Source organism: Panthera onca, chromosome C1 (genome assembly GCF_046562875.1).
Source record: "Panthera onca isolate mPanOnc1 chromosome C1, mPanOnc1 haplotype 2, whole genome shotgun sequence".
Lineage (NCBI taxonomy): Eukaryota > Metazoa > Chordata > Mammalia > Carnivora > Felidae > Panthera > Panthera onca.
This window is the reverse complement of record NC_138346.1, coordinates 51,900,604-52,182,111: the sequence shown is the minus strand read 5'-3', so window position 1 is coordinate 52,182,111 and position 281,508 is coordinate 51,900,604. Positions and strand designations below refer to the sequence as shown.

Sequence of the window (281,508 nt, the reverse complement as noted above, 5' to 3'; positions counted from 1 at the left end):
GAAATTAATCTTAAAATAGGAAGAAAATGTCTATCAATACATTGATCACATAATAGGACAGTGTTAAAACTGGGAAGTGCAATAATGACATCCTCTTGTGTACTGCATAAAAATGTTTAATACCAAGTGGCACTGATTATTCAACATCAATAGATGTACCTCTTGAAAAGCTTTTATGATTCAAAATGTCAGGGACCTTTAAAAACAATATTTTAGGGCAGGACTGAAAAGAAAAAAAAAAGAACTGATCTAAACTTTCATGAATTCATGAAACAGACCAAATAAAGTTTATTCTGTTATATAATCTTGCTTCAGTCAATTGTTAATGAAGAATAGATGAGCTATTTTTACCTGTTGCTCAGAAACACCAAAGAATTGAGCCACTGAAAAGAAAACAAGCTATCTACAAGGTTTTACCATGGAGAGGGTAAATTTAGCAGTATGTGGCAAAAAGAAATGGTGATCTGAGGACAGTGAAATGGATGATAAAATGACAAGTCTTCAACATGCACAAAATCAGAAAGTATGTAAACTTACCAAGATTTTGTAAATAATCTGCAAGGCAAAGTTCCAGTGGTATAAACACCTGCTTCTCTCTCTGGTGTGTACTTGAGAAAATAAGGGAAATAAAAATAGCAGATTGTTACGCTATATTAATGCTTACTTATGAGGACAATGAACTAGTATAATAATCCCTCAATTTTTGCTAATGTGGAAAAACCCTAAGAATAATAGGTTCAAGTTATAGACTACATAAATGAATTTTATCACTTTAAAATATACACAACTAGAAATACTGTAATGATTAATAATGACTCAAATATATACATAAAAAAAACAATCTTAAATCAGACTAACCACCTTTCCTCATAGTTCATTTGTATGGTTTGTAAATAATACTTTGAAAATTTTCAAAGAACTCATTTGTTGAGTAATATTTTCCTTTCGTCCTCTTTTACCTTAGTGTAAATTATTCCACTAAGTATCCCTGGAAATGTTAGTAGCTGTACTGAGTGAGCCCAAAATATTTCATGTTGAAATGAATTTTAGAAATACTGGGTTAAACAAAGTTAAACAGGTTTTTTTTTTTTCCTTAATAAGCCTTGAGAACTTACTTCTCAAGTCTCTTACATTCATTGTGACTGGGTTGGGTGGGAGAGGTGAGAATATAATATACAGTGTTTTCTAAACTTATTTCATACAGAATTCTGTTCTCCATGCACTCCTTTGAATATATATAATGCTGCTTTGTTTATTTAACCTGCAGTTCTACTTAGCTTACACCTCCCAACTTCCTTTTGTCTTAATAAGGGGTGAAAATTTGGTAAACTGCAATGCTACCACTTTCTGATCAGAGTCTGTATCAAGATTTTGAGGCATAAAATAAAATTTTGATTACATAAATATTCTTGAACAAACAATAACTAGAACAACATGCTTTAACTTACTCAATAGTAAATCTTAGTAATTTTGAGGCATGTGTTAAGGTCTGGAAGAGTAAAAAATAACTAAAGTAATTAAACTGAGCATGATGTTTCATTTCTAGAGATAAGCTTTTCCATTTAAAAGTGTCTAACCAGAATAGGTTTTCTGTCCTAGCCTGAATTTATGCGATTTTTAAAATTCATCTGCATACACATGAGGACAGATGTCACTTAACGGTATAAGAATAATCCTTCTATTATAACATTGATTTTTGCCTCTGCAATATAACAATCCCAGCAGCTATCCTGAGCGCCTACTTCCATGTGATTCCATGTGATGCTCACATCAGTTTGGGAAGGCAGTTATCATGATTGCTATTTCACAGATGAGGAATGTGATGGCCAAAGATATTATCTGTTTTGCCTTAGGCCATAAAACTAGAAAGATAAAGAAACAGATTTCAAACTTCAGTCTGACACTCAAGACCCTACTGTTTCCACTACAACTTGCTGGATGGAATTATCCACATCTAACTTAAATTTGTTTATTTCTCTACCTTGCAAGTATCAGTGAATCAGACATGACTCCTTATGGAGAGGTTCTGTAATGGGGATATGCAGTTGGTCAACAATATAGTACTTGTTGGGAAAAAAATCCTTGAAGAATCAAATAGATTCTCCTCGTGTGTAACATGGCATTCCTCACTGAATAAAGGAAACACCTTGGGCATTTTTTAATATCTCAAAGTTGAGAATACAATTAAAACCCTTCACAGTTCAAAACCGCTTGCTGTTTCAAGGATTTCCTTCCCTACTACTTCTGTACCCTCAACATATTACATTAAAAATGATCATGTAGAAGAAAACATACAATTGCGCTATTAGATTTTAAGCAATTTCTGTATTCTATTCCAATGCTACCTGCTGGCATTTCCCCCTCCTTTCTTTATAGCTTGATTCTGGTGGTTGGCTTTTATTTTTATGTTTTTAAATGTTTATATATTTGAGGGGCAGAGAGAGAGAGAGAGAGAGACAGAAACAGAGAGACAGAGACAGAGAGAGAATCCCAATGTGGGGCTCGGCTCCCGGAACTCATCAACTGCGAGATGACCGGAGTCAAAATCAAGAGACCGAAACTTAACCGACTGAGCCACCCAGGTGCCCCTGGTTTTTAAATATAAAATATACTTCACTATTGCCTTTCTCAAAAGTTCTTTGTTGTTTAAAAGTATTAAACAACAAAACTGAATAAAAAATAGGCCTTAGAGAAACAATGTAAAGCAAATACTTTATCCATTTGTCTGTCCATGGTGAAGAACATAAAGAACAGAAAAATTTACCTCAAGAAAAGTCATCCGTCCTCTGTACTAAAAGTGTAAGGGGTACAAGAGGAATACAGAATGTTCTTTAATCTCTCACGGTTTACACTCCAATGTGGCTGGGAAGTCAAACATACCCTCAAAGGCCAGTCATATTATTTACTGCACAATTCAGTCTTAAAATAAGTGATCCAGACATTCAGTTGTGAATCAGGGCATCATGGGAGAGATGTGACCAGAAGTGGTGGAAAGATACGGTTGAAGAAAAGTTCTGGCTCAGGTGGATCTTGAAGTTCATAAAGGTATTGGAGAGAAAAGAACAGGAGTAAATCGAGAGGCAAGGACATAGAGTCAGCAAACAGCATGTGGAGATAATGGAGTTGAAGCTGGCAGCCCCAGATGAGTAGGGTGGGGTCTGTTAGGGCCCTGCATGGAACTGTAAAGACAGTATATTTTGTTCTGTGTGGCTTTTGACCACCCCTTTCAGTGTCTCTTCTCCAGCTACTTCCCTCTCGCTCTCTTGCTTACCTTTCCTACAGGCAGCTAGGCCCTAGCCTATTCTGAAGGGCCATTAAACTGTTAGCTGAATTTTGCTACAGGACTCTTGAAGGCTGAAAAGTCTTTAAGATTCAAGGAAAGAATAACAATGAAATTTCAAGCCGATGAGATTCTAGTATCACTGTTCTAGCTCCCCTTGTATTTTCACAGTACCTCTACCTAGACCCAGAATATAATGGTGGTTCTGGAAAGTTAGTCTGGGTTTTGGATAGGATTTTGTAGGTATTGATAAACCATCAGAAGTTTGTGTGTGATTTCAACAGGATTTTATAGTCTTTATGCTAATGAGATTTTAAAAGGGGGAGAATGCCCAAATGCATTTTTAAAATAGTTCTGAATCTTGACATCAACCTCTATCTTTTCATCTCTCCACGTCCAACGTCAATGTGGAATCTCCAGATTAAACATTCTTTCTCAATTCGTTTTCATACATAACCACGATAAATAACTTTCTTAAGGCAGGAAAGTAGCACTTCACGAAGTTTGGTCTTTTCCAGGTTTGACATTTTGACAAATACCAATTAGGAGGCTCTTTTCTTTCATCTTCATCCTCAATTCCTTGGACTTCGCCAACAATAGTAACTCGGCGAGCCCAACCAGACATTTGTTTTGACGCGGTGAAGATGGGCAGTTGGCCTTTCCACATTTTTGCTGTGAGAGAAGTTGACAGGAAACAAAGATTGCTACCAAACAAACAAGCAAACAAATCTCGCCCACTCCGCGGGCCACCTCAGGGGAACCCAACGCCCTAGTCCGCGCCGCCGCCCCGCGCTCCGCCCCGCGCGCCCCCGGCCGGAAGGGGGCGTGGGACGCCGCCGAGGGAGGGGCGCGCAGACACGCCGCGGCCGGCCGGGCCTCCGGCGCGTCGGGCGGAGGCGGGAGGCGGAGGGCGGGAGGCGGAGGGCGGAGGACGGGAGGCGGGGAGCGGGGCCAGGGGGCCGGCCGGCGCTCGTTCTCTGCCGCGCTCGCTCGGGCCACTAGCGCTCCCGCGCCGCGCCGGGCCGGCTTCATGTGAAGCGCCGGCCCTCTGCCCCCTCCCTCCCCTTCCTTCCCTCCCTCCCTCCCCTCCTCCTCCTCCTCCTCCTCCTCCTCCTCCTCCTCCTCCTCCTCCTCCTTCTTCTCCTTCTTCTCCTCCTTCTCCTCCTCCGCCCCCTCCCGCGCCCGCTGCCGCTTCCCGGGGGCCCCCCCAGCCCGGCTGGGCGCTGACAGCAGGGGCGGGGGTCCCGCCGCCACCGTGTCTCAAGCAGGCTCCGACTAGGGCAGCGGAGCTCCCGGTGCGGCCATGGACCGGCCCCTGGTGGCGTCGGCGGAGGCGGAGGAGGAACTGGAGTGGCAAGTGGCGAGTCGCAGGAGGAAGGCCTGGGCCAAGTGCCGCGGCTCCTGGCAGGCGTCGGAAACGGAGGACCTGTCCACAGAAGCGACGACGCAGGACGAGGACGAGGACGACGAGGAGGACCTCCCGGGCGCGAAGCTGCCGGCGGCCCCGGGGAGAGGTCTGTGCGCCCGGCCGTGCCGCGGCGGGCGGGGGACTCGGGGAAGTGCAGGCTGGCGGGCGGGGGAAAGTCTCGTGCGCTCTGGGCAACTGCTCTAAGTTCTGGCAGATCCTGCGGGCAGGCCGGGGGAGAGGGGACACTTGGGACCTTTAAATGCGCGCCCTTGACAAGGCGTCTCCAGAGTCAGCATAGACACCCCGGTGCCATCTCGTTTTCCTTTAGATGGACACTGGGACGTGTTGCTTAGGCTACATGTTACCCCCAGTAGATTTTCCTACATGGGAGCGTCCAGGTTGACCCCGACGTCGGAGTCCCCCAGGGGTCGGTAACCACGCTGTCCCCTCACTCTGCCCCGCAGGAAACGTGCCCAACGAGAAGATCGCGATATGGCTCAAGGACTGCCGGTGAGTCCTCGCTTTCGCCTCTCGCGTCCCAGAGGGAGATCCGCGGAGATGGCCCTCCCGAGTGGAGCAGAGTCACCCGGGCCGCAGTCCCTGTGGGTCCCATGGCGGTGTGAGCTATAAACCGGAAAGTGAGCCGGCGGATAGCTTCCTCCTTTGAAAGATTAGAAATGGAAGTACTGTGACCGCTGATTATTTGGTGACCGTGTTGACTTTACAGTTGTTAGGACTTCAGCCCCCCTTGCGTGATGTTAGCATCGGAGAGCAGAGACCTAAAACGAATAATCATGCCATGCCTCGTTATATGCTTGCCTTGTTTTCATTCGAAAGGATTTTCACATTTCACACGGTATTTTACTTTGCTTTTGTTTTGACATCTGTATATCTGGCATGAAATGATTTCCCTTTCAAATGTGTTTTAGATGAATTTAATTTACTTAACAACTTAATTTACTTAACTTTTATTTCTGTGCCTTAATTCTATTTGGATAGCTATAAAACCAGCTAACTTGTTTTCTTGTAGTTTACTCCTTGGGCACGCATTTGTCAGACGGCACTGGAATGCACTGAAGGGACATAGAGAGCTTTGAAGGCATTCAAACAGCATAAATCTGTTTAATTGCATACTTGGGCAACTGGTACCAATCGGGTTGATAAAGTACAAGGGGGGATAGATAATTTTGCAAGTAAATTTTACTACAGTAAAAAAGCTTGTTATCTATTTTAATTTTTTTCTATTTATTTTCTACTTGTAGAATATCATATGAAGAATGTTGCTTTTTAACTTTGGTTAAGTTGTTTGCTTCTGCACATATTTCTGCCATCTCATTTTGGGCTTTTCTTAATCTTTTGTTCAAGTATACCAGAGGTAGGGAAGTGTTTTGGGGGGGGAAGGAGAAGTGATTTTCATATATGCCAGTTTATTTTTCTTCCCTAAGCACAGATAAAATATTGGCCACTACTCTGTTGATATCCTGTTTTAATGAATTACCTGGATTTTTGAGTAATGGTGAATAAATACTCTTATTTAGGAGGATCATTGACTCTTTGAGATACGGTGAAATATATGGTCTGTCTTTCTAAAGATACACCGAAAAAGGAAAAAAGAAAGTTTAATGGCAAGTGAAAAATCACATTATTTTATGATGTATAGGAATTAAGATTATATAAAAGATCACATCAAGTAGACAGTAAATAAGTAAGTTTATCTTGTAAGGTAAATGCGGTAGGCAAATGTTACTCATCAGACATACCATCTCCGAAAATTTCAAGTTTTGTTGCTGGTCTTATGTAGGCAGATTCTTTGGTCTGCTGCTCCTTCCCTTTTAGGTTTCCTGCATAGGTTTCCTTCTTGTTCCCTACAGTTGCATCTATTCTGTACAAAAGGGACATTCATTTGTACCTGGGAAAGCTGGAACAAATAGTCTTGTAATGCTAGCTGTATTATTGCAGATTTGACTGCTAGGACATATGCAACTCTAGGGTTTTTTTCTCTAACAGGTTTTTCAAAGTTGGGCATTTATCTACTTTGTATACAGTATTTACAAATGATCTAAAGCTAGCTTTTTCCCCTGGATACATTCTTATTTATTTATTTATTTTTGTATTGCTGTCCATATTCTGAATAAAGATTCCATTTGTTGTTCCTTAAAGGATGTAGGGGTCTTTGATAATCTTTTTTTTTTTTTTGCTAAGTGGAAATAATTGCTTGGATTAACATCTAAGAAAGGATAGTTTTTGAACGAATTTAGAAGAAAGCAGTTATAAGAGTGAGAGACTTGTTTCTGAAGGAGAATGGCAGTTACAGTCTCTTTATTTGCCATTTTCTGTTAGTGCATAGACCAGCAGAGACATCTGCAGGAGTAATAGTGTTTTATCCTAAGAAAGTAGCCATCAAGAAAGAAGGACTTTATAGAGGCATAAATTCAAGTTTCATTAAAATATATGTAAAAACTTGGCTCAGTTTTTTATTGTTTTCATGGTAGTTGTGATTCGTTAACATTTCAAAAGCACTAATTTTCGAAGAACTACCATTGCCTGTGTATTTGCTTGCAGAAAGTTTTAACATTAAATTGCCATTTCAATAATCAATTTTTTTAGACTGATATTTTTATGATTGATTCCATGACTGATGTGAATTTGTAAGAGATATAAATTGTTACTGATGAAAGGTTTATATCAAAACAGAACGTTCAAAATAAAACATTTCTTAATATAATTCAGTTTTTAGACAGAAGCGAAAAACATTTTCACATTGAAAAAAGATTTCTAAGTTATCTGCATTTGAACGGGAAGAATGTGTAGGAATTTTAGCAATGGCTGGTTCTTAAGGTTGATTCTCAAGCCAGCTTTTTAGTTTACAGAGTTGAATGAAGATATATGTATTTTACAGTTTCAAAGCAGAAAAAAATAATCTCAAGTTTCTCCGTTAGACCAAAAAAGATAGTAGTTGGGGTTAAGGGAGGCACTAATTGATGCTCTAAAATGCTGGTGATAGATTTAACAGATGAGGTTTAAAAAACTGTTGAACCTTACTTCTCACTAGACCCTGACTTTTACATTTTATTTAGATAAAGATTTGTTTTCTTTTAATTCTGTTTCCTGTTTCTAGGGAAGGGATTGAGGGGAGCAGACATTTTTTTAATGCATGTTGACATTCTCTTTTTCTGTTTTTGTAAAGAAAATGCTAATTCATATCATTTGTAATTATAATTCTTGTTCTTAATTGCTGGCAGATCAGATGTGTGATTAAATCATTCCTGGTGAACTGACTTGAGGATAGGTATTTGCTTAGTTAGGAGGATATTACTTATGTAATACTCTTGCATTCCTTTTGTGTTTGGGGAGGAGAGTTAAATGTGATTAGAAGCTTGCTGGCTATGACCTTTTAAGTGTAAAGTTGTGCAGTGACAACTCTCCAGACAGCTTTTCAAGACTGAGGTTTATATGTTTATGTGGTTTCAGTACCCCTTTGGGAGCCTCACTGGATGAGCAAAGCAGTAATACACTCAAGGGTAAGAGAAAGTTGCCTTTCTAAATCTGTTCTTTATGTGAAGGTCCTACTTTATTTCACTGCTTTGAGTGAAAGTATACATATGTAAATTATAAAAGTGATGTTCATTTTATAAGCTATACCATTCTGAGAGAAAAGCCAAAAGAAAGAAACCTTGTCATGAACCGTAAAACAGTGAATAGTTTAAGAAAATCACTAAACCTTTACACAGTGTGAAACTCATATTTTTATTATCCAGTTAGATATTATGAAAACTAATTAAATACAGAAATAGAATATGTAAACTTAAGGAAAATATTGAGTGAACTGGGTCAGCTTTAGTACAGCATTTCTTTGCTTACATTACATTAACCGAAATTGCCACACCTGAAATTTTACCACCTGTGTGAGACACAGTTCTAAAGTTCAAAGTACAACAAGAATGTACAGGTAGTGGCAAGGCATATAAAAAAAAAAAAAAAAAAAAAAAAAAAACACTTATAGTATTAGAAAAATCTAGCTTGAGCTTCTGACTATTAAGGGAGGTAAAAGGAGTGATTGCTCCGGGATCTGATTTTCCTTGAAACTCTTGGATACGATGTTAGCTAAATGAGTATCTTCAAAGACATAGTGAGTATAGAATAACTTCTATCAGGGCTTATAACAATTTTACCTTGATGCAGATCATGGTTTCTTTGCGATAAAGTAAAGCTTATACTTGCTTTTTGAAATTATATAATCAGAATAATGTATGAGTATATTCAGGTTTGAAATACCTTATTGTAGCTTACATTTTGTTTGGTCAATTTTAGCTAAAACTACGATTTTATATGTGAGTCCAAAAGAACAGAACACTAGAATGCATCTTACGTTTCTTTCAGGTGTGCTTGTGAGAAATGGAGGCAGTTTTGAAGATGATTTGTCATTGGGAGCTGAAGGTAAGTTTTTTTGGAAGAACTGCATTTTCATACAGGTTTAAAATGAAAAAAAAAAAAAAAAAAGGTTGAGTGCTTTCAGGTTTACAGTCCTCAGCCAAAGTTAAAGGTCTTGAAAATGGCTGAGACACATTTTACAGAACCTTTGACATGTTAATAATCTAGTCAGAGCTTGTAGGATACCTGTAGGAATGGCTCTAAAAATCGTTGTGGAATGTCCTTGTCTTCCTTGGACTTAATTGCTTAAAGGAACTGTTTGGGGGCAAACAATGGTCATAGAACTGAGGGAAGAATTGTCCCGCAGAAGGAAGGAAACTTAAATATTTATACATGAGAAGACTAAATTGAAGCTTATTTTTAGTGTGAGGTAGCCTTATGTCAGACTTACAGCTGTGGCTTGTCTATCTCCTTGCATTCAAGTGTCTCCCATCTTCCCCCCCCCCCCCCCTTACTCTCTTTCCAGATTGTTAGAACACTGAAGAACAAAAACAAAATTAGAGTTATTAGAATTTAATTAGAAAACATTATGCTGATGTCTATTCCAGACTGCATTAACATTTTAAAAGCGTGTCGTACCATGTTTAAATTTTCACAGATTGTATCATCTTTTCCAGTGGATTTATAGTGAAATTTTCCACAATGTAGAATTAAACATTTTTATTATTTTACAGGTATTTGAAGATTATTGGTAGTTGTACAGCTGGGTTATTAATGTGTACTTTTTTATCAAAAAGAAATTAAGGATTTTATTAAATCTTTTTAGATTATAAGTTGATGAATAGTGAATTTATCCACTGAATGTAATAACCTTGATCTTTTGCTATTTTAAATCAATCTGTATGTATATTACTTCTAACATTTAAGACTCTAGAATATGTGAATATGTTAGTTTTTATTATTGAAGTTAATGTGCTTTCAAGGAATAAACTCTGTAAAGAGCTTAGACTTACTGCTTCCTAATTAGTACAGTTGAGCATGTTGCCAACCCCTTACTGAAAATGCATTTCAATGTTACAGTAAATAGCAATTTTGATATCTGCCTTAATTTCACAATATGGAATTTTTTTAAGACTTTTTTTTTTTTTAAAGCAGGTTTAGGTTTACAGAAAAATTTAGAGGAAGGTATAGAGATTATCCCTGTACTTCCTGCCTCCATATATGCATAGCCCTCCCAATAATCAACGCCCCCTACCAGAGTGGTACTTTTGTTACAACTGATGAACCCATAGTGAGGCATCATAATTACCCAAAGTTCACAGTTTACATTAGGTTTCACTCTTGCATGTGTACATTCTGTAGGTTTGGACAAATGTATGATACCATGTATCTATCATTATCATATCATAAATGTATTTTCACTGCCCTAAAAACTGCCTCCGTCTGCTTGTTCATCCATATTGAATGATTTTTCTGGAAACCAGAACCTAAAAGGAAGTTTCAGAGAAGAATGGAACTATTATGTTGTTTTACTGAAAATTATTTCAAGATTATTTACATTCATTCAGTAAATATTTATTGAATATTACGTGTTAGGCATCTTTCTGAGTGGATGTACAAACAAACTAACAAATTGCCATGACTTTGTAAATCAGAAGTGAGAAAAAATCTGGTGTGCTGAAATAGATATGTTTATAATTATTTTCCTTCTTTATATTTGCCTATAAAAGTTCAGTGCAGTAAATTTAACTGACTCTACACTTAACAATACTTACCTGTTTAAGACTTGTAAATCTAGGATAAAGTTTAAAAACAATTTTTTAAAGAAAATTTACTTTGAAACGAGTAGAAATTTTCAAAATACGTGCATGAAAAATTGGTTGTAACTGGGATGAATTTTCAGTCTTTGAAAAAGCACCTTAGAAACTTATATATACTGTTGCCACACTTAAATAATGTTAAGTCATGTTTTTGCTCTTGAAAGGTCTTTAGTAATAGCTTTTAAATTTAATAATTAGAAACACATTTACTACAGATGCTGTATATCTTCTTACCATTTATTTTTAATTGTTAAACATAGAAATTTAATTGGTTATCTGTATAGCTTTTATTTTAAACATTCAATGAAGGAAGTAGTTAATTTTACATTGCTAACAAACAAAAACACCATCTAGAAGCTACTGATTCTCTTCATATCGATCTGTATATTACTTTTAATGATCTAGATTTAATGAACCAAGACATGAGTTTGGGATATTAGGCATTTAGCTGTAATATTTGACTAATATGCTTTCTTGATGATTATATCACAGTAGTTACTGTCCTACTAACAATTATGCTCTGCATTTATTCTTTATACATGTAGCCAACCACCTCCATGAAACGGATACTCAAATTGAAAACTGGTAGGTAGCTGTGGTGTTTATTCTCTTCCTTTTCAAAAATGAAGAGCATTTTGAAAATAAGGTCTCATATAGTCTAATTTTGTTTATAGCAATAATATCTTGGCCAAAGAGAGAAGACTGCAGTTTCATCAGAAAGGGAGAAGTATGAATTCCACTGGATCTGGGAAAAGTAGTGGCACAGTCTCAAGGTGACTTATTCTGAAATTATACTACAGTTACATTGTGTTATAGGCAATCTACTCTTTACTGTTTTTTCAGTCTTGGATTTGGCTTGATAGTATGAAATCAAAAGAATACAAAATGTTTCATTCATTGCTTTTTTCTTTTTTTTAAATTAAGATTAAATAAAAAGCAACAGATGTGTTTATAACGCTGCTGGAATTCTTGTTATAATGAGTATTTTGAGCCCTATCAACAACTTGAAATCGGAACTCCATAGTGGAATAACTTCTTCCAGAATTCTCCCATTTTGGGGGAGGGCGTGGTCTTAAATTATTCTTCATAACAATCAGAATAAACCTTTCTAATTTAAAGCTTGATATTTAAGCATAGATGTATCTTCAACATATTAAATCAAAGATCTTCAAAATATATATTGAAATAGGCAAGTACATGTGTCCATGGAACCAGTTTAAGTTGTTACCCAATTTATTGTATTGGAACCTGAGCATTTTCTGTGAAACAAATTGAAATTTTCTTCTGTTCAAGCTTCATCTCTAACATTCCTGTTTTCCTCAGTGAGTCTCAGAAGGTGGATTATCACTAGTATGAGGAAGAAGAGATAAGAAATGTTTAATTCCCAATCGAATGAGAACAAGATTTTCCTTTGAGTAACCCATTCTCTCCATACCTTACTCCTCCTACTTCCTGAGTGAAAGTGGTTAGAGAAAATTTGAAAGTAAGCTCCTCCCTCACTTTTCTGAGTTCAGCTTGTTACCTGTGTTGCATCTTCAGTGACAGCCAAAGAGAGCAGAAAAGCTCGAGTTCTGCAGGATGTCCTGTGCTACCAACTTCCCAGTATATTTTCCCTTTCCATCTTTTCCTTCATCTGTTTATTCCTTATTCTCCCTCACCTGTTCTCTAATTGTTTTAGCTGCTTTGCTAGGACTCTCTTAAAATGACAAAAAATATAAGGTGAGGAATCATTTAGGGAGTCTTATTGAGTGTCTTCTTGGGGATTAGCTCTTTTTTCCAATAGTAACAGTTTGAAAGAATGGACTCTTTTTAAGAGTAATATATCACATTTAGTACACAATGTATGAAGAAATAAATAATAATGGTGTAAAGAGCAGAAGCTCTTTTTTATAATGTGATGTGGACTATAAACTTATTTTATATCTTGATGTTTCTTTTTTTCTCTTGTAGTGTTTCAGAATTGTTGGAACTTTATGAAGAAGATCCTGAAGAAATTCTTTATAATCTTGGATTTGGACGAGATGAACCAGATATTGCTTCCAAAATCCCCTCCAGATTTTTTAATTCATCATCATTTGCCAGAGGGATAGATATTAAAGTATTTTTGAGTGCTCAAATGCAACGGATGGAAGTAGAAAATCCAAATTACGCTTTAACAAGTAAGGTTTTTAAATATTAGCATCCACAGTGAAATGGTCTTATTTTTTTAAAACCTTGCTAAGTTTTAGGAATAGCACTGGGAACTTAATTATTGAGGTTAACACAATAGCTGTTTTACTAAAAGTTAACTTTTCCCTCTCTTCATTCTTGACTTACTTGTTACCATAACTGACGTATGAAACCTTGTACTTTTCTTAAACTTCCCTCCAGATTGCTGATGTTCAAAAAGGAAAGAAATAGGGCAGAGGCTTGTTACTGTTAACTGAAGTCAGTCAATTTTAGGCATTTTCTATAAATCTAAAATAGCATAGCTAACTTGATAATTTTTATTTATATTATATCTTTGCTTATTTTTCTCTGTTGAACAGAAGTTCCAAAATAGGGATCCTCAGATGGTCCTTGGAACAGCTTTAAGAGATCTGTAAATCCAATCCTACCATCCTCCCTCCATAGGAAAACATTTGGAAGAGTCTTAATTAAGTCAGACATAAAAATAGAATCAAGCTATGGAACAATAGCTGTTCTTTTCTCTTCAGTATTGTCACACTTTGTGATTTTTTTGGTTTTAAATCATAAAAGATAAATTTTTAAATTCTTAAAACATAACTTCTGCTGTTGAGAGTGAAAAATCTTCCCTTTCCCTGGTAAAAGTAGAGAAACTTTAAGTGTTGGATAAGGAAAGAAGTTTTGGTTTTATAATCTTTGTGATTTAAGTTCGATTTTTGGCACACTAAAAAGTAGTAATAGTTTAATATATGTATACATATATAAACATATATAAAATCAACATCCTTTTCTTTTTGTAGGCCGTTTTCGTCAAATCGAAGTGCTTACTACTGTGGCCAATGCATTTTCTTCTTTATATTCCCAAGTCTCTGGGACTCCCCTGCAGAGAATTGGAAGTATGTCCTCAGTGACTTCTAACAAGGAGACAGACTCACCTCCACCTTTAACCCGAAGTAACACTGCAAATCGTTTAATGAAAACACTATCAAAACTAAATTTATGTGTTGATAAAACAGAGAAAGGAGAAAGTAGTAGTCCTTCCCCAGCAACTGATAAAGGAAAGATTCCGAATGTTTCGGTGATGGAAGAAAGTGGCAATAAAAATGATCAAAAATGTCAAAAACTTGTAAAAAAGAAAGACTCATCTTCTATGTTGGCTACAGTTAAAGAAGAAGTATCAGGTAGTTCAGCAACTGTTATGGAGAATTCTGACATTGATAGACTTTCTGATGTAGCAAATAGCAATTTTAACCAAAAAACTGAAAGTGAACAAAATGGAGAAACCCAAAGCCATGAGAATAAACTGGGTGAGGAGTCTGGTATTCTAGAATCTGACTTAGCTAATGATTTCAGCATGTCCAGCCACAGTGAGCTGGAAAATGGCAGTGAGCTGAAGGGTGTCCATGTGTCCACACCTGAAAAAGAGCCATGTGCACCACTGACGATACCATCCATAAGAAATATAATGGCACAGCAGAAGGACTCCTTTGAAATGGAAGAGGTAGGTAAAATATTACTGAGACCTGTTTCAAATAATGAATTAGGGAAGAAAATACAAAACATGTCTATAAGATGAGTGGTGGCTAATAGATTTATACTAGAAAAAAAATCATTCTGATTTTGAGTTTTCAAATTTTGGTTCTGTGCTTCGCAAACTAAGAATTGGTCACAGGACCGTCCATTGCCGGGGTAATGAGACAGTTACTTCATCAGCTCCTCTGCATCCTCTGTCATTTACTGCTGATACTTGAACTTTTATCCCCTTTCTCTCTCAGTTTAAGATTTTGATGCCTTGAGAAAACCCTTGAGAATATATTTAAATTACAATCAGTGTTGCATAATAGTTAAAAACATAGGCTCTGAAAGCAAAGAGGAGTTTGAGTTCTTTTTTTGCTGCTAAATTGCTATGTATCTTTGGGCAAACTTTTCGCAAAGTATCTTAGTGGAAAGGATAAGTGAAGTGTGAATAAGGCTTCGAGAAGGATAGATTTTTATAGTGGGATTGGAAAGAACCTGAAGATATTATGCATCTGAAGGGAAGGATAGGAACCTCAAGGAATAAGGTTTGAAACACCAGGTCAGGGAACATGATTTCTGCAAGCCTAGAAGACCAATGTTTGCTTACTTTTCATTTCTACCTGGAGGTATTACTATATTTACAAAAGTTTCAAATTGGCAAATTAAAGAGATTCATTTTGATGAGGTCAACTAAAACACCTTTTGAATGGCCAAAGCTAATGCTTATGCGTTGGTACTGTATGACCTGAGACAGGAAACTGAAGTTTATCAAGCACCTACCTTGTGGCAGGCACTGTACTAGGCCCTTCAGGTACTTTTCTTTTTAAGTCTATGAGGCAGGCAGTGCTGGTCTTGTTTTACACATTAGAAAACTGACATCTGTGTACTGCTGAAGAGCTGTGGCCATGAGTTTTATAATGTACAGTTTTCTTTTTAAAATTTATTACAGAATGGTGTTAGTAATATAGTAGCAACTGAGTAATTTTAGAATCACATGCCATTATTTTAGGGAGTTGGCAAATGGGATAATTGACTTTGCCCATAAGTGTCCTGTTAGGTGAATATGTATCTCTCACATTAATGAATATCAGGCATTTATCACACAATTTTGATTGCTGATAATAGCTATTTACCTTGTGGTCTTTGAATGTATCTTTTGTTACTTTAATTGTAGCTAAAAAGTGAAATGAAAAGGGAGAGAAGTAGCCCTTTGAAATAGTCTACATTATTTGTAGTTATTTGTAGGCTTCTTTTTCCCTTGTTTCTTTTTTTTTTTTTTTTATGTTTTTATTTTATTTTTGAGAGATAGAGTGCTTGTGGGGGAGGGGCAGAGAGAGAGGGAGACACAGAATCTGAAGCAGGCTCCAGGCTCTGAGCTGTCAGTACAGAGCCTGATGCAGGGCTTGAACCCATGAACCATGAGATCATGACCTGAGCCGAAGTTGGACGCTCAACTGACTGAACCACCCAGACGCCCCTTCCCTTGTTTCTTTATATTTTTTTATATTTTTCCTGTTTAATCCCTAATACATTTCTCATTATAATGAGTTCATAAGTTGAGTACTTGCTAAATTAAAACCTCTTTGTTCTATTTCACTATTATCAAATAGTTTGTTTTGGTCTGAACTTGTCCTACCACTAATAAAGTGTAACTTCCTGCCATCCATTGGGGCCCCTCTTCTATGACAGATATGAGAGTCAGTTTCCTGGTGTTAATTTAACAGCAGAATATGAAAATTTAAACAAAATATGTTAGATACTTGCAAATCTGATGTTGGCAGCTCAGATGAGAAGTCACTCTTATGTGTTACTTTCTAATTTCTAGAGTTCCTGAATTTTAAACTATGTATTTTTTTTAATTGTTGGTACCCTACACAGAAGGTCTTTAAAAAACATAAAGTGCTAGATAGATATGCTTTGGTGGCAAGTTTTCATTTAATGATTTTACAGGATTTTTTTTTCTTTGCTCCCTCTGCTGGCAAAAGCAATTAATGAAGAAAGTAATGTCACAAGGAAGTGAACTTTAAAAAAAAATTTTTTTTTTTAAGTTTATTTATTTTTGGGAGAGAGAGTGAGCAGGGGAGGGTCAGAGAGAGAGGGAGAGAGAGAATCTCAAGCAGGCTCCACACTGTCAGCATAGAGCCCGATGTGGGCTTGAAATCACACAAACCAGGAGATCATGACCTGAGCCGAAACCAAGAGTCAAATGCTTAACTGACTCAGCCACCCAGGCGCCCCTGACTTTTTTTTTTGTTTTCAGTACACAATTCCAGGCATTGGTGGTTGAAGAATAATAGAAGATTTTTGTTTTCAAAAAAAGGATATATGGATATAGTCAACCATAGCTGCATTGTATATATGGAGAATTTTAAGGGTAATGAATCCTTGTTCTTCAGGTATATTTAAAACATGGATAAAAACCTCCTGGAACTGTGTTTTTATCCCTTTGGGAACTTTAAAGAGAGTTGTAGAACAATGGATAAAGAAAGGAAATAATGTGTTTCTTTAATTTCCTCTTCTCCCAAGTGTGACTTGAATTATACTGACAAATGAAGAGAACAATCTTACCGAAGCAAACTTTTAGATCCCATTCAAAGTAGATTGTTGCTGTTTTTCTTTTAGACTCCTTTCCCTTGAGGTTTAATTCCTGTTGGGAACTTTCTTCCTGTAAAAACAGCAAATAAATGTAAGTTAGAGGACACTCCCTTTCTGTCAGTAAACCAGTTCTCAAAGAGATTAACTGAATGCCAGCTGCTTTGGGTAGCTGGGTGGAGGAGAAAATGTTGCGCTCTGTGCGTGAAGCTGCCTACTCCTGAGGCTAAGGTAAGATCTGACAGCCACCAGAAGTGAAGAGAGGAAATATTTAAATGTAAACGGAGTTAAGTAGATGACAAGACTGACTCAGGCCTTGGAGCGTGAGAGTGACTATTTCTCATGTTAAGAAAAAAAATAATAAAAGGCCGGAGACTACTTTCAATTAAAAGTCAGTTTGCCTTATGAGAAAATGTTTTTGTAGACTACCAGATGTTTTGTAGACTATTTAAAGTATTCTAGTGTGTCTAAAAGTTGTAAAACTATATTCTTGAGTTTTCAGATTTTTAATGACTTCCCTAAATAATACTTGGGTTCTCAAAATGGTTTATTTTTAATAAATACATCATGGTAACTGTCTAGAGTCGTAGACTTATGGATGAATGATTCATAGTTAAACCAAAAGGATCCTACTCAGTAAGCAAGCGTTCATCTTTTATGTCAAGGAAAACTTTCTCACACTTAAATGTTAGAGGAAGGAGAACTTTTAGCTGTGTATTTTTGTAAATGGGTTGTTCTGTGTCTTCTCACTCAACAAATGAATTTACATTCAAATAGAGGGATTACTGGAAGTATATATAATTTTTTAAGCTACTGAAGTTTGGTAGTGTCTCTGCACTGATTGTTGAGTTAAGTACTACGTCTCTTTGTTTTTAGTTGTTAGGTTTCAGGATTTTCTCCCGTTTTATTTATTGGCCTGAGTTAAAATAATCCGAAATCCATCAGATACTTGATCGATAGTTAAATTGTTCTTTTGGCCTTTCAAATTTGACTGTGTTTTGAAGACAAGCATTGTGTTTGCAATAGAATATGAACTCTCCCGCATGATACATGGACCAGTGTCTGTTACTTTGAAGCCCAATTAACCACTAAATTTTATTTGACATTTATCTAAAAGACTTATGGTAACTTTTTAAAGAAGTATTTATGTGACAGTAAAAAGTAAACCTTGCAAGTAAAACCTGAAAGTTTGTTTCACGTAAAAATTTGCAACAAATATAGAATAATAAACTAGCACAGAAAGAGATCTTTGTATTCATTCTCCAGTTTTCTCCTTTTACAGATGAGGAAGCATTTTTCCTCCTCTAACATTGGATATTACTTGATAGCAGGGATTCTTCCTCATCATTCTGAGGGATGTAATGTTCCCGTCTATGTCAGTGCCTTACTTTGGGGAGGGCTGAGGGTGTGTCAATGTAAGGAATCCCTGAGTCATATCAGAGAGAGATCTGTTGTAAATTGTTACCACTTTACTCTTTCAAGATATTTGATTATCCCAAGGACCTGTGAAGTAGGAGTTTTAGTCTTTATTTTTCAGTTTTGAAAACTGACATAATTGTCACAGATAATTCTGATAACTATCTGAAGCCATTTAGCCACTATGCGACATGAATAAGACTTGAATTTGGGTCTTTGTACACACATGCCACTTTAGACTACACCGTACCACTTGGTAAAGGTCAGACTGGCTGATAAAGTGTCAGACATTGGACAAGAACTCAAGTCCTCTGGTGCTCAGCCTCATACTACTACTTCAGGAAAATAATTCTTTCATTTAAATTTTTTGACATGTCATTAAAAATTAGATTTATAATTTCTAAAGCTCCAGTTTTGAGTTCTTATTTTTTTTTTAAACTGCTATAAATGTCTCCTTAAACCTTAGAGGAAGGGTTATTTGAGTTAGAACGTTCCATATATTGCTGCTCTGTAGAAGACAGTACAGTAGTGTTGTGTTGTGCCCAGAAGATGTATATTAGTCAGAATAAATGTCACAGATGTTAAAACAACAACAATAACAACAACAACAACACACACACACACACAGAAAACAACAACCACAAAAAAATCCAAAGCAGGTGCCTGCCATGGTAGCAGGACATTGATTCAGAAGGATACAGTTTTAATGGTGCCTGGGTGGCTCATTTGGTTAAGTGGCTGATTGTTGATTTTGGCTCAGATCATGATTGTGGGTTCATACCCTCCATTGGGGTCAGCACTGCCCTCGTGAAGCCTACTTGGGATTCTCTCTCTCTCTCCCTCTCTTCCTCTGCCCCTTCTCCACTTATGTGTGCATGTTGCTCTCTTCTCTCTCTCTCAGAAAGTTTTAATAAAACATTTATTAAAACTATATCTTTTTAAAAGTTTATTTATCTTGAGAGAACACACACAACACATAGTCCGACGGGGCTCAATCCCACAAACCGTGAGATGATGATCTGAGCCGAAATCAGGAGTCATGCTCCGGCACCTGGGTGGCTCAGGTGGTTAAGCCTCCGACTTCAGCTCGGGTCATTATCTTGTGGTTCGTGAGTTCAAGCCTTACGTCAGGCTCTGGGCTGACAGCTCAGAGCCTGGAACCTGCTTCAGATTCTGTCTCTCCCTGTCTCTCTGTCCCTTCCCCACTCTCAGTCTGTCTGTCTCTCTCAAAAATAAATAAACATTTGGGGCACCTGGGTGGCTCAGTCGGTTAAGTGTTTGACTTCGGCTCAGGTCATGCATGGTCTCGTGGTTCATGAGTTTGAGCCCCACGTCGGTCTCTGTGCTGACAGCTCAGAGCCTGGAGCCTGTTTCGGATTCTGTGTCTCCCTGTCTCTCTGCCCCTCCCCGGCTCATACTCTGTCTCTCGTGTCACAAATAAATAGACATTTTTAAAAAATTTTTTAAAATAAACATTAAAAGAAAAAATTTTTTAAAGAGTCATATGTTCAACTGACCGAGCCACCCAGGCGCCCTTTCAATACAGTTTTAAACCTCAAAACATTTGAGACCAAGCGATTTTATCATTTTGGCATGGGGGTTTTGGGGTAATTTTTATTATGGAAAATTTCAACTTACCTAGAGATTAGAAACATTGTGTAGTGAATACCCATTTTCCATTACCCAATTCAGTTATCGATATTCAGCTATAGTTAATTGAATAAAAGGCAATCTGTAACGAATGACCAGAACTCCACTGAGGATCTGAAACCGTTGAGTATCCTGCCACATAAATAGATCCGAGTTTTGTTTGCTTCATAATTTTCTGTGCTGTACTCCATGTCAGATTTGACTACTTTCCTTTGCACAGCTGTGACCAGTACTAACACATGCTAAGCTATGAAATGTAACTTGCCCCTAGCATGTCTTCTTCTGTCTTCAACAAGCGATTGATGATTTTTTGTTAAGTGGTAAGAAGAATCCTCACTTTAGTAGTTTTATTAGTAAAAAATGACCCTCAGTTCTTTTTAAAGGGTCCTTTTCTTTGAATTAATTAATGGAGTTTGTAGTTTTTGTACTTTAAAATTTTTACTTTGTTTTGGCATTGAGTAGCATCTTAAAAGATTATTGAAGATACATATTCATTAAAGACATGTTTTGTGACTAATTTTATAAATCTAAGGTTGTGACTAATTTTATAAATCTAAGGAATGCACTATGTGATAATTCTACATTTTAAAAGGGGAGAGTAGAATTTGGTATATCACAATGCCGTGCCTTAACTGAGAATCCTAGAATAAAATCAAAGAGGAATTTGGATTTCTGTTATACTTCTTTGGTCTGTTTGATATTTCCTTTAACAGAAAACTCTTTCAAGTAGGGTAGGCCTGAATAGAGACTAATAATAGAGCTTTTGTTGAATTTAAAAAGAAAATGCATTTTGTCTCCTTGCACACAAAACAATGGTTTTCCTGTTGAACTTATGTCTGCTGCTTTGAAGAATATATACATAGTTTCTGAGTAATAACAAAGAGGTTAGAAACTATTTTATATAATAATTTATAGGTGGTGGTTTAAATGACCAGTGTGTTTTATTTCTCAAAAGATTCATGAACTTTGGGTTCATGGAACTGTGTAGAACAAAAATATCACAAATCAGAGCAGTTTTTAAATTGGGTAATATCTTTAGCCTTTGAGCATTTTTTCCCCATGTTTGTCATTCCGCTCTCATTCCTATGGAATATTTCTTATTCTTGAAGGGGTTCATACATCAAAACTACCAGCATTCTACCTAAAACCTGTTTGCTAATTGCTTTCTTATTTATTCAAGGTTGAAAACCTTGTTTGGCTAGTTTGTCTACTAGGATGTGATTTATTATTTCAAGTACTAATCATTGCAAAGTAGTGTTAGAAATTAGTGTCTCACCCTCCCCAGATGTTTATTTTTAATATAGAGTTAGTTTTATTAGAATAGAGTATTTGCAGGGGCACCTGGGTGGCTCATTTGTTTAAGTGTCTGACATTAGCTCAGGTCATGATCCCATGGGTTCCTGGGTTCGAGTCCCATGTCAGGCTCTGTGCTGACAGCTCAGAGCCTAGAGCCTGCTTCAGATTCTGTCTTCCTCTCTCTGCCCCTTTCTCGCTCACATTCTCTCTCAAAAATAAATAAACATTAAAACATTTTTTTATAAAATAGGGTATTTGCAGAATGGGATAGATGTGGTGAATAAGGAGTCTGAAAATTCCTAAATTATGTATTTGTACAGGTGGGGGGGAGATAGCATAAAAAGAAAACTTTTTTGGTTTATATCTTCTCTGAATATAGTTTTCAGGGAGGATTTATGGAAGATCTTTCAACAGTTTAGTTCTGTAATGAAACATTTTTTTTTTTTTTTTGGAACTCCTAGTTTATATCTTAGAAGACCATTTATGTTAGGACAAAGCAGTTGTATACAAGAGTGGTTTTTCATAACTCAGAATTTGGGGGATCTTACAAACTTTTCTAATGGGAGCATAATATGCATTTTTTTAAAGATACAAGACTTGTAGTTGCCTCAGCTGTATGTCAGTCATGGTCTGCTGCAAAGTTATTGGCATTTCTCCCAGGATTGGCCTTACACTTTGAAGTTTAACATTTACAGAAAAACTTTTTCTTAGGGGTCAGTTTTTTATTTAATAGCAAATTTTTTAAATGAAGTAGTTTACACATGTAGTCATTTTTCATTGCTAGCTACAGACATTCAGTCCTATTGTTAACTGGAAAATAGACTGTAAAATTGAGATGTCAGACACTCTCACAATTTTGAGATAAGATGTTTTGCCTTTTTTAAATACAAAGTTTTGATACCCTTTTAGTTGTGTTGATTTGTTTAATAAGTAATTATCAAGAGGTATTATTCTTCATCATAGATTTTTCAAGCTGTAACTACTTAAAACTGTTTTTAGGTTCAGAGTACTGAGGGAGAAGCTCCTCACGTTCCAGCCGCTTACCAGCTAGGTCTCACCAAGTCAAAAAGAGGTAAGTTGACTAATGTCCACTAGTTCCCAAGCACATTACCAAAGTGTGTCATTCATTGGTTTGGAAAAGGGGTTTACCTATCAGTATTTGAGTACCTGTTAGTGGAAAAGAAGGTTATGATGCTTAACCTTAAGCATCCAGGTATGGGTGCTTCATTATACTTTGGTTATAGAATTTTTTGTATCTTCTTGAAGACTTTTGTGCCCATAAAATAATTTTTGTTTGCTTATCCTGAAATGCAGTTCTGTGCACTCTAATTGTTCTTCAGCTCTGCCTAAGGGCTAGATGGGAAGTGATAGAGCAACAGATTCAGGCCTGCTTTTAACGTGGTTATGATTGAAATATACACTTGTATTATCCACCTCTGCCTTTCATTATTTAAACATGGCTCCACGATTTAAACATGGCTACTAAACATGCATATGCCTCTGGCAAAAAAATACCCATCTCTCAGTAGTGGTTAAAGCTAGTTAAGTTCAGTTTAAACTATGGATCAAAGGTGAGTGTCTGCAGATACCATTCTTCTCTTGAATTATTAATTATTGACCAAAAAGCCTTTGAATTCATTTCTTTCACTTTTAATTTGCAACAAGAAAAACTTGCCTGATGTTTAAAATCACAAAGCTTTTGAGATTTAGAGAAAAGGAGAGAGGAAGGAAAGAAGTTAAAGTGGCCACTGAAGGTGGCTGTTTATTTTTAAAGCTTTACACATGCTGAACCACCCTGTTTTGTTTTGTTTTTTTTTTAAACAAAGGATCATATGTATGTTCCTGGAATAGGAAATTGCATGTTTGTTCTCTTCTGATCTCTGAAATGACTTCATAAGAGAGAATTTGCATATAATTTTTCTTTTATTGCATCGTGGTACTAAGTGCTCCTGTCTCACTAGGTCACTACAGTTCTGGTTGGACACAAAATGAGCTTTCCTGTTCTTTGTCCCCTTTTTAAGTCCATAAATATATGTATGTGTTTCTGAGCTGTAAGGCAGGCTTCACAGCCATCAAGAATTTTTTCCTTTGGATAGGTTGACAAGGGGTACATTAGAAAAAGCAGTTTGTCTTGTGTCAAAAAAGGGATTAAAAACTGTAGAAGTACTTCAAGATCTTTCAAGAGCAAGCTCCTTGTGGTAGAAAAAAACAGAATGTGGTTTGTATCCACATCTGAGTTTCTTCCTCTTACCAATAAGAGGTCTCTTATTTCTGGTGGCATATGTAAAAGTGTTAACATTTTTATGAATCACATTTTTATAAATTAACAGTAAAATTGTTTCGTGTGTACATGAGAGGGAGAGGGAATAATATAGCGTTTTCATCATTTTTAAGCATAGCTTCTATCAAGTTTTGATAGTGTGATATGGAAGTATCTTTAATTATCATTACAGAATTAGAATCACTGGTAAAATACTCATTTCACAAGTTTAGTACATATAGTGCACTATACATATATGCACTATAGTGCATGTAGTACATGTATATAAAAAAAAAAATACTTGCACCTTAATGATAGGGCTTTTGAAGTTAGAGTGATCTTAATTCTCCTATCCAGTCCTGGGATTTAAGTCTAGAGAAGTTTAGTGACTCAACTCTTGTCACAACTAACATTCACTAAGCTATGTTGAGAGCTTATTCCTTATTATAGAAGAGGTACAAATTTTCTTTAGTCCTGCAGAGTGTACAGGTGTTCTGTTCTATTTCTTTATGATATTGGACAAACACAAATTCTAGGTTTTGTTTTGTTCTCACTTTAATGTTTTGCTCTAACATCCTCGTTTTTAATTAGAAATAGTGTTAAATCTCTTCAGTTAGGACAGATGTCTGATTGTTTTTAATTCCACATTTTTCTGTGGAGAACGGTGTTTTTTGTGAAATACCTGCCTAAAGAACATAGGTTATGATTTACAGTTTACAGAATAGTTTCGCCTACACCCTACTTAGTTCCTGAAGTAGCCCTGTGAGATAGAAGGATTATTCTGTTTTGTGAAGGAGAGAAGTCACTGCTTATTATGATAAGTAGGAACTTGAACCCAGGCCTCCTTGTTCTTTCCACAGCCCAACTCCTGCTGTGAAGGCTGAGTAGGCTATAATCTGACCTAGTCTATGTGAACTCAAGGCTAACAACCACAGAGGTGAACTCAGCATAGACTGTATTCCGCAGCAGATAAAACTGACCTGAGCGGAGCTAATCACTGGCTTCCCTGGGCTCCAGCCGCTGCCCTTTGCCCAACATGATAGGCAGTTTCACTTCTAAATCCTTTAAGGGACTGTTTAATTTTATTGTTGCTTTAAAAAGAAAGTTATCGTTAGAGTGGGAGAGAGCCAAAGCATAAGAGACTCTTAAAAACTGAGAACAAACTGAGGGTTGATGGGGGGTGGGAGAGAGGGGAGGGTAGGTGATGAGCATTGAAGAGGGATCTTTTGGGATGAGCACTGGGTGTTGTATGGAAACCAATTTGACAATAAATTTCATATATTAAAAAATAATAAATTAAATAAATACATAGATAAAAAACATGAGAAAAAAATAAAAAGAAAGTTATCATTGTTTCATTCAGTATACATTTATTTATTGTTTAATTGTTTTAGGTACTGGGATACAAAATAGAATAAATGAGGTTTCTGTCTTCAGAAGACTCATAGTCTAAAAAAAGACATGCAAACACATAATTATGGTGATAACTACTGTGACGTTAAGATGTTAATCATTCTCTCAGTTGATATAATGCATAATTAGTACCTATGGTAACAGCTCATTCCAGTTCAGTTTCACAATTGTTCCAGTTTACCTAGGCCTATCAAAGGTATGGATCAATTTTTTATATGTCATTATACAATTTTGTTCACTTCAAAGCAATATTACAGAATTTTTCTAAATTATGATGAGAAAAAATTACGCCATTCTGTGATACTCTTAGATTAAACCTGAAGCTACAAGTGGGATATTTTTCAAAGTGAGGCAAAGTTTAATTGATTTTGGATTTTATTAAAACATATTATCAGGTTTTTGGTAAAACACACTTTGTTTAGCTTGATGCTTTTATTTTTTAATGCTTGCTTATTTATTTATTAATTTATTTATTTATTTTGAGAGAGAGAAAGAGAGAGAGAGAGAGAGCATGCATGCATACTGAAAAAGGGCAGAGAGAGGGAGAGAGAGAATCCTAAGTAGGCTCCAAGCTATCAGTAGAGCCCAACATGGGGCTCAGTCCCACAAACCATGCGATCATGACCTGAGACAAAATCAAAAGTTGGACACTTAACCAACTGTGCCACCCAGGTGCCCCTAGCTTGATGCTTTTGAAGTTCTGCAGAACTTGACCTTGTCATGAAGCTTCTCCCTTAGTAAATGTTATAGATAAAAAGTTTCTCCCAAACTTGCAGTGTGGATGGCCATGTGATCTGCTGTGCTTAGGTGGCCTTTTTATTTTAAAAAGTGTTTTCAGGTTATACTAACCAGGAATTAGAGTTTTTAGGCCAAAAAGCAAACAGGGTTTCTTTAAGATTAACAACATTATGTATCAGTTGAACCTATTTGAGTTTCATGCAATTGTTATGAAATCATTGTTTCATGACTTACAAATGTTTGCATCATTTGAAACATCAGAAACATTTAAGTACTCTTGCCTGCAAATTATTTAATTTATTGGCACCTTAAGTATATTCTTATTTTGTTATTAGGAAGATAATAGAACTTTTTTGCACACTACATTTAAACTTCTAATTTCACCTGCTGAATATCTACATATTTACATAAAGGAAGTGGCTTCCTTTGGGATTCCTGTTTTTATCAGTGTGGTTCTTGTTTTCAGCCAGTTGTCCTCCAAGGATAGGAAACTAATTGGTTATACCAAAATATATTAAAACCGGAACTTAATTAGCAACTGAACACAGAATTTCTGATAGATGTGATTCAGTTTTTGGTTGAATTCAAGCTGCCTTCTGTGCTTTGAAGCCACATTTTGCATAAGTGATGCATATTTTTCTAAGAAGGAATCAATACGTATCAGACATGTATCAGGAATTAGATATCTGTAAGACCTTCTTTCCAGTGAAGTCCTATTTAGCAGTTCTGCCCTAACTGCATGTCTTTTGATAGATCATTTGTTACGTACTGCAAGTCAACACTCTGACAGCAGTGGCTTTGCTGAAGATTCGACAGACTGCCTCTCCCTCAGTCATCTTCAGGTAAAAATTTCTATTGTAGTAGGCACTCTGATCAACTTCTTCCTATTTAGGTGATTTTTCACTACCTATATATTTCAAGACTGAATCTGTATAATCTTTATTTTTCAAATGACAGTAAGAATAAAACTCCAGGACGTAAGTGTTATCTAAGCATTTGATTACAGGTTTTAGTTTTCACTAATTCTGCATCTCTTTCTGACTAAGCACTGACACATTTTTTAAAATGTTTATTTATTTACTTAGAGTCTATGATGCAAGCAGGGGAGGGGCGGAGAAAGAGGGAGCGAGAGAGAATCCCAAGCATGTTCTGTGCTGTCAGCATGGAACCTGATGCGGGCTTAGTCTCACGAACTGTGAGATCATGACCTGAATCAAAATCAAGAGTCAGACACTCCACCACCTGAGCCACCCAGATGCCCCCTCTCTGACTGAACATTTAAAAACAAAGAGAGTTCCTCCTTCTTTATTTTTTGACTTTCAGGAAATAGAGGTTATTTTGATCATTATTCTGTCTGATACTTTTCTTCTATTTTCCCACTATTGCTTCAGTTTGTTTGTTTATTTAATAGCTAACGTTGTGTTACATAGCTTTCTGGATATTCTATGACTTTAATGGTGGAGTGTGTTAGATAACCCAGGTAACAGGCACATCTTTATCCTTAAGGAGTTTATACTCTGTGTGTGTAACATATGGAGCCCTTGTATGCGAAGGTACAGAAGCATTTTGAAATTGTCTAAAATATCTAGGAGCAAACTTTAAAGAAAATTGGAGGTAAGAGAAAAAGAGAACCCACAAGAGCCTCCAGGAACATAGTACCTGAGGGGCACACAGACGAGAAGTGTTTAAGGAGACTCAGAAAGAATAATCCAGTGGGCAGAACAACTGGGAGTTGGAGGAGAGCGTTTTTAAAAGGAAATCTGTGGACGTGAGCATAGAAAGATAAGAATTCAGCTTTCTGGTGAGTGGTTGAGTGAGTGGTTTTGAGGTAAGAAATGAGGCAGAAGCATGAGGGCAGAGTAAAGTGATAAGGAAAAGAAGGTACGGATGTTGACTGTTTTTTTCAAATAAGGGTGATAGGTCTTTGTGTCTTTTTCAAAGGGGGATGACTCAGGAAAGTTGTTTGGCTAAGGGAAGGAGCTCTAAGAAGACAGATGCAGAAAAATCTGGGATAAAATTGCGCAGAAATACCACAGTTCTGGAGAGGATGTGATCAGACGTATAGACTGGAGGATTTGCTTTGAAAAAAAGCAAATTTCCTTTCAGAACGGAGAGGAAGGAATGGCAGGGAGAGGTAGGGGAACATTTGTAGGTGTTGGGGAAGAAAGTTAAGAAATTTCGGTCCATCTTCTCAGTAACTCAGTGTCATGTGTTGGAAGAAAAAGAAATGGGTGCTGAAAAGGGGACCTGAGGTAAATAGTAAAGGTCTGGAATAAGCTTTGTGGGAAAGTGAAGGAGCTGCTGACTAGGGGCAGTAAAACACAGTTTTGAGCAGCACCAGGGCCGTCACCAAGGTGGGAGACCCTGGAAGTATAGAAACGGCATACCAGTTTGGCATTTTGTTAGTGATCCCTCTTATCCAAATTCTCCATTTTTCCACCCATTTCCTTTCACAGGTTCATGAGTCCTTGCAGGCTATGGGGAGTAGTGCCGACAGTTGTGACAGTGAGACAACAGTCACCTCATTTGGTGAAGACCTTGTCACACCAACAGCACAAGACCAGCCTTATTTTCATGAGTCAGAGGAGGAGTCTCTGATCCCTCTTCAGAAGGGAAGAGAGAAGGCAGCAACAATTGCTGATAGAAGGTCAGATAGCCAGAATTTCCCCCAGTGCGAGACTGTTGAGCCTGCAGGGAACACAGAGTCCCCCTGTGGGGGAGGGGACCACATCACTGCAATTACTGAAGTGAAAGAGGATTTGTCTCCAGCACAGCCAGTGGATCTGCTGGGGGAAGCAAGTGCCGAAAGTGATGTGGATAAAAGCAGTGAATGTGAATTTGCCCAGTATACCACACACCATATTCTCAAATCACTGGCTTCCATTGAAGCTAGATGCAGTGAGAAGAGCTCGGAAAATACAACTGGGCCTCCCTCTTCTGTGGACAGAGTTAATACCGCTTTGCAAAGAGCTCAAATGAAGGTTTGCAGTCTGTCTAATCAGAGAGTAGGGCGTAGCTTGATAAAATCGAAAGATCTGTTAAAACAAAGGTACTTGTTTGCAAAAGCTGGCTATCCTCTAAGAAGGTCTCAGTCTTTACCAACAACCTTATTGAGCCCGGTAAGAGTCGTATCCTCTGTCAATGTTCGGTTGTCCCCAGGAAAAGAGACCAGATGCAGTCCACCGTCCTTCACTTACAAGTACACACCTGAAGAGGAACAGAAATTAGAAAAAGAGGTGATTGAGCACGATGGTCAGTCTTTAGTTAAATCCACTATTTTCATCTCTCCATCATCTGTGAAGAAAGAAGAAGCCTCTCAGAGCGAGGTGAACCGGTTGGAGGAATGCCATCATCGAAGGACTCCTTCCTGTTCGCTCTATGCTCCGGCACCAGTATCTCAGTCCACCTGTTCTCTTCACTCTGCCCACTCGGAGTGGCAGGAGAGGCCCCTGTGTGAGCACATGAGAACTCTGAGCACTCACAGTGTTCCCAACATATCAGGCGCCACCTGTAGTGCCTTCACTACCCCTTTCGGGTGTCCTAACTCGCATCGACATGCTGCCTACCCTTACCGAGCGTGCTCTGTGAACCCCCCTTCCGCCATTGAAATGCAGTTGCGAAGAGTATTGCATGATATTAGAAACTCACTGCAGAATCTTTCACAGGTATGAGGGGGAAAAATGGTTTTTTTTCTTTTACTGATCTGAGCACCTTTTAATTCACTAAGAAGCAAAGTCCCATCAGGCATGAACCACCTCAGCCTCATTTTCTTACATGCCTAAACTTCTCTGAACCTGCCCTCCTCCTGTACTCTTCCCTCCTATCTTAAGGGAAAAGCTATAATTAATCCTGAACAAGGTTAATTTCTCTGCTCATAATCTCCCTCTCTTCTGGAGAAGAGATTTTGCTCATTAGGTAACCTCCCTTCTTTAGCCTATCCTCCATTGTCTTTTTTTTTAAGTCAGGTTGTACCTATTACTAAAAAATCTTCCCTCTCAAATGCTGCCTCCCTTTCTCTGCCGTTTGATCGTGTTTACTGCCTCTTTCCTTTCTAAGCTTTCCTTCCCTCGACCTCTGTGTCGCCGTGTGTTCCCCTGGCTCTGCTCATAGCTGTCTAAGCTTCCCCCTTCATCTACTGACTCCTGATGCTGGTCTCCTGGCACAGAATTAGTCTGCTTCCACTGGGTTCAAAGACTGGAACTGCCCCAGAAAAGAAAAAAAATCAGGTAAAGTGTGAATTTGAATAAAAATAGTCTGTCTTGTCACTTTTAAAATTACTGCGCTCAGATATGTTGGTGGGCTGCAAAAAATTTTCCAAAAAAGCTTTGAAAACAAATTGTCTTTAGGTTTGCCTTTCTAAATCTGTCTCCACACTACTTGTGTTTAGATAGTTTGAGGAAATAAAGAAAATGACAGTGTAATGTCCTGATCACAGAGTTCAGCTAGGAGTCCGGAGGTTTACAGTGTATATAATAGATCTCTTACGATGACATCATAGGAAGGATGCCACTAAGAAAGGCAAAATCAAATTTGCAACTTATTAAGTGGCAAAGTATACTTTCTTTTAAATACAGATTTTATCCTCATGAGGATGGTCACCTAATGATTTTCTCCCGGTCTGACCAGAATGTGGGTATTTTTTCTTCCTCCTTATAAAAATCTGTGAGTGAGATACCTAACTCTCCAGCTGTAATTACGTGAAACACAGGGTTTCCAGGGCTCAACCCACCTACGCTTTGATGGTGCACCTTTCTAGACCAGCTGCTCTACATGTGGTCTGCTCCTCTTGGGTGTCCCATCAGTAACTCAGCTAAATAATCTTCTCACCACCTCCCACCCCCCAGTAGACAGATGCTCTTCATGACTTGTCTCTGACTATCTGTCCAGTCTCGTTCTTCATGCGTGTGCTCCAGCTGTGTTGGACTGCGTGCAGTTCTTTAAATAGGTGTGCATTCCTGTGTCTGTCTTTACAAATGCCACTGTTTTTTGTTTGTTTGTTTGTTTGTTTGTTTTAACCTGGAGTCCCTTGCCCTTGCCTTTCTCTGCCTGATCAAGGCCTGTTTCCTGTTAAGGCTCAGCTCAGGTGTCATCAGTGCCAGGATCATTCACCTAATCTAGATTTTTGTTTGTTCCCATCACTGCACTCCCCTCCTCCACCCCAACATTGTAAGTTTTTTCCCACTTCCCTTTTTTTTTTCCCTTGCACTGTGAAAACATTTGAAGGCTGGGAATGCCTTTTGTGCTTTCTTTTGTCTTTTTTCTTCACTGTCTAAAATAATGACACACAGTAGATGCTCAAATGTCTGTGAGCAGTATGATGACTGCCTGCTACTCTGGCCAGCCAACTCAGTAATTTCCTATAATCCGAATCTGCTATTGCTTCTACATTTTTGAGTTTTGTTTGTTTTCTTCTTTCTCAAGGCAAGAGGGAAGTCCCGTAAGATGTAGATTTGAAATATACCTGTTTCTTTGCCTCTTCTTTGTTCCATATAGACAGACTTCTACCTGACACAGATAGGAGTAATATAGGTAGCATTGGGGACTGAGGTATTTGGTTCCTCCTTACAATATGAAGTGGGGTTTTGGTTTTTTGTTGTTGTTGCTGTTGTCTCCAAGAGAACTATATATAGACCCCCAATTGCACCTTTTTAACACCTTAGATAATTTGGAGGTAAGCACTTTAACACTGATTTGTAATCAGACTCTTACTTTTTTGAAGTACCCTGTGACGAGAGGACCCGATCTTGCTGCTGCTCCATATAGTACTCAGAAATCATCTGTTCTACCTCTGTATGAAGTAAGTGCTTATTTAGATTTTTGTGTTACAGAGTTTTTTGTCTGATTTAGAAGTATAACTTTGTCGTATTGTATTCTAGAATACTTTTCAGGAGCTCCAGGTAATGAGGCGGAGCCTGAATTTATTTAGGACGCAAATGATGGATTTAGAGTTGGCAATGCTACGTCAGCAAACCATGGTTTATCATCATATGACCGAGGAGGAAAGGTAAAAAGTTCATTTTGTCTTAATGTAACTCAAAATACTTTTAATTCTGAAAAAGCATCATCAGCCTTTTTTTTTTAAGCTGGATTTTATGCCTACTGCTGTGTACCGTTTATTTTGTGAACCCCTGTGAGTGAAATTAGGCAGAGTGTCTTACTAATGAAACCGCTTTCCATGTATTGAGGAAGACGGTGGTTGTAATCTTTGTTCACTGTTTGGGAGAGAGGGTAGAGGAAGAAAGACCATTTGTCCTCCTGGTCCCACCTGTGGCAGTCACTGTTGTGCTAATTTTCAGAACTTGCAATCTCAGTACCTTCTAGCAGTTTGTGAGAGAGTTGTGAACGTGAATCTCCAAACTGCTCTTTTCAACCTTGTGCCTATCATTGTACCGACAGGTATGAAGTTGATCAGCTTCAGAGTCTGAGGAATTCAGTCCGAATGGAGCTTCAGGACCTGGAGCTGCAGTTGGAGGAGCGCCTGCTGGGCCTGGAGGAGCAGTTCCGCGCTGTGCGCATGCCCTCTCCCTTCCGCGCCTCAGCCCTTGCGGTAGGTGCCGTGGGGGTTGCCAGCGGATTTCACTTAGGACTTACCACGGGCCGCACAGTTTAGGGCAAATGTCTTAATGTGAAACCACTTATTTTAATGGCAGTGAGGCAAACGGAATGTTTAAGGATCCTTTCCCACAAATCAGTTGAATGTACAAGTTGTGATTCTTCTCTTAAGTATTTAGTGTATTTAGAAATATATTGAAAATTGTTAATCATATTTTCTTAATAATAATAAGGAGCAATACAAAATTTTTTAGTTTTAGAAGAAAAATGATAGTGGATTAACACATGACTAATATAGATTTTAATCACTGCATGTAACTAACTGCCAAGAACATAAACATATATTTCACTCAGCTTTTTTTGCCTTTGAGTAAATAACTATTCCCTATAAATTTTTCCTTTATTTTGGATTTTTTTCCCGTCTTTATGGTTTTTACAGAATCAAATGAGATCTTTTTAAAGGCAAAAAACATGTATACAGCCAAGAAAATAAAACACTCTTTATTTTGTATCACTGTTCAAATTTCTAATGTTTCTTTCCATGAAATTTAAACTTCAGCATTGGATTATTTTTGCTATGACCTTTGCAGTCATAAAATGCATTGTTTTGAAATGTTGAAATTGTGAGCTTTTCTCTTTGTTATTTGAACAACACAGTTGTTTTTGTTAACAGTGAATGATTCTGTACATACATATACATATGCACACATATGGAGTAGAATAAGAATGTGTGTGTATTACATGTGTATATGTAGAATAAGAGTAGCATAGAATAAGAGTATTATTTATCATTGATGAATATCTTTTTCCATAAAATGTTTCAATCCATTATTCTGAGAAATGTGTGTTGGTGACAGTGGAGAACCAGAACATCTTTTATGCACTTAGTCATAATAACACATTTTATAGGGTGCCATGTTGAGAGTGACCTTTGCAACATAAAGGAATGTTTCAGGGTAATAATTAGCCAATTCATTTTATTATGGAACACTTGCAATTTGAAAAAACAATTTATTCATACACACACACACATATATATATATATATATTGTTCTTATTTTTCCAGGGAATGTGTGGCAGTAGAAGCGCTGATAACTTGTCATGCCCTTCTCCATTGAATGTAATGGAACCAGTAAGCCTCTCTCCTTTCAAATCACTGCGGAAGGGAATGATAAAACATTTCATAAACACACAGTTTTCCTAGTGTATATGAAATGTTTTTTGTTTTTACATACAGAAATAGGTATTATCTAAATTTATTGGAAGGGAGTTTGGCACTTGTGAAAGTCTATTGCCATATTAGGCCACTAGTAGAAAGCTAGTTAATTGCAATAGTGATTTATTTTTATGGTGTAAAGGAAGTAATGCAGTATAAAAAGTGTTTATGCTGCAGGGGAAATATGCTTTCACAGTCTGATTACGGGTCCTTTAGGTAGTTGGATCTGTAAGATGACTACTTTGTGAACAAAAGTCTGATTTTTATTATATTTAAAAAATTTGTTTAACGTTTATTCATTTTTGAGAGAGACAGACAGAGAGACACAGAGCGTGAGCAGGGGAGGGTCAGAGAGAGAGGGAGACACAGAATCCGAAGCAGGCTCCAGTCTCTGAACTGTCAGGACAAAGCTCGATGCAGGGCTCGAACTCACAGACCATGAGATCACAACCTTAGCCAAAGTCAGACGCTTAACCAAGTGAGCTGCTCAGGAGCCCCAAATTTTTATTATCTTTTAAAGAAATTGGTTAATTTGAGGGCAGAAGCATTATGAGTAGCTATTTTGTTTTTCTTTACTATTCCTTAACAAGTAATTTGGATACCATGTGGTAACAAGTAAAATTTCATCCACCTGTATAGTCCAGTTACATACTTCATGGTTTTATCTCACCATAAATTTATATTTTCCTATATTGTTGCAAATGCAACTGATTAGTTCCTAAATGATTGAATTAGAATCATGTCTTTACAAGCTAAGTGATTTCTGGCAGTCATCACAGTTAGAATTTTAATCTTCTTTTAACTACCAGTCTTAATTTCAAGAGAGAAGAATTGCAATTTTTCTGATTTCCAGGTCACTGAACTGATGCGGGAACAGTCCTATCTGAAGTCTGAATTAGGCATGGGACTTGGAGAAATGGCATTTGAAATTCCTCCTGGAGAAAGCTCAGAATCCGTTTTCTCCCAAGCAACATCAGAGTCTTCTTCTGTATGTTCTGGTCCCTCTCATGCTAATAGAAGAACTGGAGTACCTTGTAGTGACTCAGTGGGCAAACCCAAGACCCATCTGGTACCAAGCAAGAAGGTATTCCGAGCGTCAGTGGCCCTGACGCCCACTGCTCCTTCTAGAATGGGCTCTGTGCAGACACCTCCAGATGTGGAAAGTTCTGAGGAAGTTGGTGCAGCTGAAGAAGTGTCAGAGGCTGTAGGACCTAAATCTGTAGTGGAAGAAGGGAATGGAAAAATCCCATTAATGCCAGCTACTGAGGAAATGCATAAAAATGTGGAGCAAGATGAGTTGCAGCAAGTCATACGAGAGGTGAGTAAAATCTATGCCTAATTTATCTGGAGATATGAGTTGGATAATAATGTTACTTGAACATTATAAGATACTGCTTTGATTCACTGTATTCAGTAATTTTCTGAGCTTTTAAATGAACTTTCCCATTGATCTAGCTCGTGTCTATTAAGATAGGGTTTTAATGGCATTTCTACAAATTTTATACTCCAGTGTGAAATAATTGCAATTTTCTATATTCACTCTGATGAAGAAAGTGTTTGTAGGATTCAAAATATTTAAACATGTGACAAAATTCTTAGACCTCTTATTTCTACATTTGTAAAATAGGGACTATGATTTAGATCTCTTCCAGGATTGAAAATCATCACTGGGTAATGCCAATTGACATGAGAAAATAGTGTTGTGATTTGTATAAAGAATTTGATTTGGCTTAGTGGGTGGAGATATGTGGAAGATACATGAGTTGTTCAAAGATAGAAATACAAAAGGAAAAGGTTTATCCTGGGTGATAGTGTGTAAACCTGAAGCATTTAACCATAGTTCTAGGTTACTACAAGAACTGTAAAAAGTTAGGAAGATTAGTAGTCAGAGGTCAAAAGTTAATTGAGAAGATTAGTAAAATAGCTGTTTCAGGCACTGGGAACTGGCAGTTAGGAGTAATATATATATCTTTTTTTTTTTTTTAACGTTTATTTATTTTTGAGACAGAGAGAGACAGAGCATGAACGGGGGAGGGGCAGAGAGAGAGGGAGACACAGAATGGGAAGCAGGCTCCAGGCTCTGAGCCATCAGCCCAGAGCCTGACGCGGGGCTCGAACTCACAGACCGCGAGATCGTGACCTGAGCTGAAGTTGGACACTTAAGCGACTGAGCCACCCAGGCGCCCCTATATCATTTAAAATATGAGACTACAGATCAAAAGTTTTGATGGTTTTATTTTTTTTCCTTTCCTTCCCACATTACACTGTGCTTGGGAACAAAATGCAGTAGCATGCACAGGATAAAAATAACACATGTTGAATATATTTTTTTTTACCATTGATATATTAAAAACATGATCAGAAAGGATCTTTCCATTAGTTAAAAGGGGGAGATAGCCTATACATTTAAAAAAATCATTTTATAAGAGTCTTAATGAGTATATGCTCTGTAAGGGATTTCATATAAGATATGAAATTCTTGGGGCACCTGGGTAGCTCAGTCAGTTGAGCATCTGATTCTTGATTTTGACTTGGCTCGTGATCCTGGGGTCAATGAATCAAGCCCTGTTTCAGGCTCTGTGCTGAGTGTGGAGTCTGCTTGAGATACTCTCTCTCTGTCCCTCTGTTCCGCTCCTGTGCTCTCGTCCTCTCACTCACTCTTTCAAATAAATGAATGAATGATGTGAAATTCTTAAGCTTAAAGACTAGTAGGAAGACAAACAAGACTAACTCAGGAAACAATCCAAAAATTACACAGAAAAACATGTAGTATAATGTATTTAAGAACTAAGAATTTAGAAATGGAAAAGGTCAAAATGGGCCAGAGAAATTAGGGTCAGTGGCTACTTGTTTTTAATTTGCATATTTACAATAAATTCAGCAATATGAGCCTAATGTATTTTTGGAATTAATTCGTGAGTAAGAAAGAACAAATTTCTAGTGGTTATAGGTCAAGAATGGTGGCAGCAGACCAGACTCTTCCCTCAAATGGGCCATTGATCCTCTGGGTCCAGAGATTAGTTCATGTGTATTGGGTGCCATCATTCATAGCTGCATAATAGTAGCTTGAGAAGTATGTTAAAAATAAATACAGTCTTTTTTGCTATGATATGATATATATATATATATACACACACACACACATACATACATACATACATACATACATACATACATACATATATGTTCCTAAAAATTGTTGGGCTGTGCACATTGGTGCAGTAAAAAACCACAGAGCTTATTTGGAAAATAGAAGCATAACTAAAACTTTGTACGTGACATATTTTAAAAAAGATAGAAATCTAGCAAAAATAGCACAATAGTATACATGTGAAATGGTTAATAAATATTTAAGTACTACAATAAATATGGTACTTGACCTTGAAAAATACCTGAAATTTGCTTGTAGAACTGGGGTTTGGAAGGATTGCAGCTTGTGAGGTATTGCAAAGTAGCAGAGGAGAGTAAGATGAAATCCAACGGAAAGTTTTAATAGCAGATGTGGGTAGGTGTGGCTCCTAACACAGTGACCTGAGATAGCTCGTAGATGTTTCTATGTGTGCACTTTGTGTGTTCTGTTCCTGTGTTCAGCTGAGTGCAGTTCTCTGCATTCGTCCCGTGTTTCTTATGGATGAAACTACATATAAGCAGACATGAAATTTATATTATACTCAACTTTCCTAATATTTCAATAACTCATGTTGAGACAAATTTACATTTTAAAAATATGCATTCTAGCAGAAGAGACTACATGTTTGTAATTTCTTTTCATGACATGAATTATCAACTTCAAGTTTAAAAGGTCCTAGGGGTGCCTGGGTGGCTTAATCAGTTGTGTCTGACTCTTGATCTCAGCTCAGGTCTTGATCTCAGGGTTGTGAGTTCAAGACCCGCACTGGGGTCTGTGCTGGGCATGAGGCCTACTTAAAAACAAAACAAAACAAACAAACAAAAGCATATAAAAGGTTGTAATTCTTGATATTGATTTGTTCTGTAAACGTAATTCTTATAAGTTCATTGTATGTACCTGGTGAACATTTAGCAAGCTCTGTACATCCACCTTGCTCATTAGGTGCAAATGATTATAATCCATTCTTATTTATATGTTTAATATCAAAGATCAATTGTCGAGTAAAATTAAGTAATTATTTTTCTCCACACTATATTAATTAACTGAGGAAGTAAGTTTTAAGGTACTTTTTCTTTCTCTAGAAATGTGGTATTTTTGTTCCTTTTAGCTTGCTTTAGCTAATAGGTTTTCCTTGAAAACTCAACTTAATATTGTTCATTTGGCATAAATATTCCCTTAATGCACACTTGAGTCCTCATTTTTAAAGTTGTTTGTTAACAGGTGACCTGATATGTGCTGTGAGTAATTTCCTAGGAGTAAGGTATTCCTAGACCAGAACATTGATTCTTTGGCTGATACAACACAGCATGTAGAAAAGATGGTTGTTTCTTGGTCCTACAGTAGTACTTAATCATTTATAAGAACTTCCCATAAAATAAGAACGATCTTTTGATTTTGAAGACATTTAAATTGGCATGCAAGGCAAATGTTTGAGGAATTTTTCAGAATTTGTTACTATTCAAAATTTGGCAGAGTCTGTAGGACGTTGGCCTTAACATTTATCCTTTTGCTATTTACAAATAAGGATTTATCAAGCAAACTATATAGATCAAACACGGTGTTAAGAGGAACATTGATGTACTTAAGAAAATAAGCTGTTTTGAAGCGCTTTAAAAACATATGTTATTAAATAAGTTAATCCAATCCCATTTATAATTTTAAAAAAGTAATTTGCGTTGATATGATCTTAACTCAGTTACAGTGGTGTTCTGTTCAACTTTATTTACAAAATATGTAAAATTCAGATTAGTCCTGGTTCTATTCATTTCAAATCCATAATCTTTTTGCCTAAATACACATGGTACTGAATTCCAGTTTTTGTCAGAGCTATCATATCAGCCACGAAGAAAATTAAATTAGACTCTGCTTTTCCAGTAAATTCTGTGCCCCTGACATCATTAACAAAGCCGCTCTTCAGGACAGCAAGATTTGAGCTTGTGTTGAACAGTTTTGCAGGTGAGGATTAGGCATGTTTGGGAGACACTTAACAGGGAAGTTTTCTTCCTGCACTCATGGGTGCATGAAAACAATGATGTCTGTCAGGCTTTTATTTGCATCATTTCACCATCTGTGATGTTTTTAAAAAGTGTGCTTTCATTATAATGTATTAATACAGCAGAATTCTTTTGAAAGAGAATTCTGAAAGTCCTTTCAGACAAATATTTAATATTCTCATTCAGTAACAAAGCTTTTGTCAGGTTAAAGGTAACCCATTTTTCACAGATTGTATATGTTTTTGGAGGGAAAACTACACTCTCTTAGAATTTGCCCAGGTGGTCTGTGATGTATGTAATCAGTGGCCTGATACTTAAAAAAAATAAAAAGATTACTTAATAGAATAAATGAGCATGTCCCATAGAAGCAGATCAACAGAAGTTAAATATCAAAGAATAAACATAGATTGCTTTTCTCTTTAGAGAGTTCTTTTTGAATGAAGTTCCTAGGTTTGGTTCATGCCTATATGTTTCTTACAGTCTATCTAACACACTTGAAATGTGTATTTTGGTAAATACATAGCTTGTCTGTATTCTTAGTGTAACTTCTTGTAGTGATCACGTGGTCTGATGGCTGCCCCAAAGTAGTCACTTAGTAGATGCCTGTTGAGTAGATGTAGTTAGTACCCCACACTTCAGACTGGCATTCATTCTGCTTATATTGCCAGTGAGCATTCTTTTCTTAATCTCACTCACATCTGTCCTCCCCCTGTGCCACTTCTTCTGGAAATTGTGCTCCTAAAGGCAATTTTCCCATCCCAGTGGAGTTTTCTTACTCCTAATCCGTAGGATGCGAGACTTTGGAGCTAATTTATTTGTCCATATGCTTCTTCCTTCAGCATATTATTAAGTGCATTTTGTTGTTTTCGGTGCTGGTTTCTCTCTAATCCTTTGTTTTTCTACTTTCTGTTCCCTTTAGTGTCAGATGTTTCTCTCTCTCTCTCTGTCTCTCTCTCGCCTCTGCTCTCTCACTTCTCTCTCTCTCTCTCTCTCTCTCTCTCTCCCCCTCTCCCTCTCTCTCTCTCATTGGTGCTTTCATTTATGGAGCACTTACTTTATTCTGGGATACATTAGTGAGACCCAGTTCTCTCCCTGAATTACAACACTCATAGCACAGACACTCCCCATTTGGCCTCACCCTTCCTGTTCCAGTCTCCTTCTCCCTGGTAGGAACCATCTGTTAGCTGCACTCCTTTCTTGCTCCCCTCTCATCCAAGCTGCTCTTGCTACAGTTCTCTGTCCTATCATCTGAGATTGCCCTTACTTTTCATGGCCTAGTATTTTAAAGTCTGTTATTCTCTAAACGCTTTTTATTTTTTCCTCTTAATATTTTATGAAACAATATCTATTTTGTGCCCATTCAGATTATAACACACTTTTGTTATGCTTTATTCTAGTAATGTCCGCACTGGACATTACTCAAAAAATGTTGGCACACATTTTGGTTTGAAAAGAATACTTTTTGGCTTTTGTCTTGGGTTTTTTTTGGATGATAAAGAACAATGGGGGCATCTGGGTGGCTCAGTTGGTTGAGTGTCCGACCCTTGATTTTTGCTCAGATCATGATCAGGTTCATGAGATTGAGCCCTGCATCGGGCGACATGCTGAACATGGAGCCTGTTTAAGATTGTCTGTCCTCTCTCTGCCCCTCTCCCCTGCTCATGCTCTCACTCGCTCTCTCAAAAAAACAAAACAAAACAAAAACAAAACAAGGAAAGTTAATAAAATTACCATATTGTATGGAATAACAGGACTGGGAAGACTGTGCTACTTATTGTCTTTTGTAAATACACATTTGCAGAGGTTCTGATTCAACACATTGTGTTTGTGCATATAGTACATTGCAGCAAAGAGATTCTGGTTTTCATAATATTTGTATCCAACACGTACTCATTTAAAAATAAATCTCAAGTACTGTGAAAGTCAGAAACTTTCATGATGTTTTAAAGTTTAAAAATATTGGTAGGAGGTAAAAGAATCTTGTATTTATTTAAATATATTCCAATACAGATGGTTGGTAACTAAGGAGCATTTTTTTTATGAATACTTCTGTATAAGTCTATGTATTATGTACCAGTTTTGCATGATAGATTAATACAGAACCATTCTTGGAAAGACTTCAATTGAGATGTGTTCAGGATGTACTTAGGAACATTTTAGGAAATAGATCAGGCTGACAGGAAACCGTGGATATGTAGAATTTTTAAAAGCTGGTTTGAAAGTGTCTCAAGTTCTAATTTGGGAACACATTATCAGTTTATTTCAGGAAATCCACATTTAAAGCCTTCACAAAGAGCTATTTGGAGGTGATGCTGTATCATTAGAAAGAAAATGGCATGGATAGGCATGTGTAGTGTTTGAGCATCTGGACAAGAAAATCTTGATGGAATTATCATTGTCCCTAGGTCTATGTGCCTTTTCCAACAATAAAATAAGATTTAATATCCTTATCTGAAACAAAGTTTTTAGACAGGTGACAAAACTTACCATACAAGTAAAGAAAACTTTATTTCTTTAAAAAAAAATTTTTTTTAATGTTTATTTTTGAGAGAGACAGAGACAGAATGCGAGTGGGTTAGGGGCAGAGAGAGAGGAAGACACAGAATCTGAAGCAGGCTCCAGGCTCTGAGCTGTCAGCACAGAGCCTGATGCAGGGCTCGAACCCACAAGCTGCAAGACCATGACCTGAGCTGAAGTCGGATGCTCAACCGACTGAGCCACCCAGGCGCCCCAAGAAAACTTTTATTTCTTTAGTTTATGGTTGTTTAGAGGATGTTTTTCATGTTTTAAAATAAATTGTACTAAATTTTCATTTTTTCTTTCCACTTCAGATGTGGATGTTAGATCCTAATATTTAACTTCTTTAGATACTTTGCCTTCAGTTGGTATAAACAGGCAATATACCTGTATATTATTTTGCCACTAATGAATTTTCTTAACAATGAGAACATTTGAGTATACTGTTGATTACCATACAAAAATAGACATTAATAAAAAACATAAAAGTGAATCTAACGTTTAAACGGTTCTTGTGGGTTACTTTGTGTCATGAAGCAAATGAAGTTTTTTAATCTATGGAGTAACACTTTTAATGTTTTTAACTTAAGAATTGTGATGTTTCATAGTGGAGTTATCTGAGTTATGCTAGACTGCACAGTGACCTCACAGTCTGACCTGGGCTTGAGGAGAGATGGACATGATTCCTCACTATCTCTGTATTTCCTGAGGGTTTCACATGAAGGCTATAGTTTTCTCTGTGGCTTAGCTGGCTGTATGAATTAAGTGCTGTTTATGATTTTCTGAAAACAAAAAAAGTAGATTATGGTCATATTGTTGAGTTCTCATTTTTCTCTTTTTCTATTCTAGATTAAAGAGTCCATTGTTGGGGAAATCAGACGGGAAATTGTAAGTGGACTTTTGGCAGCAGTGTCTTCAAGTAAAGCATCTAATTCTAAGCAAGATAGTCATTAAATGGAATTTATAGGTAACATTTTCTGAAATTTTTTGCTTAGCCAATTATAAATTATTACTTATTTTTAATGCTTTGTTTTCTTAGTACCCAGGACTGTTTCTGTGGCTAAATTTTAACTTTTAATGTATATAATATGGTATCCTACAGTGTGAAAAACTACAACCCCTTGCACTGGAAATGCAAGCGAGTGAAATCTGATAATAATAACTTCTAGGGGATTATTAATAGTGTGTTATCTTACTGAAACTTCATTATAGTACTTAAATTAGTACTGGAATTGAGGAAATCAGAACTTTCAGGGGCTCCTGGGTGGCTCAGTCAGTTAAGTGTCTGACTTCAGCTCAGGTTGTAATCTCCCGGTTCGTAAGTTCAGGCCCCGCATCAGGCTGTGTGCTGACAGCTCAGAGCCAGGAGCCTGCTTCCAATTCTGTGTCTCCCTCTATCTCTGCCCCTCCCCAGCTTGCATTCTGTCCCTTGCTCTCAAAAATGAATAAACATTAAAAAAATTTTTTGAAAAAAAAATCAGAACTTTCAAACCTGGGTATTATTTTGATAGCATTGATTATAATGCTATTTCAGTGTACAGTTTATGGACCAGCATTTTGAGAATTAATCACAAATTCTTAGTATCATTCTTAATTTTTTTGTCTAAAAGTGTGTGTGTATGTGTGTATACTGTTTATATACATATACTGTATATAGAACATTCTCATCCTGTTTTTGAAGAACTTTTTAATAACGATACTTGAAACATGATTAACGTTCACTTCTCTTTCTTTTGCAAGGTTGGCATGGATCGTGCTAGCTGTGTGATGTTGGAGTGATCAGTGACTGACACTGGTGGAGGTGTTACTTGTGCTTCAGAAGATACTTGCTGCTGAGCTGGGCTACTGTATACAGTGTATAGTGTTTATTTCTTCTATGCATATCTTTTTTAAAAACGTACATAGAAACTTAGGCACTTTGCTGACTTTATTTCTTTTCTAAACTACCAAAATTATAGCCATTTGGAAAGCCTAATATTTATTTGTATGTCACTATTTTCCAGTTGATTACCTATGTAGAATTAATTTTAAAACTTGAAAACTTCCAGATTTAACCAACTTATAAATGACCTATTTCTTCAGACTAGCTTCTTAAAACACTGACCTCTATGAGGTATTTACTGTGCAATAACTGATTCATTTTTTGAGAGCTTGAAGCAACCAATGATTTTCCCTCCACTGCTGTTAATTAGTGTCACTTCCAAGAAGAAAAAACTGTTCTGTTGTAAAAATTGCTCTTAATTCTTGAGGAGGTTACTAATAGCAGTAGGATAGAATTGTATGAGGTTACCTACAACTACTTAATGTTCTTACACTGTAAGCCTTGTTACTTTACCAAGACAAATGTAATTTTATTATAGCTTATGTACTATTTTTCTTTTGGAAACATGCCTTATGTTAAACACTATACTTTTTGCATTGTCCAGACTTCCTATAAGGAGATGTTTCTTCTTCTGTCCTTTAGACTAATTAAGTAGAGTATTGCCAAAATAATGGAGCCTTTGACTTGAATGGATAGAAATGAATAAGCTGGTTTTGTTTTGTTTTTTTCAAAATGAAAGTAATTTAGATTTGTTCTCCTCAAAATAGATGGTTTTAATTCAGTTTTAACCAGTGAGAACTATTTGTTTTTAGGGACAAAAAAAGGAAAGTGGTTTCCTGGTTGGTTTTGTATGTATTAAATAAATGTGTAAAGTAACAACGAAATTTATTGGAATTATTCCTTTAGCATTTATAATTTTCAATTCTTATTCTATTTCTTTGTGTGAAATTTTAATCAAAAGTGGTTGAGATGTTAACAATATTCTTTGAAAGAATATCTAGAAGGTTTATAAATGTTTGAATTATCACACAAAGGCTGATTTCTAAAAATAAAACAATAAAGTATTTATTTTGCCTAATGTCTTTTAATAGTTTCTTTTCTTTTAGTATAATTTGAAGAATTTGGATTAGATTTGATGAGTAACAAATAAGGTCCAAAAGAACTGGAGCATATAGGTAATAGGTTGATGTTCTCATTTCCTAAAGAGGCTTCTATGAAGCTTTGAAAAATACAGCTAAGACTAGACCACCCTGGAGAAAGAGCTTGTACTGATGCCTCTTGGTCTCATCTAGTGTTGTGGTCCTAATGATTACCATCTGAGGCCAAATAAAACTTTCCTTAAAAATTACTGTTAAACTCCAAAGAATAGACATTAGAGTATTATTTTGTTCTTTGGTCAAATTAATTCAATTTAGTTGATTTTGATAATGATACATATAAACCACACACCCCATATTGATAGTAATACAGGCATAAATGCTTTTAACTATTCAGCTTTGTAGCCATTTACAGTTCCTCTCTGACAATACAAGATACCCAGAATCTGATAAAATTAGAGCTATAACAGTTGCAGTAATAGACTGAGCCAATGGGCGAATCATTTTATATAGCATATAAATGAAATAAAATAAACTTCACTGTTAGAGTTTCATCTTTCTTCTCTCCATTTTAAAACTTTGTGTTTAAAAGCCACCAGGCTAGCTGCTGCTATGTAGAAATGAATGAGAGAGGGTCTACAAACTATATGGAAGAACAGGGCATCTTTTTTATATAGGTAAGTTTACAAGTACCAAATGAAAAATATGAAGAATCATGAAAGGAATTTGACAGAGTGTAGCCTGGGAGGTCCAAGAAGTCTTTACCGAGAAGATAATGGTTTGTGTAAAGTCTTCTAAAAAAAATTTTTTTTTTTTAATCTTTATTTTTGAGAGAGAGAGAGAGAGAGAGGGACAGATTGTGAGCAGGGGAGGAACAGAGAGAGGGAGATATAGAATCTGAAGCAGGCTCCAGCCTCTGAGCTGTCAGCACAGAGCCCAATGTGGGGTTTGAATTCATGAACCGTGAGATCATGACCTGAGCCGAAGTTGGATGCTCAACCGACTGAGTCACCCAGGTGCCCCTGGTTTGTGTAAAGTCTTAAGAATGGGAGGTGGAAAGGAAGGGGTTAAAATAATCAGTATTAGTAAAGGTTATTCAGAATGTATAAACTGAGTTTGAATTACTCTGTGCACGATGAAGAAATGTTTTTAAGAATCCAAGTTGTCTATAGCTTTCACATACTTTGTTAAAAACCTGAACAAAGAAAGCATAGACGAAAAAGAATCTTGAAAATGGTGATTTGGAAGTTGGGACTCACCGTGAATGTATATCATTCCATGGACAAAATTGGGCAGCTTCTCAGACTTGAAGGACATATTGTTCCTCTAAGAACATTCAGTTGAATTTCAGTAACCTGTAAAATATGCATTACATCAGCTAAGACTATTTGCTCAGCTGGCCATCTTCAACTTAAAAAAAAACAACTACATATTTTCAGAGCAGTTTTAGGTTTACAACACACTTCAACTTATTTAGAGGACAGTGAAAATGTAGTAAAGTGCATGTAAAATAATGTAAAGAAAAAGTACGTTTGAGGGATTCCTGAAGAGGTGATCCTCACCTGTCCAGATGGGTGTGTGGTGCTCGTGGAAGAATAGTACAAATAATACAAAATACAAAAATAATAAAAAACCAATGCATGGGTTCTTTTTTCTTCTGGAAAAGAACTGGTAGCTTCTAGGTAGTGAGAAGAGGAAACATTCTATCTTCTAATTAAAGCTGAGGATCTAAGTTATAGTAAGTTATGTATGACTGGTTTTCAGAATCTTTTATATTAGCACTTTAGCTGCATTCTAAATGTAGAAAGTTAGGATGTTATATCTCATTAACAGCTCCTCTCCTATATGGTTTTTTATTACCGTTTATTACTGTTAAATTGAGCTCTTTACCTCATTCATTTTATTCTCATTTTCACCACTGATGCTCTTTTACACGTTGAATAAATAATAGCTTGCATACAGAATGTCAGTGTGCTCAGCAATACATTAGAAGTGTACTCAAACATTCGTACCAAACAGTGTCCTATCCTCACAAGGGTCTTTTTAGATTCCCCAAAGGAGACTAAATCTTGTGAACAATGATTAACTAGCTTACTTGCTCACTGTGTTCACTCAAAAGTTTGCTGGATAGCCACCCTTTACAAGGCTCTGAGCTTATGAAGATGGATCTGTAAGGAATAAGATCACATTCCAGGGACAGGCAATAGAGTACATTGTTCAGACCTTTGAAGAAATTGATACTTTTAGGAATTAGATTGTCTCTTTTTTGTCCATTTTTTAAAAATCTAATGAGTTCTTTGGATAAAAAATATATTAAATACATTGTAGGTAATGCAAGTTGTAATGATATGAAAGCTAATACATTTTTAACTTTTAAAAAATTTTTTAATGTTTATTCTTTTTTTAAAATTTGTCTTGCCTTTAATCTTACAACAATTGTTTAAAGTTTTTAGTTAGCAGTTTGTATCTGTATTTCTAGAGAGTTGATTTCTGCTTTTTTTAAAAAAAATATGAAATTTGTCGTCAAATTGGTTTCCATACAACACCCAGTGCTCATCCCAACAGGTGCCCTCCCCAATGCTCATCACCCACTTTCCCCTCCCTCCCACCGCCCATCAACCCTCAGTTTATTCTCAGTTTCCAAGAGTCTCCTATGGTTTGGCTCCCTCCCTCTCTTTTTTTTTCCTTCCCCTCCCCCATGTTCTTCTGTTAAGTTTCTCAGGATCCACATAAGAGTGAAAATATATGGCATCTGTCTTTCTCTGTATGACTTATTTCACTTAGCATAACACTCTCAAGTTCCATCCATGTTGCTACAAAAAGCCATATTTCATTCTTTCTCATTGCCAAGTAGTATTCCATTGTGTATATAAACCACAATTTCTTTATCCATTCGTCAGTTGATGGACATTTAGGCTCTTTCCATAACTTGACTATTGTTGAAAGTGCTGCTATAAACATTGGGGTACAAGTTCCCCTATGCATCAGCACCCCTGTATCCCTTGGGTAAATTCCTAGCAGTGCTATTGCTGGGTCATAGGGTAGATCTATTTTTAATTTTTTGAAGAACCTCCACAGTATTTTCCAGAGTGGCTGCACCAGTTTGCATTCCCACCAACAGTGCAAGAGGGTTCCCGTTTCTCCACATCCTCTCCAGCATCTATAGTCTCCTGATTTGTTCATTTTAGCCACTCTGACTGGCGTGAGGTGGTATCTCAGTGTGGTTTTGATTTGTATTTCCCTGATGAGGAGTGACGTTGAGCATCTTTTCATGTGTCTGTTGGCCTTCTGGATGTCTTCTTAAGTGTCTATTCATGTTTTCTGCCCACTTCTTCACTGGATTATTTGTTTTTCGGGTATGGAGTTTGGTGAGTTCTTTATAGTATAATTTTGGATACTAACGCTTTGTCTGATAATGTTTGTTTATTCTTGACACACAGAGAGAGTGTGCGAGCAGGGGAGGGTCAGAGAGGGAGACACAGAATCCGAAGCAGGCTCCAGACTCCAAGCTGTCAGCACAGAGCCCAATGTGGGGCTCGAACTCACTAACTGAGATCATGACCTGAGCCGAATGAAGTTGAATGCTTGCCCGACTGAGCCACCCAGGAGCCCCTGAAAGCTAATACCTTTTGAAAAGTAGACTTCAGAATGATTTAGAAGTGGGACTGAGAAAAGAATGTTGCTTTATTTTAGAAATAAAAATATTTGAAGTAGTGATAAAATATTTTACTTTTTTAATGTTTATTTTTGAGAGAGAGAGAGAGAGTGCAGGGGAGGGGTAGAAAGAGAGGGAGACAAGAGAATCAGAAGCAGGTTCCAGGCTCTGAGCTGTCAGCACAGAGCCCAACGTGGAGCTTGAACTTGGGAACAGTGAGATCGTGACCTGAGCTAAAGTGGGATGCTTAACCGACTGAGCCACCCAGGTGCCCCGAGTAGTGATAAAATATTCTAAGGAAAACTGATTTATCCGTATGCTAAGGAGAAAATAATTAAAGGAAACTTGAGAAGTTACTTTAAATATACTGCTTACATGAGGACCATACAACTATAGAGAAAGCATGCACTTGTAAATATTTGTATGTTCTTGTGGTTTTAGAAAACCTACATTCTGTTGTTTTGATGCCCATATTGATTTAGATTTACAAAAATGTCCTTCGAATCAACCTTGATGTCATACATTTTTTATGAAATCAACAAAAATACTATCGAATGACGAGTGCATTTAATTTGGACACTCAAACGGTATATATAACATCAACAAGAAAGAATGTTTTAAAGCAGAGATTAATGTTTTATGCTAAGTTATTTTCTGTTCTTAATTCTAATGTGCATAAATCTTACAGTTTTCCTAAGAAAGCAATTTGCCATTGTAACACACTTTATAAAGTAAACCTCTTTATAATTTTCTTAGATTCCTTAGTGTTAAATGTTGTATCTTTAGCCTTATAAAATACAGGAAGTGTAAATGCTATTTTTTTGTTCACAAATGCACATATTGATAAAAACACCTATTTATTTACTCCAGTGTAATTAAGCTTAAAGCTAGTCATAAGGAGTGCTTTTGTTAAATAAAAGTGGTTAAACATTGTATTTCTAAAAGTGTTTTCTCAGAAAACAAGGTACCTGATTATTAGAAAGGGTAATAAAATGTTTTAGGCAAGAGAGCTAGAATATATGAGATGCAAGAACATCACTGACTTGATGTACACATTTCCAGTAGTTAAGGCTCAAGCTGCCTTCAAATTTCTGCTACATAGAACTGGGAAGGTGATAACAGTGCCTCTTTTATAGAATTGTTAGATGAATGTAAATGCACTTAGTACCATGCGTGGCACAGCTCAGTAAGGTTTGTGGTGATGGTGGTCATGACGGGTAGAAATAGTGTGTTAGGTATATGAAGTTTGACAAATTGGAAGAGAGAACATGAATTTATAGATCCAGGTCTGAATTTTTCATCTTCATCATGTTCTTTCAAGCAACAGGACCAGAGACTGGCAAAAGACCCCTGATTCTCCTACTATATGAAAGGTGAACACTATTGTATTCAAAACACAATACAAAAGACATTTAGTTCTTTGGAACAAAAATTTTTGCTCATGGAATACCACTTAGAGCAAACCTTAAAATTCACAGAAGTCAAATCACCTCAGATTGTGTAGACATGAAGGTTCTGTTTAAATAGGTGTGGGTCCTATTTTGGGGATCCAATTTTTTGTGTTTCTAGAAGCTTCCAGGTGAGATTGATCCTGCAAGGCTATGAATTGTACTTTTAGTAGCAAGGATTTAGATCAGTGGACTTTATTACCTATGTATGCTAGATGCTTTGAAGGGAGAAATTGGTTAAGCAGGAAAAGGACTTTATATCTCCAAGGAGATGTCACCTAAGAGGCTCCCTTCAGGAAACTTTTCATCACAGCCCCAAATTCAAAATTGAGAACAAAGGTAAGCACAGCACATAAGGAGGAAGCTATGAGGGGAAGTACCTAAGGCCTCATGGAAATGTACAGTCGTCAAGACAGGCCTGTTGGCAACAACAGCAGCCTAAGTGCTATCGTGCTGTTAATGATAACAGGTAATAAGTCTTTATACCATGTTGATTGGAAATTAAGAAAATGCAGACAGTCTGAATGTTTTGAGAGTCAACCACTCAAGAACCAGGATGAGATCTAAAAAGGAATGAACTAGCTTTGGAGATGCTGCAGAAAGAGGAGATCATCTCTAGAGTGTGGAATTTGTTCCAGTCATTGGTGCTTGAAGAAGGTTACCACTCCTTTTGGGAAGGGATTAGTGAATAAAAACAATTACACCTGTGTCAAACACACTGGAATATGTTATTCATGTTTTTGATTAATTGTTTAGTAAATTCATCCTCAGGTGATTCATGGTTTTGTTTGGCACATCGCAAGTAATTCCTTTTATTATTTCTCCAGTCCCGAGGTAAAAATCCCTAAAGGCACTGCAAAACAATTACTATATTATAGTATAGTATAGTATAGTATAGTATAGTATATTTATTATATATTATGTAAGCCTCCTCAGTCTATGAGGACACGTGGAATTGTATTAACGATGATAGACTTTTTTTTTTTTTTTTTAATCTTTTTCCATCCCCTCCTCAGGACTGCTGAAGGATATCCTCTTCCGGGAAGAGTGTTTACTTGTATCTCATTCATTTATACTGGAAAGTGCTCAAGAACTATTCATATAGTGATCTCCTCTTCTCTTTATCGGGGGCGATAGTGCTCCGCTGCTCTTCTCCTGGGGTCCCCAACCGGCCAAAGTCCTGATGCTCCCGCGCCCTAGCAAGTGGAGAACTTCTCTTGCTGTCTCACTGTTCACTCCGCTGGCGGCAAAGCAGCACTGCTGATCACCCAGCCTTCTACGTGAATCCCCTGCAAGTGTGTCTTTGATCACTTATGCTTTCACGACCATCTCCAAGGGGCTTGGCCGTGGGTGAAAAGCACTTAAAACAGACACGTTGCCGTCCTTCCCATCCCCTGTTCTCCTCCGGTGCCAGCAAGCCCCCTTGCTGTCTTCCAAAACACCAAATTGACCTGGCTAAATATTGAGCGTGAACACACATTAGTGTGCATAGGCACAGACTAGTTCTTTTTTACTCCTGGAAACAGACAAGCATTTAATGACAGATGCTGAACATTCCTATTTTTATCATATTTTAATTTTGAAATTTCACCACAAATTCGTTGAACACACATTGAGTGAATAACTGTCGAGTACAAGGCGCTAATGACAAAGTTGGTTTTTATATGGCCTTAATTTACCGTTTGCTAATTTGCTAATTTTACTAGCATTTGAATCAAGTTTCTCAAGATTCACAAAGGAGAATTTTTACTTTCGTACAATTTTTAATTGTTCTTGTTATCTTTCAAGTGCTATAGAAGAAGCCAAAAGTAGAGCATAAATAATATCACGGATCAGTCAGGTGTAATCCTAATCAATTTTTTAGAATAGATATTAATTTCCTAGAAAAGTATTTACTTGGTCCATTCTACCTGTGATGCCCATAATGGGAAAGGGAAATGAATGAAACAGCTCATCACTTGTGAAATGTTCTACTTTTTTAGACTCTAGATACACATTTGACAGAAATTATTTGTAGAAAGGCACAACAGCGAAGGAAACTTCATCCATTATGTGAGTTATAGAACACACTTGTAATTATCACTCATGATTTTGGGGACAGTTTCCTAAAATAGGTTTAACCTCCCAAAGCTTTTGGATTTGGATTTGCCCCTCGATAAATGATCTTTTATTATTTTCTAAATTAATGCATTTGTTTAGAAATCCATGTAACAGAATGCCTGGTTTCATAAAAACCAACCCAGAACTCAATAAGGAACATCAGCAAAACTGATAATAGTCCATTTACACTATCTTTTGGTTTATGAATTAGCTGAATTATAGCAAATCTGGCAACAAAGCAAATTTCTTTATAATCTCCAATTAATAACAAAAAAATGGGAAGAGGAAGAGACAGTTGGGGGAATCAGTAATAGCCTGAATTTAAGCCATTTGGTGAGGAAATACTTCTATGATGGAAAAAATCTTAACCACAGGTACCTATTCAGCAATTATACAGATTTCTTTTACACTATGTTCTCAATTTCAGTATTTCCTTTCTGCTTTTATCTTCTTTTTTCACTTCTTTCTCTTCAAGACTTAGAAATTATTTCCTTACAGAGGGATTTTTTTTAATGTGTTTATTTTTGAGGAGAGAGAGTGAGTGAGTGATGGAGGGGTAGAGAGAGGGAGACAGAGGATCTGACACCAGAGAGCCCAATATAGGAATGGAACTCAGGAACCCCAAGTCAAATGCTCAACCAACTAAACCACCCAGGTGCCCCTTTACTGAGGAATTTCTTGCACTCCACGTTTCTGCTCTGAGAATATTGTTTTATTCTTCAAATCTGTGCATTACAGTATCTGATAGAACTGGATTAAATATCACATTTTGCCAACAAATATCCCTTTCAATATCATTCTAGTCTGAACACTAAATTTGACACTTCAGGTTTTATAAAACAAGTTAGGTTTTTATGTGATCTGGGCTGCATGTTTGAGTCTGTACTGCGTTTGCTAAAAATCAAAGACATTTATGTTTATTTTCAAGAAAATATTGCTAGAAATATACATAACTGAAGGGAGTAGAAGAACATAAGTAAGCATTAAGATGTCCCAGTATAGAGGCAGACAGGCCTCAGTTCCAGGCTTAGCTCTGCCACTTTCTTACTCATTTTAGCCTCACTCTCCTGAAAATAACATCAGCACTTACCTCTTTGGTTTATGAGGGGAGATTAACAAGGCCTAATAACATAAGGATACTTAGCATACTGCCTAGCATATGGTAAGAGCTCAATAAGTATTAGCTATTAGCAAGAGGTAGTAATGATAGAGAAGAGAAAGCACAAACATAGCAGACTATTAAAATATCAGGATATACTGTATTGATTATCTGAATCAACTGAATGAAAATACAGCTGAAGTTATTCCATCTTTATGCTAAACCATTAACTATCAAAATCGTGTGATTTGTCCTGCCTAAGTTTTATTTAATTCAGGAAAAGCTCAATGTTAGATACATTTGTCAGAAGCTTATCTGTTCTGTTATTTTTTTGAAGTTTATTTATTTTGAAAGAGAGAGAGAAGGAGAGGTGGGGGGGGGGGCGCGTGGTGGGGAGGGGGGGGGGAAGCAGGGGAGAGGCAGAGAGAAAGAGAGAGAGAGACTATCCCAAGCAGGCTCTGAGCGGTCAGCGAGGAACCAGATTCAGAGATCTGTGATTTAACAAACTGCGAGATCATGACCTGAGCTAAAAAGAAAAGTTGAACGCTTAACTCACTGAGCCACCCAGGTGCCCCTCTCTTCTCTGTTATTTTTAATACACTTAGCTGGCATCACAATAAATGACCACTTAGAATAATTGTCAATGATGAGATACTTTACCCTGTTTCGTTTATTTAAAGGATTTAGGGCTTCAGAAAATTAGAATCCTTAGTTTTAGCTATTTGTAGACCTTTGTTGTTTTTTATATAAATGCCCTTGGTAACAACATTCTCTTAGCATAATTCTCCTGTTTCTTTTCCATCTCCCATTTTTAAAAAAGAATCAATGAACAACTGAGTTGAGCTTTTAAAAACCATCTAAGCATAAAAATTCTCAGCTGGACAAGAGCATTGCAGAATGTGTAGTGGGTGAGTTTGTATGTATGTGTACTTATGCACATAAGCATGGCATGTTGTTTTATTCAGTTTTATAATTGTGTATGTGGAGAAATGTTCTTTTGAAATATATAGAAAACGCAACTTTTTAAAATCTTCTGAACTGGCAGAGTATGGGTTTTAAAAAGTTGAGAAAAACTAGCAAATTAAGCCAATTTAGTATCAATTTAGAAATATTACAAATAAGATGTACTATAATACACAGAGCACATTATAATTTACTTTCGAAAGGTTCTACTATTTGCAATATTATAATTCTAGCTGGTTTGTAATAGCTAAGATATTTTCAAGTTAATATAATTCTGAAGGACACACAATTTAAGGTTGAATCAATATTCAACTCGTAGAAACTACAAATTTTGACACTCTTTAAAGTCACTACAATGGAACAGTCGGCATCTTCTATCTAGAGGGAAGAATTTACAGCTCTGGGTCACAAGGACTGCTAAGGGAGTAATAATTACTTAACCATGACTTGTATATCTTAGAGACTGAAAATCAGGAAGTGTGGACATCAGTATTTCATGACCTTGATATCTCATTACGAGCAAGAAAAAGAAGAGGCACTTTTGAGAAGTTATGGCTACTGTCAACTTCCTGGTTTCTTCTTTAAACAAGGAACATTTAGAGATCTCCAAAATATTCTGGTATAATACTAGAAAAACATGCCGTATGCAGCAGGTGTTTCTTCCCAGCCCACCTATATTTATGCTTGTTGGTATGAAATATCATCATTTCTCAAAGATGATGGGAATTCTAATGAACAATAATGCTGATCTACAAAAATAACTATGAAAAGAACTTCACAATATTTATTACAAGTCTCCGGTTATATAGTTATTAAGATATATATATTTGGCTGCTGCTTGGGAAGAAATGTATAAACGTTTTATATAGTTGAGCTCACATTTATAGATTCTAAGTACATAAAAATACATTTATAGATTGTGCCATGTCATTTCTTTCCCTTCTAGAAAAAATTTTATGTAGAGGCACCTGAGTGACCCAGTCTATTGAGCATCCGACTTCGGTTCAGGTCATGATCTCTGGTTCATGAGTTTGAGCCCCTCGTCGGGCTCTGTGCCAACAGCTCAGAGCCTGGAGCCTGCTTCGGATTCTGTCTTCCTTTCTCTCTGCCCCTCCCCCCGCTTGCTCTCTCTCAAAAAAAAACATTAAAAAAATAAAAAATAAATATTATATGCAAATATCATATCATTTGAAGCACGAACCATCTCAGATTACCTTTCATGTTTTTCCCTTTTTGAAACAACTAAGTAAAAGTCCCACCAACTTCCAGTTCCACTTACCAAATACTAATTGTCTTTCTTTGTCAGGTACCTTATTTCTTCACAAGTCCTGAGTGTCTAACTCCTTCATATCTGATCATCTCCACTCCTAATACCTTAATTCAGGCCCTCTTGCTTCTTGCCTTAGTGCACTATTTGCCAACTAGGCCTTTCTGCCTACAGTAGTTCACCCGCGGTCCATATTCCTCCATACTATGAGAGTGAGTGAGCTAAATGTAAATATGCTCTCATCCTTAACCCCTATTGCTCAAAGCCATCCAATGATGTCCCAGTCTTTTTGAGTTAAAGTCCAAATGCACCCCTTTTTGCATCTCCAAGCCTGTATCTGGAAAGCCTGATATAGGCAGCTGTGCCTTGGCCATACTCAACTATGCTGCTCCGTCCTTCCCTGTATTTGCATGTTCTGTTCTTTCTGCTTGGAAATCCTTTCCCTCTTCTCCAATGTAACCCATTGTAAGCATTTCTTCCTCCGAGAAACCCACTGTGGTCTACAAAGTGGACATCACTTCTTTGTCTATGCCTCCACTCTACGAAGTACATACCTTTATGTTTTAGTGTGTGTGTGTGTGTGTGTTGGATGTGCGTGTGTGTGTGTCTTTGTATCAGGTTTATTAAAATATAATTCACATACACTACATTTCACCCATTTCATGTGTAAATTCCATGGTTTTTAATATATTCACAAAGTCGTGCAACAATCATCGCAGTTAATTTTAGAACATTTTATTACCCCAGAATACCCAGTATACATTAGCAGTCACTCCTCATTCTTTCTCAACCCACCTCCATCCTAGGGAAGTGAAATTTACTTTCTGTCTCTATAGATTTGCTTATTCTAGACATCTCATATAAATGGAATAATATGTAACCTTATGTGACTGGCTTCTTTCATTTAACAATATTTTCAAAGTTCACCCATGTCACAGCATGTATCAGCACTTCACATTTTATTGGTAATGATATTCCACTGTACGAATATACCACATTTTGTTTATTCATTCATCATTTGATGGACATTGGGTTGTTTTCACTTTTTTGTCTATTATGAACAATGTTGCTAAGTACTTTCATGTGCAAGCTTTTTTTTAGAATTTTTTTTTTTTTTTTTTTTTTTTTTTAGAGAGAGCTGGAGAGAGGGGCAGAGGGAGAGGGGGAGAGAGAAAGAGAGAGAGAGAATCTTAAATTTATTTTTAATGTTTATTTTTGACAGAGAGAGACAGAGCATGAGCAGGGGAGGGGCAGAGGGAGAGGGAGACACAGAATCCGAAGCAGGCCCTGGCTCTGAGCTGTCAGCACAGAGCCTGACGTGGGGCTCGATCTCACGAACCTCAAGATCATGACCTGAGCTGAAGTCAGATGCTTAACAGACTGAGCCACCCAGGCGCCCCAAGAGACAGAGAATCTTAAGCAAGCTCCATGCTCAGCAGGGAGCAAGATGCAGGGCTCCATCCCATGACCCTGGGATCATGACCCGAACTGAAATCAAGAGTCAGCACTCAACTGACTGAGCCACCCAGGTGCCCCTCATGTGCAAGTTTTTGTATGGACATATATTTTTACTTATCTAGGGTAGAAGTGGATTTTCTGGGGCATATGGAAAACTGTATGTTTAACTTTTTGAGGAACTGCCATGCTGTTTTCCAAAGTAGCTGGCTAAACATAGTTACCAAAGATTAAATACGGTTACTATATGAGCCATTTTACATCCTTACTAGCACTGTAAGAGAGACCAATTTCTCCACATTCTCCATAAATCTTTTATTATATTATTGTTGTTGTTATTATTATTATTATTCTAACATCCTAATGGATGGGTGATAGTATCTCATTGTGGTTTTGATGGGCACTTTTCTGAATGATACTGAGCATCTTTTCATGTGTTTATTTACCATTTGTAGATCTTCTTTGAAGAAATGTCTATTCATATCCTTTGGCCATTTTGAAAATTGTGTCATTTGTCTTTCTATTATTGAGTTGTAAGAGTTCTTCATATATTCTAGGTGAGTCCTGTATCAGATGTATGATTTATATTTGATTTGCAAAATTTTCCCTCTATTCTGTGTCCTGTCTTTCCACTTTCTTGATGATGTCCTTGAAGCACAGTTTTTAATTTGAATAAAATCATTGCCTAACCAAGATCATGAAGATTTACTGTTATGTTGTCTTTCAAGAGTTTTATACTTTAAGCCCTTGCATTTAGATCTTTATGGATTTTGAGTTTTAATTTTTATATGCATGAGGTAGAGATCCAACTTCATTAATTTTCATGGAGATATAGTACATACCTTTAATGTTTTTTTCATTTATTTTACTACTGTGTAATTAACTGTATAGTGTATGTCTTTCAAACTACAGTAAGACTGGAACATGCCTTATTTACCTTAGTATACCTAGAATGGTGCTTGGCATGTAGTAGATGTTCAATAAATACTTGTTAAATGGAAGTTAACTGGATGGAAAACTTGACCATTTTTTCATTATTACCATAAAACAGTAAGTTATTTTGACTGAAATATGCAAAATTATTTGATTTTTAGGATAATTATATTTTACAAGGATATGTCTATTTTAGAAGGACACAAAAAGATCCCCAAGCTGGTTTATATCTATAATCCATCTCAACAGATATTGTTCACTTTCAGGGGAACAAAAGCTATATTATAAAATGTTTAATTCTTCTCCATAATTCTGGCATCAGTGACAGGACTGATAAGATTCTTTTATTTTTTAATTTATATGTTAACATACCTCCCCCACCAATATTAATTTCCTTATGCAATCAGTTTTTACTTGATGTAGATTATATTTTCTAAAGATGGGTTCAACAATATCATCCTGTCCCACATAGTCTTCTAAACCTTTGCCACTTCCCCATCAAGAGCTGGAGTTTATATCACTTTCCTTTGTAAGTGGCTGAAATTTTAAGACTGCTTTGAACAATGGACTATAATAAAAGTGAAGATCTATGATTTTCAAGGTTAGAACATTAAAAAAAATGCCATGCATTGACATTTGGTTCCCTCAGGGTGCTTGATCTGTAAACCCAACCACCATGCTGTAAGAAAGGCCAACATATCTAGGAAGAAGGGGCCTATGTGAAGAGCAGAAGCTTTGGTCTCTGGCCTTGGATGAATGCCTACCCAACAGACAGCACCAAATTGCCAACCATGAGAATGAGTTTCCTTGAAATAGATTCTCCAGTTGTCAGTCATGCCACCCCAGATATTGCCATATAGAGCTGAGAAAAACTGTCCTTGCTAAGCCTTTTCAATTTGTACATCGATGAACAAAATAAACAATAGATGTTGCTTCAAGCCACTAACTTTTATGCTTCAATATGTAACTGCTACTAATTTTGGAGCCTAGAAATGGGATGCTGCCATAATAGAAACCTAAAATGTAGCACTGGCTTTGGAATTGTACTGTGGGAAGAAGTTGAAATGGTGTTGAGGAGGCTGTTGGTGAAACCCAAAGTGTCTCAAGTAGATTGTTAGTGGAAGCCTAAAAGGCCTAAAAGACTGTCAGAAAAACCTTAAAGGAAACAGAGGAAAATGTTGGAAGCTGAAGGAAGGGGAACTCTTGTTAAGTGATCACAGAGAGTTTGCCAACATAGTCATTTGTGATAATGTGACAAAGAGAAAATGTACCTTTAATAAACTCAAAGATCTAGCTAAGGAGATTTCCAGACAGAATATTCAAAATGTCACCTCATTTTTTTTTCTTATTGCCTACAATAAAATGTGAGGAGAGATGAGCTGAAGAATAAACTATTAAACATAAAAGAGCTAGAACTTACGGGGTTTGAAATAAAATTGTTTTTTATACGCAGATTCTCTAAAAACAGTAACTTAAGAAAATGACTTCTGGAAAAGATCAAACCCAGTTATAAGTCTGTAAGATCTTTGTTAGTATCTCAAAAGGATTTAGGACAGTTACTCATAGAACATTTCAAACAGAGGAAAGGTCCTTTAAGGATCTTAATGCCTGCTTGTCCACATCATTTCAGCTAAGTAATAGTGCTTCTAAGATTTCCTTTATTTTTTAATTTATATTTTAGTTAGTTAACATACAGTACAGTATTGGTTTCGGGAGTAGAATCCCATGATTCATCATTTACATACAACACCAAGTGCTCATCACAAGTGCCTTCCTCAGTACCCACCACCCATCTCGCCCATCACCCACCTACCTGCCTCCATTGATCCTCTGTTTGTTCTCTTTCATTATGAGACTCTTGTGGTTTGTTTCCTTCTCTTCTCTTTCCCCTCCACTTTCCCATATGTTCATCTGTTTTGTTTCTTAAATTCCACATCTGAGTGAAATCATACAGTATTTGTCTTTCTCTATTTGACTTTTTTTACTTAGCATAATGCATTCTAGCTCCATCCACATCATTGCAAATGGCAAGATTTCATTCTTCTTGATGGCTGAGTAACATTCCATTGTACATATACATATATACCACTTCTTTATCCACTCATCAGGCAAAGGACATTTGAACTCTCTCCATAGTTTGGCTGTGGTTGATAATGCTGGTATAAACATTGGGGTACATGTACCCCATCAAATTTGTATTTTTGTACCCATTGGGTAAAAATATGCAACTGCTGGATTCTTTAGGAACCTCTTTACTATTCTCCAGAGTAGCTGCACCAGTCTGCATTCCCACCAGCAGCGCAAGAGTTTCCCCTTTCTCTGCATCCTCAAGATCCATTGTTTCTTGTGTTGTTAATTTTAGCCATTCTGACAGGTGTGAGGTGATATCTCATCGTGGTTTTTATTTGTAGTTCCCTAATGATGAGTGATGTTGAACATCTTTTCATGTGTCTGTTAGCTCTCTGAATGTCTTCTTTGGAAAATTGTCTACTCATTCCTTCTGCCCATTTCTTCACTGGACTATTTGTTTTTTGGGTGTGGAGTTTGATAAGTTTTTTTTTTTTTATATATATATAGATTTTGGATACTAACCCTATCATATTTATCAGATGTGTCATTTCCAAATATCTCCCATTCTGTAGGCTGCCTTTTAGTTTTGTTGACTGTTTCTTTCGCTGGGCAGAAGCTTTTTACCTTGATGAAGTCCCAATAGTTCATATTTGCTTGTTTCCCTGGCTTTGGTGATGTGTCTAGTAAGACATTGCTCTGGCCAAGGTCAAAGAGGTTGCTGCCTGTGTTCTCCTGTAGGATTTTGATGCTTTCCTATCTCACATTTAGGTCTTTTATCTATATTGAATTTATTTTTGTGTATGGTGTAAGAAAGTGGTCCAGTTTAATTCTTCTGCATGTCACAGTCCAGTTTTCCCATCACCATTTATTGAAGAGATTTTTTTTTCCATTGGATATTCTTTCCTGCTTTGTTGAAGATTAGTTGGCCATATACTTGTGGGTACGTTTCTGGGTTTTCTATTCTGTTCCATTGATCTATGTGTCTGTTTTTGTGCCAGTGCCATACTGTCTTGATGACTACCGTTTTGTAATATTGCTTAAAATCCAGAATCGTGATGCCTCCAGTTTTGTTTTTATTTTTCAGGATTTCTTTGGCTATTTGGGAACTGTTGTGGTTCCATACAAATTTTAGGATTGTTTGTTCTAACTCTGTGAAGTATGCTGGTGGTATTTTGATAGGGATTGTATTAAATGCGTGGATTGTTTTAGGTAGTATAGACATTTTAACAGTTATTTGTTCTTACAATCTGTGAGCAAGAAATGTTTTTTCCATTTCTTTGTGCCCTCTTCAGTTAGCTTTGTAAGTCTTTTATAGTCTTCAGAGTGCAGATCTTTTACCTTATTAGTTAGGTTTATTCCTAGGTATCTTGTTTTTGGAACAATTGTAAATGGGATTGATTCCTTGATTTCTTTGCTGCTTCGCTGTTGGTATATAGAAATGCAACAGATTTCTGCACATGGATTTTATATCCTGTGACTATGCTGAATTCATGTATTAGTTGTATTTTTTGGACTCCATCCAATTTTTTGATGGAGTCTTTTGGGTTTTCTACATAGAGTCATCTGCAAATACTGAAAGTTTTACTTCTTCCTTGCCGATTTATATGCCCTTTATTTCTTTTTGTTGTCTCATTGCTAAGGTTAAGACTTCCAGTCCTATGTCAAATAGTAATGATGAGAGTGGCCATCGTTGTCTTGTTTCTAACTATAAGGGAAAGGCTCTCAGTTTTTCCCCATTGGGGATGGTATTAGCTGTGGGGATTTCATATATGACCTTTATGATGTTGAGGTGTTTTCCATCTGTCCCTAACTGTCAAGGGTTTTTATCAAGAATAGATGTTGTGTTTTGTCAGCTGTTTTTTTTTGCATCAATTGACAGGATCATATGCTTCTTATCCTTTCTTTTATTAATGTGGTGTATCACACTGATTGATTTGTGACTATAGAACCAGCCATGCAGCCCAGAAATAAATCCCACTTGATCATGGTGACTAATTCTTTTAATGTACTGTAGAATTCAGTTTGCTAGCATCTTCTTGGGAATTTTTGCATCCAATTTCATCAGGAATATTGGCCTATAATTCTTTTTTAGTGGAGTCTTTGGTTTTGGAATCAAGGTAATGCTGGCTTCAAGCATGAGTTTGAAAGCTTTCCTCCTATTTCTATCTTTTGGGAACAGTTTGAGAAGAATAGGTAGTAACTCTTCTTTAAATGTCTGATAGAATTCCCCTGGGAAGCCATCAGGTCCAGGACTCTTGTTTTTGGGGGGAGATTTTTGATTACTGACTCAATTTCTTTGTTGGTTATGGGTCTCCTCAAATTTTCTATTTTTTCCTGTTTCAGCTTTGGTAGTTTGTGAGTTTCTAGGAGTTTGTCCATTTCTTCCAGGTTGTCCAATTTGTCACCATATAATTTTTCACAGTATTGTCTTATAATTTGTATTTTAGTGATGTTGGTTGTGATAACTCCTCTTTCATTTGTGATTTTATCTATTCGGGTCCTTTATCTTTTCTTTTTGATAAATCTAGCTAGGGGGTAATCAATTTTGTTTATTCTTTCAAAAATCGGTTCTTGGTTTTATTGATCTGTTCTACTGTTTTTGGTTTGTATGTTTATTCTATATTGTTTATTCCTGCTCTAATTTTTATTATTTCTCTTTTTTCTGCTGGCTTTAGGCTTTATTTGCTGCTCCTTTAAATATAAGGTTAAGTTGTGTATTTGGGACCTTTCTTGCTTCTTGAGATAGGCTTGAACTGCAATATAATTTCCTCTTAGGACTGCCTTTGCTGCATCCCAAATGGTTTGGACTATCATGTTTTCATTTCCATTTGCCTCCATGTATTTCTTATTTCTTCTTTAATTTCCTGGTTAACATTTTTTAGTAAGATGTTCTTTAAATTATTTTTCATTTTTTTTTTTACTGTTTATTTTTGAGGGAGAGAGAGAGACAGAGCACAAGGGGGAAGGGGCAGAGAGAGAGGGAGGCACAGAACCTGAAGCAGGCTCCAGGCTCTGAACTGTCAGCACACAGCCCGATATGTCGCTTGAAGTCATGAACTGCGAGATCATGACCTGAGCTGAAGTCGGACGCTCAACCAACTGAGCCACCCAGGTGCCCCTAGAAGGATATTCTCCATGTATTTGAGGGCTTTCCAAATTTTTTCTTGTGGTTGACTTCAAGTTTCATTGCATTGTGATCTGAAAATATGGATGGTGTGATCTTGGTCTTTTTGTACTTGTTGAAGGGTTGATTTGTGATCTAGTATGTGATATATTCTGGAGAATGTTCATGTACACTTGAGATGAATGTGTATTCTGCTTTAGGATGATAAATTCTGAATATGTCTGTTAAGTCCCTCAGTCTAGTGTGTTGATTTCCTTGTTGATTTTCTGCTTAGATGATCTGTCCATTACTGCAAGTGGGGTGTTGAAAGTCTCCTACTATTACTGTATTATTATCAATGAGTTATGTTTGTTATTAATTGATTTATATATTTGGGTTTCTCCACGTTGGGGGCATAAATATTTAGAATTGTTACATCTTCTCGATGGATAGATCCCTTAATTATGATATAATGCCCTTCTTCATCTCTTGTTACAGTCTGTTTTAAAATTTAGTTTGTCAGATATAAAATGGCTACTCTGGTGTTTTTCTTTTTTTTTCTTTTGATGTCCATTAGCATGATAGATGTCTCCATCCTCTCAATTACAATCAGCAGGTCTTTAGGTCTAATGTGTGTCTCATGTAGGCAGCATATAGATGGATCTTTCTTTTTTATCCATTCTGATACCATACATATTTTGATTGGAGCATTCAGTCCATTAACATTCAAGGTGACTATTGAAAGATATGAATTTAGTGCCATTATGTTACCTGTAGAGTTGGCGTTTCTGGTGATATTTTCTCATCCTTTCTAGTCTTTAATGCTTTGTGGGGTTTTATTTGGGGGGGGGGGCTTTCTGTCTCCACCCAAAGAGCCCCCAGAGCAGGGCTGATTTAATGATCACAAAGTCCTTTAGTTTTTGTCTGGGAAACTCTTTATCTCTCCTATTCTGAATGACAGCCTTGCTTGATAAAGGATTCTTGGCTGCATATTTTTCCTATTCAGTACATTGAATATTTCCTGCCACTCCCTTCTGGCTTTCCAAGTTTCAGTGGATAGGTCTGATGATAATCTTATGTGTCTACCCTTGTAGGCTAAGGATCTTTTGTCCATGGCTGCTTTCAGAATTCTCTATCTTTGTGTTTTGTAAATTTCACTATGATATGTTGTGGTGTTGACCTGTTTTGTTGATTTTGGGAAGAATTCTCTGTGCCTGTTGGACTTGTTTCTGTTGTGCCTTCTTGTTTCTTCTTGTGTCTGTTTCCTTACCCAGATTAGGGAAGTTCTCAGCTATAATTTGTTCAAGTAAACTTTCTACCCTTTTTCCTGCTTTTCTTCTTCTGAGACTCCTATGATACAGATATTGTTTCACTCGATGGAATCATTGAGTTCCCCAAGTCTCCCTTTGTGATCTAACAGTTTTTTTTCCTTCTTTTCAGCTTCATTATTTTCCATTATTTTATCTTCTGTATCATCTATTCTCTCCTTCACTTCTTCAGTCTTCACTGTAACTTAGTTATGTTGATTTTGCATCTCAGTTATAGCATTTTTTTTTTTTTTATTTTAAGCTGACTAGTTTTTAGGGATTTGATTTCTGTAGCCAAGTTTTCTCTGGTGTTGTCTATGCTTTTTTCAAGCCCAGCTAGTAGTCTTATGACTGTTGCTCTAAATTCTTATTCAGATATATTGCTTATATCTGTTTTGAGCAAGTTCCGAGCTATGATTTCTTCTTGACCTTTCTTTTGGGGAGAATTCTTCCATCTTGTCATTTTGGCTAAGTTCTGTCTTTTGCATGTTTTGAAAGCTTATTATGTTTCCTGCACCTGAGAGTAATGCTACATTAAAAAGAGGTCATATACTGTTCAGGGTCTGGCACTTCAGGAAGTATTTCTGGTGTATGCAGTGTGCCCTCTGCTCTTGGATTTGGGCTGTGCTTTACCGCTGCTCAGTCCTCTACAGAGCTCCTCCTTGCTTGCAGTGGGGAGTTTCTGGAACTTTAACTGGGTGTGCTTTGAAATGTTTGTTAAAATAAGCCTGGGGGAAAAAAAAGGAAAAAAAAAAGCCTCATCTCCCTCAAAATTAAAAAAGAGAGAGAAAGAAAAGGCAAAGAAATGAAAAAACAAACAAACAGACTGTCAAAAAACTATAAGCCTGATTCCAAAGAAAAAGACTTGGTGGGAGGGAGAAGAAGCAGCCTGATTCCAAAAAACAAAAAAAAAAAAAAAAAAAAAAAAAAAAGGGAGGAAGAAAATGAATAAAACAAACAAGAAACTATGACCATGATTCCAAATGAAAGAAGAAGAAGAAAAGGTAAGCCTGGTCCTATTTCTACCAGGACTGCAGATGCTGCTTTGAAGCATTTGAATTTCAGTGCACTTGGAGCATGGGGGTCTTCTGGAGGAGAGATCTGCTGCTTTGGCTGAGAGTCATTCTTGTCCCAGTAAATAAGCAGTTGCCAGCCACAGAGAAGCAGGGTTTGGTGTAAGCAAAGGGTTTGGTGTAAGAGTTTGGTGTGAGGTTTGGTGTAAACAGGTCCCACCTCCACTGGGGGCTGTTGTGTTGCTCTCTGAAGTCCCAACATGTTGGTGTTGGGGGGGAAATGGTGCCACCCCACTCTCTTTTCCCTAGACAGGGGATCTCACACACACCACACTGTTCAGGAAACCCTCACAGAATAGCAAGAGCAGTCAGCTGGCCCTGTATGACAGCTCTACTGCATTTATTTATTTATTTATTTATTTATTCATTTCCTTTGGTGAACAGCTGGCATTTAAAACTCGAAATCTTAAAGGACCCGGCACAGCGCAGACCCACCTCCTCTTTTAGAGTAGAGCCTCTCCACGTTGTGTCTGACGTCTTTTGTCCCAGAAAAAATAGTCCCACACCTGCATGGTTCATGGAATCTATGGTGTAGCACCGCTAAAAGCAGTAACAAGGTTATATGCCCTCTGTGTGTGCCTCTGCCCCCTTCCTACCCCCCTACCTACGAAAGGCCTTTTGCTAGAGCCTACAGGGTCCTTTGTCCTTGGAGAGGCAATATACCCTCTTCCAAATGTGCTCCAGGAAGGGAAATGTTCTCTGCTATTGTGACTCAGGAGATCCCTAAGCCACACTTGCACTCAGAGGCCAGTGCCCTCCTCCCCAGGAACACTCCCACAGCTCTACTCTGGAGAAAGTCATGCACTTCCAAAACCTCAAAATTTGACCTACATGTGCTCTTTGCAAAAAACCTGTGACATTTAGTACCTCTCTCTCCCCAGTGCATGGTCCTGAGAGGGTTTCCTCTTGTGCAAACCCAACACTGCACTCTCTCAACCTCTCTTTTCTCTCCCTTTTGTCTCTCCACGGACAAGTTTCCCTCCCCTCTGAGGCACCACTATTTTCCTCTTCCCCAATTCACATCCATGCACCTTGCATCAGCCATGCTGTCTCCCTCCAACCATGGAGATCCTTCTCCCAGTGTCCTTTTCCCAGTGTTCCAAGTGATCTTACCTCAATATAGCTGTGTATGAGGGACAAGTAGAGCCTAGGGTCCCCCTACTTCTCTGCCATCCTAACTCCTAGGGCTTCTAAGATTCTTCAGGGTGTTCTTCCACAACGGTCTCAAAAGAAACCTAACTATGATGTGCTGTTTTTGTCAAAGGTCAAGGCAAGGTTGTGTCTTTTGTTTACCAAAGTACTCTTGCTGATCATGGAGATGGTATTTGTCTTACTAAATTTTATGTAATAGAGATTTTTTAGAAATACCTTTAGCCATAAATCCGAGCACAAGAAGATTGCATAGTTAACAGGCTCTATTAGAAGCAGTTCATGGATAATGTGAGATAAAGCAGGAAGCAAGCAAGTATCATATCAACTGTGGTCAGTAGAAATAGTCAATATTGCCAGAATCCTATTCAAATACTGGGAAAAGATTATTCCATGTGTTTCCTTTTATTCACTTCAACTATGTTAGTTTAAGAAGGTGAATTCAAGTTTAAATATATCTGAAATACTTCCCTTTGCATTTGGCATTTTGGCACTGGAAACCAGTGTCACAGCAGGTACATATTTGGAATTGTCTCAGACCCTCTGTGAAGTATGTTCTTCCCTGTGCAGCATGCATTTGCAATGTCAACAGTAGCTAAGTACCAGTTGAGCTACATTCCTTGTAAAGCAATCTAATTATGGCAAACTTGAAGACCTGAGCCCTGGTGATAATTTCCAGAATGAAGTGTTCACAAGATGAAATGGAAAAGCATCAGCAGGTCATCCTTTTCTCTGTCATCCTTGTTTATGAAAGCCTAAAAATGTGAATGAGTTTCCATTGTTTGTTTCCCAAGCTTCACAGAGACACCATGATCTACTGTTTGAACAACTAGTTACTTTTTCTGGATTCAAAGTCACTTACTTACAAAGAAACAAACCTAATTTGATCCAATGATTAATTCAAGACTTAATGTTGAGTAATGGTGGAACCTCACTTTTTAGTTGCATTTGATTACTTCAGTTTTGTACAGTTTAACAGAGTCATTATGTGTCAGATCTTTATTCCTGATTTACTTTGACGGGATAATATTTTCATATTACTTTATGTTTATTTCCTTAGTATTTTTCTCACTCCAATTAGAAGACAGCAGCCAAGACTTATAATCGCTTGCTCCGGGGTTGTGATTTAGGGGCTGATTCTCTAACACTAGAGGAGAGCCTGCTGTCCTGGATTCTGCACTCAAGAGGATTCCACTCTGGCTTTCATCTTTTGACTGTTTTGAAGAAAACCCACTAATACCACAAAACAGCAACCACAACCCTTCCAAGACAGGGTCTCTGGAGAAGTGGGAATGGTGTAGGCTGAATATTCTCAGATCAGATACATCCACTGCTCAACTCTTATGACTTATGTAGAACACAGGCTTTCAGAGAAGGACTTCTTTAGAAAGAAGCCCAAACATCCTTTTAAGATTATTCTCAGAAACTTTGTGAACTGCAAAGTTCTTACAGAAGTAAATAATCTAATAGAACTTTCTACCTCTAGGTAAGAAGAAAGTTAGGAACTCCAGACAAAGGATAATGTCCAAACCAATTTGAGGTGGGGGGGAGGGCGGTGGTTCTTAAATTTGTAATTTTCCCATGTTTTAGTTGTTTTTTATATCATCTGTTTTCCTAAAATGAACACCAGGGACACATATGAATTGAAAATTATCTGTGTACTTGTTCTGGGAATCAGCTAGTGAGATTGTGCCCAGTGTGGAGATATTCTTGGGAGATAAATCTAAGGGACAATGTGGAAAATAGAAATTGAAAATAGAAATTCCCAAATGAGTTTTTAATTCATTTATTGTGAATTAAATGTGCAGAACTGCAGATTTTTCTTCTCTAAAATGGAGCTTGCTCATCATCTCTGCATTTGATACTCATCAAAATCTAATTTTCAAAAAAATAAAAAATATGGCTCTTCTATAAATATAAAACTAACAACCGTCAAAGTTGATTTAGTTCATTACTGAGGGAACCAGAGGGATAATAAAGCTAATTGAAAAATGTACTGGACAGGCAGAAATACTGTAATTGAAAAAAAAAAGGAAAAAGAATATAGAATAAGATTGTTAAACTGAATTCAAAAAATTGTGTTTTAATTTTTTCTACTATATAGAAACCATTCACATACCTATAGGACAAATTCATTTGCAATGCTAGTAAGGAAAAATTATTTGAATGCTATCAGTTTTTTCTAAGTTAACATTTACTTTTTTTACAGTTGTAATTTACCCTAATTAATGGAAATTGTACGTCAAAACAAAACTATATACCCTTAAAGAATCAATCTTTTTCCTCTTCCCCCTTTGGAATTTTTCTTTTTACTACGCTGATGCAATTAATTATATTTTCTCTCAAAATGAGAAATGCAGAGATTTTTTTTTCCTAAGTTGTGATTCTAATAAGGGAATGAAATTATGACACAAATACGTTGGCATTTACTTTATGCAAATTAAAAACCACTATCAATGTTACTTTTTTTAATTTTGAAAATGTGTTCAAAATAGCTAATGAAATTAAATGGTTATGAGTCTAAATACAAAATTCATGAAAAATTATAAATCATAAATTTGAAAATAAACGCAAAAGCATAAAGTCAATGATATTGTAATAGCGTTGGTGAAAGATGGTAGATACACTTGTGGTGCACACAGAAAAGTATAAACTTGTGGATCACTAAGCTGCATACCTGAAAATAATGTGGCACTGTATGTCAACTATACTCCAATTATAAATAAATAAATAAATAAATAATAAATAAATGTTTTAAAATAAAGCTCAATGCATAAAAATATAAATGTCAAAAATTTTGTCACTCTACTATAAATTAATAGATAAAGATGGAAGAAAAATTAAAATATTAAATCAAAGGTTCATAAAATTCTGAGAGTTTAATTAATCATAAGAAACAATATTATTCAATTTTTAATTACAATTAAAGGAAAAAAGTGCCCTTGTATACTGGTATAGTTAAATGACAAGGTTGTTTCTGTGTAAATTGTTGCAGATATTGAAAATGTCTTTTTTGACTTTTATTTAAGGTAATATGAAGTAACTTCAATGAGCATTGTGGTGCTCTAAGAGGATGCTTTCTAAATGAGGGCACCGTTGTTTAATGCAAAATTTCAAAGGTGTATAGTGATTCTCTGGTAATATCTCAACATATAAATGATACCAATTCTATTCCTTACTCCTCAACACTGGCTGCTTTTAAGATTTTCCCTCAATACTAGTTTTTAGCAATTTGATTATGATTTGCCTTGGTGTGGTTTGAGTTTCTTGGATGAGATTCTTGGATATGTGGGTTTATATTTTCATCAAATGTGGGAATTTCTTAGTCATTTAATTTTTTTTTTTTCTGTTCTCCTACCCTTCCTTTCCTTCTGGGACTGCAACTACATGTATGTTAAACTTTTGATATTGTTTCTCAGGTCACTGAGGTTCTTCCTGTTCTCCCCACCACCACCACCACCACCCCCCAGGCATCCCTCTATGCTTCATTTTGTGTATTTCAATTTCTATGTCTTCAAATTCATGATTTTTTTCTATATTATCTAATCTGCCATTAATATAATTCAATGAAACTTTTAATTGGCAAAATCATATTTTCATCTCTAGAGGTTCCATTTGGTTCTTTTTATAGCTTCCATTTATAGCTCTCCTCATTGTGTTTATGTTTTTCTTTGAATCTTTAAACATATTTATAATAACTGTTTTTAAAGTTCTTGTCTTCTGGGGAGCCTGGGTGGCTCAGTTGGTTAAGCATCCGACTCTTGGTTTCAGCTCAGGTCATGATCTCAAGTACATGAATTTGAGCCCTGTGTTGGGTTCTGTACTGACAGTGCAGAGCCTGCTTGGGATTCTGTCTCCCTCTCTCTCTCTACCCCTTGCCTGCACTCTGACTCTTGATTTAGGCTCAGGTCATGATCTCACACTTCACAAATGGGAGCCCTGTGTTGGGCTCTGCGCTGACAGTGCATAGCCTGCTTGGGATTCTCTCTCTGTCTCTCTCTCTCTTTCTTTCTCCCTTGTTCTCACACACACACTCTCTCAAAATAAATAAACTTAAAAAAAAATGTTTGCCTTTCAGTTTTTCATACAGGTCGACAGTAGCCTTTAAATCCACTGCTATCCCTGAATCTTCTGGTTTCTCTAATGAAATGCCATGTGTATTCAGACTGATGTGAATTCCAATGATTCCCAGGTTTACATAAGTTCTGAGGATAATTTAATTTACACTTCCTAGTAACTATCTTCTCCCAGCAGTTGTTTTTTGTCTGGCCATGTTGAATTTCACCTTACACTCCAAAGACCTCTATGCAGATTTCTAGAGCTCATTCTTTTCATAGCTCCCTCTTCTCTGGTAAGCCTCCCTGCAAATTCTAGCTGCCTCAGATTCCCTCATCTTTAAGCTCTGTCTTCTCAACTGATTGTGACTGCCAGCATCTGCTTGTGTTTATCCTCCCTGGACGACAGTCCAGAAATTGCTAAAGCAATCATAGGGTTCATCTTGGTTAGTTCTCTTCTTTCAGAAAGCACAGTTATTCAATGTATAAAAACGCTTGTTTCATCCATTTTGTTCAGTTTTCTATTGTTTGTAGTAGGATGGTAAGTTCTGTGCACAGTTGTGCTTTGGTACAGGATACATTAATTTAAAAAAATTTCAGAAGAACGACACTATGCCAACAAAAATAAGTGTTTCCTTACATAAATACACCATGGTATATTGGAATAGTAGAATGCCAACAAATGGTAGCAGCCACTGTGTATGAACGAAATAGACCACCTTCCATTGTTGACTAGAGCCTATTTCAGCTTTGTTAGTGTTTCAGATCTGGTGAGATTGTCCACGATTCCCATTCAATGCCTGGTTTAGGGGACTCCTTACAGTCTTCTGCTAAGGGTTGCAGCAACTCCAACTTGAGAATGTGGAAATTTCTGCGGATGGAAGGGATGGTGCTGCACGCAGGGTGCTATCATAGGTCTTCTCAGTCTAAATATTCCTGATTGCTTTCTAATTTATGGCACCCATGCCAGTTTGGCATGGAAAATTCTTTGAGGCTGCCTCTATTAGAATTCCAGGCCCTAATCAAATGCAAGTTCCTTTTGCCCATAGAACTGAGCTATTTGAGAGTTTTCTGCCTTATTCGTTGTCTAATCCACTCTCCTCTTCACTTGGGGAAGAGGCAGGGCAAGGGGCTCTCTAGAAGCTCATCTATGACTCACTTACTTGCTTTACTCACCCTGAAGATCCTTTCCACATGCTCTGGACTGAATTGTGCCCCCCACCCCCGAATTCATATATCAAAGCCCTAACCCCCAGACTGGCTGCATTTAGAGTAAGGAAGTAATTAAGGTTGAAGGAGGCCATAAGAATAAAGCCTTCATCCAACAGGATTAATGTCTTTATAAGAGGAGACACCCACATGCTTGATCTCTTTGCCAGTGAGGGCACAGAGAGAAGGTGACAATTTACAAGCTAGGAGGAGGAGCCTCACCAGGAACTCAATAGGCTGGCACCTTGTTTTGGACTTAGCACCCTCAGAACTGTGAGAAACAAATTTTTATTGTTTAGCCTCCCAGTCTGTGATATTTTGTTACAGCAGCCCAAGCAGTCTAAGGTATCACACCTAATGGAGGTTTTGTTATTTTTTTGTTTCCTTTCTTTGGGCTAGAAAATTGCCTTCCTGACACCTCCTATATTTTTTTCATATTTAAAGGTTTTCAGATAAAAACACTTTTCTCAGTCTTCCAGAAATTTTTTCCTAACATTTAAAGGAAAAATTATGGAGTTAAAAACAAGCAAGAAATCCACATTAAAACAAAAACAAATACAAAAACTTTCTCTATCTCAATCTCTTGCTTGCCTCTTGAAATTGAAGACCAAATTCAAGACTGTCCTTACTGAATATGATTTTGGGAACCTAATTCTGAAAGCCAAAAGCCAAACTCTGATTACCAACTCTTTTTCCTTTTCAATCATAACAACCTTAATCCTCTCAAAGGTAATGAACAGCCCTAGTTGAATGAGGATAAGATTACACAGTAAAAACAACAACAAATACAAGGAAGTGCCAAAAAGAAAAGCATAGTAATGTAATTCAAAATATTACTTCATTGCACAAATGTAATACAGATTTCCTACCCAGGCATAAGAAATAATTGAGAAGAGGGTCGCCTGGGTGGCTCAGATGGTTAAGTATCTGACCCCTCATTTCAGTTCAGTCATGATCTCAAGGTCATGAGAACCAGCTCTGGGGCATGGAGTTTGCTTAAGATTCCCTCTCTCCCACTCTGCTGCTCTCTCTTTGAAAGAGAGAGAGAGAGAGAGAGAGAGAGAGAGAGAGAGAAGAACTAAGTAACAACAATGTTAAAAAAAAAAAAAGCAGCACTCTTTTCTAAGCTACTTTTCTTACCTGTCTCTATCCCTTGGTATTGCTAGAACTCCTATGATAAAGTTCTCTTCTCTGGCAGGGTTTTCTGGTATAGAGTTCTTATGGGTAGTACCTGCATGGCCCCCACATGGTCTCAGGATTGCCGCCTGTCTGACATTATCTACATCTTACCTTGGAGTATGATACAGGGTTTGCTGAGGTCTCCGTGTCTCCTCTTTGTCCTGAGTTCAGGTGAGCAAGGGCTCCTTTAGATGAGCTTACTAATGGTGATAGAAAGTGTACTCCCCTTAGCAATATTATTATTGTATGTAATTTCTATGTAGAAAATAAACACTTTCTATTTTTCAGGTCCTATTTGTATTACCAGATGTGACATTTTTCTTGATATCCTCTTTAATTTCTTCAGAGAATTAGATTTAGAACAATAACCTTCATTGGCAGAGTTAGAGGACAACCCATATGGGATCCCTTAAGGTCACCTGGAAATACCATCTTTTACTACAAAATCAGCCAGTTTCCTATGATTCAATTCAAGCATCTTCCTATTCCTTTCCCTGAGTTTTGTGCATATCTGCTATATTCACTAAGAGGTTTTAAGATTGCTTTTATCCTCAGTTTGGAGGGATTTAAATCTTGGATTCTTTTTTTTCTAGAGTCCTTTTATAATATCCCCTTAGGGAATATCAGAATTGCTTGCAAATAGGGGCACCTCTGTGGCAGCTGGGTTGGTTAAGTGTCTGACTCTTGATTTTGGCTTGGGTCATGATCTCACCGTTCATGAAATCAAGCCACATGTCGGGCTCTGCTGACAGCACAGAGCCTGCTTGGGATGTTCTCTCTCCCTCTCTCTGCTCTTTCTCTCTCTCTCAAAATAAATAAATAAATAAACATTAAAAAAAAAAAAAAGGAATTGTTTGCAAATATACTTACTGACAGTTTGTCCTGACATGTTAGGATTTTGGGTGAACATACAAATTAGATCTTTCTGGAATCTGATCCAAGTTGATCAAAATGATAGGATTTTTGGCTCATATAAATGGAATTTGACATATAAGTTGGCTTTAGGGTTGGTTTGTCAGCTGCTCAATCATGTCTTCAAGGTTCAGTTTCTTTTTATCTCCCCTCTCTGTCTCATGCAGGTTCAGCTTCTTCTTAAGCCTGGTTCTACTTCATGGTCACAAGATGGTTGTGTTAACATCCTTGGGGAATGTGTTTCTCTAGGCACATCTATGGAGATAGAAGGGATCGTTTCCAAGAGTGTTCTTCTCAGGAGGGGGAGGACCTGTCCTTTGATTTGGTCAGCCTGAGATGAGTCATTCTGGAACAAATACTGTGACCAGGAGAGGGACTCTTGTGTTCATTAGTTTAAGCTTCAGTCACTCTTCCCACTGCTACTGTGAGATACCCAGTGGAGGTGAAGATATCAGAATGAATATTTCATTCGTGACTAAGGAAAAGGAAGAGTAATGTTGGGAAGCTAACCACAATGCCCAGCATATCTATTTCCTCAGAAGAGAATAAATGTCTTGAAAGGGGAGAAAAACACGCTAAATATTCACTTATGCTAGGCCTCATGCCAGGTAATACATGTATTTCTAACACTGTTGGGGAGTGTCTACCCAGCCTATTACCTCCTTTCTTTGCGAATTTCCCTGCCTTCAGGGAGATTCTGATAACCCACCCATTGAACAAAGATGACTGGATCAGGGACAGACACCTGGTCCAGACTAGGCCAATTATCTTTCCTCTCTAGAAATTTTGAAGTGGGATTCAAACTAGTTAGTCTCTCTGCTGGTCTGTGGGAGCACACATAAAACATTGGAAGCTGTGGGGTAGCTGTTTTTTATATGTGCACAGAGAAACAAAGACAGTTTAGAGAGATTCTGAGCAGGGAGAAGCAGAGTTAAGGTTTGACACTAGAGAAAAGCTTCCTTGGTTCTTGATGACCTTCACATGCATGGTCCAGTTACTACTTAAGCCTACTATTCATGTAACACGTTGTTAAAATGGAACCCAAAGAACAATGTAGTAGATTCCAAAGAATACTTCTCTCCCCCCACCTAATGCCCTGGATACTAAAGTGAAGCGCTGGACCACCCGTGCATAATGTACTGAGGGATAACGAGATGCTCCTGCCACCTTGATCATACACTGCAGCTCATAAGACAGAAAAAAGCTGATTAGACAGATGTCCTTGTGTGAACTTGGTGTGATATTCTCTGCTCCCTCCTCATGAGAATAGGATGCTTTCCTTTCACAACTAGTCGATGAGTGAAAACTCTGAGGCGATTTTAGTTTCTGTGTCCTCAAGATTGAGGGAGACAGACAATGCTGTTTGACTTAAGTCTGAAAAGTCTAAAGTCAAGAAGTGTATAGCAAATCCACTGGGGTAGTATGCACTTCTACTCAAATTGGCTTGTGAGCACAAAATGAGACACTTTCCAAAAGTGAGCTGGCCCGGGTCATCTTAACAGAGAATCTCTTCTGAGAGGACTCCTCAGTGGGTTACGATACATAAAGAAATGGTGAGTTGCTGAATGCTCAGAGCAGAGCTACCCAGAGGAGGGCATGCCATGGGCAAAGGAATTTGGTGATCTTGAGTGAGAATCTCCAAAGAACAAAAATGTCCATCAGAGGAAAAGTCAGCAATGCTTCTACAGTCCTGAGGGCACTGAGGTCAGACTGCAGTACACCAGGCATGGAACCCGGTCCCTTTCCTCTAGTCCCTCTCTCCCTAGGTTGACTTTGGAGAGACCAAAACTGTGGCTTGCACAGTGAGAAAGCAGCAGAGGAAGAACTGCTTAAGCAGCCAACCATACCCACCACCTCAACTTGCTCTGAGGAATGAGGAAAGCTTGGCACTGAATAAGAGTTTATAGATATTTTCATTCTTTATTGAACTGGATGCCAGTTTTGTAATAATTAGACTAGACTGGAACTTTCAATACCAAAACATTATCTAAGAGTGAGTATAAAAACTATGGACAGACATACTAAAGTTTTATTTTTAACAGTGAGAAATAATATTTATTTTCTTTTTACATTTTATTACTGACTGAGGTGTCATATAATCATTTTAATGATGCTGCCAGGTGAGTATTATTATGTCAGTAAGAATTCTTTTCTCCACTCTGTAATTGGGGAGCCCATGAAAGGGGAGCGACTCATGAAATGGACTTTAAAAGATGTTCACTTTTTTAGTAAGTGGAAATGAGAGAAAGGGAGTTCTGAGAGAGGAAGAAATGGAGAAGCAGAGGCTGGTGAGGGTGTAGCAGTCTAGAAGGTCTGGAAGGGCTGAGGATAAGTAAGTCTGAAAACATTTTAGAGTAATGTGGCAGATCTTTAACATCACTTTTTGTCTTGTCCCTCCTCTACAACTGCCTCTTTCTCATTCTCTGACAAAAAATGAAGGTATTCTTCCCATTTGATCATGTGAGAATGTCCAATTTGGAAAGTAGGGATTATATGCTAGAATCTCACAAGGTACAGGGGAAAACTGCAAGAGATTCTGAGATAGGTAGATCTGTTTTGAATACAGTACTATTGCAAGAACGTAGTATTTCTGAAACTCAATTTCCTTGTCTGTAGAGCTGGGAAATTTCTATAGGTCTACTGTCAGGGATACATAACATGAGAATGAGGCAGATCCATAAAATAATTGTGTGACCTTCAGTAAGTCACAAATGCTTAGGTCTAGGTCTCTTGATGTGCCCATTGTGTTGTCAGTGACACTTCATGTCAATGTCTGAAGCACAGTTGAGATGGCTTTTTTTTTTTCAGTATCGTTTTCTTATAAATGCCCAATAAATGTCAAGCCTGACTTTTTGTGTACAAAATCAAACCATTTGTTTTAGTTACATAAGAAAGGTCCTTTTGGTGAGGGTAAGAAGGACATTTAAACTGAAAGTTATGTATAATTGGGCCTGAAAACTTTTAATGGCTCTACTTAAAATGAATAGAAAGGTACTTAGGGAAGGTAGCAGTTGTAGGCTTTCTTTTCTTAGGAAATCAATACTCATAAAACTCAAGGTTGGAGTTGAGAATTAAAAACCACAGTGAGTTTATTTTAAAACATGTAGTCTGTCATCTTTATTTTCCCTTTGGATAACATAGTGTTTATACCCTGAGGTCTATTTATGTTGCTGCAAATCTTTCACTGACTTTGAAGTGAACTTTAAGTGGTGCTACAATCAGAACCTTAGGGCTTAGAAATCATGAAGTCCAACCCCCTCATTTAAAAAAGGGTAAACTGAGGCCAGAGAGGAAAGTGAAAGTGCCTAACATCTCCTCCATTTCCTCCGAGTTGTGATGAGGAACCTCCTGTTGTTCTGAACCTCCAGGCCCAAATCCGATAGGCGAGAAGTCCTTTTCCTTTTCATTTTCTACCATGGGGCTTGATCTTCCACTCAACCTGCATGGTGCCTGGCACTTAGCAGGTACTCTTTCTATAGTTCTTATTTGAAAAAAGGACTGTATTTCACTCTGAACAGAGTATTCTGTCCTCACCAGAGCCTAATTAGAAACTCTCTGCCATTCTTGGTGTGGCTTAGGAGAATCACCGATCATGGTTAAAGAAAACAAATCCTTGGTGCTCTTCTCCCAAATACATGCTTCGCAGACTTGCCTGTGTGAGAAACTGTTCCGTGGCCAATCCATGCCTGCAGTTTATGCATCCCACTCTTGTGACTGCTCACCTGCAGTTTCCTTTAAAACCATTTCCTAGGGGCTCTGTTAAGCGTCTGACTTCAGCTCAGGTCACGATCTTGCCATGGGTTCAAGCCCTGTCTCTGTGCTGGCAGCTCAGAACCTAGAGCCTGCTTCGGATTCTGTATCTCCATTTCTCTCTGCCCCTCCCCCACTTGTGCTCTGTCCCTGTCTCTTGCAAAAATAAATAAACATTTAAAAAAATATTAAAACCACCATTTCCTGTGTCCAGGGCATCTTACTGCATCCAGCACCTCTCATCCAACTAGCAAGCACACAGATGTGCTATCAAAGCTCGTTTTTGGGTCAGAGGACTACCTAGTTCTTTGGGGTGTCCCTTCAGGGTCCCTGGGAACGAACTGCATTTATGCTTATATTTTAAATCTGGCTGAACCAAACAAACGTCTAGTATTTACAAAAACATGTTTAGTTCTTTTTGTGTGATTCAGATACAAATAGAGACTGATTTTATTTGTATAGGTATAAAGGTCATGTGGGTTGGAGAATGAGTCATAGACAATGCAAAAGTAAAACGAGCAAAGCAAACCAACTTAGAAGGTTTATAATTTTGGAGGTTTTCGTCTGAAGAGGAGATAGCTGAACCTCACACCGCAATGGCTATTACATACTGGGTAGGAGAGACCAGCTGTTCCCCTCTCTCCTAGGGAGAGCACAGCAGTAATTAAGTTTAAAGGGCAGCAGTAGGCATTTTTATTGCAACCAGGTAACTTTCTAGAATTCCTACAATGAGAGAATGAGAACTCCGTGGAGTCTCTTTCACCTATTCTCAAATTCCTCCAACACCAGCTCTGCTGTTCACTCCACCTGGTTCACAGATGATGTAGAGCCTTGGGTCCCAAATGGAACCCATGTGTCCAGTAGTCACTCACAAGGAACTGTCAGGAGACCTGCGGAAGTTTAAATTGTCAGGGACGAGCATAGCACCATCTGTTGGGACATCACACCAACTACTATTATTACAGTGTTCCAACATAACTACTTAGTAAATAAAACTGTTAGGTATTTCTTTTTTTTCTTTCTTTCTTTTTTTTAATTCCAGTATACTGAACACAGTTCACATTTATTTCAGGTGTACAATATAGCGATTCAACAATTCTCTACATTACTCAGTGCTTGTCAAGAGCACTCATCCCTTGATTTGCCTCCCCTATCAGTTTGTTCTCTATGGTTAAGAGTCTGTTTTTTGGTTTATCTCTTTATTGTTTCCTTTGTTCATTTGTTTTGTTTCTTAAATTCCACATATGAATGGAATAATATGGTATCTATCTTTCTCTGACTTATTTTGCTTAGTATTACACTCTCTAGTTCCATCCACATTGTTACAAATGGCAAAATCTTTCTTTTTAATGGCTCAATAATATTCCGCTGTGTGTGTGTGTGTATATATATATATATACACACACACACACACACACACACATCACATCTTCTTTATCCATTCATCTATTGATGGACACTTAGGATGCTTCCATAACTTGGCTAAAAACATGTTTCAATAAACACAGGGGTACATATATCCTTTTGAATTAGTGTTTTCATATTCTTTGGGTAAATACCCAGTAGTGCAATTACTGGAACATATGATATTTATATTTTTAATTTTTTTGAGGACCCTCCATACCATTTTTCACAGTGGCTATACCAGTTTGTATTCCCACCAACAGAACCCAGGGGTTCCTTTTTCTCCACATCCTTGCCACCACTTGTTGCTTCTTGTGTTTTTGAGTCTAGTCATTCTGACAGGTGTGAGGTGATATCTCACTGTGGTTCTGATTTGTTTTCCTGGTAATGAGTGATGTTGAGTATCTTTCACGTGTCTGTTTGCCATCTGTATGTCTTCTTTGGAGAAATGTCTGTTCATGTCTTTTGCACACTTAACTGGATTATTTGTTTTTGACATTGTGTCAGTTTCTTTTGGTGTTGAGTGGTATACTATTAGGTATTTCTTTTGCCCTAGATACTAGATACTAGATGCTAGATGCTATTTATCTATGTATATGGATACATAGAGAAGTTTTTTTCTAGAGATGTCTCCTTAAAAATTACTTCAAAAAGGTTAAAGACATAGCTTTCACGTTACAGAATGTGGAAGCTGTGGAGTTCTCGAATCCTAATAGAGACCATGATGGAGGGAGGTGTTGATATGGAATCAATCTCATTCTAGGTGACCTTTGTCAACTTTACAAGCTCTTTGATGACTTATTATCCATTTATAAAACAAAGAAAATAATGCAGATGTTGTTGAGGTTTTGTGTTTATAAAATATTCTAAGATGCTCAGATGAAAGGTGTGACTCACAGGAAATGCCAAAAAGAAACCGTCCCACAGATTCACAGCTGATCCCTTTCAGTGTGATGGAAACTTGATATTTAAAAACCTCCTTGATAAGAATGCTGTTCTCATCAGCTGTGCCTCTTCTCTGAAATTTGTTCCATTTTTCTCTCTCCTTTTCCATACCTTCAAATTGGTTGACATTTATAACTGCAAGGGAGTCATTGAGCAATTACTTAAGGGAGCCCTGCACAAATATAGTTTCTTTTCCACCAGGTAAAGGTCATGTGTGTATGTTTGGATGTATTTATCCTTTCCTTTTCAGTATTTGTCCATCAAGGAAACAGATGTTAGAAAAATATCTGATTGTTTAATCTCACCACTACCAACAGTTCTATTTTGGTCTGCAACACTCCTTTATTTTAGAATGTTTCCTAGGCAGTATATGGTAATTGAAAGAGATCAAAGTGAATCTACTTAATTTGCACAAGCCTTTCTAATAATATATTTTCATAAAACATGCCTGTGATCAGGTGACATTCATCAAATAAGCCATTATTTGAGGGAACTTTGATTTGGAGAAAGGATCTTCTATGATATCTTTTTCATAAACAACACTTTTCATGATGAAGGAAATAAATCGATCCTCAATCATTTTAGGATACAGAGAGAAACACTACTGAATTGCTGGTGTGCTTCAGTCTAGCCTTTTTTCTAGGCACATATTTATGTTATACACATTTTTTTTTTTGTTTTATTCACCTCATTGTGTGTCAGTTTCTTTTGTTAATGTTTATTACCATTTACTCCAATTAAGGCAATCATGCAATATTTAACACCTTTATTTTTTTGCACAAGCTATTTAAAAAGGTCAATCGAAGATTATTTTGGATACAAGTAAGTTGAAATTGAGAGATATAGATTTAAAATATATTATTTTAAAGACTCCTGTCTGAAATGTTACATAACTTAATGTTTATTGACTCACTCTGTAATTAATTCTAAAGCTCACACCACCAGCTGTTCACATTGCTAAAACTTAAAATGGATTTTGGGCAAAAAATATTTGATCAGCTGTTTTAATTGGAATAAGTAGTACTGACGTACTTTCCCACTGGATAACTGTACTAACTCTTACTAAGCAAGCTCCTGAAATCTCACTCAATTCATGAAGTCATCTGGGTTTCCTGTGGGACAGGTAGTAATTTACCCATTCTCAACCACTGAAAAATATTATAGTATAATATATAGTATATTATGACTTATTAAATCATAAAATGCATTCATTACATTGGTTATACATAGAATTAACAAACATTACTTAGTTCAGGACTAGTCCTACGTAAAAATCACAAATGAGGTTGGATCATCTTCTGCTCAAAACTATTTCCGTTTTGGGTCTTCTTTCTTCCCTTTCTGCAGCCAAGTGATCAAAATCTGACACTGATGCTTATAGCCTGAGGAATGTGTCTCTCCTACCCTACTCAACTCACCTTTCCAGGCAAGGCCTGTGCTTCAGACCTTTCCTGAACATCATTCCTTGCCCCCATCATCACAGCCTTTGGTGGGTCTCCTGGTGGCTGAGGGACTTGTCAGATGACTGCGTTGCTAATCATACTGCATTTTGCTAAATTGCAAATCATTGACAGATGTTTCATAAATCATGCCTCCCAGATTGTGTTCCCATTCAGTTAATGGAAACCTTTCAAGACCTTGATCCCTAAAAGGAACTGTTTGGGGTATAAACTCTAGGCAATAAGAAAATTGTGGTAAGTATTTGGAAGGGTAGCAGGAGAAAGAAATCTACATCCATATGATACTGGATTTCCAATATGACCATTGGGGGGTCTGATTCTCATTAGGTCTGATTCTCAAAGGAAGACTTTGACATGAGGATTTGTGAGCAAGAGATTTGTTAAGGCGGTACTTCCAGGAAAATCCAGTAGAGGCATACAGGAAGCCCAACAACGAAGGGAAAGAAGTTAAGCAAGAGAGCAGTTTTAGGTCAAGCTTCAGCCTGATCTTACAGGGAGCTATGCAGAGGACATTACATTTCAGAGCTTATCTTGTCTTGAGGAAAAGGAGCTGGGCTTTCACTCTTCCTCATCGGTCAGTCACTGGATGTAGGCTGCCCTTTGAGAGACACAAGTTCCCTGGCACCTCCAGCTCTATGCAGGTTTGGCCAAAGGGTAGTCTTCTGAAGATTACAGCTGTGTGCTGTCAAAAGTGCAACATATAGAAGCTGAGGGACTCATAAGGAAGCACAAGACTTATGAGGAGATCTAAAAGGATATGGGTGGAGCACCTTCCATATCTGCTATAGCGCAGTGGGTGAGCAATGCCTATGCAGCCATACCTTGGGCAGTGGAGCCTTCTTCCCAGGGGTAATTGCAACTCCAGATCAGGATATGGAGTAATACAAGCACCCCAGAAGTCTTCCTGGTACTGCCTCGCAATCAATAGACCCTTTGAAAAGGTAACCAGTTCTCTGATTATAGTTTTGCTTGCATGTTTTTTTTACCCTTTTATAAATGAATCTTACAGCATATACTCTACTGTGCCTGGCTTTTTTATTCAACTTATTGTGAAATTCATCCATGTTGTAGCATCTAGTGGTAGTTCATTCTTTTTCATTGCTTTGGAGTATTCCATTATATGGCTGTCTCACAATTCATTTTACTGTTGCTGGGCATTTAGTTTGTTTCCATGTCACATACCCTGTATGTGATACATACTCCTAGAAGATAGAGAATAAACTAACAATATGACAAAAGGAAATCACAGCAGCCAATGTGAACTTCTCTAGCAGTTTGTCAGCCCCCAGCGTAGAACTTAAAGTATCCCTAGAGATAAGCTAGAGTAGTTTGCCAACATCCTCGGAAAGACTTTGGTGAGGCCCAGTGGACCGAACTGACATGGCAAAGACCCTCAGGTGTAACCATTACACCCAGCTATACAGACTCCCTAGAAGAGGTTGCGGACTAGCAGCGGCTCAAAGACTGGAGGACCACCCATGCTGTACTTGTGGAGATACTGTTCCAGCTGGACTGCCAGAGGCTTTGTCAGCCCAGAAGGCAGCCTGACTACAATTCTGGCCAATGTTTGTCACAGGACCACACGTGTGCCTCGCTCCTGGCATTTGATGCCTCCTTGCCAGATTCTCTTCCAAGTGGTTCATTAATTCCCTCTTCTACCTTTCTTGTGTAACTAACTTGTGTGATAAAGTTGTACAATACACAGCGTGATTCATGAATTTAATATTTGTGCTGCATGGTTTTTTGAAACATGTCTCAATCTCATGATTCATACCTGGCCTTGTGTTTGCCCTGCTTCATTCCAATTTGGGGCTATTATAAGTGATGCTGATATAAATTTCTTGGGAGTGTATTTTGAAGCCCAGATGTGTGCGTTTCTGGGAGGTCTGTGGGTAAGTACCTGAGAGTAGAGTTGCCTGCGTGGACTGTGCATTTATTAAGCCTTGGTAGATACTGCCATTGTGCCCTTTCAATTCTCATTAGCACCGCATAAGAATTTCAGTTGCTCTGTATTCTCAGCCCCACTTAGTGGTCCTGGTCTGTAGCTTCTAACCATTCTGGGTGTGTAGATTGTTTTTTAAACTGGGGTTAAATTGAAAACTCACAGTTAAAAATTTTGTAGAAACTTTTGAAGATAGCAACCTCATTTTGATAAATGCTGATATTGGTGAGTAATTTGTCTTCTCACAAATAAAATTGCGGGTGCTAAATATTTCTTCATTCAACTGATAATTTTTTAAAGTTTTTAAGTCATTTAGGTGTGAATCAACAAGATCTCTCTTATATTGTTCATTGTAGAAATCAAGGGTTTTATCTGTTTGAATTTGGTCTGTGTAGAGCAAAGTTTAATGCTATCAACTAAGAAAATTTATCAGAAATATTTCATGTTGACTAGCTTTCACCCTAAAACTTTCTAGCTCCAATTTAAGACTATAGCATCCTGGCAGAAATATGTGGAAATGTTTTGATATCTGTATGAATCAGAAACAAGTCATTTAGCCTCAAATAGGAAAAAAAACAAAATTAAACACACTTTCAATGAAGATGCATAAGACTATTAAAAAAAAAAGCTGTGATTTGCTATAGACTGAAACTTGACAGTTAGGCAGGAGAGAAATGTCTATTTGACCATGGACTAGAACTTGAAAAGGTTTACAGGAGTATGCCTGTTCTCAAATATCAATGTCACTGTATATCATTATACTAGCATTTCAGGACTTCTGCATTAATTATGTTTTTAATTTAGATAATCATGCTATAGAATCATGTGTCATTGAAGGAGGCTCCAATGATGTGTGTGTGTGTGTGTGTGTGTGTGTGTCTTTGATGGCAAATTTGTTCAACCACATTTTTATATGTTGATCTTTCTCCTTACAGCTGAAAAAGTCTTGGGGGCACCTGGGTGGCACAGTCGGTTAGGCTTCCGGCTTCGGCTCAGGTCATGACCTCACAGTTCGTGAGTTTGATCCCCACATCGGGCTCTGTGCTGACAGCTCAGAGTCTGGAGCCTGCTTCAGGTTCTGTGTCTTCCTCTCTCTTGCTCCTCCCCCATTCACGCTGTCTCTCTCTCTCAAAAATAAACATTAAAAAAAATTTAACAACTGAAAAAGTCTTGAAAAATTTAAAAATTAATTAAATGCTTTTAATTAAATGCTTTTAATTAAATGCTGCCTCAAAAAACTGTATATAACTCTATAAAGCATCTGCCCTCAGCCCTTACTAGTTAACACTTTCCTTATCAGTTAATGCCTTATCAGAAATTTGTAGAATTAGCCACAAAGTAAATCACTGGGAAATCGTGCCTGAAAGAGGGAAAATCAAGAATAGTAGTGGAGAAGTGTCTGAGGGAAAAGAGAACGGCTCACACATCACAGAAAAGAGTAGGTTCTCCCATTTTACTGAAGTCTGGTCCTACTCATTTTAGGATGAGTGCAAATCATATGGTTTCTATGTGGAGGGTTTTGGGAGAAGATCAGTGGTCTGATAAACTCTATTGAGTTTTAATATCTAATTCATACAATCACACAGTGATTTAAACAGGAAAAGAATATAGGTGTCTTGTAGCTATGTTCTCTTTCCCAAATGGGAGAATTGGGGCTCAGAAAAGGGTTACAAACAACCTGAATGAGGGGCACCTGGCTGGCTCAGTCAGTGGAGCATGCGACCCTTAATCACAGGGTTGTGAGTTCGAGCTCATGTTGGGTGTAGAGATTACTTAAAAAAATAATAATAAGGGACACTTGGGTGGCTCAATTGGTTAAGCATCAAACTTTGGCTCAGGTCATGATCTCGTGGTTCATGGGTTCGAGCCCCACATTGGGCTCTGTGCTGACAGCTCAGAGCCCGGAGCCTGCTTTGGATTCTCTCTCGGTCTCTCTCTGTCTCTCTCTGTCTCTCTCTCTCTCTCTCTCAAAAATAAATAAAAATTAAAAAAATAAAATACATAAAATAAAAACTTAAAAAAAGAAGAAAAAAAAAGAACAACCTAAATCCCACATAAAAAGTTTCCCATTATTCTAGAGTTTTATTTTCTCCATATACACCCCTCTCCCTCCCATCCTTCTCACCAGTTTCTATTGTTTTCCATTAACAGAAAAATAAGAATTCTCTCTTCCATGAGGCCTCATGTTTTTCTATTTCTGTGCTCTGTTCATGCAGTCTCTCCACTTACAGATTACCACTACGATTACCATGCTGTCATCCAGGAGTGATTTTCCAGCAAATGAGACTTATGTGAGCAGAGAACAATTACTCTAGTGTACAATGCAATACATTCATGAAAGTTATGAATGAAAACAGGCTCTAGCTACTGTTTTGTACCTATAGGAATTGCAGAGATTCTACTGAAATACATAGACATTATAGAAAATGTTTCACTAGATAATAAATCCATAACACAGCCTAAATAAAAAAAGATAAACTCAGCAGACCAGAAATTTTGAGGAATTTTTTGATGGTAAGGAACAGATAAATAGTATCATCTAGCTGGAGAAAGCAGAAAAGATAAAAAAATATAAAGGCTATAACTGGAGATGGCTCTACATTATTTAAGCATTTCCTAAAGAAAACTAGGAGAAATGTGCTCAGACTGAACAAATCAGAGAGGGAGGGGCCCCTGTGGACAGTTAGGGCAATTAATTAAAGACTTATTTGAATAGCTTGGGCCAGCCGGCTGCCCCCCCCCCCCCCAACCCCCCAAAGCGGATGGCAATAGTAGTGTTTGCCTTGGGATAAATCCTAGAGGACTGTTTCATATACACAGTGAGTTACTTCCTTAGGAGAGAGTCCCTTGTATGAAGGTTGGGGCTGGAGATGAAGGAAAGCAGAGTCTGAGCTAACCTGGAACTTCTGAATCCACAGCAAAGATGGAAGGAAGGAGAACCACTTATTCTCTTTGTCCACAGGAACAAATTGGGAATGGGATAATCTGAAATGCGAGTTCTGACACAGGATACCCCCAGATAAAGTGTAACAACCAGCAGGGCCGAGAAGCCCTCAGACCCTAAATAAAAGTTATTTGCACATTTTCCCAGTGTGACCCCCCCTTCCAAACATCCAAAGCAGTCATCTACATTCAGAATTTAATGGCACCTACTGCAAAAGCGGTTCTCCTTTGATCTGATAAAATACATTTCAAATATCCTGTTATGATAAAGATACTCAACCACAAATATAAATAGCAACCCCAAACTACAAACTAATTGAAGAAACTTAACCATGTAAGTGAGTCATTCAAAATACTGAAAGGATCCAAAAAGTAGCATGAAGAGAAAAATACTACCTACATTTTGACACACCCCGATGTAATTTCAGAATGCCAAATCTAAAGACAAAATCCTAAAAGTTTCTCAAGAGAAAAAAACAGATTGCCTATGAAAGAGTTCTAATTAAAATCAGCAATCTTGGATACAGGTTGACAAAAGAGAAATATCATCAAAATTCTGAAAGAAAAAAAAAATTAACCTGGAGTTCTTTACCCAGCCAAACTCCCTCATGTGGGAGAGCAAAATGTAGATTTGCTTTTTTAAATATGCAAAGACAGAGAATTTACTACCTATGAATCATTTTTTTAAAAATTACTGAAGAACACAGCTCAGCAAAACAGAGAATGAATCTAAAAAAGTAGGATATAGGAACAATGTGGGCAAAGAAACCAATAAAATGAAACCGCCAAAATATACTATAAAGAAAAAAAAAAAGACACCCTGAAATTAAAATAAAAGATCCTTTTACCATCTCAGGTGAGTGAAGACTGGGGAGAAGGGCATGCTAAGCTTCTTGTTTTTCCGGGGGGTAGATGTTGAGAATGAATATTATTTATTACATTAATTATTAGTATAATTAATTTTTAAAAGGAAACAATGTATGAACAAAGACTCGTGAAAGCTCAGAGGATTCTAGGAAGACATTTCAGAAGAGGGGCATTTGAACAAGGTTCTATAGGAAGAAGTATATTTCAATAACAAAGGTGGGGTAGAAGGATATTCTGAACAAAGTGTCCCCATGTAAAAAGGGTGCAGCACTGTGCAAGGGCCTGGATTATTCGAGATAGAGTAAGAAGTTCAGTGGTGGCTGTAGGATGCATGGCCTGAGATGTGTCTAGAAAATAAGGTTTTTTAACCTTTTGTTTCTCTAATTTGCCAGGTAATGATGTAAGTTTGACTTCCTTATCATACTTTCTTAATTATCTACTCTTATCATCCATTTTGTTCCATGACTCATTATGTGCACTGGAAAATAAGGCTCAGCACATTACAACCTGATAGATATTTCATGTTCTTTCTGAATTAAGAATATCTCTTTGCTTCCAAAATCATTATGCATATATTATACAAACAGTATAGTGAGTCATATTCTCTTAAAACTAAGTGGTTAGAAAATCATAAAAAAGGTTTATAACATTTTGAACTCTCAAGAAACAGAGACTGTGAGATAGCACTGATCATCCCCATAATAGGTTGCTAAGAAATAAATGTGATCAATAAGCAATTCTGATTTACAGACCAACTGATTTCCTGTCACTGCAGTCCAACACGACCAGGAAACCATGGCAAACGCCCTCAGCTGTTTAATATAGGTTTCATGTTCTTACTAAAAGGTTTGCGTTTACTGGAAGTGACTCATCCTAATCAGTGAATTATTCTATTTTTTTAATTTCCATTACTTAAGATTACTTGTGGATACGAATTAGCCTATGTCATGTGTGGAAACACAGGCAAACACTCAAGAATAGCTATCATGTGCCTTTTTAGATTCCACTCAGACCCAGAAGATCGCTAAACTGCAACATGAAGCCAAAAGTTGTAATCATCTTAAAAACGAATTTACTTTTGTGTAAATGGAAGTTAGAACAAAGAGCATACACAAAGTACCAGATGTGTAAGTAATATTTAGGTAGTAGGAATATAGATGAGCAGAAAAGTAAGACAGAAGAGAATGTGTATCAAGTTTTATACTGATAATAAAAAGAGGCAAAATGGTTAAGTGTTAAAGTACCAACTTAATTAATCATTTCTTGATTTAGTTTTTTTTTGGAAGAAAAGGATTTTTGCCAAAGCAGATCTTTCTCTGATCCTGAGAGCACAGGAAACAATTGGCTTCCTTCCACAGAGATGTTCTAATCAAATATACTTTTTAAAAAGGGAAAACATACTCAATATGAACTGAATATTCATTCATATAATACCATGACTTCACTGACTTCTATATTACATGCAACTTTCAAATCACATATATACTTAATTTACATCTTGTTCTCTTAAAAAAAATTGAGAAACTTGTCAATTCAATTACTATTAGCATCAGCTTTCTGTTTCTGGAGATTGATGAATTAATTTGTGGCTTATGCCGACATTTGCCTCCAGTCTTATCTTCCCTGTATCCTGCCTTTTAAGCAATCTCCTAAGCATTAGCATTTTACCCGAGGCAGGAAGATTTAGGGATAAGAGATGAGACTTAAGTCAGTCAATTATGCCACCTTGGAGTACTCCTAACACAAGGTTTATATATACATGTATAGAGTTTTAGGTTTAAAAAATCATTATGGAAAGAAAATTGGAACCAATATCTAGAGTTGGTTTGAATTATGTATGTGCTGTTTGTCACTCATCCCACAGGAATCTGAGATGGGTGTGCATATTAATTAAAGTAACATACAGAAGATTATACTGTGAGACTGTTTCTTACTTGTTATATCCATTTCAAATTGGATTTCACAGAGTATATTTGCAGGTAAGATAATGTTAAAACATTTGACAGAACCACCAAAAATTCAATGAAAAAATCTTATCTGCTTTTTTATGTCATTACAGAACTTAAGTTCTATTTTTGGTCACAAATTGTAACTGGAAGAAACTTTGGTCATGCCTCTTCTACAAAGATTTAGTATCCACTCTGAGATGTGATTTTTCTAGAATTAAGATAAATCTGAAGCATATCAATCACAACCTTACACACAGGATGGGCCCTTCCTGGAATTCCTCTGGGGAACTCAGGTTTTCTAGCTGTGTCCTGGGTTAGAAGAAACTGTGAGACAGTCCAAGCACGAAGGGGTGAGAGGGGAGATGAACTGAAGCAACAGTGGAAGGTGGCTTTTGGGTGTCAGAGTCCCCTAAACTGAGAAGCACAAATCAGAACCCTCTCTGGTTCCCAGAATTAGGTTGGCGGCAGCAGCTGGCTGGGATCTACCTGATAGGCTACTAGGTACACGTGAGTACCCTTTAAAAGATTAAATACATTTTATTTTATTTATTTTTAAATGTTTATTTTTGAGAGAGACAGAGAGTGAGTGGGAGAGGGTCAGAGAGAGGGAGACACAGAATCCAAAGCAGGTTCCAGGCTCTGAGCTGTCAGCACAGAGCCCAAAACAGGGCTTGAACCCACAAACTGTGAGATCATGGCCTGCGCCGAAATAGAACGCTTAACTGAGCCACCCAGGTGCCCCAGAAAAGATTACAAAGATTTTAAAGTAAAGTGCCTCACCATCTCAGGAGTACAGTCTCTCCCTGTCTTCTTCAATCATTTAAAAATAATCTCTCAATAAAGGTAGGGCACAAAATGTTTTTCCTGATATCTGTAAAATGAATGAAAGGATTTAAGAGTCTACCAAAATTTTTATGACAATCAAGATTGTGCCTGACATCAATCAAAGTTACAAGACACTTACCTTAGGTGACTCACAAAACCCTACTTAGAAAAATTATGAATCTAAAATCTTGGCAGTAATTGATATTGATTGTTCTCTAGCTGGCATTTGATGACATGTTTAAGGAACTAAATTGAAGACAGTATTTTACCTGGGAGTTATCTGTTGCCTATTTTGTTTTCTTCAGAATGTATTGTCCATTTAAATTTCTCTTTTGAAAGCCGTCTTAAAAAGTAACACTGGGCAGGACTTTGAGAAAACTTGTTCCTTCAAGCTTCTCTGACTGATAAGTATTATCTGAATATATTTCATACTTTGTCTGATCACATTTTTGTATGTATGTAATACCATTTACATTTCGAACATTTCTTTTGAGTAGAAGACTTGAAACTCCTTAAAGTTTAAGGAGCTTCATTTTCTTCTGTGTTAATTCTCTTTCATTCATTCATTCATACTATCATAATTATGCAACAATAAAAGTAAGGATATGTTTTACTTGTTACGCATAGCTTAGAGAATGAAATCAACAAAGCTAAACAAGAAAATAATAGTGGTTTTCAAGGAGATTATAGGAAAACAAATTGCTCCTGATGTTTTCCTAATTTCATTGTAGCTTATATGCATTATACTGCATACATCAGCAAGTATATTAGAAATGCTTTTGTGTAGTTACAGTCTTTCTTGCAATATTGCTCTTATAGGTCAATATAAAAGTGTTAAAAACTGTGTTCTTTTGCATTTAATAGGTGAAGTAAATTCAGTATGCTTATGGAAACAATGATCTCATCCAAAGCAGTTTGTCTTTAATTAAAAGACAAAATACCATTTTTTGAAAAACTATTTTAGTTTAATTTTTCTGATTTTAGGGAGTATATAAAATAATCTCTTTATACATGAAAATCAAAACCTTTTAAAGAAAATATTATTTTAAAAATTATCTTTGTTATTATGAAAGCTGATTTTTACTACAAAATTAATACTTGCCCATTATATAAAATACAGAAACATAAAGAGCAAAGATAGGATCTATAATCCCATCATCTGAGATAATTCCTAGTAACATTTCAGAAGAGGTTATCCCAAACATTTTTCTCACATCACACACAAAAATACAAATATGTGTCTATGTATATATATATCAATATGTGTTTTATGCATTGTACTTGTGTGTATAGGTGTTTGTGTGTATATACCCAAATAAATATGTAATGGAATTACATTAGACATACTTTTTTTTTTAAACTTAACTGTGGTTAACAATACACCATGAAAAATATTTAATTACTGAAAGCCATACCAACAACCAAGAGTGTGATTTTATCTCACTGCGTCATCAAAAATTGGTAAAATGTGAAGAATTTTACAAATGGACTGTTTATGCATTCATTTCCTTATTTGTCTTAAGAGGAAAATTTCTATGGCCTCCTAGAAGGAAACTGGCCTACTATTTAGGAACCGTGAGTAGTAATTCCATAACAGAAAATAGACGCATAATCTGAAATAAATTGCCTACATTTTATTGTCTTCAATTTAAATTATATTTACATTTCTTTTTAAAAATTTTCCCCTCTCTCTTATTTTCAGCCTCTCTATTGGCCACCTCCTTGTAACACAGGATATACTCGAGTCTTGTTCATCTATGAAACAAACCTAAAGATCCCCATTCTCACTCTTGCTGTCTACTGTTAGGTCCTGTGTTTGAAGGAGGCTTTTTTTTAACTGCCATGGTGTTTTTTGTTTGTTTGTTTGTTTGTTTGTTTGTTTTGAAGGACTAGTTTCAATTTTTGTTTTCACTTAGATAATCTCTCACTCTCTCCCTCAGTCTAGTTACTAAAATTCAACAGATATTTTTTAATGATCACAATTACATCCTCTACCATTATTTTTTAGTGCTGATTACAATGCTCCTAAATAAACTATCTTCAACTTTGATTTCCATGTTATGATTCTTCCCTGATCTTCTTACCTCTATAGATTTTTGTTTTTCATTCTGTCTTGCCTTTTCTCTTAACCTTTGGGATTCTTAAAATTTTTGACTTCCTACTCTGCATTCTACATACGGCTTGGATTAATTTATCTACTTCCATGTTCCTAATTGCTTAATTGATAATAACTCATATATTTATATGTATATCTTTATTAAGACAGACCTTGCTTCTGAGTTATAAACACACATATAAAATGGCCAGCTGTAAGAAGTAATAATGATTTTAAAAGTAGCCAACAATTACTGAGTTTTGCCTCTATATCCCTGTTCCAAACTTAGTGCTACAAATAACAATCAATTTTCATCTAGATTCTATAGATCAAGAATTCAGGTAGGGTAAAGTGAGGATAGCTTATCTCTGTTCCATGATGTCTGGGGTTTCAGCTGGATCACACAAACAGCTGGAGGTGACTCACAGTTAAAGGCTGTAATCATCTGGAGGCTTCTTCACTTAATGTCTCATGGGATGGCTGTAGTGATTCAAAGGCTGGTCTTCACTGAGGCAACTGACTGGCGTCAACACATGACCTCTCCATATGGCTAGGGCTTCTCACGCATACCAACTGGGTTCTGAAAGAAAATGTTATAAGAGGGAGTATCTGGAGTGTAGACAGACAAGGCAGAGCAGGAATGCATTCTTTGCACTTTGATGTCATCAGCTCTGAAGACTCAAACAGCTGGGACGACTTGAGTAGCTAGGGACTAGAATGCTCTGGAGGCTTCTTAACTCACATGTCTGGCACCTTGACAAGGATGACTTAAAGGTTAGGCTCATCTGAGGCTGTCAGCCAGAGTGCTTACATGTACCCTCCATGTGAATCCCCCAACCTTCATAGTGCCGTGGCTGGTTTCTAAGAGGGAGCATTCCCAGATGGAGGGAGTCTCTAGAAAGTAAGTGTTGCAAGAGAACTAAGAGAAATTAGTATGGCCTTTTATGTATAGCTTCTGCAGTCATGCAGCATCACTTCCTTTGTATTCTATTGGTTACAGACAAGTCACTAAAGCCAGGCAGAGTCAAGGGCAGGGGAATTTGACTTCACTTCTTAATGAGGGAGCAGTAAGGGCACATTGCAGACAAATATGTGGAATGCTGCAACCATCCACATTTTAGTGCGTGATATCCCCATATGCAAAGCTGCTGAATCTAAACTATTAGACACATTCTTCCATTTATCTTTTCCCTTGTCACCATCCAATTCCATTAAATAACTGTATCTCCCTCTCTCCATCTTCACTACTATTTCTTTAGATAAGGCTTTTGTCATCCCTTGAGTAGAATACTATAATATCCTCAGATGTTCTCACCTTTCGTCTTGTACCCTTCCAATCTATCCTCCACACAGACATCACAGTGGCCATTCTAAGACTCAAGTCAGATCATAATACCCTCCTACTTAAATCTCTCTAGTTATACTTGTTGCCTTCACAGTAAATCCCACATTTCTTTGCATAGTATGCAATGTTGTCATGCCTATCTTCCTCTTCTCCAGCTCAGAGGTTAGCTGAAGCTAGTTGGGTTATGTAGCAATACCATGCATATACTGTTTTAGAGTGATTACCAGTGTAGAAATCACTGCCATGCTTACAGAAGGTAGCTTTATGTCACTGGAGTTGATTGTAACCTTGTGGATATGAGAGCCCAGCTTTCTATCTATTTTAAGGGAAGCTGGATATCTTTTATTTTTATTTGTCTTAAAATGTCATCTCATTAAAAAAAAAAATTATGTGTAGGCAAATAAAAACTGTTTGTGACCCAGAGTCACCCATCAACTTCCTACCAAGGTCTCTTTTCTATTTCCTATTACCTCTTTCTATCATAGCATCTTTAGCTCTATGCTGCTCACTTGTTTAGGATTTTGCTTTCTTCTCTTACCTATAAGTTCTCTGAAGGTTGAGACTTTATCTTGCTCATGTTTACGTCCCAGTGTTTGGCATAGAATAGGATGCTCAATACATAGTTGTTGGATGAATGAATAATATTTATGAAAATATTTTATAAATTAATACATTTTTATGTAAATTCAAGAATTACAATTTCTATAGTTCATATAATAATCATCTCCTCCAAATAAAAGGCAGGGGAAGAATAAAATTAAGCCATGGAAATGAATGAAAGTGAAAGTTACCAAAACAAATGAAAAAGGGGATGGATATGAAGAGAACCAAGAATGGATTCCAACTCTTCTTCCCATTACTCCTGTGCCTTTCCTGGACCTGAGCTAAAAATCTTCTTAATATTTCACCTGGCCTGACATTTCAGAGGTCCCATGGTCCACACCAAGCTGTGACTGACTCTGTCTTTGCATGCCGTTCCTTTGCCTGAGGAAATTGCTTCCTTAAGAGTGGCATGAACAAAATCCCATAGTCCTTCAGATGAGGCCCCAGCTCTACAAATCCCTAGAGTTCCCTTTCTCTCAGGTGAACTTACTGCTCTAGCCTCATGTTATGCACTTGCTGAAAACCCTTCATGAGCTTCTGATTTTCTTTAGTGAACCTGCCTCAACAAGAATAGAGATGAAACAATTGAGTGATGATCAGGAAAATATTATACATTAAACAACACAGTAGTGATTCTTCAGTTCAACACATATTGTAAAAACTGCATTAATTGATATGAGGATCCCAGAGTAAATCAAAATTTAAGTTGGAGGAAGTGAAGATAAAAACATGCAAACATAAAGCAATTAAGGAACAGTTTTAAGGAATATGGCAGGCACTAAATAAATAAAAGAATGTATCAATGATGTCAGCCTTTAAGCACAAGAGTGATTGCAAGTACATTTCTAAAGTTAAGTAGTGTGGAGTTCAGATTTTATTGTAAGATTGCAATATAGTGAGCTTAATCTCAGGAGTCTTCTTTTAAGTGTAGAATTTGAAAAAAAAATTATATAATATTTTAAGAAAAATTCTGCATGTTTATTTATTTTTGAAAGAGAGAGCACAAGCAGAGTGGGGCAGGGGGGTGGGGGCGGGCAGGGAGAGAGAGAGGGAGACACAGAATCCGAAGGAGGCTCCAGGTTCTGAGCTGTCAGCACAGAGCCTGATACGGGGCTCAAACTCAAGAACCGTGAGATCATGACTTGAGCCGAAGTTGGATGCTTAACTTACTGAGCTACCCAGGCACCCCAAAATATAATATTTAAAATGGCATGGGTGAATTTAAAAGATGTTCTGAAGGAATTAATATGATTAATGATTTCTCTGGGAGAAATTTAATTTAAATAGGTATTGGGAGACAGTGGTCCATTTCATTTAGATTAGTGGTATCGACCACATTTTACAGAGGCACATATTTGTCTCTATTAGGTATCGGTGCTTTACTAGTAATTTGTTAAAACAATATTCAAAGTTTGGGAATTCTCCATCTATTTTCATTAAAAATAATCAAGAGGGGCCCCTGGGTGGCTCAGTTGGTTAAGCGTCCAACTTCGGCTCAGGTCATGATCTCATGGTCTGTGAGTTCGAGGCCCGCGTTGGGCTCTGTGCTGTCAGTTCAGAGCCTGGAGCCTTCTCTGGATCCTGTCTCCCTCTCTCTCTGTCCCTCCCTCATTCATGCTCTGTCTCTCAAAATATGAATGTTAAAAAAATTTTTTAAAAATAATCAAGATTATTCTACACGATCCCAATAATAATGTCATTCTTGCTTGCATTATGATAGGCTTTCTTTAATGGAAGAAGTGAATAAAGTTACAGCTAGAGCTGAAGGAGGGAAGGCAGTGCATCTCATATATGCCTGCCATCGTCAAAGTGTTGAACACATGAGGTTGAAAACCATTATATTAGGGCTATAAACCTTACCAACTAATATGTATCTACACACTTCGATATGTTGTCTGCTTTTGTTCATTATGGTATTTTCAGCATTTAATGTAATCCTATATATTTATAAATGTGTGCAATAAATATTTGCTTTTGTTTTTGGTGATAGCCATCTGAATGTTAAATAAAATATCTCAAGATTTGTGAAATCAAGACATCTGAAACAGAACTTTGAATAGGAAGTACATTAAAAATTTTTTAAATTGTTTTATTTTCTTAGCAAACCTTTTTCTCTCCTCTCCTCTCCCTTCCCTTCTCTTCCCTACCCTTTCCTTTTCTTTCCTCTTTCCAAAAATAAAGCATTTGTTATATGTCAGGTGAATGCAATGGACTGAATGCTTATGTTCCCTCCAAATCCATATGTTGAAATCCTAATTGGTAAGGTGATGGTATTAGGAAGTGGGGCCTTTGAGAAGTGAGGTCATGAGAGTAGAGCCCTTATTAATGGGACTATTGTCCTTATGTAAGAGGCTCTGGAGAAATTCCTTGCCCTTTCAGCAAGGTGAGGACACAGTGAAAAGACAGCTGTCTAGGAGGCGGGTCCTCACCAGTCACCAAATCTGCTGGCCCCATGATCTGGGACTTCCCAGACTCCAGAACTGTGAGAAATAAATGTTTGTTATTTATAAGACACCTTGTCTCTAGTATTTTTTACAGCCGCCTGAACAGACTAAGACAAATGACAATTTATAAATGTCTACTGGAAATCATCAGATAAAGAAAAACTCCAGAACAGTCATAGAACTATATATCTATGGAATTTGGAACCAGTTAGGGTAACAAGGAATACCAATAGCTTCAGATGGCATCTTTGTATATGCGAGTACAACTGAGGTTTATATGAATGCTATGAACGAAAAAAGACAAATTGTGGTTGATATATACTCTTTTAAAAGGCATGAAAATACTGAATATTTTTTTTTAATATTTATTTATTTTTGAGAGAGAGAGACAGACAGAGGATGCGTGGGGAAGGGACAGAAAGACAGGGAGACACAGAATCCGAAACAGGCTCCGGGCCCCAAGCTGTCAGCATGAAGCCTGATGCGGGTCTTGGACCCACAAAGCATGAGATCGTGACCTGAGCTGAAGTCGGATGCTTACCTGACTGAGTCACCCAGGAGCCCCTGAATATGTTTTAAGTGTCCACTTAAAATATCAAAATAAAAGCCTGGCATGGTGCTTAAAAGGTTGAACTGTAGTCTTGGGGAAAATTCACTATATTGAAACATCTCATTTCCTGACAATATCAGATAGGAGATTCCTAAGTAGAATTATTTGGTAACTACTACCTGGCCAACCTTACGCTTTTCTGGATATGTTTAAGATAGAACAGAAAAGGGTTTGCAGTGTAGGAGGGGAGGCTGAAGGAACACATAGGACGTTGTAGAATAACATAAAAGTACATATAAGTAAATACTAGGAGAAGAATGAAAGGAGTGGTGCATCTTATCTGGAGAATCTGAGGGTGACATCCTAAAGAAGTACAGTCAGAGGATGAATTCAATTTGGAGAAAAGGAGGGAGGGCAGGAAACCTTCCCAGGAAGGTAGGGGAGGCCACAGAAAAGCTGGCTGTGGGGTCAAGTGCAGCCTGAAGGGGCTGTGGAAAATAGGGTCAGAGATTATAAAGTAAAATTAGGAAGGCCTAATGGACTATTCTCCTAATGTACTACCTTCTTTATTCACAGTATCACTTATCTTGAAGAGAGACTACAGTTATTGCTTGTTCTAGAGGCATTTTTAATCTTTAATGATAGAACCCATTACTTTAAAAGAGAGAGAGAGAGAAAGTAAAACTGTCTTCTTTCAAGTCAGCTTGGTGACAAAACCCCCAACTCTAGAGTTTCCATTTTATTCTGATATCTAACATGAAATGTAAGATCTTGATTACTAGGATCCTATAATCATGCTACTTTCTTTCCTTTTATTCATATGCCATGTCATCTTAAGATCTCTTACCATGGAACTTGAACCGGTAGAACATCTAACCATTGTAGGTTCTGGTACCTTCCACCACCCTCTCTGTAGGCCCTTATAGAATAGCAGCCATCTGATTAAAGCCCAGGCTCTAGGCAAAATTGATTGCATTTGAATCCTGTTTCTGCCAGATGACTTTGGGCAAATTATCTAAATTCTCTGATTCTGTTTCTTCATTTTAAATTAAAAATGAGGACAGCGATAATATTTGCCTGAAAGGATTATGAGTATTAAATAAATTAGTGCAGATAAAGCACTTCATATAGCACCTGGCATGTGCTAAGTGTTATGTAAGGGTAGGCTATTACTATTATCTCTAACAGGGAGAAAAAAATGTACACCTAATATTTAGTATAACTATACTGCCCACATAAACATATTAAAGTTTTTGATTATTTCAAATTTAAGTTGCATTTTAAGTGATACTTGAAATAGCAATTTAGCTTGAAAAGGACCCCAAGGATCTTTTAACACAGTTTCTTTTCTAATGCCATAGCAAAAGGCCTGGTATGGAGTAGATGTACTATCTACTCAATAAATATGCACTATGTGAATGAGTGACATTGTGAAATGCTAAACAGAAAAGATAAACTGGTAATTATTATACTAAGTAGTGGTTAAGCTGAGTGCTTTGGGAACACAAAGATGAGTCTAGACCCTCTGTGGATAGAAATAAATTTTACTTTATCACCTAGTGTTCTGATTGGTATCAAAATATTCCAAATAGGCAGAGAGCCTAGAAAATTCAGATTAAGAACGTACATCTTCAAGTCTTTTGAAGTCTAGTTTAAAAAAAATACTAGCTCTCTGAGTAGTTATCATGTACTGGCCTTACAATGAGCTCTTCTAAAGAATTAATTCATCTAAAACTCACAAGAAGAAAGTTCTCTTCCTGCCAAGTTGATAAACTGAGTAAGTAGCAGAGCCAGGGTTTGAACCCAAGGCTGCCAAGTGCATGCTCGAAATTACTCTGCAAAGTGAAGTTCTGGATTGATTATTCACTGGAAATACTGTCTTGTTTTCCTTTTGTATAATTTGAAGAAATAGAGAAATTTACTTCATTAATCATATTGATTCCGGTTCCACTCCGGGACTTTGTAAACGGTAACACAAAATGTAATTTCTAAGTTTCCCTTTGACACTGCAAGGATGAGTGCATCACAAGATGTCTTGCTGGTCAGCACTGTTCTCTGACTGAAAGTGCTTTCACATCCACATCTTCATTTGCTTTTTCCCCTAGTGGGTATAGAAAACTACTTGAATAATGCATACTACTTTCCATATTCCTTCAACAGAACACCACATACTTCAATCATTAAGATGGATTCCTAGTATGGACTCAGAATTTAAGCAAAAGAAAGAAAACCTCATTTGTAAGTGCCTGGTATAATATTCAGTGTCTAAATGTATTATATAAATGCAAAAACATATTAAAAATCTAATGTTCATCAAGCAAAATCTTTCAAATAAGAAAGTAGAGTACTCAAGTTCTCTCTTGCATTTAAACAGCTTCGTTTTCAGGCTACCTTCACAAATGGAGTTGAACGCAGGAAGGCCATCTAGCTATGCTGCTGCCTCCCCTTAGATATTAACAGATGTGGAGATCAGGCCACCGTCTCCCTCTACCTTCACCACTACCCACCATGACCATTATCCTCTATCATTCTGGAGATAACCCCTTTTATGCTTTTTTTTTTCAAGTCCTTTTCTTTACATATATCCCCACTATTGACAATAAACCACAATGATGGATCATTAGGTTGCCACTAATGTTTTCTAGTCACTTCTGTATTCTTCCAAATCAGAGGATATAACTGGCTCCACCAGGAAATGAAATAGAGGTCATTACAGCAGCAGTGACTTTCAAGCTATTTGCTAAATTTAGCTGTCCAATACTTTCCACTCTAATGAAACTGTGAACTACAATTATAGAATGCTGGAACAGAACAGGAGCTTAAAGGTCACCGAGTCCGATCTCATCGTTTTTCTGATGAAGGTTTGGGGGGCCTAGACATAGCCTGTGATTTGCCTCAGGGCACAGAGCTTATTAATGGTAGAGATGGAACTTGAACTAAAATCTGCTCAGTCCGGGACGACAGTGTCCTTACTATACCACAGATAGTCTGCTTCCCATGGTCAGTCTTACCTAACCAGATCTCACAGCGTAAATATACCTGATATTATTGGTTGTGGCTTACTGTCTGTGACCACTCATCAGTTTGGTGGCTGAATGTGAAATGGCAAAGGTGTCTGACTTACAAGTTGCTACAAGAGAAATGAAATGATTTCATACCCAAACCCTGCCCCCAACCGTATAAACTTCCTGCTTTATGTTCATCAATAATGAATGGCCCATCCCTGCAATACTCAGAGGGAGCTTACATTGCACTTTTGAGCAGCCGGTTAGTAATGTACAGTGGATAGAGCCTTTCTTTCAAATCCCAGGGCAGCGGGTCCTTCAAGGCTAGCATTGCATTTTCAATTAGCTGCTGAGTGAATGCTTGGCATGTGTATTAGTGAAGAAGCACACAATTAGCTTATTGTTCCTTTCTGTATTGTGCTGAGAGGTTCCAAGGGATTGGTGGGGGAACAGGCAAGCCAGCCATCACTGCGGAGTTGAAGAAGGGATTTACTCAGACCTCCGCATCTTCACTTGCTCGCTCTGGAATTACAGCTATTTATTACGAAGTGCCCTGTGTGGCTGGGTGGAGTGTGCCTGAGGAAAGACATCCCAGACATCACCTGGGGTTAGTCTTTCTGAGCCCTTCACGTCTCTAATTCTCATCATTATCATGGAGCCCAACAGTCCCAAAAAGATACAATTTGCTGTGCCTTTATTCCAGAGTCAGATTGCTCCTGAAGCAGCAGAGCAGGTAGGTGGGGTTGGGTGGGGACCAGTTCCTGTATCTAAGGTAACATGGACATAGGTTCTTATTAACCGAAAGCTTTTCTGCTTCTTGAATCTGCCTCGTTGTGACGTTCCACGCTATGTGAACAAGAAATAAGTTGGTTTCCATATGGCACTTGTATTTGAGTTGCATTGGGTGACCTATTGGCTAAAATGCAGCACTTCGTGTGATAAAAAATTAGCCCCAGTTAAGGAGAAAAATGCTTATATTAGTGATTCAGATTTGGATCCAGAAATCTGTTTGCTTTTGCTTACTAAATTAACATGTTTAACATTCAGAGAAACTTTAAAAATTCTCAGAATTAGCAATCTTTTATTTCATTATTTATAAAATAAAAAAGATTCATCTAACAATGAAAACATTAAACCTTGCAATAATTTCAGATTATAGGGTTAATATTTTTTAAAGACTTTTCATTATATATTCAAAGCAGTAATTATATGTAATACACGATAGACAGGATTTGTAGGTGTATGTATAATTTAACACATTTTATTCAGACATTAAATAGTAGCAAACATTTACCAGATTCCTTTTCTATGTCTAATATATCTATGTATCTATATTTCTATATTTCTCTGTCTCTCTCTTTCATGTAAGATTGATTTACATGTATCATCTTTCATATTCGGATTTACTTAGACTCTTGATGCAATGGAACCACTTAAAAGACCATTTGTGGTAAAATTACAACAGTAGGGGGGCAAAAGCAGATACAATTTATGGGGTCATCAATCTAATTCATTAATTTCTTAAAGTCTAAATTATCCCTGAATCCTTTTACAAATACTTTATACAAAGTCTTAAAAATGATTACTGAATCTAGGGCTCATAACTTTCTAGGATATTTTGATAACCTGAAGTAGATCATCCAGATAAACATAACCTTGAACATGTATCTATGTTGAATGGGACACTGGTTCTGTCCTGGACAAAATGTCATTGGTAAATTTTATCTTCTGTTCTACTGACATAGACTTTAAGAGTTTACCTGTATGTTTAAGAAATCAAGAGCACGTTAGAAATTCTAATCTTAATATGCTTCTGTAACTCTTAACTAAGAAAAAAACCTACATCAAACCTATTAGTTTTAAATTAATTACTCTCATAAAATCCATACTCATTCTTTATTTGTCCTAAATATTTTACTAGAAAATAAGAAAGCCTTATTAATTGAAATTAAGAACTAATGCTGTTAAATTTAACCTGCTAGAAATTTAAGTTTTGCAAGTGTCTTTACTCTGCTTAAGAATAAGGACAATGAATCTCGAAAGCATCATCAATATTATGAGGCTCCAAGAGAGCCACTGAAAGTCATCCTCCTACCTACACTGCATACTATTCTAGTGGCATCACTGGATCATATACAACTATTTCTTTTCTGTGGAAAGGTACCTTTTTAGATCAAAGAAGGTAATACTACAACCTGACTGTTCTATCATCTGTCTTTCTATAATTCCCAATAGTGAGAACCTACTGTGTGCTCTCCCCAAGTTTGCTTTTTTTTTTTTTTTTTTTTTTTTTTTTATATTGGGAAAAGATGAGGATGGGATAGCTTTGCAAGCTGTAGAGTAACCGGGGGCAGTGTCTGATTCTCACTGACCTCAGCTGGGCCTTTTTTGTTTACAGATCAGAAAAAGAAGACCTACGCCAGCATCACTTGTGATTCTCAATGAACATAATCCCCCAGGTAAAGAAGCATGATGTCTTTTGCACTGATGGGACAGACCAGAATTGTTTGAAGAACATGAAAGAGTGTGTCATTGCCAAAAGATTTCAATTTAGGATTTCAGCCAATTATAATCTAACGAGCTAGTCTATAAAATGGATCATAAGCAAAATCAGAAATAAATATAGGAACTATCTCAGTCAACAGTCTGCTTTTCCTCTAGATAATGACACATTTGTGATGATATGCTATAAAGTGTTTTGTTGTTTATGTAGAGTCTGGTTCAGTGCTTATTAATGCAGCTGGTGGAAAGTTGTTTAATTAGGTTTCAAAGCTCAATTTACAGTCCAAGAGATGCTTCTATCTTTACAGAGTAGGTTTTTTATTTATGAAAGGTTGTCATGGGCTGGGCAATGAGCTAGCACTGGCTACAGCTTTGTTTCTGATGTCATGTCTGAATAATGCAATTGACAAGTAACCAGATCAATTTTCAGCACTGCCCATTTGAGAGCCATTCTGAAGGGTTGCATCCATTTGTTGAGGTTTTGCTTTCTATTTCCTGTAAAAAAGTAAAGCTGCCTTATTCCTGATAAATGACTGTGATCTTCAAGATGCAAACATTATTAGTTACTTACTGAACGGACATGATTTTAATCACACACTTAAGTGCTGTTTCTAGAAATGTAAACAAGACAGCAGAAGTCATGGCATTAATTTGTACACAGGCAGGACTTGGTGTTGGGTTTTTGCAGGTCTAAATAATACAGGTGGACAAACGGAGTTTGAAGAGTAGAAACATAGTAAGTCTAAGCTCAGTTATTTTAAGAATACCAAGGCAAAACAGTCTTTGATTTTTTTCAGATTCCTTTCTAATTAGAGAAGCATACATATGAAAGTGAAGCTGTAATAGAATATATACCATTGAGCCTAAATACAAGAAGGTCTTCAGCTAATGGGAAACCAAAGCAAAAATATTACTGATGAAAATAGGATTTTTTTTTCTATTTCTTCTTCCTTAAGGTGCTATAGCACTTAAAAATTATTTTCAGGGGTGGCTGGGTGGCTCAGTCAGTTAAGCGTCCAACTCTTGGTTTTGCCTCAGGTCAGGATCTCACAGTTTCATGTGTTCGAGCTCCACATCAGGCTCTGTATGGGCAGTGCGGAGCCTGCTTGGGATTCTGTCTCTCTCTCTCTCTCTCTGCCCCTCCCGCACTTGCTCTCTATTTCTCAAAATAAATAAATAAACTTACAAAAATTATTTTCAAATATATTATCTCACTTAATAAATGTTAACTTATTTTGGTTTAATAAGAGGTGCAAATAGTTTGCATTTATAGTTCATAAATAAATACAAGAAAGTCAACATAATACTAAAATCTCAGATTGAAGGTAATTTTACAGCAAGTTTCCACCACTGTCTTTGCTTACAGTGGCAATTTTTCCACAATGTCCTAGAACTTAACTCCCTAGTCATCCTTAAAAGGTACTGCCCAGCTTGATTTTTAAGTGTTCTGCTACGGGTATTGCTACTGTTTGAACACAGTGAAGCCACGTAAACGACCCTTGTGGCTCTCATTCAAGCCCCCAGAATAGGAATTCATGTTTTTTAAAAGCCAAATATGTGCCATTTACAGATGAGGAAAGTAAGTAGCAGAGAGGTAAAGTAATTTCTGCGGAAGTTACTCCACTATAAGAGTCAGATTATACAGACAAACTCAGATAAAGGTCATTCTAAAGCCCATGCATTTTCTACTGCATGATGCTGGCCCTACAAATTTCAGTTTGCATTTCAGTATGAATTCTCTGTAAATGGGACCAGACTTGAGGCCCTATTGACAAGCGAACCTAAACTTTAAACAAACCTTCTGTCTAGACCACTACATTTAGCAGATTAGAATTATACTTAAATATCCCTGTGAATCATATTTAGATTTTCTCTAGAAATTTTTTTCTTACCAGATCTCCTAATCATGAGATGGCATTGTCCTATTTCCCTTATTGACTCCATACTTCTCCACGTTTTTAAGCAGCATTGCGGCAGAACTTAGATGCAAATAGCATCGCACCGAGAACCAAGTCATTTTAGTAATGTCATCTCCTTGCATCTTCATCCTTTTGGAAATCAGAACAGTTTAGGAGAGACCCATCAGCCTATGCCTGTGTATAGCAATGTGTATGGCAAGCAGAGATTTTTGGACTTGGGTTCCTGCAGGAAAAAAAAAAATCACTTATATAGCTTCCCCAGTAAAAAATGATCTAGAACCATGATTACTAAAGAAATAAATCTAAGGACCTAACAAAACAATGGCAACAAAAGAACAAATACCACATTGAACCAAACCAAACTTGGATACTAATCTTTATTATCCGTGTGGTCTTGGTTGGGTAAGGGACAACATCTCCAAACTTTATGGTCTCATCTATAAAACAGAGATAATATTCATCCTTTCTACTTTACAAGGTTGTTGTAATGATTGACTTATTGTGAACACAGCTTAAAAACTGCAAAGTGCAACAAATATTAGGTGTTATTAGTTGATGTGCTCTGGGATACAACCTTTGCATGGGATATTTAAAAGTTAAGAATAGAATTTTCATAATCTCCTCTATACTAAATATTTCTGCCCAACCCAACAATTCTTTATGTTCCATATATTATCTGACCATTCCCTATCAAACAAAACAAAGCAAAATAACAGCAACAACAAAAACCTCAAGTGTTAAATGACCTTCCTAAAGCAATTGCTTCTTTTAGCCCTAAAAAGCAATATGTGCTGTGACAAATACAAATTGTGCACAGCACTAAATCCTGGTAAGATAAACAAATCTCTTCAATTTTACTGAGATTCCCCAGGAAATAACTGAATGTTCTTGGAATCATCTGTCATTAATGCTGTTTAAAATTAAAATCCCCAAAAATCTTTATTTCCAATTAATGTAGCAAAGAAAATTAAATTTTCCATTAGAGAGACATAATTAACAAACCCTCCCAATTCATATAATGAGACAGGTATATTATAATCACTGTTAAATGAATTAAACATAACTTACTTTTTTTTTAATCTTTCCTGGAGTTTGCAGAAATAGTTAAAAAGTATTTGAAACAATTATTTGCTTTTTAAAAAATGTTTATTTATTTTGAGAGAGAGAGACAGAGAGAGAGAGAGAAAGTGCATGAGCAAGGCGGGGCAGAGAGAGAGGGAGAGAGAAAGAATCCCAAGTAGACTCCACACTGTCAGCTTAGAGCCCAACACAGGGTTCAATTTCATGAACCTTGAGATCATGACCTGAGCCAAAATCAAGAGTAGGACACTTAACTGATTGAGCCACTCAATGCCCCTGATTTGCTTTTAGATTCAGAAAAACATATGCATTGTTTATATCTGATAAAGGGGAAATAGAAGAGAAAGATATTTGAACATGTAAATCCAGATTGTTGGTTTGCTAGTTCATCTATGCTGGTCAAAACACATAGATGAGGTAGGCATGTGATTGGTAGGATTTCAGGCACAGCAAAATGTCTCCTTAGTCCTTTTCTAACCAATGGCCCAGAATTCTCAGCAGTGAAGCACTATGGAAACAGACACATAACCTATTTAGGATATGTCATCCTTGGGCATACATAAACCATAATTTAACTCAAAATAATGGGAAATATCACTAAAAAATTTGCGTTGAAGTCATCATGCCTGAAACAATTTAATAACAAAGGGTGTGTCTTTATGATAAAGGGAGCAGAAACTATGCGTTTGCTGCTAGGAATGACTCTGAAGAGCCAGATGGAAGTAAAAAGATACTTGAAGCTTAAGATGTAAAGTAGAAAAGCACCAAAGACAAATTTCATTTTTCCAAATGTTTTCTGGGGCTGTTAGTGTGAATGACCTTGCAACAAACTGCTTATTTTTCTCTATTTTCAGCTCACCTTCCGATTAAGGGAATATTTATGATGAGCTCTCAGAGGCTATACAGCAGAGCTTCATTGCTCTTATACTGTGTGCTGTTTGCTTTTACTCTTGTATGATCTGTAGTTAACTGGTTTGGTTTCTATGTTTTTACTTAAAGGAATACACACAAATCCTCTCCATTTAGAAGTAAATGGCAATGCCATTTTCTGCAATTTATTTCATCACATTTCTAGATTTACTTAAACATTACTTTAAGTAGACCTATGACAAAACTGTATATTTGGCTACCACAATCAGAAATCTAGAATTGAAAAGAACTTCAGAAAATACCTAATCTAACCACACATCTTTGTGAAAGATGCATAAATCAACCCAAGTCCCTGAGACTTGTTTTATTTTGTATATGTCAAAGAAAAATCTATAATTACCCCTACTTTTCAATTCCAGATCCAGTAATTTTAGATGTTAGAAAATAGTTTCATCAAACATGAGTAATACCCCCACTTTATTCTAAAATAACTCCTTGTTCATGCTCTTCAATAAAAGTTTATTTACCCACTTCTTTAAATACACAAAAGAATTCTTCATTATTTTCTTTCCTAAATTGAATACTTTCAGTCCCTATAAGGGCCTTAATGAATTCTACCCAAATTTTCCTTGTCTTTCGGCCTTTGGAGACAGAGCTGGAGATGGTCTTCCAGTAAAAAGCCATCCTAGGCCTTCTGAATATTAAAGTTTGTGGCATTCATTCTCTCCCATTTACTTTAACCAGAGACAATATAGATACAATTAAACTTAACGGATCTGATGCCTATTATGCATGAGTGAACCATAAGAGGTCTGGAGCTTAGTGAAGGTTTGGATAAGTACCCAAGGGTTTTGGCATCATTTAAAAGTTTGTTGTACATCTAAAAAGTGGGACCAGAATTACAATGTGTAATAGTTTTCTGGGGATATTTATTGAACTTTCTATCACAGCTGAATTTTGGAGAGATTGAATCTCTTTTTTATTTTTAAATCTTTTAATGTTTATTTATTTTTGAGAGAGACAGAGCATGAATGGGGGAGGGACAGAGAGAGAGGGAGACACAGAATCTGAAGCAGACTCCAGACTCTGAGCTGTCAGCACAGAGACTGACTCGGGCTCTAATTCACAAACCGCAAGATCATGACTTGAGCTGAAGTCAGACGCTTAACTGATGGAGCCACCCAGGTGCCCCGAGATTGACTTTCTCTTTGATGCTTTTGGCTTTAAACATTCTTAGAAATGAAGAATAAAACAAAAGCATTTTCACATAGGTGAGGATCCTGAAAATTAATTGAGACATGAATTAAATATCACACTATCTCTCGTCAACCTTGAGAGAGTAAGACAGTAAGTCTAGTCAGTAGAGAGAACTGGGGTTGCCAACTGATCAGGCTCTTTGGCTCCACAGACTGAGAAAGAAGCCACAGTCCATTCTGGATGTAGCATATGACTTTCTAAATGAAGCCTGCATTTTCAGACTCCAACACTAAGATACCTAATGAGGTTTTGAAAGCTCTGGATTAATAACGCTGAGACAGTGGATGATAGATAGATAGCTAGAGAGTATTGCTGGACTGAGACTGAGTTATTTAACATAGGGGGCCCCAGGAATCTCTGACCAATGAGAGGTTTTTCAGGGTCAACAAAGTTAAAGTGGAAATTTATATCCAGTTGTTGGGGCATTCATATGCAAACAATCTTTTATCATGGAGACCCTCTATTTTACCAAATAAATGATTTGTAGTCAAAAGGCAATGGGCACCTTGAGTGCAAGCTCCAAGAATACCACTGAGGGTTTTCCTGGGACTTAAGGATGGGTAAGACATCATCAACCCCATACCTGGTGGTGCCTGTCACCTCCAAGGACCTTCAATCAAATGCACTCAAATAAGAGCTGAAAGGGATTCACAGTCCATACAGTTTTGTTTCATTCTGTTTTCTCATCTTCTGTGGGAATGTCATTTTAAATCATTCTGATACACAATCCTTGTTGATTATTCAGCATTTATTTTGCCTTCTCACTGTGAATGGCAATATGAAACAAAGAAAAGCCCAAGTTTGAAGGTTATTTAAGAGTTAACTGGTATTAATTTCTAAGGAATTTTCAGAAAAGTCTCAACATTTATTTTGCCTTTTTTTTTCTCCTCAGCATTTATTTCTATGAGTTATTGAATGCCAAACTATGTTGAATGATTTAAAGACAAGTGATGCATGTGGCTTTCAGAGATTCATGTACTGCACAACTGATTGACTTGTTTTCCCATAAAGACTCAATCTGTGCAGCAGCCAAATCGCCTATTCAGTCAGAATAACTATAAGCCAGGGATGAGGTTCCAGTTCTTAGTAATGCCAAGGTTTGCTACACTTTAAGTATTCAAAGGAACTAGTATAATCTTCAAATTAAATTAAAGAAAAAAATTAAAGGGCAAATCATAAAACTACAAAATAGTTCTATTTTATTTCAGCAAGATTACTACTTTTGCTTATTTTGAATAATAACATATCTTGCTTACTTTTTATGTTGATTTTAATTAGAAATACCTTAGTGAAATATGAGAGAATTATGGTAGGGTCAATTCATTTCATTTTTCTGGTTTTCTGTCTGCCTACTTGTGGAGGGATACTGCAGATGAAAATAACTCTGAGGTACTTTTGCATGATGTAAAGATGCAGTGTTGGTAGTAGGTAAAGCACTGACTGGAGTAAGGCATGGGTTCAAATCTCAGTTTTGTTAGTTACTGGTGGTGAGACATTGTGTGTATGGTCAGCCTCCACGGGCTCAGTTTCCTCCTTTCTCAGTAAAATGAAATGCATAGCACAGTGCCTGCAACCAGGCAGATACTGAAGACATGCAACCCCCCTGCATTATTATACCCCTGCTGAGAAACACCATGTTCTCCTAAAACCTGTATTTCTTATTGGAAGATGGCTTAGCTCCTTTCTGATTTCGATTGCATTAGGCCATGTCAAACAGTGTCCTCAAGAGTTGGAGTTCTTGACAAGAGAGAAGATGTATCACATCTCCTAATTCATCAGGATAAGAATACACAATTAGGGAATTGTTATGTATCTTATACTGTGACATTTGTCCAACTGAGTTGTCTTGCTTACAAATATAATTTCCTGAAATATTAGTCCTTTAGAATTTTCTTTAAAAAAACAAGGTACTGATGTCTGTAAAGTAACAAAAAGCAGTGGAGATCCTCGTAGCAGATTTGTATTTGACCAAAAATGAAATTCATATTCTAATGGTATGTGGACTGAAAGAAGGTTGATTACTGAGTATAAAAATCTTTCAGAGATATCTATCAAACATTCATTTGATTGCTCACATTTATTTCCACTCCATTTCTTCTCACTTCCTTCCATACACCATCCTAATGCCATATTTTGGCTAAGCTTTCTTTTTTTGGTTCCTTCTTTTGGTTCCTTTGCCAGATCTTAAGGCTTAGTCTAGACAGACTCATTTGTGTAAATCAGTCTCCAACTTTTCCAACAATTTCTTTTATTTAAATTACGGTATGAAACTCACTTAAATCTCAAAAATTTTCTCTGACTGGTTTCATCCATTGTCTGGCTTTTTTATTCTAATACTCTCTTCCCACTTCCAACTATTGAAGCTATTTATTGGATTATATATTCAATTCAATTCAATAAATATTTATTGAGTCCTTATTCTAAATCCTCCAGGGACATGCGATTTAGGTAATAGAGAATAAATAATATATCTCCATGAACCAGAATACAATTGTAATAATATAAATTCTAACTGCTCAGACCAGGGTAAAATTAATTCTGGCCAAGACCTAGAGGCACTTATTTCTCATGTTCACTAATCTACAAAGCATTTGTATGACTTACTTTGATCTTAGGGCTTTAAGCTTTTAATGACTAGGGTCAGAACTAAAATTCTACTATTTATTTCAAACTAGTATAATAGTTATATCTACTTAAACTAGTAGAGTGAATATCTAGTTGAGTAGATGTTATATACCGGTGAGCTATTAAATTTAAATGGATTAAAAAATAAAACAGATCCTCAAATCCGATGGCAATGCATCAAACTTTTTGGGTACTTACTTTGATTAGGACACAGTGTTAGCTGCTCTCGGAAATAAAACAGGTTAAGTCACTATCTCTGCCCTCATGGAGAAAACTACCTGAGACATCTATAATTTAATACATGTATATTGATAGTGGAATCAACAGCATGTGGCAAAAATACAAAATATATTTCAATTCGGCACAGAAATGTCTACTGATGGACATTTTGGGAAATTCAATTATAATATTAGACAGTACAGTATAAAGACTAGGTGCTTGATAAATGGCAACTCTGATTTTGGGGAGGCAGGCACATAGCACTTAGAAGCAGAGATGTTGGAATCACTTAGGTCTGGATATGGATCTCAGATGGCCGTATACTCCCTCCCTGTCTTTACCCTAGGGAAGTGGCTTATCCTCCCAAGGCCCATTAAGTGACGAAGCTGGGTTCACGTGGCTCTGAAATGCATGTTTCTTTTTTCAACACTACCGTATTTCACTAAATATAAAATACATTCATTAGAAATAAGGCTATTCTGAGTCCACTGAACAAGTAGATGTACATTTTTGTGTCTGCAGAATAATACATATGGGCTACATATGTCATCGTCAGCTGTTCTGGAGAGTTTAAGGGCACATTCAGTTTCAAATTTAAGACTGAAAAAGTCACTAACAGCTCTAATTGTTTCTAGTTCATAGTCACATTTAAGGCAAATAGTAAATTAGTAGTACTTGACAACCTCTAATGAAAAAGTCTAGCCAAGCTGTGTAATGAATAGAGAGGAGTTATTTCCATGTTTATTTTAGAACTGCTCAGGAACAAGCCTTCAAGCTTTGGGACTTTTTTCCCCCTTTCTCCCACCATTTTCTACTCTTGAGTTCCACTAAACTGTGATCTGAAACTGTTCCAGAAATTCCAGACACAATTTGGTAGCAGAATTGAAATGCCCCAAGGGCTCAGGCAGGTGACATAGATGAGTACCTAGGCTCTGTGTGGGACACTGTGATGGGGACTGTGGTCTACTTGGAGGGTACAAGCTCCATTCAAGTCTTTCAAATGAAACATACAGAAATACGCAGAAAGAAAGAAAACAAAACAAAACAAAACAAAACAAAACAAAACAAAACAAAACAAAAACAACATTGTGAGCGATAGGGGCGCCCAAGTGGTCAGTCTCCACGCTACCTAAAATTGTACCTTTCAAAGTTCTTATTATTGTTACTATACCCTATCTTCTATACTGTAAGAACTGGATCAGATGTAACACATCGTCCCTGACACTAGAAAAGCAGTCTACCTGGAGCTCAGAAGGAACCTGTGAAAGTCTGAGGTAGAGAGAGAGGAATATCCTGAAGCAAATATTCCAGCTGCAAAGTAGGGACCTCAGAGTTCATCTCCTACTCCCAGTCTGTTTGTGGTCATTGCTTTCTTCCCTTCAGGTCTTCCCCAGTATTTCTGAGGCCCCAAGCCCATACTGGGAAATGTTACATCTGTATCGGTGAGTCTTCCCTGTGCTGTGGATAGAAGATTATCTTTGAATTTAACTCTATGACTTATGACTTTGTATCACTCAGAGTAATTTGATATAGTGACAATTATAGTGCTTAACAAAACTAATTTGTTAAGCCAAATAAGTTGCCAAATCTGCATCATCAAAGGGAGATATATTGGCAGTCTGGTTAGAATACAATTACAGTTTGACCTTGGCAATAATGCTAAGGAAAAAGTACTATATAAAGTAAGAAAAGCTAGGAAATGGGTTGCTTTTCTTCCTCCTCCCTCCCTCCTACCTACTTCTTCCTTCTTTCTTTCTTTCTTTCCTTCCTTCCTTCCTTCCTTCCTTCCTTCCTTCCTTTTTCATTCTCTGGGAGTAATTTTCCACCGTTTATAGGAAACAATTTTCAGAATCACATTCTTTACATATAAATACATATTGACTTGCTTGTAAAAATGGAACTGAATGCACAAAATGAAAATTGAAAAAAATGTTTATTTTAGAATTCAATTTTTAGAATAATTTGGTTCAATGCAGTATCATTTTATGCTTTCTTTGCTATCTGACAAAAAAATGAAATATTAGGAAACATATCCACAGATATACATGTGCGCACACGCACACACACACACACACACACACACACACACACACACATATAAGTTGAATACCCAATTATGTGTACAAATATCACAGGCAATTTATTCATGTAATAAAATCCACCTCCACTAAGTGATCTGACTTACAAAAAGGCCAGGACCTAATAAAGTATCTAGAAAAGCTTTGTGAATTCAGTTTATAAATGGAATAAAGTTAAAAATAATTATTTAAATTCCTAATCCTTTGATTTAAAACCAATAGATCAAAAACTAATCATAATATTTGGAAAACCATGAATAAAAAAACATTGAAATTATGGATTTAAATGATGAGACTATTTTTTAAATCAAAAGAGCATTTAAAAATAAGTTACATGTATTGAATATTAATTGCTTTAAGACTATCTTCTCATTTGGGTAGATTTTGTATTCCCAGTTTCATAATTCGTGAATACAAGAAGTATTATAACAAATAAAAAGTGAGCTCCTCCTGCTACCACCTAAAAGTCAATGTCTAGCTGAAATGTGTCATCCAATTTAAAATCAACATTTAAACTCTTAACCTCAGCAATTATGTTAATGGTATCCCCATTCCTCTAATCTGAACCATAACAACCTAGGAATCACCTCTGACACCTCTCTCTCCCCACCTGCCCCCTAAATCTAGCCATGGCTTTTCTGTTGATTCTATTGTGAAGGTTGACTCTATCCCCCATGTTTTTACTGCCTCTGCTCAGGCTAGGACAGTTATTGCTTTATTCCAAAATAAAGTACAGTAGCTTCCAAACCACTTTTCCATGACTTTAACACTGGGAGGTAGTTTGTGTAGAGCTGAGCCTTAATGTTAGAATAAGTGAACGTGGCATGACTTAAAATCAAATCGTGGCATGACTGTGAAACGCTGTCTTAGTTTCTAATTCCACAAAGCACAGATCATGCATGGTAACTCCAAAACTAGTTTTCCTGCTGGATCAAGTAAGATGATGTATGCTAGCGACACTATTGGTGGTAAATTTGCTTTTTTTCCACTCTGGCTTGTGTGAGAGGCTTTGGAAGATGTAATTATACAACGGGTGATGGACTGGGGCAGCTTTACTTTTCATAATTCATTTGTTATGAGCTCTGATTTGTATCCTATAATTTACCTGTCCAAGCTCTTAATTGGCTATGATAAGGCACATGAGGTCTTCCCAGGAGGAGCTCATATATTTAAATATCATTTACACATCATTCCTATTTCTTGCTTAAATAAGTCAATTGTTTCCTCCATAGTCTATGGAATCTTTGTTACCTAAATTGTTTATAATTGTACTAAGGCTGAGATTTAATTAAAGAAAAGAAATATACAGACAAAATGAAAATTGTGTTATATTATGGTTAACATTACTGCTTTATAATTTCTTTTCTATTGCCTCCTTTATTTTTGGCTGAGGGCTCTAAAACTGAATACAGGAAACTTGCTCATTTGCCATAGGTACCTTCCTACTGAAAATAACTTTTCCATATGTGGAGGAATTTCAGATCAAGCAGGAGAGACTCAGACTGGATTTGGTTTCCAAAGTACTCTAAGGATTATCCACTTTCCCTTCATGGATCTTAAGCACTGCCCACTTGCCCCCAATGATTAAAAGGTTTTCAGGAAATAATGCCAGAGACCCACTCACCATCACATTTCAGTGAAGTAAAATGTCATGAATGATTGAGCTAAAATGGCTCATCTCAAATTCTGCCACAGGTCATTTTACTTGGTGAATAGCCCAGAATTCCCGCTTTACTCAGCCAATGAAGGGCACCTTTTTGCTTAAGGTCTTGGAGACAAAGATATTTTCATATGCTAGCTCCATGGTTCACAGCCATCATTGGAGTCAAGGCAAAAACCAGCTGTACTGTTTATAAGGACACTTACAGTATAAAAAACATATTCAAATATATTTTGAAATATCTTTAGGACATAAAAGACAAATACTTCTAAGCTACAAATAATTTTAAAAACCTGTATAAACTCAAAGGCAAATTTAAAGAGATTAATAGTAATTTATCTTCCTTTTGGTAGTTTTATACTTTGAAAACATATTTTTCACCTATGATATTTATGCTCAAGAACTCTGTGAAATAAATATTATAACCTTCATTTTACAGAAGGAAGGTGATAGGTGAGCTGCTCAAGGTTAAAGAAGCTAGTAAGTTAGTAGGTCTGAAATTTAAACATAGGTTATCTATCCCAGGTTAATGCACTTTCCACTTCAATAATAATATTTTTCCTTCTACAAATAAGCAACATTATTCTCTTGCTATTTTATTTCTATCTTCCTCATGGAAGTAACTATAAGCAAATTCCTCATTGTGGCTCAGCCAAGTGAGATCCTGTTTGATGTAATAACAGAATGTACTTCTTTCTATCCCAATGTAAGTGAGTTCACTTTGGAGAGGACATACTACACTTTTTTCTTTTCTTTGATAATTTATTAGATAAGAGTTCTTAGAGTTACTAACATCAGATTTTTTTTATTATATAATCAGAAAGATAGCCAAACAGAAAAATAAATCTCACCCATTATTCCACTCTTATAGTTGGATTCTGTTATTTATTCATGTTTCTGGTTGCCTACCTATATGAATTCATTTATTTAAAAAAACCACTTCTTGATTTAAAACTTTAGTTGGAAGGGTAACAGTTTACATTTGGATTCTAGTTAACTCTGAAAATGACTGATTTGTACACTAGAATGTCATCTTCCCTTCTTATCTGTATCTACTGTAGTTTTTCTTATCCTCCTAGACTAAGATCAAATCCCCCTTTCTCTGTGAAACCTTCACTAGCCACTCCGGCTGAAAGGCTTTATTCCAGTAAAAGTAACAAGTCAGTGGATCCATTAACTCATTTGCTCCAAACGATTGTCAATGACTTTCTGTCACCTAGTAATGCACTGAAGGAATGGATTATAGAATTAATACATTTTAATGTGAGTCAGAGGAAGAAAGATTGAGTCACAAGGCCCTTCCATGTGTTCTCAAGCTTTAGTAAGTCCTTTCTGGGTAGCAGGGCTGAAGAATAAGGTTCTAAGGATTGAAGAAAGTAAATTTTAATAGAAGACTTGAGCTGCTTGTTTCATTATTTTCATATAGAAAATGTTCTGAATTAAGCACCATAGGCAGCTAGTGACTGTGGATACATAGATCATTTTGCATAATAATAATATTTGGGGGATTTCTTATGTTTTGTAGGATAATATAAAGCCTCAGTAGGTTTTGTTTAATGACCAATTTTATTCTTTAGCTGTCTTTAAATTATTGAAACTGATTTTAAAATGTCAGTAAAATGGTGATGGTGGAAAACGTAGTATTATCAGTTTGGTTGCTTTCTTCTAACAGCATGGGAGTTCAAGAGTTCAAATAGGAGCAATCTATCCCTCTGAATGGCTATGTACTTTCCTTCTATGTTAACTAATGTATGAGTCCATAAATAGGAGGTAGGTCTTCTTTTCATTTCCATTGAGTTGTGAAATAAACATTTTACCTAATAATTCCCCTTAAACAATTTCCTTTTTTAAACAATAAGCTACCAGGAAATAGTTAGTAACCTGTAGCCAATACTGAAAATCAAACAGTCCATTACTTGTCAAAAGCATTTAAAATTATACAACTTTACCTAAAAAATCCATTCGACTGGTTTGCATATAAGATTCCTTTGTAAGCGTAACTTAGTAACTACAAGAAAAATAATTTGAGTGGACCTTGTACCGTATTCTTCCTTTCCCTCACTTTTTACACAAGGAAACCATTGAAATAATTTACATTGGCCCCAGTGAATTATTTGTAAGCATACTGATACATAGTTTCCCATTACAACATTCCAGCTGCTTTATTATTTTCTGACTGAGTCAGATAAGATTGTAGTCTATGTATTTCTGTTATCTGGGTACTTCTTAACATGTCCATCATTACGGGCATACTGTTGGTATATTACATAAAAATGAGTTCATTGCAGGCATCAGCTCCATTTCCGTATTTCTAACTCAGTTGGACATTCTTGGCAATTTTTCCAGACATACCACAACTCACTCTCTATTGAGATTCTTTTTTTCCCTTTTAATATTAAGTTTTTCTGTGCAGCAGTTAGAACTTGGAGCTGCTGTCATTGTTTTTAGAGCTATAGGTCTACGGTTCACTTTAGTAAAAAAAAAATCTGAAAAACTTTAGCATCAAGCTCCTTATGAGAACACAGCTTTCTTAGATGTAAAAGAAATTTGAAACTCTGACATAAAAGAATTAAGATGAGGGGCGCCTGGTGGTTCAGTTGATTGAACACCAACTTTGGCTCAGGTCATGATCTTAGGGTTCCTGACTTTGAGCCCCGCGTCGGGCTCTGTGCTGATAGCTCAGAGCCTGGAGCCTGCTTTGGATTCTGTGTGTTCCTTACCCCTTACCCCTCCCCTGCTCTCCCTCTCTCTCTCTTTCTCTAAAAAATAAAACAAACATTAAAAAAAAATTAAGATGAAGTAGAATATGACTTCCTACTACAAATCTTACAGACTAATGAATATATGCAAACTACAATAAGCAAGACAAAACAAAAAATAAAACAACTTAAAACAATTTATATATGCCATCAGATTTATATTTTTTAATAATGCAACAATCAGTAAGATTTCTTAAAATAGGATACTCAGAGTTTTCTTTTTAGTAATAGCTTTAATTTAACATTTTGATGAAAGAAAAAAGAAAATGACTAAGACAGAAGGTACTGCAATGATCTTTCCAAACTGGAAAATAAAATTATTGGCATTTAACATTGTTCATTAATATGCTCCATTATCTACACTGATTTACATGCTTTAGACACTTCAAATCCAGATTACAAATACGGTAATACCCATATTAATCGCCACCAAACCTTTGGTAGTAGGAAGTGTACATGAGAAAAGATGTGCTTATAAGTTGGTCCCAAGTATCTGTATGTTGTAATTCCTTTTCTTCTTCTGTAACTTGTAGAACTATTCCATGCAGAGCCATGGTGAAAACAAAAACAAAAAGCAATACCCAAAATACTGCCATCAACCATCCTGTTCAGACAGGATTGGTCTGTGTTTTCTCCCATAACCAAGCAGAGCAAGGAGCTTCCTCAGGTGAAAGGTGGTGGTAGTTAATAACATGACAACTACAGTTGACCCTTGAACAACATGGGTTTGAACTATTTGGGTCCACTTATACATGGATTTGTTTTTTGTTTTTTTTGTTTTGTTTTTTTTTTATAAATACAGTACAGTATTATAAATCTATTTTCTCTTATGATTTTCTTAATAACATTTTCCTGGGGGAGCCTGGGTGGCTCAGTCAGTTAAACGTCTGACTGTTGGTTTCAGCTCAGGTCATGCTCTCATGGCTCATGAGTGTGAGCCCCACGTTAGACTCTTTACTGACAGCATGGAGCCTGCTTGGGATTCTCTCTCTCCCTCTCTCTGCCTCTCCTGCTGATGCACACGCTTGCACATGGCACTCGCAGACACACACACTCTCTCTCAAAATAAATAAATAGATAAATAGATAAATAATAAATAAACGTTAAAAAATAACATTTTCTTGTCTCTAGTTTACTTATTGTGAGATCTGCTTATAGTGCATTTTCCAAATGAGGGCTTTTTAACAGAAAATGACTTTGAGAATACTTACATGCGGCTGTATTTTTAGCACTCACAGCTGAAAATAATACATAATGACAAAAAGTGACAATAAAACCAGTAATGCTTGAAAATGCCATATTTTATAAGTACAACAGTATCTCCACTCAACTGAAAAATAATTACAGGTGCATGCACAAAAACATACAATTCCCTGACCACATGCAGGGTACATACATTTCACAGACTCCTTGTCATTGTCATGGAAATAGCCTCTGTAGAAAGTGAAATACAAGTCAGACAGCTTTGTGATACACTGTATTCGATCAGAAGTTATTTAAATATGGAGGTTTGGAAAAGTAAAAATTCAGAAAAGAAGGTAGTCATAAATTGGTTAACAAAAGTTAAGAATCATAGTTTACATGTCACTTTGCCAGTAAGGCTTCCAAATCAACAGTATGCTATGAGTAATTAAATTTGGGGGGAGTCAAAAATTATATGCAGATTTTCGAGTGCAGGAGCGGTTGGCACCTCTAACTTCCACATTGTTCAAGCATTAACTGTTATCAACATGGTTGGAATTATAAAGGAACACCTAAATCGTCAAACTTTTAAACTATTATGATAAAGGCATATGTAATTTGTGCTTATATTTGAGATCCACTCTAGATACTCTTGCCTCATCTTTTCCAGATAGTTAGTACTCTTGTATTTCACTGCCTTGGCTCACTTTCTGCTCCTTACAGAAGAGTACTTAGATTCTTTCCTTAGCCTAATATCCAAATCTTTGACAGTCTGGGTCCAGCCAAATTCCCCAACTCCACTCTATTCCTAGACTTGAGCCTGCATCTCTGGTCAGACAGGCTACCTTTCACCTCTATCTCATCTCCACCTAAAATCTCTGAATAGAAATTATGTCCTACTTAGAATGCCCTCAACTATGACTCTATTTTACCAAATATTTGCAGTTTTTAAAATACTCAGTTCTATTTCATTTCACTCATTTCTAGAAATAGATATTTATCAGAAATATATCTTCAAGCAGCTCAGAGCTGAAAAATACTGTAAGTGCAATTTGATAGTGGCTTAAATTCACAAGTTTCCTACATTTCATTACAGGTGGACATTAACTCAGTCTTGTGGCATCTCCAACTTAATAAACTCAATGATAACCTCTATGATTTTTGTCAAATTACCATGTTTTTTTTTGTTTTTGTTTTTGTTTTTGTTTTAATAAGCCTTACTGGGGCAACCTGGGCAGCTCAGTTGGTTAAACATCTGGGTCTTTGATTTCAGCTCAGGTCATTATCTCACAGTATCTCACAGTTTGTGAGTTTGAGCCCTGTGTTGGGTTCTGCACTGACAGTGCAGAGACTGCTTGCGATTCCCTCCCTCCTCTCTCTCTCGAAATAAATAAATAAACCTAAAAAAATGAATCTTACCATTTGGACTTGGAATAGTGTAAATAATCTTTGAAAAAAAGGAATGCTCAATAGCCACCCTATATTCCACTAAAACCATCCTTTTTCATTAATTTTGACAAGCAAAGGAACCATGAAGGAAAACTGGTAAAAACTGTGGTATTGGTTCTACTTTGGTTTCAACTCTATGCAGGATTACTTTCTCTAGGAATTCCAACTGATGATTAGTCTGATCTACTTGACCATTTCGTAATGAACAGTTTAGCTCTTTTTGAAACATCATGGTTATGACTGGATAGCTCTAATCGTTATAAAGTCCTGCCTTATATCTAGCTGAAATATCCTTCTTGGATACTGGTATGTCCTTCTAAAAGATACCAGGAAAAGTTTAATACCTCTTCCAACTGAGAACCCTTCATGTGTTTGGGGACAGATATCTCCTTTGCCCTCAGTTCTCTCTTCTCTAAAACTTTCACTTACATTTAGCTTTACAATCATGATATGGTTTTCAGAAATCTCACTGTTCAGCCCCATGGTAATACTCATATTTTTCAGTGGAGGGCCAAAATTTTACTCATTTAACAGTTAGTTATTGATCATCTATCATAGGCCATGTAGTGTGCTACAATGTGAGGCTTCACAGTGAAATGCAATGTGAGTTTGTGCTAGCAGAAACATGAGATACTTTAGAAGCACACAGTAAAAGGACATAACTCAGTCAGTAGGCTTAATGGAGAAAACAAGTTTGTGGAGAAACTTGGAAAAAAAGGAAGTCAGGGAAGACTGATCACTTAAGACAAAGGGGAAAACAAGGATAAAGACTCAGAAGCAGGGCAAGGCACTGAAGATTCACGGAACTGAAAGGGGTCCAGTATGATGCAGCATGGAATGGCATCAGGTGGGGGTGGAAATCAAGCAGACACTATGTTGGGGGTTATTGTAAACATTTTTAAGGAGTTAAGATTAGGAACCACTAAGCAGGAGGGTTCACATGCTCAGATTTTATCCTAAAAAGGTCTCTGAGGCTGCAGACAAGGAACGGGTACATGGGAGAAAGTCTGAATGCAGGGAGAGTCAGTGGACTTGATTAATTGAATGGCAGAGAGGGAGATGGTGATAAAAAAGAAGTTTGAGTTAAGTCTATGGATGCCAGGGCCTTTCCTAAGAAGGCAGAGCACATTTGCAGAGGAGTGGAGAAAGGTGATGACTTCACAGTGGAACACATTACTTCAGTTATAGTGGATAAAATAAATAGCTCTCATTCTAATTCCATATGAAATATTCATAACATCCCTGGAAGTAATACCTCAATAATGGAGCCACTGGTATTAAAAACCAATTTACTAGAGTCTCTTAAGAGTAAGCACGATGTGCTTATGAGAAGGAAATGTTTACCTAGTAATTACTATCTTAATAATGTTGGCAATACATCTACTATAGGCTCAGTATAACTACCTGAAAAACAATTATTGCTCTTAATCATTAAAAAACTCCAATTAGACACATACATCGCCAGTCAAGCAATTAACATTAACTACTCACATCTACTTATGTGCTGAGTCACTAACATGCTGCCAGACTATCTAGAGCATGGCTATTATCCTGCCTCTGACAGCTGTTCCATATGCACAGGCTCCAAGGAATAACTTATCCCAAAGTGTATGACCTCAGTTCAACACATCTACTTAAATTCAAAGTCCCGATTAGAACGGCATTTTCTATTCTTCTTTGATGAGTTTTATGTCCTTCTCATTTTCAACATTTAACAAAGTGAGTATGTGTGACTGAACAAGTTATCTAAGTATGGATCTTGGAAGTTTTAAGGATTTTGGGCAGTCAGAAGCAGCAAATTATTTCAATCTGTAACTAAGGGCATTTGTTACAGTCCATATAAACACACATATTTTCTATCATTTGTGTTATTTATTCTATCATTTTCAAGTCTCAAATAAATGCCTGACTACACTATATACTTTGTCATTCTGTTGTTCTCAGTCCATTTCATCTCAATCTTAGAAAAATTATAAGTCTGGAAGCATGGTATAATCAAAAGATGTAAAGTCTGGAAGCAGAAAGGCCTAGACCTGAATCCCAGCTCTGTCATTTATTAGTTCTGTGGCTTTAAAGTAAGTCACCCATCCTCTCTGAACTTCAATTTGCTCACATATAAAATATAAATTAATAATATCTACCTTACAGAGTTGTTTTGAAAATAAAAATGAATAAAAATGGCATGTCATCACAGTATTAGAATCAATAGCAATAAGAATAAAACATTAATACTTTAGACTGTTGAAGCAAAGAATATGTGCACTTTACTTTCCTCAACTGGAAATCCTGTCAATCTAGTCATGGCACTTGTTGGTTGTGTTTAATGGTGATTTTAGGAATTGGGGGGGATGAAGTGTCCCCAAAGAATACTGGTTGAAATTAAGGAGCTGGTAACTCAAAAATCATTGAAAGAGAATTTGGACTAATATCTGTTATTACTGCCCAGGATTTCACCGAACAAAACAAAAACAATGGTATTTGAAAGTAAGGCTGTGGTTATGAAAGATCAAAGACATTTACTTTGATCTTCACTGGAACCTTCCCAAGATTCTTTAAAAATACGGTCTTGTAATTTCTTAGAAAAAAAGGATTAGGTGAGAGAGACTAAAAGTAGACTTCAAGTTAATCAGATCTTCACAAATCGTCTATAGCATTAACAGAATAAGAAGACTTAAAAAAAAAAAAAGTGATACTTCAGCCAGTTTGTCTATATCTGATGGTGACAGATTGAAGGTTCTCAAGATTGAAGGATATATGTTATTGTTGAATGTGGTTACAATTTTGAATAAAACCGCATGGACTAACTTCATAATTGTCTTTAAACTTTCCTGACATCTTTTCTGTTTTATCTTTACTTTTGTTAACAGTGGCCTTGAGTTTTAAGCAGTTTACTCTTGAAAGGCAGATGTGCCAAAACATGCATGTGAGGCCATGTACATTATGAGTGAAATACAAAGAAATTGAAATCCAACCTTACACATAAGCCATTATTGAAATATTTGAGGTATTACAAAAAAGCAAGAAGCTTAAAGTTGTGTGCAATGATCAAAGTAAAAACGATGGGCTGAAGAAACACTGACATATCAGGATCTGAATTGGTTAACTTGGCTTGTCTCACTGCTTGTTAATGATTTTCAGAGTACTCATCATATTAGTCTTTAAAATGAGGTGCCTGGGTTGGGGGTGCCTGGGTTGCTCAGCCGGTTAAGTGTCTGATACTTGATTTGGGCTCAGGTCATGATCTCGTGGTTTGTGAGACTGAGCCCCGAGCTGGGCTCTGTGCTGACAGCATGAAGCCTACTTGGGATTCTCTCTTTCTTCTTCTCCCTCTGCCCCTCCCCCCATTGCCACACATCCACACACACATGCACATGCACACACTGTATTTAAAATAAACATTTAAAAATTAAAAAATCAAATGAGGGTGTAAAGTACAAATTTCCTTGCCTATATTATCATGTTTTATCTACAGAAATTGTTTGCTTTTTGTTACCTTATTTATGCAGCAGCAGCATGGGAACAATTAAAAACAAAAGCAAAACCAGTGACTTGTACACTAGGATTCAGGAAATCTGGATTTAATTTCAAGTTGTCCATTAAAGGGTTAATCACCTCATGCCTTTGAGTGTCATTTTCTGTATCTATTGAAGAGATTTGATGAGATGACATCTTCTAACTTTCCCTGTATTGAAATTTAATAATTTTATATTATGCCAAATGCCATTAAATATTCAATTGAAATTCTGCTCAAAGCCTGGGCATCATAGGAGAGACCATTTATTTTATGTCTTATATATAATGCCTTGTACAGAATTCTATGCTTTTGAGAGTAATGACATATTGAGGCATATGATGGTAAAATAAAACTAGACAACAGGGGTTCTCATCCTTACTTCCACTAAGCAAGTAAGTTTGGTAAGGCAGTTTGTCTTTATTTTCTCAGTGCTGGCTTTTCCCCATTAGTCAATAAAGGTATAATGCCTGGAGACTGAGTTCTACTGATCTTGAAAAATGTAGGGCCTAAAATTTTTAAAGGGATTTAGTGTATTTTAAAATATTTCTTATTTTCTTAAAGTTTATTTATTTATTTTGAGAAAAGGGGGGGGGGGTATGAGCTGGGGAGGGGCAGAAAGAGAGGGAGGGAAAGAATCCCAAGCAGGCTCTGCACTAGCACAGAGCCCAACATGGAGCTCAAACTCACAAACCATGAGATCATGACCTGAGCCGAAATCACGAGTTGGTTGTTTAACTGAATGCGCCACCCAGGCACCCTTTAAAATATTTCAATATAAATCAATGTATTTGAGTAAATTTCTATAAAGTGTAATATCAGCTAGTTATCTGCACTCAAAGAATGTAGTTATAAACAAATTATATTTAATGTGAGCGGAGTATATGTGATATCCCTGATAAGATATAGGAGAGACCCCTCCAAGTCACTGCTTATACCTTTGGTAAAGGCACATTGCTAAAGGGGAACAGAATCAATGCCTTCAAAGAACATAATCAAAGGATTATGTTCACTTTTTAAAGTGCTGTTATTGTAATTATCGATGGTTTGCAATCAAAGAAAACTTACAAAATATTTTGTGATAACTTTATCTTTGAAAGTAGCAGGGCAAAGCATAAGGGTTTGGGAGTAAGATGGTTGTAGGTTTGCATCTCAGTTTTACCACTGAGTAGTTAAGTAGTTATGTTACAAAAGTAACATAATTTTTTTGAAGCACAGTTTCTTCATCTGGAAAGCAGTACAGGGTTATTCATCTCATATGACTATTACATGAAGATTAAATGAGATAATAGTGACTGGCACATGTAGTTTCTTAATGAAATGTTAGTTTCCTTTTTTAAACATAAAATTTGATTAATTTGGCATTTTAAAAGAAATAATTATATACATAAAATATCTGAAAGAGAAACTGATTCCTATTCTTCATAGATAAAACATGTTAACATTCCAGCTTCTTTAAACCATCATTTAGTCAGACTAAGTATCTAATTTTGTCTCTGTTTCTGATAACTAACAATGAGTCTAGGTTCCTGATTATATGGTCAATTGCACTTATCCGTCTATTAACTGCTTAAAAGTGGTTAGACATCTGTTTAATTTTTGTGTCATTTTATACGCCAGGTCCTAAAATATTAAATTTCTGTGATTCATAGCCAAATTTCCAATTATAGAACTAAAGTTTTAATCTCACTTTCATCCATGATCCAAAAGGAATCTTTCTTTGTCATCATAAATACATGACTGTATACAGTTTATCCATCTTTACAGAGGTTCAGCCATCTTTGAAGTCTTTGCCAAATACTTGGCAGGCCAACAGGTTTTGTAAGTTTCCACTAGCGGTGAGCACTCCAAGTGGATCAACTCTACTTTTAGGTCATTTGTTTATTTATTTCATATGAATTTATTTATATACAAATAAAGAAAAAAAGCTACATTTCTGGAAGCACATATATGTAACCAAGATATGTCAATACATTTTAGAGTTAATAATTTACATTTTGTGCATAATACAGTTAATAGAGTTCTAGTCTAGGTCCGCTTCCAATTTGTTATGGTACTTAGCAGGTTAATAAACTTTTCCAGGAATTTGGTTTGCTTGTATATAAAATGAAGGTGTGTCTTATTTATTTTCCTTGATGAGATGAGACCAGGGAAGGCTTTCAGAATCAAGGCTAAGTCCAAATCATGGTACAGCTAGGGTTTCGATGCTAGGCAAGTGTGAGGGTGATACTGGAAGTTTGTTCAACAGAGCAGATTTGAGGTATAACCAAAGACAGGAGAGAAAGCAAAATCGTTGTGCAAATCAAACATGTTCACGCCTGTGTGTGTGCATGTGTGTGTATGCTCACGTGATCACTCATATTCAGGAGAGGGGGTATGGGAGCAAAGAAATATTACTTGCCAATTATACCTCAATAAAGCTAGGGGGAAAATGAAAAAAGGCAATAGAGGAAAAAAATAAAGAAAAGAAAAGAAAACTATGGGGACCTAGGAGGAGGTTTCCAGAAGGCTAAGGTAGATCCTTAAGATGGAGGTTGCTTACTGCTTCATTAGAGGTTTTTTTTTGTTTTAATTTTTTCTTTTTTTTTTTTTTTTTTTTCATGTCTTTAGTTAAATTTATTCTTATGTAATTTACTCATTTTTTTTTAATGTATGATATATTTTTGAGAGAGACAGAGAGACCAGGGAAGGGCAGAGAGGGAGGGAGACACAGAATCTGAAAAAGGCTCCAGGCTCTGAGCTGTCAGCACAGCCACCCAGGTGTCCCAGGTAGTTGATTCTTCTGAGGGGGTTGTAAATGGGATTGTTCTTTTTTTTTTTTTTTTTTTTTTATTTTATTTTATTTTATTTTATTTTATTTTTTAATATATGAAATTTACTGTCAAATTGGTTTCCATACAACACCCAGTGCTCATCCCAAAAGGTGCCCTCCTCAATACCCATCACCCACCCTGCCCTCCCTCCCACCCCCCATCAACCCTCAGTTTGTTCTCAGTTTTTAACAGTCTCTAATGCTTTGGCTCTCTCCCACTCTAACCTCTTTTTTTTTTTTTTTTTTTTTTCCCTTCCCCTCCCCCATGGGTTTCTGTTATGTTTCTCAGGATCCACATAAGAGTGAAACCATATGGTATCTGTCTTTCTCTGTATGGCTTATTTCACTTAGCATCACACTCTCCAGTTCCATCCATGTTGCTACAAAAGGCCATATTTCATTTTTTCTCATTGCCACGTAGTATTCCATTGTGTATATAAACCACAATTTCTTTATCCATTCATCAGTTGATGGACATTTAGGCTCTTTCCATAATTTGGCTATTGTTGAGAGTGCCGCTATAAACATTGGGGTACAGGTGCCCCTATGCATCAGTACTCCTGTATCCCTTGGATAAATTCCTAGCAGTGCTATTGCTGGGTCATAGGGTAGGTCTATTTTTAATTTTCTGAGGAACCTCCACACTGCTTTCCAGAGCGGCTGCACCAATTTGCATTCCCACCAACAGTGCAAGAGGGTTCCTGTTTCTCCACATCCTCGCCAGCATCTATAGTCTCCTGATTTCTTCATTTTGGCCACTCTGACTGGCGTGAGGTGGTATCTGAGTGTGGTTTTGATTTGTATTTCCCTGATAAGGAGCGACGTTGAGCATCTTTTCATGTGCCTGTTGGCCATCCGGATGTCTTCTTTAGAGAAGTGTCTATTCATGTTTTCTGCCCATTTCTTCACTGGGTTATTTGTTTTTCGGGTGTGGAGTTTAATGAGCTCTTTATAGATTTTGGATACTAGCCCTTTGTCCGATGTGTCATTTGCAAATATCTTTTCCCATTCCGTTGGTTGCCTTTTAGTTTTGTTGGTTGTTTCCTTTGCTGTGCAGAAGCTTTTTATCTTCATAAGGTCCCAGTAATTCATTTTTGCTTTTAATTTCCTTGCCTTTGGGGATGTGTTGAGTAAGAGATTGCTACGGCTGAGGTCAGAGAGGTCTTTTCCTGCTTTCTCCTCTAAGGTTTTGATGGTTTCCTGTCTCACATTCAGGTCCTTTATCCATTTTGAGTTTATTTTTGTGAATGGTGTGAGAAAGTGGTCTAGTTTCAACCTTCTGCATGTTGCTGTCCAGTTCTCCCAGCACCATTTGTTAAAGAGACTGTCTTTTTTCCATTGGATGTTCTTTCCTGCTTTGTCAAAGATGAGTTGGCCATACGTTTGTGGGTCTAGTTCTGGGGTTTCTATTCTATTCCATTGGTCTATGTGTCTGTTTTTATGCCAATACCATGCTGTCTTGATGATGACAGCTTTGTAGTAGAGGCTAAAGTCTGGGATTGTGATGCCTCCTGCTTTGGTCTTCTTCTTCAAAATTACTTTGGCTATTCGGGGCCTTTTGTGGTTCCATATGAATTTTAGGATTGCTTGTTCTAGTTTCGAGAAGAATGCTGGTGCAATTTTGATAGGGATTGCATTGAATGTGTAGATAGCTTTGGGTAGTATTGACATTTTGACAATATTTATTCTTCCAATCCATGAGCAGGGAATGTCTTTCCATTTCTTTATATCTTCTTCAATTACCTGCATAAGCTTTCTATAGTTTTCAGCATACAGATCTTTTACATCTTTGGTTAGATTTATTCCTAGGTATTTTATGCTTCTTGGTGCAATTGTGAATGGGATCAGTTTCTTCATTTGTCTTTCTGTTGCTTCATTGTTAGTGTATAAGAATGCAACTGATTTCTGCACATTGATTTTGTATCCTGCAACTTTGCTGAATTCATGTATCAGTTCTAGCAGACTTTTGGTGGAGTCTATCGGATTTTCCATGTATAATATCATGTCATCTGCAAAAAGCGAAAGCTTGACTTCATCTTTGCCAATTTTGATGCCTTTGATTTCCTTTTGTTGTCTGATTGCTGATGCTAGAACTTCCAGCACTATATTAAACAGCAGCGGTGACAGTGGGCATCCCTGTCGTGTTCCTGATCTCAGGGAAAAAGCTCTCAGTTTTTCCCCGTTGAGGATGATGTTAGCTGTGGGCTTTTCATAAATGGCCTTTATGATCTTTAAGTATGTTCCTTCTATCCCGACTTTCTCAAGGGTTTTTATTAAGAAAGGGTGCTGCATTTTGTCAAAGGCCTTTTCTGCATCGATTGACAGGATCATATGGTTCTTCTCTTTTTTTTTGTTAATGTGATGTATCACGTTGATCGATTTGCGAATGTTGAACCAGCCCTGCATCCCAGGAATGAATCCCACTTGATCATGGTGAATAATTCTTTTTATATGCTGTTGAATTCGATTTGCTAGTATCTTATTAAGAATTTTTGCATCCATATTCATCAGGGATATTGGCCTGTAGTTCTCTTTTTTTACTGGGTCTCTGTCTGGTTTAGGAATCAAAGTAATACTGGCTTCATAGAATGAGTCTGGAAGTTTTCCTTCCCTTTCTATTTCTTGGAATAGCTTGAGAAGGATAGGTATTATCTCTGCTTTAAATGTCTGGTAGAACTCCCCTGGGAAGCCTTCTGGTCCTGGACTCTTATTTGTTGGGAGATTTTTGATAACCGATTCAATTTCTTCGCTGGTTATGGGTCTGTTCAAGCTTTCTATTTCCTCCTGATTGAGTTTTGGAAGAGTGTGGGTGTTTAGAAATTTGTCCATTTCTTCCAGGTTGTCCAATTTGCTGGCATATAATTTTTCATAGTATTCCCTGATAATTGTTTGTATCTCTGAGGGATTGGTTGTAATCATTCCATTTTCATTCATGATTTTATCTATTTGGGTCATCTCCCTTTTCTTTTTGAGAAGCCTGGCTAGAGGTTTGTCAATTTTGTTTATTTTTTCAAATAACCAACTCTTGGTTTCGTTGATCTGCTCTACAGTTTTTTTAGATTCTATATTGTTTATTTCTGCTCTGATCTTTATTATTTCTCTTCTTCTGCTGGGTTTAGGCTGCCTTTGCTGTTCTGCTTCTATTTCCTTTAGGTGTGCTGTTAGATTTTGTATTTGGGATTTTTCTTGTTTCTTGAGATAGGCCTGGATTGCAATGTATTTTCCTCTCAGGACTGCCTTCGCTGCATCCCAGAGCGTTTGGATTGTTGTATTTTCATTTTCGTTTGTTTCCATATATGTTTTAATTTCTTCTCTAATTGCCTGGTTGACCCACTCATTCGTTAGTAGGGTGTTCTTTAACCTCCATGCTTTTGGAGGTTTTCCAGACTTTTTCCTGTGGTTGATTTCAAGCTTCATAGCATTGTGGTCTGAAAGTATGCATGGTATAATTTCAATTCTTGTAAACTTATGAAGGGCTGTTTTGTGACCCAGTATATGATCTATCTTGGAGAATGTTCCATGTGCACTCGAGAAGAAAGTATATTCTGTTGCTTTGGGATGCAGAGTTCTAAATATATCTGTCAAGTCCATCTGATCCAATGTATCATTCAGGGCCCTTGTTTCTTTATTGACTGTGTGTCTAGATGATCTATCCATTTCTGTAAGTGGGGTGTTAAAGTCCCCTGCAATGACCACATTCTTATCAATGAGGTTGCTTATGTTCATGAGTAATTGTTTTATATATCTGGGGGCTCGGGTATTTGGCGCATAGACATTTATAATAGTTAGCTCTTCCTGGTGGATAGACCCTGTGATTATTATATAATGCCCTTCTTCATCTCTTGTTACAGCCTTTAATTTAAAGTCTAGTTTGTCTGATATAAGTATGGCTACTCCAGCTTTCTTTTGGCTTCCAGGAGCATGATAAATAGTTCTCCATCCCCTCACTCTCAATCTAAAGGTGTCCTCAGATCTAAAATGAGTCTCTTGTAGACAGCAAATAGATGGGTCTTGTTTTTTTATCCATTCTGATACCCTGTGTCTTTTGGTTGGCGCATTTAATCCATTTACATTCAGTGTTATTATAGAAAGATATGGGTTTAGAGTCATTGTGATGTCTGTATGTTTTATGCTTGTAGTGATGTCTCTGGTACTTTGTCTCACAGGATCCCCCTTAGGATCTCTTGTAGGGCTGGTTTCGTGGTGACAAATTCCTTCAGTTTTTGTTTGTTTGGGAAGACCTTTATCTCTCCTTCTATTCTAAATGACAGACTTGCTGGATAAAGGATTCTCGGCTGCATATTTTTTCTGTTTAGCACACTGTAGATATCGTGCCAAGCCTTTCTGGCCTGCCAAGTTTCAAAGGAGAGATCAGTCACGAGTCTTATAGGTCTCCCTTTATATGTGAGGGCACGTTTATCCCTTGCTGCTTTCAGAATTTTCTCTTTATCCTTGTATTTTGCCAGTTTCACTATGATATGTCGTGCAGAAGATCGATTCAAGTTACGTCTGAAGGGAGTTCTCTGTGCCTCTTGGATTTCAATGCCTTTTTCCTTCCCCAGTTCAGGGAAGTTCTCAGCTATAATTTGTTCAAGTACCCCTTCAGCACCCTTCCCTCTCTCTTCCTCCTCTGGGATACCAATTATGCGTATATTATTTTTTTTTAGTGTATCACTTAGTTCTCTAATTTTCCCCTCATACTCCTGGATTTTTTTATCTCTCTTTCTTTCAGCTTCCTCTTTCTCCATAACTTTATCTTCTAGTTCACCTATTCTCTCCTCTGCCTCTTCAAGCCGAGCCATCGTGGATTCCATTTTGTTTTGCAATTCGTTTAAAGCGTTTTTCAACTCCTCGTGACTGTTCCTTAGTCCCTCGATCTTTGTGGCAAGAGATTCTCTGCTGTCCTGTATACTCTTTTCAAGCCGAGCGATTAATTTTATGACTATTATTCTAAATTCACTTTCTGTTATATTATTTAAATCCTTTTTGATCAGTTCATTAGCTGTTGTTATTTCCTGGAGATTCTTCTGAGGGGAATTCTTCCGTTTGGTCATTTTGGAGAGTCCCTGGCGTGGTGAGGACCTGCAGTGCACTTCCCCTGTGCTGTGGTGTATAACTGGAGTTAGTGGGCGGGGCCGCAGTCCGACCCGATGTCTGCCCCCAGCCCACTGCTGGGGCCACAGTCAGACTGGTGTGTGCCTTCTCTTCCCCTCTCCTAGGGGCGGGATTCACTGTGGGGTGGCGTGTCCCGTCTGGGCTACTTGCACACTGCCAGGCTTGTGTTGCTGGGGATCTGGCGTATTAGCTGGGGTGGGTAGGCAAGGTGCACGGGGGCTGGAGGGGCAGGCTTAGCTCGCTTCTCCTTAGGTGATCCACTTCAGGAGGAGCCCTGTGGCAGCGGGAGGGAGTCAGATCCGCTGCCGGAGGTTTGGCTCCGCAGAAGCACAGAGTTGGGTGTTTGCGCGGAGCGAGCAAGTTCCCTGGCAGGAACCGGTTCCCTTTGGGATTTTGGCTGGGGGATGGGCGGGGGAGATGGCGCTGGCGCCTTTGTTCCCCGCCAAGCTGAGCTCTGCCGTCCGGGGGCTCAGCAGCTCTCCCTCCCTTTGTCCTCCAGCCTTCCCGCTTTCCGAGCAGAGCTGTTAACTTATGACCTCCCAGGCGCTAAGTCGCGCTTGCTGTGGGAACACAGTCTGTCCGGCCCCTCCGCTTTTGCCAGCCAGACTCGGGGGCTCTGCTTGGCCGGCGAGCCGCCCCTCCGCCCCGGCTCCCTCCCGCCAGTCCGTGGAGCGCGCACCGCCTCGCCGCCCTTCCTACCCTCTTCCGTGGGCCTCTCGTCTGCGCTTGACTCCGGAGACTCCCTTCTGCTAATCCTCTGGCGGTTTTCTGGGTTCTTTAGGCAGGTGTAGGTGGAATCTAAGTGATCGGCAGGACGCGCTGTGAGCCCCGCGTCCTCCTACGCCGCCATCTTCCGGCACCGGGTGTTTTAATTTTTTCAATGTTTATCTATTTTTGAGAGAGACAGAGACAGAGTGTGAGCGGGGGAGGGGCAGAGAGAAAGGGAGACAGAATCTGGAACAGGTTCCAGGCTCTCAGCTGACAGCACAGAGCCTGATGCTGGGCTTGAACTCACAAACTGAGAGATCATGACCTGAGCTAAAGTTGGACACCTAACCAACTGAGCCACCCAAGGGCCCCTCATTGGAGTTCTTCTTAGTGAATGTCGTGCTTAGCTATAGGTGGAGAGAAAAAAATTTTGTACAAAAACACAAATGAAGGTTACATAATGTGAAGTAAATATGCCATGGTAGAAATTCTTTAAAAGAACTCTCAGAGCTGTGCCAAAGTATTCTTTAATCTTTGACAGAGCTACACATTTTGACTCTTTAAACCATTATCCAGTTACCTTTTCATAATGCTAAATTCAATATTATCAAAATAGATTTTTCATTTCACTTTTTATCCTACTTATTACAAAATTCATACTACTTTCTCCTTGTTCACTGTTCTTGCCCGTACAGCTTTAGGTTTCCATACAAATGAAAAATTAGTGATGTCAGAATGAGATTGGATAGGGGTATTTATAATTGCTCACATCTCATGACTCTAGAACAGACCTCAGTTAATTCAATTTGATTGTAAACTACTGAAAAACAGTTCTGTCTTTTTCATCTTATTTATTCTTCATGGACTCCAGCCCTGCTTGCACATTAGAATGTTAACATTTAAAGACTTCCAGAATTAAATTGAAATAATTTTTCATTCATTCATTTATTCAATAAATTAATAGACTTTAAGCATTGACTACATGTTCTAGGTATTTGAAGACACAGTGGTAAAGTGATGCATTCTTTTGATACACACATTCCAGTGAGAACTAGTGGGAGAAGGAGTCTAGTCACTAAGTCCTTATCTCCAGTATGAAGTTTCTGTGGAATTGTGTTCGTCATATCAGAGAAATAAGCTAAAATGTATGACCTGTGCTATATTTGGCAAAATACAGTCATTCACCCACATTTTTTACTACCAAATGCATTGTTGTCATTAAAACTAACATACTGCAAACCCTCTGTAGTCTCAAAATAGATGTGTGATGCTTAAGTTCTAGATTTCTGGGATAAGTCAACAAAAAGAAAAATCATGCTCTTTTGTTTTGTACTTTAAAATTATGTACTGTTTATATTGATGAAAGGCTGTTACTCTGAGTTAATGTCAGCAAAAAGAACATGGTTATAGTTCAAGTTTTTTGAGACTTTATATCCATTTAATCAATAATAAACATTTCTATTGCTATCTCTCAACTTTTGTCTTTGTGATCCTAGGTTCTTAAATATTTAAAGAAAAAAATGGTCACTAATATAAAAAAATGACTTCACACTGTATACCTTTTGGCTGTAATGATCTATCTAAATTAAACCAAAATAAAAATATTGAGAATGTAACAGACCAGTTTCTGTGCTATGTGTGCTAGATAAAATAGATTGCAAGGATCTGATTTGTGAGCTTACAAACTAGTGTTAGGAAATGACATGGAAATTAGAACAAATAATAGAAGTGAGAAACAGTGTAAAGTAGGTGCAGTAAGGCAGATGATTCATTAATTAAAAAAACTCTTTAATGTTTAATTATCTTTGAGAGATAGAATGTCTCAAGTCTTGCTGGGGCACAGAAAGAGACACAGAATCTGAAGCAGGATCCAGGCTCTGAGCTGTCAGCACAGAGCCTGACGTGGGGCTCGAACTCACAAACCGCGAGATCCTGACTTGAGACAAAGTTGGATGCCCAACCGACTGAGCCACCCAGGTGCCCCAATGATTCATTATTTAATGAATGATGTCAACAGTATATGCTTATAAGAGTTCAGAGGAGTGAGAACCCTCATTATGCTCTTATAGAACAGGTGGAGTTCCATTCCAGGCATGTCTTGTGGGAATTTTCAGAGGCAGAACATGTGAAGTTGATTGCTCAGGTCAATTGGACTGCAGCAGATGGTCCACACAGGAGACTAATGAGAATTTAGGTATGTGGGAGCCAATGTGTGGAGGCTAAAATGAGTAGTTCTGAATTTGTCTTGCAAAGTGGACATTACTGGCATTGTATGAACTAGCGCATGCTGTAATCAAATGAAGGTCAGTCTTACAGCACATGGTGCGGAATGAGGAATAGCAGGAGGGTCAGCTGGGAGACCAATAGTGGTCTGGGAATTCGTGGTGAGGTTCTAAACCGGGCAATGGCAAAGTAATGGATTGTGAAAGACTAAGTTGTGAGGCGTTGAGGAAAATGAATCAATTTATCACCTGAATCCTTGACTGCCTGAATGGGCATTTAATAAGGAAGCTCAGAGAGTAAAGCAGGGTTCCAATGGGGAGATTGGGAAACCCAGAGTAGGGAAATAATTTTGTATTAAAATTAAAGTTAATCATAAGTGCAAAAGTAATGGTTATGTAGCTACATAATGACACGTTAAACAAATTCATATAGTATATGTAACATACACATTGATATTTTTTAAATTTTGAACATTTATTTTTGAGAAACAGAGAGAGAATGAGCACAAGCAGGGAAGGAGCTGAGAGAGAGGGAGGCACAGAATCTGAAAAAGGCTCCAGGCTCTGAGCTGTCAGCACAGAGCCTGACGCAAGGCTCAAACTCATGAACTGCGAGATCATGACCTGAGCAGAAGTCAGATGCTTAATCAACTGAGCAACCCAGGTGCCCCACACATTGCTGATATTTTATATATATTATGGCTATGACCATATTTATGTCATGACATATACATGCTTATACACAAAATTCCAACTTCAAAAATGAAGGCAAATGATAGAATCTATTTAAAAATGAGATTCTTTTTTTTTAAGTTTATTTATTTTGAGAAGGGAGAGGGGCAGAGAGAAAGGGAGAGAGAATCTCAAGCAAGTTCTGCACTGTCAGTGCAAGCTCGATGCAGGGTTTGATCCCAAGAACCATGAGATCATGACGTGAGCTGAAATCAAGAGGGGGATACTTAACCGACTGAGCCACCCAGGTGCCCCTAAAAATGAGATTCTTTTGAAAAGTAGAGGTTTGTATTTTCATAGATGCAGCTTGAAGTTCTCTACATTTTGCCAGTCTATGGCTACAGATATTACTTTCTTTATAATAATTCCTAAAGTTCCCTTGTGCCATTACCTGCTAATGTGAGTCCTCCAGCCCCATGCAAAGTGCTTTCCCTAATCAAATATTTTCTTGGATCCCTTGGGTGAAGCATCACATATGTACCACTTCTCATTATTTTTACTGCTTCACTGGGCCCAGCTCCTACTGCTTTCAGCTGTTTCAACCACCAGCCACATCTTTTTTCAGTTAGTAGCCACCCTCTGCCCTGGGCCTCCATGTCATTCAATGGCACCGTGCTTTGTTTGGTCAAATACGTATCTCTCTTCTTGGTATTAACCCATTAGTGTGGCTCTGAAACACTTACGAGTTGTGTCTCTTTCAGGGTTTGTTTACAGCTGCTTTCCCCATTTTTGGATGAGGAAATGAGCTCAGAGAAATTGAGTAATGTAGCAGATGCCATATGACAAATCAGTGGCAGAGGTGGGATTCAAACTCAGATCTGACTGTAAACCCTGTACTCTTAAACATAGAATTTTTAATAATTATGAATGTCATTCAGTCTCATAAGACAGCATAGAAATAAGATCTGGGGATCATATCCAGAGCCTTATTAAATCAACAAGACAGAAACAGAAATCCCTGAACTGAAGCCAAGCTTAGTAACTAATTTGGTGAAGTTTTCTTCAAAGTAGGCAATGACATGTAGATACATCTCTGTAACAGCAACTTAATATATCAGATATATAAAATAATTGAGAAGCTTCAGAAATCAGTTCCCTAAGGGGCACCTGGGTAGCTCAGTCGGTTGGGCGTCCGACTTCGGTTCAGGTCATGATCTCGCAGTTTGCGGGTTCAAGCCCCGCGTCGGACTCTGTGCTGACAGCTCGGAGCCTGGAGCCTGCTTCAGATTCTGTGTCTCCCTCTCTCTCTGCCCCTCCCCCACTCACACTCTGTCTCTCTCTCTTTCAAAAATAAATAAACATTAAAAAAATTAAGAAATCAGTTCCCCAAAGATATGAGCATGTTGAAACTGGTTTTAAAAAAATTAGATGTCTGTTTGACATTTAATATTGAAAACTCATTCGATATCATTGGTTCTCAGCTTAGAGCATGAGATTACAGATAACTGAAGGAAAGATGAAAAGGATTACAATCCCCTATAGGTATTTAAGTAAAAGAAGCATTATTTTGATTTTTGATTTGATTGATAATTGTTTTAATGTATTCATAAATATTCATACTATGAGTCTTCACAGGAAAACCTGAGGTAAATAGATTGTACTTTTTAATTTCCACATTATGATTGCATAGAATTAGAGGAAAGAAAAGTAATATCGTAAATAATAAAAACTGTTAGATTCTAGATTTGGGGTATAAGAACCCCAAAAAGACTATACAACCTGTACTTTCCTAGCTCTTTTTGTGAGAATCACAGAAGGTTTCTTGACCATGAGGGATCTAGGGGTAAAGGTAGACATTTGAAGAAAGCTAAAGTCGAATAAGTAGCCCCTTGAGGTCTTTCCCACCCTGACCACTGTTTTGCATGTTTCCCCTGACAGCCTCAGAGGAAATCATAACTCTTCTCAACATGTAGTTTCTCCTTCTATTCTTAGACTGTTTTCCTCTCTTTTTATTAAAGTTCTTAGTCCCCCAGGCTCTGGCATCTTAACCCTCTTTCTTCTGCCTTGTAACATGAATAGGAGCCTATATCTTAAGAAGATGAAAACTCTTGTCCGATCTTGGCCACCCCTTTCTATACCACCCTTTCTTGCCTGATTTCTCTCTGGCCGGTTATGACTCAACTTTTCAAAGGTTAGCCTGCCTGTCCTTGCTTTTAGGGTCTCTTTAATCACTCATTCCAGTTCCATTTGGCTTTCACTAAATCATCTAAGATCATTTTATCCAAACATACTTGACTTTTCTCTGTGCTTCTCTTTCTCAATCTCTCAGCTACTTTTGAAACTATTAACAATTTCCTTCTTGAAATTCTCTCCACCTTTGGCTTTTGTGATTCCATGCCCTCCTTTTTTCTCATGACCAGGATAAATTCTCTTTCTCTGTATTGTTGACAGGTGGTTCTTTGTCCTGACCACCTCCAAGAAATGGTGATTTTCCAGGGCTCAAATGTTTACTTTAAAAAAAAAAAAAAGTTTATTTTTGAGAGAGAGCGAGAGAGTGAGAGAGCGAGCATGGGGGAGGGACAGAGAGAGACAGATGACCTGAAACAGGCTGCGAACTCTCAGTGCAGAGCCCAATGTGGGGCTCAAACTCAGGAACCTGAGCTGTCAGCACAGAGCCTGACGTGGGGCCAGAGCTCACGCACTGTGAGATCATGACCTGAGCTGAAGTCGGACCCTTAACTGACTGAGCCACCCAGATGCCACTCAAATGTTTACTCTTTACTCTGCTTCAGAATAAGTGTCACCAACTGCATGTCTTCCAGCTAAGTCTTTATGGTTTACCCACTGCATTTTGTATCCCTTCAGCATTTACCAATTTAAATAACAATTTTCTTTAATGCAAACAACTATGATGTGCTCTGTATACTCCAATTGACAGATTTACAGGGTGAGATTGTTCTACAAATGGTAGGGAGTTAATCGATGTTTGCTGACTATATTTCCACTTTAAAATAATTTAGTTATTGAAAAATCTGAATTTTCCAAATGTCTTTCAAATCTAGAGTTTTGTAAATGGAAAAATTATCATTCTAATTGTTTCTGTTCTAAAATTTTTCTGGGATATATCTGTCTGAGAGATATACTTGAACTTGAATGGCGCCCCAAAACTTATAGTCACAAAATATTTTTGAAATGAATTTAAAAAAAATAGCCTCCTGAGTACATTTACATCATAGACAAAATAGAACTGTATGTATATTTTGACAATTCCTTGAGAGTGGCAGTAAAGATTTTTTCTAATAATATCAGTACAATCTCAGGATTTTCCAACTAGTGAAAGTCAAGTGTCTTAAGGAAAGAGCACAGTAGAAACCAGCTGTGGACCTCAACAGAGAAAACAAACATTTAAAAAAAAACTTTTTTAATGTTTTATTTATTTTTGAGAGAGATAGAGTGTGAGTGGGGGAAGGGCAGAGAGAGAGAGGGAGACACAGAATCTGAAGCAGGCTCCAAGCTGTCAGCACAGAACCCAATGCAGGGTTTGAACTCACAATCTGGGAGATTATGACCTGAGCCAAAGTCGGAAGTTTAAGCGATGGAGTCACCCAGGTGCCCCCCAAATTTTTTTAATGTCAAGGGAGCCCTTCTAATAATCCAAAATATGTATAACATAATAGACCAAGCAAAGTACATTATTTTGATGCAGACCATATGGGCTGAGGTTATAGGGACATATTTTAATGCAATATAAAGCATTACATTATAACAATCAAAGTCTCCACCATGGGAAATATGAGCTGGAATGGAAGTGAATCTTCTGTAACTCAAGCAGAATCCAGATGACTGTCTCTCAGAGATGTGGCAGAAAAGCGCCCTCCATTATTTAAAGAGGAGCTGGGGCGTAGACTTTTAAAAAGTTTCTTCTAGCTGTGAGAATTTATTACTAAAACTCAAGTCATCTAACCTTATCAATTAAATAAAAGGAGTGCTGGGAATACCTGAAGGAGCCAACCAAGTAGCCTGTCAGAAGAGACCACCTGCCCCACCCAGGAACAGAAGCAGGGGTGCCAGAGACTTGAAAACTGGTGAAGCTGGAAGACTGGGACTGGAACACCAATCCATGGGCAGCTCCCAGACTTCCCCAAACAATTAAGGACTTTGGAAGTTAGAAAGAAAGAAAAGATGTTAGAATCTCTAATACAGGAAAACAGTCATTAACTATTTCTTTTTGCATTTTTTAAACTTCTCCTAGAAAGAAGAACAATTAGGCAGAAGGGAGCTAATGATGAAAAATAATGTCAGACAAAGGGGCATTTGGGAAACTCTACAAAGTATCAAGAAAGTATTTATCCCTTTCCAGAAAAAAAGAAAGTGATTACTACAAAAAGGGACCAACATTTTAGATATCAGAGCTACTCACTGTAATACTGTAAGTGATCAATAATTATCTATAAATGAGACAGTCAGAAACAGCAAGAAAAGGAGAGACCACAGTTGAAAAGCCTAAGTTCATGCGGTTTACAATCAAGGTTAGATGATAAGACAGACTCTATAATGGGTTGGTTGTCAATGAATAACTTGTGAGTAGATGTTTCTTCTAGTCTTGTTTTAAACTGTATTTTTTTAATGCTTATTTATTTTTGAGAGAGAGAGCATGGGCACAAGTGGGGAAGGGGCAGAGAGTGAGAGAGAGACACAGCACCTGAAGCAGGCTCCAGGCTCTGAGCTGTCAGCGCAGAGCAGGAGGTGGGGCGGTGAAGCTGGAAGCCATGAACTGTGAGACCATGACTTGAGCCTAAATCAGATGTTTAACCCACTGAGTCACCCAGGTGCCCCTAAACTGTATGTTTTCTTCAGAAATATTGAACAGAATTAGTAGTCAATGCTTAGTTAATTTATGCTATTATTTAAATGAAATGAATAGTTTAATTAAAGAAGTCCCCACCATACGTTGTAGAAAACAAATAGATGAAAATTTTTGGTTAATACAGTCTTTACACTCAAGTCAATTTACATTTTCAATGAAATTCAAAATGTATTTTGAACCACTGTGCTAGGTTTGCGGGGGGGGGTGGAAGGTGGGTGCGGGGAATCAGAGATTAAGAGAGCATAACTCATAAACCTGGGTAAAGAAAGTTTAATGAAGCTGCATTACATTCTGTACCCTCTCAGTTCTTCAAAATATTCTTTTTAAATAGTAAAACCAGCAAGAAAATAATAAGATAAAAAGTAGCAGAACCTAAAAGAGTTAAAAAGTAAAATCACATGCCATGAATTTTAAAACGTGGCAGCCAAGAAAAGAAATAGATGATTCTATCTCAACTCAGAGTAGCTCCTCATTCCTCCTCTGTCCTCAACCCCACCCCCATAAGAAGTGCAATAATACATCCTTATTTTTATTTAAAAACTTCAATTTGGAAAGACCTCTATTCTGGGGCATCCAATAAAAATCACAGGGAAGAAAATAAAAGCCTGATGAGTAGGAAGTTGTCATCCACTACTATAAAATCTCAAGGTCTCAGTAGAAGCTTGAAAATCCATTAGAGATCATCATAATCACACTTCCATAGATCATGGGAAGAATAAGGTTATCACCCTTATGAATAACATACATTACTAACTGGTGGGGTAAATCCTGAGGTAGGGAATTTAATAAGATGTTGAAGAAATAACAGAGCCAAGACCAATGGAGTTCTCCCTCCCCACTCCTCCCTTATTAAATCCTTAAGTTATTTAAAAGTTATATAAAAATTCTCAGTCCTCCACTGTAAGCTGGTAAGAAGGTAAATAAGTCAAATATAAAGTGGGAATTCTATCAAGACTAATGATATATAGTTTATCATATGAAATAAAAAAGAAATAGGATGGCAATTTTGTAAACATAATACAGAGAAAAAAATAAACACTACAATGCAGCTTGCTAATACAGATGAAGAAGCCAGTATGGAAGAACATAGTATGCAAGGAACAGAAGAAAATATACTCATCAATGCTTAATACAAAAATACTTACTAACAACAGGAACATCATGGTACCATAGCTAAAACTTCAGATGAGGAGAAAAGAGAATAAAATAAAAAGGAGACTATAGGCCAGCATGACACCACTACAGGATTGATGAATACCTTACCAACAGAAATGAAACATAATAGGCAAGCCAAGAATAGAATTTCCAATATGGAAGAAAAGCTTGAGATACTTTGGATTCATGCAAAGGGAAATTACAGATGGAAACAATTAGAAAAAAGAGAGGGCAAAGACAATCCAATCCAATTTAAGGACCATTGGTCTCAGCTTCCTCTCTCCACCAAAGGACAATGAAATAAGAAACCCAAAGTTATAGCAGCAAATTTTTTATTGTAATAATGGAAGAAATAACTGAAGACTGAAAGGGAATTTGATGATCCAATAAAAGATTGTGTAGTGTGACTAAGATAAAATAACATTAGTATTACATTATTACAATTCAATAGTAAATGATTTTTCTGATGTGCAGGCATATAAAAAAAAATTGCTCCTTCTCACAGAAGGTGGTAGGGGAAACATTTATGTAGTTCTAAAGGAAAATGTAACTCAACATATTTACTCTAGTCAAATTATCTTTGTATATCAAAGTATGGATATTCTCAAACATGCAAGAACTCAGGAAAGAGTTTTTCTGAACTTCTCTGAGGTCTTCTGAAAAAAAAAAAAACAATAATGATATCCAGCGAACTCAAAGAGAAATTAAAACAAAAAAATATTCAGGATGAAGAAACTGTTATGTTTGCAAGCATCTATATATTCTTACCATTAAGGTTAAACAACTATGTTTTGAAAAAGAATGTAAATATTACAAAACCTGAAATAAAAGAATTTGAATGAAAAAGTTCAGGGCTTAGAGAAGAAGCTCGAGGAAAGACAGAAGTTCTAATTTCTTCATTTTTCATTGTATAGTCACAATTGATAATAACTTGAAATATTAGTTAAAATAATGGTGTCTATTACTTTTTTTTTCATAATGTTACAGTGATCTTTAAAGAGCTATTACCTCTTAGGTGAAAAAAAATTATTGAACTTTACCAACTTCTTTTTTTAATTTATTTTCTTTTTTTTTACATTCATTTATTTTTGAGGAAAAGAGTGAGACAAAGTGTGAGCAGGGGAGGGGCAGAGACAGAAGGAGACACGGAATCTGAAGCAGGCTCCAGGCTCTGAGCAAGAGGTCAGCACAGAGCCTGATGTGGGGCTCGAACCTACAAACTGTGAGATCATGACCTGAGCCAAAGTCAGACGCTCAACTGACTGAGCCACCCAGGCACCCCTGAACTTTACCAACTTCTAAGTTTTACAACCTCAGTATCTTTTCCTCCCGTTACATTGTAGAAATATTAGAGCATTTATTAAAACTAGAAAACTGTCAAACATATACTAATGACTTCCAAATCAGTGTCTTGAGTCAAAAATATTGCCTGATTTTTAGATGTCTACATTTAAAAATTGTCTAGACATCTTATTTTGGGTGTCCCAGAGGTATATCAAACTTAACATATAAGAAAGTAAATTTAACACTTCCTTGCACTTCCTCACAACTGCCACTTCTCGTGTATTCTTTGACATCCAACCAATCCCCAATTACTGCCAATTTTATCTTCTATTTCTCAAATGTACCCCACATCTCCATTGCTACCACCAATTCTTAAGTCAGGCCCTTACCATCTTTGTTCTGCAATAACCTTGCACGACTCAGGCCAACTCTGATTTTATATTTCTCTTTTCTAACAGAGTGATAGTCTTAAACATCTAACCAGATCCATGCCCTATTTAAACACTTTAAAACAGCCCCCAAGAAATGCAGAAAAGGTCCAAGTTGCAGAAAAGGTCCAACCAAGTTCATTTGCATGATGTTAAAGACTCCCTATGACAAGACTTTTTATTTTCATCCCTACCCTAAACCATTCTGAATTGCTTCTAGGTATCAGGGCACAGCATACTATTTTATAAATGTATCCTTTTATTCATCCTGTTTGTTTCTGCCAGGCTTTTCTGAATCTTCCAGTGATCTACTTCTTCCTCTTTGTCATGATTCAGGTATGGATTCTGGAAGCTCTTTTTTTAACTCTAGGCTAATGTGTGCGTCTTTTCCAGGTTTCCTTAAATTTGTGTGTACATAATATACTTAATCATTGATTTATTCATGCAATGAAACATTTTTGAGTGCCTACTATAGCTAGGAAACTGTCCTACTTGGGATAAAGGCTAAGTTCTTTCCCTTACTGAGTGTGTGTTTAGGAAGGGAAGACAAATATTAAATAAATCAGTACACAAATGATTAATTTATGATAATCATGATAAATGCTATCAAAAAGACTTAAAGGTGTCATCAGACTGCATAATGAGAAATATATGTAGCCTAGTTTGAGGAATCAGAGGTCTTCTTCCAGGAATTAATATGTGATGTGTAAAAAGGGACCAAGGTAGAATATAAACTTTTTCATGTAGAAGGAAGAACATATGCAAAAGCCCTGACTGGGAAAGAGAATAGTGCTTCTGAGGAACGACAAGGCCACTGTGACTAAAGAGCAAAGGTTGTGCAGCAAAAGTGTCATGAGATGAAGTGTTTACCATATTATATTGAAACTATTTCTCCATCAATACACCATGAGCTTTTTTGAGGGCTGGACTGGCCCAGCTGATCTTCTAGTCACTCATACCTATTAAACCAATTTGGACCAACTTAAATAAAAAGTTTAAGTTGGAAGATATAAGGAAGTCATAGACATGGTGGGAATGCTGATCAACAGGTTGAATTCAAGTAGATCCTGGGGTCAAGAAAGCAAATTATAACCTCTCCACATTCATCCCAAGAAGAAAATCATTATTCCTCAAAATCTATCAGGTTGCTGTTGGGCAGAAAATGAGATGCTAGGCCAATAATTAACAAATGACTAGAATCAACATGTGTTGACCACAATCAACAAAGATTCACAACACTCACCATGGTCCTTGGCACATATTAGGAATGCAAAGTTTGTTGGATTGAACTGCGCTCCCATAGCCCTTACACACTTTTAACATATGACTTATTTCGCTGCACTGTGATTTTTTGGTCTGTGTCTTCTTGAAAGAAAGGACTACAACTGATTTCACTCTGTATTCCTAGTACCTAGCCCAATGCCTGGTACCTTGTTGCTCAATAACTACTTGGAGAGGGAATGACAAGTGACTATGTGCCCATGTACATATCTGTTAAATATCTCAGCAGTCTAAGAATCTGGAATCTCCATCACTATATCACGTTGCTTCTTCTCACCCCCACATGGAGCAGGAGACCTGATTCACAAAGAAAGTTTACTGAATGAATGAATGAGTGAATGAATGAAGAAATGGTTGTTATGATACAAAGCTAGGTTTTAAAATCAAATGCCTAAGTAAAACATTTTTACAATGTTTCATCAGTTTTTAACAACTGCTCAACTTATTTTTTTTTTTTTAAATTTTTTTTAACGTTTATTTATTTTTGAGACAGAGAGAGACAGAGCATGAATGGGGGAGGGTCAGAGAGAGAGGGAGACACAGAATCGGAAGCAGGCTCCAGGCTCCGAGCTGTCAGCACAGAGCCCGACGCGGGGCTCGAACTCACGGACCGTGAGATCATGACCTGAGCCGAAGTCGGACGCCCAACCGACCAAGCCACCCAGGTGCCCCCTCAACTTATTTTTTGAAGAATAAACCTCTAACCAATCATGTAAGTGCCTCAGGTATAAAAAATAATTGCCATGAGGATTTATGTATATATTTTTTCCACATACAGTTTACTTCTTGGCATTCTTACTGCCAACTCTAAATATGCTAGGGGGATAAAAGAAGCTAAATTTGTTTCTGAATCATCCAACAAAGGCTTTACTATAGAGACCTATGTTGTCCTCATTAATTTCATTGTGCTTTAAACACAACTTATTTTGCTTCTTCATAGACAAGGGGTTTGACTAAGTGGTGGAAGGGAGAGTAGATTCTCCAAAACAAGCCCCTTCCATGAAACGAGGTAGAAGGCTGGAACTACAAAGTCAATGCGAACTGGGTTTAAATTTATTTGGTAGAGGGGCTCCTAGGTGGCTCAGTTAAGCATCCGACTTCACCTCAGGTCATGATCTCACAGTCCGTGAGTTTGGGCCCACATCGGGCTCTGTGCTGACAGCCTGGAGCCTGCTTCAGATTCTGTGTCTCCCTCTCTCTGACCCTTCCCCGTTCATGCTCTGTCTCTCTCTGTCTCAAAAATAAATAAACATTAAAAATTTTTTTTAAATTTATTTGGTAGAACAAGAGCTCCTTTCCCTCTTACAGTCTGTAACTCTAGAAAGTTTCTCCTCTCAATGATTCAGTGGGTCTGCTCAGATCTGTTTCAAATCCTGATTTTACCACTTACTATTTGATGTGTCCCTTTCATTGCCTATAAACTGAGAATAATGAAAACTACCCAATAATGTTGTTTAAAGGCTTAAATAGGATAACATATGTAAAGGACTTAGCAAGTCCTGATACAAAGTAAGTACTCAAACAGCAGTTATTAGATTATTTTATTATTATTTACTGCTCACTTCCATATGCATATATAAAATTAACAGACATTTTAAAAATGAAATTACTACACAGGCATACTAATACTTAATTCTGATTTTCAGCATAATTTTTAGTATTTGGACAGCTGCAATAATCAACTGGAATATGTTCATTTAGAAGGTGATTCCTAAGATATTTCTATGCAGTTCCAATATCAACATTCCACAGTTCTAAATTTATTGAGAACAAAGACAATGTAATAATTATAACTTGCACTTCCTGACAAAATATTTGATATAGAGCCATAATGTATCTTATCAAAATATTGTTTTAAAGATCACTATAGGGGTGTGTGCATGTATATATAAATATGTGTATACAATGTGTGAATATATATATATATATATATATATATATATACACACACACACACATATGTACAAAACATTAAATGATCCATTCATAAGTACTTACATTGTAAGTCACATTTTCAAGGTAAACTCACTAAAGGCCTATATTTCTTAGCCTATCCTTCTGTTATGCTAGTTAGCAGTTTTAAAAAGAATAAAGTCTTATACATTCAGTTTTGAGAACACAAAGATGAAAGAGGCAACATATTAGCAACACATAAATTGCAGAGAGTTTTGTGGATCTGTAAAAATTCTATCAGAGAGGCTAAATACCAGAACAAGTTGAAGCTTGAAAATAAAACACACATATAAAATAGCTTTTAGATCCTTTAGGAGCAAGAAAAAAAAAAGGCATTCCCAATTGTCTTAAGATGCAGTAATTTTAGTTTAAAAACAAGAGCAAACAAACAAAAAGAGGTCTTCAACTTTTATATTTCCTTCATCCCTTTCTGTAAGGAGAATTTACCCTAAGTGAAGATGTGCTATGAGCATTGTTAAAACAGACCTGAAGATAAGCTTAGTAATAAAGAGAGAGAGAGAGAGAGAGAGAGTACTGCTTGTTACTTTAAGTTCAGGTTCCCAGGCTCAGAAAAAAAGTATATCATAATAAAAAAATAGCAATTATGACCAAAGAGCTGTTGCTGTCAACATTTAAAGATACAAGTAAAATAAATGAACTGGCAGAAGACTGCAGGGAGTCTTGATGTTTACAGCTGAGAGAACAGCAGAGTTTAGAAACTGTGAACTCTTAATTTGACCTTAATTTGAAGCAAACTCTATTCCAGACTTCTCAGTAATCTAAAATGTTGATTCCTAGACACAAGTAGGTTCATTAAAAACAAATCATGTTCCCACAACTTAATTTTTACTCTTTTAGCAGATATACTATATTAATTGATCTAGGCAATGCTTAAAACATATGTATACCAATAAGATACCTAGCAAATATCTCCTGATATTCATATATATAGGATGAAAAATAACTTTGGATTATAATGCACTTAGTTCATAATTTTTTATGTAACCCTACCTAAAGATCAGTGGATATATACGGGCCTAGTAACTAAATGATTTGCCTCTTCTTAAGCCATTTTGTTTGACATTTTTATTAATGACTCTAAGTGAAGTCTTGCTAAAGACCCAAAGCTGGAAAGACTTATGTAGATATCTGATGGCAGAATCAAAGACAAAGGTTGAAAGCCTTCCAGATTAAATACATCAGGAAAGAATATAAGATCCTTTGTTTAACTACTGAAAGTGAAAGAAAGAAAGAAAGAAAGAAAGAAAGAAAGAAAGAAAGAAAGAGGAAGGAAGGAAGGAAGGAAGAAAGAAAGAAAAAGAAAGAAAGGTTTATGTGAATCAAATCCATAGACTTAGACAAAATAGGCTATGTGACCCTATTGTATATGGCAACTGATGTAGTATTTTGCAACATTAAGAGAACTATGATGTACCTCATTTGGGATATAGTGTTCAGTTCTGAAAATCAGCTTTAAGAGGGTCATCAACTGACAAAGAGTAATGTGGATGTGGGCTGAACCTCCAGGAGGGTAGATTTTAGCTCAGAACAGAAAACAATATTCTAATGGTTAAATTTTATAACAGATTGCATAAAAATTCCTCAATTCACTCCCTTTTACTAAAACTGTTTAAGCTGATATTGAAAGACAGTCTGTTAGGATTCACAGAAAAGATTCTTGCTTTGAGTAGGATTTTATTTTCCCAGCTTTATCAAAGTATAACTGACATATGGCATTGTGTAAGTTTAAGGTATAGAATGTAAAGATTTGATTCATGTACATACTGCAGAATGATCAATAATTACCTTTTGTGTGTGCTTGTGCGTGTGTGTGATGAGAATACTGAATATGTGCTATCCTAGAAATTTTCAAGTATATAATACAGTATTATTAACTATAATTACTAGGCTGGACATTAGATCCCTGGAACTCATTCATGTTACAATTGGAAGTTTGTACCATTTGACTAACATCTCCTTATTTCCTCCACCCCTAGCCCCTAATAACCACCATTCTACTCTGTGTCTATAAATTGAGGTTTTTTTTTTTTTTTTTTTTTTTAGATTCTACATATATGCGTAATCAAACAGTATTTGTTTTTCTCCATATGTCTTACTTCCCTTAAACATAATACCCTAAAAGTCCATCAGTGTTGTCACAAAAGGCAGAACTTCCTTCTTTTTTTTTTTTTTTTGGCTGAATAATATTTTAATGCATGTGTGTATAAAATCACATTTTTAATCCAATCATCCATCCACAGATACTTAGGTTGCTTCCAGGTCACACCTATTATGGATAATGCTACAATCAACATGGGGGTATAGATACCTCTTTGAGATTGTTGGTTTCATTTCTTTCAGATATATACCCAGCATTGGGATTGCTGGATCATATAATTTTTTGATAAATTTTTTTGATCATATAATTTTTTAAAAATTTTTTTACAAAGTACAACACAGTGTTCTATAGCGACTGCTCTCAATTTATAATCCCACCAACAGTGCAAAAGGGTCCCCTTTTCTTTATGCCCTCACCAGCACTGGTTCCTTCTTGTCTTTTTGATAACCATTTTAACAGGTGTGAGGTGATATCTCATTGTAGTTTTGTAGTTTTGATTTGTACTTCCTTCCTTTAAAACTATGTATGCAACTCCAAACATTGAGTCACCAGAGAAATCAAAGAAGCAATTGACTAGGAAAGGATGATGGCCAATTATTGGGAGAGCAAAAGAACACACAAATCAGCATTTTAAAAATTCAGTATTTATAGAGTTATGTTTAGATGAGTGAAAAATGCATTTGGTCAACCACTTCATATTCAAATTCAAGTGTGTGGAAGTAAATTTGATCCATCTGTCCCTGAATTATTTTCTTAAACCACCAACATTTTGTTGTATAAGAACTGATTTCCAACAAGTCTTATGATATCCCCAACCTCCTGCCAAACCTGCTCAGAGTCTGAAATATAGTTATTGTACTGAACTTTCTCAAATATGCTGTTTTTTTAAATTAAAACTAAGAAAACAGGCAAAAGAGTATTTGATTTGCCTGTTACAATGCCACTCATACTGAAATCAAACATAAAATATGCACAAAAAGAAAAGGATCTACATAGTATCTATTTTTATTATATATATTCCGGATATAGTACAATACAAATTATCTAGAGAGCAAGCTTTGTGTAAGCAGTTTACACATATGAGTTTAGAAATGGAATGGGTGACCCAGGACAAATTCAGGTCCACTCTGAAGAATGACTTAAATCATATACATTGCCAATGGAGTTTCCCCATCTACCCTTTGGCTGCTCCTTTGTCTTATAGGCATGTCTTCCCCAGCCTACCTCTTCCCTTTGTTTTTAGGGCTGTCATGCAGGCCCTCTGCTTCTCTAATTCTCCACCCTCTCTCTCATTGTCATCCTTTCCCATGGCATCACTGACCACCTACATGCTGATGACTCCCAGATCTGTATCTTCGCTCTGCTTTCACTTCCAAGAGATGATTTCTGAATTCTTCCCACTTGAAACATTAATAAGTACCTCAAAATCAACATTCCATAAGTACTCCAATTATGATCCAGAAATTGATATAATATTTGACTTCCTTCTCCTCTTTTGTCACTCCCCTCCCACATCCAGTCAGTCACAAAGTCCAGTCCATTCTTTCTCTTAAACATCTCTCTAACCTTGTTCAAATCATCATATTCCATCATGGGAATTACTGAAATACCGTCCTAGTTGAATTAGCTATATATCCAAGATGGACCCCTGCAATCCATTCTCCACACAATTGTCAGAATAATCTTTCTACAAGGGAAATCTGATCATGCCTTCACCTGGTTAAAACCCATCAGTGGTTTCTCATCACTTTAGAAAGAAGACCAAACTTCTTAATATCATTACAAAGCTCCAAATTATCTAGCTCCTTCTTAAGTTTTCACTCTGTTCTCTCTGAACCTACTCCTATCATTCGACAGTCCAAATATTTGAGTTTTGTTCAATATCTAAGAAACTGTCATGCTCTTTCACACCTCGGGATATCCCCACAAAATAGCCTCTTCTGATTAAAATCTCTTCTCCTCCCCAGTCCCCTCATCTAACTTCCTTGTCCCATCAACTTTCCCTATCCCACCTACCTTTGCTGTCACATCAGCTTGGATGTCCTTTCCTCTGAGAAGTCTCTGTGGCTCTGCCAAAACTAAGCTTGATGTCCTTGGCATATGCTTGTACCACACCTTGTGCTTCCTCCATCACAGTCTTTATTTATAACACTGGACTGTGGTTGTTTCAGGCTGAACCCCAGTTCCTAGCAGGATTCCCTAAATGTATTATACATGCAATAAATTATTATTAAAATATTGGATGCATTTTAGATCCCTGGTGACAGCCTTCTAAAAAACACAGTCTATCATATAACCGATAAAGTGCATTTATGTGTTTTCATTTAATTTTCTTCTTATATCACCATTCATAGGAAAAAATGTTTTAAGACTTAAAAATGTTTAAAATATAAAGCTATTTTTCCCTCCTGATACACACACATACAGACACACACATGATTTTTCTGTTTTCCTATCTGAACTTGGTGATAAACATGTTGAAGTAGTATCTAATTATAATACTTTTTCCTCTAATAGTTCTTCCATGTATCTACTATAAATAGTCATTGCTTTCTATACTGTGAAATCCTCAAGTAAATTATATCTGAGATAATTTTTTTTTTTTTTTTTTTGAGAAACAGCATGAAGGTTAAGGTTTCCAGGACAGGAAAAATACCAAGAGTTGAAAAGACAACCTGACTACACAGATATTTAATTCCTTCAATCTTTAAAACTGAGTGAATGAGGGACACCTGGGTGGCTCAGTCGGTTAAGTGTTTGACCTAGGCTCTGGTCATGATCTCATAGTTTGTGGGTTTGAGCCCTGCATGGGGCTCTGTGCTGACAGCTCAGAGCCTGGAGGCTGCTTCAGATTCTGTGTCTCCCTCTCTCTCTGCCCCTTCCCTACTCATGCTCTGTCTCTCTCTGTCTCTCAAGATGAATTAAATAAGTAAATAAATAAATAAATAAATAAATAGGGTTTTAAAAAATTAAAAAATAAAAATAAAACTGAGTGAATGAAATATCCTTTTTTGTGAGAAATATTACCTAGAATGTGAAATAATGTTTATAGATGATCTACTGACGAAAGCTAACTTCTGTACTTTCCAAGACTTTCAAGACTTTTTCTACAAAAAGTTATGTAAAGTAGAGGAGAATTATAGTTCCACTGACCTTTCCTTCCATAACTAACAGAAGCGTATTTACCATCAGTGATAGGAATGTCTTCAGTTGATTAAGCCATGAAAATATTATCATGTTGTTTATATTATCATGAGTAGTACATGAGTACTCACATGTACTCAATGTGTTGAGTGACACCTTGTAATTTTTAGGAATTTATCTTCCATTTAAACTAAAAAAGGGATGTTTGCCTCTTGTTATAGAAAATTCTCATTAAAAGGAGACTGGTGTTTCATTTTAAGTCATTTTACAATGGTCTACTCATAACAGAATTACTCAGATAAAATTATTTTGAAATTCACAGTGGTGTGTCTACACAGTTGAAACACAGAGGAATCTGGAAAAAAATTAAATTTTTTTCAATAGAGAATATCAAATAGCATGATTAAGAAGTAAGAATCTGACTTAAACAAGAAATCCTGTAGTTTAGCAGTTTGATGAAGGTAGAGAGGCTCCAAAATTGTCAAATATCCACTTATATTTGGCTTCGTAAGAATACACAGAAGCCTAATTTTAAGTTTAGCTTTGCCTGCCAGTTTTTATGCATGAACTGTAGCCCCAACTTGACCTTTGAAAATTAGGAGCTAATAATTCAAATTAGAAATAATTTCAAGTTGAATAATCATGTCAAGTAATTAAATTTATAAGATATAAAGAAATATTTTTGAAGTTTACTTTATATTCCATTATCTTTTTTACAAACTGAAACTATTATATTTTCTCTAATGATTGATATAAGTTGCAAAGCAAATTTAATAAGTCTTGTCAATTTTGACAGCCAGTGTGAAAAAAGAGGAAATGTTCTATGGAGTGCAAAGAGTACTAAATATTCCAAATATTGGTAAACAGCCAATTCTTTTCCAACTCCAATGCCACTCAGATCCATCTCTAAAGTTCTCAAAATTTCTTCGAAATTTTCTATCATTACCATTCAAATGATTAACCTCTGAATATTGTTCTCATGTTCACCTCAATCATTTCTTCTACTCTTATTTATAAGGTGCCTAGTTATGGGACTTCATTTGGGGACTCTGCTAAGAATATCTTTGTGACATTTTCTGTGATAGAATAATGAAATTTTAGTGTTTTAAATTGGTTAAAACCTATTCAAATCCTAACCAGATTTAATTTTATTAGGTCAAAATGACATAGAGCACATTGTGGGGAAGATAAGTGTTCATTAAATAATTACTTGATTGTTGTCCACATTACCTGAAACATCTGATAATTATTTTTAAGTAAATGGATAAAATTGATGTAAAAATAAAATGTATAATTTATCATCAGTTCTCTAGGTAATTCTAAGAAAAGGAGATGGAATTTTTCCCCCAAAGTTTATTTAATTATTTTGAGAGAGAATGCATGTGAGCACACAGGGCAGGGGCAGAGAGAGAACCCCAAGCCGACTCAGCATTGTCAGGACACAGCCCTATGCAGGGCTTGATCTCATGAACCTAACCATGAGATCAGGACCTGAACCAAGATAAAGAGTCGGACACTTAACCAACTGAGCCACCTAGGCACCCCAAAGGATATGGAATTTTAAAAAATTAGAGCTACTAAAACAAGTGTGGGTGATTAAACTGATGTCATTCCCTACCCTCTCCTAAAAAAAATTTTAAAAAACATGCATTAAAGGAGTAAATTTATTTTCCTGGAGCAAATGTGAGAAATGCAAACTCCAGATAGGCAGAAAAACTTTACCTATGATTGAGAATCACCACTGATGGGATGACGCAACAGTTCTTTGGCCCTCATGTAAGCTGATTCTGTGGTAGGATAAAATATGTTTTATAAGAGAAACCAAGTTTACAAAAATCAAGAATACTAATGAAAAGCAGACTTTTGAGGTTTTAAATGATCTGATTTTTCTGTTCTTTTTTTACTGTGTTTGGAAGTGGCAGCAGAAATGATGAAATATAAGCATAAAAGCAGTTTGGAAGATTTCTAACCTCTCTCATAAGACAATTGCTGGTTGAGAGTTCTTAATAAACCAACACGATCCATTTTGTTTTCCTTGTCATCTCCTTCACTATTTCCACATAGAATATATATCTGATTCTCACTGACTGCCACAAAAATGAACCATTTTGTAGGGGGCTCTGAGAGATAAAAACCTATTTGGTATTGAGGTTATATCCCAACTTCTATCAGTTAAAAGTAGAAAGCTATAAATAATACTGAAAGAACAATACAGCTGTGTGAATCTTGGCACAACAGGATGAAACTATTTCTACTGTTTGCTTCTTTTCCCCATGTCTCCTTTCCAGCGCATATAAATTCATTGCTCTGGTGGTTTTAATTTGGGCCCCAGTTTTGGCTAAATCTAAGAACTCCAAGAAAAACACAGCTGAAACCACTGCCTAGTGGCTTAACTCACAGCCTCAAATGATAGGCCTCCAACAGAGCCCAGCAGGCTTTCTGCAAAAAGGCCCCTGACTAGAGCTCATTTTGAAAAGTGGAGAGTTTGATAACAAGTCAGAAAGAGGTTTCACCATAGCTGTCTTAGGAGATTCTGCATTGCCCTACTAAAAAGAAACAGTGAGTGTTCTATGTAAGAAACACATGATAAATTTCTCTGGCACTTTTAACTGACTGATTCTATGCTGGAATGCTAAAACCACAAGGTAGTGACAAATTTACATGCCCAATGAAGAGCTGAGCTGTGCACAGCAATTTCTTTCATTTGCATTTGATTTATCTTATTCAGTTCTAAAGGCTCACGGGTCAGTGACTGTTCTCGAAATAGTAGACCTAAAGCCATCTATACAATTTTTGTCTTTAACTCTGTCCTTCTCTGTATTACACAGCCATAGATGATCTTGTCAATAGTTGTGATCCAAGGGTTTCTGAGAAGATGTTCAACCTTCAAATATGTTAGATACCAAAATATAGAATCTGCTGAAAGGTAATCATTTAGATTTCACTGCTGTTTTCAGAGATCTGATGGTAAATTCCTTCTGAGATTGTCAAAGATGGCACCAATGCCCTTGTGATTCAGTCTCCAAGGCACCTCAGAAAGAAGACTATGAATTGCTTTTCTCTGCTGCTACTCCTCTGTGGGAGAGAATTAATTCTTTTTTCACAAACTAGTGCTAGGAAAAATGAAAAGGAAACACTGACTGAAAATACACTAGGGATCTAGCATAGTATCTGCCAAGGCAGATAACTCCATTTATTAGACAAAAAGTGGAACATAGAACAGAAAGATATGCTGGGCAAGTCTTCAGTTTTGTTACTCCAGTCCCACATAATCACCAAAATCTCTGGATTCTGTTCCCCCACAGTAGTCCTCTGCCAGGGGCCAAATCGGACTTGGTGGCCTGGCCTGTCACTCTGCAATGTCTCTGGTCTCTGTAGTTTGCTCTGCAGATCTTCATGCATTCTTTACTTTATCTTGATTTCTAGTTGTGATAAGTGATATCACTGGCCTGTGGTGAACTGATACATACCACTCCAAGCAAAACCTCAAAATTTCATATTAAAGCATGTTTTATTATTCTGTTTACTTTCTTAGCTCTGTGACTATCCCATCTAATTTCAATTCAGTCTTTTAGTAATCTTTCTCTAATAGTCCAGACTCTCAGTGGCTGTTTCCCTAATCTTAATGCTTAGTTTCATGAAAGCTGATCTTTACCACCTACTTATATGACCCTGCCAGCTTGTACTATAGCTTGAAATCCCAATTCTGGTCTTTAGGACTGAATTGCCTCTCAGAATTCGAATCTATCTGCTGACATTGTTCCAGTTCGGTATTTTGGGTACAAAAATGCTGCCTCTACTACCTACTCAACACTGCAATCTTCTGCTTGTCCACGTGTTAACTCTTAATGGTACCTCCAGACCACCTGTTCGGATGCCACCCTCACCAGTTCTCTGATCAGTGTCACACTCTGGTAATACGTCATGCATTGATACCACAGCCTGGCTTAATTACCTTATTCTTCCAGACCCCTGCCAAAATACTCATCTTGCTTCACTTAGTTATATCTGTCTTCCCGTCATCCATAAACCAGCACTTGTATTTTTACAATAAAGTGGAGTGCAAAACAACTGCAAAGCTGAGAGGAAACTTCAAAAGAAAAACATTTTAACGTAGAAGGCTTTTTCCACATCATTTATCAATTTGGGTGTGCTTTGCATACATTTCCTTAGAGTGTGAGTCCCAGAACACATTTGGCCACAATTTCAACCAGATTGTATTATAGCAGTCAAACATTCTCTCTTGACTAACTTTACAAAGGAGAGAATCAAAAACATTCTCTCTGAATGTTCAGAGAAGCTTCCCATAGAGAAGGAAGTACATTCTGGTTTTAAACAAAAACAAAACGGCAGCTAAGCCTTTTATAATCCAGCAACACACACAGGCTGGATGCGAAAATAACCTATCCTTATCTACTTTGAATTTTACTAAGGAATTTGATGGCAAAAGATGGGCATTCACTTCGAACACTAGCTTAACAGGATAGAAAAAGAAATGGGAGAAAGAATATGTGCAATGAATGAGATTTATTCTGCAATTTTATTAATATTTTCTGTGTCCAGTTTATTATTAGTGTTCCTGAAAAAGAGGAAGAATAATTTAGATGCTGGCTAGTGTGTAAAATCTGTGCAATTGTAGCGTTTACTCTTGGTAGATTAGTATAAGAAGGGAAAAATCAATTTCTAGTAATATTTAGTATGGCAGCTGGAATACTGTGGTTTAATGAGGGACGTTTCAGAGTTCTAGAGCACAAAGTGGTAATGTTCATAAGAGCCAGTCCTGGTTTTTCTTGGTAACTAAATATCATTACCACATGGGTTGTAGTATTTCCATTGGTGGACATTTTTAAAAAGTAAAAATCAGTCAAGAAATTACTACTTTGTCATCACGTCTTGTAAACTTACATGACCTCTATTTTTCAATTCAAACTTTGCTAAACGCATATGCGATTCTTATAGATCTGTTAGATGAGTCTCACTGCCTCCGAAGACACATAGAAAATATTTTTTAATCAAAAACTTGACTAGCGTATAGGAGTGAATGTTGACAGCCAAAAAATAACCTCTCCATATCTATCTCCACTCTTTGAATATATTTAAACCATCAATTTTTGGATTTAAAGATGTATATGAAATATTTCAGGTTTAGTGAAGACAGATGGTTAATATTTTATAAAAATTTTTAAAAATGTGATAATATAATGATTCATAGTATATACTTTTCCTACATTTTTGAAAATACGATAAAGCACTGATTGTAGATTAATGATTTTTAATGATAAATTTAGTAAAGTATTAAATGACACTGAAACAAAAATTTTAGCAAAATAAATAAAAAAGGTAATTCAGGAAATTAGTCTGATCTCTTCCAGGATTTATTTTAAGGGATGGTTTTGAATAATTATAGTTTAAATATAAAGGTGTCAATGACCTCTGCTCCTACAATCGCTGCCTTTAGAAGGATCTGTCTGCAGAGGCACTGTCTTAGATTGCTTAATATGGAAGAGATGCAAGATTTTTTCAGTTATTAATGAAAAAAATTATGGAAAGTGCTGTAAGTTAATGGATTGAACACTTAATTCCACATACAACAAAACATTCAATTGATAGGAAATTAAGAACCTTGAATCAATCTTCATCCAGGTTTTTGTCATACAAAATTTTTCTAGATTTTAGAATCCTTTTCACTTGACTTTGTAACCATCTCCCTAAGTAGATAAATATATACTAGTTAGAACATCAAGTGAAAATCTCAAGTACACCTATAAAAAGGCAATCCAGTAGAAACTCAATGTGGATGGCAAACAGACTTTTAAAAGAGGCCATTCCAATGTTTATTCCTGAACTTTCCTTTGGTAGAGACAATAGGGATGGGAGAATCTGATTTTTCTTAACCTATTATTCCAACAAAGTCACAGGCAACTAACTAACAGATTAAAGCAAGGTTTTTATGGCAATTGGCTACAGAGAAGAGAAACTATGGAAACTGAATTTATTACACTGCAGTTAAATGATGGAGTGGACACATTAATCATGTGAGTGTCACAAAACAATTCAAAATTGTTATTTGTAATAAGGTTTTGCATATGCTTTAGGTGGCCAGAGTTCTGGCTCCATGCTAAATTGGACAGATAAAATAAGAATGTGTGAAAACAAACCTATAGTCTTTGTCATTGAAAGAAAAGGACATTGGGAAATCTCAATTTCCTTCCTCCTGTTTGAGCAGTTATATTTGGCTGTTACCCTGTCTGCTAAGTTATGTTTAGACAATACCAAAGGAATGCCGTGATAAATAAAACAATCTATAATTTAGCCGGTGTGTGTGTGTGTGTGCACGTGCGTATGAGACTTGTCATCATACATAATAATGGTGGTTTTGTCAAATTCAATCCTCTTATAATGAATTCTACTGTACTGGATGATGATTAGCCACACTAGTTTCTCCTATAACACTCTCCCACATCAATACACAAATGTGAGATCATTGCAACAACACAGAAGAATGTTGTTTTGCTGTTTCAACCTGCAATTTTGTAAACTGAGAAAGGAAATTATTTACTGCTTTTTAGGATTAGTTATTCCTGATTTGGTCTTTTGCTGTGAAATTACCTAAAATCACAAAATATGCAGGTTTTTTTTATTGTGTTCTAATATTTTCAGTAAAAGAAAATGATTATATGATCATATAACAAACATGTATGATTATAATTTGTTGTCAAGTGGCTAAAAGAGACTAAATTCCTGTCTATTTTACTTATTCCTGTCAGCTAACTAAAATAAGTCCCAAATGAGTGAAGTGGGAAAAAAAACATGTTTAAATTCTAAAAAAAATGTAATTTATGTTACCTTTTTTGATACTCCCCAAAAATTCAGAGAAGAAACAGAAGCTATTTTGGAATCATGAAAAACAGACTCATAATATAAAACAAAATTGTGTATTTTTTAAAAGTACTTTTAACTGGCTAACTTAATCAGTTCGAGACTGATATTAATAAGAAAAACTAACCAAGAAAAAAACCTTTTTCATTGAATTATGAAATGGTGAAGTCTATACAGTTGTCTTGAAAAGACATTATTTTAGTGTGTGTTATATTCAGACAGTAAGAAGGCACAAGGCTGAATGACTGGACACCATTTTGTTCTCAAAACAATAGGTTCTGAGTCCTGGGATAAATTTTGAGAACTTCTAAGGAATAAATAAAATCTTAAGAAACACAACTGACATTTAACCAACCAATGGATCACAGTACATGCATTGTTAAAGTGGATCATATTTCATATTTACTTAAAAGATGACAGCAAAAGATTTTGCTTTGATATAACTGCTCAATTCAGTGTATTCACAGTTACCTGATAATGACCCAGATACTTCCAGGAATATCAAACAATTGTGATTGCTGTCCTCAGCCAATAGTTCCTGTCTGCTCACCCCTACACAAGGGAGGGCAAATTTATTAGGTTCCATAATTCCATAACTTCTAAAAGTCTAGTAATCAAGATATAAGATTAGAATAAATAATAGTTCCATATACTATTCATTCTAGCTGCTTGTCTTTTGTTTTGTTTTGTTTTTGCTGCTTGTCTATTTTGGTCTCCTACTACATGAAATACCGACTGTATGCACTGTGGACTTCTATAGAAATTTTACTACCTATATACGTGTTTCTGTATATCCACACGATACGTATACATAGTTTTTCATTGTATGTATGTAATGTATGTTCACTAGGAAAAGAAACAGTACAGGTAGAGTGTTATTCAATCACCGAGAGATAACTACAGTTAACATATTGAATATATCCTTTTATGAATATACATGCACTTCCCTATCATCTCTCTCTGGGTTATCTATACTTTATGAAATAAAAATACCATTCCTTTGGTTTTGAAATCCTTTTAGTACACGTTTTCATGTCAATTGATGCAGATCTGTATCACTGACTTGAGACAGTTATTCCTTGATGAACACCTCGTTCAGTGTTTGGACCATGGGCTCAGCCTCTCAGCCTTGGCGCTCACCTGAGGGTCAGGAAAGGGTAACCGGGACAGTAGGTCAAGGCAGCGAGACCAGGAATGGCGGCTAAGGTGGTGGCGGCAGAGCAGCTTCGGCACCGCGCGAGGCCGGGTCCCGACCCGGCCCCACCCCACAGACAGTTCGGCGGTGGCGGTGCTTTTCCCCACCCCGGCGCTCTCCTCCCTTATCCGGACTGCCCACGCCCATTCTGGCTACAGTGGATGGACAAGAAAAGTTTGAAATTGAAGTCACCACGCTGGATAACGCGCTTCGTGTGGCATCCCCAAACAAGTTTGGAGAATTTTGTTCGGTAGGAATTCTTATTAATTCAGAATCGAGATATGAGACAAAATACCTTATTGGAAAAGTCGGCACTTTCGCCAACCAATGGATTTGAGCACAAGTGAAATTCTGCTTACCTCCAAAAGCACAGGTCTCTTCCGGGTGGCGGCCAGGCGGCGAGAGCACCGCGTGCGGGTGGTAAAGGTCCGCACGCGGCGGGCATGTCCGGCGAGGTCCCGCACGCAGGCTCACGGAGGAAGGCACAGAGTCGGCGCGAATGCCTGAACCTCGAACCGCGTCCTGACCCGGAACCGCTTCTCCGGGAGGTGACCCCTGAGGCTGCTTACCCGGAAAACACAGTTGGTCTCCACTGCCTCAGCGCCACAAAAATACAGCAAAGATCTGTGGAGAGGGACTTAATTCCCGCCTGAGAAACGACTACACGCCCCACCTCGTGGTGCTGGCTGGGGTGGGTTGGAGCATGAGCACCTGGTGGAATGTGCCAGAAAGTGCCTCCCGGGAACCCGAGCCGCCTGGGCATGTGAGAAGGCTGAGGACGAGGACAGATCGGTATTGCAGTGCACGGCGGGAGGCTGCCAGGCTGGAAGACGACAGGTCAGCCCGGGCCCTGCCCTGTTTCCGGAGCCCACGCACTGTCAGGACAGGACTGAATAGCTGTTCCTTCTTGGAGGAAGATTCCATCCCCTGCGCGTGCTGCACTGGTTGGCAGGCGGCGGGGCACGGGCATGTTTGCCAGGCTGTCCCTCAGCGATCTCAACAGGCACCACTGGATGTCCGGCACAGTCTCCCACCCCCACAGCCAAGGCGACTCGGACCTCTTGTGAGTCCACGCCTGCGCCCACCCTGGCCAGGTTCGAGGAAGCCTGGAAATCTTCATCAAGAAATTCATTTTAATGGCTGGGACTGTGGGTGTGGTGGAGCTGCGGGGAACGAAGACGTAGCCTATGTCCATGCACATGCTGAACCTGGAGTCCAGGCCTGTGATCTAACAGGATGTAGGGAAGCAGGTGCTGACTACCCGTTCCAGAAAGCTGCCCTGCGAGCCGTGCACACTCCTCTCCAAGGGGAAGCCAAAAGACATCCGGAGAGTTGCTTCTAAAATGCTCCACAACAGGTCACGATCTCAGTTAGTGGGGTGGATCCCGCGTGGGGCTCTGCCCCGACAGCGCCCTCTCTCCCTCTCTCTGCTGCTACCCCACCCCTATCCCTTCTCTCTCTCTCTCTCTCTCTCTCTCTCTCTCTCAAAATACATAAATATTTAAAATGCTCCGCTGGAAGCCTACATTTGACTGAGCAGCTAACTCTTGAGCCCTCTGCCTGCTTTGTGGGGCGGAAGTGGGGGGGGGAAGGGGCGGGACTGAGCAGGATGTCTGGGCTCTTCCGGTCGAGGCCCTCTGAGATCCCACCCAGGCCAGGAGCTGTGGACAGAGCCGTGTTCACGCACGTTTCTTTGGATGTGAATTTAAGGCCAAATTTCATAAACGGTGCCAGGGGTGGGACATTTCTCTTACAGTTGAACACATTTAACGCCACCGAACACAGCTCGGTTTCCTTTCTTCAGAATTGGATAAGCCACTCAGTTTATCTTCACCATTGCAGCTAGAAGTGGGGTGAAGTGCAGGTAGGTTAGATACAGCCTGCTGTAGGAAAACCAGGTCAATGTTCTTACCTCTGCCGGGTGTTTCCTGAGATTAGCAGTCACCGGTGGGTTAGCACCAGACTGTCCCTTCACAGAGGCCAGAGGGCCTGTCAGCCCTGCTCAGCCTCCAGTGGTCCCAGGGCTAGACAAGGACACGTGTTCTGCTTCGCTGAGCGTTTTTCTCAGCACAGTGTTTTCCTTCACCCTCAGTTAAGCACCGTTTTGTTCCAGGCCTAACTGTCAATGTTCCTAAGACAGAGAAGGCTCAAAGTGGGTGAGACACACCTTTGTCCCTGAGAGTCGCCCAGTTGGACCCAATATTGTGAAGCCTCTTGCCTTTTGTTTTTAATTTTAATTTTAATTTTTTTATTAAAAAAATTTTTAATGTTTTATTTATTTTTGACAGAGGGAGAGACAGAGCATGAATGGGACGTGGGAGGCAAAGAGATAGGGAGACATGGAATTTGAAGCAGGCTCCAGGCCCTGAACTTCAGCACAGAGCCTGATGCGGGGCTTGAACTCACAAGCTGTGAGATCATGACCTGAGCCCCAGTCAACAGCTTGACCTACTGAGCGACCCAGGCGCCCCAACTTTGTTTTTTCGAGAGATAGAGTGCAAATGGGGGAGGAGCAGAGAAGGGGGAAACAGAGGTTATGTGCTGATAGCAGCCAGCCCTATGTGGGCTTGAACTCATGAACCCTGAGATCATGACCAGAGCCAAAGTGAGTCGCTTAACCTACTAAGCCTCCCAGGTGCCCTGCCTCTTGCCTTTGTAAGATGCCTTCCGATCTCAGATGTGCCAACATGCATGGGGCAGGGTTTCTTACAGTTGATGGCTGGGGTAACCAAAGCCTGTGAACGTTTTAAAAGGTGGGAAACTAAGGAGCTCTAGGTTCTCCATGTCTAGATGTTTAAGGAGAATCAAAGTCAGATGACTTTGCTAATATAGGATAGCTTTGTGATTCTCAAACTTGAGAACAACCCCTCCACCCCCCGGGTCCCATGTGGGAACCCACACTGACCACCCCAATAGTTGCAATGCTGTGGTTGTCCCTGGCACATGGTAGTCAGGGGATTGCACAATATCTGGTGGCAGTTTGGTTGGAGAAAAGAGTTTCCTAGTCTTTTTTTTTTTTTTTTTTTTTTGAAATATTGAGAAACCTAGCCTCTGCAGTACAGATGAGAGATGGAGGAATGTTTTAGGGAAGTCAAATAACCATTAAGAAAAGTCAAGATCCATATAAAGTAGATGAGGGGGTACAAAAGAAACTCAGGTCTTCCTTCTGTTGAAGGGGCAGTATGTGAGCGCCTCTTCCTCCTCTCTCCCCTTCTCATTTTCGATTTTATACAGACAGCATTTGTACTATTTTCCCTAGCATTGTCATAAGAAATATTTCTGACAAAGCAAATGCTTCTTTCCAGGGGCATATAGACAAGAGGGTGCTGCCTGTCTCAGAATCAGAGTGATTGGGCAGAGTGGGAAAGGTGCTTTGTTCAGCTTAGCAGCAAACTTGAGGAAATTTGACAAGCTACAGTTGAGCAGACAGAGGCAGCAAAATCCATGGAGGAGGTTGTTTATGCCTTAGCACTAAGAGGTTGGTGACACCAACAGTTGGTTCAAGGGCCATTTCCCTGGTTTCCTTTCTGATTTCTGGAAGGTGGGCAATTTGTATTTCAAGAGAGATACGTTTTTTTTTTTAAACTGCCTTTTTTAAAGCTTTGGGAGAAGGTTATCTCAGAAGGAAACCACCTCCTCTGTCCCCCTTTCCCTAAGCCACAGATGTTGTATAAATATAAGGTAATTATTAAATTATTTTTTATCATATTGTTAATGTTATCAAAAATGTTAATATGCATATTATAAAGAAGAAATCACCTTTCTAATAAATTGTATCTACTTCTGTTACAGAAATAGATGACAAGAGGGTGACCAACACACAAGCTGAAGTAAGTTTCCTTATATTTTGTATAAATAGGTGTTCAATTAAAGACATAATTAGTTTGGCTTGATGTTATATAAAATATATCAATATAACTAATGTAAAAACTAGTTTGCTTTTCCTAACCGAAGAAACAGTAAAATGGGGTTGTTAAATCTCTGCCTCTATGCTACATTGGTTCTCAACCTATGAAATGCCAACCCCTGAAAAAACTTGTAAAATAAACCATTGCTTTTAGTGGCAAGGTATGGTATTGCTATTTTCAATTTAGTGACTCATTTATGACCATCTACAGGCTAGGACCAGCCAATGTTGGAATCCTGGAGCAAGAAGACAGGGGCCGACACCTCTTAAAGGGTCTTCTGGTGTGTGAAGCCAAGAGCACACCCTGAGGCCAGAGGTTCACATACACATGTAGGAGTTCAGATGGAAAATAGGAACCAGGGGAGGGTAGGAAGCTAATAATATAGAATATATGGAATACAAAAAATTAAGTAAACTTGTACTCAGAAATAGGACAAGGATTGACTGCTGTGCAGACATACTAGTCAACTCCCATAGCTGCATTAGGCATATAGCAATACCCAGAGGAAATGTAGAAAGAACAAAATGCCAAATAATATCTAAGACTTTTCTAAATTTTTAAAGAGATTATAAATGTGAAAATGCTTTGATAACTGAACTCTTACATAAATATAAATCAGTTTTTATTACTTAACAAATTGTACTACGTGTTACAAAGCAAAATTTTCTGTCGAATTAATTTTCTACTTGATCTTTGAATATATGTATGGAGATAAATATATAAGAAATACCAAAAGTGATTGCTTCTTGAAATCAGCTGGATGAGACGAATACAGTAAAGGAACACCAGAACTATCTGTGTTCACACTACATGTTTAACATTAACATAGAGTCCCTCTGCCTGCATCTGGGCATAATGAACTGGTACTCACATATTCCATTCTGAAGAAATGTGCTTGGACCATTTGCTTGTTGATATGGATTTGGCAATATTTGGTTGGATTTTTCCTTTTTAGTATATTGTTTTTGCATCAGGTAAGTGTCTACATCTTCATGATATTTTTGAGGGCAATTAAGCTTTAGTATGTACAAGGAAAAATACCTCAAGTTCTATTTACTGTTCAATGAAATAGTTTCTAGTTTTTTTCAGACTGTAGGTTATGTTCTTTCTAATACACATGAAAGCCTAGAATAATCCCCAAAAAAGCATCTTGTTACCATTTATACCTGACCTTTTCAAAGCAAAAATAATTGCTCTACACACTAAAACTCATTGATTAAGACCCCTACTTTTGCCACAATGAAATATAAATCGATACACTATTAAAAAGGAATCTTTGACATAATCCAATTAGAAAATAGACTACATATGTAATTTATCATAATAAATAATATAGTCATATGTAGGGATAGTTTAATTTATATATACTCATATATATATATATATATATATATATATATATAGTTTGTGGTTTTGACCCTGAAATATGTTTCTGTGTTCCAATTTTTATAATTTTTAATACAAAAATTCTCTCTTCAATAATTCAATCCTGGTCTAGTGTGCATAGGTAAGAGTGTTAAATATCAGTTTTGTTAGGAAAGAACTTATTTATCTTTTACAAATAGAAGAGAATATTATCTCAACATTGTAATTCCAAGTCAATGGAAATATTAGATTGAACATGTCAATTCCAGAGGTTTATAAATAGGTATTACTTACCAACGACCTTCATTATGTACCTAAAACCATTCAAAAATCCTATGAGCAGGTATAGTTATCCCATGGACATAGCATATCCCAGGACATACTTTGTCCTGGCCCTTATGTTTTTTCTCGCAAACAAAAAGGATTGGTGTCTCTTTTTCTGTTTCTTTTTAAAATAAACAAACATTACTAAGTGAGAAAATAAAAGGAGTAATTTCAAGACTGCAATGGATGAAGAGTTTTATGATAAAATAGCTTCGTATACTTTTAAAACTGTGATATCAAACCAATTTGACAATAAATTTCATAATAAAAAAATAAAAAATAACAAAAAGTAAAAAAGTAAAAAATAAATAAATAAATAAATAAATAAAACTGTGATATCAATGAACATGGATATAATTTCTCATTGATTTGCATTGTATTTCATGACGGGGAATCAGAAAGCTCTTTGAAATATGGCAGTGTATTTCCCTCACAGGGTCAATTTTTATTCAAATACGCCTTTTCCTCTTTTCTTTTTGTCTGCAGTCACAAAATGCATCCCCTAAGCAAAGGAAGCAGAGCGTGTACACACCACCGGCCATGAAAGGTACTGTTCAGGTATTGTTTCGGGTTGCCGTGAATGTTGAGCTCATGGCTGGTATGCTGTCTGTTCTCAAAGACCATATGCTTGAGTATAAGCTTGATCTGGTCGCAGTTTTACAACTTGGTAATGCTACTTTCAATAAGATAGTTTATCCATTTAAAACTTAGTTTCATCAAGAGTAAAACAGGTAACCGAAGAAGGAATAACTAGAGAGGTCTCTGAATTTCAGTCTGGAAATTCACATTTTCCAAAATAATAGCAAAGGCTTTTCTTTTACCCTTCCTTATATTTTTTTTGAAGGGATCTTTCCAGAATCCCTAATTACTCTTTCCAGTGTTGCCAGAAAATTGCCATTTTTTTTCTAGGCTTATGCAAAGTAGAATAACTTGAATTGGGGTCACAGTTAATGTAAAGTGTTGCCTCATTGCCTTGTGTCAAGAGCAGCTCTGAGAAACCCAATCAAACAGTTATTAGCTGTACATGTAACAGCTGTTCAAATAACAACTAAAAATGCTAGCTCATATCCTGGCATTTTTCCAGATTTCTTCCCCCAAATTGGAACTGCTAAAAGAACATCTAAGGGTATCAGAATTTTGACTGACACCAGTTCCAGGGAAGGCTTCTTTTATTTCTCACACAAAAATGTTCCTGACATGAGGCAGAGTGCTCAGTCCAGTAGCTCCTGCACCAGGCTGTCACCTGGGCCATTGGCCCGGTGGCTCATCAAGCTCCGTTTCAACTACAGGAGAGGCCAGCTGGGCAGCTTCCTATGGCGTCTGGAGAGATGTCTAAATTGGGAGTGAAATTTTCCACTCTGTATTCTCTCTAGATTTGAGGCTTTTTCAGGGAAGTGGAATATAAATGGACACATTAATCGCTACTCTCAGTAAACTTCCTTCTTGTGCAGCTATAAAACCCCATGTTTGTTTGTTTGTAAGACTGCAGTAAATAACACAATCATCAACATTGTAGTTTATTCCAGGGTAATTGTTGAGATTATCCGGCTTCCCTCTCTGATGACAAATAAGATCATTTGAAGGTATATTTCCTATTGTAAGTCATCTTGTACTTTTAATACACATCAGTTTTGGCATGAGTGGGCAACAGTAAAAGATATATGTTCACTTGTTTAATGATTTCCTCTGTTCTATTTTAGGTTGGCTTAACTAAATAAAGTAATACTGTTCTCGTGTCCTCAGAGAATAATAGTATTATTTTTAAAGGAAATTCTTAAAATCAAAACCCCAAGGGCTTTCATTATATTTAGCTTTCAAATATCATAAGAATGTGGGATCCTAACATTTAGGAAAGTTAGTCATATTGCACATTTTCACAGGCGACCTTACTGCTGTCAATCCCTCCAAGATGGCTATTCAGTGACAGTCATTTTGGTCATGAGTTAAAGCCTTGAGAAAGCACAGTAATTCTTTCAAGAGGATACTAGTGTGTTACTATAAGCCACCTAGGTCCTCATTTTAACCAGTAAATACCTAGGTAAATCTGCTTCTGATAAAAAAATAAAGAGAGAGAGAGAGAAAGCTAAATCCACATGTTTTATTCAGTCTACCTGTCCCCAAGAGCTAGAAATGAATATTTCAAGACAAAATTAAGCTATGGTAACATATGGTGCATTGTGAGCACATTAACAAGCTTCAATCATAAGAAAGATGAATTAGCAAAGGAAATGTTATTGAGATGCTAAATACAGTAATACAATTGCTCCGAAATGTGTAATTCTTCAAATTGGAGTGGAACGTGATTATCCATTATTGAGTATAAAAAAAAGTTTTCTGAGAGAGCAAAGCAGCAACAGATGTGATTAATAGTTCTGAAAAAATTAACTCTGACAAAAAGGCCAACTAGGACTTCATGAAGGACCTAGCAAATAACTGGTTAGTGAAACAAAACAAAATACAACGAAACAAACGCAAACTAGCCAGATTCCTTCCTTCTCCCCTTCCTTTACTCAGTTGTGAGGAGTTACCAGGTACAGAGATCAAAGTAGCAGGAGGGGAGAGAGGCGACATCCTACCTATAGTGTTTTGATTAATGCATGGACAGACTGATTTCCTCTCTCCTAAGTGCATTTAGTTTTTCCTTTTTCGGTAACGGTGGCACTTCTGTCTCCAGCAGGTTTCAGGAAACAAAGACATGTCCAGGTTACCTCTTGTGATGAGGGCTTTATATGAAGGTATGTGGATAAGAAATAGAGCAGAGGAAACCATTTTAACAGTCATACTGTCAAGACTGATATACTGATGACTTCCAAATTTATATCTGCAATCCTAACATATCTCCTGAACTTCAGATTGCCAATTCCAACCAACCTCCGATTTTTTTTCCCCTGATTGTTATTAGCCTTCTCAAATTTAGTATGTCCGAAGTGAAACTCTTTGGCGCTTTTCTGGTTTTCCCTATACTAATAAATTATATTCAGCTGTTGAGAACAAAAGCCTTCATGTAATCCTGGACTTCTCTCCCTTACCCAATTGACTGTCTGTTCTTGTTAGCTCTAATTTCAAAGTGCACCTCTTAATCTGAGTACTCCCCACATCTTCCACAGCTGCTATCTTATGCAAGTCACCATTCTTTCTTTTTTTAATTTTTTATTTATATTTGAGTAGGAGAGAGAGCAGAGCGTGAGTGGGGGAGGGGCAGAGAGAGAGATGGAGACAGAATCTGAAGCAGGCTCCAGGCTCTGAGCTGTCAGCACAGAGCCTGACATGGGGATCGAACCCACAAACCGTGAGCTCATGACCTGAGCCGAAGTCGGACGCTCAACTGACCGAGCCTCCCAGGCGCCCCTGCAGGTCACCATTCTTTCTTGCCTGGACTGCTGGAGTCTTTTTCTTACTGGTCACCCTGATGCTGCTCTTACCTCTCTCCAATATCTAGTGCTCACCCAGATGCCACAGTAATTCCTCTGACTTACAGATGATATCATACCCTCCTCTTGATCAAAGTCCTCAATGGCTTCCTATCACATTCAGAATAAAATTGAAAATCCAACCAAGTCCCTAAATGCTCTGCACCAGCCTCTCTCTTTGACCTCATCTCCTTTCACACTGCCCCTTTTCAATGGAGCCCAACTTCATGGGCTTGTTCACTATTTTTAAACATCCCAAACAAATTCCGTTCTAGAACATTTGTCCTTTCTATTTTGTCTGCCTGGAATACTCTTTGCCCAGTGGCCTCACAGATGCCTCAGCTAATGTTACCTCCTTAGAGGCCTTCCTTCCCTGTTACTAACTCCTCCTATATCACTGTCTATGTCTTTACACACTGCCCTGTTTTTTCCATAACACTTATCGTGAAGGAGGTATCTGTGATAAGTTTTGTTCATTTGAGTATCTGCAGCACCTAGAACAGTGCCTGACAGACACATTTAGCTGCTTGATAAGTACTAGATGAATAAATGAACTGTAATGAACTAGGAAATCCAGTCACACTGTCATCTGCTGAGAAGAGGATGTCTCTTAAGCCTTGTTCTACTAATTTTCATATGTGTATTCTGCTTATATTTCTCTTTGCTTCTCTCTTTGCCAGATTCTCCCTTAAGTCTTGTATTCCTACTTACACATATACTTCTGCTTTACTAGTTTTACTTTTCCCCACTCCTGTCCCCTCTGATCAAAGAGAAACATATAATTTGGTACATTAATTATCGTCCAGAATGGTGCATCGGTTGGGCTGGCTTCTTAAGAAAGATCATCTCAAGGACCACCAGAACCATTAGGTGGGCCCTGGATCAATAGTTTATGGCCAGGGTGGCAGCACCATATGATATAAATATGGCAATGTAAATAGAAGAGTCTGGATATGGCTCTCTTCCTTCAGAGGTGTTTCGTGGTTCATTCAGCACATTTACTTTTAGGATATAATAATAGATTTGGTACTGTATCTGGCTGTTTTTCTATTCATAATATCATAGGCATTCAGTGTGTTCAAGGAGCTTAAAAGTTAACTAGTGTAACTACCCAGTGATGATTGAATTTTTTCCACTGCATATAACCTCAGGGTAATACATTGGCTGTGTTGTCTTGAGGATTCTAGTATATTAGGCCTGGAGGTAGAGCTAGATAATCAAAAGTTCCAAGTGATTCTGCTGCAGCGAGTCTAAAGATTGACCAGACTCAAATATCCAATCACCTACTTAACATGTCTCATGGAGATCAAAGAGATAATGAGATCAAAATTAATATGGTCAAGACTGACCTTTGAATTTTTTCAAAACCAGATCAGTTTGACCTGCACTGTTTCCCTTCTCAGCAAGCAGAATATCCATCTGCCTAGCTGCATATTGCTGAATTCTGAGAGCCTCCAGTGAACCTCTCTCTTTCTTCCACTCTCTTCAATAATAGAACACCAGGTTTCATGGATTTCACCCCATTACTATCTCTTATCTCTCCCACCTTTTGTCTTCTCTTATCTCCAACATCATCACCACACTTCAAATCACAATCATGTCTTTGCCAGGATATATAGGCATACCTCGAAGATACTCTAAACCACCACAATAAGGTGAATAAAATGAATTTTTTTAGTTTTCCAGTGAATATAAAAGTTATGTTCACACTATACTGTAGTCTATTAAGTGTGCAATAGCATTATGTCTAAAAAATAACGTATATGCCTTCATTTAAAAATAACTTTATTGCTAAAAAATGCTAACCATTGTGTGTTTTCAGCAAGCCATAATGTTTTTGCTGGTGGAGGGTCTTGCTTCCATCGTGATGGCTGCTGACTGATCAGGGTGGTGGTTGCTGAAGGTTGGGGTGACTGTGGCAATTTCTTAAAATCAGACAACAATAAAGTTTGCCACATAAATGGACTTTTCTTTTCATAAATGATTTCTCTGTTGTATGTGATGCTGTTTGAAAGCATTTTACCCACAGTAGAACTTCTTTCAAACTTGAAGTCAGTCCTTTCTAAGTCTGCCACAGCTTTATCAACTAAGTTTATGTAGTATTTTAAATCCAATGTTGTCATTTCAACAATCTTCACAGTATCTTTACCAGGAGTAGATTTCATCTCAAAAAACCACTTTCTTTGCTCATACATAAGAAGTGATTCCTCATTTGTTCAAGTTTTATCATGAGATTGCAGCAATTCAGTCACATCTTCAGGCTCCACTTCTAATTCTAGTTTTCTAGCTATTTTACCCCATCTGCAGCTACTTCCTGCACTGAAATCTTGAACCCCTCAAAGTTTTCCATGAAGGTTGGAATCAACTTCTTCCAAACTTCTGTTCTGTTAATGTTGATATTTTGACCTCTTCCCATGAGTCATGAATGTTCTCAGTGGCTCCTAGAATAATGAATCCTTTCAAGAAAGTTGTTAATTGCTTTACACACATCTATTGGAGTAATCATTATCTATGTCAGCTATAGTCTTAAGAAACACATTTCTTAATGAATAAGACTCAAAAGTCAAAATTGCCCCTTGACTCATGGGCTACAGAATGGATATTATGTTAGTAGGCATGGAAACAACATCAATCTCATTGTACATCTCCATCAGAGCACTTGAGTGACCAGGTGTATTGTCAACAAGTAGTAATATTTTAAAAGGAATCTTTTTTTTTTTTTTTGAGCAGTAGGTCCCAACAGTGAGATTTAAAATATTAAGTAAACCATTTTATGAACAATGTGCAGTCATGCATGCTTTGTTTTTCCATTTATGGAGTACAAGCAGAGTAGATTTACCATAATTCTTAAGGGCCCTAGGATTGTCAGAACATAAATGATCATTGGCTTCAACTTAAAGTCACCAGCTACATTAGCGCTAACAAGAGATTAGCCTGTCCTTTGAAGTTTTAAAGCCAGGAATTAACTTTTCCTCTCTATCAATGAAAGTCCTAGATGACATCTTCTTCTGACAGAAGGCTTTGTCATCTACCTTGAAGATCTGTTGTTTAGTGTAGCCACTTTCACTATATTATCTTAGCTAGATCTTCTAGATAAGCTGCTGCAGCTTCTACGTAAGTTCTTGCTCTTTCACCTGGCACTGTAATGTTATGGATATGCCTTCTTTTTTTAAACCTCATAAACCAACCTCTGATAGCTCCAAACTTTTCTTCGGTAGCATCTCAACTTTTTCAGCCTTCACAGAATTGAAGAGAGTTATGTCCTTGCTCCAGATTCGGCTTTGGTTTAGGGAGTATTGAGACCAGCTTAATCTTCTACCCAGACCACTCAGACTTTCTCTACATCAGCAATAATACTGTTTTGCTTTTTGTAATGTGTGTTCATTGGAGTAGCACTTTTAATTTCCTTTAGGAACTTTCCTTTGCATTCACAGTTTGGCTAACTAGGCACAAGAGGCCTAGCTTTTGATCTATCTTGGCTTTTGACATGCCATCCTCACTAAGCTTAATAATGCCTAGCTTTTGATTTAAAGTGAGAGATGTGTGACTCTTCCTTTCACTTGAGGACTCAGAGACCATTGTAGGATTATTAATTGGCCTAATTTCAATATTGCTGTGTCTTAGGGAATAGGGAGGCCCAAGAAGAGGGAGAGAACTAGGGAACAGATGGTCAGTGAAGTAGTCAGAACACACATTTTTCAATTAATTTCACCATATTATATGGGCGCAGTTCATGGCACCCTAAAACATTTAACAGTAGTAACATCAAAGACCCCTGATCACAGATCACCATAATGTGATAACAATGAAAATGTTTGAAATATTGCAAGAATTTCTAAAATGCGGTGCAAGACACAAAGTGAGCAAATGCTATTGGAAAAATTATACCAATAGACTTGCTTGATTTAGGGTTACCAGAACCCTTCAATTTGTAAAAAAAAAAAAAAAATGCAGTATCTGCAACATGCAATGAAGAGAAGTGCAATAAATCAAGCTATACCTATAACTGACTACTCAACATCCAGTCTTTCTCTCCTTGCTTCCCATGAGTTTTCTATACTGTAACCAAAGTGAACATTTAAAACTCAGAAGTGGTTATGCTCCTTCCTTGGTTAAAACTCTTTTATAGCTCCCCATTGCCATTAGATAAAATCCATATTCCAGAGCAAAGCTTTCAAAGCTTACTGGCCCAAGGCTCCAATCTGCCTCTTCTCTTTCCACTAGGTCCCAGACATGTTGGTATTCTGCCAGCTTCTGGATGCACCAAGTTCTTCCCTGATTCAAGAAAGATTGACACATTCTTCCCTTCACCTATAATGTTTTTCCCTACCTCCTCCTTGTCGTCATTCTTCATTGGCTAACTCCTACTTAACATTCAGGTCCTATCCCTAGAGATCAGTTCCTGAAAGAAGCTTTTGCTAACTCTCCATCTAAATTCCCTATAGCTATAAATTCTGTTGATAGTTATAATCTCTAGGGTTTTTTCATAGCAAGTAATTATGTCCAGTTATTTACTAATGTCTTTGTCTTCAACTAGATTGGAAGTAATGTATGTAGTAGCATCAATAACAGTGTCTATTTTAATTACTACTATATTTGCAGGACTTAACTTAATGGTTGAGACATAAGCAGTGCTTATAAATATATTTTAAAATAAATTTTAAAAATATACTCAACACACAAATGTTGGTGAATGAATCATTTCCTGTGGATATCTACTTTATCTCTGGTCTATTAGAAAGGCCTTTTTTTTTCTGTTGAGGCCCCTAAAAATTTGTATTCTTGTATTCTTGTTCTATATCTTATTACTATTTATGACAAATTTAAAAAATGGCAGCTATCTAAATATTTCAGGACATCTATCAGGTCCCTACCTCACCATTAATTTACTTCTTTCAAGGTTAAAATATCTCAATGTCAGTTATGCCTGCCACTTTGTTTTTTCACATTCTTTCTTGATCTCCTAATAAGCTCCATTTTGATATATAGAAGTATATCATTCAGTATCAACCTAATATTTAAACGTGGTTTGATCAGAACAGAATGGAGACTTTAATGATGCCTATCACCCCCTTTTCCCAGATTATTTAATTATAATAAGGCAACCTAAAATCTTATTAACTTTTCTGGCAGGCATATACATTGGTGAAAAATAGTGAACTTACTGTAAATTCAAAACTTCCAAGTCTTTTTTATTATTTATTTTTGAGAGAGAAAGAGCATGGATGTGAACACAGGAGCAGTGAAGGGGCAGAGAGAGAATCTCAAGCAGGCTTCCATGCTGTCAGCACAGAGCCTGACATGGGGCTTGAACTCATGAACTGTGAGATCATGACCTGAGCTGAAACCAAGACTCAGACACTTAACTGAGCCATGCAGGGGTCCCTTCCCATTTTAAAATTATGTATTTTTTGAACCAAAAAAGCAAGACAGTGCTGTCATCCCAATTGAACTTTCTCTTGTTAGAATCAGGCAGTCACATGAACATGTCATATTTTGTATTTTGAGTCTGTCATCCATTTCTTATCTCAGTCACGTTTCATCCACAGATAAAATAAACTTATCTTTGGTATTTTTATCTACATCTGTAATAAACATATCAAACAGAACAGGGCAAAGAGAGGGCCTTGTAGCACACATTATCTCTCTCTAGTTGACATGGATCTCCCTGAATGCCACCATTCAAACAATTATGAAATAGACTTATATAACAGGACTCCAGTCCTTAAAACCAGAGGATATTGTGAAGGATATTGTTAGATACATTGTTGTGTTTCATTTATTTTTATGCTGACCACATTTTTTCATCTGTGCAGATGAATCATAAATTTATAATGTATATTATAATATAAAAATGACAAAAGTTGAAGTTTGCATAGAAAACAGATTTACTCTTCTATTACCTTTTGTAATATAGTGCTTCATAATTATATAAGTAGAAAGTTCTGAGGATTATCAGAAATTGATAGCTGATCACTGAATTTTCATGTGCACTTTTTTTGTGTTTATATTGTGGTCAGCCTTGTAATTTACAGAACAGCCAGTTAAGGTTTTGTTGAAGAGCTTGAATCACGTTTTCAGAAAAGCAAGGCAGATTTGAATCTTGGGACAGGAAATAGCTGACTCATTTCCATCCTCATTGTGTGTGTGTGTGTGTGTGTGTGTGTGTGTGTGTGTGTGTGTGTGTGTTTTACTGGAATGCAAATGCCTTTAACTGAAGAGAGCAAAGCAAGTGCTATCGATTTAAAAGGAAATTTGAACATGAAATGAATCAGCTGACTGAAAAATAGCATTGCATAGCAGGGTGTTACATTACTATTCTTAATGCAAAGCAAGTCAGATTTTACATGTACTTCTGAAGAATATCTTCTTTCTCTCACTGTTTGTAATTTCTTTAAGAGAAAATTGTAGTTACTTTGGTGTCCAGAGATTGTTCTTCTCATATGTCTAATAGTTCATATATCAAACAGGTCTTTGAATGCTTGCAGCACTATAACTCCTACATTCTGTTTCTCCAAGGATGATTGTGATCTTGATATTTTATCTTAACTCAGCCTCTTTTCATAGTTAAGCAATAAATGCAAATAGGGAATAATGCAAGATGGGAACTAAATAAAACTGGATCAATAAAAAAGGCTAAGTAGGTTTTTAGAGCATGGCAGATGATAGTGGCAAGGATGTGACATGTCATATTAACTGAAGGATAATCTTCAAATCAGAGAAAGCCATTGATCAAAATGATTTTACTGGACCCAACATGAAAAGACATGGACTTTGGAGGATAAGCAATCAGGGTTCAAACCCTGGTGTCAATGTTTATTAACTATTCAATTTCAGCAAGTCAATGAGTTTAATTTCTCCTTTATCATTGGTAAATGTTGATGATACCTACCCCAAAGGATTGCCCTAGAGACATAATGAAACAATATGTGAAAAGAGAATGTTTAGGGCAGGCATGCAGTATGTGGGAATTACTTTGAATAATTCTTTGAATTCTGGATTAAGTCAGAAGCACTTCTTTTCCATTTCCACTGAGCCCTGTATAAGGGAGGCAGGAGGTCAGGAGAGAGATGGAGGAGAAGACAAAAAGACTTGGGGAAGAATGAAATACCTGCCAGGGTTTTGCTCTGGTGGCAATTGAAAAGTCAGAGTTAGAGGTGCCCAATCCTATAAGGTACCCATCCACCTAAGAGTGCCCACCCAATAAGCATGTGGATTATCCAGCTTTGCAACATTTGCTCCACTTTTATTTGCCCCTGTCTGAGGTAGATTTGTGCAGCTAATCTTTGACCTTTCACTTTCTTTTCAACAAAAGCCAGCTGGCTTTTCCTTCATTTCACCTCAGGTACTGTGTACCTTATTTCCCAGCTAACAGCCCTCTCAGAAGTATTTATATTTAATTTAATAAATCTTGTGTTTCAAGAAAGCATAAGAACAAAGTGATGGCTAATGGTGAATTTAGGGATTGCTAAAGATTATGCCATATATATGTCTAGCCACAGGGATGAGCAGGAATCACATCATCTAAATTCAGCCTTTAATTAGCCAATGAAGGTAGACTAACAATGATGACATGGAATTGCAACCAAGTCTCTCCTCCTGATTTCAAGTCTCTTATAATTGTGACTGAAAAAATACTCAGAAGGAATAGACCAGATTGTTCTTATCACCCCCCTGCACAGTGAAAATCAAAGGCAGGGAGAGAAGACAAGATCTTTTAATTTCTCATCAGGCAATCTCTACCATACTACATTCTTTTCTTAAACATTTCTATCCTTCTTTGGGTATTTTGCCAGGTATTCAGCACATTTGCCTTTCTAAAACTTAGCTGTTTTTGTTTGTGCTGGCTTGATTTATTTACTAGTAGGGTACGGCTTATTTATGCAACTCAAGAAACATTTCAACAGATTTCTAGATAATAAGGTACACAAGTCTTGCTTATTTCTAAAAAAAAAAAAAAAGTAAAAAAAACCCCAAAAACAACAACAACAAAAAAACAAGTATGCTTCTATTTCTAGATCCACTTCCTTCACTTCTCTTTAATTTCTTCCACTAAGTATTTGTACATCTTTCCTCCTATCTTTAAATGCAGAGGGTGGGGTTAGGGTGGAGAACTGATCTGAGAATGTACTTTTCCTGAAAGCCACTAAGATGTCTTTTTTTTCTGAGTTCAACATTGAGAGAGAGTAAAGCAAGTGGAAAAGGCCAGCAAAAATGAGTAGACTTCATATTCCATAGCATTGCTGATGATTATTAGGTTGAAAGGTCTAAAAGATCTTGAGATGAATTAAGTTGAAAATTTAGTATTTGGGACAAGAAACTTAATCTCATGTGGTGCCACTTATACTTTGAAAAGGAGACCACTGTTTGTCAATATGGTTCCATTCATGCGTTTGTGTATATAGTAAAACCTTGATTTGCTAGCATAAGTCATTCCAGAAACTTGCTTGTAATCCAAAGCACTTGTATATCAAAGTGAATTTCCCCATAAGAAATAATGGAAACTTAGATGATTCATTCCACAACCCAAAAATATTCATATAAAAATGATCACAATACTGTAATATAATACAAAATAGTAAAGAAAATGCAAAATATAAGGAAAAAGAAAAAAAATTAACCTGCACTTACTTTTGAAAACCTTTGTGACTGGTGTGAGGGAGACAAGAGAAGAGGGTTATTGCGAAGGACAACTTTCACTATCATTAACAGAATCACTGCTATTTATTGGCTCAATGGAATCTTTCTGCATATGGGCCATTGTATACACGTGCATGGATGTTGACTACAGTACAGTATTAATAAACTCTTGTCATATACTGTATTTAATGTAACTGGCAATAAGGTGCAGAGGAAAGGGTCTATATCTGCAGGCATCCTGACCTAGAAGGAAGCAGAACATTCCTAAGCTTACTCTTGTTTGGAAAAGCAAAGGACTGTCCATAGGTGCTTTGAAGTGACAAAAAAATAACACTAGTGCCAGTTGTGGGTACCTTCCAACATTCTGAAAAATCACTGATTTCTGCCAAACACCATAACCCGAGACTGAGCATCTAGCAGCAGCACACTGAGAGAGTGTGGGGGAGGGGCAGAGACAGAGAATCTAAAGCAGGCTCAGACGTGTCAGCCCAGAGCCTGATGTGGGGCTTGAACTCATGAACCATGAGACCATGACCTGAGCCAAAGCTGGACGCTTAGCCGACTGACCCAACCAGGTGCCCCAATAATAATGATGCAACTTTAAAAGTTGCTTCCTATCTTAGAAGCAGGGAAGGAGATGAACTTTTGCCTTTGGTTGGAACAGATGAATTAAGATACAGTGTCAAGATGTTTTCCAAATATGCAAATAATAAAATTCAGTTATATAAGCACTAATCATATATTGCCACAAATCACATATCAGCCTCCACTGCGTACCAAGTACTGCAATAGAGTGCCATTGCTACAGAGATGAAAAGCAAAGTTCTCTGCCCAATGGGAGACCAGTCTAGAGGAAGCAACACATAAGTAGACAGGTAGAGCACACCCAAATGAATCTTGGAATAGAGATTTGACAGAGGTATCAGGGGGTCTGAAAGGACTCACTAGGCCTGGGGGACAGGAGATTGAAGTCACTTTCATATTACAGAAGGAACAGTTATCTTTACACATGTGCCTAGAAAGTAAAATGGACCAGGTCATGGAAAAGTATAATACATGGCTCATCATTTTCATTCCTCTTGTTCATATGAACTTAGAAAGCATTTAAGATGATACCCTAATATAGAGTGAATTTCTGCATGGATCATTACAAAGACCTCTGCTGCAGTACAAGGTTTAAGTAGGTCCCACGAATGGACTGTGTAGACAACGTTTTCCAAAGTATTTGGAAATCCGTGTGCATTTTATTCCATTTTAAAAGTTGCTTTATTTGGAGAGAAGGTGTGCATGCATGAGTGGAGGAAGGGCAGAGCAAGAAGGAGAGACAGAATCCCAAGCAGGCACCATGCTGCTAGCGCAGAACCCAATGTGGGACTTGATCCCATGAATTGTGAGATCATGACCTGAGCCAAAATCAAGGGTCAGTTGCTTAACCGACTGAGCCACCCAGGTACTCCAATAATATTCTTTTCAAAACAGTAATTTCCAGCTCAAATTATGCTTTAAAAAACTGTTCTAAATATTTTAGAACAGTTTTAGATTTTCAGAAAAATTATGACAATAGTACAGAGTCCCCATGTACCCTGCATCCAGTTTCCCCTACCATTTACACCCTATATTGGTATAGTACATTTGTTACAATTAATCAACCAATGTTGACACATTATTATTAATTAAAGTCCATACTTTATTCATTGTTTAGTTTTTACCTAATGTCCTTTTTCTGTTCCAGGTACTCACCCAGGATATAATATTACATTTAGTTATCAAGTCTCCTTAGCCTCCTCTTGGTTGTGACAGTTTCTCAGACTTCCCTTGTTTTTGATGACTTTGACAGTTTTGAAGAACAGTGGGTGGGTATTTTCTAAAATGCTCTTATATTGCGATTTGTCTAATGTTTTTCTCTTGATTAGACTGGGTTTGTGGGTTTGGGAGAGGAAGACTGCAGATATAAGGTGACCTTTTCATCACATGACATCCAGGGTACATAGAGATAACCTGACTTATCACTGTCGATGTTGACCTTGATCACGGGTGAGGTGGTATTTGCCAGGATTCTCCACAGTACAGTTACTGTTTTTTGCTTCCTGTCCATACTGTACTCTTTGGAAGGGAGTCATGTGTAGCTTACATTTGATGAGTGAGAAGTTGTGTTCCACCTTCTTGAAGAATGTATAAATTATTTGAAATTCTTCTGCACAAGACATTCGTTTCTTCTCCATTTATTTATGTATTCAATAATTTATTTTTGGGGCGCCTGGGTGGCTCAGTCGGTTAAGCGTCCGACTTCAGCCAGGTCACGATCTCGCGGTCTGTGAGTTCGAGCCCCGCGTCAGGCTCTGGGCTGATGGCTCGGAGCCTGGAGCCTGTTTCTGATTCTGTGTCTCCCTCTCTCTCTGCCCCTTCCCCGTTCATGCTCTGTCTCTCTCTGTCCCAAAAATAAATAAAAAACGTTGAAAAAAAATTAAAAAAAATAATAATAATTTATTTTTATCAGTATTGAGTCATAGATATTTATTTTATACTTTAGATTATAAACCAGTGCTACTTTATTTTGCTGCTCAGATTATTCCAGGTCTAGTTCTGGGAAGCTTTTCCAGTTAATTGCCGTTCCCTTTGATATACCCATCATTACGGGGTTTTTGTTGTCGTTTTATTATTTTTGTTTGTTTGTTTTAGCATATTGTTACTTTCTGGCACTACAAGATACTCCAGGTTCATTTGTGTATTTTCTGCCCCGGTCTAAGAATCAGTCATTTCTTCAAGAAGCCCTCAAGTTACAATTTTGTTTTCTATTTGAGTCAGTATACTGTAAAATATATGTTTGCATCGGGACATAGTTACTAAAAATAGAGAAATCTATCTCTTGCTCTGCAGAAGTGGATCATATCCATTAGTGTTTAGGAGGGTTAATGCTACACTATCAGCATACAGATGTACACTCTTTACTCTTATTAATGGTAATGGAAGTTCCTGGAAGGAAAAAACAGCGGCTAAGAGCAGATGTCATCTTCATGGGCTTGCCTTCCTTCATTTAAAACCTAATACAATGTTTTCTGGGATGGCATTTGTATTGCCACTTTATAGATGTGGAATTAGTAACAGATTTGCTTCTTGGAGATTGGCTATTTGCCTTGCTTAAATCAAAGATTTTAGAAAGTATCATTTATAACACTTTATACTTGTGTAGTGCTTCAGTATATGCAACACATGTGTTTTTGATTAATTCATTTGTTTTTACAGAAAACTTGTAAGATAAATAGGATATTTATTTTAAAAGAAAGGTTCATGGAAGAGCAGAATCCCCATTAAATGTCACTCTTCTTGGGGCGCCTGGGTGGCTTGGTCGGTTAAGCGTCCGACTTCGGCTCAGGTCATGATCTCACGGTCCGTGAGTTCGAGCCCCGCGTCGGGCTCTGAGCTGACAGCTCAGAGCCTGGAGCCTGCTTCAGATTCTGTGTCTCCCTCTCTCTCTGCCCTTCCCCTGTTCATGCTCTGTCTCTTTCTGTCTCAAAAATAAGTAACCGTTAAAAAAAAAATTAAAAAAAAAAATGTCACTCTTCTTTACAAGGCTAACTTGTGACATGAGCCTTTCTTGCTTTTCTGATGGAATAACAATAGAACTCATTTTTTCCATTTATTCTACCCATCTATCCTGTTTGCCCTAATAAAATCCAGTGATCCCTCAACTTTATAACTTAATGGAAAGTTTTTACAAGATCTTTTATATCAAAGTTACTACAGAATGCTTAGCACCTTTGCTCTTAATTATTTTGTATTTTGAACTCACATTATAGGTCCCTATATAATAACAGTTTTGTACTCAAACTAAGCTTGCCTTTAATCTTGTCTCTCTCCAACCCACCTCCCCCTGCACCCCCCCAACCTAGCTCCCAGCAGCTGAACCACAGAAATCTGGCCCCATGTCTTTTTGTTTTACAACCCTTTAAATGTGCACTGATTCCTTTAGAATAAAGCCCTGGAAAGAATGTGCAGAGCTGTTTAAGATCTGGCCCCTCATACCTGTCTAGTCCCACCTCCTGCCACAGTCTCCTTGTATTTCAGGCTGCAGCAATGCTGAGCTGTATTGAGCTCCTTGAAAATAATACATGGTTTCTAGCCTGCACATTTGCTCTGTAGCTTCATTTGCATGAAAGACTTCTCTCTCTTCCCCGTGCTTCTAAATTCTTTGAGCTGTGCTGCCTTGAGACTCAGAATGTATTACACACACTTACTTGTGTGTGTCTGTAATCCCACGTAGCTAGACTGAATTCCTTGGGGACAGAACCAGTGACTTACTTGTCTTCCATTTGTCTTCAGAAGGTTTTTAGTAAATGCTGAATCAGTGAGTGAATGAGGTTTCTGGTTTAAAAATGTGAATTTAATAGCTTAATTTTAGCCATATGGAAAAAGTTATAAATTTGGTGTATATTTTATTCAGCCACTTACTCATTCTGTAACCATTTATAGATTCCTACTCTCTGCCCGGTCATGTAGTAGGCTCTTTTAGTTTGGGATGAGCTAAATGCAGTCTCTGTCCATAGGAAAAAATGTAGTCAAGTGAAAAGGAAAGTTATGGAAAAAAATAACAATAAGTTCTGTATGATTATATGGACAGCAGTATTTGGAAGCAGAGACGGAAATTGCTAGCTCTCCCTGTCACCGATAGTGAAGGCTTCACAAAAGAGATGAACTTCATCTGTTAGTTGAGGGAATGAGTAAGATTTTCATTGAGAAGCCCAAGGGATGGGTTCCAGGCAAAGGGTGGAGCAGACATGGAGGCACAGAATGTGAAAGGGCTCATGAACCTGGAACATCGTGAAGCCAAGGGTAGAATGTGTGGACGAAAGAATACTGGAGACATGCTGGGGACTTGTCAAAAAAAGGTCCTTCCTGTGTGTCTTGTGCTCAGGTGTTGGGAATTTATCCCAAGACCACAGAGGACTTTTGGACAATTCTTAAGAGTCCTTGATATGTACCATGTTCTCTTGAGTGCTTTGAAAATATGGGGCAGGGAAGGGACAAAGAAGTCGATTTACAGAGCTAACTTTTAAAGATTAGTCTACCTTAGATCTTATTTGCCTCAGTTCATCTGCCTGTTTCCAATGCTCTTATTTATATAAGAATGGCTAACTGCTAGTACTAACCTCACTTTCTTTTTCTTTAATGCATTTAGACTTTCTAAATAATAGTTATGACTTGTGAGAAGCCGAAATAGTCATTATATTGTCTTTCCAGATAAAGTAATGGAAACCCAATTAGCAATGTGTTGTAATATAAAAATGTCAAGATAAATTGAGAAACTGGTGCTTAGTGGGGAAAATTTAAGATAGAATTACATTCTTTACAAATTTGTGCCAGTCCGTGTAACTTTTCTAAACATTTTCCCTTAGAACCTTATATTCTTGTCTAAACCTTAAAAAAAAAAAAAAGGAAGAAAAGGTCTGATCCTCAAGATAATTTTTAAAACAGCTTCACTAATTCCTTTCTCAAAAGGTCCTCATGACAAAATAGCCCACATTTCAATTGCCAGATCTGGCTGTACTCTTTCTGTGGCATGTTTATTATAGGATAGTAGAGGAATCAGCATTGCTGTCAATCAGTATACAAATATTTACTTAACTCAAACTCTGTGCTAAGCTCTGAATTGTATGTTACCTTAAACAAATGACCCTAGGTCAAATTTTTGAGGAAGGTTTACTGTTTCAGTTTTTTCATTAAAAGATACCAAGTAGAAGGTTACAGTTTTAGGAAATTAATAGGCCTCCAAGATAAAAATTACGTAATATGCATTGCATTTATTTATTTATTTTGAGAGGGACAGAGACAGTGCGAGCAGAGGAGGGGCAAAGAGAGGGAGAGAGAGAATCCCAAGCAGGCTCTGCACTGATAGTGCTTGAACTCCCGAACCCTGAGATCATGACCTGAGCTGAAACCAAGAGTTGGACACTTAACCAACTGAACCACCCAGGCTTCCCTGCATTTATGATTTATATTGTACATCTCTTCCTTTCTGGAGTAATCACCAATGGGGTCCATTCTGTACTTTCCTTATGCTTCATAGTTATGCTGAAGCTATTTTTTTTTTGTTTTCTTTGAACAGAAATTTTACTCACTGCACTTTTGAGTAACTATGTAAGATTTTATTTTTAAAACCAAACTTAAAATTACCTTATTGAGGGGTGCTTGGCTGGCTCAGTCCATAGAGAATGCAACTCTTGATCTTGGGGTTATGAGTTCCAGCCCCAAGTTGGATGTAGAGATTACTTAAAATTTTTTTTTAAAAGTCTTAAAAAATTGATGTCTAAGAAGCTGTCTTAGGGCAAGGCTCTCACATGTTTCCATCAGTATAGCAGCCAAAAGACATCTTAGCTTTAAACAGAGCTGGACTAGAATTGATAAAGGACTTTGAGCATTTGAAATGATGTCATCCTGCCTCTTCTGCATTTGAGGCTGTTGCTTAGTCTATTATTAAATGTTTAATTCTTGAAAACCTATGGTCCTCCTGGACCCTGGAAATCTGGAGGCAAATGAAAAAAGAAGTAAGCAGTAGAAGTAACAAGTAAAGTGACTGCAAGAGCTACAGGAGCTGTCTGGGCAGGGATGAAGCACAAGCAAATGACCCTAGGTCAAATTTTTGAGGAAGGTTTACTGTTTCAGTTTTTAAACTATGCACATAGTTATAGCACCACATGGGACAAAGGTGATCAAAACAGTGGCCTAAAGTCACTAAGGAAAAACTTGTACTATTTTAATATAATATGTATTTTCAAAGGTAGGAAGGGGTACCTAGATGGCTCAGTCCATTAAGCATCTGACTCTTGATATCCATTCAGGTCTTGATCTCATGGTTTGTGGGATTGAGCCCCATGTGGGGCTCTGTGTTGACAGTGCAGAGCCTGGTTAGGATTCTCTCTCTGTCTCTCTCTGTCCTTCCCCTGCTTGCATGCTCTCTTTCTCTCTCTCAAAATAAATAAATAAGCATAAATAAATAAATAAGTAGGAAGGTAAATCCTACTTTATTTATTTATTTATTTATTTATTTATTTATTTATTTATTTTTGAGAGAGAGAAAGGGCATGCACAAGCCGGGGAGAGGGAGAGGGAGAGAGAAATTTAGGCAGGCTCTGTGCTGAGTGGAGTCGGAAGCAGGGCTCGATCTCAGGACCTTGGGATCATGACCCCAGCCGAAATCAAGAGTTGGACACTCTACTGACTAAGCCACCCAGGTGCTCCTTTTTAGTAGTTTCTATTCAGTGTGGTATGTGCTTCTCATTCCATGGAAATACAAACACGTAGACTCTCTCATGCTTCCTCTTTCTGAAGCCTTGATGCCCAGCCACTGTTGTTATCTTGAAGAGTGATGACGGGGTTAATGAGAATGTGAAGTGACAGGAAACAGGGAGGGGTCTAGAGCTCAGTAGCTCATCAATTGGCCTTCTAGTCATTCCGGGACATTGGGAAGGGTATGTAAACAAATTTGGCCTACTTAAGCAATGTTCCTACATCAGCACCTTACCTCCTACTCACAGCAGAGGTTTCCTTTAAGATCTTTCTCAGAAATCTAGAGGTAAAGACCAACTTTCAAGTTTTATTCCAGTCCCTACAAAGAGTTTCATCTGGTTTGGAAAATTTATTAAAATAAGAAACAGTAGGAAGTATTTTTATTTTTCACTTTGGAGTGGTGAGCTCTCTGGAGCCAAATTGCCAATGCCATAGGGATTCATTATCACAGATAATCACATTGAAATGGTCTTTTTATGGACTATTTCAGAAAGTAAGTAATAATTAGAGCAATAATAAATCTTTCTTCCATACTGTGATGCTTGGAGAAATATTTCACCTAATTTAAAATTCTTATTGACTGTCGACCCTCTGCAAGATTCTGTCCATTTCATGTGAAACTGTGAAGTCTAAGCATCTAGTTCAAATTTTGAAGACAGTTTCCATTTTGAGTTCATTTGATAATCTCTAGATTATCAGTTTTGCCTTTTATTATAGTTAAGTGAAAAATAAATGTATTTCATGTATTGAAAATCGCCACTGCATGATAACCCTTACCTTGTGTAACAATAGGTCTCAATACAGCTTTCTGTATGGCAAAAAAAAAAAAGTTTGAAAACTGATTAAAAATGTATTTTTACTGTGTATTTATAATGAATGTTATTTTAATTTTAGCTTTTTAATTTAGTTCCACTATTTATTATTTTGATGTTTGCCTTGAAAACATTTATTCTATTATTGTGGGAATTAGTGTGGATCTTTCGGGACAGTTGTTAGTGTCTCTATCAAGGATTTTGAACTTCTAGAAGAATGGGGCAAGAAGAGAAGTCCTCTCCTTCCATCTGTTCATCTTTTTAAAATTCACAAGCAAAAGGTACCTGACCTTACCTTTGGTGTTATGGAAGGAGAACACATGTAAAAATTAGGTCAGAGAGATGGGGGGAAGGATTATTGGAACTGAGATTTCCAGTACTGCTCCCCTTTCATTCTTTCAACCTTCATGGTTAATGAAGTTGATCAGAGTTTTTCAAAGCTTCCAACCCTACTATTACTCTTTGATGCAATTCCTCCTCTAAACAATAAATTAATTACCACTTGGGTAATAATTTCCTCCAAAACTTTTCCTATTGCTCATTCCCAATTATATAAGCCTATAGTATTCTGCTTATGCTATTTTCTTCAACATTACAATTTTTCTACTATTAAGTAATTCAACTGGATTTTTATACCACACCTGAAAATTCTAGCATGAAGAAATATGGGAAAGAGATTTGTTTGCCAATCTTAGAATATTTGATAATGTTGAACTCTACATTTTGTACCCATCTTGCTCATCCTAAACATTGTGCAAAAATAATAATAGAATTAATATTACTTTGGGCTTTCTTGGAAGATGATAGGCAAAATGTCATTTGATTATTATTTAGTTAATCTTCTGTAATTACTAGGACATACAGATATATTGTAGAAATAATGAAAACTTTAAAAACCTCTACTCTATATTCAAATTTAAAAAGAAGTACAACATGAATGCACACTTGAAAAATGAAAACTAAAACTGCCCTTTATGACCTCAAAGAATCACAAACCATGGCAAAATATGCTTCAGATTTCATATTACTTAAGCATTGCTACTTGTTCTTGAATAACTTGAAATGTCATGAACTTAAATGATTTTTTTTGGATTAAGATACATTTTCTAAGAGTTGAACCAAGATAAAATAGAGAAACACTGGCATAGCCTTAATTTTAATGCACATAAATTCAATTAACATATCAATTTATTGAAGTTAGCAATGAAAAATATTCCAAAAGTAAATATCATAGGGCCTTGTTAATGCCAAAGCTTTCTTTCATCTTATTAAGATTAATTAATTGTTGAATTACCACAGGTCCCATGTTTTACTTGTAAGGCCAAACCAAAGAATTCTTTGCATTTATATCAGCATTCCTAGTTTTCCAGACAGACATTTTAATCCCTTTTGATCTCTGAGATAAATATATTTTTTCACGTAATTATATAATTACTCAATAGAACAGAACAGATCCCATGGAGCCACTCCAGTGTGTGCTGTGTAAATAATGTTCTGTTCTACCCCCTGGTAATTGGCCACTAGACGCCCCCAGGAGGGTTTTGATCCCTTAAGTAAACACTATATAGGTTGGGGGGGGGGGAGTGGTCATATTTTCTTCATTGGCAATGAAGCCAGAAAGAAGAGCTTCACATTCAGTACGTATTACATCATTTTAAAAAAAACAAACTGCTTTTGACCATATAGCTCCCTCTAGTGGTTCACAAAGTTTAAAAAGTACAAAAGAATATGTTCCAAGAACTAGAGCCTCTTGGGGCGCCTGGGTGGCTCAGTCGGTTAAGCGTCCAACTTCGTCTCAGGTCACGATCTCGCAGTTCGTGAGTTCGAGCCCCGCGTCAGGCTCTGTGCTGACTGCTCAGAGTCTGGAGCCTGTTTCAGATTCTGTGTCTCCCTCTCTCTCTGACCCTCCCCCATTCATGCTCTGTCTCTCTCTGTCTCAAAAATAAATAAACGTTTAAAAAAAAATTAAAAAAAAAAAGAACTAGAGCCTCTTAAGAGACAAATGTGTGAGACAAATGTGTCATTTCAGGTATGCAAGGGGGTTAACTAAAGAAATAAGCAATAGATAGGGCACTAACTAAAGAAATAAACAATAGGGCACTAACTAAAGAAATAAGCAATAGGGCACTAACTAAAGAAATAAGCAATAGACAGGGCACCTGGGTGGCTCAGTCGGTTAAGCTTCTGACTTCAGCTCAGGTTGTGATCTCACGGTTGTGATCTCACGGTTTGTGGGTTCGAGTCCCGCGTCTCACGGTTGTGATCTCACGGTTTGTGGGTTCGAGTCCCGCGTTGGGCTCTGTGCTGACAGCTCAAAGCCTGGAGCTGCTTTGGATTCTGTGTCTCCCTCTCTCTCTCTGCTCCTCCCCCCATTCGGTCTCCATCTCTGTCTCTCTCTCAAAAACAAATTAAAAATAAAAATAAAAAAAAGAAATAAGCAATAGACAGACTTCCCATTTTTATGTTTCTTAAGTTGTGAGCCACCCTACTCACTTTCTATCTTTAATCATTCTACCATTGTGTGCCTGTACTATCTTACTCCTTGCAATAAAAGGCAGGCTTTAGAACAGTAGGCAGACAACTTTTCTGGACAACTCCAATGCAAGTAAGATTCATGAGCCTATCAGCTGTACGCTAATAGCTCTATTCCTCCATAAGGCAGGGCATTATTCACAGGGAGCCTTATGTTACCCTTACTCCAGCTACAGGGGTGGTAAGTGAAACATGTAAACATCTTTTTCAAACTGATCAATTGAAATCCTGTGCCTCTCATTTTTATGGCATTGATGGCTGTCTTCATTTGGTATAGACTAAAAGCTATAGGCTGAACGTAGTCAAAAAAGACAGGACAGAAGTTGGAGAAACATGGCCTTGAGTCCCAGCTTTGACAAAATCTGTGTAGTCTTCTTCAAGTTATTTATTCTCTCTGTTCCTTCTTGTTCACATCTATAATATGGCAATAAAATTCCCAGAGAGTCATTGTTTAGCTTCAGAGGGCTAAATAAAGTAATGTATGTACAGTGTCTAACATGTAGCAGATGTATGTTAATTGTGGTTAACCTATTACTGAGTAATCTGGGTTTCTCCTCCAATGAACCAAATGATCTAGAGAGTGTCAAAGAGAAACAACTTCCCTTCCAAAAATTCAAAAAGCGTGACCACATAACATATGTTCAATTCTATAAAACATATAGTTTTTATTGAAAAAAAATATGATTTGACTTCACCATAGTCACTCAATCTATAATCTAATCCTATTTATTTTTTGATGTGGAGACAGGATCAGAAGTATAGTTGACCCTACATAAGTGTAGGTCCAAGAAACCTCTATTATATTGGGCTATAAAAGAACTTAGGTAAACAGTATATTCTGATGAGGGTATTTAGAAAGTGAGTTGTAGAAGTTGTCATAGAGTATGATAGATAAATTCATGTCTTTAATAGCTCCCTTTTGCTACATATGTAGTAAATGTGTTTATTTCATTATATCAAGTTTTGACAAGACAGTACCTAATGGTTTCACAATCAAGTAGCAGGATAGGGAAAAGTGGTTTGACCTTAACCTTTATATTTTCTGAGTAACAGTTTGCCTCTAGGGAACGCTGTGCTGTCTCTAGTTCTATATACACAGCTAGGTCACTCTTTATCATGAGGTAATCAAAAAATAATAGAGGCAGTATAGGTGGTGGTTAAGTGCAAAACTCTGAAGCCAGAAAAGCCAGGTTTGAATTTTAGTTCTATTTAGCTCTGTGACCTTGAGAGAGCACGTGGGATACCCTCATCTGTGCTTCACTGTCTTCACTTATAAAATGCTGATGTAAAAGTGTACGCTTTGTATCAGTTTCCTAGGGCTGCCTTAGCAAATTACCACAAACTTGCTGGCTTAAAGCAACAGAAATGTATGTTCTCACAGATCGGGAAGCCAGAGGTCTGAAACCAAGTTATCAGCAGGGTCATGTTCCCACCAAACAGTCTAGGGAAGAATCCTTCCTTGCCTCTTCCAGCTTCTGGTGACCCCAGCTGTACCTTGGCATGTGACGGTGTAAGTCTAGCCTGTGGCTGTGTCGTCACAGCCTCTCTGTCTCTGTATGTCCCCTCCCCTTCTTATGAGGACACTAATCATTGGATTGAGGATATTGGATACCCAATCCAGTAAGACCTCGTCTTAATCACATCTGCAAAGACCCTATTCCCAAATAAGGTCACTTTCTGAGGTTCCCAGTGGACATGAATTTCAAGGGGCACTATTTAACTTACTACATACCTCAGGATAGTTTTGAGGATTAAATGAGTTGTAATTAAAGCACTAGATAAAACAATGCCTGTTGTGGATGTTTTAGCTAAGGTGACTTCTCAAACTTTATCTGTAGTTCAGGCAGCTTCACTGACATTACAGATGCCCAGTTATGAATATGTGCTAGACAGCATCCCCTAGTGGCCCACGGTACTTTAAACACAAGCCACTTAAAACTGCTTTCATTTATGAGGTGCCTCAATCTGTTAAACATCCAACTTTTGATTTCAACTCAGGTCATGATCTCACGGTTCATGAGAGCTCCATGTCAGGCACAGCACAGAGCCTGCTTGGGATTCTTTCTCTCCTTCTCTGTGCCCCTACCATGCTCACTCACGCATGCACATGTGCTCTCTCTCTCTCTCTCTCTCTCTCTCTCTCAAAATAAATGAATAAAGTTAAAAACAAAACAAAACAAAAAAACCTGCCTTCATTTTCACCCCAAACAAGAACCACTGGATTCCTCAATTCTTATAAGTGGTATTACCAACCCCATTTACTTAGGCTATAACTCCTCCTTATTTATTATTTTGTTTAATCAACCATTTGGTCCTATTGAGTGTACCATGAAAGCAATTAACTTGTTCTGCTCCCATTTCTCCTTTCTAGGTCAGGCTGCTTTAATATTCACCCGGATGAGAAATAGCATAAAACAGTCACACAGTAAATCACAATAAATGCACACACACACACACACACACACACACACACACACACACACACATATTTCAGAGGGCAAAAATAACTACATTTCCGGGGCGCCTAGGTGGCTTAGTCAGTTGAGCATCTGACTTTGGCTCAGGTCATGATTTCACGGTTCATGAGTTCAGGCCCTGCATCAGGCTCTGTCCTGACAGCTCAGAGCCTGGAGCCTGCTTTAGTTTCTGTGTCTCCCTTTCTCTCTCTGCTCCCCCACTAGTGCTCCCTCTCTCTCCTCCCTAAAATGAATAAACATTAAAAAGTTTTTTAAAAAAACTACATTTCCTTTAATTCAGACAATAGGTCTGACTTTAATGATTTAATGAAAAAATATAATATACAATAAAGAGGGCTTGGTGGCTCTGCATGTGAACTAGCTCAATTATGGAGAAAAGAGAAACTTTGAGGGGAAAAAAGGAAAATGTTTACTATGCTTCTAATCTATGGTGTAAACAAAGGCATGGTGATCTGGCATGGATTCTGTCCAGACATTCCACAAGTCTGGCCTCAGTTCCCTTATCATTAAAATGTGACTTTGAAAGGGTTATTTACATTTTTTAATCCTACAGATGATGCTTTGTCATTCATTAATTACGATTATACTTACCCACAAGTTTGACATAATTAAATGAGAAAACCATATGTAAAATGCTTTGGAATAGTATTCTGCCCCTACTACATGCTTAATAAATGTTAGCTATTAGATATAATTTTAGATTCCTATAGACATTGATTCTCTAAAAATCTTGCACCTATCTGTTGTTTCATTTGATGGCTCATTTCATTTAAAGTATATTTCCAGATTCTGTTGCATTTTAACAAAGCAGTGTCATTTGGGTGCAGTGTATGCAATTGTTAAGAAGAACTTGGCTTCTCAGTCGTTAACTGCTGTTGGGCAAATCCTTAGGCTAGGGATGTACTCTTCCTGAGCTGAGTGCTCCCTGGTGTCCTTACGTATAAGAAGGGGTACGATGTGTTATAAGAACTTAACAGCACACAGTGAGCATTCAATAAATGGTGGCTGTCCATAATAAAGTTTTTTGGGTCTCAGATTCTAGGTAAATTCTCTTAACTTTTTTTCATTCTTTTGAAAAGAAGATGAGACCTGGGTAGGGGAGATGGACAAAATGGGTGAAGGGGAGTGGAAGATACAGGCTTCCAGTTACAGATTGAATAAGTCAGGGAATAAAAGGCACAGCATAGAGAATATAGTCAATGGTATTGTAATAGCAGTGTGTGGTGACAGATGATAGCTACAGTTGTGGTGAACAAAGCATAACATACAGAGGAGTTGAATCACTATGTTGCACACCTAAAAGTAATGTAACATTGTGTGTCAACTATGCTCAAAAAAAAATACTCAAAAAAAATTTTAGAGGAGTATGCAATCCATTATGGCGCAGAAGTTATATGAGGTCTCCGGACAGAAAGAATTAGAACATTGTGATAGAAACTTTAAAAATCCCTGTATTTCTAATGTTGCAATAATCAACATACCTTCAGCACCTATTGAATGTTGCCATTCTGAAGCATATTGGATCAGCGGAAAGTGATCACCTAGCAAAGGGAATGAGAGCCTTAATTCTGAGATAGAACTAGCAGGATTAAAATAGAGATGAGCTTTCATAACTTCTGGATGACTTCTTTTAAAAATGTCACACCATCAATAAAAACTGCACTTAACAGCAATTACATTAACTGAGTCTAATGTGTGTGGTTGAAAAGCCATTCAGACAGCATTTCGTGAATACCTCATATCCTATGTAAGGCCATGCCCATTTCACTACGGATACATATTTCATTCCGCGTATTAACAACATCCTCCATAGCACTAGGTCGTAAATGTCTGGGAGAGAAGCCTCATGTACAGAAACTTTATATTAATGGGAAAATAAACACCCAAAAGTTCAAACTATATATATACACACATCCAATTTTAAAATACTTTTTCTACTCAGCTTAAAGAAATAAACGCTGAACTATTACTTTGACAAAGCAGATAAGAACGTATTGAGATTTGCTCAGGGTTGTATATTGTCCTGTACCTACCCCCTCTGTCTCCCAAAAGGACACACAAAAACATATTTTTACTCATAAGAAGATTATGAGCTGGTTAGGAATTCTCCCTGCACCCATGCAAAGGATAGAAACACATCATAAAGCAACAGATGAATACATGCATGTGATATTGTAAGTCATTTGCTTTTAAAGTGATAGAAATATGATCAGAGGGGGTACAGATAGGAAAATACTTTGTAGCAAAGGCTCACCTGGTTTTTAAGGATACAGATTGTATCTGACAAAATTAGGAAGCATTACCTGTAAAGCATAATTGCATGTATATGGCATAGAAATCACGGTCGGAAAGTTACTCCGAAGGACAAAGGTACCAACCTCACTGAGTTTCAGCTTGATACAGTAAGCCTTAGTCATAGAAGAGGCCTGCTCCTGTCACTCACACTTGTTTCCCGCTCTGCTTTCATTGACCCCATGTCTGAGTTCAGAAGAAGATGGGCTCATTTAGTGCTGAATATATGTTGACTATGCTGGCATGAAAGATATGAAAGACTAAGAGATTCAAAGAGTTGTTTCAAACATGGAAGACCTAAGCAATGTGATAGGGGGCCTCTCTAATCAACCAGGAGATGAAGGGAGAAAGGGCATTTTTTTCCTACTCTGACCACCTTTTGCCCTGATGTCAAGAAGAGTCTTAGCTGACCATGGTTTATGGAGCAAAGATGTACCTGATGGGAAGCTGCAGCACTTAGTGGAGTCTGGTGACACCCAGTGGGAGATCGCTGTACCTGGTGGGACAGAATCCATACAGTCCAACTGGATTACACTTATGTGTGAACACTGTCACACACTTATACTCTAAAAAGTCCTGAATGCCTTGGAACACAAGATCAGGGCAGAGTGGATTTTAAAAGAGGCCTGAGAGGGGCGCCTGGGTGGCTCTGTCGGTTAAGCGTCTGACTTCGGCTCAGGTCATGATCTCATGATTCGTGAGTTGGAGCCCCGCATTGGGCTCTGTGCTGACAGCTCAGAGCCTGGAGCCAGCTTTAGATTCTGTGTCCACCCCCGCCCCTCTCTGCCCCACCCCTGCTTGTGCTCTGTCTCTCTCTGTCTTTCAAAAATGGATAAACATTTAAAAAATTTTTTTAAAGAGGCCTAACGTGGGTCCAACAGTCAAAAAAAGGATTTGAAGTATTGCTGATTTTAAGATCCCATTGGTTCTTCAGTTTGCTAAAGTCTAGGAAAAGTCAAATGATAAAAGATTAAATTTCATATTTCCAATTGTTTCTAGGTTTCTAGTTTGAGTCTTCTCATTGACAGAGTTAAATAATTAGATTAAGGATAAAATTAATTTTCCTTTAAATATTTTATTTTGCAAATTTTCCCCTATACACACTCATGTCCATGCATGTAAACACGTATACCTCTCTCTAATAAAAATAAAACATTCTAAGTATCTGTCCTTCAGTTGTAGGGAATGTATAGCTTTCTCCAATAAAAGTAAAACATTCTGAAAATCCATCCTTTCATCATAAGAAATAAGTAGTTACTAAAAATTGTTTGTTAAAATGTTTATCAGTATTTTATGTAGCTTTACCCTCCGGCCCTCACTGTAATAGAACCGTGAATATGGGTGCCAAAGATGATACTTCCAAGAGATAATTAAATTCTGGTTCAATTCACTTTAGACAAACTGGGAAATATCTTGTATTTTATTGCCTCTAGCTTCTCACACTAAAACAATCCCTAAAGAATTTCCTGTATGGAATGTTTTTTCTGTAATGCAACTGTCTGCTTTGACTGTATGACAGAGTCAACCCCAGTTATACTTCTTGAAGTTCAAATATTTGGTATTTCTTCAATGAATAAACTACACTGCAACATGCCACAAGGGAGATTGGTTTAAAACAGAGAAGGGACAGGTAAGAAAACTGATCATATAACACACGTTTGGTCTATTTTGCCCTCCAGTTTATTTTAGTGTTTTGGTCAACTGAAAGCATATTGATAAATACATTTTAAAAATGAATTCTTGGGGCGCCTGGGTGGCTCAGTCGGTTAAGCGGCTGACTTCGGCTCAGGTCATGATCTCGCAGTCCGTGAGTTCGAGCCCCGCGTCGGGCTCTGTGCTGACAGCTCAGAGCCTGGAGCCTGTTTCGGATTCTGTGTCTCCCTCTCTCTCTGACCCTCCCCCGTTCATGCTCTGTCTCTCTCTGTCTCCAAAATAAATAAACGTTAAAAAAAAAAAATTTAAAAAAAAAAATAAATAAATAAATAAAAATGAATTCTTGGGGCACCTGGGCGGCTCAGTTGGTTAAGCATCTGACTTTGGCTCAGGTTATGATCTCGCAGCTCGTGAATTCAAGCCCCGCGTGGGGCTCTGTGCTGACAGCTCAGAGCCTGGAGCCTGTTTTGGATTCTGTGACTCCCTGTCTCTCTGCCCCTCCCCTGCTCATGCTCTGTCTCTCTCTCTCTCAAAAAAAAATTTAAAAAACAAGTTTTAATGAATCTAGATGGATCAGAGAATAAAACTTTTAAAATGATACTACAAAATCACCTAGAAGACTATATGGGTACATAGGAAATATTGCTCTGGAAAAAGAAATATATTTACAGAATCTATCTAAGACATAAATGAAAAGTTAAGGTGAGAATTTACAGAAAATAAAAAAATAAAAGACAGGACTATAAAAATGAATACAAAAAAATCTGAAAATGAAAACATCTTTGAAAGGTAAGTGGCAGACTAGAAAACATGGCAGATAAAACATTATCATCATTATATCAGGAGCTCTCATAAATCAAGGGGGAAAATATGTTAATACTTTGAAAGAAAAATGAATTAAAGGTATGAACACTTTATAGAAAAATGTTCTTTTCCCAAACAGCTAAATCTCCTTCATAATTAAAGAAATATAAGATGAAATAACCAATAAATTTAGAAATCTCTTTAAAAAGATAATATTCAAACTTTGTGAGAGTGTGGGAAAAGAAACATTCACACATTGTTATTGGAAAATATAAATTGGTACCACTTTTGCAAGAAACAGAAAAATACTCAACCTCTTATTACAAAATTCTGCATTTATGAATCTGTTATAAACATGACATGGAAAAAATAACCAATTAAAACATGAAGTGAAAAAAACCTAGATTGACAATGATACCTACCTTATCTGAACTCAATTTTATAGTGAAAATGGAAAAACTCTTGGTTTAGACTCAGGTCATGATCTTGCAGTTCGTGAGTTCAAACCCCACATCAGGCTCTGTGCTGGCAGTGCAGAGCCTGATTAGATTTCTCTCTCTCTGCCTTTCTCTGCTCCTCCCCCACTTGTGCTGTCTCTGTCTCTCTCAAAATAAATAAATAAAATTTAAAAAAGAAACATGTAAGTCAATTAATTAATACAGAAATACCTATGTAAGACCTATTATATGACTGATACAATTTTTAATGGATGGGTGATTGAAGAAGTAAATTTTTCTTCTATTTTTCTTGTCAGGTAAAGAATATAGTCTGCAAACAAATTGGAAGTGATATATATCACTATATCCATAGTAATATAAAAGTTGTATAAAGAATCTCTCTCTCTCTCTCTCTCTCTCTGTTGAGGTAAGCTTATATAGCATTAACTTAGGATATTACTATATTTGACATCAAACCTTCTGCATTAAGATTAGGCCATTAAAGTTTGTATATGAATCAATGAGAGAAGAGATGAACACCACACAACTTAATATCTGTAGAGTTAGAAGAAAATTTATTACTAGATGGTGATCAGCTAGTACACATCACTGAGAAGTTCTATTGTGAACAGTTCCTTTGTGACTTTATTCATATTTTTAATGATTTTTCTGGTCTTTCCCTTTTTATGCTAAATCTTGTCGTGAATTCTTACCACAAGATTTACTTGGCAGGATTTGACACGTGTGATTACTTCTTCCTCCACGATGTACTTTCTCTGGGTGACTTAGATCTAGGCACCACACCTACCAAATACTCCTCCTACCTCACTGGTTGTGCCTTCTTGGTTCCTTTTGGTTTTTTATCCTTCTTGCTCAGACCTCTCAATGGTGGTATGGCCGAGCAATTGGTTTGGGTCCTCATCCCTGTCCATATTCACCCCGTCGATAATGTCATCCAGTGTTGTAGCTCTAAATACTTTTATACGCAGATGATTCCAAAATTTATATCTTTAAATTCCATGTTCACATATCAAACCACCTTGGAAGTAAAAGGGTATTCACTTGGATATGTAACAGACACCTCAAATTTAACATATCCCTAACAGAAACCATGATCTCTAGTTCTGTAGCCACCTCCCTCACTAAGGAGGAAAAATCAACCCAACAAACAAAAAGCCAAACTTGCTGCCTTGCAACCTTCTTCCTCCCAGTGAATGACACTTCCATTCTCCCAACTGCTCAGATCAAAAACTTTAGTCTTCCTTGACTTCTTTTTTACTCTCACATTTCATATCCAGTCTAATAGGAAATCCCTTTGGCTCTGGTTAGAGAAGACATTTCACTCTTGTTTGAGCTATCAATACTCTTCACCTGGATTATGGCAATTACTTTTTAATGGGTCTGTTTTTAACTTTGTATACTAGAGTCTATTCTAACTACATCAACAAGAGTGATTCTTTATGGTTCTTACAAGACCTACAAGGCCTAGGATCTAGATCCCTGTTACCTCTCTGACCTCTTCACCTGCCACTTTACCACTAGCTCACTCTGCTTGAAGCACAGTGGCTTCAGTTATCCACTCACCTTAGTGCCTTTGCACTGTCTATTCTCTCTGCCCCAGTACCTTCTTCCTCTAGATATCTGCATGGCCAACTCCTAGTTCCTTTGAGTCACCTTTGAGTCACATTTTCTCAAATGTGTCACCTTCTCAATGAAACTTATGTAGACTACTAGATTTAAAAGTACAGCCACTTGAACTGAACTTCTGAGACCCCTTTCCCTGGGTTATATTTTGACATAATACTTTTGTCATTCTAGCACATTTCATCATTTATTTATTTATCATGTTTGGTGATTATTATTGGAAACTTTCTACTAAAAATAAGCTCCACAAATGAAGAATGTTTTTTGTTTCTTTTTTGTTTACTTGCATATTCCAGTATAGAGAAGAATGCCTGGCATATAGCAGATACTCCAGAAATACCCATTGAGTGAATTAATGGACTATGATTGTCTATAAACTGTGATCATGTCTGTGTGGGTCACTGTTGAATACTCAGAGCCTAGCCTAGCACACAGTTTAGCACTTAGTGTACTACATGAATATTGGCTGAATGAATGAAAGAATGAGAATGAGAATTTAATTACAACACAACCTTTGGTCATAAGTCTATCGTTTATGATAAAATTTTTTGTTGTTGCTCAAAATTAGAAATACTTATAAAGCTTTATGAGCTACACAAAGATAGTACGTACTTAATGAATTCCCATAGGGCATAACCATAAACTAAGAAATGGAGCAAGGTAATCACCTGCTACTACATCATTTGTAGTAAACTGATCCAAATGCTATCCCTGTCCTCTGGGAGCAGAGAGATCTCTTGTTGCTCCACAAGAGTAATTTTATTTTACTATTTTTTTTTTTGAGTAATAAAATTCTTTCCAGTAGTTCTTAGTAGCTTCTTTGAATTTTTGTAGTGGTTCTCTCTCTTAGTTTTATTTTGAAAATTTTAAAACCTACGTGCATTCTCTAATTGTAGACAGACATTGCATGGAAGATTTAAAGCTTTGCAGATAGCTGCCTTTCTCAGGCAACTGCCTTGAACATTTTCTCTCTCTGGTTTACTGGGATAACCAGTAAAGAGACAGTGACGACTCCCCATTTCCTATGCAAGGACTTTACCATCAGTAGATTCTGATCATCATGCTTTAGAGTATTAAAAACAGTTTATACATGTTTTGGGGACTCTTGCTATAGAAATTTTCTAGTCCACAATTACATTTCAAGAGACTTCTAAACTGTCACTAAACTGGAAACCACAGTTGTATAAAGTTTAGAGGAGGATTGTTGATGCCGATCCATAGCTGCCTCATAAGTGATGTTTATCTGCCTGCACAGTCATCAGAGTTCTTGGAGAGTAGTCAGGGTGATGGGGACACAGAGTGAGGCTTTAACTAAGGAACATGTGTGATTTCCTATAACAATGCAGAGACTGACATTTGGCAAGGCTGGTTGAGGGTTTGGCAATTTTTCTTATCACTCAGTTCATCTTGCCCTGAAAAGCTTAATGGATATTTCTACTACATTGATTATTCCTTTACCCCTGTTCCTTGGTGGTGTGTTTCTTTTCTTCGCTCTACATGTTTGGCTCAATGTAATCAAAATTAATGTAAACAGTTTTGCTCACAGGGTTTCTAGTAGCAAGCATGCCGTAAACATACTTACTGTAAATGAATCAGAATCATTACGTGGTGCACACAACATTTCTTACTTAAATTCATTTACACTATCTTAACAAAGTTCCACTAGGAACTAGACCACTAGACCTTTTTAATAGAGTGAGATAATCTCAAATAGTGGAGGAAAAGAATGAATAAGCAGTTACGGTTTCTTCTATTTAGGCAACCGGGTCAAACTGGCCCTGTGTAGGAACACCATTTATGGCTTGGTTTTGTAAACTTAATTCTGTGATTACAGTGAAAATCCAGCTCTGAACAGAAGGCCTTTTTTTTCAAAGACATATCCAGGGAAAGCCAGACAATTCTGAAATAGATTCCAGCTGTTTAGATTATTTCAACACGAGAACAGCTAAATACTGCCACAAAAAGGACTCTCAGTAGTAAATTCTGGTTTGGAGTTGCAGGTACATAAAAGCCAAATCCTTAAAGAGCACTCCCACTCAGCAGGAGCTTGGAAAGGATAGTAAGAGGAAGAGATTAATTCTTGCTTGTGGTTTTAACTGGCCCAACTACCTCAAATCTCTTAGTGTCTCAAATTGTTCCAAGCATGAGCATGAATATTTGCTACATGTGCATATTTCCAAGTTGAAAAGCTAGTCCTTTTTCAGGAAATTTAAAAAAAATTTCCAGTTTTGAGATAAACTTTTTATGTATTTCCTCAATAGTCATAATTGTCCGTGGATTGTACATTTTGTTTCACAATTAGCTCTTTTTACCTTTTTAAAGTTTTTATTTAAATTCCAATTAGTTAACATAAAGTGTAATATTAGTTTAAGGTGTAGAATTTAGTGATTCATCATTTACATACAATACTCAGTACTCATCCTTAATACCCATCACCTATTTAACCCATTTCCCACCCTACCCCCCCACCTCCCCTCAAGTAACCCTCAGTTTGTTCTCTATAGTTAAGAGTCCGTTTTCTGGTTTGCGTCTCATTTTTTTTTTCTCTATGTTCATCTGTTTTGTTTCTTACATTCCACATATGAGTGAAATCATATGGTGTTTGTCTTTCTCTGACTGACTTATTTCACTTAGCATAATACTCTCTAGCTCCATACACATTGTTGCAAATGGCAAGATGCCATTCTTTTTTATGGCTAATATTCCAGTGTGTGTGTGTGTGTGTGTGTGTGTGTGTGTGTGTGTAAAGAAGATGTGTACCCCATTTTCTTTATCTATGCTTCAATCAATGGACATTTAGACTCTTTCCATAATTTGGCTATTGTTGATTATGCTGCTATAAGCATCCAGATGCATGTACCTCTTTGAATCAGCTTTTTTTAAATGTTTGTTTATTTATTTGTTTGTTTTGAGACAGAGAGAGCGTGCATGAGCAGGGGAGGGGCAGAGAGAGAGAAGGAGAGAGAGAATCTCAAGCAGGCCCCACACTGTCAGTGCAGAGCCTGATGTGGGGCTGCATCCCAGAAACTGTGAGGCCATGACCTGAGCCGAAATCAAGAGTCAGACACGTTATTAACCGACTGAGCCACCCAGGTGCCCCAGTACTTTTGTATCCTTTCGGTAAACACCTAGTAGTGTAATTGCTGGGTAGTAGGGTAGTTCTATTTTTAACTTTTTGAGGTACCTCCTCCATACTGTTTTCCAGAGTGGCTACACCAGTTTGCATTCCCACCAACAGTGTAAGAGGGTTCCCTTTTTTCTGCATCCTCACCAATATCTGTTGTTTCCTTTGTTGTTAATTTTAGCCATTCTGAGGTGATATCTCATTGTAGTTTTGATTTGTCTTTCCCTGATGATCAGCGATGTTAAGCATCTTTTCATGTGTCTGTTAGCCATCTGTATGTCTTCTTTAGAAAAATGTGTATTCATGCAAAAGAATAAACCTGGACTGCTTTCTTATACCATACACAAAAATAAATGCCAAATGGATTAAAGACCTAAATGTGAGACAGGAAACCATCAAAATTCTGGAGGAGAACACAGGCAGGAACCTCTTTGGCATTGGCAGCAGCAACTTCTTACTAGATATGTTTCCTGAGGCAAAAGAAACAAAAGCAAAAGTAAACTGTTGGGACTTCATCAAAATAAAATCTTCTGCACAGCAAAGGAAACAATCAACAAAACTAAAAGGCAACCTACAGAATAGGGGAAGATGATTACAAATGACATATCTGATAAAGGGTTAGTATTTAAAACGTATAAAGAACTTATAAAACTGAACACCCAAAAAACAAAGAATCCAGTTTAAAAATGGACAGAGTTTTTTGTCTTTTTAAAATAGCAAGCAGGTATAGATATTTCTATGGATTGTCTCATTTTAATTACACAGCATAAAGTATGCAAGAATACAGAGCAACATGGTAGACAACCAGTTGGCAACTTCCTGTAACCACAATAATCATCACTATATTGCTAATGAATTAGTACTCTTCTTGGTTATATACTGTGTTACTAATAAAATGAATGATAGTACATATCAATCTCTGAAAGTTAGATTGAATAATTTTATTATCTAGGCAAGTAAGTTTCCTTAGTTTAATTCTGTGCCCAGCATTATCTTCCAATAGCACAAAATATTTTAAAATTTATATTTATTTAAATCTATTTCATGTTTACATGCTTATAGTTTATTTTGACTACTCACATATTTATAAGTTACACATTTGAATTTGGTTTTCATTTGAACATCTGACCAAAAGCAAATCATTTCAAGTATAAATATTTAGTCTCTCAAGAAGAAATGGACTTATTTTCTCTTAGTATTCATGCATAGTATATATGTTTCATTTGGACATTCTTGTCTATGGAGATTTAACAAACCTATCCAAAAAATATTTTGTATAAAGATAAATACTAATTCTGATTGGGTAGCAGTTCAAAACCTAGGCCAAAATTCATTTTGTCACCTGATGTTATGTCAGATTACTATTAAACAATTCTCTTGAACTATAAATATGTGTGTGTGTGTGTGTGAGAGAGAGAGACAGAGAGAGAGAGAGAGGGAGAGATAGAGAGTAGAGACAGAGATAGATGAAGCTATGTAGTTGAATATACTTTGTTAAAATAAGGTTGCAGGTGGATAAAAGTTTTTTTCAATCTTAAGTGTAAATTGGGTGACATTTGCTGTTTATAACAGATGAAAACCAGATTAGAATTTCTTTCTGCTCTAACCTCTGATGACTAGATAAACCCAGTTTCTTTAAATTTTGTGCTTAATATTTTTAAACTGAATATTTTGAAAAAGATAGTCTAGGATGAATAGATAAAAACACTCTGAATGTAATCTCCCAGAAATGGCAAGACAATCTTAATTTCTGTAAGAATTTCTCTAAAATTCTTAACTTCTCTAAGACAGTAAATTTAGGTAATATGCCAGGTTTTGAAAGTCAAATGCTTTCAGATGATAACTGGTAAGTTTCCCATAACATGTTAAGCCTCAGACTAAATTTTTTAACATCCAATTTTCCTATGTGCATATGCACAGTCTTCACAGTTACATGAGACTATAAACCATTATTTTAAAAATAAAAACTTTAAAATTTGAAAATGAAAATAGGTAACCTGTTTCCCAGGGCAGATCAAATTATTCAGAAGTTTTGCTTTCCTTTCCCAGAAACAAATATTAAAAGCAGTTAACCAAGATCAAAATTAAAAGAGAATAAATGAGTGTGTAGTTTTAGATATGTTGAGTTTATTGCCTGTATTGGTAAGGACATGTTTTAATCTTGAAGAAGTAATAAATTATGTTGGGACAATACTGACATTTAAGAAGTTAGTAAAAGCAGAAAAATGTAACACAAAGGGGACTGAGAAGGAGGACTAATCAAATGCAGCATGGGGGTTCCTGGTAGAATGATATCTTAGAAGGCAAGAGAGGTTGAATCCTCAAAAGAGAGTGAACCTTTAACAGTGGCAAAGGCACAGGGCACCTTAGTGGCTCAGTTGGTTAAGCATTGACTTTGGCTTAGGTCATGATCTCACAGTTCATGAGTTCGAGCCCCTCACTGGGCTCTGTGCTGACAACTTAGAGCCTGGAGTCTGCTTCAGATTCTATGTCTCCCTCTCTTTCTGCTCTTCCCCCGCTCATGCTCTGTCTCTCTGTCTTTCAAAAATAAATGAAACATTTTTTAAAAATTAAAAAAAAAAAACAGTGGCAAAGGCTGAGGAATGGTGAAATAAGATGAAAGCTTAAGAAATGCCAGTTGGGTTAGGCCAGTCAAAGGTCACCTACAAATAGTTTTGGCGAAGAGATTGGAGTGGAAATCATATGGGAAATTTATATGGGTTGAGTGCACAGGAGGTGAGAAATTGGGCCCAGCAACATAAACAGCTTCATTTCTTACAGGATGAGATACAAGCAAGAGGAATATGCATGGTTAAAGGAGGTTTATGTTTGTTTGCTTATTTTTAGTATAGAAGATACTTGAGTGTGTATTACAAACTGAGTGGAAGAAAGGAGTAGAGAGAGGAGAGAATGAAGTTCTAGATAGAAAGCAAATGCAGATCCCTGAGCAGACTAGACTGGGGATGTGTATGGGAATCCTCCCAAGACAATGGGCACTCCCAATCTCCCTTACCCTGCTCTATTTTTCTTTTCTCTGTAGCATTAGTTACCTTGTATAATACTATATAATATATGTATTTGTTACATTTATCACTTGTCTTTTCCACCTCTCCACCCTCAACCTCCTTTGTGACCTTTTTAATAATATTTTTATTTAAATTATAATTGGTTAATATATAGTGTATAGTGGGTTACAGGAGTAGAATTTAGTAATTCGTCACTTACGTGTAACACCCAGTGCTCATCACAACCAGTGCCCTCCTTAATGCCCATCCCCCCCTCCCCTCCATCAATCCTTTGTGACCTTTTCATTTCCTGCTATTCCCACTTATCCTTTAAATGGAAGTGTCTTCCCAGGGCTTTATAAAGTTCACAGGGGCAGAGATGTTTATCTTTTATTTATTCACATATTTCAAGCATCTAGAACATGATGGGCACACAATAAATACTTATTGAATGAAAAGCTGTTGGATTGTAGAATTAAAAAAATAAAGTTGGGTTTAGCTTGAAATATTTTATTTTCTTACCTCCAAAGTAGGAATAATTAAGCTATAACTTATAAGAATGGTAAGGTGAAGAAAGATTTCATACATACTGAAAGTTAAACATTCTCTGTATCAATCAGATGTTATTTGTGGAATAACTCACAAGCCCTGTTTAAATAGCTCACATGCCCTATTTAAGTTCATGATTTGTTTATCTCATATAATAATTTATTTTTATTTTTAATAAGTTGTCATCATTTAAACAATAGACTTAACTCAAAGCTTCAGATGTATGGCTTGTTTTGGAAAGCAAGAGGATGTGGCAATACTTGACTCACACCTCTGCATGACCTCAATCACCTGGATCTGATTTGAGGCTGTCCCCTCACCACCATCCTCCAGGACATCGGCTCACAAGATAAAGCATGTGGTCTTCATTTGCCAAAGTCCTAGCCATTCACTATTGTATCCTCAACATTTAAGTCTACTGTCAACCATCATCTATTATGGAACATGAGCTACTATTTTTTGTAACATGGCTCCTTCATCCTGCTTGGCCTCTTTGGGCAAATGTGTCTGCAGTATTCAACTAACAAGTAATTTGTGTTCCAGTGAGGTTTTCCAGTACCCTTAGAAGTAGATTCAACTCCTCACCATGGCTAGTCAGGCCCTACATGAGCTGGCTGCTCCCATCCTCTGACTTCCATTCACAATCTCCACTTGACTTTAAATGCACTTCTATTTTCTGTCATCAGTGGCCCTCTTCCCTTTTCTTAAATATATCAAACTCCCTCCAGTTTCTGTGCCTTTACATTTTCAGTTTCCTTTATTGCATTTGTTTTTTTTTTTTCAGCTAATCAACATGGCTGGCTGCTAATTTTGCCACATGTGCAAACATTTATTAACAAGCAGCTCCTTCCCTCAGAACCACACAAGTTGTTCTGAAATCTCAGTGGATTTTATCTTTCTGCCCTTTTAAATTATCCAACAAGCAACTTGCATGAAAGGTTTACTCAAGGCAAGGGGGACAGTTTCCTAGTAGCAGGATTAATTTAAATTGCTAGTCAGAGCCAAGTGACAAAGACTGCCCACAGAACATATTGGAATCCCTAGCTTCTACTTTGAAGAATGTTGCTATTAGGCTTACTAGATATTTAGACCTTATTCATGCAAATGCAAGGGTGCCCAGTCAATTTATCTAGCAGCAGAAATACCTTAACTACCACTCATTTCCCTGAAGAAAAACTATTTCTAGCACATTATATACTAATTAATAAACTTTCTTATATTGATTGGAGTTACAAATGGTGCTCTTCTGAAGTGGACTTTCCATTAGGGTCCTTCAAATGCTAACTAGCTCTCCCTGGAGTGTTAGTCCTGATTAGTGTACTTGAATTATTAATCAACTATCCTTAAGGGGTAGATAAAATTAATACATATTTACTCCTGTACACATACACTCACACATATCAAACTTTCTATTCTGATGTGTTTTGTAGTACATCATAAGGAAACATAATGATTAGAAATCAGTCACTCAGGGTCAAATGATGAGAATTCTTTCCTCCCCACCACTCCCAAACCAATTCTGATTGAATTGACATGGGAATAAAAAATTAGTTTACTACTGGGACTAAGAATGCAATTCAACCCTTTACTCCATCCGTGGAAAGAATGGAATTGGAAAAAATTATTTGCAAAACAATTTAAAATGTATTTGGTTATAGAAATAAGGCTAGTCTTGATTTGGCTTAAAATGGATATGCTGGTTTTGCATTTCTGGATCTTTATGGGTTAGATAGGCATTGAAGTCTTCCCTGGATAACTATCATGAAACCCAAACTATGTCTTCCCGTTTTTCTCTTCCTGATCCTTCAAGTACATTTATTGCAGTGGTGTAGTATTTACTGATAATTTCATAAGATAAAATGAGGACAGGGTCTGCTATCAAATATTCCAAGGTAAACTCTCTAAATTTTCATGAGATACTGGTCTCCTTTCAGGTCTCTCTACCTCTCGTGTGACCCAACCGATATCCTTCCCTCTTCCTTTCCTTGAGATGCTGCCCAGGCCCTTCTGATTCTGTCCCTTCTCTTCCAAAAGTAAAAGGTTCCCTTTTCTTTCACATGCATAATAACCCTACAGTTTTCTCTGAATCCTGGATGCCAGTTGATAGCATAGTCCCCAAAGCCTCCACTATTAATGAATCAAAACAGCAAATGTAGGTCTATTCCTCTGGAGGTTTTGTATGTCAGCAATCTAGAAAAGTAAAACAAAATTCCCCACATTTTACATCTGTCCTTATAAAAAAATAGATTGAGTTCCAAACACCTTACAAACACATTTTTGGAACACAAACTCTTCTTAATTTGTAGACTTCTTGACTAATGGAAATAGAAAAAAAAATGCTCATTAATTTTGGATTTTTTTTCAAATATGATTGATGTGGCTTCTTATGATGATATTTGGTATGTAACAAAAAGATACAAGCTGTTCTGTCTCAACACACACTAATCTACAGTTACTTGTGTACAGAGTATTAACCTAAAAACAAATACCTAAAAGTAATTGGGAGAATATAATAATCTTCCTAAAATAACTTTGTAGAAAAAAAAACATGAAAAATTTGATTCTAGTAATCAACTCTCCAACAGATGTAATCTGTCTCTCTACATTCTTTTAGTGATGTTTTCTAGGAAAAAAATCAGGACTGAGGTTATCTGCAATTTTGCAATAATATTGGTGTAGGAAGTAGTTCAGGAGATGTTGGAATTCCTAGGACATTTCCATAATTTATGGAAAAGTACTTAAGAATATTTGAAAATAATCCTGTCCTGGAAAAATATCAGCCTTATTCCTAAATAGCCTCAGCCTTGCAAGCAGAGAACAGAGACCTATCGAAATATTGTGATGTAAAGGAGCAGTACTAATTTCCTATATCATCTCCACCTATCATGATCTTTCTTGACACCTGGATTAAAATTGCCATTACTTGAACCTTTCTTTAGAGGTCTGAGAAAAGAATCCATATTCTCCAGGAAAAAATAAATAAATAGTTAAAATGTTCATCATATTATGTCACAAGTGAATGGAGGAAGAGCTTGTGACTGGAATAATGAGATCTTGACCCAAAGGGAAAGAGAAATTGGGTGCCAGAGTGTAAAAATAACTAGATTAGAATTTAGGAATTTTGAGTTCTGATACCAGTTCTGATACTGTCTTGCTAGGGGGATCTTGGGCAACTCATTTAATAATTGGCAGACACAATTTCTCCAACTGTGAAATGGGAGTAATAACAGTAGTCCTTCCCACTTTTCAGCATTATATTAAGGATAGAAAAATATATTTATTGCCTTGAAAATTTGAAAAGTGCTATAATATGTTCTTACTATTATTAAACAGGATGATAGAATTAGAATCAGGAAAATAATAGGGAAAGCAGAAGGGAGGCCCATATTAGGTTAGCTCATGTTAATCACAAATATTGATAATACAGGATGAAGGTGCAAAAAAAGAAAAGAATGAAATTTCCAAAGTAATCTTCTACCCCAAGACAGATTGAATGTCCCACCTGGGGGTTGAGGTAAATCATGTCTAAACTGATTGCTTCAAATTGGCGGAGATCATGATACAAGGGTAAATTAGGTGAATGGGAAAACATAGATGAACAGCAAGAAAAGTATGGCGTCAAAAATTATAGATCCAATTTATTTGTATTTCAAAGCCAAATTGAAATAATGATAAGGAGGAAGCTAAAGAGCTAATTTGGGGATTTTAAAAAAAGTTTTTCTTTGCTATGTTTTTCTAGAGTCTTCAGGAGATTGCTTTTAATGTGTTATGACATCATGTGTGTTAATACCTGGTATATCTTCACAATTTACTGAAGTAGATGTTTCGCCTGAGAAAACTGACAGATTTTAAGCATTATAAAGCCTAGGTTGTGATAATTCTGGGCAAAACACTTCTTTTAGAATCACTCAAATTCTGTCATCTGGTTGTTTACAGATCTACACAATAAGAGCTGACCATAAATGTTCAGGGTTTTGTAATAATAAAACTATTGCCTCAGGAACCAAAGAAAGCATGAAATAAGTTGCAATGATTTTGACCTCTGACCTGCAAGTTTATGATATATCCATCCTTCAGAACTTGCCTTGCCATAAGGAGACAATTACTGATTTTGTAAAAAAAAAAAAAAAAAAAAAAAAAATCTCCTAAATCTCCTCTATTACTTTACCAGTAATGAATCTAAGGTTTAGATTTAATTTGAAGGACACTCTTGAGACATATTGGGAACATTTCTCATTTTTGTCTGGTTCTGAGGTCATCATATGTTTCATTCAAAGCTGGAGGTAGAGGCAAAAAAAAAAAAAAAGAAAAGAACAAAAAAGAAATATCCCAGTTGCCTTTCATTTCTCTCTTCTGTCTTCCATGCCAAGAGAAGATTCCAGGGAAGATACAAGATAAGGAGAATAGACTGTTCAGGACACTTTAGGTTTTACATGTCAAAACCCAAACCTAATTAGTTCAGGCAAAAGGGAAATTTATTGAAAGATTACTCAGTTACCTTATGTTAAGGGTAAACAAACTAGGAGCAAAGGAAAGAAAGGAAGCAGCTGAGTCTCAGGAAATGGATAATCAAAGGCTGCCTGTCTTCCATTTCCTTTACTTTGTCTATTGACTTCATCCTCCTTGTGGTCCAGGGCAGACGGGCCGTCTCCTCATGTAGGAAGTATGGTCATCAAGAGTAAGCAAGTTTAACTTTTTACACCACCTATAATTTCAAAATGCACTTGTAATGACTTGGTTTCAGACAGCAAAATCACAAAGGAAGCATTATGATTGGCCCAGCATGGGTCAGGTGCCCCTCGTGTTGGCAACGATGGCCACAGGGCAAGGTAATATAAGAACCAGGCAGTGCTGATGATTACCCCATGTTTGGAGTGGTTCCTTAAAGAAAATGAGTGAAGAGAAGAGTCATTCCCTGTAAGCAGGGGAGGGTAAGGAGCATCGTGTGGAAAAGACTAATCAATAGATACTCATTATAAAATACAAATCAAGAATACATGGATAATAATAATATTTGTTGAAAAGTAAACAAATCTTCCTTAGAAACTTAGAAAATCATACCTCTTATTTCTGCCCACTTCTAATTATATTCTGGTAGTACTATTGGTGAATTTTCACAACATGCAACCTCCAATTATAAAAAAGGATTGCATTCTAAAAATTGGTAAGGGATTTGGCTCTGAAAATACATAGAATCAATGCTACCAATGAGTGGTATTTTTTAAATCAGTTTATAGAAGCAGAATCCATAATATGCCTAAATTATTATAGTAACAGTCCATTTCAATGTCACCAAACATTCATCAGAGTGTCTTTCTAAAGAGCCCAGCTTCCACACACCATGGAATACATTTTACCTCTTAGTGATTTACCTCTTAGTGGACATCATGCAACTAGATCATGGTTGGGTGAGAGAGGGCATGAAAAGTAACTCTGCTGGGATCCCTAGGCACTCTCTATGTCTAGTGTGGTATGATGCAGACAGTAGGGAATAAAAGTCTGATGACCTGTATTCTGCATTGAGTGACTGCTACTTGCTATGAGACTTCAGAAAATGGGCCTTGGTTTCTACATCTTAATATGATGGTGGTGCTGGTGGTGGTTCTGGTGGTATGTACGTGTTAGGAGGAAGCTGGACTGCTATTTATATTCAAGACTACCTTTTAAAGTTCTTTCAACCCTTAAAGGTTGTACTTCTGTGATTGAGAAAATGTGCTTTCTTACAGCACTATCGCTACTTAAGGGAAAGCAACTCTCTGGGCTAATAGTTATATGGGGAGTAGACTATAAGGGGATGGAGCAGGAACACAGGCTGTTCTCGTTCTGTGCCCATTGGTTTCTATGTCTTCCTTATTAAACTATCTGGATGACAGGAGACTCTGGCCACTTGCCTTTTTTTGAGGTTCCCTGTATTAATAAATGATGTAATACCAAAACAGGATTACAAGCATGATAGATTTGTCAATATTTTCATTTGACATAAAAATACTTAGGATATAATATAATTAAACTGTTCATAATTATGATATTTACAAAAAAAGAATAATTCATGGCATAATCCAGGTACTATGATCTAATAATCAGATGTGTGTAAAGTTTTATGAGATTTTTTAAAAAAAGTTATCACTAAATTTGTCAATAAATATATCTGTGATTATATAATCACCTATATACATATGAACCCATTTGGAGATTATATCAATAGCCCAATTCATGCCAAGTGTTGCATAAGAGGTCCTAGGCAAATGACCCATCTCACATTTAGTGTGTGAGGTGCTGCTCCCTTGTGTTAGTAAACTGGAAACTATTTCTAGTTAGTATATCAAACCAAAAATAAAAGTGCTGTCTATTCTCAATAATTTCATTTTATTTCTAAAAATCTTGTGATTATCTTATATTTTTCCTCAGAGTAGTTTCCATTATTTGAAGGAGAAATAAAAATAAATAACTAAGAAAAGTTAAACAGATGAATGGACAGCAAATTTGGGGAACAAACTAAAATGCTTTGACATCATTTGGGGGGTGTGATAAGCCATAAACATACTTCAAGAGAATTTTTCCTCTCCAACTGAGGGTTTAAATGAAATTCAACATGGGGTTTTGAAAAAACATACATTAATTTTTATTAATAATCTTAGAAGATAATTATACATTTTTATAAATTGAATGAAATGTTTGTACACTGAAAATAAGATTGTTTACCTTTTTAAGAGAGAAATTTGCAAATTCAAAAGCCAAGATTTTAGAGTAATTGATTTATAATGTTCGAGAGAGTTGGGGGTTCCAATTTTGGTAATGAAAAAAAAAATTTCAGGTAAGTGTCGAGAAACTAAGGAAATTAGGTAAGTAAATGCTTTTTCCCCCTAGCTACTACATTTGAATATCATAAGGTAGAAATAACAGAATATTATCATTTTAAGCAAAAAAAGTATTAATTATTTTTCTTCGTCATGTAAACTATGTAAAATTGCTACTGCCTGTAGAACTTGAGTGTACAATTGCTCCTTTGCATCAAGTATGTTTAATAAAATCAATATTTAAGAAGACATAAGAAAAAAAATATTATCAGTTCATCCGAGGAGAGTTTGCTAAAAATCTATGTAAAAGAAGAGATACTGTGATTTTACATCTGGGAGACAAGTGAAACAGACCAACTGTAGGGCAGCAAATCAAAGAAGAAAGTAGGTCAGTGAGCCCCATGGCAATACAAAGAATTGCTGTTATTTAAAGGGATGGTCAGAGAGTTACACTGGCTATGAACCAGAATGGCTAACAGAACAATGGTAAATGAACAGAAAAGCAGGGTCAGAGCAAAACAGTTGCAAGGCTCTGAGTGTGAACTGCATGTCCTTGGGTCGGGCAGAGGATGAAACAGCAGAACAATCTCGTCATTCAGAAGCTTCCTGGCGGCCAGCAAGCTGCATAATGAGAAGCAAACTGAGCTGAGGCCCTCCACAGACAAAGTGGAGGAAAACAGCCTCAGGATATAGAGAGAACTGAGCAGAGTTTTGAGACTGGATGTGAACTATCAACTCATCAAGATTAGCACTTTCCAATAAAAGAAAATGTTAAGTAACAAGAGAAACACTGAGGAGACCAAAATAATTAAATCCATTTGTTGTAAAAGCCATATGCCCAATGGGATTAATTACCTGTGTTTGGTGATCAGAGCAACATTGTATACTGGGGAAAGTACCATTTCTTGTTTCCATCTTTAAGATTTACTACACATTTTCTTGAACTAGGTGGAATTTTAGAATAATAATTGCTAAGTGAGTCTAGACTGATAACCTAAAAAAGCATAGGAAACTGAGAAGAACAAAATAACTCCAGACCAAGAACACTCTACTTTTTCTATCATAGAAGATGTGACTTCAGTCGGTGGAAAAGAAGTTCATTCATCTGGGGAAAAAAAAAATTGGCTAGATTGAAAATTATTTAATCTTTGAATAGGAAGTGTTTTTAATGAAAGTGCGATTGAAGTCAGTTCTTCACTTAAAATGAACTAAGCATCTATGATGTTAAGGCATTGTTCTAGGAGTGAAAAAATTAAGAATGATTGAAACAGGAAAATGAAGTATATCTTTCAGGAAATGTTGAAGCTTACTTAAGAAATGTGGTTAAAAGTTTTATGTGAAAGCCATCTTCATGGTTGTAAGTTTTGTGTCAGTTGTGTTTACTTGTCTAGGTTTAGGCATTAGGACTATAGAGAGTTGGGCTTTATATCAATTGTAGTTCCGTCAGGTATAATGCTCTACTTTATCTCTGATAATCTCCCTTGCTTTGAAGTCTGTTTAGTCTGAAAGTGAAACCAAACCAAAGTGAGTTCGCTCCTTGGTGAGTTACAGATACACCAGGTGGAAATGTCGCACAAAGTAAACTTTATTTTTGCAGCAAATAAGGAGATCACAGGGAATAACTTTCAAAGCCGTGACTCCCTGAACAAGGGTGGATGGGTTCCTTTTATTTAGACTTAGGATAAATATTTAAAAGGGGGAGCCTTGTCACCATATATAGAGGCAGGCATAAGGTTGTGAAACATGCCTATATATACATTGTATGTTATGTAAATGAGGCTTATACTCCTCCTTGAGTGGAGATTTTAGTATTATTATGAGGTAAATGTAATTGTCGGATATTCTAGAGCTCACTCCATGGTCCATCTGTGCAGGGTTGAGGTGGGTTTACTGGTCTGAGTGGTCTGGGCCAACTGGAGGTCTTGTTAAGAGCAGTTGGTATCCCTCAAGGGGTGATTTCACTTTCCATTTGCTTGAGTTTAGAGACAAGCTGGGGAAAAAAGCTTAAGGAAAAGTGTGGGACAAAGGTGGACGAGTATAAGCAGGTGGGCAGTAAAGGTCAGATCTTTGGGTCTAGCTGGTAAAAAAGTAATATAGCTACTCCTGCTTTCTTCGATTAATGTTAGCAAAATATATTTTCTCCACACGTTTATACTTTTAATCTGTATATGTCTTTTTATTTATTTATTTATTTATTTATTTATTTATTTATTTATTTTTAAATGTTTGTTTATTTTTGTGAGAGAGCGCATGCACACACACAAGCAGGGGAGGGGCAGAGAGAGAGATAGAGGATCCAAAGTGGACTCTGTGCTGCTCTGTGCTGAGAACAGTAAGCTTGATGTGGGGCTTGAACTCATGAACTGTGAGATCATGACCTGAGCTGAAGTCTGATGCTTAACTGACTGAGCCACCCAGGCACCTCACCTATTTAAAGTAAATTTCTTACAGACAATCTATAGTTGGGTCTTATATTAATAAATACCATGCTTTCTGTTTGTTGCCCTTGTTCTTTGTCTCTATTTTTGTCTCCCACTTTTTTTTGCCTTTTGTAGTTTTTAAAAAAAATTTTTTTAATGTTTTCATTTATTTTTGAGAGACAGAGCACGAATTGGGGAGGGGCAGAGAGAGAGGGAAACACAGAATCTGAAGCAGGCTCCAGGCTCTGAGCTGTCAGCACACAGCCCCACACAGGGCTCGAACTCATGGACCACAAGATCATGACCTGAGCCAAAGTTGGACACTTAACCAACTGAGCCACACAGGTGCCCCAGCCTTTTGTAGTTTTAATGGAGCGTTTTGTATCATTCCATTTTTTCTCCTTTCTTAGCCTATTGGGTATACTTTTTATTTTTATTTTTTATTTTTATTTTTTTAAGTTTACTTATTTTGAGAGAGAGAGAGAGAGAGAGAGAGAGAGAACATAAACGAGAGAGAGAGAGAGAGGCACACAGAGAGAACCCCAAGCAGGTTCCACACTGTCAGTGGAGAGCCCGATGCGGGGTTCGAACTCACAAACCACGAGATCATGACCTGAGCTGAAATCAAGAGTTAGACGCTTAACCGACTGAGCCACCCAGGCACCCCACTTATACTTTTTAAAAAAATTTTTAGTGGTTGCCCTACAATTTGCAGCATACATTTACAACTAATCCAAGACTACTTTCAAATAACACTATACTACTTCACAGATAGTATACCTTATAAAAATAATGCAGTAATCTTATTCCTCTCTCTTATACCTTAAATCATCATTGTCATTCATTTCACTTATATATAAGCAACATAAACATATATACATATATATAACATATATACATAAGCATATATAATTGAATACCTTGTTGCTATTATTAATTTTGAACATCTGCTATTAAATCAATTAAGAATAAGAGAAGTTAAGGTTTTTTTACCTTCATTTATTCCTTCATTGATGCTCTACCTTTCTTTATGTAGATCATGTTGCTGATCTATATTATTTTCCTTCTATCCAAAGAATTTCTTTCAACATTTCTTGCAAGTCAGGTCTACTGGCAACAAATTTCACTCAATTTTTGTTTGTCTGAGAAAGTCATTATTGCTCCTTCATTTTTGAAGAATAATTTCAGAGTACAGAATTGTAGGTTGCTGGGGTTTTTTTCTGTCAACATTTTAAATATTACTCTTCACTCTCTTCTCTCTTGCATAGTTTCTGAGGAGTAGTTGGATGTGATTATTATCTCTGTTCCACTATGAATAACATGTTTTTTTCCTCTGGCTTCTTTCAGGGTTTCCTTCTTTCTTTTTGTCTTTCTTTCTTTCTTTTTTTCTTTCTTTCTTTCTTTCTTTTTTCTTTCTTCTTTCTTTTTTCTTTCTTCTTCTTCTTCTTCTTTCTTCTTTCTTCTTCCTCTTCCTCCTCTTCCTCTTCTTCTTTCTTCTTCTTTCTTCTTCTTCTTCTTCTTCTTCTTCTTCTTCTTCTTCTTCTTTCTTCTTCTTCCTCTTCCTCCTCCTCCTCCTCTTCTTCTTCTTCTTCCTCTTCTTCTTCTTTTGTTTTGTTTGTTCTCCTGTGTTTTTCCTTTTTTTTCTTTATCTTTGATTTTATGTAGTTTGACTACTGTATTTGTAGGTGTAGTAATTTGGGCATTTATCCTGTGTTGGAATTCTCTGAGCTTCCTGGGTGTATGATTTGGTGTCTGACATTAATTAAAGAGAAATTCTCAAGTCATGTCTTTAAATATTGCCTCTATTTCTTTCTTTCTTTTTTTTCTCATTCTGGTATTCCCATTACAAGTATGTTACACCTTTTGTAGTTGTTTCACAGTTTTTGAGTTTTCTGTTTTGTATTTTTCTTTTTCTCTTTGCCTTTCAGTTTTGGAGTTTTCTATTGTCATATCTTCAAGCTCAGACATTCTTTCCGCATCCATGTCCAGTCTGCTAATGAGCCTGCCAAAGACATTCTTTGTTTCTGTTATAGTGTTTTTGATCTCTAGTGTTTCTTTTTTTATTTTTCCTTAGAATTTCCATTTCTCTGCTTACATTATCCATCTGTTCTTTCAGGTTATCTACTTTTTCCATTAACATCCTTAGCGTATTAATTATAGCTTAAAACACAGTTTCTGGTGTGATAGTTCCAACATTACTATCATATCTGACTCTGGTTCTCATTTTATTCAGTCTCTTCAAACTGTGTTTTTTGCCTATAGAATGCCTTGTAATTTTTGTGGAAAGGTGAACATGATGTATTGGGTAAAAGGAACTGTGGTAAACAGACCTTCAGTAATGTGGTAGTGAGGGGCAGGGAGGAAGTGTTCTATAGTCTATTAATAGATTTCAACCTTTTAGTGAGCCTGTGCCTCTGGACTTTAAACCTCAGTCTCCTTCCTCCCCACTTAGGTAGGACACAATGGCTGAAGGGAATGGAATTAGGTATTTCTCTCTGCTGCCCCCACCCCCAAGTATGTTAGTCTTTGATAACCCCAGAAGGTTAAGCTCTGGTAAAAACCTCTTAAGAGCAGACCTTGTTAAGAAGAACAGAATGCTCTGTTTTTGAAAATGGCCACTATTTGTCTTCCTTGTCAAAAGCAAGAGGATGGGGCACCTGGGTGGCTCATTCGGTTAAATGTCCAAATCTTGGTTTCAGCTCTGGTCATGATCTCATGGTTTGAGCCCTTGCCTTGGGCTCTATGTTGACAGGAGCAGAGCCTTCTTGGGATTCTCTGCCCCCCACGGGCCCCCCCACCCTGTCTTTCTCCCTCTCTCTCGCTCTCTCTCCCCGACTCATGCTGTCTCTGTCTCCCTCAAAAATAAATAAATAAACATAAAACATTTTTAAAAAGCATGAGGAGATTTTTCTCTGCTTTTTATTGCAAGAATCTAGTAGAGCTCCAGGAGGTAAAATTCACAAAAAGGTGAGGGCCCTAAATGGCTGCGCTCCTCCCCCTGGAGTTTTTAATCTGTCCATCTTGTCCACAATGAGCCCTCAGCCATTCATCCAGTACAGCTCAGGTTTTCCTCCCTGGCAGTGCTTCCTGCATGGGTTTCTGCTCCTGTAAGTTGTGTTTTTCTGTATCCACCTTTCTGTGTTTCCATATTTTGGCAGTGGTTTGCTTTGTGTCCTTACTTCTCTAATGGTAGATCTAAGAGTTGTTGATTTTTTTTAGCTTGTTCAGCTTTTTACTTGTTACAATAGAGTGGTGACATCTAAGTCTAAACTCTTTATATCGTGGACCATAGAGTTATTCTTTGAAAATGCAGATCAGATCATGTTACTCTTCTACTCAAACAAACACAACAAAAATATCTGTCAGTAGCTTCACAGAATAACAGCCAAAATGCTCATAATATCCCCTACAAGGTCCTGCATTTTCCTACATCGTCAGGCTCCTCCTCCTCCCTGCCTGGATTCATCTGTCTGAGCTTACCTCCTACTGCTACCTCATTCCTGACACTCCAGGCTCATTGCTGTCCTTTGACCCCAGCAGGCATGCTTGAGACAAAGCCTTTACAATTTTTGTTCCATTTGCCTGGGACGGTCTTCTCCCACTTAGCTTCACAACTTACTCCTACCTTCTTTCAGTCCAGTCAGGGTCTTTTCTCCTTGTGAGGAAGCTCTGTTGTTGTCACAAGGTTTCTCAGTGAGATTAGAATCAGAGCTGGATGATTTGATTATGTTTGGGCATATATTGGCATCAGGCTATGGTAGCCTATAGTGATCATTGCTTCAACAGAAAAGTACCCCGCTTAGAAGACAGAGCCTTCTAAAATGCCAGCACAGGACATCCTCCTGTGGGCATTCTTAAAAAACACAGACAGCATTAGCTTCTGTGGCTGTAAATGCAACTCCCCTTTCATTATTTTATTTTTAGTGCTTTCAGGGCTAACCACTGACTCCTGCTGATTGATGCATTCTTTATTTTAGACATGCTATTGTGTTCAATCAATGGCAGTCAAGTCTTGCAAGCTAGGGAGCCATTCTGTCCCTTTCTAAAGTGAAATTGCTCAACACATTTAGCTCCATTATAAGTAGGCTTAAAAATTTAACTCTATTTCTGAGTTCATAGGAAATGCATTAGCTTAGAATCAAAAAGGGGTATTAGAAGGGCACTTGACTGTAGAGGGCAAAAGAGACACTCAGGCTATCAAAGTGATTCTCATTCTAGGCTGAGTAGCAGGACTCTTGCAAATTTCTGGCCCCCACCTCACACTTACTGCAAAGATGTGGGCACTTTACATTTTAAGTAAGGCTAAACTGCTCCCCAAAGATATTATTTGAATTCACACTTCTAACAAACAGTCTGTAAGTATACCTCCTCCCCTATCTTCTTCTCCGTATTTACTGCTAAATCATTTACCTAGGGTTTACTCTTGAGCAACAGCTTTGGTAAAATACATCATAGTAAAATTACACATAAGACATATAATACTTACAAATAGTTATGAGTATCACATAAACATGCCACCCCGATTCCCATGTATGATGGAAAGAGAAGCATATCACATATTTATTCCTCTCCAGAAAAATGCTTCCCTATGTAATAGGGTGTCAAATGAAATGATCATGTGTTGATTTGCAGTTTATATTAACTGACCAGTCACCATTTCAGAACAGAGATTAACTATGCTGCATGTGTGTAATTTATTTCAAATAAAGTAGAAAGAGATAGATTTAAGGTAAATTCAGGAGATGATATGCATTTAGCTGTGGAATGAAATCAATATGTCTCTTGATCTTTGTGACCCTAAGTGTATTACTGTATTAGTAGTGCATTATAAGTGAATGACAAGAAGATTAACAAAATACATGCAAAAGCATTTGGGGAAACAGCACATTTTCATCCTGAGGTATGTTGGGCCCTGCTATGCATATTATAGGTTACCTTACATTCCTTGAATATATCTAGTATGATTATTTTGATAAAATTTGAAGGCTCAATACACAAGGAACCATTAGAAAATCATCTTTGTATGGCTTATTTCACTTAGCATCACACTCTCCAGTTCCATCCATGTTGCTACAAAAGGCCATATTTCATTTTTTCTCATTGCCACGTAGTATTCCATTGTGTATATAAACCACAATTTCTTTATCCATTCATCAGTTGATGGACATTTAGGCTCTTTCCATAATTTGGCTATTGTTGAGAGTGCCGCTATAAACATTGGGGTACAGGTGCCCCTATGCATCAGTACTCCTGTATCCCTTGGATAAATTCCTAGCAGTGCTATTGCTGGGTCATAGGGTAGGTCTATTTTTAATTTTCTGAGGAACCTCCACACTGCTTTCCAGAGCGGCTGCACCAATTTGCATTCCCACCAACAGTGCAAGAGGGTTCCTGTTTCTCCACATCCTCTCCAGCATCTATAGTCTCCTGATTTCTTCATTTTGGCCACTCTGACTGGCGTGAGGTGGTATCTGAGTGTGGTTTTGATTTGTATTTCCCTGATAAGGAGCGACGTTGAACATCTTTTCATGTGCCTGTTGGCCATCCGGATGTCTTCTTTAGAGAAGTGTCTATTCATGTTTTCTGCCCATTTCTTCACTGGGTTATTTGTTTTTCGGGTGTGGAGTTTGATGAGCTCTTTATAGATTTTGGATACTAGCCCTTTGTCCGATGTGTCATTTGCAAATATCTTTTCCCATTCCGTTGGTTGCCTTTTAGTTTTGTTGGTTATAAAATGATTAGAAGAATGTGAATGATATAAATGATATAAAATGACATAATGACATAAAACTAAATACGAATTCAAAAGAATTAAAATAATATAATTATTATAAATAATTTTAATAAATATTTCTATAAATTAAAAAAAAAAAAAAAAAAAAAAGAAAATCATCTTTGTAGGGCCACTAAAGACAGTCTTTTGAGATTTTCTGAAGTAGGCCTTCAGAAAATGAATGGCTGTTAATTGTATTTTGCAAATAGTTTTCATATATAGAACTCAGACTTGCTGTTTCTCTTACTCTATCCAGTGTATTCCTCAATAAATAGCTCTCCAGATTAATATATCCCAAGTTGGAACCCTTTTTTCTCATAGCAGAACTCTCTAAATGTTTTATTTGTAGTACTGGTCCATAACACATATTCACAGGATTAACTTCATGTGTGTATACGTCATCACCGTTTGACCTACATCCCCATCTAATCTGTAGTTGTGTCTCTCCCATGCTCAACACACAGTAGGGGCTTTATTACTTTATTATATTTAACTCATTTTGCTTGATGATTACTGTCTCATCTGCCAGACTAGACCATGATATATTTTTTGTGTCTCCCAGAGTCCTGTATCAGGTTTGAGCATAGCAGAGAGAAAGGCTGTCTTTTTTGTAATATTCTGAACATTATTTGTAACTTGGTTCTGTTCTGGGAATGTTCCTGGGTGAGATTAAATTCTACATCTTTTTTATTCTAAATTCCATTAAAAACAGCCACAATAACAACAACAGCGACAGACTGAAAAGTTACATCTAACTCTATCAGCTATGTAAGGTCCTTTCAAGGAATGTGATAATGAAAAGGGCCTTGTGATCTTGTCCCCTTATTTTTCTTCAGTTTTTAACTTGGGAAAAGTCAATGACAGGGCAAGATTGAGTCTTGGTGACCCAGATGAAAAGACCCCAGTAGGATTTAGGGGCCAAGGTTTGTGTCTCAGATCAGCCAATGACTTCCGTGTGAATTTAAGCAAGTCACTTTGCCATCTGAAATTGTTCCTTCATCTTTAAACTAAAGGGATTAAACCTGGATTCATGCTCACAATTATTTGTGGGTCAGAGACTCCTCTGAGATTCTACTGAAAAACATGGGCCTTTTCCCCCCTAAAGCACAAATACAACTATAAATAGAATTCCAAGAGAGTCAGAGGCTCTGTAAAATCCGCCCACATATTCCCTAGATGACTTTAGAATGATTTTTAAGGTCTAAAGTATGTGGCTAAAATAAATAAATAAATTAATTAATTAATTAATTAATTAAAAAAAAATCCATTTGCTACTCTCAATGTGAATTAGTTTTAAAATGTTGATTTGGGCCATTTATGTCATTAGAAGTCATAATTATTTTTTTGTAACTTAAAGTACAGCAGAGCAAATTTTTCAGTAGAAGAGATCTCTTTTATGGACTACTAGTGTCTCAAGGCCAGCGAGGATGTCTGTCCCTCCTGCTCCACAATTCTGGCCTCCTTCTATGACTCTTCTCAGAGATAGACATTTAGGTTAGACTTGAACCCACAGAGTGATGGGAGCTCACTCACATGTTTACTGCTGGACATACATAAAGAGTTTAGGATTTTCTTCTTTGTACTAAACTATAATCTGCCCCTACCCCATAAGTGTCAGCTACTGATCCTATTTCTGCTCTCAGAAGCTACATAGATACATTTTAGTCCTTTTTCCAGTCTTTTAGGAATTCAAAGGCAGCCTCTTTTGTCCTCTCTTAATTTTCTGTGTGCCAGGCACTCCAGTTTCAGATACAATTGTTCTAGAAAAGTGATTTCATAAGACTACTTTTAATCTCAGTTAATGGAACTCTTGAAACAGAGAGCTCACAATTAGGCAGCATATTCCAGAAAAGGTCTGACAACCCACGGGTGGAAAGTAGTTCATTCAACTACTGACTGCTGTTAGGAATGCTGTGCTGACACCACCAAGAGCCTGGTCCCTAAACAGGTGATTCTACTGGGTCATGTTGGAATTGTGGTCACCTTAAACCTCTAACTATAATCAATTGAAGCTGCCCTCATTCTATATTTTTTAGAAGCAACGTAATTTTATTTATTGCTTATTTTTGTTTTTGTTTATTTTTTTGTTTTTTATTTTTTCTTCAATATGTTTTTTAATTTAAGTTTATTTGTTTATTTTGAGAGAGACAAAGATAGCACAAATGGGGGAGGGACAAAGAAAGAGAGAAAGGGAGAGAGAGAATTCCAAGCAAGCTCCACCCTGCCCGTGTAGAGCCCAATGTGGGTTTCGAACCCATGAAGTTATGAGTCATGACCTGAGCTGAAACCAAGAGTTGGACACTTAACCGACTGAGCCACCCAGGTGCCCCTCTTTGTTTCTTTTATTTTATCTTATTTTTATTTTGATAGAGAGAGAGAGAACGGGCAAGTGGGGGAGGGGGATAGAGAGAGAGAATCCCAAGCAGGCTCTGTGGTGTCAGCACAGAGCCCAGTGTGGGGCTCGAACTCATGAACTGTGAGATCATGACCTGAGCCAAAGTCAGAGGCTTAACTGACTGAGCCACCCAGGTGCCCCAGAAGAAACCCCCAGAAGCAATGTAATCTTTCTAAAAATGAAACTCCCTGTTGACCTGAATCTTCCTCCCATCAGCCTCTTCCCAGCTCTTAGAAAGCTTCTGGAGTATTAGTTTTGTCTTTCATTATGCAGAAAGCTTCTGGAGTATTAGTTTTGTCTTTCATTATGCCATCTTTTCCTCTAAGTGTTATGTCGTCTACAGATGTAAATAATTAGCCTGCCTTCCATCACTCCAAATTAACTGGTAAACATATTGACCTGTGGCTTGCCAAATAGAAGCTTCCCTCTGTGGATTCATTATTCATAGTCCCTCAGTCACTTTACAATTTCATCCGACTCACATTTACTCACGTGATCTATAGACTGGAGAAGACCAGAGGGATTATGTCCTCTTTGGGGCAACATTTATTTCCTTTCCTTTCCTTCTGTTACTCACCCTCTGTTTTCTTCATTCCTTCATGCGTTCATACTGCATATTTTGGTCTTACATGGAGAAAAGAACCTCAGTTGTGTTTTGGGGGGTCCCTTTGCCTTCTGCCTGTGCGCAGGGCTGGCTGAGTCTGTGAGTGCTCCGGGAGACTCTTTGCGGCGCCATGCCGAGTCTGCTGGTGCCGCCAAGGTGTTTAAATACGTGCTTATTAGCATTTGGCAGAAGAGGAGGCTCTGAGGACTTTTTAGCAAGTGCTCAGCCCAAGTTATTTTCTTCCACCTCTACAATGACCTTAATATTAAACGAAGGTTTAAAGAAAATGTAAGCACAAAGTATATGTGTGTTTGGGAATAGGAGGAGAGAGTGGGGAGAAAGAAATTATTAGATAGTCCTCATGGACCTCACACTTTAATCTTAGTGTTACTGCATGGATAAGCAAACAATTGTTGCTGATAGGAGAAAAGATTCAAAGCACAAGTTAACCAACTATCTGTTATCCAAGGGAAAGATGACATGAATGTAAATTGCTTAGAGATCCAAAGAATGTGTCAGTTCTGTGGAGATGTTCGTATGTTATCAACTCCTGCCTCACCAAATCTTTCACCCAGAAATAGTTAATGTCACACCTGAAAAAAGGCTAAGAAAGGCATCTTCCAAGGTTTGCCCAAGTGAGTGATTTTACTTTTAAAAAAGCTTCCCATTATAACTTTGTGACCATTATTATAAAATAAATCAAATGTGGATCAGGATAAGCAAGTAGGTCTATACTCAAGTAAGGAAAGTGATTGACTAATGGTTTAGTAAGTTGGACTTTTTTGGTTACCATATTTTTTTAATGTTTGAGCCCCTCGTATAAACAAAGCAATGTTTCTATTAAGCTATTAACCCTAATTTAAAGAAAGTAGTCTTGAACACAACTTTATTGCTCTGTAGTTACCTTGTGGATGAAAGGGATGAGCTCTGGAGGTAATAGAACCTTTCAGACTCAGAGAGGTACAGACATTTCAGCTCAGGGGACTGACAGGTGGCTGAAAGATTACAGTTCTTTAATATTTCAGAGGCAATCCCAATATTGTCTGAGCCAAGTTAATAGGTACTGTAAATCTACAATAAATCTTAGAGAATGATAGGAAAATCTAGGTCAGCAACCAAAAAGCTAAAGGTGAAAATGAATTAGGGTCTCCTGACAATGAAACCTTATGCCTCATTCACTTATTCATCTATTCAGTAAATCAGTATATACTGCAGGAATATGATGTGTCATAACTTATCTTAAAACTACACTATCCTTGGGGCACTGGGTGGCTCAGTCGGTTGAGCATCTGACTCTTGATTTGGCTCAGGTCGTGACCTCATGGTTCATTAGTTCAAGCCCTGCACTGGGCTCTGCACTGACACTAGGGACCAGCCTGCTTGGGATTCTCTCTCTACCCGCCCTCTCTCTCTGCCCCTCCCCCGCTCATGCTTGCTCGCTCGCTCTTTTAATCAAAATAAATGAATAAACAGTAAAAAAAAATATATACTACGCTATCCTTACAACCTTGAACAAATCACATACTTTCTTCAAGTCTAAATTTTACCATCCAGGTATCGTCATGGAGTTGTGAGGTTTAGTGACTCAGGTATATAAGACTCTAGCAGAGTAACTGATTGGATGCTGATTGAATGAATGAACTCTCTTCCCTTCTCCTTAACATTTAGACCTCTTCCTCCCACCCTATAATTTGTAATAATATGAAATAAATTCCATTTGTTAATAATAAGTGTCTCTCTTTCTTCAGTTTTGGGTCAACAGGAATTGTGCGTGATCTGTGTTTACAGATGAAATTAAAGTATTTAAATATTATTACAACTGATCAAATATTTTTGCAAGAAAATCCACCAAGCCCAAGGATGTCATTCTTTGCCAAACAGCACACTGGGGCTTGCTGACTACAGTGCATGCAAATCTACACTTTTTTTTTGAGTTTCTTTGTTTCATAGGAAACAAGAGCAAGGACTTCCTTTCACTTACCAATTCTAACTGGAATATTTTTCAGTAATACTTAGAAAAATCTCATAAACCAATTTTCTAAAATATGCAAAATATATAAAATTTTTCATTTTAAGTATCAATGCATGAAGTGTCAGCTGTTATGTGTTAACAGAACAGATCCAAGTGAAATGAAAGGTAATTTTGTAGATTGACTATGGTTGTGGTAATTGCCTTCTGGTTAATACTCAAAATTTGGATTAATTTGAAATTATGAAAGAAAAACATGCCAAGACATATGCCAAGTTGTTTATTAATTAACTATATCAGTCATTTATTCCATCAGTATTAACGAGCACCAACTATTTGCCAGGCATCGTGCCTGGGACCCCAAACTGAAACTACATAATTCTGACATCAAGAAGTTTGCTCTAATGAGAAAGATATGTAAACAAATCACTTCTATAAGGTAATTGATACAAGAGAAAATGATCCAAGAGCAGTAGTGAAATATAAGGAAGATCTAGCCAAGTCCGCTTGGAAAATAAGAGGAGCCTTCACAGAAGAGGCAGGCTGAGGCGGAGGCATGAGTGGGAGATTATCAGGTGGGTGAGTGGGAAGAAGCTATTTGGCAGTGAGAACAGAGCAAGAAGAGCTGGGAGGCTTGAGGGAGCCTGGAGTGATCAGGGAATGTGGAAGAGGTTAGTGTTGCTAACTCCTAACTCCTAAATTACTGTGAAAGGGGAAGCAGGAAGGGCTGGGAAGGAATGAGTCCACATAGGTAGGGAGAGGCTGGATCATATAAGCCTGTGTACCTTGAGAGGGGTGCCAGTGTTTTGCCTCTCTGTGGGCTGTGGGGGAAGTTACTGAAGAATTTTGTGTACAGATGTTTTGTAATAAAAGGAGTATGTTCTGATTCCTAAAGGAGACTAACAATATCGTGATTCTTTTGTTGTTTACAAGGTATAGAAACGGCACACACATCCCTTTTGTTCCTAGGGGTTTCTTCAATGGTTCTCATTGTACTAGATTTCAGGGATGCCAAAAGAAATATTTGAACTAAATGATATATGAAAATTACAATAAGAGTCTGTGAGTGGATTTTTAGTTAACAGGTTTTTAATAGGCTGTGATGCAATTCTTCATGGAGAAGATATAATTACAAAGGGAGCCTGTCTCGAATGGAAATTTGGCTGGGTGTGTTTTTATTTCTCAGTGAATTAAAAGGTTTACATAGGGTTAGATTATTGAAATTCTTGGAGAAAACACATATACACCAGAGAATACTTTCCACTCATTTTCTTCATCTCTTGCAGCAAAGCAGTGAACCTGTTAGAAATAAATTTCACTTAAATAGAGCATAATTTTTTATAATTTCAGGAGTTAAGCATCTGAAGGGCCAGAATGAATCAGCATTCCCTGAAGAAGAAGAAGGTGTAAACGAAAGAGAGGAGCAGTGGGACCATTAATTACGGGTCTGCAGCAAGAAGGCTTCTTGGGAATAACTGAACTATTAACTTTTCTGAATATCGTATGGAAGGCCACTCCTTGACTTCCAGAAGCATTCTCCACCTCTTCTCTCCACACTCATACAGTAGTAATACACCTCCTGGGAAGCTGTCCCTGGTTGAACTTTAGAACTAAGTACAGATTGTTCGATATTACGTCCAATTAAAGAATAAACATTTATTTTATGGTGATTTTTCCTTTTAATGACATTTGCATACATGTGAGTGTTCTAACTTTAATACTGCCCAGCTTAATCCCTGATGTCCTACTGAAGCGGTTTGCCTTCTAAGGTCAAATGTAAATAGCTTCACTTTAAAGAGTAAAAAATAAACGCTAAATACATTTAGACATGACTGTGTGTCTGGGTTTAACTTACAGAAGAATGTTTAACGAAACTTTTAAGATCTGCATTTATCATATTTCTGTACACAGAGGGGTCCACAGTGTTTATTTCAAAATGAAGAAATGCCAGATTTCTTGATTCAAAAGATCTCAATATATGAGTCTTTAGATGCTAAACATCCTTTTTCCTCCAGCATGTTAATGGACAAAGGACAGCAGAATTTTCCTCACTTTTTGAGCTGTGAGAGATATATTTCCCATCATTTCCACTAGCTATTAAGAAAAAAAAATGCTAAATCTAAAATAAAATATGCCCAAATCTCCCCTGCCACTTTTTGTTACTTGAAATATGAGCTATTTCCTGTTGCATTGTAGGAAATCATTAGTATTTTATAAATCTTCAAATGAAGAAATCATCAAATAAGAAATTCCATTATCATCAAATAAGAAATTCCATTAATTCATACATATAGTCATTCATTAATTCAGTAACTACTTTCTATGAGTTTATCTCTAGCAAACCACTTTGCTGGAGGTTATACAAATAAAGGAAAGATAATTTCTCATTCTCAGAACTGGCAGAGACGATAAAGCATCAGTATAAGGTAAGGTTTTCCCAGACGGTATATGTTTATTGAACAGGGCTTTTGGTTATTCAAAGTTCTGGCCTCCAGAACAGTATTAATTATTTACGGCATTTCAAGGTAAAGTATCTATGCCACCAAATTTAGTGAGGACGGTGGCATGCCACTTTGGTTCCCACACTGATGATATTGGTGAGGTTCAAATGTTTCATGGATGAAAAAAATGACAAGATTTCTCAGACGTCAGTAAAGAGGAAATTAAGATGGGAAGAAAAAAATCAAATGTAAAATCCCTGGTGGGATCTTATATCAAGATTCAAAGAAGTAGAAGTATTGTTTTTAATTTTGAATGTGAGTTTAATAATATAGAGATTAAGAGAAATATGTAGGTCTATAAGACAATGCAGTAGATAATAACAATCATTTTTCTCAGTATCTTTCCTCAAGACCATAGATGTCAAAACTCACTGATAAGTAGTATGAATGAGTACTCTGGTTCCAAGTGTCTGTCCTTCTTCTTTCCTCCTTTTCTTCTTTCCTACCTTCCTCCCTTTCTCTCCTCCTCCCCACCCCCCACCCCTGGCCTTTTTTTTTTTTTTTCTTTCAGTTTTTGTAGTTGATATTAAGCCAGTTTCAATCAAAACTTTGTCAGAGTTTCTAGACCACCTGCTGTGACTATTTGTTGGATTTCCTAAATTTTCTACTTAAAACATGATTAAGGCACAGATTTGTTTTAAATGACTTTGAATTATTTGTGTTTGGAAAACATTCCAATACCCCTTGAGATTATTTGAGACACCCCAAGGTGCTAAAAAATAAAATCTGCCCTCCCCTTTCCTTGAACACACTTTCGTATTTTTTTTTTCAAAAGGATTCAGGCAAACAAAAGAAACAAAAGCTTTTGCTGATTTTGTAACATCATTTGGGTAAATAAGTAGCATAGCTTCTGGATTCTTCTGTTCTCTATTAAAAACACAAAAACACAAAAATTAAAAGCATAAGTTTTCCTTAGGAAATGTTGGTTTCTTCCATTCTGTTCTCTACTCTCAAAACAGAGATTATAATTAAATAAATTTTCCTTGGGAAATAATGTTGGCTTTCTCAGAAATTTGAAGGAAACCAGCTGAGATAATGGCAATGGCTTTTCAGTTTCCTTTTCGCACAATTACAGTTTACAACAATTTTTTTTCAAGAAGACGGCTTGGCTTCAGTTTGGCCGAGTGGGCAAAGAAACTTTCTGAGCAAAACAAAACAAAACAAAACAAAAACTTTATCTTTCCCAGACCACATTTATAATATAACATAATGGTTAGTAGATGGGCTTTTTGAGTCACTCTGGCTTGAGTTCAAATTCAACTTCTATCATATTTTAGACTCAGTTACTCCATTTGTAAAACGGTTACCATCATACCTACCCCTATGGGTTATTGTGGAAATCAAATGAGATAAGGTGTATTAAAATGCGTAGTCCACCTTGGCGAGCATTTAATCATTGGTGCCTATTATTATCATCAGGGTGGGAAAGGACCTGATACTCTCTCTCCAAGCCTTACCCAGCACATGACCCTCTTCAACATCACAGACCAGCGATTGATCCCCTCACTTCTTGAACAGCTCCAGCTGAATCCCAAACCCACCCAAAGAGCTCTGTTCTCTGTGTGAAACTCTTTCTCTTGTACTTCACCTCCTTGATCACAGCCTTTCAACACTCTGATGTCATCTCCTAAGTGGCCTGGTCTCTGTGATGAAACACCACCAGTTCCTCCCTACCTTTCTCATCATCCCGGCCCCTTGCTGTTGGATCCTCTTTAATTGTGTACACTGAATAAGAAAGGTTATGTCAGATGGATATGTGGCTTTTAAAAAATCTCCCTAAACATGAGAAACTGAAGCATAGAGTGTGGCAGGGTGGAGCAGAATTCTAGACCAGAGTTCTTTCTAGTAGACAATAATAGTGTATGCCCTTTTTCTTCCCAGAGCTGTCCAGGGTAAAGGTCTTTTTAAAAAACAAAATGCTCAGACTGTTCTGTTCTTAGAAAGTTTTCAACATTCATTTTAAATTTTAATTCAATTATGACAATGTTTTCTACATTGTAGAAACATTTTAGGTTGGTAAGGGATGAGTTATTTTTATCTTTATATTTATAAATACTGTCATAATACATAGTAGAAAAGATACATAATTGGCACTCCAAGCCTATGATTTTGTAGCTATTGTTGCTTAAGATGAGGCAAGCTTAATGTGTAAGTATATTTTAGATCAATTTAAAGAAAAATATTAACTATAGTAGAGTTGGTACCTCAATATCACAGCAGTGATATATGATTGAATGATGTTTGGAAACACTGGTTTTGGGTATTGTTACAGCAAATAACTTAAGCATTGCAGAGTTCATTTAGTTGCAATATGGATTAATGAATTTATAAATAAACTACTTCTATTGCATTCATTTAAAATGTCTCTTTCTTCACCCACATCTAAAAGCAGTGTACAAAATGAATAATAGAAAATTATGCCTAATTACATTAATGTGTTTATGCTCATATGTAATTTTCAATATTTGCTTTCTCTGAATATGGAGGACGGAAGAAGTGCCCTTACTTTTCTAAGTCCCTGATCCTAAATATCAGTCTTCAAAGCTCCAGCAGGTGTACTCATTTTTAAAAATGTCTATGTTGCTGCAATGAGAAATCTGTTTAAAGAGATAAAATTATTAGATTTCAAACATCATAACATTCTGGAAAACTAAATATCAGAGGAAGAAGAGTTTCAGGACAATGATAGAGGGCATCTTTGGTTTTAAATGACATTGTAAGTAGGTAAGGTACTAAAGTTTGCAAGCATCCCACATAATTCACACAGCAATGGGAGTAAAGGTTTCTAGCTTGCAGTGTTGTGTGAATTAAATGAAATAATCTACATGAATGCATAGGTGCTTGATTGCATTTTGTAAACAGGCTGCCATCTGACTGTAGCACTTCCCTCGACATTTATACTGCGAGCCCTCTTCATTCTGTGGGCACATGTTGGTGCAGCCAATTTCCTCATTGCATTTCATACTCAATTTATGCAGATAAAGAGATTTGGTGTGGAAGGGAGACGACCGTAAGTATAGAGAGAGAAGCAGGCAAAGGAAGGAACTCAAAGAAGCCTGGAAACTCAAGGGAGAAAAACTAGAGAAAGTCAGTTAAAATGGTATTGGATTCATCTTCATTTTTTGTTTCTTGCTCTAAAATATGGCTTAGCATTTTCCCCTTTTCTCTTACTTTTAGTAACAGCGAGGCTAATTTGAAGGAATGAACACAGTGAACCCCAGAATAGAATCCTAGAAGTAGCAGAATATTAAAGTATGTTTGGCAAATGATTCTTTGTCATTACTCAGAACAAGCATTTGGCAGCAAATAACAGAAAACCCAGGAAACAATAGCATAGAGGCTTTTGTATGTCATGCAATAAAATGTCCAGGGCCGGAATTGTGGCTCAAGACCCCAGTGGGTATCCAGACACTTTTCATTTTCCTTAATATGCTCAATGTTGTAAATTCATGGTCCCAAGAGAGCTACTGCTACAGGCATCCAGTCTGTTCTGAGCAAAAAGAAGACTGGGAAGATAAAGGGAAAGAATCTAGCAGAGAAGCAGAGCTATCCCAGAGCCCCCCAGCTAATGTATTATGGATCAGAGCTGTGTCACGAGACCACTCCTTGATGCAAAGGAGTTGGAGAAAGTAAATATTTTAAACCAGGAACCTTGCCACCTTCCAACTCAAAGTCCTCTTTGTAAGTTATAAAGTGACCATGGATATCAGTTGAGCAACCAGTGCTATTTCCCAAACAGAATTTGGGGAATTTATTCTTCCCCGGAGTATCTAAAGAAAGTACAAACTATTCAATATATGTCAAGCAGTTGAAAACATTAATACTCACTAGATATCTTTGTTACTTAAAATGCATAAATTAGGTTAATGTTTATGATAGACCTGTAGCTAGATATATCAGTTCAGATATCCTTAATTATTCTATAGTATTTTTCATAGGATAATTTGGTACCATTTATAAAAGTATACTCTAGAAACAAGAGACCAATGTCCTAGTCTATCAGTCAATAAATATGAATGCCTATGACAGGCTAGACATGGTTTAAGTGCTGAGGATACAGCTATTAATAAGATAGCTAAGGTCCTTAAATTCATGGATGTATACTCTAGTGTTTGAAGACTGTCAGTGAGTCTTCAAATAAATTAATAAATAAGTTATTAATAATAATAAATAAATAAATTAGATCATTTCAGATAGTGGTTAAGTTCCTGGAAGGAAATAGAATCAGCGATGTGATACAGGGTGGCATCTCCTCTTTTATTGTAGCTGCGTGACATTGGGGAAGCCCTTTTATCACTCTGGGAGCCAGTTTTCTGAACAGCAAAATGTAGAGAATGATCTGAGGAGGGGATCAGATGATCCTCTGAGGCTCCTTCCAACTCTAAGATCTGTTTCTCCTCTCTGATTCTCTTTCAGGAACTACCGACAAGCAGCAAAGGAGAAAAGAAGAGACAGGAATAGACAGAAAGCAGCAGCATTAAAAGCGAACGGGATCAGAAGAGAAAAAGGGTATCTTTGTATGCTTAGCTTATATGACAGTCAATAGAACAGAAGTGTTTTAGTTAGAACTCTACACACATGTGTATGTATGAATGTAACAGCATTAGCATTGTAACCATTTATGTTTCTGTCTTTTAAAACTTCTCCTTAGAAAATAATCTAAAAAATGGTGATCGTTTTTTTGTTTGTTTGTTCTTGTGGTGGTTTTGTGTGTTTTTTGTTGTTGTTGTTAAGATTTCAAAGTCCTTCCAAGAAAAATTTCCAACCACAAATAACTAATTGGATAATTTATTCTCTCATAGCACACATGCTTTGTTGCTATTAAGTGATACATACCAGATTTTTCCCTTTACAAAGATTGATGTGATGTGGTATGAAAGCCTCTGGAACATCTCCACAGTGTTCTGGAGGACTTTGTTATTTTCTTTTTCTCCACCAGGTGCAAAATGGGTTGATAATAACCAGCAGCTGACTTGTGAGGCTGTGCTCCTGTGTGAGCTTGGAAACACACCAACACAAAACAAACACCACCACTACCACCATCGCCCTCCTGGATTGCTTTCTGAAGCGCTTTAGATATTTTATACACAAATATTGACGTTTTCAGAAACTGTTCCTTCGTTTTGTATATATTTTTTAAAATGTATATATGCTATGCTCTTTGCCAAGTTCTTCCTTTTTGTTGTAATTTATTTCTCTACTACTAAAAGGGAGATCTTGAATTTGGGTAAATTCTAAGCAATTTATTTTTAGTTTTTCTAATTCTGGAATCTGAGCCTTCTTTTATAATAGGGAGAGGCTTTGACATATATTTCCTTTGTTTCTTTTCAAGTTCCATCATATGTATTTATTCTTTTCTTTCTTTTTCAAATCCATTGGTCTTGATGGAATTTAGTTCCACAAATATGTCTTGATAAGCTGCTACATACCAACCAGGTATTTACGCATCTGAGTTATAAAAATGCAAAGGCTTTTATTGTTGCTGCCGCCCTGCCACTTAATATTGGTTCAGTTCTTTACAACTAATAAAGTGGCCTCACCTTTGTTTCTCAGTTTACAATCACATTAAATATGTATGACAAGTAGGATTCATTTTATAGATCAGGAAACTGGAGTCTGAAGAAAATAAATGGCCCTAAATGAACTAATAATCCAACAAAACCCTTCTACTAGCTGATGATCTTTTTGAGAAGTTGTGACAGTTTTTCAGATGGAAAAGCCCATCTTCCTTAGAAACCAGAGGATTTTACAGTTTAAAAAAAATTTTTTTTAATGTTTATTTATTATTAAGAGACAGAGAGAGACAGAGCATGAGCATGGGAGGGGCAGCAAGAGAGGGAGTCACAGAATCTGAAACAGGCTCCAGGCTCTGAGCTGTCAGCACAGAGCCTGATGCAGCCCGATGCACATAAACCACGAGATCATGACCTGAGCTGAAGTAGGACGCTTAACCAACTGAGCCACCCAGGCACCCTGGCTTTTACGGTTTTTTATAGTGTCTTGTAGATTGCTTTGGAACTAAACTTTCTACATGTCAGACCTAAAGCATAAGGGGAAAAGTTTGTCAATGATGCTGGAATGGAAAGAAACACCTCAGTTCTACCTTAATTCTTTGATATTGTCCTCAAACTAAAATGACCTTTACCCAATAAAAGACGTACATTTGAAATTCTTTTTAAACTATATGACTCACTTAAAAATATTTTTTATGTTTAAATCTGTACTTGAAAAAAGCAATCTTTAATATCTGAAAAGTAGGAGAGAACTGCTGAGTTTCTGACAGTGTTGGGCATAAACTTTTTTTAAAGAACAAGGCATCAGTCTTTTTCAGTTGTTTCTTTTCTTTGATTTCTAATAAACTGAAAAGTCATTTCACAAATTACTATCTTTGTTATGACCTTTCCCTTTCTCTGTACCCCACTGTCCCCAGGATTTAAAGAATTCTAATTTTTACTTACCGTTCCCAAATTTGTTCTGCCCCCAAAGTAAAAATAATATAAACAAGCATAATTACCATAGAACTTAAATGCATAATTGTGGAATAAACTATAGATATTACGGCATTAAAAAAACCATATCCTACTTAATGAGGAACCAAAGAGAACCTTCTAACTGCTGCTCTCCTCAGGCTAACTGAGGAATCAATTTTATTGGTATTTCAAAATACCTTTTATTGCTCAAGAGTAGTGATGGGGTTCACGTCCCACTGCTGTAAAGTATGGCACCTTGGCATATTGAGTATTGTAAGCTGAAGGAGCTTGAGAAAAATGGCAGATGCAGGAAGGTCACCTTCCCTCTGTCCTTCTCCCTGAAACAGGCTATAAAACCCTCCTGTAAGAGGTGCCTTATACCCAGAAGAAAGGAGCGCCCTTGTCTCTGAAGTCAAAGGGATTCAAAGAAGAATCTGAACAAGACTTGCTAAGTTTCCCCCAGTTTACTACCCTTACTACACTCTCCTTAACTTACCATATTCTTCCGGCACACCATTCTTCCTCAGTCCTAGCACGATATTCAGGTCTGTTTCATTGGCTCTTCATTTCCTTATGAAGGCTCCCATGTCATGTAAAACTTGTATTAAATAATCTGTATGCGTTTTTCCTATTAGTCTGTCTTTGTTAGTTTAACTTTCAGACCTAGCCAGAAACCATGTTCTACCCACAGGAGCAAAGATATAACATGGCTTTATATGAATCAAGGCCACAGAACAATAAGAACCTAAAAAAAAAAAAAAAAAAAAAAAAAAAGCTCATAGATGGTTGGCCATCTCTTTAATAATTACAGGAGAATCTCTTTCTTCTTTATTTTTTAAAGAGACTGGCATTTGTCAAGGCATTGCAATAGATGGGCAAGTTTTCCCATTACATTTCCCCCGAAACATAAATTCCGTGGATGTGTTTCTCTAATCATACTAATTACATTACCAGATGTTCTCATCTTTCCCTGTTGCCTTAATGGGACATAGATTTCCTATTTTGAAATTGTCACTTATTTGTTATATTTGCGAGTGTTTAAAGTCTTTATTCGCTTTTGAGAACACTTAGTAGTCTAAAAATTAAAACTTGATCTGAAGACCAGTGATGCCTAAGATGGGAATTATACTATTAATTATACTTACTAACTATACTGTACTAGTACAATTATCCTGGACTCTCATAGGATAGCCAAGCTTGAGCTACCTATTTTCATGGTCAGTATAAACAGACTTTTCATGGGAAGCAGTTCAGTGGGACAAGTATTAATTGGAACCAATTGATATCTAAAGGAGATTTTTAAGAACAATAATTCTTACAGTATGGGCAGAGAAGTATTAAAAATTAGACATTGTCACCATAAGCTCCCAAAAGCTATTTTGGGGAAAATGTAATTGCCCAAATCAATAAATTTTTACTTAAGTCATAAATAAATCTGCATGCTTGTTTTCCTATTAATTTATTAATTTTTACAAACCTGTTCCTTTCATTGTGTAATGTGGAGTTAAAATATTTTCCATTGAGAAATATATATACGAATGTGTGTGAAGAATTTACACATATGTGTGTATACATGTACATATGCACATGTATATATAAAAAATATGTATGCAAATGCATATATATATATAATTGCACTGATATAAAAAAGGAAACTTTTTTATTATAAATTTTTATTTTTAATTTTGAGACAGAGAAAGAGAGAGAGAAGGACAGAGAGAGAGAGAGAGGGAGAGAGAGAATCCCAAGAATGCTCTGTGTTGTTAGTGCAGAGCCCAATGTGGGGCTCAAACCCACAGACCATGAGATCATGACCTGAACCAAAATCAAGAGTCAAAGGTTCAGTGACTGAGCCACCCAGGCATCCTGAAAGGAAACTGTTTGAAAGAGAAGATAAGTGTAACCCATTTGCTATTAAAGAACAGAGAATTAAAACCCTATTAAAGAAATACTTCCCTAAATTCTCACTTCCATATTATCTTTTGTTAAGGAAAGGCTAAGTGAGAATGGAGGGAGATGTCCAGAATAAACTAGATGAGAGGAAGAAAGCGAGGACATCCTGACAGAAGGCGAAGAGCTGGCGGTAGCCAGGCGGGAGGTGGGAAGAGAAAGGCAGCCAGGGGCTGAGCTAGAGGCAGGGCCAGCTCCTTCTTCCTCAGGGTCCCTGGCCACACAACTTGCTTTTAGTAGGTTCCTGCCCAGGCTGCCAAGTCATCTCCATCTGAATGTGTCTTTGGCACCAGGGCTATTTCTAGCAGCCCTTTTCTCTGTGGTGGGTTTAAAGATTATGGTTTCAATGTTGACCCACTTGGCTTCTAGATTGCATCTGATTTACCACATTTAGTGGACGTGTCTGTTTATGGGCAATTTCCTCATTATGAAAGGTCCTCTCCTTTTTTTGTTTCCTCCAAAGAAAGACCTTTTTGTTTTGCTAATGAAGGTTCTCTGAGATCTGTGGAGAGTGCAGGGGTGTGTGTACCCGTAGTTCTTTTTTAAGAAACTGCTATTGTTGCTCCTAAGTGCACCTGGATGTCTAATAATGTGTTTTATTTAACAAGCCATTTAGGAAGTCTAAAGGTTATTGTTATTTTAATCTTTATGCTGATATTTTTCTTAATATTTGCATTAAAAAATTTCCCCTAGAATTAAACGTCTACATGACCTATATCAACATACACATCAATATAAGCATCTGTCTATAGATGTATACACTAATATTTCAATCTATATCTCCATCTATCTCTGTCTATCTATAGCACAGATATTTTGCCTTGCCTGTCCTCCATAAAGGACATTAAACACTGTGGTTAATGATAATGCACCCTCTACTATAGAATGGCCAGCCTAATCTTTACATGGAGAAATGTCCCCATCATGTGGACTCTTAGGATATTGCTACTGAAGTTAAAACCATGCTGTTTTCTTGCAACTATAATCATGAATTAATTTTTTTTTAAAAAGGAGGACGATTCCTTTAAAGGAGAATCTTGGTAGATTCTTATTTTTATAGCTCATACTATTTCAGTATAGGAAAAATCTGTGTCAATATTCCCAGCATCTTACATGGGCCATTTCATTTCATCATTCCCATGATGGTATAAGATAGGTACTCTTACATCTCCATTTCATAGATAAGAAAATTGAGGCTTGTCTAAGATCACAGAGACCATGGCAAAGTCTGAAATGAGGGTCAAATTCAGTCCTTGGATGAGATATTTCTTGCCTCAGATCCCTCACATAAAATCCAACAAGAAGTAATGGTAAATGGATTAATATAAAAATAATGACAATTTATGTTAATTGAGGGCCAACAGGATGTCAGGTACTGTCCAGATCCTTTAAATATTATTCTTTATTATCTTGCCATTTGACTTTGCCAAAGTCTTCATGGTGAGAGGTTAGGAAATGTTAAGGTCAGCTACCAGCCGCCAAAGACATACTGTGAATTGAGGTCATTCCTGCTTCAAACTTGCATGGTTGCCACTGTTAATCATCAAGGCTATTTGAAATCACCTAGGAAATGTGAGCTTTGGTAAGATTTTGTAAGATTAGCAAATCTGGTAAGATTAGCTACAATTAATATACCTCTGCACCAGCAGACCCATCTCCCCAAGGGTAATAGGAGACAGATGGGGAGATCCTAATGTTTCTGTCATATAATTCAGGTTTGCTTTTAGTAGCTATTAAGTATTAAGAATTAATGCACTCCCCTTGTGCCTGCTCTGAGAAAAAACACAAATGGCTTTTTAGAATTATGTCGATCTAAAGTGCTTGACGAGTGAGTCTCATTTTGATTGAATTAACTAGAGATGTTATCTGAAAAGGATTAATTCGATCCCATATCAAACACATAAGACGAACAAATACAAACTTTTCCTTCCTGCCTTCATTCATTATATTTACTTATTCCACAGTTACCGGACACCTACTGCGTGTTAGGTTCAGGGCATCCTGACCTTAAAATCTGACAGCAGCTGTATGACTAGAGGAGCTCCAGGATTCAGGCAGGGAGGGGTGGAAGTTCCGAGTTCACCTGGAAGAGGGTCTAAGGCTCCTGACCAGGGAAATGAGAAAAGGCTCTCTGGGAGAGCTGGCAAATGTGCAGACCCGTGGAGGAAGCGAGCACGGCGACTGGGAAAGATGGCGAAGATCCTTGCAGAGGAGGCACCCCATGCAAAGGCAGACCAGAAATCCAGGAACAGAGCGAATGGTGAAGTGAACCAGACAGCCCGGGGTTCGACTGCGTGGGGCTCTGAGTGTTAGGGTAAGGAGTTTAAGGTTTACCTGTAAACCAGTGTTTCTCAGAGTGAGCTCTCCGTCCTGCAGCACTGGCATCACCAGGGGCCCCCACGTCACACCTACCGACTCCGCATCCCTGGGGCGTGGCCTTGGCAACCAGTAGTTCAGTAGCCCCACCGGGTGACGCTGCCACAGCGGGTGGAGAACCCGTGCGGTGCAAGCCCTCCCAGACTCCCGTGTGTGCCGTGAAGGGGCAACGCTGATCTCCCCAGACCTCCTCGGGGTCAGGCAAACCCCACCCCCACCCCCCGGGGAAGCTGCAGTCCCTGGGAGTGACTGCTGCCGGCACAAGCATCCTCATTCTTCTACTCTAGGGTCCTGAGCAACTTGGATCTGGGGGGGTGGGGGGGAAGCCCTGTGGAAAGCCGGGACAGGCCTGTGGGCCAAAAAGGCTTCGTGGCCTGTTTTTGTCTGACGCCCCACCCCGCAAGCTGAGAATCACTTTTACATTTTTAAAGGGTTACAAAAGAAGGGAAGGAAGAGGAGGAAGAAGAAAAAATGTTGAGGAAAGAAGAGGAGGAGAAACACTGTAATGGAATATGGCCTCCAAAGCTGAAGTATTCCGTCTCATCCTCTGCAGAAAAATTTTGCTGACGACTGGTGTAGACGAGGAGAAACTGTTTTTGCAGAGAAGAAGCAATAGGTCCAAACAATGAACTAAGGAACAGAAAAGAAAGAGAGAAAAGAACTGAAGGCAGAGAAGCCAAATATGGAGCACAAGGAAGACAGTCAAGGTGTAAACAATGCAATGCTCTTTGAAGAGAAAGACTGGGGCTACAGTGCTTACACAAGTAGATTGTTTTAAGGCAGTTGGCCCAAGCACCATGCTGTAGTGAGTTCTCAACAACGGAGGAACTCCCAGTCTGTCCGGTTCAGCCGTCTCTCAGGGGTTGGTTTGGTGTCATTTTTGAGAGTAGTGATACGATGAAAGCATGAACTCTGGAGCCTCTTGTCAAACATGAGAAAAACCACCTCATGTTTGAACGCTCTGTGGGCATTTAGATTCATCTTCCTAAAATTTAGTTATTGTCTCAAACAATGACATGTACAGGAATCACCCAGGCATCTTCTTAAATGCCAATTCCAGTTTAGGTCTGGATGGGGCCAGAGAGCGTTTACTTCTAAGAAGTTCCCAGGTGGGCGGTGGGGGCCACACTTTAAGTAGCAAAGGTCTGCACTGAACACCAGTAGGTTATTTGAAGAACACGCTTTTCAGGCCACATATTAAGCATGCAAAGTAATTCTGTCCACAGAAATCAAAGGCACCTTCTCTGCTATAATATATGATTCAACTGTTCTCCAAAGCACACCACTCTCGCTGTTGGTCACTTGGAATTCTGCTCACTCCAAGTGGTAGGTTTTAAAGACAAGTATCTGGATATAGAATGAAAGGGAGAATGGAATAAAGGGGAGAAAAGACAGGCAATGGATATGGTGGGTGAAGTGAACAGAGGCAGTCTAGCTTCATGGTTTGGGGACTCACACTCCCTTCGACTTCAAATCTGGACTCTTTCCCTGATCAGCTGTGTGATCTCAAATTATTTCACCCTCTGCCATGACTCCTCACCCACAGCTGGGGATAACAATTTCTTAAAGAGTACTTATGGGAGTAAAAGAGACAATGTCAGAAAATAATGTAATGCCACAGTGAGACTATAATAAACACTAAATAATTGTAATGTTTAATTGTCAGAGATAAAAAATATATATCAGCTTCAGATTCAAAGGAAGCTCTCCAAACATTACAAGAGTTAAGCAAATAGCCTAGAAATTTATTAATGTTACTAAAGGATAAATGGCTCCTAAAGGAGCTTTAAATATGCAATGTTGGTCTATATATATAGGACTTGTATCTTAAATATTTGGGATTCCCTCCGAAGTAATAACATGTATATAACGTGGGACATTATTAGGTGTTTCTTTTTGACTCTAAACTATATATTGTCTTTATTGCTCAAGGCTTGTACTAAATGGTAGATAAGCTTTGTAATATTTAGAAAAGCAATTAGATGACCAGAGGCTTCATACAGCTTCCAAAGAAGATATGTATTTTATATCCACATTGTATTTCAGAATTAAAATATGCCCTTTAAGAGCTTTTTGCTATGACATGGAAATTTATCAGGGAATCACATTTAAAATAAAAGTTCAGTCAAATGTCATATATCTGATGACTAGATACGTTTTTATGTTTTAATTGAGTGATTTGGCACTGTGGAGCCAGAGTCTCAGAGGTGACACGGATTGTACCAATTACTCTTAATTCATTTAGTTGACACTCTCTAGGTCTGCACCTTAATTCGATGTTCTTTGCTTTTTTATTACTCTCAACTGTTACCTTATCCACATGGTTCTTCTTCACACAGCTTTCCTTTCCACTGTGCTTCTGCTCCGCCCCACAGAGATGTAGTAGAAAGAAAAAGGGGTTGTTGGTGACAGAGAGACCTAGAAGCAAATCCAGTCTGGAGTCCACCACTTGGGACCTGCATGGCCTAAATGAGGCTGTTTCTCTGAAACTTGATTTCCCTACTCAGGTCAATACACACTTTGCTGGATTATTGAGAATTAGAGATAATATGTGTTAAGTGTTTACACAGGGGCTGCTCATAGAAAATAGGCAATGAACATGAGCTTTGCTATTATTTGTTAAGTAAGTATCAACTCATGTGCAAGCTGTTCTAAGTTTTCTTAGAAGCCCTGAAGATGGATGCAATTTTTACCCTCCTTAATATCCACAGGTGCATTTTACTTGCACCTGGTTACTTTTCTGTGTGGCATTTTGGTTATTTATGTGTATGAATTATCTCTGCTATAAGATATAAAGTTTATAGAGAAAAGATTCAGGTTTCCAGATTCCTATATGCAACATGCATCTAGCCAGGAGCTTGTAAATAATAAATGTTCAATGAATTCTTCTATTAAAGAAAGAGCAAAAATCATTTTCTGACAGAACATATCAAAACTCACATCTATCCGGTATTCCTGATTTCTCCAACTTTTCAATGCCCCACCAAATTGAATTATATCAGACACCAAATGTTTCACAATATTTTCCCTCAAGTATGATTTATTTAACAATCATATGTAATAGGAAATACAGAGAACTACAGTAGAATAAAAGCACAAGAATTGTAGCTTGTCAAGTTAAAAATTAAAACAGCTACTGGTTAAATAAAAAGGCGCATGAAATTGTTGAATATATGTTGTGGAGCTGAGGATAAAAATGCAAAGCAGGACATCCAAGATGCAGCGGCCTGACTCATTGACCCTCTCACCCATCCCTGGTGTTTGCAGGGGGATGGGCACTAGTAACCTCCACGCCCACTCCCTCTAGTCAGCACTAGTTAGTAGCCCTCTTGGAAGAAAAGAAAGAACAAGGGAAGTGAACAGGGGAGGAAAAGGAGGGAATGGAGAAAGGAGGGGAGATTAGAAAAGGAAAAAGCGTATCAACAGCGTGACAATTCTTCTGAAGTGGAGCGTGTTTTCTCCACTCCCTCTGGAAATTCAGTCACAGTGCTTTATAAGTTAAATAACCTGGGAAATTAGGTGAAAGCCCATATACAGACACTGATGAATTCATTATATTTCTCAATTTTTGTTTTCGTAACAAAGCCTATAGATCTTATCAATAGAAACAAAATAGACAAGTTTCCTATGACAATTGAGAAGCGATGTTTCAATTTACTTCTCCCTGGAGAGATTCTCTAGCTTTCCCGAAAGACAACTGGCTCAAATAAGAACAAAAGTAATTACACTTCCCAGATAGTCAGATTCTATTTTAAATGCAGAATATTTTCTAGCTGGTAAATAGCTACTTTTAAAAAGACTTTGAAAGCAGTAGTTATAATGTCTTCATAAATAGAAATAAAAAGTCCATTTTTTTAAAAGACAAAAAGTCACCATGATGTACATATCTATAAATTTCCCCCAACATATCATCGTAGATCAATTTGTACTGCTTACATTTAAAATATCAATTGCATTATAATGTCTATGATACAATTCAGTTATTTAGCTCAGTTCTACACAAGATTCAGGTGAAACAAAAATTAAGGACCTTATTCACAGAACATTTAAAAGCATTTTATGCACAGTCTATGCATAAATATATCTTAAATTAGAATGATGCATACCTAATATGCATATAGAATATGGCTTACACATTAAAGGAGATCTAAGTTGTGGGTTATAAAATCCCACCACTCAGACTTAAAAGCTTCTGATTCTATCAATTTCTAAAATATTGCTTAGCATCATGGAACCCAGGAAAAAAAGCAGGTGCAACAGAAAACTCATTGGATGGATGGACCCTCCTTCACTTTATTCTTTAATTGATGGCTACTCTTGTTTTTTTCCATTCAGTTTCTACCTTTCACAAAGACAGATTCATCGCAGGATCATCGACGTGTTCGCACAGTGAAAAGTTACAACACCTAATTGTGCTTGACTTTTCTTGTCAGGTAATAACAAATAAAAGTAGTTCTTCAGTTTGGAGCAAAGGAAGGGCTCTGCACATGCTCAGGCAAAACATGACAAGGAAGCAGAGTCTCTAAGAATTGCAGTTCGTTTCTTGTAGGAAAATTATAAAGTCACACCCAATACTATTATCTTATTATCTGTACAGAAAAGTGTGGGCTTCCATCTTCATAGATATTTTTGAGTACAGACACACACACACACACACACACACACACACACACACACACTTCTTGTCACTTATCCCTTGGCCTGTAATATATTTTGTTGTGTCCTAATGGGATCAACACCCCAGAAGGCAAATTCCATTCTGAGCACTAACATCTGTTTCCAAAAATGGCTGGAGGTTCTTGTTATCCCAGAGCGTAGGTAATGTGTGACTTGCATTGTGATGACGCCCGTGTGGGTGACGTATCAGTGCTCTGAAACCACAGAGATGGAGGCAAGTTGGTCCAGTGCTTCCAGGGACAGGTTTCACTGCAGTTTCCCAGCTTGACAGTTACAACGAAGTGGTCATTAGGTTGTGGGACCAGGGTAAAGCTCCAGTGTCATCATGGGGCTTCAACCACAGCTTCTGAACAGCTCCACCCCTCATGCTGTTCCCGTGTATTTAAAAGAGGGACAATCTAGCCTGTTCTTCAGAGCTACAAAAAAATTTTTGCCCCTAATTTTGTTTTGCTTTCCTTTTACTTAAAACCTTGAAATATTTGTAATTACACAACTCTGCATAAAACAATACATATGAAAGTTAATTTTAAAAATGCCTCATCTTTTGCACATGTATCACATAGTCACCTATACTATTACCGGTTCAAAGTGATGACAATTTTAAACTATCCAACTTTTGTCTTAAAAATTTCCTTAACTTGATTGAAAAAGCTGGATGAAAACAACCAACACATTTCCTCCAAGACTGTCTTTTGGAGGAAAGACAATGGCAGAAGCACTGACCAAGAAAAATGGCAACTTTGAATGTGTTTGTTTGGCCAGAGTTACTAGCTCAGAATTTATGTTCTTCTTATTAGTTCCTTATATAGGAGTCCATTAAAATGGCTGGATCCACGTGTGTGTTGAAAAGGAGAACATCGCTTTGTGGAAAGTTGAGGATTTAGGATGTTTTTGTCCCGTTCTCATTATCCTGAAATAAAATCTAAATGAAAATGAAGATCATGTTTTAGTCATATACATGCATCAATTACTGTGTGGTAATATCACATTGGGCTTCATATACCTTGTCAGAAATAAAGGATTTATCAGTATATAGTATATATTTGTTTTATACCCATTGGAATTCCTGTTATTTCGTGTGTGTGTGTGTGTGTGTGTGTGTGTGTGTGTGTGTGTGTATGTTTTATTTCTTTAATTCCAGCAAAAATTTGGATTCCTTGGGTCAGAAGTCACAAACTCAAGTAGCTAAAAACAAGCCTGGAAGGCAGTATAAATGAGGTAAGTGGGCCTGTGTGAATGTGAAACCAGTAGAGTCACAAGGACTGTGGTGAACTAATGAGCGTAAGTCCTGCTTAAAGATATTCAAAAAGATATTTCAAATCAGTGTGGAAGTCAAACAAAGCAAATGCAAAACTAAATCTAGACCACAACACATTAGGTTCTGACCTCTTCTTGGATAGTACTCTCAACATTAAAGGGAACACTTCCCTCCCAATGAGTACCAAATCTGATATTGGTTTGCTTTTGAAGTGCCAGAAACCTCTGATATATCCTTCAAAGAAGACAGTATAATAAATTATATGTCCACACCTTTTAAAATCTTTTGAAATAATAAAGCAGCAATGCATTGTACATCCAATTCCAATCTCATTCACTTGAATTAACAAAATCATTTTCAAAAAGTAAGCAAAACAAAATAGTTTTGTGGATAGAAATTTCTTAGAAATAGTAGCGAAGTTATACAACAGTGTTACAAGTAGATTTCAAAGGTTGATTTCTTGCTCTAAGTGTAGTGTTGCACATTGATTTATGGGGCTTCATCATGGTGCACGTTGAATTAGACGTGTTTCCTGGGAAAGTATCTCATACTGGGGCCCACACACTGAGAATGCAGCAGGCAATGGCTCTCAGAGATATAGCCAGGCTTCCATAAGATGTAAATTTTCCATGATGGCTGCCAGTGAAAGAGTAGCTATAGGTCACAAAGAAGGTGTGGTTAATATGCAAACTAGGAGCCTGTAGGCAAAATCTGACCTTCACACATATTTATTTTGGTCTACATAGTGTTTCAAAAAGTTTTTGAGTCAACATTAAAAATGGAAAGATTTTTTCCTAATTAGTGCATGGTGAAAATATGTTGGATGCAAAGACTGGCTAGCTGCAGCCTTTAGTCAGGTGTGCTGTGCCCTTTCTAGAAGTTTCCAAGGCTGACCACTGCTCTCACCTTTCAGACAGTGGGCCTGAGTCATAGTTATCAGTTGTCACCACTCCTGTTGGTTTTTTACTTCCTTTATATTAGAGACCTGCCTATTTCTTGAAGGCATATAAATTTCACCTATTGAAGGCCATGATTTCTGGAAGACTGTGCTCCAAAGGCAGAGTTTTCTCCAATTGAGAGGAAAACTACAGGATTTAGTTAGTGCTGATGGAAAAAAAAAATGTCTAACAGCTTGCCTGAGTTTAAATACCACTGTTTAGTTTGAGTGGGTCTCAAATCTTTCCAGCTTTGGAGCCTTTTTAGTTGAAAAACAAAAAAAGAGGCTTCAGTAACTTCCAGTTGAATCCCATTGAAGTCTTTTACTGATGAGATGCCAGAATTTTATAGATAATTTTTTTTTTGCCTGAGACATCTTCACAGCTTAAATAGTCAGCTTTACAAATGTACTGGTGACCTGTGTTTCCTACACACAATTTTTGGAAAATGTTCATAAATATTCCAGTTCCATATCATAAATACATAAGAAATGCTGATTTTTAACTTTTTTCTTTTGAAGCTACTTAGTGTGCACTGGTCATCGAGTAGGAATGAAGACTCTTGCTTAATTTTGTTTCACTCAGTTTTCTAATGGAATTTATTTGACAGAAACCTTTTTGTACTTACAACATCTATAAATACTCCACTGAATTTAGTTTTTCCTAAAACATACTTTGAGGGTATGTTGTATGTCATCAGAACTTAAGGACTCTTCTGAAACAGCTGTGAGCTCTAAAGTAATAAATTTATAGTTTGGATGGAGGGATGAAAAGAAATTGCTGTAGCTAATATGAGACAATATGTTAAAATTGTTAAATGTAGACATACATCGGTTTTAGTTGCTGAACACCCACTTTGTGGGCTTGATATCTACCCAAGCTTCATATGTAAAATAGGAATCACAACCACCGACTCTGAAATTGTTAAGAGAACTAAGTGAGATACTATATATGTAAGATGTTGATCACAGTGACGGACACTTGATAGTTGGTATTAAGGAAACTGTTATCAAGAAAAGACAGTCTTACAACCAACTCAAGAATACTGAGAGATAAATCATCTTAAAATCTAACCACAGTTTAACTCTTTCATATCTAAAGCAACATGTGAGGAGCTACTGATAACATTTCAACGACTTGGTATATGGCACTCAGCATTTTCTCTCTTGCGGCCATCACCCCCAAGAACAGGACTCATTATAGCACGTGGGGTTTGTTTCTTACTTAAAAAGTAAAAGGAAACACTAAGACATCTCCACTATAATTACACAACCTTCCCTTCTAACAGCTTGCACTTCCTCTGTAGGCCCAAGACAATGGTTCTCAACTATAGTGTACAGAATTACCAACAGACGGGATTATTAAAAATTCAGATTTCCAAGGCATCATTCCCAGAGTTATAATTCAACCTATGATTTAGTAGATCAAAATCAGACCCCAGAAGCTGAATTAAAAAAACACTGATGCAAACAAATGTCTATAGATTTTAGCAAATATTGATGTCTGTTTCATAATATGTACTTGCCTTGTTATCACCCAATGTGAACATTCATATTTCCTACGTGAAGTAGGAAGAGAAATCAGGATTAAACCTCTCCACAGCCTCCAGATTATTAATTTAAAGGATTAAAAGGTCTCACTAAGTATAATTTTTATTGATGAACAAATTAAATTCTTTGAAAAAATAAATATTTAAGATTTTGCTTCAGAAAACAGGAGAAACTTTTTCTTTTTAAAGATTCCAGGAGGGCATTGAAATAAGGTAACTTTGCCTCTAATGATATCTACAAGCCATTCATTTCAAAAATTATGTTTCTTGCCTAAAAAATAAAATTACCTCTCATGTTTAACATGACAGAAGCCTTTAAGGTATTTCAAACCTATGAGTGTGTATCAGCATGTTTTTCCTCAGCATTTACTAGGTCTTCTGAGTTCTTATGAAGATCAGGTTCACCTAAAACACAAGCAAACAGATGAACGGAAACAAAATAAGCCTGTGGAAAAAAAACCTCATGAAGTCAGGAATCTGAAGCAAATAGTGAGTGTTGAAGACTCCATTTTGCAATGGGTTTTGTGGCACATTTCTCCACGGTTACCAAACACGTTCTTTTCAGACTGTGCATTTAAAGAGCACAGCAGGTCACACTGTGGTAGTTACACAACGTCATGAAGTTGTAGTTTAATCTGGTAATACAGAACTGAAACTCATGAGACATGCTTAAACATCTACTAAGTCAAACATAAAAATTGTGCATGTTTTTTTCTTGATATTTTTAAATCAAAACATGTTGTTTCAAACAACCCTTCTACTGATCAGTGTCCTTTACCATACATGGCGTAGTTGCTAAGAATTTGAACACATGACTATTACAGAATAGTAATTTTTAAGATAAGACATGATCTGCCAAAACAAACTAATGGAATTTACAGTCTCTGAATCACTCACCATTTATATATACCTTGAAGAAAAAAATTAACATGGAAAATATGCCAACATTTCTAAAGAGGTTGCCTAGAATCTAATCTATCAAAAATAAAAACATAAAGCAGAAATGTACAGATAAAAGAGTCTTATTATATGGAAAAGAAAGTAAATAAAATAACCAATTTCAATTTTGAGCCAATTACTCAAAATACCTTAATATTCAGGAAATAGTCATATATGATGGCATGTTCTTTCTATTTGAACTTAGATAAAAAATATACTAACAAGTTAAGCATCACACCAGTTATCTTTGAGATAATTCCTTTTATATATACTGTAAGACTGTGTCATCTCAGTTGCAACAGATTTTTTATTGAGGTTATAAAATTAATGAACATATAAGATTTATGGGGTGTTTTCATGAAGCAAAATTATTTTGTCTCCTGCTTTCTTTTTAAAACACTCAAAAAGGGAAAGTTATCTTCTGTCCCAGGATGAAATTTTCAGGTAGTGTCATGACTTTTGCAATCATTCTTGCATAATATAAACATTGCCTGATCACGTGAAGTCGCCCAAGTCTTAACCAACATTAGAAAGTCTTGTCACCTATATTGCACATCAATCTTAAAACAAAGATCAAACAAAGATCATAGAAGATCCCTTTCCAACCTTGAGTTTGTGGCAGAGTCCAGAAATGGTGTGCGTTTGGGGACACATGGTTGGTATTTCTTTCTGGGTCATTCTTCCCCAATTGGCCACCTTAACTCCTGAGCTGGAGCAAGCGAGAGAAAGGGCTGAGAGGAAAAGCCAAGCTCCTACTCGACCAGCACACTGTAGGATGGCTCCACACTCACTAGACCTGGCAGGTGTTGAAAACTAATTCTTCTATGAGCACATTCATGGGCTCTTCAGGGACTCTTTGCCAGGGACCATGGCTGGAGACATCTCACCACCTTGCAATGGGCACATGAAACTCTGGTTATTTACAATGTTGACAGCCCCCTGGAAATTTATAGTTGCATCTTTAGCTTCCGTGTGCTAAGGTCCTTTCATCCTTCCAAATAGGGATGGGCCACATCTGAATCACATGAAACACTCACGAAGCAACTGTTGCCATAAATTACTTGAGGAAAGACTGAAACCTACATAGATTCCCCTCATTTGGCTCATCTGTCACCAGCTAACCCTTTAGATCTCATGTTTAAACGAAACTCCATTCCCAATATCTCCTGAGGGTCCTGGTGCAGCTCTCTTCTCTTGATTTGACGTAGAGGGAAGCATTTCTACACCTCTCCCAATAGCTGATAGCTTGTTAAAGAAATTCTACTCGCAAATCCTTTTTCAACCATTAACAACCTGACCCTTTCATTTGTTTGAGTTGGGTAAGGATTATAAGCATCCTATAATTGGCTTTGAATCTTCTTTGAAATTCCTATCTCACAGGTTTTATTTCTGACATTTTAGACTCATGGCTTAAACTTCTGATTTAGTATTCTGTTACTTAGGACTAAATTAGAACAGAACAGAATGAAAAGAACAGGCTGAATTAAAAGAGGAATATAAGTAATTCTCTGGTTCTCAAAATTTTGAGAAAAACTTTTACAATGGGCAAAAAACACTAAGGAAAAGGAACTTACCAGTAATGAAAGTGGATATGGAACAAAATCACCAAATGGTAACAATACAGCAATTACAAGCTAAAATTCTTGTTAAAACCAGTCTATATGTATTCTAACATGAATGTGTTGTTATATTATTTGTTTATTAAATCATATGTGATCTAGGTAACAAAGAGTATAAATTAATGAGTAAGAATGACAAATTTTATTATTATTAATAATAATATTAACAGCAGCAGCAAAAAGAGTAGTTAACATTTAGGGAATATTTACTCTGTGCTAAGCACTATGCTAAATGCTTCATACATTTTATCATTTAATCTCCCCAACAATTTTTATTACCCAAGTTTATATATCAGCTAAGGAGCAGAGCTAGGCATTCAACCCCAGAGTCATGTACTTCACTACTAAACCAAAGGGTTTGGTTGCACAGTGCTAACTCCCAGACCCAAAGGGGCAAATTTCTATTGGATTTGAAAGAGTGAAAGCATTCCTTGTTGCCTAAACAACAATGGCAAAGGTTCAAGTTGAGAAGTGTAAACATGCTATTTTTCATCTTCCTGCTCTGACAAGCTATTAGGATTCAAAATTCAGTTCTTCAGAGATGAATAATTTGATAGCAAGAATTGTGAGAAGCATTTTCTAAAGAATAAAACTCTTTTTACTGCCACTCTGTGTAGTAAAACCTACAGTAGGAGACAGACTAAGAAGGACTCAGATGCCAAATCCTATATTCAGGGGAATTTCAAAGCAAAGTGCTGCAAGAAAGAATCAAATGTTTTCTTGCTATACCATGGAGGAGAGATAATAGAGATTTGTGACTCCAGGAGCAATGAGAAAGTATTCAATTTAAAATTCAACACAAATATGTGACTGAGGTGCCTATTCTTAAAAAACCAAAAGTTGTAAATTAGTGAAAACCCTATTATAATTTTTGTCTTGATGATTTCCAACTCTCCACCCTGCAACACTATAGTCAACCATCCACTGTAGATGTTAAGGATCTCAAATTGCACTGTTTTCCCTGCATATTCATCCACACCAAGAGCAATGAATTGTTTCTAACCTAAAGACTGCAAACATCACAAGTTTCCTAATTTTTAGTGTTTATGATCCAATTCTTTAGTGAAGAGAAGACTGTTTTTGTATGAGTTTCCATCTAGAGAAGAGTCAGGAAAGCGTATGTCCTTTGATTCTGTTCTTCATTTTTCCCATGGAGACAAAAACCACTTGAATCTACGTCAAGCTGAATACATAATTATCAGCAATTAGATACCTGCTAAGAAAGCATATTCGGCAAATATTGGTGGTATGCATATTCCAAAATTCTAGGAGTCTTTAGATGTCCCTGATAATAGACTATAAACATTATTTGACAAATTTGTAGACTGGTTGAATTGGGGATACCAAAACCCCAAACAAGTAATTTTTTCCTCCATCTTACTTAGCTTTAAGTCATAAGTCTTAGAGGGCTTAGTTGGTAGCTATCTTGATTAAGGTTCAAAAATCAGCCAAAATAGAAATCAGTCTCACATATCTAGCTATCCTTTAACCTGGGATGAAAAAGGCTAGTGTTCTTTAAAAATGCCTTCCATGCTACTTTCTTTCCTCTCCTATGTACATGCTCCTATCTAACTTAGGCTGGCTATGATGAGAGGCTATTTGAAAGGATGTGTGAAGAGTGTCTCATCTACTTGTAGTTTTTTTTTTCTTTAAGTAGTAGTGAAATAAATTGCTTCTCTTGGTCATAATGCAAATTGCTCCTATTAAAGTACACTTATAAATTGTAAATACATGCTTTAAAATAAAAGCACTTTAAGCAATTAGTCACACAGCACTTTATTGATCCACAACATTTAGCTAGAATTGTGGGGAGTAGTACGATCTCTAATCTATAAAGACTCATATAACAGGATTAGCCTCATGATGGAGATGAATTTATTTAAAATAAATCATAGGTGCTTTATCATTTCTACATTACTAATGCCAAAACTATTATCTTATTCTTGTTGAATTCCTTTGATGAGATTTCTATTTCTTACCAATGTCTCTGGGTTTTTTTTAATCAGCAGACTTGCTCCGCATATGTTATAGAAGCCTAGCCCAAGATGGAAGGATGGGAACGTAGGACTCTTCTGAACGAATCCCACGTCCAGAGTAATGAGTTTATTGTACTGAATTCTTTACTTCCACAAAAATTTCCTGATACAAATAAAAATTAGTCAAAGCTTCCAAGCTTACTCACTACCAATTGTCTTGCTAAAGAATGGGCCTAGGTTGGGTTTTGAAGAGGTTATGGAAATGAAGTTTGAACATCAGATTTTTTGTTTTCACCATTTCTTCTTGAAGGCTTATATTTTAAACTTTAACTGAAGAGATCTCTTGGATTATTTTTTATTTTCCTTATTTTTTCATAATTTCTTCATAGAAATTAAATATATGTAAAAAAAGATACAAAATTTCAGCTATAAATCTTTTTTTGCATGATTTCTAGGAAATCCCTAGATTCCTATAGTTAACAAGGGAACATTATATTAGCCAAACCATGAGCAAGAGTCCCAGAAGGAGTAAACTCAGAATTGAAGAATAATTCATCTAAACTCAGGCATACTTTGAGGAGTAAAAATATTAATGTTAATAGATTCTTTTAGGAAAGAAGTGAATTGCTGTAAACTAAGTTTGTTGGGTTAGCTAAAATCTTCTTCTTCTTCTTCTTCTTCTTCTTCTTCTTCTTCTTCTTCATTTTTGGGGCCTTTAGGTCTGCAGGATACTTAAAAAAAATTTTTTTTTCTTAAAAGGTTGTATGCCAAGAAAAAATAAAGGCAAGTAACTTAAGTGGCAGAATCCTCAACAGAAAGTATTTAGATAAAGTTTGTTCATGTTCAGCTTTTCCAATTGGGCCACTATACCCACCATTCAGAATAAGCCACTTCATTCCTTCACTCACTCCTGCAGAAAACTGGTTGAATTTGAGACATACTCTGGAGAGATACTCTATAGATAATTTTGATGGATTAATTAATAATGGAAAGGTGAGGGGCATCTGGGTGGCTCAGTCAATTACATGTCTTTGGTTCAGGTGTTGATCTCATGGTTTGTGAGTTTGAGCCCTGCTTCGAGCTTTGTGCTGACAGCTTGGAGCCTGGAGCCTGCTTCAGATTCTGTGTTTCCCTCTCTCTCTGCCTCTCCCCCACTCATGCTCTGTCTCTCTCTCAAAAATAAATAAACAAAAGTTACAGAGAGGGAAGGAGGCAAACCATAAGAGACTCTTAAATACTGAGAACAAACTGAGGGTTGATGGGGGGTGGGGGGGAGGGGAAAGTGGGTGATGGGCATTGAGGAGGGCACCTGTTGGGATGAGCACTGGGTGTTGTATGGAAACCAATTAGACAATAAATTTCATATAAAAATAAATAAATAAACATTAAAATAAAAAAAAAATGGAAAGGTAATAGAAGAGTCAAGATCAAATCACCATACATCAATTCACTTGATATTTTAAAAAAGATTTTACTTTTAAGCAATCTATACACCCAGTGTGGGACTTGAACTCACAACCCTGAGATCAAGAGTTGTATGCGCTACCTACTGAGTCATCCACTTGATTGATGGAATTGATCCACTGCATATTTTCTCATGAGTTAAGCTTTATCTCATATCAAATTGTTATGATCAAGCAGTGTTTTCCCATAATATACTTCTTTAAGGAAGCCTTCTATAAGATCTCCATGTAGTTTGGAGGCACATATATGAGCCCAGGAGAGTAATAACAATTACTGTAGAAAACACTAAGTTCTAAATACTTTATATGTATAAACTCATCTAATCTTCACAATAGCTCTTGAGATAGACATAAGTTTTCTGATCCTCACTTTAAAAACTGCAAATTGAAACAGAGAGATTAAGTAACTTGCTCAAGGTTACATAGCAAGTAAGTGATGGGACCAGAATTGAATAGATAGTCGAGGCCCAGAGTTCTAGATCCTAACTGTACACTATGCAGCTTTCCTGGGTATAGTTTATTTAATAGCCGCTATGTTTTTGTGTTTCCTTAGTATGAGTTTATGCCTTATCTTTGAAATTAAATATCATGGTAAATTATAGCCTTTTTTTCCAAAGGCAGAGACAGAGAATAAGAATAAAAAAATGTCTTCGTGAAAATATGTTCTTCAATATTAAACACAAGGACAGTCTCAGCTAACTAATTAATTGGGGTGTTCCCACTAGTCAACTACAATTAACCATTAGGTCAACTGTTAAGGAATCACAGTAAAGAAAGTATATAAGAGCAGTTTTAAAAAACAACAGGTTTTTCAGGGTGGAAATAACTGGGCTAATCTGACAAATGGAATTATATATTGTACAAGTCATTCTCAAATCCCCCCCCGAAAAAACAGTATATGAAGCCATTTTACTCTTGCTGTTCACTCCTACTATAATGCAAACACTTTTCAAAAATATCTGTCCCTTAAAATTTTTATCAGTCATGTTTATTTAATGGCAGAGAACTATTAAGACATTTGTTCAGAAAAATGGTAGAATTAATTAAAAAACACAATGAGTTTATGGAAGTCACATTACCTTTATATTACCTAAATACTTGATGTTTTAGAAAAGGGACATCAAAGTGAAAATACAAGCTTTATTGCAGATGACACAGTGATTAGATGCTCAAAGAAAATTTATTGACACTCAACATATTATCTCAGTAAGGAGAAATGCTACAAAATGTCATTTAAACCAATATTTGAAAGCATGAAGATGCTGGGGTAGCCATAGCAGTTGAACTATGTCAACCAAAGAATTTGTAGCTTTTATTTATGTGGTTAGTGATGCCACTTGTGCAATCTGCAAAAAAACAGGTTCTTTTTCTCTCACAGGGCCAGGTAAATTTCCAGCAGTGGAATGAAATCTCCAAGTCTTTTGGTCACATTAGAGCTGCCACCATATGTGAGGTATTGTTTAAGGATGTTTACTGATCAGGAAAAGTTAATGCTTTGAATTGATTTTTGCTTCTGAAAAAAAAGGATACTCATTTAAAAAACCTTGAGACAATATTATCTAAGAGTTGGAATAATTAAACTGTACCTTAGCATTTATAATTATCCATGTTTGTAGGAATTGTGGAAAAATTAAGAAGATAAATATAATTGATATTTTTTCTTAATTTTCAATATATTTTACTTTTGCTCCTAAAACCTTTTGTGACTTTTGCATTCATCAGTTGTGATACTCAAATGATTCTTTTTTCGTTTACTTTTTTTTAGTTTTTTAATTTTTTTTAATTATATATATATATAGAGAGAGAGTCAGAGCATGAGTAGGGGAGGGGCAGAGAGAGAGGGAGACACAGAATCCTGAAACAGGCTCCAGGCTCTGAGCTGTCAGCACAGAGCCCAACATGGGGCTCGAACCCATGAACTGCGAGATCATGACCTGAGTTGAAGTCAGACATTGAACTGACTGAGCCACCCAGCACCCCCCCCCACCTTTTTTTCTATTTCAACTTATTTTTTTTTCACCATTTGATTTATTGCCTAAAAAGCCGGGGTTCTAAAGGAGCTCAATTCTAGTTGATTTCAAGTAGAGCAGATACCCTCCGAATCTAATAAGAAGCTATCTTGAAGGACATTAATATTGTCTACTAACAAATAGTATACAAGTATTAGGATATAGGACTATATTATATAAAGAAATAATATGGAATCTGTGACTTATTTTAAAAATAAAAAATATAATTATACTTCCTTTTCTTTTATCTTCTTCCTAGTAATGTATTTTAATAATCCTAACAAAAAATCAAATTCTTTGAAGAAATAGAGTTAGAGGGACCAATGCCCTTATGTAGGTAATAACTTAACTTTCAGGTACAACTGCATTCTATCAATCCTTAATCTACTGAGAAAGCATTGAGAAAATCATTAAGCTTTTCTTATGTGTGTATCTCATAAGTTATGGTCATGTACAATATAATCCTATTTTTTATAATTTAATATAAATATCATAAGTAATTTCCTTAACTCAGAAACATTTGGTAAGCTCATACACACTATGACAAAGTATAGGAAGACATTTTTGGCTGAATATGGGTTTCAGAACAATTCTTAACTCATTGGAGGTTAAGTTTCTTCCCTTTACTATTTATAAGACTTTATATTGACTATGTCTCTAGTTTAGGAGAGTTATAGAAATATATTTTTAAGGAAAAGAATATCGTACACTGAAAACATATACTGAAACATAGACACTGACATAGGACTTATATTTATTCATTTGTATATAAATGCAGCATAAACTGTGTATGAACCAATATATGTCCTAAATTCTGAGTGATCCAACTAAAATGATGGTAAAGACAGAATTAGCTGAAATTGTTAAGCATAACAATGAAATAGTGCTCAAGAAAGAAAAACAAATGCTTTGTAATACTCACTAAGGACCATCAGAGTGCCCTTAACAAAACGAAAAGAACAAGAGGCGTGCCTTGGATGGAGAGGATCAGTGGAACCGTCTGGAAATAACTTCTTATATCCTGACTACATCCAACTATGGATAAAATCTCAAAGTTGCCCCAAGATAAATCGGCTTCATTTCCAAATTAAGTAAAGAGCACATCATACCACTTGTGCTCCTACCAATACAGATCTCACCTCTGCTTGTACTCATCCCAGTACCCAGGTGAAACCATTTCTTCATCATCCCTGAGCCAGCTCATAATCACTAGAGATGCAAGCCTGCTCCTTCCACCTTCCTTCTAACTTCTATTGTCCATGTAAATACAAGCGGAGAGTTCACACACTCTTCAACAATATCATTTTAAAGTGCCCCTAAGTTCTGCCGCTGTTACAGTTTCTCTATCAACTAACAGGTTGGGCAAGACTTCTGCTCTGGAAGAAAATTTAGAAAATGTAAATAAACCAACCTGTCACAACCAGCTTCTAGAGGATGATCTAGAAACTATCCAGAAGGTTACTGGCTTTGATTTGAGATGAATGAAGCACAAATCCCAGTCTTTTCCAAAACTAAGTGTATGGATTTAGACAATTTAAGTTCTCTGAGCCACAGTTTTATCAGAGTACAACTCCTACCTTGTGAGGTTGCTGTAATAAATGTATAAATGACCCATGGGAAGGTAAATAATGTAAAATTTCACTCCCAAATTCATAATTTCCAACATTTTAAAACAAAAATGTCTATGGGATATAAGTACACATTTGAAAGCTCATGGGATCAGTTGTGTTGAGATAAAAATTATGCTACTCTGGGGTAAGTTTTCACAAAAAGTTGTTACTTCTTTCTGGATTTACTACTGTCATGATACTATTTTCTGTGTATTATATGAAACTGAAAAGGAATGAGGAAGATCCATATGTAATATGTGTACAAACCTGTAATTTGGACAATTTACATGCCCCTCACAGACCTCAGTTTTCACATTGGTAAAATGGTGATAGTACCTAAATCACAGGGCTGTTTGGGGCGCCTGGGTGGCTCAGTCTGTTAAGCATCTGACTTCAGTTCAGGTCATGATCTCACGGTTTATGGGTTTGAGCCCCACATCAAACTCTATGCTGACAGCTCAGAGCCTGGAGCCTGCTTCAGATTCTGTCTTCCTCTCTCTCTGTCCCTCTCTCACTTGCCTTCTGTCTGTCTCTCTCTCTCTCAAAAAAAAAAATAACATTAAAAAAAATTTAAAAAAAAAGAACTCAGTATATTGTCTGGCAAATAAATGTGTACTTAGTAGGAAAGGAATCTGCATTCTCTTTAGCATTAATACCAACATGATTACAAAAATCACTTACCATATATACTGTAATATACAATATTGCATTTTAAGATATTTCAAATATAAAGAACAAATATAAAGTTTAATAATGAACCTATCAATATATTAAAATGTCATGTTAATCAAAATGTAAATTTTATCTTTCAAAAATTTTAATACTTTCCCATCATTTTTAAATATTTCCTTATTTCTGGTGGGAAAATCTTTCAATTTTGTGTTTTAATTTTTCAAGCAATATTACAAGACCTATTTTGGAAAACTTTTTGTTTCCTGTTGAGAAATCTATGACATTTTCTAGCAAAATTGATTTTAAATGAACCTGTTTGACTAAAATATTATATATTCAATACATTTCAAATAAATTATAAAATGTGCAAAGATAAGAAAATATTTAACTTATTAGTAACTCATATGATGATCTGCTGGTTACAAAGGAAGGCATAGATACAGTGATTAAGGTTTTAAAAAATGTCCTGATGCTGATAGGAAATAAAGCTTTTTATAGGAATGCTAATGAAGTTGAAGCCTCTAACTGAACCATGGTCATCTGAGACATGCCTAGGCATGTGTGAAGAACTATAGATATCATTTTAGACCGATAGTCAGGCTTTTGTTTTGTTGAATGGGTTCTTTTGAGGCCAGAACTAAACTGTTCTGTGCAACTGAGGGAGTTTTAGTGGCAGAGAGGGGAAAGAGAGGAGCTGAGGTCGTGAATCAAGAGCAATATAAGACTAAAGGTTTTGGAGACAGAACAGAGGTGAGTGGTGACAAAGTGATTTATCTTTTGCTCAGAGGTATAATGTTAAGACAACAAAGCTTTCAATGTGCTTGGAATTTGGAATTATTGGGAGAATATGACAAAGTCTATATTGCACAAAGTAAAATTAGAGCAAGTGAATAGTTTTTGGGTGTCTGAAAACATTGCAAGTATAGACATTGTGCAGTGGACTTTTGGGGAATACCCCCACATTTAGTTTCCCTTTTTCCATTTATCAGTTGTTTTTTTCTCTTTCGAGATCTTTTAGCTAACAAAAAATATATGGTACAACATAGTGGGTAATGTCATTTCAGTTATAGGGACTCACCACTAAAATCAGAGTTTTATGAAATGGAGTCAATTCTCCTCTACCCAACAGTGACCAAGTTTTTACCTGGCCTTGAGCAGGAACTAGAGATCTAAAGCTGAATATCCCATGAATTCTGTTCTCCAAAAAAACTACCAGCTTGTGTTTGGCACATAGTAGACCTAGGTAAATATTTTTGTAGTGACTTCATTAGTAGTTCTCAACTTCTTGTCAGGTTCCATTAAAGCAACTTCTTGCTTTAATATGTGCGACACATTCTAATCACAATATCTTATAATATGCAGTGGTTCTCATGTGGAGAGATGGTGCACACCCCCCAAAAGGGAATCTTGGAATCTCCTTGAGGCATGTACAATTGGAAACACATCCTGAAGCTCCTCTTATTCCCTCTCTTACTCCCAACACTGATTTTGGGAGGTCTCTTTTGAATGCATTTTTCTCTTCACATTTAGAGAATGCAAGTCTGCATATGATAAATTCCCAACTGGAGTATAAATAACACAGCTATGCTTACATAACTAAGTAACAGGCTTCTTGGAGAAGGTGATTTAATGCAGTTTTGGAAGATAAGTAGGATTTTTTAAACGTTTTATTTATTTTTGAAAGAGAAAAAGAGCATGAACAGGAGAGGGGCAGAGAGAGAGGGAGAGATAGAATTCCAAGTGGGCTCCACACTGTCAGCGCAGAGCCTGTCATGGGGCTAGAACTCACGAACTGAGAGATCATGACTTGAGCTGAGATCAAGAGTTAGACACTTAACCAACTGAGTCATCCAGGTGCCCCAAGATAGGTAGGATTTTAATGAGCAAAGTGCAAGAGGGGACCAAAGGAGTACATTCCATGAGGAAGAAAGAACAAGGGTTAAAGTAGAAAGAAAGTCCACTGACTTTCCTAGTAGTAGAAGGCAAATGTTCCAGAGGAGATGTGTGACCCAAGACACAGATATTTTAAGGGATATCATTATCAAGGTACACACTGCTGTTTCCTGTGTACAGCCTGCCAGGGTGAAGCTGGCTCAGATTCTAATCTGTACTTGGCTTGTCTTGATCATGAAGGGATTAAGTTCCCTGCTCTCCCCCTCCATGTCCTCTGCATTCATTTCAATGCACAAAAGTGTTCTGTTTTGACTTACCTCTGTAAACTGGAGATAAGCCATATTGAACTTTAACTTTTTTTTTTTTTTTTTTTAGAGAGAGCAAGAGGGAGTGAAAGAGAGCACAAGCAGGGGGAAAGGGGCAGAAGGAGAGAAGGAATATTAATCTTAAGCCCAACGCAGGGCTCCATCCCACGACCCTGGGATCATGACCTGAACCAAAATGAATAGTTGGATAATCAACCAACTGAGCCACCTAGGGACCCCACATATCAGACTTTTAAAAAATAAAATAGCCCAGAAGATGCTAATGTGCTGCCAGGGTTGAAGACTATTGGGTTCTGCCATTACAATAATTGAATGAGTGAATGAATAAGCACATACTCACTGTTCAAACTGTTATGTAAGCTCTTCTAGGCTTAAGTAACTTTGGTGAGTACCACCTCTTAAAACTTTATAATTCTGATCTTCCAAATGTTCCATTCTAGCAAATGCAAACTCCTGCTCTATTGTACTGATAATATAATATAGAATGTCAGCTAAAGAGATTAAGCTGAAAACAGGAATAAAATAAATGTATAATACAGAATTTAATTTACTAATAATTTTAAATATACAATTTAAAAATTACTGGTAGGATCTCATTTAAACTGCTGTTAATTGCATTTTTAAACCATGATTAGAAAAAAAAATGAGAGCGAGCTCTAGTTTTTATTTGAAAGGTTTTGCTTCCCTCTGTTTGATTAATTGTCCCTTCTGAGCTCTAAACAATATGCATGTATTTTCTCAAAAAGATGCTTGGGTTTAGTCCTGGGAGTTTGAAAGTTGTAATTTTGTTTACATGATGAGTTTTGATTGATTAAAAAGATAATGGGAAGGAATAACTAAAACATTTTAAGAACAAATATTTAGAAACATAAACCTTTAAAGTAACTCAATACAAAATAATATGAACATGTTTTTGTTGTTTAAAAACAATCTATTTTTATTTTCTCTAAGCAGCAGATGCAGAAGAGTTAGGAACACTATTAAGTACTGATAGAGATTGCTGGCAAATAAGAAAAAAAAAGGGGGGGGGGCAGAACTTTAGTAGAGATCTATGGGACAAAGTGCAGCGAAATATCACAGAGTGATATAGACATCTGGGAGGGAAAGTGCCGCTATGTGGCTGGTTTGGGTGTGATGCTTAACAATCAGGTCTCAGAAGCATTAGGAGAAAAGGAGGAGAGATCAAGCAAAAGGGGGATGGCAAAGCTTTGGTGGCCTACAGTGGCCAAACCCGGGGGTCACGTGTCAGAGGTAGAAGATGGAAGGAGCAGGAAGTAGACAGGAGGGGGTATGTCTAGAGAGATGAGAAAGAAGAAATTAAGCAAGGTAGCCATCCCATGGTCACATTAGGAACTTTGATGCCACCTAAGAAGAAAAAGGAAATCAAGAACCCTCAATTGAATAGGCTTACTCTAATTCAACTAAAACATTTGAATGACAAGCTTATGTTTTCTTTAAACATGTAGCATGGGGATTTCAGCTAGAAACTGTATTTGGTCACAGAAAAGTAAAAGAAGTTACATTATTTGTGAACCTGATATGGACTAAGAAATTGATATGTACTATAAATATATTACTTAAAAGACTTAACTACTGGGGCGCCTGGGTGGCTCAGTCGGTTAAGCGTCCGACTTCAGCTCAGGTCATGATCTCGCGGTTTGTGAGTTCAAGCCCCACGTCGGGCTCTGTGCTGATAGCTCAGAACCTGGAGCCTATTTCAGATTCTGTATCTCCCTCTCTCTCTGACCCTCCCCCATTCATGCTCTGTCTCTCTCTGTCTCAAAAATAAATAAACGTTAAAAAAAAAATTTAAAAGACTTAACTACTTAATATTTTAAAAAATCTGCATAGTATTTAGATACATTTTTTTTCTGCCTCATGTTTCTATCAAGATCCCCAAATTCCCTGGTGAGACAGATAACAGCTATTTACCTCATCATGGATAAAGCTCAAAAAATATGGCATTGGGTAGAAAGATATTCATTAAAGAATGTGTACCACGTGATTTCATTTACACTAAGTTTTAAAACATGAAAAACTAAATTATGTATTGTTTAAGGTTACAGAAAGAGGAATAACAGCTAAAAAACTAAAAAAAACTAAAACAAAAAAAGAAATAATTATCATGAAATTCATAGTATTGATTAGATCATGGTAGGGAAAGAGGGAAAACATGATTAAAAAAGGACTTGGAACTTCTAGGGATGGTAATATATTTCTTGGCCTAGATGGTAGGTTTTCTCCCTCTGTCCCTTCTTTTCTCTTTCCTTCCTCTCTTCATTGCCATTTTCTCTCTCTCCTTCTCTCTCTCTCTCTCTCTTCCTCTCTCCCCATGTCTCTCTATTTCTCTCCTCCTTTCTTTCAATGCTTAATTGTTTGAGGTCCTACTTTGTGATAGTCATTGTACTAAGAGCTTAAGAAACATCAGTGATCGACATAAACATCTTTATTCTCATGAACCTTATTCTGAGTGAAGGAAGACAGAAAACAAAAATTAAGCATAGTAAGTCAATTATTTATAGGTTAGACAGTGATCTGTGAAGTGTCATGGGAAAGTAGTTGAGAAGGGATCAGAGGTCAAGGGAGGAACCTGGGGGGAATTTGAAATGTTTGCCAGAGGAGGCCTTACTGACAAGTGACAACTGGAGCTAGATTGGAAAGTAGAGAGGAGGCAGTCACGTGGTGTTTGGAGGAAGCGTGTTTCTAACAAAGACATGCTGGTACAAAGCACTTAAAGCAGGAACGTATCTGATGTGTTGAAAGAAAGAAGACAAAAGGACAGTGTAGTTGCACTGGAGCTAGTGAGAGAGAGAAAGAGAAATGGGAATTGAATCAGCAAGATAAAGGAGGCAGGGCAGATGTGGATCATATAAAGCCTTATGGGCAGCAAAATGCTACTCCAACCTGTACAGGCTCCTATAACCTGATTGTTGCATTTTAGGAACTTTGTAAGTTGGTTGTTAAACCTAGTCATTCTTAAAAATAAAATTATAGGGACTTACAATTAAATAAATTGTATTAAAAGTAAAGGTGATAAGTGTTTAAAAATCATTTCCTAATTATTTTGACCCATTTTTTCATTATCTATGTCTTCAGGTTAATTATAGCTACCAAATCTGTATGATGCAAACATCTCATGTGCACCTCTTTTCCCAGTTCCCATGTTCAGAGACTTTATACTGACAGCTTGAAACTGGCCATGGTAGGAATATTTACACCATGGATGTCATCAAACTTTATGAATCAGGGCTTGATTTATTGTTTCATTGTTGTCTAAAGTGCTGGAGATAAAAAAAATAGAGATTAAGTTTAAAAGTGTGTCATGTCTAAAACTGCTACATTATAAATAGCACAGAAGAAATTTGAGGAAATTTTTTCCAGTATTCAAAAATCATTATCCACTCAAGTGACCAAGAAGTCATTTGTATTTTTGATGAACAAGTGAAGTTGACATATGCCTTCTATGTTTTTTAAGTTTTGACATATGTTTTTTATACTTTCATCTTACTCCTTGATATAAATGCAAATATCAATGTTCTTACCTGAACAACTTATGTTTGTCAGTTGCAACCATAAGTTGACCATAGACACAGAGTTTGGTAAAAATCAACTAAGGCATTCTGTGAAAACCAATCACCTATATAGAGTTTACAACAAAGGCTACTGCATATTTTATTACTACTCTTAAACATGTGTTACACTTCCTTTATGTGTAAAATATATGAGAAACCACATGTGTATGTGTGTGTGTATACTTTTTTGAGCCAGTTGTTAAACTTGCCAGCATACTATTACCTGTAGGCCACTGTAAGGATTGCCCATACTGTATTATTGACTTATAAATAGTACATATATGTTTTTATATATTTTTGTGGCATATTTCACAATATTTTTTTAAAAAACTAAACATTAAACAACTTAAATAGTGCTCTATGACTATTAAGAAAATTGAATCAGCAGAAAAAAATTATCCCACAGAGAAAGCAGCAGGCTCACATGGTTTTTAAAAGTAAATTCTGGCGAACATTCAATGCCAATTTAAGGCTCACAAACTCTCAAGAATTTAAAAACTCCAACTTATTTTCTGAGGTTAACCTCAATACCAGAAGTATAAGTATTAGAAAGGAAAATTGCAGGCTCACCTCACTCATATAGATTTTTTAAGTCAGCCAAAGTAACACATAAATTTTAAAAAGTTATTACATTACAATTAAGTTGGGTCTAATCAAGGAATACAAGGTGATTCACCATTAGAAAATCTCTTAATTCATTATATGAACTAATTAAAAAGAAAAATCATATGAATTATTTAAAAAGCCACAGAAAAGACATTTGATAAAACTAAATGTTTCATTTAAAATACATTTTCTTAACAAATTATTTATGGAAATGTAATTAACCTCATAAAGAGAAGATCAAAATAAAATTAAGAAATATCACACTTTATTGCTGAAACATTGAATATTTTTCCTTTTGAATTCAGAGACGACCTAAATGCTCTCACCATTTGCATTTCAGATGCTTCTGGATAAACTTGCTAATGCAACTGATTCAAGAAAAACAATCATTAGAGATATACATTTGGGAGAGAAAAAAACTGTCATTATTTGCAGAAGATCAGTTTTCAAAAGAAAATTGTATTTTTATACAGCAGCAAGAAACAGCCACTTGGAACAGCAACAAAAATATAAAATACTGATGGAAAATCCAACAAAATACATTCAAACTTTTGAAATAAATTATTATTAATTATAAATATTGATTACTTGATATATAATATGCTTAATGTAATGCCGGGCATCTAATAACGCTAACAAGTATTTTCCATGACCATTATTATTATTATGAAGGAAACGTATACTTTCTGAGAAACATGAAAGAAGATATATAAGATACATATGAATAGGAAGACTTGATATCAACGATGACAATTCTTTCCAAAATATCAAAGTAATTCTGACCAAAATCCTACTTGTTTTCTTTTTTTTTTGGTGGAACTTATGAGCCACTAAAAGCAGCTACAAAAGCAGGTGTGAAAAGTTTAAATGAATAATATCATACCGAACATATTCTATGACCGTAGAGCAATTACATAGGAAGTCCCCAAAAGAAACTAGAAAACACTTGTGTATTTGCAAGTTTTAATACATATTCTAAAATGTCTTATTTGCCTTAAGCTAGCTCTAGGTTTCCTTCTGGTTCTAAATAGCTATTAATCATAGGGCGCCTGGGTGGCTCAGTAGGTTAAGCATCCGACTTTGGCTCAGGTCATGATATCACGGTTCATGAGTTTGAGTCCCGTGTCGGGCTCTGTGCTGACAGCTCAGAGCCCAGAGCCTTCTTCAGATTCTGTGTCTCCCTCTCTCTGCTCCTCCCCCATTCACACACACACACACTCTCTCTCTCTCAAAAATAAATAAAAGCATTAAAAAAATTAAAATAAAATAAATAGCTGTTAATCATTCACAATGCAAATCTCATGGCGTCTCAGTTCCCACATTGCCTCCTTTTCTCACTTGTTAATCGTCTTTAAGCCTAGTGTTTTGGGATTTGAATCTATATCAAATAAATCAGAAAATTACCCAGTACAGTAAGAAACATATTGTATTCCATTCCAGTATGACCCCACTCCCCACCCCACACTCCCAGTTCCATTCTGGGATGTAATTTGTTTTTGTCAAAGACACATTTTCTTTGAGAAGATCAGAAGCAGATCTGGGATTAGTTTGCAGTTTTTGTTCCAATTAAGGTGGACTTGGTGGATCTGGTTCAGTTTGTAATTTTTGGTTCTAAACACAAACCAAACCATCAAGTGGCTTACCAAAGTAACTCTTTTGCCTTGAAGGAGAACCAATATTAATGTTTGCCATTTGGGGGCTACTCTAAAGAGACATGCTTCTCTAACAATTCCAGGCATGAAGCTAAGCCACTCTTCCATTTCAGCTTGTGACACAGGATGGCAGGTCACCAACAAAAACAAGGTACATTTATCTGTTCCTTTAGAATTGTTACATTTCTTTGCTGCCTATGGTTTCCTTGCTTGCTAATTGCGGGCATCTGTCACCAACAGCCACCAGTAGAGGCAAATGTGCTCTTTTTTGTTGTTCCCCCCCCCCCCCCGACCCGCCCTCCTCACTTTCTTAGGTGCCTTGCTCTCAGAACTGCATCATAGACCTTCAAGTCTCTGGAACATAAATGGGAATTGGGAATGTCGGCTTCTTCATGGGGGTGGATATTACGTGCCCAATAATCACATTTATTGAGGATACGGAAAGTTACGTGGTTTGCCTGAAACTTTATAGGTAGAAATAAAAGCAGAGAGCAACTTTTCTCACTATTTCCCTCCACTTGTGTCACTAGGAGGTTAGCCACAGGCCCTCTTAAATCTCTTGTCTTCTCTGTAAGTAGTGCAGAAAAAGGAAAGACTTTAGATGCTGAGGAATGCTGAGAAATAGATAATGAAGATATTTTCCTCACTCCAAATGGGTAAGTTTTAACCAAAACCAAAATAGTTTGGAATGGAGGAAAGCATTTTTTACTTTTTAACTTCTATCTCTTACTTTTTGAAAAGGAATGTATTTACATATAACATTCTTAGATGCCCCCAGATTCTTAATAGGAGGCTTCCTGAGTGAAATTACTGTTTTAAAAAGTGTCTTCTTTTACTGATGGTCTAGGAGCTTCATACCATGGGGCCTAAGTGTCCATACCTGCTTCGGGATTAGTGAAATGTTTTTAAGATAACTGTGAAATATACTGTCAGAGCTGATATGAACACCAAGAATCTGGGGTTCTGTTCAGAGCCTTATTGTTTAATTAATATTCTAAAACTTTAAGCATCATATAACCCGCTTATTTTCATCTCAATGCAATTATAATAAAGTAATTATCATCTTCAGTGTACTTAAGACTAGAGGTGATGGCAGCAGGAAATTACAATGGCAACATCTGATACATACTGGCTTTAAAACTGATGACTATTTTAGTAGATGTATTTTTGTACCAGATTGCATTTTTACTTTTTTATTATGAAACATTCTACTCATATAAATGGGTTATAGTTACACATATAAAGTATATATGTCAGGTATAACCATAATCACAAAATGAACATTTGTGAGATAAACTATTACTAAGGGTCCCATCACTCCCCTAGAACCATTCTGAATATTTTCCCCTTTCTTTTGTTTTATCATAAGTGTATTCTAAAACCTATTATTTAGTTTGTGGGTTTTTAAATTTTTTCTATAAATGGCTTCTTGCTCTATTGTGGCAGCTTGTATATTTTGCTTCATATTATTTGTGACTTCCATCTTTGTTGGTACTCACAACTAAAGTTCATTTATCTTAACAGTGTATGCTTTTCCATAATATGAATACACCACAGCCTGTGAATTCATTTTACTGTTGTTTTCAGTTTTTTCTTTTTTGCTCTCAATACCAATGCTATAGTGAATATTTTGTTCGTGTCTTCTGATGCACATGAGCAAAATCTCTCTAGGGTAAAAATACAGAAGTCAAATTATTCGGAAATATGGCATGTGCGTCTTCAGCTTTGCTAGAGAAAGCCACGTTTTTCTGGAGAATGATTCTATAAATTTACATATATACAATTAATGCGTAAGAAAACCAAAAACTCTGGCATTAGTCTTGACTCTTTTCTTGATTTCATACTCCAGATATAATCACTTAACAAATCTTATCAGTTCTACTTTCAAAATATATCCAGAATCTGATCTCTTGTTGCTATCCTTTCTTTCTCATGCCTACTCATTCAAGTCACCATCTTTAGGCACCCAGAATTTAGACACTTCTCCCTCCATCAGTACTACGTGGTCTAAGTCCCCATCTTTCTCCTGTGTTATAAACCACAGCCTCTTTTCTCACTTCCTTGTTTCCTTTTCTGTCTCCCAAACAGAATATTTTCCATTCTGTAGCCAGAGTGATACTTTTAAAACTTCAGACCATTTTATTTTTCTTCTTCAAAATGCTACATTTGGCTTCCTATCCCTCTTGGGCCAAAACCAATGATGTGGTGTCATGTTATCCATTTATCACAGGGCCTACATTAGTCCCACTTGCCCGATCTTCTGTTTCACTTACCTCCTGTTATTTTTTTCATGTCAGGCAAACTCCACCTCTCAAATATTGTGCTGATCATTTCCTCTGTTTGAAAATTTATTCCCCCACACCTCCTCATTGCTCTTTCTAATCTCTTTCTTGTATTTATTTAAATGATCACTTCCTTAAGAAAGCCTTTCTTGGCTACCTTAAAATGCAATCCTGCTCCCAGCTTCCACAGCTTCTTTCATAAATGTAGGGATTATTGTTTCTCTCTCTCTCTCTCTTTTTTTCTATATCCCTAATTCCTAGAACACAACAGAAGCACAGTAAATAATAATTATTTAAATGTTTATTTATTTTTTGAGAGAGAAAGAGAGACAGAGCGTGAGCAGGGGAGGGGCAGAGAGAGAGGGAGACATAGAATCTGAAGCAGGCTCTAGGCTCTGAGCTGTCAGCACAAAGCTGGACGCGGGGCTGGAACCCATGAGCTGAGAGATTATGACTGGAGCTAAACACACGCTTAACTGACTGAGCCATCCAGGAGCCCCAATAATAATTATAATAACAGTCAACTCATATAGTGCTACTATTCTAGGTACTTCTTTTTTTTATTATTTTTTTAATGTTTATTTTTGAGAGAGAGAGAGAGGGGCAGAGACAGAGACAGAGAGACAGAGAGTGTGGGGGAAGGGCAAAGACAGGAGACACAATCTGAAGCAGGCTCCAGGCTCTGAGCTGTTAGCATGCAGCCTGACATGGGGCTCAAACTCATGAACCCCGAGATCATGACCTGAGCCGAAGTCAGACACTCAACTGACTGAGATACCCAGGCGTCCCTATTTTAGGTACTTCTAAGCAGATTCTACAAATCACCTCATATAACTCCCAAAACCCAATGTGGAGAAAGAGGACTTCCTGTTCTAGTGACATAAAAGGGTCGAGTGTTTCCACAGAAAACAAGTACACAATTGGAAAATATTAACAAAAACAATTCCACCACAATGGAAATCAACCAAGGCAACACAACAATTTAAGAAGCATTTATTCTTGAAAAACTGCTAGTGATTCAGGTAAGGAAAACAGCAATTGGTGACCTTTTTGCCTGGAGCTACTCCCAACCTCCCTGCCAACCTCAGCTTGAGAATGGCACCAGAAACCAGTTTTACTGCCAGAGGAGGTAGACTCAATTTGGGATAGAAGCAGAGGGCAAAACCCCCTGGTTTCCACAATGTAAAACAGTGGGTTTAGTTTAGAATAAATGGGGAAAACGCACAGCTTTGCAAGCCTGAGGTTGCAGTCCAAGTTTGGGGTAACTGGTAGATGAGCAGGATTTCAAAGAGAATTCCTAGCAGTTGAAGAGCCATGGAAATTCTAGATAGCTCTCTCCAATCTCTGGCTAACTGAGGAACTATGCAAGCATGCAAGAGATGTTGAGAAAGTCTTCCTGCACTACCTTGATTTTTGAAAATGTTGTTAAAAAGCTGTTGTCCTCATATTCTTGAATTTCAAGAATACGTTTTAAATTTTTTGGACGATTTTTAAATTTTAATTATTAAATATAAAATCTATTTTAAAAACATTTTTGAACATCAGAGACAAAGCTTTCTAAGGTTTTTGTGTTATTTTGTGGAAGGGTAAAGTAATTAACTTCATTGTCATCTACTATTGATTATGCATTTAAAATTTTCTAATTAATCATGACAATAATAGGAATAAAGTGTAAATATTTCACACCATTAAGGAAATGAATTGGAATGGAAAAATAAACAACCCAAGCAGTAAAAATGAAGGCAAGAAAAGCAGGAAAACAGAAATACTAGATTAAAAAGGCTCCTCTAATTTTAATAATTTTTATAATGAATAAATACTGAATTTTCCTGAATGTTCTTTCTGCATCTCTTAAGATCTTAGGTTTTTATCCCTTGATCCTTAATATGGTGCATTGCAGGGGCGCCTAGGTGGCTCAGTCAGTTAAGTGTCTGACTTCTGCTTAGGTCATGATCTCATGGTTTATGAGTTGGAGCCCTGTGTTGGGTTCTGTACTGACAGCTCAGAGCCTGGATCCTGCTTTGGAGTCTTTCTCTCTCTCTCTCTCTCTCTCTCTCTCTTTCTCTCTCTCTCTCTTTCTCTCTCTCTCTCTCTCTCTCTCTGCCCCTCCCCCACTCACACCCTCTCTCTGTCTCAAAAATAAATAAATGTTAAAAAAATTAAAAAAAAATATGGTGATTGCACTTCTGGCATAAAAACCCTGTGTGGTGGTCAATTCAGTCTGCAAACCCAGGACTCCAGCAAAGGTCAGCAGATACCTTCCAGAGAGATTCTGGCTCCAAGTTTCTGTATCTCTCTCAATTTCAGTTTTATCTTTATTTGGATGGGTTCTAAGGACATCAATTTCTCTTTTTTTCTTTCTTTCATTTTTTTGTTGTCGCAAGCAAAGTACTCTTCATTACTTAGTTACAAGCAAGGAGACAGGGAGATAGTTCTTGAAGCACTGTCTCTGTCATTTTCTTGTTAGCAATATTTCACCCAGCATTTTATTTATTTATTTATTTTTACCATGAGATATTTCTTTAAGTTTATCTAGTTCACCACTGCATTGGAAACAGCAACCAACCATGCAATGTTACAAGTAAAACAAATCTGGCAGTATTTGCTTTACTCAAAACGTGTGTACCCTACACAACTATCCTTTGGAAATTATATTATCAAAATGATCCATGATTCTAATTTGCTAAAGCCAGGCTGCCTGTGTTCAAATCTTGGTTCTATCTTATCTAACTATAGGAGTCAGATATTATCACTCAATTCCAGAAATGTAAATTGAGAACTTTATATAGATTTAAAGTTTACTGTGTGCAACAAAATATTCAGTAGAGCATAGTGGCAGAAAGTCTATTAAAAAGAGAAAAATTGCAGTCACTAATTCAATTCTGATAAAGAGTTTTCCTTCACAGGTTTACGACAGATTCCAGGTGACGGGTTGATGTTTGGGGCGTAGTGTTGTTTATTTTAATTAAAACTTTCTTAGAGGAGAGTGTGTTTTGGTCAATTGGGTTTTTTGGGTTCATTGAAGATAAAGGCTTCAAGTGAACTTTTTCAAACTTTTTTGAAAAGGTAGTATACTAGGAGGTGCTCGCATGCAGTGGGGAAAATGGGTAAAGAATCAGAACAGTTTTAACTCTACCGCTTAGAAGCTGTGTGATCTTCAGTTTCCATATGTAGCAAGTGAGAGTAGTCACCTCTAGTTAAGAAGACTGTTGCAGGAGGAAATAGGATAATCCATGTCAAATGCCTGGCATACAGGAGGGATTTCAGAATTCTTACTCCCCTCCTCTCTTCCTTGCATTGCTGAGTATCTAATATATCTATTTGTTTTCTTTTCTGAATAAATACATTCAAAGTAGAATTTAAGTATTCATTTATTCATTCATTCAAAACTATCCTCACTAAATAATTTTAAAGCAACTACAGTATGCCGGGACATGCTAGGTCTGAGAAAATCATGACAATGAGATAGACTTTGTTCCTGTTTTCAAATGACTTATAGTTTTGGGATTTATATCTTACTGTGCTTCAGTAATTGTCCATAGAGAGGGGCAATTCTCATCATTTGAAGTCTCCAATTTGATGGATTTGACAATATTTTAGTTTGGCCATCTGGGTCTTGTATCGCATCATATTTTTTATTGAGTGACAATAATGTATTACAAAGACCCTCTGTAATGGCTAAGGCTAGCTACATAATTACAGGTCCCCATATAAAATAAAACTGAGACTGAAAGATTTTTAAGAATTTCAAGATGATGATAGTAGAGGATTTAAGTACAGGGCCATTCTGAGTGTGTGTGTGTGTGGCGGGGGGGGGGGGGGTGCTGGTGCTGTGTGAATACAGGAAGTGGCCCTCATGATAGCTGTATAGAGCCACCAAAGCCTGGGAAACTCTATTTCTTCTCAACGAAGATCAGACTTTTAGGAAAATGTAAGTTACACAGTCAGATGAAGACATTAGAATGGTATTTCTTTTATTTCCTAATAGCAGAGGTGGAGAAATAATGTGACACCATTAGGTAGTTATTTAATTAAATGAATATATACTGAGTGCCTATGATATGCCCAACACTGTGCTACAAGCTAAGGAATATACTGGAAAACATAACAGACCATGTCCCAACTTGTGTGAATCATATGTTCCCCTGTGGAAAACAGATGATAAACTTTAAAAGGAATACATAAATATCATCAATTACGGACTAGTGATACCACTTTGAAGCGATTGAACTGGGCCCTAATCAGAGAAAAATAGGACAGACGACATACTTGTCATGGTCAAGGAGGGCCTCCTGGTGGAGCTGCCTACCATGAAGGTTTAGAGCACTGCATTGGGGAGAAAGAGTGAATTCTAGCTCCTTCACTTACTAGCTGTGGGATTTGGGGCAAGTCACATCACTGTCTTCTGCCTCAGTTTCCTTATCTGTAAAAGGGGAATAATAATAGTATATACCTTATAAGGTCCATGTGAAAATTGAGTTAATTAAGTGCTATTTTTCAAAATAAAAGTAAATACATACTACAAACTGCTAGCCAAGGAAGACTCAGCCTTGCAGAAAACTCTAAGGGGAGAATCTCTGGCTGAAGTAACAATCATCACAAAGGCTCTGGGAGTATTTCAAGAACCTGCCAGAGGCCACCGTGCAGGGAGTACAGCACCTGAGAGACACAGGGCTATGGACAGGAGTGAGCATGAGGGGAGATGGGGGCCAGATTTGAAATCAGAAAGCTAATTTCCTGAACAAAGATAATGACTGCTACAAATTCACATGTCTTGTAAACAAAAACAACGAATGTACTTGAATCAGAAAACATGTCAGAAATGGCTAACACTAGCTTCCCATTTGTTTCCTTTAAGGGAAGACTTACAAATGATTCTTTCCAACACATGAATGGAACTGTCACCCAAAGAAGTAACTTAGTAAAATTGAACAAAAAAACACACCCAAGTCTCTGACACTGAGTGTTACATTCCTAATGCAACACAAAAGCCATGTGCAAAGCCTAAAACACAGGCTTAAAAGCACTTCCAGAAATTAACAGGAGGTTAATCTGCCACATAAAGTTTTGTCACCATTTTCTTGCCCCATCCTTTGCATTCATGTCACTGCCACCCACTGGCACAGATTTCTGCAGTCCACATGACATAAACACAGCAGAATCTCTTTAACAGATAAGCCAACCTTGTGATGAATAATCAAAGGGTAGCCAATTCCAAGCACCGCCAAAAGCTTGTGTATTCCATAAAAGAAGAAATCTAGGGGGAAAAAATCCGAAATCCCAGAGGAAGAGTTAAGACAGAAAGAGAGAGTAGTAAGGCTTCATAAACAACTATACCTTGTGCAGCTAACTCTTTCCACCTCTCTTTGTTCTGCTGGATGATGTCCACCAGGTTGTTTTTGAAGCTTTTCAGGTCCACGCTTGCAAGGGAGTAGTCTGGGGAATAGGTTCCATCGTTCATGGTGCCCTTCATATTTGATCGTCTAAACAAATCAACACTGGGTGAACCCAATAAAGGTGCATATGCTAATAGTAACAACCAAAAAAAAAAAAAAAAAAAAGCCCAGAAAACACCAATGTCAAGATATGGAATGAGGGAACAAAGCCTGAAACACTTCACAAAGCCAGCTGCAGAAACAGGATGGCAGGTGCTCAGGCCCAGTTTTGAGCATGCATCAGGGCTGCTCACATCCCTCCTTTTCTCCCATCATGGAGAGGGCCAGGACTCTGGCTGGAACTCCCTGGGTTGGTCAAGGACTCCCAGAGCAGCAAGTTGGAGCGCTCTTGCATTATAAGGTGGCTAGGCCTCATTAGAAAAGCAGATACTTGAGGTGAGCTGACTTGGTGGTGAGTTCACAGGTGAACATAACAAATGGGGCATCACGATTCTGGAGCCCTAAGTGGGGCCAACCTGAATCATTCTCAGGAGAACATTTCCTCAATTTCCTCATTGGGGCAACATTTTGGGAACCTAGTGGTGTGCTATTAGGAAAAGTTGTGTGTTCAGATAGACAAGAATTTAGCATGATTAATCTACAACTGGAAGTTTTAAATAATATCCCTTAACAAATTTGTCAATGAAAAATGTTTAGCTTGAAATATTGTGATCGCATATACAGTGGATGCTACTGTTACCATTAGATGTTATATGGATCTGTTGTACTCACATCATCCGCAAGCTTTATTTTGATATAGGCATCTCTCTAGATCTACAAGTGGGTTGTAACTGGTTTCTTTGTAAGCAAACCAACACAACTATATATGCTAACATCCAAGACACAATACATACATTTGCACAGAAGTCAGATATTTTAATTCTTCTGGTATTGAATACTCTTGTGTTATATTCATTAGTACTTTGATATATTAGTTAGTTAGTACTTTGTTAGTACTTTGATATATTTTGTAGTGGACATGAAGTGAATTTCAAAGGCAGATGCAATATAATAGAGAGCCACTAGGTGGCAATACTATCTAATAATTCTAAGAATTTCCAACCTAGCTATAAGAGATAATGAAGATAATCATTAAAAAAAAAAAAAAAAAAAAAAAAAGATGCAAAAAAAGAGAAAATACCAAACCTGCTTGCCCCATAGGAAGGAGTTTCTGTTTTTGAGGCTTCCTCTATAAGAGGAGTAATAATTTTCTCTGTTGAATCTGTCAGAAGAGAAAATGTTGGCTCTACTATGAAGTCAATGAAACCTACAAAAGCAAAAAAAAAAAAAAAAAAAAAAAAAAAAAAAGAGAGAGAGAGATGAATTGAAACACTACAATTTTCTGAACTCTAAAATCTGTAATAATGAAGAGTCTGATGCATCGGGTAGAAAGCATCAGCTACATACTGGTTTGGTTTACCCACTGAAATTATTTTTAACCCAATCTTTAGAGATAGTTTAATAGCTCTATAAAATGATCTCTCAAGCAGTGGAAGTGATGCAATTTAAGCTTGATAAGTATATTGGCTTTTCTATTTAATATTCAGTTTTTATACTCTTGTTCACAATAAATTCAAGTCTAACCAGAGTGATTATATTTTCCTCTCAGTGACAGGGATCATTACTTTTCTGAAAGGATTCCACTTGTTTGTTGAATTTATTATTGACCGACAAAAAATAATATCTAAGCTTCAAAGAAACAAGAGAATCGAAGTTGCTTCTCAGGCCACAGGAAGGCACCCACTTTTTTGCCCCCTCTGACTATATCAGTCAGAGCTTCCTGCCAGTGTGTTAATATTTCAAATTGCTGTTTATTATTCTCTGGATGTAAAGCGTTAGTTCACAGCACGTGGGTGTGTTCTGTCAAATCAGTAAAGAGAACAGTAACATCTCTGGGACAGCATTATTTCCACCACCTTGAGATGTCAGGATTGAATACAGACTTTAAATTTAAAGTACTCGTCAAGATATGAAATGACACACAGAGAGAACGGGGCAATGCCCAGTGTTTATGGGGAGAAGGAGACAACCCACTCTAAACTGTGTACACATTTCAACACTACGTGTCCCTGGAGAGGTATGGCACTGGAAATCAAGTGCTTGTGGCCTTAAATACACCTGGGATATATGGACGATCATCTGAATATAAGAGAAAATTGGAGGGAAGCTTTTAAAGTGATACTGTACCCAGAAAGATCCACATTTGAAGAGTATTCCATCCATCAGATACACAGATAAAAGGAATTCGCATTTTAAGTAACTGGCTTAGTCATGTTATACATTAAGGTGCATTTTTAATTCAAGAAAACTGCAATAGTTTTGTGTTTTAATTGATGCCTTCCACTCAAAGCAATGTTCATTGGCCACCAGTAGGCCATTTCAAGTTCTGTCTGTAGTTTTCAATGCCTGGAATTCGGAGACCGTCAAATGAGGTGTCACCTTGCTAACCGGGTAGCAATTTATATTACAGCAACAAGCCTCAGACACTTCCATTCTTTCCAGTTTCCCTGAGGAGGTTCTTAGCCTGTTATGCTCACAGCTGCTAAACAATGGTAGGTACCAGTGTTATGGTGGCTAGAAAAACAGCTGTTGGAACTTGAATGGGAAGGGGCAAAGGTCAGAGCGAGACTCTTTCTGACAGTTGACTACTGCTCTGTTGGAGGTGGTACTGGAGCAGCTAGAGAGGTAAGGCGGCAATCCTAATGTTTATTAATCTTGCCGTTCAGTAATGAGGGTGCTGGCTCAGGGGATAACCATTACAAATATTTGGAGCATGCAGCATAGCAACCATATGTTATAATAATGGGTTGAACTTGTTGGTTTATCTTCTCATATCATAAGAATTTTTTTTCCAAAGGAATGTAAACTGGCATATTGAATATATTATGCAAACTTAGTGATAACGGGACAGATATATTAACATTTTCATTGAATTGTTCTATATGCAAAGGATTAAATTATAGATTACAATAATCAGCAACACAATACAAAAAAAAGCTGTCTCTTAAACAAGAAGAAAGCCTGTCATTTGTAAGAAGGTTGTAAATAGAATAACAATTACGTTTACTAATACTGCTTGATTGAATTCATTTTGTGAGAATTTTTCAAAATCCTTATCATTTAGCACCATATAGATCAGTCTAAACATCAAATTGTTAGGAGTGTGAAGTTTCATGGATGTTTGCCCCTTTAAACAACATGGTTTCTCCATTTGAAAACTGGCACACATGTGCCCACCCTCCACAACAGTACCTATTTGTGACTGGGCCACCATCGTTGACTTCCGGTCACAAAGTGGGGAAAATGGAAGTCCTAACTCAGCTTCTTTATCTCCCTGTGGAAAGGAAAGCTCATTAGTACAGGCTTAGTCTGGAGAGGCTTAGACGACGAGCAGTCTAGATACAAAGCCTAAAAAAATTGCATCTTTCTTTTCTTAATTGGCACTGTGTATTTATTTATTTATTTTTTTACAAAACAAAAAAACTATAGTCCAAGTTGGTGTAATTTTACTTGGTCTCCTTTCGAGGACATACTTATTGCTGAAGAAAAAGAAATGAACATTTCAGCACCTGGAGACTCTGCTTTGGTATTACAAACCCCTTGATTATAAAGAGACAAACCTTTGCTCTTTGGAATTTTCTGCAATTGCCATAAAATAGTCATCTTAGTGTGTTATTTGGCATTTAATTAACAATCAAGCTTGTGGATTCTCATGCTTTTTGTCCCCCCCATGCTAAATACATCACAGATCTTCACTATGAAGACTTAATGATTATATTATTTTTTGAAGTCAAAAGTATATGAATATTTTGAAACATCTTTCCACTTATAAAACAACATTAATTGAATCTCCCACAGCAAATGAAGAGTATCTTCAACATCCTTACATTCTGTGTGCATCATTTTAACGTATTCTCAGAAAATCGAAATGTTAATGATTTTTATTACTTGATCCTATCCATAGTAAGTTAATTGAGTACATATGTTAAAGAATTCCATGTACGTTTGGGTTTAACATCACAAAAACTGATTCGATTTTCATCTCCTAAAATAAAAGTGGCTGCTGTGGGCAAAACTTTATTATCACAAGATTCATCCAACATCGAACATAGGTTCTTTCCTTGGCATTCAAGGGGATGTGCTTACAAAAGAAAGAGAAGCTACTTCACTTGTGTCTCTTCACCTTGATCTTCTGGCTATTTGAAGGATGCCTTGGGCTCTATCTTCTCCTAAGCTGTTGGCTGTATACCTTCACAGAACACACTGTGACTTATGTAAGACCACAGTTTAGGACACGTGGCCAGGTTCTCGAATCAGAAGACAAAAGGGAGGGACCATCACTTTTGCTGTGTTGTGGAGCCCATGTAACAATGCAGTGTCTGTCTTGAGGACCTCAGATTTTCAATCCCTCTACTTCTTTAACACCTTTTCATTGTGATCTTTACAATAACATATCAGTATGTTTTATTGGCTTTAAAGTTATTCATTGACAATGTTTTCTGGTGCATTTCCTTGAAACCATACCTCTGATCATAAGAAGCAGGAAGTCTGAAATCAGAATCGTTTGGGGAAAAATCTGGATATGGTCACCAGAGAAGTACGCAAAGTAGCTGTAAACAGGAACATTTGACTACGTCATAGCTTAGAGAAAATGGGGAGTAGAATTTCTGTGACTCCTCCCAGCAGCTGTGCTCCTTCCTTAGAGAATAACAACACCCATTCCATTTGGAGTTAATATTTACACCCAGCTTAAGGGACAGAGGGAAAGGAATTATTAGTGCCATTAGCCTCAGAGTTACAAGATACACACTTCAATCACTGCTTTTCATCTGGCTCTCTTTTATTTCAGACATATCACAAATTTGATGGAATGAATTTTCCTCATATGTTACCTCACTTGGTAATTTTGGTTAACTCAAGTTAGGAATAAAGATATAATAGTATCTACCTAGTAGGACTATCCTGAGGTTATCAAAGATAATTTATGTGAAGGCTACACTGCCCAATATTTAGTAAATGGTCATTCAATATTAGCTAGTAAGAACCATGCTTCATACAGGTGAAGAGGATTAAAAGTACACTTACAATGATGAGCACTGAGCTCCGTATAAACGTGCTGATTCACTATATTGTACACCTGAAGCTTATATAACACTGTATGTTAGCTATACTGGAATTAAAATTTTTTAGAAAGAACCATACTTCATAATAGCAAAGATACAGAGCTGTGAGGTATTTATAATGTCTAATGCATATCTTAGATGGTTTTAAACCACGGGATAAATGACTGGTACTTAATTGAGCATGTAATGGAGAGGCATTGGCTCCCCACCCCTGTCCTCAGGACCTCCCCAGTTTTCTAGCAGGAAACTGACATGACAGGACTTTTACTTTTGAAATATCGATTTGTCAGCAGTGTGGGGGATTGCTTGAAGTGAATTAAAGATGAATCTTGGGCTTCAAACCTGAATGAAAAGGAGTCTTTGGTGCCACTAATAGAAATAAGGCAATCTGAATGAGGGCTGTATTTGAAGACTATTATGCATTTGATCTTTAACATAATGAGAATAACGTGCAAGAATAATATCATTGTTTATATTAAAATATAAATAATAATATTGCTATTGTTAAAATAGAAATAAAGCTCCTCATAGACTTCATGGGAAATGTGATATTGTAGACACTTATCTGATCTATGCCTATATAACTGGTTTTATTGATTAGGGGGCTGCTATCTGATATTTTAATATGTATATTTTTATACTATATAATAGGAGTTCTTTGTTTGATCTAAAAATGATAATTTGGGCCTGAAAAAGGCATTGTGGTGATTTCCCTTCTATGAGCTAAATTTTATAGAATGCTAGATGGCAACATTTTCATATAGGACCTAGGCACTTGGCAGATATATATAGGGTCCACCGCCCTATATTTGGAGGGAGAAATTTTATATTCTATTTGCTTCTTATATTCCACAATTGAATTAGGGTATTAAATTTCCACTGCTAAAGCACATTGAATACTAAAGCACATTAATTATTTAATTTATTTATAAATATTTCAGGGTGTTATTCTTTAGGGTGAATTAAGACCATGAGGGCAAGATTAGTAGGAGGCCCTATAGCCAGACTATGGGGGCACCACAAACCCAGTACGACAGGGGGGTACTACTAGGGGAGAGGGAAAGATATGTAAAGAGAAAGTTGGGATCCCTGAGTATAAATTTGATAAACGTTAAAATTTTCCTTATTGGGTCCCTGAATTGGGAGCATTTACTCTCCCTAACGATGAAATCTGGGGTCAAGGCAACAGACATTGTGTAAGTCATCTAGTTTTCTCTTGGAGGATGTGCTTTCATTTGAGGTTGCTGCCTTCAGGAGGCCAAAATATACTTTCAAAAATCAGTAAAATACCAAATATACATATGTTCTGGTGTATTGACTTGTACAGTGGTTGGAATAAAATTACAGGGCCCTAAGGCCACTGACTTCAATTAACCAATGTCACCCAATTGTGCTCCTGGATCCCTGCATCTTTTCTTGGGGATGACCCTGCAGGTGGGAAAGGGGAGAAAGTGACCCCAGAAATATGGAAACACAAGGCAGCCTGATGTGCTCAGACTTGTCCCTGTATCAGCAATTCCCTTGGAGGCCGTTGAGGTTGCTTCTTTGAAAGGCCATGACAAAGACCAGTAATATTTTTATGCTTTCCTAACAGTATGAAATGCTCTGGTAGTGGTCAACAAGTTTTCAAATCCAGTGACTTAATGGCATTTTTTTTTTTTTTTTTGCATTTTATCTGAAGCCAAAGAATTTCTATAGCTTTCAAAAACTGAAGACAAAATGGTGAAGTATAGAAATCTTGAGAACCTTCTTGCATTGAAAACAAGTTTTAATCACAGAAGCAACACCAACAACAAACATACAGGAAGCTCCTGACCACAGACTTGAGGGCCACTACAAGGCCAAGGGTGAATTTGAGGGGTCACAAGTTCTACAGGGACATTTAACTGAGGGAGAAGGGGAAGAAGTGATAGTTCACATTCTTTGGACAACTTATTTAAGGGATTTAGGCCATCTAATTACCTTCTTTCATTCTTGCTAAAAATTGTCCTTCTAAATTCTAGGAAGCCATCAAAACTGTTTAAATGTTTAATGATTACTATAGCTAACATACTCACTTGCAGCAAGATTTATATTGTATGATTGTATTTTGTGAGTTATAAATATTGTATAGGACATTAGTATCCTTTCATGCCTCTTAAAACTATGAGCTTTGATTTTTAAATTTTAAGTTATTATACGGGCTCATAGCTATGGTTCTTTATATTTATCAATTTTTGGTGGTGGTCGTGTCTGAATTTTTGATGCCAGATCCTTGGCTGAGGTTGCCCTAACTAAATACATTACTAAATAATACATTCCCCATATTACTATGGGGAATACAATCTATTTTGAAATAACACACTTCACACTACTTCTTGTAATTTTGAAGAACATAAAGGGGCCTGACAGTATACAATTTAGGATAAAATAATCGTTTTGTCCTGCTCCCCAAAACTTGTAATTCCAATTATTTGTTTTTCCTTTTTTGAAAAGGTAGTACCTATTGGTAAATATAGATTTTACATAACTGACAATTTTTTTTCATGTAACACAAAACAACCAGCTGAAAAAGGAAAAATTCACTTAGTTATTAGGTTTGTATAATATGAAGCAGAAACAAATTTTAGTAGCAGGAAGTATTTCTTTTAACTTTATTTGTATTAACTTCTTGTTATCTTGCCAACACCAAGAGTTGGGGTAACACTGATGGAATTTTAAAGAATAATGCAAATAACTTGGTTTGCATTGATTTCTCCTTCAGAAATACGGTGTGTTTTAAAAATTCTTAATGCCTATTTAATCCCTTTTGTTGGAGAAAATGAACTTAGTAGAAAAATTAATAAGAAATTGACTTAGAAGTCAACACATCTCAAAATTCCTCTGGATTTTTCTGAAACATTAAGTGATATGTATGTAAATATATGTATGTACACACATACATATACACATATACGTTTCTGTGTGTGTAAATTTATATGTGTGTACATGCACACATACAGGCACACCTCCAAAAGGCTAATATATGGGATATGGCAGAGTAAGAGTACTGGGAGATTCATTTAGTTAACTGAATGCACAGAAACATTTTAGCTGTTGGCATCAATGTCATACATTAGCATAAGTCTCATAAAGATAAACTTGTTTTGCTTGTAACCATGTCTGTTGGTAGTACAGACTCACTTGTTCTGACCTTTCACATCACATTCTCCTGTTTTGCTCTATATATTCCTGCAGGGGATTTGAAAGTCACTTACTTTTAAAAGTCCAGAGACTGCGAAATAGAAGATTCCATTATTAAAAGCTCAAATCCTAAATCAACTTATTATAGTCTGAAAGGGATTTCATAGTTGAAGAGGGAATGCCAACAGGGATAATTTGATTTTATAATGGTCCACCTTAACCTGTATGCTTACTCGTCTCAGAGCTGTAAGTTTCTTGCCTTATATATTAAGGTCATTCAAGAAAAGACAGTCATTTGTGAACATTTTGGGATGACACAAATGCCTATTGTTGCCATCAAGGATCCCGTCAAAAAAACAAATGAAAAACCTGACATTTTCATACTCTAAGTAACACAGTCTGAAAAATTCAGATCACAAAAACATTGCAAATATCATGATGTTATACCTATTCCAAGACTTGACCTTTTGTGTTGCATGCATTTTTATCTCTATTTAGATATCTGAGTCACTGCTTATCAGGCGCTGAGAATGACAGAGGAACTAAGTAGCCTTATGGAACGGTTTAATTCTACACTGAATTTCAGATGTGAAAAATCACTGCATGTTAGAAGCTTCATTATTAATAGCAGTCACCTTTCTAGAAAATTCAAGAATAAGGTAGTGAATCTTGAAAACATCTTGACTCAATTTCATTAAATTCATTACTCTCATGATTCTGTCAGGTAATCTTTGTCTGGTTTGAAATTAATAAAAAATAGGGAGAATATAAGTCAAGATACTATTTGGATATCTAAGAGTAATTTTCAAGAGTTGCTGGAATTTATTGCAGGCTTATATTAACAGGGTTTTTTTTTAGAATTCTTTAAAAATTTTTTTTTAATGTTTATCTGTTTTTGAGAGAGAAACAGAGACAGAGTGCTAGTGGGAGAGGGACACAGAGAGAGGGAGACACAGAATCCAAAGCAGGCTCCAGGCTCTGAACTGTCAGCACAGAGCCGATGAGGAGCTCAAAGCCACAAACCACGAGATCATGACCTGAGCCGAAGTTGGACTGAACCATCCAGGAGCCTCTTTTAGAGTTCTTTAAGTCATTCTGCTATATTCTTCTTTAAATCAAGGAAAAATTTAAGTACAAAATTTAAGTGCATAAATTAGGAACATATTTATGTAATTAACACGCAAGATGTAAAACATTTCCATCACTTCCAGAAATTCCCTTAACTTTTTCCAGTGAATCTCACTTCCTACAGGCACCCATTGTTCAGATTTTAATCATCATAGGTTAATTTTGCCAATTTTGAACTTCATATAAATGGAATCATATAGTATGGTTTTTTTTGAGATTTATTGGTTTGTATTAGTCCATTTTTTATTGTTGTATAATATTCCACTGTATGACTATGCCATTATTTATTTATTCATTTCTATTTTGGATGCAAATTTGGACTGTTTCTAGTATAGGGCTATAATAAGTAATACTGTTATGACTATTCCACATTTGGTGGGCATAAGCACTAATTTATCCAAGTTATACACCTGTGGGTTGGCATGCTGGGTCATAGGGATATTAAGTCTTATGTTAGTTTCATTAAGTTTCATGGATGCTAGCCAGTAGTTTTCAGAGGAGTTGTAATTATTTATATTCCTACCAGCAATGTCTGATACTTCCCGTTGCTCCACATAATAAAAAACACTTAATATTTTCAATCCTTTTAACTTTGGTTATTATGGTGAGGATGTAGATGTATCTTACTGTGCTTTTAATGTGCAATCCTTTGATAAGCAATGATATTGAGTATACTTGTATGTATTTATTACCAATTTGTGTACTTTTTAACGAGGTGGCTGATCAAATTAGGCTGATTTTTTTTATTACTGATTTGTAGGAGTTTATGCAATTTGTAAACAAGCGCTTGGACAGATATTTGTAGTACAAATATTTTCTCTCACTCTATGGCTTGCCTTAATGGTATTTTTGGAAGAGAAGTGTTAAGATTCATTCTTGTCCACTTTACTACTTTTTTTTTTTCGTTTTTAGGCAGTGCTTTACGTGTCTTTTCTAAGAAATATTTGGCTACCCCTAAGATTAGAGAGATATTCTCCTGAGCTTTCCTCTAGAAACTTCATAGGTTTAGGTTTTGTGTTAAGGCTGGAGTCAATCTTGAATTAATATTTATATATGGTATACGTAAGGGATAAAATTCCTTTTCTCCCATATATTTAATAGTATCAGTCTATTGCCATTTATAAACTTTCTTTTCACTGTTTAACTATCTTATTGCTTTTGTAGAAAATCAAATGATCATATAAGTATGGGACTGTTTCTGGAATCACTATTCTATTTTATTGATCTATTTGCCTGACTCCATGTCAATAACACACTGCCTTGATGACTTTAACTTTCTACTAAGTCATGTGATAAGAAGGTGTAAATTTTCCAACTTTCTTAATCTTTTTCAAAATTGTTTTGATTATATTTAGATTCTTACATTTCCATGTCAATTTTAGGATCAGCTTTTCTTTCAACTACTACAAAGAAGTCTGTTAACAGTTTTTGATAAGGATTATGCTAGGTATATTAATCAATTTTTTGAATTGACATCTTTTAAAAAAAATTTTAATGTTTATTTATTTTGAGAGAGAGAGGGGACAGAGAGGCAGAGAGAGGGGGACAGAAGATCTGAAGCAGGTTCTATGCTGACAGCAGACAGACCAATATGGGGCTCAAACTCACAAACCATGAGATCATGACCTGAGCTGAAGTCAGACGCTTAACCAACTGAGGCACCCAGGTGCCCCTCGTAGAATTGACATCTTAACAATATTAAATCTTTTAATCCATAACATGGTATATCTCTCAATCTACATAGACAGATCTTTAAAAATCTCTCAATATTCTGTGGTTTTCAGTGTTCAGGCATTATATGC

At 37.0% G+C, this 281,508-nt stretch overlaps 3 protein-coding genes across 17 annotated transcripts in view; 2 read left to right on the top strand and 1 right to left on the bottom strand.

The window, feature by feature from the left end:
- Positions 1-4,468: 4,468 nt before the first annotated feature.
- On the top strand, positions 4,469-44,237 carry ITPRID2 (ITPR interacting domain containing 2). Of its 3 annotated transcripts, none has more exons than XM_060622086.3 (18): positions 4,469-4,794; positions 5,153-5,198; positions 8,160-8,209; positions 9,069-9,125; positions 11,425-11,464; positions 11,554-11,652; positions 12,830-13,038; positions 13,846-14,546; positions 22,517-22,589; positions 26,682-26,770; positions 28,385-29,593; positions 31,648-31,725; positions 31,805-31,932; positions 32,325-32,475; positions 33,547-33,600; positions 34,550-35,014; positions 42,187-42,304; positions 43,078-44,237. In XM_060622086.3, the coding sequence occupies exons 1-17, from the start codon at positions 4,584-4,586 to the stop codon at positions 42,289-42,291; spliced, it is 3,765 nt and encodes a 1,254-aa protein (XP_060478069.1). In that variant the 5' UTR covers positions 4,469-4,583; the 3' UTR covers positions 42,292-42,304; positions 43,078-44,237. The 3 variants fall into 3 exon arrangements, with proteins under 3 accessions (XP_060478069.1, XP_060478067.1, XP_060478070.1); XM_060622084.3 differs by having other exon boundaries at positions 33,547-33,612; XM_060622087.3 differs by lacking the exon at positions 33,547-33,600.
- Positions 44,238-99,763: 55,526 nt separating this feature from the next.
- PPP1R1C (protein phosphatase 1 regulatory inhibitor subunit 1C) lies at positions 99,764-229,692 on the top strand. 3 transcript variants are annotated; one of them, XM_060622093.2, is made up of 5 exons: positions 99,764-100,093; positions 101,759-101,819; positions 162,098-162,135; positions 164,389-164,449; positions 229,441-229,692. In XM_060622093.2, exons 1-5 carry the CDS (start codon positions 100,013-100,015, stop codon positions 229,503-229,505), a joined length of 306 nt encoding a protein of 101 aa, XP_060478076.1. In that variant the 5' UTR covers positions 99,764-100,012; the 3' UTR covers positions 229,506-229,692. The 3 variants fall into 3 exon arrangements, with proteins under 3 accessions (XP_060478076.1, XP_060478077.1, XP_060478075.1); XM_060622094.2 differs by lacking the exon at positions 229,441-229,692 and adding an exon at positions 223,874-224,348 and having other exon boundaries at positions 99,770-100,093; positions 164,389-164,460; XM_060622092.2 differs by lacking the exon at positions 229,441-229,692 and adding an exon at positions 223,874-224,348 and having other exon boundaries at positions 99,788-100,093.
- A 9,140-nt stretch (positions 229,693-238,832) lies between these two features.
- PDE1A (phosphodiesterase 1A) overlaps positions 238,833-281,508 on the bottom strand; it is a 327,820-nt gene continuing 285,144 nt past the window's right edge. For 9 of the 11 annotated variants that reach the window (XM_078451127.2, XM_078451124.2, XM_060622097.3 and 6 more), the window contains 5 exons: positions 273,546-273,627; positions 271,440-271,560; positions 270,196-270,356; positions 244,528-244,644; positions 238,833-241,419 (listed from right to left, as the gene is read on the bottom strand). In XM_078451127.2, coding sequence (XP_078307253.2) covers positions 244,571-244,644; positions 270,196-270,356; positions 271,440-271,560; positions 273,546-273,627 — 438 coding nt within the window. In that variant the 3' untranslated portion in view covers positions 238,833-241,419; positions 244,528-244,570. The remainder of the gene's footprint in view (positions 241,420-244,527; positions 244,645-270,195; positions 270,357-271,439; positions 271,561-273,545; positions 273,628-281,508) is intronic. The other 2 variants (XM_078451125.2, XM_060622102.3) reach the window with 1 other exon arrangement.

Coding starts and splice junctions, on each gene's coding strand:
- ITPRID2 (XM_060622084.3), top strand. CDS start 4,584: ATGGACCGGCCCCTGGTGGCGTCGGCGGAGGCGGAGGAGGAACTGGAG. Junction 11,465..11,553: donor GATACTCAAATTGAAAACTG/GTAGGTAGCTGT, acceptor TTTTGTTTATAG/CAATAATATCTTGGCCAAAG. Junction 31,933..32,324: donor CATATGACCGAGGAGGAAAG/GTAAAAAGTTCA, acceptor TTGTACCGACAG/GTATGAAGTTGATCAGCTTC.
- PPP1R1C (XM_060622092.2), top strand. CDS start 100,013: ATGGAGCCCAACAGTCCCAAAAAGATACAATTTGCTGTGCCTTTATTC. Junction 162,136..164,388: donor TGACCAACACACAAGCTGAA/GTAAGTTTCCTT, acceptor TTTTGTCTGCAG/TCACAAAATGCATCCCCTAA. Junction 164,450..223,873: donor CACACCACCGGCCATGAAAG/GTACTGTTCAGG, acceptor TTATAATTTCAG/GAGTTAAGCATCTGAAGGGC.